The sequence below is a fragment of the Triturus cristatus genome, chromosome 7, assembly GCF_964204655.1.
Source record: "Triturus cristatus chromosome 7, aTriCri1.1, whole genome shotgun sequence".
Taxonomy (NCBI): Eukaryota; Metazoa; Chordata; class Amphibia; order Caudata; family Salamandridae; genus Triturus; species Triturus cristatus.
Genome location: NC_140590.1, coordinates 207,770,418 through 208,058,775, shown reverse-complemented (window position 1 = coordinate 208,058,775; position 288,358 = coordinate 207,770,418). Strand labels below are relative to the sequence as shown.

Genomic DNA, 288,358 nt, shown 5'->3' with positions numbered 1-288,358 from the left:
TTTTTATGGAGGGGGGCTGCGAAGCCCGCCTCCTCTGGCCACTTTAAGGCCCCGGGGACCCCATCCCCCGGGGCCTGGCATTTAAAAAATATATATATTTTAATGGTGGAGGGGGGCCGCGTGGCCCCCCTCCCAGGCCACTTAAGACCCCGAGGACCCCATCCCCAGGGGCCTGGCCTCCCCTTGGGGGCAGTGGGGGAGTCCCCAATCCCCCCACGGTCCCAGCCTGATCCCCGCGTCCTGTGGGAGCCGGCATTGCTTTTCCACATGGGGAGCAGCTAACATTGCAAAGCAGTTTGCAATGGCAGGGTGGGAGCCACAAGGCTTCTGCCCTGCCATTGCAAACAGCAGTGTCCTGGGGGTGGGCACCCCGGGACACTGCAGGAGCCGGCTCTGGGGGATGGCGGTCCCCAGGGCCTATACAAGGCTCCAGGAGGGGGGCCGCGTGGCCCCCCTCCCACATTTACAAGTTGCCCCGGGGGTTGGCGGTCCCCGGGGCTGGGGGGGCCTGAGAGCCCCCATGCCAAATTATTTCAAGCTCCCGGGGGTGGTGGTCCCCGGGGCTGGGGGGCTGAGTGCCCCCCACCCATATTGTAGAAGCCCCGGGGGTGGCAGTCCCCGGGTCTGTGGGGGGCCCCCCACATATACAATGTTCGAGCCCCGGGGGGTGGCGGTCCTTGGGGCAGTGTGGGGGAGGATTGGGACCCCCCCACACTTTTTTTTATTCTGCCCCCGGGATTTGGACATTGGTGGCAAATTAGCATATTCAGCGCGGGAGCCCGCACTGAATTTTCTTTTCTATTGGGAGGATCTGCGCATCCAGCTAAGCGACCTAGGGGACCCGATGAGCAGGCCTAGGGGGTCAGGGTGTTTCTACCCTGACCCCTTTTCGCATTTTGCGCCTTTTTTTTTGTTTTCTTGTGCCTCGGATTTACCGAGGCACAAGATGGCTGCCAACACTTCCTGATTCAGCATGTTGGTAGCCAATTAGCATATTGCTCGTGCTCGGGAGGGTGCGCGGATCCTCCGAGGCCATAGATATATATGTACTTTTAATTCTAATTGTCTCAGAAACTACTGAACGGATTTGCACCATTTAAGCAAAAGGCACGAGTCTGAACTGAGGACTACCTCTTTGCCAAATTTGGTGTAATTCCGTTCAGTAGTTCGGGCTGTAGCTGCGGCTAATGGTCCTATGGGAAAATGCATGGGGAAAACACGTTTTGGGACCCCCTTTTTTCTCGGCCCCTGCTTGTCAATTCACCGGGAAACTTTCAGGATAGGAGCGGACCGGAGCTGGCCAAAAGTTTGGAAAATTTTGCGAAGATTCGTCAATCGGCACCAAAGTTATTCCAAATAGAATGTTGCGGATTTCCTATGGAAAATAGGTCCTAACTATATCTACCTACTGGCGACCGCCAGTAGGTAATTTATATATATAGATATATATCTATATATATATGTATATGAAGAAAACAGTCCCAAATCCTCAGCAACAAATCAGGTACGGACCACCAGAGCTGAATTTGCTTCAAGTGGTTTTATTGCAAATAATACAGCATGATGCATTTCAGCTGCATTTCCACATCCTTGATCACATATTTATATTACCTATTGGCCAGTAGGTAGTTATAGTTAGAACGTAGTTTCCATAGGAATAGTGTTTTTCTTTTGCCAATAACTTTTGTGCGATCTGAACTATCTTCATGAAATTTTCAAAACTAATTGTTCATTCAGGTCAGCTCTTGTCTTGAAAGTGTGGGGGTAATTCATGAAGGGGGGCCAAGAAAAAAGGGGGTCCAAAATCCATTTTCCCCATGTTAATTTTCATAGGAACCTTTAGACACGGCTGCTGAACGGAATTACACCAAATTTGGCAGAGAGATAGCTCTTGGTCCAGAAAGCACGCTTTTCTTTAAATGGTGTAAATCCATTCAGTAGTTTTTGAGATATTTAAAGATTTACAGATAATGATATTTGAGAATTGGGAGATCACTTCAAACTAGGAAGCCTTGGCAGCCGTTTTATGACTCGGTTGAAATGAGTAGGGGGAAAGGGAGAAAAAAAGTAGAACAGGGTAGGGTAGGAAAACTTTGACCTTCCTAGGGTGCTCAGGGGGTGTCACAGGGAGTCGGAACATAAAGAAACATTTTTAGATGTTTTCGGCGGGATTTGCGTAGGGACTGTAAATCACGGTGGGAAAAAGAAAAACAAAACGTGGTGTTGAGTGTTTAATTTAATTAAGCCCCCGGGTGGGGCAGTTCCCGGGAACTATGATTAGTTATGATGCGAGGTTTACTTCTGTCACAGGGACCACCACTTCCTTGGAGCAAATATAATGATATGGAGGTAGGCGTCTTCCCTCCCCATCTGCTCTGACGAGCAGCACATGTTTGGGGGTATATGTGAAATGTAAGTGTAAGCTCCCTCGAAACGGTCCCAGGGGCACTACTTGTTTGGGCATTCATTAATTAAAATGCGGGGTCTGTTACGGACTGCCGGCCCTGGGGAGTACGATGTTTGCAGGCTTTAAATTGGATGGAGGTGCATGGTGCAATTTCCCTTGAGGAGCTTTAAATGGCTCTGGGTATCGTTATCTCCGAGGGCTGGTTACAGCAATGAGCCGTGGTTCCTGCACCATGGACATTGTAGTTTGCTATGGCAAGGCGGGATCAATGCAGAGTTCCGGCTCTGTCATAGCAAACTTTTGTTCGCTTAATGGAAGCAAAAGGAGGAAATTTGCTCTCACTTTTAAGAAATGAAGCAGATTTGCTTTTGAGCAAAAGGAGCTTGCATGAAGCAGCTGGCTTTGTTGAAAAGGAATGCTGGCTGCCGCAGGAGGTGGGGAGGTAGCAGGGAGTGTGGGGAATTGGGGCTCTTTGCCCAGTTCCTAAACATTTTGGCGAGGCTCTGGGGGATGTGGTTCCCTGGGCTAAAATGGTCCGGTTGAGGCAGTGTAATAAAACTTGAAGGGGACCCCTGCAAGGTATGTGGAGGGGCTCCCTCCTGACTCAATCAGGAGCTCTCCGACAGGAGCACTGTGCTGAGGGGGCCCTATGGAGCCTGGGGGCACCCCGTACTGTGGGGGCTGCAGGGGACTGTATTACTGAGTTGTAGGATGGCTCTAAAAAGAGCCTTTGTTTTCGTTGTGAGTTTGTTGGAGCTACATGTAAGTGCAGATGCACAGCTTCAGGTTGTTGAGAAAAACTCTGTTTCCATGATCTGTGAAGTGTACTGCATCACTTCTGTAAATGCCATCCATATAAAAACTTATGTTGTTGGTGTAGATGGACCCCATTCTATGATCTCTGAGGTATGCAGACACAGCTTTATTTACATTCTTCTTAGCTTTCTCAATCTGAGGGCAGAATTGATTTGACCATTTCCACTTCTGTCTTTAGCATATGTTGGAGTATACAAAGACAGTTTGAGGCAAAATCAACATAAATTGTCCAAAGGTATCCTTCGTGAGCATTTCCAGACCTTCCCCAGTCAATGTGCCTAGGTCATTGTCACCACAGTGCACAATCATAAGGTCAAGGGGTTGGAGATGCAAAGAGTTTTTACCGAAGGCAAAAATTGGTGCCACTTTAATCCTCTCTGTGCAAACCATTTAATGTCCACATTTTGTAAACCTAGGTCTTTGTCAATACGTCCGTGTTCAGCATACCTTTTGCACCAGAAAACATATCTGTGTACTACGATCCGTACAAGCATTTTGAAGGTATAAGTGGAAGGAATCAAAAGATGTCTGTAGCTCATGTAGTCTGTTGGTGGAATGAGAGATATGTTGACAGGTGGAGAGGAAGCTTTTTTTGGAGAAAATTATAACTTATTGGGTGATGAAGAACATTGTGTAGTGAAAACTAGGGTGCATGTTAGTTTCGTCAAAAAGTATGTTTCTGATTGGTTAATAAAAAATGTTTGAAACATACACTACAAAGTGGCGTTAATTCGGCAATGGCTCCTTGTGAATATGCCCCTAAATGTTTTAAGTTTTATCAGTTTAATTCAATCAAGATGGCTTCAGTTGTGCCATGATATTGTCATAAGTAAGACTGTTAGAACTCTAGTTGTTGTTTAGAATACACTGGGGGGCTGAAGTAGAACATACTGGAATCAACTAACAGGCTATTCCTGATGGAAGTACATGTTTTACCGAGAATGCCAAATTCATTCTCATATGGCTAAGAAACATAGTGTGAATTTATAGACAATATGCACTAATTTTAGCTTCTGGAGCACTTTATATGGGAAAATCATGAGAATTTTTTTTCTGTCAAACATGACTGATTTACTCCAAATACGATCAACAAATGATTTCTCCTTTTTGGGAACCTCGAAACCTCCCATTCTCTACAATACATTTCATTGGGGTGCTATCATGTATATTAGTCCCAAGATGGCAGACACCACTGTCTGGTTGAAGTGCTGACAGCCAATCAGATCTCTTACCATGAGATCTGTTCTTAGGCTCCATCCAGATATCCTTATTTACCTTCTCTTACATTTTTCAACTATTATTGAATGACTTTACCATGGATACCTGAAAGTTTGATCTGCGAACCAAAATCAACTTTCCTGCTAAATTTGGTGTAATTCTGTCGAGCGATTCGGCTGTAGTCCTGTTAAAGGCTCCTATAATAATTATTATGGGAAGCCATCTTTTTTCAAACCCCCTTTTTACTCGGCCCCCACTTGAACCCCTCTTAATGGATCAGTCGGAAACTTCCCATACACAACAAGACTTACTGTCATACTTTTTGGGGGAAAATGGTGTGAAGATTCGTCAAATGACACCAAAGATATAAGTAAGTCACTTTTTGCTTAGGAATATGGTCTTAACTATAACTACCTACTGGCGACCGCCAGTAGTGTATATATATATATAAGTGTATATATCATATATATATATATATATATATATATATATATATATATATATATATATATATATATATATATATATATTGTCATATATATATATATGACAAGCACAATCCTGAAGCGATCCCACTTCCGATCGAAAAAGCAGGTACGGACCACAATATGGGAAAAGTTCTTCTTTTATTGTTGCAGATAAAAAGGTTTCTGTGCAAAATTATAAATAAAGCAAGTGCTCAGCATGACGCCGGCAGTCTTGATCACATGACGCGCTGAACCTATCAGTGTGAATATATAGTGGAACCAACCAAAAGCACATAATCACATGATGTATTCAATTTGTGATTGATTTAAAGGCACAGTGCATGTTGATTTAAAAGGCCAACAGCTCAATACAAATACATATAATTTTCATGTCATTTTTCCTCTCCTTTACATTCTACTTCATAGAACGAAACAATACTGGCATAGTGCTCCTTAATGTTATTTTCTGTAATATTAGAGAATCATCAGATCCTCCATTCTCAATCAAAATCTAATGAGAATTTGTAACATAAATAGCCCAATGCTTATATTAAGTTTAAATAAACTTCAAATTCCCATTAATATCTACACTCTCAGTAATTGGCCTTTTTTATATAAAAGTCTCGACATTTAAAACTTCAATCAATCCATACATCAATATGTGCCAAAATATAAATAAAGTGCAAGTGCATAAATAAACCATCCAACCAAACAATATACATTATAATAACACCATGTAGCAGCATAAATGCAGAGATGCCCCTCCAATTCTTCTTTTCTTACAATAGATCTTAATTCATTTTCAAGGTTTTTTTTTTGATGATTTTTTTAAATATATCCGTGAATCTAATAAAAAAGAGAAAAAATGCATTTTTGCTTTTTGATCAAATTAAAAAATATAGTCATAATTTAGTACTCAAACATCATGTCTTATTGAAGACTAATAATCCATAATTTTAAACTCTTCTATACTCATTTGAGTTTTAAATCGTATTTTATATGATGATCTTCTCAAAATAAATGAAATCAGCCGGCAAGAACCCTGCCAACCTGACAAAATCTAAAACCTTAGATACAATCAAGTAAAATGAGAATAATGCCGCAAGATTTATCAATTTCATAAAGTTACAAGATAACATATAGCAGCTAATAATCTAGAAAAATAAATCAATATAGTAAAAATCACTATAAAAAAGTTTTTTCTATACAGATAAAATGTCAAAGCTAAAAAATCGGCAATATTCTCACCCATACCCCGCTAAAATCCAGAAAAACCAGATAAAATAACGAGCCATAGAAACAGAATAAAACCCCCCATTTCTAACAAAGCCTAAATAAGATTCATCAGCAATTGATATTATTTAATTTGTATTTTAAATTTGAAAATTTTAAGGAAAGTTGTGCAAATCATCACTATTGTTAAGACCATTTGGCATCCTAGAGTCAAGTAGCATAATAAATTCTGATTCTACTTGTCTTAATCTTTTTTCTCTGTTGCCACCTCTAATATTTTTTGGTACCGAACTGATAACATAATATCTGAGATCATTGAGGTTATTCTTGTGAACGAGTTTTAAATGTCTAGCTACTGGATAATTAGGATCGGAATTAACCACAGCTCTAAGATGTTGCAATATCCGATTAAAAACTTGCAGTTTAGTACTTCCTACATATAATAAGTGGCACGTACATTCTAAAATATAAATAGCATAATCAGTTCTGCAAGTATAATGCCCTTCTATTTTAACCGGTTCTGGACTAAAAGCTGTGACATATTCCGAAGTATTTTTACCAAACTTACATGCACGGCATGAACTACATTTAAAAAACCCTGCTCTAGTTGAAAGCCATGTTTTAGGGACTATCACCTCTGGACTATTTCTTACAAGAGCATCCCTCATAGACGGCGCTCTTCTAAATGTTAAATTCGTTAGTTCTGGTAAGATTTGTGACATTGTCATGTCAGACCGAATAATTGGCCAGTTTTTATAAAGAATCTTGTGAACCTGTCGTTCTTGTCTACAGAAATTAGTTATAAGTCTTATACTATCCACTGTCTCAGTAGTAGCTGTCTCTGTGTTCTCTTCTATTTGCACAACTGTTGCTGGAATTTCTGAAATTTTAGAATCATATATATATATATATATTCACAGAAAAAACCATAGTTTTCAGGCACGTTATAGTTAGGAATTAGCATTTAAACAACCTCAGAAATTCACTGAAAAAACCATAGGTTTCAGGGGTGTTATAGTTAGCTGGACTTTTCACTCGTACAAAACCATTGAAATTCCCCCGTTATAGTTAGTTCAGCTAACTATAACTCGCGCGCCCGCAATGCACTGCTGATGACGTCACATATTACATCACTCATGACATGGTCAGTGACATCACTCACACTGATGACATCTCAAATGACATCACTGATGACATCACTGATGACATCATCCAGTGAATGTGTGTTTTTCTGAAAATTAAATATGTTTTATATATGTATATCTCAAGGTCGATGGAAGAATAAATGGGTATATAAGTGTCTAAATGGATGATTTGTTTTTGAAAAATTGATTGTGTAACTGACTGATTAAGTGTATCATAGTGAATACATGGCTTAGTGAGTAATGTTTAAATATGTAAATATCTGTATCAGTCTCTCACTTTGTGTATAAGTGGCTGCATGGGTTGGTGAGTAGCTACATGGGTGTCTATATAGGTTATTAGTTTGGTTTTTGAGTATCAGTCTGAGTGTCTGCATGGTTCGGTGGGGGGCATTACGTAGTGCATAGGTGCATGAATGAGTGACTCACTGTTTGTATGTGTTGAAGACAGCATGTGTGCAGGACTGTATGGGTGGATGAGTGTGTGTATGGGTGTGTTAGTGAGTGAATGACTGTCTCAATAGTGTCTTTATGAGTAACTTCATATGTTTTAAACTAGTAGATGTGACTATTGGTGTATATAAGTGAGTATATGTGAGAGGGAGAGATTGAAAGAGTTCCTGTATGAATAAGTATGTGTTTCTATAGGTGATTGTTTAAAAGACTAAGTATGTGTAAGTTTCCGTAGAACTAAGTGCGGTGGTGTGTGTATAACTGTATATGCAAGTAAATGTATGTTTGATTCTTTATTAGCATGAGTGACTATGTTTGTGAGTAACTCTATGGATGAGTGGCATTGTGTAACAGGATGTATAGGTGTATGAGTACATATGATGAGTGAGTACATGTATGAGTGACTGTATAGGACTGTTGGTGAATGAGTGGATGTGTATGTGGATCTTAGAATTACTGGAGAGGTTGTTGTACCTGGTATTGGCATGTCCATTGTTTTGAAAATTTTAGTCTCTATTTTTGAATGTGTTTATCAAAGGTTATATTAGGGTGAGAGGAGGTCTGCCACTCTATCACAAGGATGATGTCATCAGTGATGTCATTTGAGGTGTCATCAGTGATGTCATGAGTGATGTCACTGACCATGTCATGAGTGATGTAATATGTGACGTCATCAGCAGTGCATTGCGGGCGTGCAATTTATAGTTAGCTGAACTAACTATAACGGGGGAATTTCAATGGTTTTGTACAAGTGAAAAGTCCAGCTAACTATAACACCCCTGAAACGTATGGTTTTTTCAGTGAATTTCTGAGGTTTTTTAAATGCTAATTTGTGAAGAAAGAAGAAAAAATGCACAGAAAGAAAAAAAAGAAAAGCAGAAAAAAGCAACAGAAGTCCTCAAAGACGAAGAAAAGTGCAGGAAGAAGGATAACGTGCAGAAAGAACAAAAAGAAGAGCAGAAAGAAGCCTTGTTGCCAAATCATCCTGTACCCTCAACTTTTTCAGACGGATACTGGTGGTAACTGAGTCTGACTAACCAGTCCTAGAGCCAGTGCTATGTTAAAAGACACTTAGAATACAGTGAAAACACCTACATACACTAGGGAACATTATGCGTTGGGGTCCCCCTGTGATTAGCATGACCTCCTCTCTAAGCCCCTAGTATATAATAGGGCAGGGGGATTAAAACTACCTCTTAAAACAGGCCACAGGGCGTTTTTGCACACGTTAACTCAGGCCCCGTCCCCTCCCTTCACAACTGTGTAAACACGCCCTATGTCCGTTCTTAGTTGGGAGATTAAGTTCATTTGAATCCTGAGGGTCCCTAGGGTCCAACTAGCCCACTAGGTACCTCCAGTAAGTGCCACAGAGCTGTGTTGCAGAGAGGTGTAAAAAGTGGCACGGCCTGGACCACCTCTCTGCATTGCAGCTCAGTGGCGCTTACTGGAAGCACTTGGTGGGCTAGTTAGCCCCCAGGGGCCCTCAGTATTGAAGGGAAATTATATCCCCAATTTAAAACGTGCCATAGTGCGTGTTTGCACACGTCACCTCAGGCCCCGTCCCCTCCCTTCACCACTGTGTAAACGCGCCCTGTGGCTGTTCTAAGTTGAGAGATTAAGTCCCCTTGAATCCTAAGGGTCCCTAGGGTCAAACTAGACCACTAGGTACCTCCAGTAAGCGCCACAGAGCTGCGTTGCAGAGAGGTGTAAAAAGGGGCTTGGCCTCAGAACACCTGTCTGCAGCGCAGCTCCCTGGCGCATACTGGAGATGCCTGTTGGGCTAGTTGGCCCTCAGGGACCCTCAGTATTGAAGAGGAATTAATTCCCCAACTTACAACTCGCCAGGGGGCGCGTTTGCAGAATGCTGCAAGGAGGGGGCATGGCCTCTGGCACGATGCCAGTCTTTTATTTATTAAGAAGGGGGACTGTGTGGTTCCCCTACTTATTCTAATTTAATGGCCCTGATGACCCCATCCCCCAGGGCCTGTCTCCTAATTATATTTTTTTGACCCCAATCCCCAGGGCCGGCCACTGTTTTTAATTATTTTTAAAAAATATATATTTATAGACACACCTAGGACATACTGGACAAACCGTACGTACCTATCACCATGACGATTTGCGTGATATTCATTAAAAGGCGACTATGCATACAATGAATTCACGTGGAATGTATTTAACCACTAGTGAAGCTCTGACATGTCTGATGCCCTACCGTGCCTAATCCCGGTAGACACCCTTGTCGTTTATTTATACAAAAATGGGTAGCTATTGACGGGCACATTTAATACACATGCACACCAAGCCATTCAAAGGGGATTCGACAAAAATTCGACCAAAACTATGCAAGAAACCCCCCTCACGGTTAATAAAACACACATCCACTGCCGGATGTGTAATACTTTTTATTTTACTGTCTGGAAAGGGGACGAACATCACTTGAGAGTCACAGCGCGCTCCTGGCAGAGCCCAATGCTGTGTTACACCCACCATTGCCTGCTGAGTGCCTCACACCTCTGTGTTGTATTCCACTAGCTAGTGCCTATGCTATGACACTCTCTAGCCCATGTGCACTGTAACACCACCCCGTGAATATGTCATGCCACACTTGTCTTCGCACGGGTTATATTGCCGCATCTAACGTGCCTTCCTTGATGTGTATGTTATAACGCACAGCGCTATGCCATACATATTACAATCTGGGATCCATATCTTTGTCACAGTGCATATGCAACGTTACACTCCCCAGCACATATTTTATATTACAACTTTAGAGACTAGTTAGGTTACACAACACTGCCCTGTGCATATTACACTCCAAGGCGATTATCGCATAGCACGCGCTAGTGCCTGTGCTATCTCGCGCTCTCCAATGAATCTGTCATTGCGGACAATGTATTGCATATTATTTCATGCCCGGTTCATCTTATATCACACTTTTTGGTGTATAGTTTATACCATACACTATATATAGTTTTCATTTTCGATCGTGCTCTCAGGACTATGTTCTATATAACACTGTGTTCACCTACCCTTTTCACGGGCATTACATTTTGCGATAGGGGGTGGAGGGTCAGGGGGTGTTTCTGCCAAGTGAGCCCGGAGTCACAGTCACAAACGTCCTCTTCTTCCTGAATAAAAGTGAGATTATGCTGCATACTTGTTCATATTTTAAGTAGTTCGCACAGACACACGTTTTAAAAACAATAAAGTTCCTAATACCCGCCTTCTCTGAACAGTTAGCTTGCTGCCCCATCCCCCTCCTCCCTATCCTCTGTTGTGTGAATCCATGGACTAGCCTCCTCCCTCCTGCCATGCATGGTCTGATGTGCTGCCACTGCCCTCAATTTAGTATGATGTACCAGTCCACTCCTCCTGCCCTCCATTGCCCAATTCTATGCCCCATCATTGACCTCCTGCTTAAACTCTGTGCTTAGCTTGCTGCCCCTATTCTCCTTCCCCCTGCCCTCCGATGTCTTTGTGCATGCCCCTGCTCCATCCTTTTTGCCCAGCATGTTCCATGGACCTGCCACTCCTATCTACTCTGAGTGTTCTGTTGAGCTGCCACTCCCCTCTCACCTGCCTAGCATTGTCAGATGACTGTAACCTGTCCCTGCCACCTCCACCCTGCCTGTCCACATGCCATGCCCCTATCCTCTTCCTCCTGTCCTACATGGTCCATTGTACTGCCACACCCTTCTGCCCTCCCTGGTCTGTTGTGCTGCAACTGCTCCTCCTGCCTGCCCCGTGCGGTCTGTTGTGAGGCCCCTTCCCCTGAACTTTCTTGTCTGTGCACAGGTCCTGACCCTCCCTTCTATCCTCCATCGTCCTTTGTGCATGCCCCTGCACCCTCCTTCTTGCCCATCATAGCCATTGTGCTGCCACTAACCCTCCCACTTGCCATGCATGGTCTTCTGTGCTGCCATGGCCCCTCCCACCTTCCCTCCATGGTCTGTGTGTATGCCATCACAGTCTCACTGTTGCTCTTCATGGTGTGTCTTGCTTCTAGTGCCCATCCTGCCTGACCTCCATGGCTATCTTGCTGCTCCTGCCCTGCCCCCTTGCCCCCAGCCCTCTGTTTACATGTGTAGACCCCTACTCCCTCCCTCCTGGCTTGTCTGTTCCATTGTAATGCCCCTGATCCGTCCCTCCTGCCCTTTATGGTCTGTTATGCTGCAGCTTTCTCTCCTGTCTGTCCATTATGGTCAGCTAGCTACCATTGCCTCTGGCCCCTCTGTTCTCTGTTGTCCATGTGCATGGTCCTGTCCCCTCCCTCTTGCTTTCTATGGATTGTTGTGCTGCACTCCCGTCCCGCATGCCCTGTGTGGTGTATTGTGCTGCTGCAAACCCTGATGCCTGCCCTGCAGGGTCAGTTTGGTGCACCTCTCCATGTCCCTCCTGTCCTCTGTTATCCAAGTCCATGTCCCTACCCCATTTCCTTCCATGATCCAGTGTACCATACTTGCGAGCATTTTGAACTTGGTAAGAGGGAGATTTTGAAAAAAAACTGGGGTATTGATTTTCCCCTTTGAGTTACATTGAAAAAGAGGAGATTGTAGACAGGAGACAGATCAAATAAAGCCCATTTGAGCTTAAAAACATTGGACGTTTCCTGGCTGAATCGGTTCTGTTGGCATGTATGGTTGTACTACCATTGCCTCTTCCTTCTGCCCACAATGGTCTATTACATTGCCACAGCCTCTCTTGCAAGTCCTGTATTGTTGGTTTGTTGCCCCTGCCCCCCTTCCCACTGCCCTCCATTGTCTGTTGTGCTGCCACAGCCCTTCCTGCCTGCTCAGTGTGGTTAAATTGTTGGCTTTGCACCCTCCTACCTGCCTTCAATTTTCAGAGTCCGTGCCCCTGGCCTCTGCCTCTCAACAGTATCCTAATGAACAACTAGATTGCTAACATTCTATATGTATTACAAGAGTATGGAACGCCTGAAGTCATCTTGATGTAATCAAAACTGTAATACCTAGAGCATTTCCTTTAGAAATTACATATATGAGAGGGTCTTATTGGCATCAAAATTATGGTTAGTGCTCTAAAAGACTAAAATAAGGACATATTTTCTGAGTTTTCAAATAGCGACAAAGCACTTTTAAATTATTTGTTATCTTTATGTTTTTTTATCCAGTTGACCACTTGATTAAATGTTGCACTTAGGGGAGAGGATGTGGTGTTACTTCCAGAAATGCAGACTTTGAAACTGGGGAACCAGGTTGGAGTTTCTGCTTCATCTCGACATTCTGTGATTCTGGTCAAATCACTTAGTCTCCCCATGTTTACAACCAAAATGAATTTGTTCTTGTGTGATGTAACCAATGCTCATGTAAAGCACTCCAATACCTGACAAGTCTGCACTATATAACACTGCAAAAACACAAAATAATAAGTGTTTTGCACACTTCTGTCATTGGGCTATATTTGGGCTACATCTGGGTGATTTTGGGCTACATTTGGGCTCTTTTGTCTCCGGTGGCCATTTTGGGAGATTTATTTGTTATGAAGTTTCCTAAGTTCCTCATGTACTGCAGTCTCCTCAGTAGGAAATGCTTTCAGTTTCTTACTTTGATTCCATCATGAAGGTATTCAGATATGTCACACATTTGCCATAAATTCTGAATGTTAGCACTCTAGTTGCTCATTAGATCACTGTAGTAAAACTACTGTTCGCCATGGAAGTCTGCTCCTGGTATTAAAAGTGCATGTTTCAGTCTGCATGTCAGAATTTTTTAATGAAATAGAAGAGGATTTGAGAAGTCACTCAAAATGTGCCCTCATTTTCTTTCTTCAGCATTAATCATAATTTCTATGGCAAAATGAACCCCCTCATTGTGTTCCCTTTTAAATTAAATGTTTTAAGTGTTACCAGTTTATTCCAATCAAGATGGCTTCAGGTGTGCCATACTTTTGTCATGATGAAGACAGTAAGCGCTCTTGTTGTTTTTAAGAACACTCTGGGACATTCTGTCATTGGGCTATACTTGGGCTACATCTGGGTGATATTTGGGCTACATTTGGGCTCTTTTGTCTCTGGTGGCCATCTTGGGAGACTTATTTGTTATGAAGTTTCCTAATTTCCTCATTTACTGCAGTCTCCTCAGTAGGAAATACTTTCAGTTTTTTACTTTGATTCCATCAAGAAGGCATTCAGATGTGTCACACATTTGCCATAAATTCAGAATGTTAGCACTCATTTTGCTCATTAGATCACTGTAGTAAAGCTACTGCTCACCAGGGAAAACTGCTGCTGGTATTGAAAGTGCATGTTTCAGTCTGCATGTCAGAATTTTTCAATGAAATAGAAGAGGATTTGAGAAGTCACTCAAAATATGCCCTCATTTTTCTTTCTGCAGCACTAATCATACTTATTATGGAAAAATGAACCCCCTCATTTTGTTCCTTTTTAAACTAAATGTTTTAAGAGTTACCACTTTAATCCAAGCAAGATGACTTCAGGTGTGCTATACATTTATCATAAGTAGGACTGTTAGCGCTCTAGTTGTTCTTTGTAACACTCTCTGAAGCTGCAGTAGAACACAAAGGAATCAACTGACAGTCTCTGCCCTTGTTGGATGTACATGTTTTTTTGAGAATGTCAGACTTCATTCTCACATGACTGAGAAAGATAATGTGAATTTACAGAAAATAAGCTCTCAGTTTAGCTTATAGATCACCTTCCAAACCTCTGTGGGAAAAGCATGAGAAAATATTTTTCTCTCAATCATGATATCCCAGCAGAAGGCTTTTTCACATGGTGAAATCACCTTAGAACATACCACAATTCCTAAAATGAGTATGGTACCATCAACAAATGATTTATAATGTAACTAAAGTCTTAAAACCTTCTATTAACTGCAATGCTTTTTAATGAGGTGCTATCATGTATATTGGTCCCAGGATGGCTGCCAACACTTCTTGGATGAAGTGCTGACAGCCAATCAGATCTCAGGATGAGATGTGCGGTTAGGCTCCGCCCACATATATATATGATTTTACTTTTGATTTTCTCAGGAACTACTGAACAGATTGACACCAGACCTGCAAAAGGCACTTCCCTGACCTGAGGACTACCTCTCTGCCAAATTTCACGTAATTCTGTTCAGCAGTTCGGGCTGTAGCTTTGTCTAAAGGTCCTATGGAAAAATGCATGGGGAAAACACGTTTTGGGACCCCCCTTTTTTCTCAGCCCCCACTTGACGAATCACCCCGAGACTTTCAGGGTAGGAGCTCAGCGGAGTGCCCCATTAGTTTTGAAAATTTCGTGAGGATTCGTCAACCGGCGCCAAAGTTATTCAAAATAGAATTTTGAGATTTCCTATGGAAACTAGGTTGTAACTATAACTATCTACTGGCGACCGCTAGTAGATAATATATATATATATATTCACTTAAAAAACCATAGGTTGCACACATGTTATAGTTAGCTGGACATTTCACTCGTAAAAAACCAATGAAATTCCCCCGTTATAGTTAGTGCAGGCAACTATAACTCACGCGACCGCAATCCTTTGCTGATGACGTCAGATATTACATCACTGATGACATATGTGTCTTTATGAAAAATAAATATTTGTAATATATGTATAGCTAAAGATTAATGGAAGAAGACATGGGTAAATAAGTGTCTAAATACAGTGATGTAATATCTGACGTAATCAGCAGAGGATTGCGGTCGTGTGAGTTATAGTTGCCTGCACTAACTATAACAGGGGAATTTCATTGGTTTTTTACGAGGGAAATGCCCAGCTAACTATAACATGTGTGAAACCTATGGTTTTTTAAGTGAATATATATATATATATATATATATTACCTACTGGCGGTCACCAGTAGGTAGTTATAGTTAGAACCTATTAGCCATAGGAAAATCGTAACATTCTATTCCCAATAACTTTCGCGCCAGTTGACGAATCTTCGCCAAATTTTTAAAATTAATGGCACGTTCCGGTCAGCGCCTATCCTGAAAGTTTGGGGGTGATTCGTCAAGCGGGGGCCGAGAAAAAAGGGGGGTCCCAAAACACGTTTTCCCCATAATAAATTTTAGACATGGCTACAGCCCGAACTGCTGAACGGAATTACACCAAATTTTGCAAAAAGGCAGCCCTTGGTTCTGAAAGTGCCCTTTTTTAAATGATGTAATTCCGTTCAGTAGTTCCTGAGAAATTCAAAGAACAGTAGTCAAAAAATCATTTTCCCATAGGAATCTTTAGACACGGTTATAGCAAAAACTGCTGAACGGAATTACACCAATTTTGGCAAAAAGGCACTGCTCCCTTCCTTCACCACTGTGCAAACGCGCCCCCTGATGAGTTGTAAGTTGGGGAATTAATTCCCCTTAAAAATTGAGGGTCCCTGGTGGCCAACTAGCCCACCAGGTACCTCCAGTATGCACCGGGGAGCTGCGTTGCAGAGAGGTGTTCAGAGGCCACACCCCTTTTTACACCTCTCTGCAACACAGCTCTGTGGCGCTTACTGGAGGTACCTGGTGAGCTAGTTGGACCCCAGGGAGCCTCAGGATAAAGGGGACTTTATCCCCCAACTTAAAATGCATCACGGGGTGCGTTTGCACAGTGGTGAAGGGAAGGGGCGGGCCTGAGGTGACATGTGTGCAAACACGGTCTGTGGCGCGTTTTAAGTTGGGGAATCAATTCCTCTTCAATTCTGAGGGTTCCTGGGGGCCAAGTAGCCCACCACTTAGCTCCACTAGGCGCCTCTGCGCTGCATTGCAGAGAGGTGGCCCAGGTCATGCCCTTTTTTACACCACTCTGCAACGCAGCTCTGTGGGGCTTACTGGAGGTAAGTGGTGGGCTAGTTGGCCCCCAGGGACCCTCAGGACTCAAGGGGACTTAATCCCCCAATTTACAACACACCAGGGGGTGTGTTTGCGCAGTGGTGCAGGGAAGGTGCGTGGCCTGATGTCACAAGTGTGCAAACATGCCCTGTGGCGCATTTTAAGTTGGGGAATTAAGTCCCTTTGAATCTTGAGGGTCCCCTGGGGCCAACTAACCCACCAGGTATGCCCAGTAAGTGCCACAGAGTTGCATTGCAGAGAGGTGTAAAATGGGGCATGGCCTTGGACCACCTCTCTGCAACATGGCTCTGTGGTGCTTACTGGAGGTACATGGTAGGCTAGTTGGACCCAGGGACTGTCAGAATTGAAGGAGACTTAATCTCCCAACTTAAAACGTGCCACAGGGCGTCTCTGCACAGTGGTAATGGTAGGGGGCGGGGCCAGAGGTAACATGTGCAAACACGCCCTGTGGCGCATCTTAAGTTGGGGAATTAAGTCCCCTTCAATCCTGAGGGCCCCTGGGGGCCAACTAGGACACCAGGTACCTCCAGTAAGCACCACAGGCCTGCATTGCAGAGAGGTGTTCAGAGGCCACACCCCTTTATACACCTCTCTGCAACACAGCTATGTGGCGCTTACTGGAGGTACCTCGTGGGATAGTTGGAGCCCAGGGACCCTCAGGATTCAAGGGGACTTAATCTCCCAACTTAAAACGTGCCATGGAGCGTGTTTGCACAGTGGTGAAGGAAGGGGTCGGGGCCTGAGGTGACATGTGTGCAAATACGCCTTGTGGCACGTTTATAGTTGAGGAATTAATTCCCTTTCAATACTGAGGGCCCCTGGGGGCCAACTAGCCCACCAGATGCATCCAGTAAGTGCCACTGCGCTGCGTTGCAGAGAGGAGGTCCAGGCCACACCCCTTTTTACACCTCTCTGCAACGTATCTCTGTGGCGCTTACAGGAGGTGCCTGGTAGGCTAGTTGGCCCCCAGGGGCCCTCAGGATTGAAGGGGACATTATCCCTCAAATTAAAACGTGCCATGGGGCACGTTTGCACAGTGGTGAAGGGAGGTGGCGGGGACTGAGATGCCATGTGTGCAATTACGCCCTGTGGCGCATTAAATGTTGAGGATTTAATTCCGTTTCAATCCTGAGGGACCCAGGGGGCCAACTAGCCCACCAGGTGTTTCCAGTAAGCGCCACTGTGCTGCGTTGCAGAGAGGTGGTCCAGGTCATGCCCTTTTTTACACCTCTTTGCAACGCAGCTCTGTGGCGCTTACTGTAGGTACCTGGTGGGATAGTTGGATCCCAGGGACCCTCTGGATCAGAGGGGACTTTATCCCCCAACTTAAAACTCGCCACGGGGTGTGTTTGTACATGTCACCTCAGGCCCCCCTCCCTTCACCACTGTGCAAACGCGCCCTGCAGCTCGTTTTAAGAGGTAGTTTTAATTCCCTGCCCTATTATGTACTAGGGACTTACGGAGGGGGTCATGCTAATCACAGGGGTACCCCAACGCATAGTGTTCACTAGTGTATGTAGGTGTTTTCTAAGGGTGGGCGGACAACTCTGTTCCACCCACGGAATGTGCGGAGATTTGCCCTTCTGCCTTCCGCGATAATAGGGGAGAAACAGGGCAAATCTCCGCACACTCAGGGCATATTGGAAGTTGTCCGCCAGCACTATTAAATACATTAAGAAATAAATATTTAAATAACCTTACCTGATCGGCGGCGTCCCCGGGCTTCAAACCTCTTACAGCGCATCTTCTTCTGAGAACTGCGCATGCGCGGGAGACCGCACATGCACATTCCTGAGTCCTGAATGGCAGTGACCCCAAGTCCGTGGCAGTGACCTCAGCACCACACTCGCTTCGATCAGTGAGGCATATTTTGATATGCAAGGCCGGCGACACGTAGTCCCACTAACCCTCTTTAACAGAAGCCAATCCCACATGTGTAACTGTGTCCTGAGTCCTGAATGGCAGTGACCCCAAGTCCGTGGCAGCGACCACAGCACCACACTCCCTTTGATCAGTGAGGGGTATTTCCATATGCAATGGCGGAGACACATGGTGCCACTAACTCTCTTTAACACAAGCCGATCCCACATGTGTAATGGTGTCCTGAGTCCTAAATCGCACTGACCCCAAGTCCGTGGCACCGACCACAGCACCACACTCCCTTCGATCAGTAAGGCATATTTCGATATGCAAGGCCGGCGACATGTAGTAGTCCCACTAACCCTCTTTAACACAAGCCGATCCCACATGTGTGACTGTGTCCTGAGTCCTGAATGGCAGTGGCACCGACCAGTGAGGGGTATTTCCATATGCAACTACAGACTCCAGTAGGCAAGTAACTATCACAGTCCAACACCCTATATTTTACCCTTTTAGTATCCTCGCTTCAAGAACTTTTTTTATATCAGTTATAGCATTACTACAATGACCAAATTAATCTTCAAATGCAAACTAACATGGAATAGCAGTCTACACTGCAGGCAGTACAGCTCGCAATTCTAATTTTAAATACTAATTTCTAACAACAAGATTGTACTCAGAAAATACAACACTTCGTCAGTGTATACTATACTTATTTCATCTTTTCATCATACGCCTACACTGCACTCAGTAGGGCTCACAATGAACTTATTTCTTCATTCCTTAACTAGAGAGTCCACTAGGCAAGTAACTATTACAGGCTTCAAATCTACATAATATCATTTTAGTATCCTTTCTTCTTGAACATTTTTTATATCAGTTATAGCTTTAGTACAATCACCAAATTAATTTTCAATTACAAACCAACACTCAGCAGTCTACACGGTGGGCAGCAGACCTCGCAATTTGAATTTTGGACACCTGGTACCAACTAAAACTGTCCAACACAAGCCGATCCCACATGTGTAACCGTGTCCTGAGTTCTGAATGGCAGTGACCCCAAGTCCGTGTCAGCGACCACAGCAGCATACTCCCTTTGCTCAGTTAGGCATATTTCCATATTAATGGCCGGAGACACGTGGTGCCACTAATCCTGTTCAACACAAGCCGATACCACATGTGTAACAGTGTCCTGAGTCCTGAATGGCAGTCACCCCAAGTCCGTGGCAGCGACCACAGCACCAGACTCCCTCTGATCAGTGAGGCATATTTCCATATACAAGGCCAACAGCACGTGGTGCCACTACCCTGTTCAACACAAGCCAATCCCACTCTGTCCTGAGTCCTGAATGGCAGCGACCACAGCACCAGACTCCACTGAACCTGCACTAAGCAGGCCGGTGGGGCCACCAATGTGTGCACGTGGCTGTGGGCCCTTGCTCATCGCTACCTCTGACCTACACTACGGTCAGCAGGCCTCACAATTCAGATAGAGTCCTGATTCCACATGACACAGTCCAATAGCCAAGACACATTGCTCCCAGTGTGGCCCGTCCACACCAAGCATCATCAGTCACAGGCTCATACAGTCTCAATGCTTCTGGTGCCACTAACCCTCTTTAACACAAGCCGATCCCACATGTGTAACTGTGTCCTGAGTCCTCAATGGCAGTGACCTCAAGTCCGTGGCACCGACCACAGCACCACACTCCGTTCGATCAGTGAGGCATATTTTGATATGCAAGGCCGGTGACACGTAGTCCCACTAACCCTCTTTAACACAAGCCGATCCCACATGTGTAACTGTGTCCTGAGTCCTGAATGGCTGTCACCCCAACTTCGTGGCAGCAACCACAGCACCAGACTCCCTTCAGTCTTATTTGTTGTTCTTTTCTTTAAATATTTTTTTTATATGTAAATCTATACATGATGACTAAGATTCTTCTTTGTCCAACCGCACAGGGACACTTCCGTGCCCAGGAATGGTTGTTGGGGGTATGATGGTAATGTGGGAAGAGGGTGCGTTACCTGCTGATGTGGGGAGAGGCAGCGTCAAAGGGGTATCTATCACAGAAAGAACTCTGATATCTTTTCACAAATGCCTCGGACAAATGCCAGCTGACAAACAGAATCACAAAATGATTTTTCAATACTTATGTAGTGTGAGTTATGAACAGTTCGCACCCAGGCTTGCAGAGGGACAGCTACGGCCTGTCCACTCGACTCACAGATGCAGTACTACGAGCCGTCCATGTCATTGTAGCTATCCCTGCCCTGTTCTGTCGTATGCCACGCCACGCCACTCCGATTATGTTCCGACGTTGGCCCCACATAGTTACCTGTCGTAGGGGTACTCGCTGTTGGTGTGCAGGTTAGTGGTCTAGTTTTTAACATCTCACGGACACTCCCTGAGGGCAGGTTTGCACACACACCACACCCATCCAGCACATGCATCACAGGCCATGTGACCACGCAAAAATAATAGATCGTCAACGTCACATCCTCTATTGCCGGTGCTGACTAGATGGCGGACGATCCACGTGTCTCAACCATAAAGAGTCTTTGAAAAGTTGCGCAGAAGGTTAGTAGCACCCTGATCTGCATAGCTTTCAGGGGCCTGCCAACCCCTTGGTGCGGACTTCACATGCACAGGGTTAGTGCCACCCGAAGCTCATATGGCCATCAGGGGCCTTTCACCATGTGGTGCGGACTTGAGTTCCACAGGCTTAGCGGCCCCAAAAGCTGGTGTGGTCTCCGCCATTGATGACTCAGGACTCAGCGACATGTGTGAGATCTGCCGGGCCATGGAGAAGATGATGTGGTCTCCGCCATTCATGACTCAGGACTCAGTGACATATCTGGGATGCGCAATGTCTTGACGGGCACGTCGAGTGCCCACTGCTGCACACTCCGGTGGCACCAGGTAATTATTCGCTCATGGATGCGCAGGGGCGGCAGTTTCTCTCTCTCTCTCTCTCTCGCTCTCTTCCTTCTTTTCCTTCTATCTCTCTGACTCTCTCTCTTCCTTCTCCCTTTCTCACTCCCTTTCTACCTTCCCTCTCTTTTTCTCTCTGGCTTTTTTTTCCTTCTCTGTTTCTCTCTGTCTCTCTCCTTTGATATGCACATTACACACGTCCTTACTTTGTGCTTTATTTTCCAGGTTTTGTTGTCAACATCCATGGTCCCCACAGAAGTGTTCCACCTTGTTGTTTTGTATTATTTTTGATAAATTGTGTTTATTAGTTTATCGTTCATATATATATGTTAATAAAAAAATAAAGTTTGAAAATAGTTTATCGTTTACATATGTATGTTTATAAAAAAATAAAGTTTGGAAAAAAAATATTTATAACGTTTTTGGTTGTTTTCGTAACTGCTGTGTGACTCTTTCTTGTTCTTATTACTGTTATTTGATGATGTCAACCACTTCTGAATAATGTGTTAGATTTATCTCAACCTTACTTCCATTAAAGTGTTGATAATGAAATGCAGACTAGCCATTCCCATGCAAAAAGACATGAGGTGCACCTTTGCAATTTATTCTCAATACTAAAATCCTGTATTAAATTTCACTGAGGTAGTCGCTGCACTTACAGTGTACACACAAAATCAATTAAGAAATCTCAATGTATTGATGTTGATTAGAAATAGTGCGTCAGGTGCTGGATGTTGACGAGATACACTGCCAAGTTCGTATATTGTTCTGCACACAAAATAAATCACATCACACCTTTCACACCAACTGCAATGCGAATCAAATTCCGGTGGTAAGCCACGTTAGCACCAGAGATTTTACACCTGCTTTCTGCTGGTGTTAAGCAGGACTACCTGCACCATGAAAGAGACCACAGCCAAGAGCCACACCAGAACACTCGCAGGTGCAATAGAGTCAATGTGCATGATACAGGGATACCCATAAGGGCTACAAGACTCATCGCACCAACTCCAGGACCGTCACCGCTCCACAAACCCGCATCTGAGCAAGTGTGTCCCAGTGGTCATTGTGTTAGCATGATAGGCATGAGCCCTGCAACATCACAGTGTGCTGTCACCTCAGCGTTGGCAGTGATCCTGGACATGTAGCTACGCACGCATCCTCCTGCATGCACAACCGGCGTGTGCTGGTCCGGGGAACACAGGTCAGCGTAGGGGTGTGCATATCTGGCAAGGGGAATGTGGTGTCTCAGACATGTCCGTGTACAGGAAGTGTGGTAAGTGTGTCTCTGTGTTCTGGTGTGGCCTGCCACAATGGCCGCAGCAGTCGCTGTTGTAAAGTGGCATGCACCACTTCCAAATGGCACTGTGATGGTGTAGTTGGAATGCAGCAGGACATGCGCGAATAGGCATAACAATGGTGTGCCATATGAGTGCATGAGATACAACAGCGCACCGTACAAAAGTGTGGGAGCTCGTGGGAGGGAGGAGCAGCTGTTTGGCAACATAGCAGACAGTGAACTCGGCCCTGTGCCACGTGCTGGGCATCTCATCCATGATGACCATGGTTGCAGACAGCCCACAGCACCAACGACTGGCCTTTGTACACATCCTGTATGAATGCAGGGTGGTTTTCACTTCCATGCTCGTTCAGTGGTGTGATGTTGGCGGGTTGTGTGACTTGTGCTCCTTGTTGGTATGTTTCATTTTGGCCATTGTTTGTCTATACTTGTGCTTTACTTAATTGTGCATGTGTGCCATTCTGACCATCTCCCCCCGTGCCCCCACTCCCTGCTTCTTCCTCTTCCTGGTGCTGTTGTGTCTATAATTTTGTTGCTCCACTCATAAATACATGTAAAGAACAAATAAGAATAGTTCCTCGATTTTTTGGGGTTTCAAAAGTTCTCTCTATTGTTTTCTTTTTAATTTTCCATATAAACAGTTTTTTTAATATTCAACAACACATAAAAGTCAGAAGTGCAACGTATTCTATCGACACACTTTCTAGAACATTCTACAACACATGCAGGTTAAAAGTTCATCAATTTTTTTAAACTTAACGATATTTTTTGCAACATTTTCTCAAACATTTAACGGCACGTGCAGGTTAAAAGTTCACAATTGTTTTAAGTTCGAACAGTGCCTTCCAAATGCAAGTAGCAGGTGTGGTTGAGTTGAGCAAATTTCATCCAATGACATGTACTCCACTCTGAAACTGCTTTTTCTTAACCAATCACAAAGATGCTTTTCCACAAAACGAATGTGCACCCTACTTTTAGAAGAATGCTTTTCATCTCCCAATCACGTATCGTTTTGTATGGCAAAAAAAAGTTGTTCCCAGTCTTTAAACATATCTCTCATTCTACCAAGGAACTGCATGAGCTGCAGATATCTTTCCATACCTTCCAGCCATACCTTCAAAATGCAAGTGTGGATAGTAGAACATAGCTATATTTTCTGGTGCAAGAGGTATGCAGAACACAGACGTATTGACTTAGACCTAGGTTTACAAAATGTGGACATTAAATGGTTTGTACAGAGAGGCACCAATGCTACCTTTGGTTAAAACCTCTTTGCATCTTCCACACCCTGACCTCATGATTGTGCATTGTGGTGGAAATGACCTAGGCACATTGACTGGCGTAGGTTTGGAAATGCTTATGAAGGACACCTTTGGACACCTCAGCTCAGCACCATGTGACTCTGGGCAATAGCTCACTTAATAGCTCATATAATTTCCATGCTAGCCTCGAGCGCCTTCAGACCCATAGGGGTGAGTAGTTTGTGCTTTACAAATGCTGTATTGATTTGATACGCGCAAATTTATCTTTGCACTACCTGTATAACACCACCTAAGCACCATACACAAGTTACAATGTTCCAAACAAAAGATCCTCTGAGTAGGTATAATAACATGCTGACACTACTTGACAGATGTGGCACAGCGGCCAAAGCACATGACTTCACAGCATATGACACACAGTTTGGACTCACACTTTCAGTCCGGCAGCACCTCAGCTTAGCACCATGAGACTCTAGACAATACCTCACATATTTTACATACCCCAGGGCTTTCAGACCAGTAGGAGTCAGTAGTTCGTCCTAGTAGGTATAAACACATGCTGACAGTACTTCCACAGGTGTGCTGCAGCGGCCAGGGCACATGACTTCACAATATAAGACACACAGTTTAGGCTCACGCTTTCATCCCCGACTCCTGCAGCAGCTCACCTTAGCAGCATCAGACTCTACGCAATACCTCACTTAATTTTCATATCCCAGCACTTTCAGACCGGTAGGTCTGAGTAGGTCGCTTCGTACCCCCTCTATAGCACACCCTAAACACCCCACAGAGGTTACAGTGCTCTACCCTCCTCTTTCCTACTTATTTCGCCCTTTTTTCCCCTTACTCACTTCAACAGAATCACAAAATGGCGGCCAACACTTCCTAGTTGCAACCGCTCACAGTACTCCCAACCAATAAGCAGCAAGCTTGTGCTCGTAACGCCTCAGCCAATCAGATGGCAGAATTCCCAAATATCGGTATTTGTAAATTTTGATATTTCTCAAAAACTACTGAATGGATTTACACAGAATAAACAAAAGCCTGCTTTCTAGACCAAGACCCTTCTCCCTGCCAAATTTGGGGTAATTCCGTTCACCCGTTTGACCTGTAGCCTTGTCTAAAGTTTCTTATGGAAATTAACATGGAGAAAACAGACCCTTTTTTTCTCACCCCCCCTTGACGAACCACCCCCATACTTTCAACATGGGAGCTGATATGAACAAAGAATTAGTTTGGAAAATTTCATGAAGATTCATCAAACGACACCAAGGTTATAAGCAAAACAATAAATTTTCTTCCTATGGAAACTTGGCCCTAATTATAACTACCTACTGGCGATCGCCAGTAGGTAATATATTTACATATATATATATTATCTACTGTCGGTCACCAGTAGATAGTTATAGTTAGGACCGAGTTCCAATAGGAAATCTGAAAATTCTATTTTGAATAACTTTGGCGCCGGTTGACTTATCTTCGTGAAATTTTCAAAATTAATGTGGCGCTCCGCTCAGCTCCTACCCTGAAAGTCTCGGGGTGATTCATCAAGCGGGGGCTGAGAAAAAAGGGGGGTCCCAAAACGCGTTTTCCCCATGCATTTTCCCATAGGACCTTTAGTCGAAGGTACAGCCCGAACGGCTGAACGGAAGTACACCAAATTTGGCAAAAAGGTAGCCCTTGGTTCACACTCGTGCCTTTTGCTTAAATGGTGTAAATCCGTTCAGTAGTTCCTGAGAAAATCAAAAGTAAAATCACATATATATCTGGGCGGAGCCTAACCACACATCTCATCGTGAGATCTGATTGGCTGTCAGCACTTCAACCAAGAAGTGTTGGCAGCCATCTTGGGACCAATATACATGATAGCACCTCATTAAAAAGCATTGCGGTTAATAGAAGGTTTTAAGACTTTAGTTACATTATAAATCATTTGTTGATGGTACCATACCCATTTTAGGAATTGTGGTGTGTTCTAAGTGATTTTACCATGTGACAAAGCCTTCTGCTGTGATATCATGAATCATGTTTGCGAGAAAACTATGTTCTCATGCTTTTCCCACAGAGGTTTGGAAGGTGATCTATAAGCTAAACTGAGAGCATATTTTCTGTAAATTCACATTATCTTTCCCAGTCATGTGAGAATGAAGTCTGACATTCTCAGTAAAACATGTACATCCAACAAGGGCAGAGACTGTCAGTTGATTCCTTTGTGTTCTACTGCAGCTTCCCAGAGTGTTCTAAAGAACAACTAGAGCGCTAACAGTCCTACTTATGACAAACGTATGGCACACCTGAAGCCATCTTGGTTGGAATAAAGTGGTAACTCTTAAAACATTTAATTTAAAAAGGAACAAAATGAGGGGGTTCATTTTGCCATAGAAAGTAGGATTAGTGCTGCAGAAAGAAAATTTAAGTCACATTTTGAGTGACTTCTCAAATCCTCTTCTATTTCATTAAAACATTTTGACATGCAGACTGAAACATGCACTTTCAATACCAGCAGCAGACTTCCCTGGTGAGCAGTAGCTTTACTACAGTGATCTAATAAGCAACTAGAGTGCTAACATTCTGAATTTATGGCAAATGTGTGACACATCTGAATGCCTTCTTGATGGAATCAAAGTAAAAAACTGAAAGTATTTCCTACTAAGGAGACTGTAGTAAATGAGGAAATTAGGGAACATCATAACAAATAAGTCTCCCAAAATGACCACCAGAGACAAAAGAGTCCAAATGTAGCCCAAATATCACCCAGATGTAGCCCAAGTATAGCCCAATGACAGAATGTCCCAGAGTGTTCTAACGAACAACTAGAGTGCTAACAGTCTTACTTATGACAAAAGTATGGCACACCTGAAGCCATCTTGATTGGAATAAAGTGGTAACACTTAAAACATTTAATTTACAAAGGAACAAAATGAGGGGGTTCATTTTGCCACAGAAATTATGATTAGTGCTGCAGAAAGAAAAATTAGGGCACATTTTGACTTCTCAAATCCTCTTCTATTTCATAAAACAATTCTGACATGCAGACTGAAACATGCACTTTGAATACCAGCAGCAGACTTCCCTGGTGAGCAGTAGCAGTACTACAGTGATCTAATGAGCAACTAGAGTGCTAACATTCAGAATTTATGGCAAATGTGTGACACATATGAATGCCTTCTTGATGGAACCAAAGTAAACAACTGAAAGTATTTCCTACTGAGGAAAGTGCAGTGAATGAGGAAATTAGGAAACTTCATAACAATAAATCTCACAAGATGGCCACCAGAGACAAAAGAGCCCAAATGTAGCCCAAATATCACCCAGATGTAGCCCAAGTATAGCCCAATGACAGAAGTGTGCAAAACACGTATTTGTTGTGTATTTGCAGTATTATATAGTGCAGACTTGTCAGGTATTGGAGTGCTTTACATGAGCATTGGTTACATCACACAAGATCAAATTCATTTTGGTTGTAGACATGGGGAGATTAAGTGATTTGACCAGAAGCAGAAACGCCAACCTGGTTCCCCAGTTACAAAGTCTGCAGCTCTGGAAGTAACACCACATCCTCTCCCCTAGGTGCAACATTCAATCAAGTGGTCAACTGGATAAAAAAACATAAAGATTAAAATAATTTAAAAGTTCTTTGTCGCTATTTGAAAACTCAGAAAATATGTCCTCATTTTAGATTTTTAGAGCACTAACCATAATTTTGATGCAAATAAGACCCTCTCATATATGTAATTTCTAAAGGAAATACTCTAGGTATTACAGTTTTGATTACATCAAGATGACGTCAGGCGTTCCACACTTTTATAATAAATATAGAATGTTAGCAATCTAGTTGTTCATTGGGATACTGTTGAGAGGCAGAGGCCAGGGGCACGGACTCTGAAAATTGAAGGCAGGTAGTAGAGTGCAGATGCAACAATTTGACCACACTTGGCAGGCAGGAAGGGCAGTGGCAGCACAACAGACTATGGAGGGCAGTGGAGAGGGGGGCAGGGGCAACAAACCAACAATACAGGACTGGCAAGAGAGGCTGTGGCAATATAATAGACCATTGTGGGCAGAAGGAAGAGGCAGTGGTAGTACAACCATACATGCCAACAGACCCGTTTCAGACAGGAAACGTCCAATGTTTTTAAGCTCAAATGGGCTTTATTTGATCTGTCTCCTATCTACTATCTCCTCTTTTCAATGTAACTCAAAGGGGAAAATCAATACCCCAGTTTTTTTTCAAAATCTCCCTCTTACCAAGTTCAAAATGTTCGCAAGCATGTTACATTGGATCATGGTAGGCAGGAGGAATTGGGGTAGTGACATGGACTCGGATAACAGAGGACAGGAGGAACATGGAGAGGTGCACCAAACTGACCCTACAGGGCAGTCATCAGGGTTTGCAGCAGCACAATACACCACACAGTGCATGCGGGACGGGAGTGCAGCACAGCATTCCATAGAAAGCAATAGGGAGGGGACAGGACCATGCACATGGACAACAGAGAACAGATGGGAATGAGGCAATGGTAGCTAGCTGACCATAATGGACAGACAGGAGTGAAAGCTGCAGCATAACATACCATAAAGGGCAGGAGGGACAGATCAGGGGCATTACAATGGAACAGACAAGCCAGGAAGGAGGGAATAGGGGTCTGCACATGGAAAAAGAGGGCTGGGGATAAGGGGGCAGGGCAGGAGCAGCAAGATGACCATGGAGGTCAGGCAGGATGGGCACTAGAAACAAGACACACCATGGAGAGCAACAATGAGACTATGATGGCATACACACAGACCATGGAGGGAAGGTGGGAGGGGGTAAGGGGCAGCTAGCTGACCACACAGGGAAGGTGGGAGGGGCCATGGCAGCACAGAAGACCATGCACGGCAAGCGGGAGGGTTAGTGGCAGCACAATGGCTATGATGGGCAAGAAGGAGGGTGCAGGGGCATGCACAAAGGACCATGGAGGATAGAAGGGAGGGTCAGGACCTGGGCACAGACAAGAGAGTTCAGGGGAAGGGGCCTCACAACAGACTGCGCAGGGCAGGCAGGAGGAGCAGTTGCAGCACATAGACCAGGGAGGGCAGAAGGGTGTGGCAGTAAAATGGTCCATGGAGGACAGGAGGAAGGGGATAGGGGCATGGCATGTGGACAGGCAGTGTGGAGGTGGCAGGGACAGGTTACAGTCATCTGACAATGCTAGGCAGGTGGGAGGGGAGTGGCAGCTCAACAGAACACTCAGAGTAGATAGGAGTGGCAGGTCCATGGAACATGGTGGGCAAAAAGGATGGAGCAGGGGCATGCACAAAGACATCGGCGGGCAGGGGGAAGGAGAATAGGGGCAGCAAGCTAAGCACAGAGGCTAAGCAGGAGGTCAATGATGGGCCATAGAATTGGGCAATGGAGGGCAGGAGGAGTGGACTGGTACATCATGCTAAATGGAGGGCAGTGGCAGCACATCAGACCATGCATGGCAGGAGGGAGGAGGCTAGTCCATGGATTCAGACAACAGAGGATAGGGAGGAGGTGGATGGGGCAGCAAGCTAACTGTTCAGAGAAGGTGGGTATTAGGAATTTTATTGTTTTTAAAATGTGTGTCTGTGCGAACTACTTAAAATATAAACAAGTATGCAGCATAATCTCACTTTTATTCAGGAAGAAGAGGACGTTTGTGACTGTGACTCCGGATTCACTTGGCAGAAACACCCCCTGACCCTCCACCCCCATCGCAAAATGTAATGCCCGTGAAAAGGGTAGGTGGACGCAGTGTTATATAGAACATAGTCCTGAGAGCACGAATGAAAATGAAAACTAGATTTAGTATATGGTATAAACTATGCACCAAAAAGTGTGATATAAGATGAACCGGGGCGTGAAATATAATGTGCAATACATTGTGCGCAATGACAGATTAATTGGAGAGCGCGAGATAGCACAGGCACTAGCGCGTGCTATGCGATATGCGCCTTGGAGTGTAATATGCACAGGGTAGTGTTGTGTAACCTTACTAGTCTCTAAAGTTGTAATATAAAATATGTGCTGGGGAGTGTAACATTGCATATGCACTGTGACAAAGATATGGATCCCAGATTGTAATATGTATGGCATAGCGTTGTGCGTTATAACATAGGCATCGAGGAAGGCACGTTAGATGGGGCAATATAACCCGTGCGAAGGCAAGTGTGGCATGACATATTCACGGGGTGGTGTTACAGTGCACATGGGCTAGAGAGTGTCATAGCATACGCACTAGCTGGTGGAATACAACACAGAGGTGTGAGGCACTCGGCAGGCACTGGTGGGTGTAACACAGCATTGGGCTCAGCCAGGAGCACGCTGTGACTCTCAAGTGAAGTTCGTCTCCTTTCCAGAGAGTAAAATAAAAAGTATTACACATCCGGCGGTGGATGTGTGTTTTATTAACCGTGAGGGAGGTTTTTTGCATAGTTTTGTCGAATTTTTGTCGAATCTGCTTTGAATGGCTTGGTGTGCGTGTATATTAAACGTGCCCGTCAATAGCTACCCATGTTTGTATAAATAAACGACAAGGGTGTCTACTTGGAGAGTACCCACCGGCGGGGGCGCCGGGATTAGGCACAGTAGGGCGTCAGACACGTCAGAGCTTCACCAGCGGTGTAAATACATTCCATGTGGATTCATTCAATGCATAGTCGCCTTTTAATGAATATCACGCAAATCGTCATGGTGATAGGTACATACGGTTTGTCCAGCATGTCCTAGGTTTTTCTATACATATATTTATAAAAAAAATAATAAAAAACAAAGGCCGGCCCCGGGGGATGGGATCCCCGGGGCCATAAGTGGCCTGAGGAGGGGGGCAACGTAGCCCCCTTCTAAAACAATTTTTACAAAAAAGGCCATGACCCGGGGGTTGGGGTACCCGGGGCCGGTTAAGGCCTTGGGAGGGCAAATTTAATTTTTTTCAACAAAAAAAAATGAGGGTGCAGGCCCTGGGGGATGCGGTCCCCAGGGCCAGTAAATTAGAAAAAGAAGGAGGGCCACACAGCCCTCCTTCTTAAAAAAATAAAATAAATAAAAGACCGGCATCGTGCCGGAGGCCACGCCACCTCCGTGCAGCACTCTGCAAACGCGCCCCCTGGTCAGTTGTAAGTTGGGGAATTAATTCCCCTTCAATACTGAGGGTCCTTGAGGGCCAACTAGCCCAACAGGTATCTCCAGTATGCGCCAGGGAGCTGTGTTGCAGACAGGTGTTCTGAGGCCACGCCCCTTTTACACCTCTATGCTACACAGCTCTGTGGCGCTTGCTTGAGGTACCTAGTGGGCTAGTTTGATCCTAGGGACCCTTAGGATTCAAGGGGACTTAATCTCTCAACTTAGAACGGCCACAGGGTGCGTTTACACAGTGGTGAAGGGAGGGGACGGGGCCTGAGGTGACGTGTGCAAACCCGCCCTGTGGCACGTTGTAAGTTGGGGAAATAATTCCCTTTCAATCCTGAGGGACCCTGGGGGCCAACTAGCCCACCAGGTGCTTCCAGTAAGCGCCATTGCTCTGCGTTGCAGAGAGGTGGTGCAGGCCGTGCCCCTTTTTACACCTCTCTGCAATGGCGCTTACTGTTCGTACCTAGTGGGCTATTTTGCCCCTAGGGATCCTCAGGATTCAAGGGGACTTAATCTCCCAACTTAAAAAATGGCCACTGGGCGTGTTCACACAGTGGGGAAGGGAGGGGACGGGACCTGAGGTGACGTGTGCAAACACGCCCTATGGCGCGTTTTAAGTTGGGGAAATAATTCCCCTTCAATCCTGAGGGCCCCTGGGGGCTAACTGGCCAACCAGGTGCTTCCAGTAAGCGCCACTGAGCTGCGTTGCAGAGAGGTGGTCCAGGCCATGCCACTTTTTACACCTCTCTGCAACGCAGCTCTGTGGCGCTTACTGGAGATACCTAGTGGTCTAGTTGGACCCTAGGGACCCTCAGGATTCAAGGAGACTTAATCTCCCAACTTAAAATGGCAACAGGGCGTGTTTACACAGTGGGGAATTGAGGGGACAGGGCCTGAGGTGACGTGTGCAAACACGCCATGTTGCGCGTTTTAAGAGGTAGTTTTAATCCCCTGCCCTATTATATACTAGGGGCTTACGTAGGAGCTCATGCTGATCACAGGGGGAACCCAACGCATAGTGTTCCCTAGTGTATGTAGGTGTTTTCACTGTATTCTGAGTGTCTTTTAACATAGCACTGGCTCTAGGACTGGTTAGTCAGACACAGTTACCACTTGTATCCATCTGAAAAAGTTGAGGGTACAGGATGATTTTGCAACAAGGCTTCTTTCTGCTCTTCTGTTTGTTCTTTCTGCACGTTATCCTTCTTCCTGCACTTTTCTTCGTCTTTGAGGACTTCTGTTGCTTCTTTCTGCATTACTTTTTTTTCTTTCTGTGCGTTTTTCTTCTTTCTTCACATGTCCTATCTCTGTAGGCATAGTTAGAAATTAGCATATAAAAAAACCTTTGAAATTCACTGAAAAAACCATAGGTTTCAGGCACGTTATAGTTAGGAATTAGCATTTAAAAAACCTTAGAAATTCACTGAAAAAACCATAGGTTTCAGGGGCGTTATAGTTAGCTGGAATTTTCACTCGTACAAATCCATTGAAATTCCCCCGTTCTAGTTAGTTCAGTGATGTCATGAGTGATGTCACTGACCATGTCATGAGTGATGTAATATGTGACGTCATCAGCAGTGCATTGCGTGCGCGCGAGTTATAGTTAGCTGAACTAACTATAACGGGGGAATTTCAATGGTTTTGTACGAGTGAAAAGACCAGCTAACTATAAAGCCCCTGAAACCTATGGTTTTTTCAGTGAATATAGATATATATATATATATGTTTCTATCTATCTATCTATATATATATCTATATCTATATATATATATATATATTATCTACTGGCGGTCGCCAGTAGATAGTTATAGTTAGGACCGAGTTCCCATAGGAAATCTGAAAATTCTATTTTGAATAACTTTGGCGCCGGTTGACGAATCCTCGCGAAATTTTCAAAACTAATCGGGTGCTCCGCTCAGCTCCTACCCTGAAAGTCTTGGAGTGATTTGAAAAGCAGGGGATGAGAAAAAAGGGGGGTCCCAAAATGCGTTTTCCCCATGCGTTTTTCCATAGGACCTTTAGTCGAAGGTACAGCCCGAATGGCTGAACAGAATTACTTGAAATTTGGCAAAGAGGTAGTCCTCAGGTCAGGCATGTGCCTTTTGCATATATGGTGTCAATCTGTTCAGTAGTTCCTGAGAAAATTCCAGTTACAAGTACATAAATATCTATATGCGCGCACCGTGCGCACGGTGCCTTGCGCGAGCGTAATTCTGATTGGTGGTTAGATGTCAGTCAACATTCGAATTGGTCGAAATCAGGAAGTGTCGGATGGTGGAGAACGTAAAAAGGGGGCAGGGTAGAGAGCTCTTGACCCCCTAGCCTTTGTCAGGGGGTCCCTCAAGGACCCCGAAGGGTGAAAAAAACATTTTTTTTTTTTTTTTTTAAATCGCGAGGTGCGCGCACGGTGCGCGCACCCCTAGCCGCCATTTTGAGTTTTAGAGGCAGAAGAGAGCTAAAAACACAATTGGAGAACGTGAAAAGGGGGCAGGGTAGAGAGTCCCTGACCCCCTAGGCCTTCTCAGGGGGACCATGAAAGACCCCTTAGGTCCCAAAAAAAATAAAAAAAAATTATAAATATTGCGGGGTGCGTGCACGGTGCGCGCATGGTGCACGCACGGCGGCAAAAAATTCATAAAAAAATTGAATTAAAAATCAAGTTTAAGTGTTTAGATGTTGGTTGGCTCTAAAAAGAGCCGTTGTGTTCATTGAGTGTTTTTTTGTACCTACAAGTAAGTACCGATGCAGAGACTAAAGTTCAAGAGGAAGACTCTTTTCCCTTCATCTGTGAAATGTACACCGTCTCCTCTATAAATGCCTTGCATGTTGTAACGCAAGTTGTTGTGGTATACAGAACCCATACCATAGTCTCTGAGGAAAGCAGAAACAGACTTATTGACATGCTTTTTTGCTTTCTCAATCTGCGGACAATATTGGTTGGACCAGTTCCACTTTTGCCTTTGGCGTATATTAGAATATACAAAGGTAGTTTGTGGAAAAAGTGACATCAATTGCACAAAGGTGTCCTTAACAAGCATTTCCAGACCTACCCCAGTTAAAGTGCCTAGGTCATTTCCACCACAGTGCACAATTATAAGGTCAGGCTGTGGGAGATGTAGAAAGGATTTGACCAAAGGCATTAATTGGTGCCACTTTAACCCTCTCTGACCAATCCATTTAATGGGTACAATTGGCAAAGCAAGGTCTTTCACAATACCTCTTTTTTCTGCATACTTTTCACTCCAGTAGACATAGCTATGACCTACAATCCACACTGTGAACATCTTTCAAGGAGATCTGGATGCACTCAGAAGGTGTCTTTCAGTAGAATGGCAATATGAAAAGAAAGATAGTTGTAAAATGGAGGCTTACATATTTTTTTTAATAAAAAGAACTCATTGGCTGTTTCAGACCATTCAACACTAAAAACTAGGCTGTATGTTTAAATTTGTAAAAGCATGTTTTGTATTGGTTCAGAAAAATGTGTTCCCATAGAAGATTATTTTGAATATGCTGTTAGGTTTGCAAAGTCAAGCACTCTTGCTCTTTGGATTAGAAACATTGTGTGCTGAACTTCTGACCTCTCTGCTCACACCAGTGTTCCATGATCTGTTGCTATGGTAGCAGGCAGAAGTCATGTTGGGGGTAAGAATCATTTGGAAAGGGTTGAAATTTGCAACCAATAGAAATGTGGGTTTCCATTTAAAAAAATGTGGGAAGCAATGTGATTTGAAGTTAACATGTATATGTGTGAAAAAAGAGAGGGACATTTTGCCATTTAGTGGTTCTGGTGAGAGGAGTACAGCTCAGAGATTCTGGGTCTGATAATCTGCTGTGTGAGTGGCACATTTCTTTCTCAACTAACTACTTTTAAAGGTGAGTTATGAATTTGAGAAGGGATGTATGTGGTGTATTTTGATATAAATAAGAGAAATTTGTTTCTTCTTTTAAAGTTGTATTTTACATGTTTTGGAAGATATTTAACTGCCTTGAACTTGTAAGATATTATGGAGTATGTCTTCACCATAAGTTAAGGTGTACTGGTATCATCCAGGAATACTGTTTTGTGCCTAGAATCACACCATGAGTCTGTGTGCACACAGGAATTGTTGTCAGAGATTTAATTTGTGTTGCTCTGGTTCTGTAAGACTTGCACTCATAGGAAAGGGGCAGCTTGTTTTCTTGAACTGTGATGGTTAGCAGAAATCACTATCTCACAGATGCAAGGCAAATGCTAACACATTTGAAAACAACAGGGTAGATTTTCCTTCCACTCCTGCAATGGGTGAGGTAGTTCCTACATGTTCAAAACTCCAATTAACCCTTAGCACAGGTGATCTTACATACATCTATGCAGTCTTCATGCAGTTGCGCAAGCGTCCATGCAGATCTCTCTTGCACCTGACAATACACAGTCTCCAGAAACACACTCTTAGCACACAGCCAGCTGCTTCTCCTGCACTCCCATGGTTACTATTCAGCACTGTGTGGTATTTCAGATAGCAGTGTGTAACGCTAACACATTCAACATCACCAAGGCTCATTTCCTCTGCTGTAGTCTAATCACTCACCCAGATTCCACATGCTCATGGTCTCAAGTAGCTGTTAGGACATGTGCTCTTTTCTGCCTCTCTAAACTATCAGGAAAATGTGTCAGGTTGTTACAGTAATTATCACTTGCTCTACCATAGTAGTAAATGTGCTTTGAAATTGCCAATCAAATATCGTTTTCTCCCTAGAATCACACCATGAGTCTGTGTGCACACAGGAATTGTTGTCAGAGATTTAATTCGTGTTGCTCTGGTTCTGTAAGACTTGCACTCGTAGGAAAGGGACAGCTTGTTTTCTTGAACTGTGATGGTTAGCATTCAGCAGAAATCACTATCTCACAGATGCGAGGCAAATGCTAACACATTTCAAAACAGCAGGGTAGATTTTCCTTCCACTCCTGCAATGGGTGAGCTAGTTCCTACATGTTCAAAACTCCAATTAACCCTTAGCACAGGTGATCTTACATACATCTATGCAGTCTTCATGCAGTTGTGCAAGCGTCCATGCAGATCTCTCTTGCACCTGACAAAACACAGTCTCCAGAAACACACTCTTAGCACACAGCCAGCTGCTTCTCCTGCACTCCCATGCTTACTATTCAGCACTGTGTGGTATTTCAGATAGCAGTGTGTAACGCTAACCCATTCAACATCACCAAGGCTCATTTCCTCTGCTGTAGTCTAATCACTCACCCAGGTTCCACATGCTCATGGTCTCAAGTAGCTGTTAGGACATGTGCTCTTTTCTGCCTCTCTAAACTATAAGGAAAATGTGTCAGGCTGTTACAGTAATTATCACTTGCTCTACCATAGTAGTAAATGTGCTTTGAAATTGCCAATCAAATATCGTTTTCTGCCTAGAATCACACCATGAGTCTGTGTGCACACAGGAATTGTTATCAGATATTTAATTCGTGTTGCTCTGGTTCTGTAAGACTTGCACTCGTAGGAAAGGGACAGCTTGTTTTCTTGAACTGTGATGGTTAGCATTCAGCAGAAATCACTATCTCACAGATGCGAGGCAAATGCTAACACATTTCAAAGCAACAGGGTAGATTTTCCTTCCACTCCTGCAATGGGTGAGGTAGTTCCTACATGTTCAAAACTCCAATTAACCCTTAGCACCGGTGATCTTACATACATCTATGCAGTCTTCATGCAGTGGTGCAAGCGTCCATGCAGATCTCTCTTGCACCTGACAATACACAGTCTCCAGAAACACACTCTTAGCACACAGCCAGCTGCTTCTCCTGCACTCCCATGCTTACTATTCAGCACTGTGTGGTATTTCAGATAGCAGTGTGTAACGCTAACACATTCAACATCACCAAGGCTCATGTCCTCTGCTGTAGTCTAATCACTCACCCAGGTTCCACATGCTCATGGTCTCAAGTAGCTGTTAGAACATGTTCTCTTTTCTGCCTCTCTAAACTATAAGGAAAATGTGTCAGGCTGTTTCAGTAATTATCACTTGCTCTACCACAGTAGTAAATGTGCTTTGAAATTGCCAATCAAATATCGTTTTCTTCCTAGAATCACACCATGAGTCTGTGTGCACAGAGGAATTGTTGTCAGAGATTTAATTTGTGTTGCTCTGGTTCTGTAAGACTTGCACTCGTGGGAAATGGGTAGCTTGTTTTCTTGAACTGTGATGGTTAGCATTCAGCAGAAATCACTATCTCACAGATGCGAGGCAAATGCTAACACATTTGAAAACAACAGGGTAGATTTTCCTTCCACTCCTGCAATGGGTGAGGTAGTTCCTACATGTTCAAAACTCCAATTAACCCTTAGCACAGGTGATCATACATACATCTATGCAGTCTTCATGCAGTTGTGCAAGCGTCCATGCAGATCTCTCTTGCACCTGACAATACACAGTCTCCAGATACACACTCTTAGCACACAGCCAGCTGCTTCTCCTGCACTCCCATGCTTACTATTCAGCACTGTGTGGTATGTCAGATAGGAGTGTGTAACGCTAACACATTCAACATCACCAAGGCTCATTTCCTTTGCTGTAGTCTAATCACTCACCCAGGTTCCATATGCTCATGGTCTCAAGTAGCTGTTAGGACATGTGCTCTTTTCTGCCTCTCTAAACTAAAAGGAAAATGTGTCAGGCTGTTACAGTAATTATCACTTGCTCTACCACAGTAGTAAATGTGCTTTGAAATTGCCAATCAAATATCGTTTTCTGCCTAGAATCACACCATGAGTCTGTGTGCACACAGGAATTGTTGTGAGAGATTTAATTTGTGTTGCTCTGGTTCTGTAAGACTTGCACTCGTAGGAAAGGGGCAGCTTGTTTTCTTGAACTGTGATGGTTAGCATTCAGCAAAAATCACTATCTCACAGATGCGAGGCAAATGCTAACACATTTCAAAACAACAGGGTAGATTTTCCTTCCACTCCTGCAATGGGTGAGGTAGTTCCTACATGTTCAAAACTCCAATTAACCCTTAGCACAAGTGATCTTACATACATCTATGCAGTCTTCATGCAGTTGTGCAAGCGTCCATGCAGATCTCTCTTGCACCTGACAATACACAGTCTCCAGAAACACACTCTTAGCACACAGCCATCTGCTTCTCCTGCACTCCCATGGTTACTATTCAGCACTGTGTGGTATTTCAGATAGCAGTGTGTAACGCTAACACATTCAACATCACCAAGGTTCATTTCCTTTGCTCTAGTCTAATCACTCACCCAGGTTCCACATGCTCATGGTCTCAAGTAGCTGTTAGGACATGTGCTCTTTTCTGCCTCTCTAAACTATAAGGAAAATGTTTCAGGCTGTTACAGTAATTATCCCTTGCTCTACCAGAGTAGTAAATGTGCTTTGAAATTGCCAATCAAATATCGTTTTCTGCCTAGAACCACACCATGAGTCTGTGTGCACACAGGAATTTTTGTCAGAGATTTAATTCATGTTGCTCTGGTTCTGTAAGACTTGTAGTCGTCAGAAAGGGGCAGCTCATATGATAGGATTTGAAAAGCTCAAAAAAATATAGTAATATATTTAAATTACATAAAGGTATTTTTTTTTTGTTTCCTTTAGGTATTGCTGAACAACACTGAAATAAATTAAACATACCTATAAAATCAAGAAAGAGAAAAGAACAGCAAAAACATCTATATTTGAAGACAACTGGACAACAAAAATTAGTTGAAGATCCTCATGTTGGAAAAAAGAAAAAGTCTTCTGGTAAACAGACTAAGGATTTTTTTTTAAATATCCTCAAACATAGAAAAAATGTAGAAAGTATATCCTCTGCAAATAGTGTTACAAGAAGAAAACAACAAGACAATAGAAAGGAAATACTAAATGCTAATGTAGAATCAGAAGCAAGAAAGAATGACTTAAAAAGAAAAACAGAATTTCAAAACATTCGTAAAAAAGGTTTCAGAGAAGAGTGGTGTTCAATTTGCTAAAGGATGTGAAAGAAAATAGGAAGAAAGCAATATTTTATAAGAAAAAGAATCATATTGAAACAATTGTTGCAAAGGCTTTGGAATTAATAAGAAAACTATTCATTTTAATTTTGAACAGGATCCGTACATTAGATAAAATAGTCAATGTAATGAAGTCAAAAAGCAAAAGGAAAAGAGTAGTGATAAAAAATAACTTTTGTAATGTGTTCATAGTTCAAGTACTGAACCATTTTTTAATGAAGAGAGTTATCTTCAAAGTAATAGTTTGCTGTATGCAGTTGACACCAGTGGTCGAACTTATGAAGTTAAAGAAGGTTGTGTAATGGAAAAGGAGAAAATGGTTCCAAGAAATGAGGAAGAAGTGTTAGCTGATGAGGTTATGGGGAAACGTCCTAAAGCCCCACTGTACACTTGGAATTGTAGTAGTATTTGCACTGTACGACAAGAGTCTATTGATAAATTACATGACTTTCGAAGAGAATATAGTAAACAAAAGTGTTAAACAGAAGATTAAGGTGCTTCAAAGACTAGATCCATGCAGAGTGAGAAAGAATACTGGTTTGCAAGGACATTCTCTGGCTTGTCTTTCTAGGATAGTTTGTCAAAGTGTTTTTATCCATTTTAGGATGCTGGCAGTACATCATACTGAAATGAGAATGTTTGTGAGAAGATTGTATTTTGCTAAAAGTCCAGCACTGAAGTTAAATGAGTTGAATAGTGCTCTGTTGCGTGGATCTGTATCAGATGTAGAGAAGGTTACTGATGATACTCAGTTTTGTTACTTTGGTCCAGAACATGAAAGTGCAGGAAATGACACAGCTATTGAAGAAAATGTGGAAGAGAATGTAGAACCCACTGTTAGTAAAAATTTTGAAGATCAAATGACAAAATTTACTATCATCTCTAATGAAAGACCAAATATTACTTGTATTTGTTGCCGGAGAAGCCATTATAAAAGTCAAACAAGGAATGTTGATCTCTATAAAAAAAGTGAAAAAGAAAATAATTATGAGTGGAAGGATTTTGCTACATATTTGTTTCTGGAAAATTGTTTTGATTGGGTGAAAATCAGCGTATTTGTAAATACTGTTATAACAAGTTAGAAGAAAATAAAATGCCAGCTAGAGCTGTACATAATAATTTAGAATTGCTTGATATTCCTGCAGAACTTAGTGATTTAAATACGTATGAGTCTATACTCATTCAATGTGTCCATCCGTTTCAGACTATAGATCGTATGGAGCCCAAAACAGGTAAATTACCTCCTTCAGATTTACAAAGAGGTTTAAAAGGAAGAGTTGTCTATTTGCCATTAGATTTGAAAAAAAATATTGAAACAATTGATGCAGATAGTTTGGAAACTGAACCATTAGTTATTCTGGTTAATGGTGTACCTACAAAGAATAAGAAAATTTGGCAGGAGCTAGTAGATGTACGAAAAGTACAAAGAGAAAATTTATATGTGAAAAGAAATAATAAGTACTATGAATCAATTTATATGGATGAAGATGAAGAAGTTTTACTAGCAGACACAGGAACACCAACTGGGCAAATTGAAAAAGTAGATAAGTCAAAAGAAGAAGAAATTTATGAACATTTCAGCATACATCCTCTTCATTCTAAATAAGTTATGGGAAACACTATTGATCTGTTTCAGATGAAAAAAGCTAAAGGAACTCACGTGAGTGTATGGGAGGAGAGCTTGGAAGCTCGTTGTTTTCCCCAGCTGTTTCCTACAGGAAAAGGTGGACGATATGATGAACGTCCAGTACAGATTCCTGCTTCTGAGTATCGGACTACAAGATTATATGCAGAAGATCCAAGATTTCGTCAAAGTATTCCTTATTTGTTCCATCTTTTATTTAAAAGTGACTTGTCTGCACTATCTTATGCAGTAAATCACATTTTAAAAACTGGAGTACATCTACATAATGTGTCTGCAAAGGATTTTATGAACAAAGTGCACCAGCGAGATGATCATTTGGAATCTCAATTTATTAATCTGATGGCTTGTCAGTGTGGAACTAATGAATTTTGGTACCGACGCCATGGAGAATTGAAATGTATGTTACGGAATTTAGGAACTCCTACATGGTTCCTTACCCTAAGCTGTGCTGAGTACGCTTGGGATGATTTACTGGATTTTCTTCGAGATGCAAATTCTAATATTGAAAACATCCAATACAAGACAGCAAGAGAATTGTGCTCATTGGATCTGGTTAATGTTTGCAGATATTTCAATCATAGATTTGAGGCTATGATGTCCTTCATCTGCAATAAAAAAAATCCACCTCTTGGAGAAGTTGTGGATTTCTTTTGGCGAAAAGAGTACCAAGCAAGAGGTGCTCCTCATATTCATATGCTGTTGTGGATCAAGGATGCCCCAAAATTTGGAACAGATTCTGATGATTCAGTTTTATCTTTCATTGAAGAATATACAACATGTGCTATACCTAAAAGCACAGAAGAAAAAAACCTAAAAGAGCAAGTTTTACGTTTCCAAAGTCATCGGTGTGGAAAATACTGTCGACGAAAGTACAAGAGTAAAGATAAATTCTACTCAAAATGTCGATTTGGATTTCCGCGACCTGTTCTTTCAAAAGGAAGAGTAAACAGTTTTATGTCAGCTGTGCGACATACCATTACAAGAAAATCTCCGAAAAAAACTTACAACCTAAGAAGAAAAGAAGAGTCAAAATATATACATGACTACAACCCAGTCATTTTATCCATGTTGAATGCTAACATGGATATTCAGTATGTAGCTGACAATTCTATTGGTGTTGCTCGGTATGTCACATCTTACATCACTAAATCTGAGAAAACGGAATTGAAAGAAATGTGGGAAGAGATTTCTCACGAGAAGACTGTCAGTAAAAAGCCATACAGTTTCAGTTGAAAGATGTTATCGCATCGAGAAATTGGGTCATACGAATGATCAGATCGGTTATCATCTGCAAGTCTGTACTCCAAATCCAGAAGAATAATTTGGGTAAGTTTAGGCCTTGCAGGAATGCAAAATCGGGTACTGAAATCTATTCGAGAAATTGAATATTTAGCAGAGAACAAACCAGAAAGTACAGACATTTTGAAAACAAATATGTTGGACACATATTACCCAAACAGAAGTCATCATCATGAGAACATGTGTCTCTATGAAGTGCTGCAGAACTACATTTTTACACGGAATGCCACAGAAGACATCAACAATGGAAAATATAAAGTCATTGCTGAGGAAGGATGTTTGGTGAAACAAACAAAAGGAAGTTTGATTAATCACAGGAAGCTGAGTTGCGACACTACTGACAAAAAGGAATTTTACTACTTAGCACTTTTACAGCTGTTTGAACCATGGCGTTCAGAGGATGAATTACTTGGAGATTTTCAGAGCTATGAAGATTCCTTTAATGCATGTAAAGATAGCATAGAATGCAGTACTTTCACAAATTATGTACAAATGTTAAATGAAGAAATTGAACAAGAAGCTACAATTGCAGCTGAAGTAGCTAGAGACAGTTCTCAAGACAGTCAAAGTTCTGGTACGCTCAGTCAAGATCCCCTAGGACAACCAATCATAGAAAATGAAGCTGCAATAGCCATGACTGAAGTGGAAACAGCTATGAATCAAGCTCAGGAAGATTTAATAGACTTACCAAATTTGGAACAACAACTGAATGATGAACAACAACAAATTTATGAAGAAGTCACAAAACAAATTGATCGTGGATTACTACATGAAAATAAAGAGTGCTCATGCACATCATTTGAACCAATCAGAACGTATGTGAGTGGACAAGCTGGAACTGGAAAAAGTTTCTCAATTAAAGTAATTAGAAGCTACCTACAGAAAAAAACTAATTTAACTTTGTCTTGTGTTGTTACTGCTCCAACTGGTTTAGCAGCATATAACATAAAAGGAATTACATTACATCATTTGCTAATGTTACCAGTAGAGCATGAGAACAAAATAGAATACCACAAGCTAACAGGAGAAGCATGTTTTGAAGTTTCAAGAGTGTTGAAGAAAGTTCTCATTATTGATGAGGTAAGCATGGTATCAAACTTAATGCTTGCCTTTGTGCATTTAAGAATGCAGCAAGACAGACTATGACGTGTTATTTGGAGGAAAACATGTTATAGTTTTTGGGGATCTATTGCAGCTCACTCCAGTTAAAGGACAACCAGTATTTAATACTCTTGCACATGAAGACACGAAAAAGTAATTAGGAAGGATAGGTAATGTGAATATTTGGTCATACTTTGAGTACAAAGAACTCATTACCAATATGCGGCAAGCAAATGATGATTATGCAAGTATTCTCAAAGATATCAGAATTGGACTACTCACAGAAAATGGCAGAAAAGCTTTACAGAGTCGATTGCTATGTAATTTGTTTCCAACAGAACAAATAGTTCCAGAGAAAATATACAAGAAAATTGCAGAAAAAAATACTGTAATCTGCTTAATGCCAACACTACATGAATGCTCTATATTCAATGAAGAACTTTTGAAATTGGAAAATGAAGAGATTATGAAAATGGAAGCCGTGGATAAAATACAGCATGAAGGAATAACTATTACATTGACAGGCAAATTGAAAACTAAATTGGATTCTCTAGAGAAAAACATATTGAAAACAGCTGGTTTAGAAAAGACTCTTTATGTATGTATGAACTGTCGAGTAATTTTAAGACGTAATTTGAATGTAGAAAAAGGTTTAGTGAATGGAGCTATGGATAAAGTTGTGGATTTTGTTAATTACCAGAAAAAAGATGGAATTGAATTTTTAAAAATAAAATTTGATCAGATTGAAGAGGTTAAAGACATTAGTCGTTGTTCAGTTCGTTTTTTGCTTGTGAAAGACTTATATGTATGTAGGAAGCAGTTTCCGTTTTCTCTAGCATATGCTGTAACTATTCACAAATCTCAAGGATTAACTGTAGATAGTGCTTTTCTAAACATTAGATCTAGTGTGTTTAAAGAAGGTATGGTATATGTTGCTTTGTCATAGTGAAAAAATTATCTGGTTTATTTATGATAGACTTTGATTACTCAAAAGTTAGTGCTGATGCAAATTGTATAATAGATTAAGAAGAAGCTATGCTCCTCATTTAGGTCAGTATCCTGTGTTTGAAAAACATGTTGTTTGTCGGAAAAGGAGAATTGAGAATATCTGTAATGAGGATGTACAGAAGAGAAAACAAAAGGAGAGTGATGTGATTGCAAGCAAAAAGAAGAAGGACAATGTTGAAGAGGTTTTGGTTGTCATTTTGAAAATAGCTCTGGTGTCAACTACTACGCTAATGTAGTGCTGAATGTTGTATTTTATCTTGAAAGTTTGCAAGAGCAGATAATACTAAATCATGAAAAAAGATTTTGTTCTCTGCTGAGTTTCCTTTATGAGAAGTTGAGTAATGATAAAACTAAAATAGAAAGTGCTTCTGATGTTAGAGATCTTTTAGATGTATGTTCTGGATGTACACAGTTTACACAAAATGTCCAGCAAGATGCACAGGAATTCTTAATGTATATGCTTAGGGTACTGGAAGATGAAGGGGTAGAAATAGAAAATATGTTTGGTCTCTCTTATAAATGGGAACATTGTTGTGAAACCTGTATGAACACATGCAGCACTAATGTTGATTCTGAAAGGTTCATACATTTGACATTACCAGAGAGCAAATCAGTGACTTTTAGTAAATTAGTTAAAGATGCAAATCACAACATGGAATGTTCTCAATGTAAATCAGAAATGTTCTCAACGTTATTTTTAAAGAAATATGGACAGTATATAATTTTAATGATGCAACGTTGTAGATCTGATGGAACAAAATTGGACACATTAATAAAGAAGTTTGTAGGAAATCAATTATCAATATCAGGAAAGACTTTTGTTGCAGTCATTTTCCATGATGGACCTTCTATAACTTCTGGTCATTACACAGTTTATCTAAAATGTGAAAAAAGCTGGAAACTGTGTAATGATTCTCAATTGATTTTCAAGCAACGTTTGCCTGCAGAATTACCAAATTCCTACTTAATTTTTCTAAAACCAAAATTTTAGATACAAATTGCAGCATCTGAAGAAACCATTATTTCGATTTTATAGGATTATCATTGGATATTTCATCAAAAAAGGATTTAAAAATTACCATTTGGCCTCATGGAAAGGTAAATGTTTCTATTGTGGACTTCTTTGACAGATATTATTTTGGTGTACGTGCTTAAGCAACAAGATTTACAGACGTTATTTATTGCAAATAGTTATTGTTCTTAGAAGATTAATATATATGTTACATTTCTATCAAGGTATGTTTTACTGAGGATAGATTCAGGGCTTTTTTAAACAATCTTTCAGATTGTTTATATTTTCGCCCGCTGTTAAGTGATGAATGCAATTGATATCACTATTTTCAGTGAAATTCAATATATTCTGAAAACAGCAACAAAAGGGCAAAAAATTACTTTGTTAAATATGAAAATATGTGTACTGTATTCTAAAATGTATTGTTAAATATTACTACTTTTTTTCTTTTTTTTCAGATCGAGAAAGAAAATTTAGGAAATTGAATCCATTTTTCTTGTAATTAAAAAAAATATATTTATTTCTAATTAAGTTATTTTGTTGGTCAGGTAAGTTTAAAATATCTGTATTTCTCACCCCTTCACTTTCATGCTCCCTTTTCTTCACTTCTCCTCACTCTGCTTTTCTCATTCCCCTTCCCTCTCTCTTCTTCCTTTACTGCTCCTTTATAACTCCCTCACTCCTTCTCTACTATTCCCCTAGGTTTACTGCCTCCATCACTATTTTTTCAACCATGTTTCTCTCCCTGTCTCCATATGTCTCAGTCATTCTAACTGCCTTACTCCTTCTCAGTTCCTTGCTCTCTGTCTCTGTCTCTCTCCCTTTGTCTGTCTTACCCTTAATTTCCTTAACATCTCTGGGGCAGATTTATGTTTCCTGGCGCATCCCTGCAAATCAGCAGGGATGCGCCAGGAAAGATGCGTCACGCAAGTTTACCCTTGCGCCACCACAGATGCGCCGCATTTACAATGCAGCGCATCGTGACGCAAGGATAAACAGATGCGTGACGCATCTGATGGCGTAAGGGCGGCGCATTGCTGGAGTCGTGTCGCAAGCACGACGCAACTCCAGCAATGTTTAGGGGCTGCCCATATCTAACATGCTGCGTCATGCCTTATGCCTGCTTCAAGCAGGTGCCAGGTTTTGACGCAGCAGCATCAGAAAAGTGACTGAGTGAAATCTTGTAGATTTCACTACGTCACTTTTCCGAGGCTTTTTCCGCTGGAACGCCCACCCTGCACACATTAAACCTGACGCAGGTTTAATGTGGCGCAGGGATTTACACCGTGACGCATCTCCATAGATGCATCACGATGTAAATAGGGCGCAACGTGGCGCAGGGTTTACGCCGCTGCTGCATCACAAAAGTGACACAACGGCGGCGTAAAAGTGGCACAAGTCTAACATAAATCTGCCCCTTTGTTTCTACCACTCCTCCTCTCTCCATCACTCATTTTCCATCTATGTTAATTTTTTAACCTTCTCCGTCATTCTCCTTCCCTCACCTTCCCTAACTGTCACTATCCTTTACTCATAGTCACTCCTATTCTCCTACTTCACTTTCTCCTGTCTGTATCTCACACCCCTTCATCTTTTCGCATTCTTTCCTGCACTCTCCCTCACTCTCCTTTGCTCATTGAAATCCTGACTCCCTTTCTCTCACTCCAGTTTCCTAAATCCCTCCATCCCCTCACTCCCCATATCTCACTTTCCCTTACCCCCTTTTCTAATCCTCATACTCCTTATCTCACCATCACTCCACTTCTCTTACTTTCATCCCTTTACCCTGCTGTACTTCATCCGCTTCATCTGTTGCTCCCTTTTCCTATCTCCATCCCTTACTCCCCTTTTCTCACTTCCCCTCCATCACTCTCCATTACTCACTGCCATTCCCTTACTCATTCACTCTTCTTACCTGTATCCTCTACCCTTAGTCCTTTTGTTGCAGTCAGTCTTTCACTTCCCTTTCATGACTGATCATACTTTCCTTTTCTCACTCATTCTGTCTGTCCTTTCCTCCTCTTCACTCAGTCATTTCAATCATTTCAATCATTCATGTATACACTACACATTCATTCAATAAAATTACACAGTATATTAGGAATATAGCCCTTCTTGGAGAAGTGAAGTGAGTTCGGAAAAGAACAGTTTTTTTTGTCTTTTTTGTTTTGCAATGTATGTGCTCCTTCTGGAAAAGGGGGCGGATGTCCAGTGGCCTGGTGCACGGTAAATCTGCGGCCGCAGATGATGTGCTCGGCTGAGCAAGTGGAGGGTTGTCCCTTAGGGCTCTAGTTGTTTCTCGAGCATAGCGTATAGGATGCACTGTTTTGAAGTGCCTCAGCATGGAATAAATACTAAAGGAGTATTTCTTGCTCGGATTTCCTCTAGATAAGACACTTCCGCAAATAGTGCATGTCACCTTCGGCGCATTCACCTTCTTTTGGCCCTCTGGAAAGGTGAACAAATTCAAGATGAAAGAGTGTTTTTGTTTGCTCTTCCTTGGTGGTTCCACAAAGGTCTCCTCCTCACTCCCTGAAGTTGACTGCTATTCCGCCATTTTCAAGTAAGATTTCACTCGAGTAGCTGTTCAGCAACCTTCTCTCAGGAAATAAGAAGAAATAGTGAGGGGAGTGGGTGTGGTGCTTGAAGATTCTGGAAGAGAAACTACTATGAAACCAATGAAAAGTGTTGTTTCGTAATCACATGCGCACGGTGCTCGCACGGATCTGAAATGAATTACTTTTAACCCGATTTCTAAAACATGAAAAGGAGGCAGGGAAGACACTACCTGACCCCCTAGACCTTCTCAGGGGGTCCCTAAAGGACCTCGTAAATAAAAAAAAGCATTTCCTTTAACTTAAGAAGTGCCACAGGCCGATCTAATCGGCCCTGTGTTAAAAGCGAGAGTGCTCAGGCCGATCAGATCGGCCCAGGAGCTCACACTCATTTGGGAGCAGTTTCTCTCCTGCTGTGTCACTTGAAAATGAAAACTGGCCTCAAAGGCCAATCTAGAACACCTCCCTCGTTCATTCCAAAGTAGTATTAGGCCATATTGTGACCCACTCACGGAGATTTCCTCACTTAAAACCAGTGGAGAAATCTTGTTCTCGGAATGAAAAGCAGCGTCAGCTGAAAGCTGCACTGGCCCCTGTTTACCAGTAGAGGGCGCAGGCAGCTCGGAGACATTGCTGAAATCTGCCGTAAGCCCCAGAGACAGTGCAGCAAGTGTGCGTGCTCGACGTGTCCACCGCTTCTGGCCTTGATCGGAAAACTCCAAGAAACCAGTGCAGGTATGGCTCACTAAATAGCACCATTGAATTAGGTACTTTGATAAGTTTATTTCAAATTTCTCAATCGCTTTGAACATAAAATCAGAAGCGCCACCATTCGATTTATTCAGCTCCTTGGAGACACTCGGTTCTGTGCTCCTCCCTCCATTATAGTCATGTCTGTCCCAAGCCACAAAACTATTCCTTGGTACAGTTCACAATTGTAGTGTTTTCGAAAAAAAGAAAGGGGTTTTAAATGGACGTAATCTGTGTTATGTTCGGGGCCGATGAGGTACACAGCGGAGAAAGTTAGAGAGACGATACACGACCGGCTGCAAAGGAAGCAAGGTTACACCACAATAAATGAAAAACACTTTCCTCATTTTGCTGAACTACAATATCTGCAAGCTCTTGTCCATCGTCATGTTACAATCCTTAGCAAAAGCTTTGACGGTTATAACTGGGCCTGTAAAAGGCATTTGCACACTCGAGGGAGCAATGAAGGAGGCTGGTTGGCTTTGAGCATGCATTGCTTATCTGAAGATCTTCGCTTTCAAAAGCTACCCTTTTAAAAATTACACACCGCAGCATGCACTTTGTAAAATAACTACAAACAACTAATTTTACAATAAATGTGGCAGGCAAACTGCCAAAAACCATTTCTCCTTTGTTTTTTCCACTGGCCTCATTATAACTGTTCAGTAACACATAACAAGCCTCATAAGTTGTGTTTGGCGAATGGTGAAGATGAGTTGTTCAGGAAGTAAGTAAAATATCTGTTTTTCTTTCAGGCTTTTCATCGCTTTTTTGGCTGTGTGCATTGCAAAGTCTGTGTTCACCTAATGCGCAACGTAATTTAATTCCCTCAAGCCTGCAGCGCAGCCCCTAACTCAGCACCATCTCTTATAAACCTCAAACTGCGCTCCTCTGCGTGTTCAAGCCAGAGGACTATTGTCCCCTACCCCTAAAACCATGCTTGAAGGTAGGGTGCTGGTCTCTACCGAAAGACCTGGTTTCACATATTCTAAACAATACACACGAGGAGACAGCAGCTCTCTCATGTTTTCTATGTCCACGCATGATATACTGCTAAAGTCCTGGTGTTTCCTTTGATTTTTGGGGCTTGTAGTGCTATTTACCCCCATTAGAAAACACGATTACAAGCCCCAGAATAATGAAAAAAGAGTGTACTGGAGTAGCACATTACACATGGCCCTAGGAAACATGGCAGGTAGGAGGAGAGCATGCCTTGCAATGAAAAACGTGGTCCCATGGTTAAATGCCTGGCCTGCACCTCCAAGTAATAGTCACAGATGCCTGGAATCCATTTGTATTTCTTGTGCTGTTTGTGTGAATTTGTGAGTCTAGCCTATGTTAGTTGGGCCTGTGTCAATCTGCGCTGATTTATGAGTTTACTGGAGTAGGGTGGATGGTGAGAAAATGAAAACCTAGTGCACTTGTACAAAGGACGTTCAGTCCGAAATGTGTGAGTACAATGCTTTGAACCAGGATAAAGTCTCAAATGGTAAGTTTGGCCATGGAAACTCAACAGATTTCAGCTTTGGAAAAAAAAATTACACAAACTTTGCACTTTGCACATTTACACATTTTGAGCATGTGTAGCAAGAGTAGAGTAAAATCACTTTACTGCATGGTTGCACATATTTTTTCACAATACCTTCTAATCCTGAACTATTTTTTGAAGGTACACCTTGCATTGTTTTGTCTTTTGTAGGCTAATGTTTCCAATATGCCATGGACTAGAACTCTGCGTGTCTCTGCATCTTCCGGAGATTGAAAAATGAATAATTTTGGAAGGGGGCGGTACCATGCTAGAAATGTGTTTAGCTGAGAGTCCCCATCTTGTATTTGTAGATGGTGAAGGGATATCATCAAAAAGTAAACTTTCTCCCTAGTGTACTAAAAAGCTAAGTACTCACGAAGAGTCTGGAAGCGCATGCAGACTGATTAATTACTGGAACGTGGTTGGCACCATTTAGTGCCCCCTGCATACAGTTATGCAAGGGGAACAAGATATCTCTAGTGATTTAGACAAGGAAGCAGCAATGTGCAAGGGGTTTTAAAGTCTTTGGGCTAGATGGGTAATGCTTTTTAGTGTGCGCAAACAGGTCTTAGACCCGTTTGCGCACCCTAAAAAGCATGGGCCCATGTACAAACAGAATACATGGTTTTTCGACTCGCTATTAGGAAGGGGCCTTCCCTTCCTAATTTCGACTGCAAAGCTAAGTACCAATGTTTTGCGACTGCAATTGCGGTCACAAGACACTTGCAAATTACCACCTACTTCAAGTAGGTGGTAATGCATTCACATATTCACAAATGGGAAGGGTCCCCAGTGGACCCCTTCCTCTTTGCAAATGCATGCAATATTATTTTTTAAGGGCAGGCAGTGGTCCCAGGGACCACTGCCTGCCCATAAAAAATCAATCGAAAACGTTTAATTCTTTCTTTTTTAAATGCAACCCGTTTTCCTTTAAGGAAAAAAGGCTGCATTAAAAAAAAAAGCTGCTTTATTTAAAAGCAGTCCCAGACATGGTGGTCTGTTGAGCCCAGCACGCCACCATACCTGGGAGGACCTGTCATTCCTAATGGGCTTGCAAATTGCGAGAGGCTCATTAATATTCAACACACTGTTGAACATGCCAAATAGCGCCTCACAAATTGTGAGTCGCAAATGCAACACAATTTGCGAGGCGCTATTTGGCAGGTCGTACATCTGGCCCATAGAAGTTAAATGAGTAGCTGCTGTAAGACGAGTGTCATAAGGAGAGTAGGGTAAACAGGCTCTAGTCGACTTCTGACAGAGACCCCTTAAAGAAGGGGTAGAGGTGGAGCTACAGGCAGGATGATAAATGACAGCATAGCTAGGTGAGATTAGTGAGAGCTCTATGTGAAGAAGGGCCGAGCTCAGGGCAGAGAAGTGAGATCATGGATAGAGAGGTCCCAGAGCAGATAGAAAGAGAAAGTAAGGAGAAAGTGGAGAGTTACTGAGAGATTTATTGACTCCGGGGCATGTGAGTTTGATGAGGGGTTTGGTACAGGGCGGAGGGGAAAGCTGGATTTGAGTAGCAGAGAAGTTATGAGGGAGCAGCAGGATAGGAGGACAGTGAGCTGTCCTCAGCTGCAAGTAAACTGAGAGAAGGGGCATGGAAAACTGGCCAGCCTCTGACAAGAATTGATGTATGAAGTCTGCTCTGTGCTACTGCGAGCCCCAGAGACAGTGCACCATGTGACCTGACCTGATCGTGACCCTTGCTCATACCCCTGCACTCCACTCAGCTCAGCATCTCCAGTGACGACCATGCATTGGATTTTTGATTATGTATATCTGTGAATGGGTGATAACACCTTAGGTTAGTATAGAATGGCGTAAAATGGTAATAGCCATTCAACAGGCTTGAGGGAAGATTGTGACATGTCAGACAGTGGGAGGAGGATGGCTCAAATAGTATTTTTATGGGTATGATTTTAGATCTTGCACCAATTGCTCCCTGCACAACTTTAATTTGCACAGTTTACTGAAACTGGACCTGTCCAAATTCCATAGGTAATTTCTGTGAAAATGTTGGCATGCATTTATATCTTTATATCGTAATATGCATTCGTTGTGTATTTGTATCTACGAATCAGCCCTAAAAGTTTTTGAACAGTGTCATATGTCCCACTGTGTTGCACGTGTAATTTGGTGTTTTATTTTCACAGACATTGCGAAAGTAAAAAATGAGAGTCATAGACACATAGTTCGTTAAAATATAATAGATTTCCCCCTCCCAAACAGATGTCAAGTTTTATGTTGCACAGCAGAAGCCAAACTGATCCATTTCAACATTTGACTTAGTGGTGATGATTTTCTTGTTGATTTATTTACACTTACATATCTCTATTTTAGGCCACACCAAAGTGACATGTACTGGGACTGCTCCATACTGGTATGGTGGGTGTTTTTTCTGCTCTCATAGATATGTAATGATGGTGTTAGTAGTCTCTGAAAATGTAAGAGTTTGGGAGTGGTCACTTTGCAATGTTCAGCGTTCCGAGCCCCTGCAGCTCAGATTTTCATGAGAATCAGAAGTGTCAGCTTTGTGTGCAGCTCTTGTGGGCTGGAACAGGATTCTTTTTTCTTAGGGTACTGCAAACTGTGGGTTGACCCTCTTGTTAGCCTGTCACCTATTTTCTTGACAACGACATTTGCAATCCCTCAGCTCAGATTTTGATGCGGGCAAGAGAACTACTCATGTCCTCTATTTACTAATAACTTTATCTTATACCCACGGATTTTGATGTGCGACGCTCAAGATTTTTCAGACTGACACGTAACTTTAGGATTCTAGCTGTGAAACTCTCACTTTTCAGCATGTAATTCTGCACTATGCACTAAATTCAACATGTTGCCAAGCCCAGCCCCTTGGACCTTTATACAACCCTTCCAATTGCGACCAAAGTGTCTATACTGGAGTAAAACTTAATTTTCCTGAGTTACATCTCATCACTTAGACAGTGTTTGCCTAACAAATGCAATCGGTGATAAAGTTAGGATTCACTATGTTCATATGAAAGGAGTTTTCCTTCAGCTGTTTTTGGTGCATCATACTGTGTGTGAGGTGCACCCCCAATCTGTATCTCTCCAGACTATCCTTTTTATGTCTCGTATATATAGAAAGGAATATGGCATTATGCACTTGTTAGTGCTATGCAAAGGGGAAAGCAGCGGCACATGCAAATATTAGTGAATAGAGAGGATGGGCAAAGGCTGTATGCAAGCGATAATTTACACAGAGAACACAGAAGGGCTTCTAGTATGTTAGTGTCATACAGCGGAGCACGATAGGCCTTATGTCTTATGCAGTGATTGAAGAAGGTTGTGTTCACATGTTAGTGCACACAATGGATGAGAAAATAGCCTAAAGAAATTGTTGGTGCACACAGAGGAAAAGGAAGCGCTCGTGTGCATAGTACTACCATACAGTGGAAGTAAAAGGGGTGACACAAACATAACTGCACACCTAAATCCTAATTATGAGATAGACACTGTCTAATGCAATAATTATATCACATCTGATAAAACCTGAGTTGTTTTATATTTATCTGGTGCCATCATGAGCTTTTGGGCATTAACATGGAGATTGTGGTACATACTGCAACAAAATCCTCATCTTCCATTAGATACTGGACTTTTTTGTCCCAATACATACTGCCCTATTTGGCCTGCTGATATTTATCACAGATCTCATAATTGTGATATGTGCGGTAATATGAGTTACCACAAAGGACCGCTTGTAATGAGGGCCCTAGGAGAAAGATGTGAGGAAGTGAAGTGCCACATAGAGGCACACACTATGTAACACAATCCATCTCTTGGCGCAGTTTGTAAAGATGCATGTCTGGGAAAAATCACAAGGAATAGGGACCTTTTGAGACACTCATAAAATACAAAAGGATTTTAGATCAGAAATCTATTTGGAAGGGGCTAGTAAATAGACACATGTGCATAGGCTAGCTAAGCTCCTCCAAGCCATGGTTAATAATTGGAAGGCACCACAACACTGGATTGCAAGACAAAATATCAACCACAAATATATTGTGGTTCAAAAATATCATAGCCAGAATATCAACTAACAACAGGGTGATGTTGAATCTGTCTGTTTAACTTGTCACATCTGCAGGTGCTTCAAAGACAGAGGTCAAATGTCTAACTCTGTCTTCTGACAAATTGCTGCAAGATTGGTGTTTACTTTTCTTTCTCTGACTGCACAGTGAGAGGAGTTTTTAAAGTGCCTGCATTTCTGTGGCTGGAGTGTGGCAACCCATACATAGTAGTGACGGAGGCTAGAGACAGGTCTATTCTTAACATTTCAATTGTAAGTGTAATTATAATTGCACTTATTTAGTGCTTACTTACCCTGACCGGGCGTCAAATCGCTTTTTCGGTTAGTAGCACGCTACTCCGGAATCCAAAAAGGATTAGTGGTGAATTAGTATATTGAAATATGAAAGTAATTTGAGTGGTGGACATGTTAGTCAGTTATTTGGATTCAGAAGGATAGCGAAGGGATAGAAGAGGGAAAAAGGTTTACAGTTATATAACACTTCTTACCCCATATGGGGTGTTGAAGTGCTTTTTTGGCGAGTAGCACGCTACTCCAGAAACCATAAAGATTTAGTGGATAATTAGTCAAGTGAAATATGATAGTAATTAAAGTGGTGGATATTAGTCAGTTATTTTGATTGAGGAGAATAGCAGAGAGATAGAAGAGGGAAAAACGTTTACCCGCTACCATGGCGGTCGGAGTGATTTTCTGACCGCCATGCTAATAGACCTCATAGTCTCTTATTAGAAATTCAGTTTTTGGCCCGACTCCTTATTATGTGTTTGTGAACCTTGGTATTTGACTCGCACACACCCCTGCATATACAGAAGCAGATCTGGCAGTCATGCTCTCTCCTCCCTCCTAAAGCCAGAAATGATCTGCCCCTGTGCATCAGAGCCACCGCCTCAGTTCTTGAATTCCACTAGAAAGTGGAGATCTGACTCTTGATCTAGCACCTACTCTGGCCTAAATATTTCCTGCTTCAGCACCAGGATACCCTTCTGGGATAACATAACATAACATGGATATCTGCTATCGTGCATAGGCCTCTTGCTACATGGCTTGTTTGGTGAACCTCGAGCAAGCATTGGGCTCTTGGTTTCTTGTTGTCAGGGGGATGGTCAGATGAGTTGTTAGTCTAAAAGGCAGGGTCCTGTTCTGTGACTATCTTTTGATCTCAGCTTGGATAAACAATTAGCTTAGCCTTGCATGACCTTGCAAACAGTGCAGAGTAAATAGAATTGCTCTACTCTGCATAATAAATAGCAGTCTAACTTATCAGAAAAGGATACAGAGAAGCATACTGTGTTGACTGACAAGTGGGTGGATATAAACCAGTAGAAAGTCAGTCATGTTTGATGTGGGGTTGAGAGAGGGTGACCAATGGCTTTTTGGAAGTGATTTAATTGCCCTTGGTTTAGCACTACATGGTTTCACTAATACCAACCGTGTTCTGTTTGAGAGTTTTTGATGGGATGCTCTGCCTCTGAAAATGCTACTTAAAATCCAACTCTGCATAGTAAGAGGGGGAGTATCAAATAAATGGATGGGTGTGAATTGGGGATGTGTGACGAGTAGTATTTAATCATTAAATTATGTTTTTTCTTCACATATTGGAAACCGTACTCATGAGAACACTTTGATGGTGTCTGTGATGAAGGTGAAGAAGATGAACAATCACGTCACGCTGGAAAGACTGTTGGATGCTGCCAAAGAAACATCATTCAGGTAAGTCGGTGACTAGAAGGTATACCAAATCTGTGGACCTCCTGGGAAGCATCTTGGTATACGCTCTAGGAATCCGGATCTAGTTTTTACTCTTTCAACAAGGGGCAGGTTATAGACATACTCTTGTTTTCCCTCCTAGGTGGACTAGGAACTTCAACAATATTCAACTACACTTTTAGCTTAGGGACAGCTTGTAGGTTTATGGCAGCTTGCCCTGAGCTAATGCCCTCACTGAGGTGTTTTTGCTGCCAGCAGAGCTTCAGCACCACTTTGTACTGTTGGTTCAAGGCAACCTGCGTTTCATTTTCTATCTCATCGATCTGCCATGAATGTTTAGTACAGGGACAGATTGTAGGCACACACTCTCTCTTTTTTCCCTCTAGGTGGATCGGGTCTTCAACAACCGTCAAGTACACATGTTTAGCCTAGGGACAGCTTGCAGGTTTATGGCAGCTTGCCTTGTGCCAATGCCCTCACTGAGGTGCTTTTTGTGGCAGGAGACCCACAGCACCACTTTGTACAGTTGGTTCAAGGCAACCTCCGTCTCCTTTGGTTTCTCCTGGCTGTACCAACAATGTTTAGTAAAGGGTCAGATTATAGGCACACTCTCTCTCTTTTTTCCCTCTAGGTGGATCGGGTCTTCAACAACCGTCAAGTACACATGTTTAGCCTAGGGACAGCTTGCAGGTTTATGGCAGCTTGCCTTGTGCCAATGCCCTCACTGAGGTGCTTTTTGTGGCAGGAGACCCACAGCACCACTTTGTACAGTTGGTTCAAGGCAACCTCCGTCTCCTTTGGTTTCTCCTGGCTGTACCAACAATGTTTAGTAAAGGGTCAGATTATAGGCACACTCTCTCTCTTTTTTCCCTCTAAGTGGATCGGGTCTTCAACAACCGTCAAGTACACATGTTTAGCCTAGGGACAGCTTGCAGGTTTATGGCAGCTTGCCTTGTGCCAATGCCCTCACTGAGGTGCTTTTTGTGGCAGGAGACCCACAGCACCACTTTGTACAGTTGGTTCAAGGCAACCTCCGTCTCCTTTGGTTTCTCCTGGCTGTACCAACAATGTTTAGTAAAGGGTCAGATTATAGGCACACTCTCTCTCTTTCTCTAGGTGGATCGGGTCTTCAAAAACCGTCAAGAACACATGTTTAACCTAGGGACAGCTTGCAGGTTTATGGCAGCTTGCCTTGTGCCAATGCCCTCACTGAGGTGCTTTTGGTGGCAGGAGACCCACAGCACCACTTTGTACAGTTGGTTCAAGGCAACCTCCTTCTCCTTTGGTTTCTCCTGGCTGTACCAACAATGTTTAGTAAAGGGTCAGATTATAGGCACACTCTCTCTCTTTTTTCCCTCTAGGTGGATCGGGTCTTCAACAACCGTCAAGAACACATGTTTAGCCTAGGGACAGCTTGCAGGTTTATGGCAGCTTGCCATGTGCCAATGCCCTCACTGAGGTGCTTTTGGTGGCAGGAGACCCACAGCACCACTTTGTACAGTTGGTTCAAGGCAACCTCTGTCTCCTTTGGTTTCTCCTGGCTGTACCAACAATGTTTAGTAAAGGGTCAGATTATAGGCACACTCTCTCTCTTTTTTCCCTCTAGGTGGATCGGGTCTTCAACAACCGTCAAGTACACATGTTTAGCCTAGGGACAGCTTGCAGGTTTATGGCAGCTTGCCTTGTGCCAATGTCCTCACTGAGGTGCTTTTGGTGGCAGGAGACCCACAGCACCACTTTGTACAGTTGGTTCAAGGCAACCTCCGTCTCCTTTGGTTTCTCCTGGCTGTACCAACAATGTTTAGTAAAGGGTCAGATTATAGGCACACTCTCTCTCTTTTTTCCCTCTAGATGGATCGGGTCTTCAACAACCGTCAAGAACACATGTTTAGCCTAGGGACAGCTTGCAGGTTTATGGCAGCTTGCCTTGTGCTAATGCCCTCACTGAGGTGCTTTTGGTGGCAGGAGACCCACAGCACCACTTTGTACAGTTGGTTCAAGGCAACCTCCTTCTCCTTTGGTTTCTCCTGGCTGTACCAACAATGTTTAGTAAAGGGTCAGATTATAGGCACACTGTCTCTCTTTTTTCCCTCTAGATGGATCGGGTCTTCAACAACCGTCAAGAACACATGTTTAGCCTAGGGACAGCTTGCAGGTTTATGGCAGCTTGCCTTGTGCCAATGCCCTCACTAAGGTGCTTTTGGTGGCAGGAGACCCTCAGCACCACAATCTTCTGCTGATGACATATGTGTCTTTATGAAAAAAATATTTGTAATATATGTATAGCTAAAATTTAATGGAAGAAGACATGGGCAAATAAGTGTCTAAATACAGTATTAGCATCAGCAGAGGATTGCGGTCGCGTGAGTTATGTAGATTTCAACTACAATCATGACTTGTTTCTATTTGTTCCCAGTGGACCATTGCCTTGTTCCTTTTCCCACCTAATTCAGCTCATCTACTGATTGATCAGAGCGTAATCTGTCATGCTGGTTGAGGGCTGGTCAAGATTTTCTATCAGAAGTGTCCATGTCTGTATCAAACACTGAGGCCAAAAAACTTTCCAGCAGGCCTAGGTCGTAATAACATATTGTCTTGTTGACATGGCTGATTAACATTGATTTAGGGTCTTGCAAGCCATTTGGATGTCCATCATCTAAAGACAGGGCTGTTTCTTCAGGATTCTTTTGTGTCTATGCACAGTTACCTGCGAGAATTCTCTGAAGGTGAATATTATGTGTTCTGTGTGGATTAAGTGCCTCCATTTCCTCAATTCTGTGAGGATCAGATGCACATGTTGGTGTCGGAGGAAACAAGCGACTATCTAAACGTATTCCTACCATACTTGTCATGTGTCTTGAATGGATCCTATTAGCCTGTTGGAAGTCTAGGGGAGGGTCAAATGGGAAGTTTGTGAGACTTTGTATGAAATGGGTAAGTAGGCTAACATGTCAATATCTCAGGAAAGCATAGGTTGTCTCTGTGATGTCTGTCTTTGAACTCCAAAATCTATTTTAGCATACACAAATGGCTATGATGATTTAGTAGGAGAACTCACATCCTCAATTTCATCATGCATCACAAAGAGGAGATGGACTCTGCTTTGTAAAGTCTGGAGGCCATATGGTCATAAAGTAGGGTGAGCTAAATCTAGCTCTATCTGCACCATTTATCTCCAGGACATCCATGCGGCAGCATGGGCTTCCCAGGCTCCTTATGGAGCTACAGCCTCCAATTTTTCAAGTTTGCTAGGCAAAGGAACAATTGGTACTGAAGCGGGGTTAAATGTCATTGTCGGCTGCCTATGCACTCAAAGTGGTGGATCCATCTACACATTTTCTCCCGTGTGAAACCCTGTTTCTCTGGTCATGCTGTGAAAAAGAGGACTAATTCTCATGCCCTACTTTATGCAGCTGAAAGTGCATTGCTTACTAAGAACCAAGTTCTGACTTCTTTTGTGTTCGCCTTTTCAGTATTGTAAGGGGGTTCAAAGGTGCAGGCTGTCTGTGGTTGCGTTCAGGCTATACCATGAGGCTACACCATACTCCATCCAGAGATGCCTCTGACTCTATGTACACATTTACAACCAAATTAAACTCTTACAGGCCTGCCATTTCACAATTTTACTAGGCAAAAGGACAGGTGAGATTGGAGCAGGTTCAAGATTCCAGTGTTATACACCTGTGCAACCATTTATACATTTATGTTTCCTTTCATTAAATGTGTTTTTTGTAGAAGAGCTGGAATCAGTATCATAATCTCAGATACCATGCCCCAAACCAGACTATTTACCCATGTGCTTTGTTCTTTCTGCTGAAAATATATCTAATTTGGCCGAGGTTGACTTCATTTGTAACTTGGGATTCCATTCAAGTAATAGGTACTCAAAAACTATTTACACATGCTATCCTACAGGTTTGAACTATAAAGAACAAAAAAAAGAAACTTTTTTTTTTACTTTTTATATTTTAATTTTTTTTTAATTTTTATTTTTTATATATTTTTTTATAACTGTTACTTACTCAACCTACAACTACTTCAAATAAACTGCAAACACTGAAATATTTAAATTAGTAATATAGTAATGATAGTGAAAAATATTATGATAATTATTAAGAAATATGTAAGGCAATAAAAAGCTAGTTTTGTTCCTCCTGAACACTAGGAGAGGGATGACAGTGACTTAACTGGGGATAACATTGCTCATGAACACCAAGTTTACAGGCAGGACACCAGTGGCGGGACCTTTTTCTCCCCCCAGGCTGACTCCTGTCAGAGCACACAGCACAGTCTCTCTCTTTTCGCCCAGGCAACAGCGCAAAGCTGTGCTCCTTACTACAAAGAGAAAGTAGTGGTGTTGTAGATATTTGTGCTTGAGAAACACCATCCTGCCATAGACAAAGTGCCTCTACAAGACTCACTATAAAACTGTGGCGACTCTGAACATTGCATGGCTCAGTATTCAATTTATACAATTCGTAAGCATTCATGATCGACACATCAACCAGATTACGCCAAATTTTGGACCAGTATCTGTGTGTTGATCGCTCTGCTGCGAATTCGTATATTTTGCGGTCGCTTACATCAACCCCACCCATTCCTTTATTGTAGTCTAGAATGACCTGAGGTTTAATGATTGACTTCCCAGACCTTGTCTGTACAGTCACATCATCTGCTAGGCTAGAGGTGGACAGCAGTAGAACAGGCTTGCGTTGGCTTTTCTTTTCTCTAAAGGCGCATGCCAATACCCCTTTCTTTCTCATATACTTAGACATTTCTGCCTGTAATTTGGCCCTTGCAATCTCTGGAGGCAGCCCTTTAGAGTTTGCCCGCACTGTGCCTGTTAACCAAATCCCTGTCAGAGAAATTTCTGTCAGCGAGGGGGCTAATGTATCTTTTTTGCTGCTCATGGCAGAGTATGCTGACAGAGAAGAAGGACAAGCAGACACAGTGCACCTTTTCAGTGGAAAGAGTCGGACATTTTGTAATAACTGTTTGAGGTAATTTAGAAAAGCATTGCAGCAATATATATTTTTCACAAACTGAAAAAGATAGCCTAAAACAAATTTGATATCACCGACATGACTTATTTTTCTTCGGCTAATTCTTCTTATAGCGAAATAGGTATTTACATATATTGAATAGCTGATACTACTTTTAATACTGGTGACTGAATTAGATTGTAATGTTAACCTCTACTCTAATGATGGCCTTATTTCCATTTCCTGGTAGTTAATCGCTTCGAATCTCTCCATTGTATCCACCTTTGCCCTTGCTGACAAGCACTTGAACATGATTAAAAAGGGCTATAACTACTTGTGACACTGCCATTCTCCCATGGCATTCCTTATTTCATGCTGTCTTGTTACTTTCTTGTTTTTAATTGGCCATAGACTAACAATGGTCCGCAGCATTGCACTTGCATTCAAGCAGCAGAGCATGATTGAACAAGACTCTGGGCACATTGGTGTTTTTAGGCATAGGTGAATGGCGCATTGAAAAGGTGTCATTCTCAATCACACATTGTGTCCTTTTGTGGGTTTTGAAAGTCCTAGAAAAAAATAAAGATGGCTTTAAGTTCTGTGTTTAACTTTTCACATTTGAAGGTGCTTCACAGACAGAGGTCAAAAATCTGGCTATGTCTTCTCACAAATTGCTGCAGCATTGATGTTTACTTTTCTTTCTCTTACTGCAAAGTGAGAAGAGTTTTTATAGTGAATTATGTGAAAGAGTGTAGGAAGTTGGCTCTGTATATGATATTGCCACTAGGTGGTAATACCGTGCACAGCGTCCAGGGGTTCCCCAAAAGTGTACATGGGTCAATGTAAAATCCAAAACGCTCCATTAGTGGTACTGTGGGTAAGGAGCCTTAGGTCTAACACAGAGGAGTGTTGGACATTTATTGCTCGAAAATGATCAATAATAGACACATGACTCAAAAAGGAGATCCACAGCAATTTAGAAACATATACTTTGTATTTTATTTTAAGACTTAGATCTTCACAATCAGATGTGTTAAATAAAAATACTTTTCACTTTCAAAAGTCGACAATTATAATATTTTCACAACAGTTCAGTGTTATCCTATGGGGAAAACAATATTGTGGTTAAACAGGTAAGTACCACACTTACAGTTAAAGTTTTTGAGGCCAAATGTCAGCATGGGCAAAGGGTCAGGTGAGTACCAAACCTGCACCTCCAGTACACAGGGGCAGCTGGGTGCAGAGGTCAAAGTTGGAGTTCGGCCCAGTGTGTTTCAATGGAAACTGGGGTGCCTGGAGCCACACTACTTACAGGTAAGTATATTGGTTTCAGGAGGCTAACGTTGGGGGGTGGCATGGGGAAAGGGGACAAAGCAGCATCAAACATACACCCCCATCAGCACAGGGGAGCAGAGTGCAGGGCACCACTTCAGCGTTAGGCACCTAATGCTTCTCAGTGGAGTTTCTTCTTTTGACAAACCAGCTGCAGGCATCGTTACGGAGATTGCAAGAGGGAGACCAATGACAGTAGAGGTAAGTAGAGGTGTAGGGGGCGTAGGGGCAGGAAAGATCCATCCAAAATGGATTAATGACCTTGAAAGACTTCGAATAGTGGAATTAGAGGTCAACGGTCTACAGACATGAGCCCCCAACACCAATTAAACCAATGAAAATGGAAGCATTTTTCAAAACAATTGCAATGCAACACTAGTTACAAATGATCCAAGGGTAGTGCAATAACAACCTTCAAACACATAAACAAGTATAATTAGAGGTCAAAGGTCAAAAAGCATAACCTCCTGCAACACAGTATCTAAATAGGAATTAGTACTTGTCATGATAATTCCAATAATGACTCACTTGAAACAAATGATCTAACTGTATTGGATTAATGACCATGAAACACTTAGAACAGTGAAAATAGAGGTCAAAGGTCAAACCACATGACCCCCATACCAATTTAAGCAAATGTATGTCCTTATCATGACAATTCAAACACTGCAATACTTGCCAAAAATAATCTAGCATTAATGGAATAAACAACTTGAAACACTCACAATAGGTGCAAATAGAGGTCAAAGGTCAAATACTATGACCTCTCCAACAATTTGAAGTATATTGGTTTCAGGAGGCTAACGTTGGGGGGTGGCATGGGGAAAGGGGACAAAGCAGCACCAAACATACACCCCCATCAGCACAGGGGAGCAGAGTGCAGGGCACCACTTCAGCGTTAGGCACCTAATGCTTCTCAGTGGAGTTTCTTCTTTTGACAAACCAGCTGCAGGCATCGTTACGGAGATTGCAAGAGGGAGACCAATGACAGTAGAGGTAAGTAGAGGTGTAGGGGGCGTAGGGGCAGGAAAGATCCATCCAAAATGGATTAATGACCTTGAAAGACTTCGAATAGTGGAATTAGAGGTCAACGGTCTACAGACATGAGCCCCCAACACCAATTAAACCAATGAAAATGGAAGCATTTTTCAAAACAATTGCAATGCAACACTAGTTACAAATGATCCAAGGGTAGTGCAATAACAACCTTCAAACACCTAAACAAGTATAATTAGAGGTCAAAGGTCAAAAAGCATAACCTCCTGCAACACAGTATCTAAATAGGAATTAGTACTTGTCATGATAATTCCAATAATGACTCACTTGAAACAAATGATCTAACTGTATTGGATTAATGACCATGAAACACTTAGAACAGTGAAAATAGAGGTCAAAGGTCAAACCACATGACCCCCATACCAATTTAAGCAAATGTATGTCCTTATCATGACAATTCAAACACTGCAATACTTGCCAAAAATAATCTAGCATTAATGGAATAAACAACTTGAAACACTCACAATAGGTGCAAATAGAGGTCAAAGGTCAAATACTATGACCTCTCCAACAATTTGAACAAATATTTTTTTGTTGATTTTCTTGACAAGTCCGATAATACCACACTTGCTGAAATTGATCCAAGGGTAACAGAATAAAAACTAAAAAAAGTTACAAGAAAATGTGTATTTAGGGGTCAAAGGTCACGGTTTTTTAACCTCTTAAAAAAATTGACTAGTTGAACCTTGAGATCAGACAATGACTTTTCAAATGATAGCTCACTTTGCATAAACAATATCAGTGTTATTAGAGATACATCCTTTGCACACTTCCAGGAGCTACCATTTGGGGTCAAAGGTCAAGGACTGTGACCTTCAAGAGACTATGCATAAAATCATCTGCCACCTATTCACAAAATAGGCATCACTGCTTTGCATAAAAGTCAGAAAATACATTTTGAGATGTTAAACACATGTCCAATAACAAAATTGAGACCATTATATGAAAAACAACAACAGACGAAACAGCATGTCGGCCATTTTGTAGTACGTAAAGTGCTGTCCAAAGCAGGAAAAATATGAATTTTCATGTCTTTACTAACCGACATCTCTGAAACATCAATTTTACTACTGTGCACCAATTTGATTAGGCTTATAACTTTAGATTCTGCACAATAATAGAAACACATGAAAAATGTATGTGCCTTATATGTATGTCATAGTAAGATAGATAGCCCTAAAAAACACAAAAACATAAAATAAATTCAAAACCTGCCGTTTTACCTGGTGAGCTAACAGAATAATAAATATTTATGTGTATCTGCATTTGGAAAACACCATTTTTTTTATTACCCTACCAACGCGGTCATTTACACTTATCATTTTCACTGTCACCTGTCGGCCATCTTGAATTGTGTCATGTGACTTCAGGCTGTTTTATAAATGTATGTTTTAGGTATAAATTTATAGTACTAGAAGTACTGAAACCAAAAATATATAGTTTACCAACATTATAATGGTAATTACAGAAACTACAGCATGTTAGAGCAAAGCATTACAAAAAGTCATAAAATGGCTTGGCACTGAAGGATTTTCAATGGGCACTAATAGGGTTAATAAAAAATAAAAAAAAATGCCGGTGCGCGCACGGTGCGCGCACCGTGAAAAACCCTTAAAAAAAAAAAACATTTTAAACTGTTTATAAGCTTATTGAAGATATTAACTATGCTGTTCAACTTTATCCAAATTTAAAAAAAAAAGAGCTGAGCCATTCCATATTACAGGATACAGTCAATCTATAGCTATACACATAGGTAGTTTATTGAAAAATAAATATATAAAAAATATAATAATACATAGATAAATTAGCATTTAAAAAACCTTACAAATTCACTAAAAAAACCATAGGTTGCACACACGTTATAGTTAGAAATTAGCATTTAAAAAACCTTGCAAATTCACTGAAAAAACCATATGTTTCACACATGTTATAGTTAGCTGGACATTTCACTCGTACAAAACCATTGAAATTCCCCCGTTATAGTTAGTTCAGCTAACTATAACTCGCACGCCCGCAATGCACTGCTGATGGCGTCACATATTACATCACTCATGACATGGTCAGTGACATCACTGATGCCATCTCAAATGACATCACTGATGACATCATCAAGTGAATGTGTGTTTTTCAGAAAATTAAATATGTTTTATATATGTATATCTCAAGGTCGATGGAAGAATAAATGGGAATGTAAGTGTCTAAATGGATGATTTGTTTTTGAAAAATTGATTGTATAACTGACTGATTAAGTGTATCTTAGTGAATACATGGCTTAGTGAGTAATGTTTAAATATGCAATATGTATTCTAACTATGCCAACAGAGATAGGACATGTGAAGAAAGAAGAAAAAACGCACAGAAAGAAAAAAAAGAAATGCAGAAAGAAGCCTTGTTGCAAAATTATCCTGTACCCTCAACTTTTTCAGACGGATACTGGTGGTAACTGAGTCTGACTAACCAGTCCTAGAGCCAGTGCTATGTTAAAAGACACTCATAATACAGTGAAAACACCTACATACACTACGGAACACTATGCGTTGGGGTTCCCCTGTGATTAGCATGACCTCATCTGTAAGCCACGAGTATATAATAGGGCAGGGGGATTAAAACTACCTCTTAAAATGCACCACAGGGCGTGTTTGCACACATCACCTCAGGCCCCGTCTCCTCCCTTCCCCACTGTGTAAACACGCCCTGTGGCCGTTTTAAGTTGGGAGATTAAGTCCCCTTGAATCCTGAGGGTCCCTAGGGTCCAACTAGACCACTAGGTACCTCCAGTAAGCGCCACAGAGCTGCGTTGCAGAGAGGTGTAAAAAGGGGCGTGGCCTCAGAACACCTGTCTGCAACGCAGCTCCCTGGCGCATGCTGGAGATACCTGTTGGTCTAGTTGGCCCTCAGGGACCCTCAGTATTGAAGGGGAATTAATCCCCCAACTTACAACTGGCCAGGGGGCGCGTTTGCAGAGTGCTGCAAGGATGGGGCGTGGCCTCCGGTGTGATGCCGGTCTTTTATTTATTTTATTTTTTTAAGAATGAAGGCTGTGTGGCCCACCTTCTTTTTCTAATTTATTGGCCCTGGGGACCCCATCCCCCAGGGCCTGCCCCGTAATTTTTTTTTTGAAGAAGAAAAATTTGGAAGGGGGCCGCGTGGCCCCCCTCCCAAGCCCTTAATCGGCCCCAGCAACCCCAACCCCCGGGGCATGGCCTTTTTTTTTTACATTCTTTAGGAGGGGGGCTGCGTTGCCCCCCTCCTCAGGCCACTTATGGCCCCGGGGACCCCATCCCCCTGGGCCGGCCTTTGTTTTTTAATATTTTTATTTTTTTATATATTTATAGAAACACCTAGGACATGCTGGACAAACCGTATGTACCTATCACCATGACGATTTGCGTGATATTAATTAAAAGGCGACTATGCATACAATGAATCCACGTGGAATGTATTTACACCGCTACTGAAGCTCTGATGTGTCCGGGGCAATGGGCGTTGCATGCCTGGTGGTGTGTTTGCTAATTACCCCACGATGATGTTGCTCCTCCGTTGCAAAAAGAGAAGAGAAATTCTGAAAGAAAAAGTGTCCTTTTAAAGGATTTCCCTTCTCCTACAATGTGAGTCACCTGGCATGATGTCTTCATTTCTAAGTAGTGAGTAATGTGCACGCTTTCACAGTCTCACTGCAGTGCAATAAAGAAAGAAAAAAAAAGGGATGAGGTTTGCGAGGCCCGAAAGTAGACCTCCATATAGACCTGTTTTGAGGCCACCTGAAATAAAGTGCTGTTGCTCAGACACCCACAGACACCCCTCCCCCCCGCACTTAAAACCGGGGGGGCAGTGTTATGTTTGGAAAGTTGTAGATAAAATTGTAGGCTAATAATTGTTATTTTTGTGTGTGCTTTTTGGTTAATAATATCATCTTAAGTACATAGATTACATTTTTTTTTAAAATACTATCTATAAAGTTGTCTGTGGTGGGTTTGCAGAGAGAATGGTGTGGGGTGGTGGGGTGCAACAGAAAGGTGAAAAGTATGAGGTAGTGCAGTTACATATAAATTGTACAGGTGTTTGTAAATAATTAAATAAATACTTGCTGTATGTTCTATGGCACTGCTTGTCATGTTAGTGCTGCTCTGTTGTGTTCAATCACGTTGCAGCACTGGGTGTGTAAATCATTAGTGGAAGTTTTGCAATTGTATGTTATAATTTTAACATAGTGAACAAATGTGAAAAATAATTATATCTATTTTTTTTCCAGAAAATTATTTCGTTTGGATTAAAATTTGGAAATCCCAAGAAGAAGTAAAAAAAAAAAAAGAAAAGAGAAGAAAAATATATATTTGTGAAAAAGGCAAAAGTTTGTATTTGAAAAAAATGGGAGTAGTACAGAAAAACTTTGTTTCTACTAAGTACCAGATGAAAAAAGGATCACACAAGAGGAAAAATAGGAATTTTTCAAGTAAGGTGAAGCAGAGTTCAATTTCAAATACCAGGAAAATGAAAGATGATAAAGAAATAGTATCTGTTACTCGGAGACAAAAGGAGTTTCATGAAAATCATCAGAGACTTTTTTGATCTAGAGTGATTCAGAATTCAATGAAAGAATGCTTCAAATATAAAAGGAATGTTTTTGAATTGAAAGAGAAACAGCGTATTGAAAGTATAGTGGATAGTGCTTTCAATTTAAAACAGAAGGTATTTATTGTGATTTTGAAGAGAAAGTATTAAACTGAATGTTAAGTTGTTACAAGGACTAAATCTATGTCACATAAGAAAATATACTGAGAAGTATGGGCATTCTTTGGCTTGTCTTTGAAGAAAAGTTTGTAAAAGTGTTGTTTATCAGTTGAGGATGTTAGCAGTATGTTATTCAGAAATGCGGAAGTTTGTGAGGAAAGTGTACTACGTAAAAAGTTCTGCATTATTTTTAAGTGAACTGAGTACAAGTCTTTTATATGCTTCTTTATTAGTTGTCCAAAAAAAGTGTGATGATATTGAAATGTGATATTTTGGTTCAGAGGAGCAGTTCATAGAACGTGAAAGTTTGACAATTACAGATGTTGGAGGAGATGGGAAAGTGATTAGCACTGATCAGTTTGAAGGAGAAATTGGAAAGTTTAATGTAGTGTGGTGTGAAATACGAGACTATGTTTGTGTTTGTTGTCGACGTACTGATTATAAAAGTCAAAGTAGGAATGTTGATTTGAATTTCAAAAGTGAAAAGGAGAACAATGGTAAGTGGGTAGAATTTACAATTTACTTGTTGGTGAAAGGTCAATTTGAGTTAGGTAGGGATCAACGTATATGTAAATATTGTTATTACAAATTAGAAGAGAACAAAATGCCTTTTAGAGCAGTACATAATAACTTAGAATTAGTAGCTATTCCGGAGGAACTGGCAGAATTGAATACATATGAGTCGGTTCTAATTCAATGTGTTAATACTTTTCAAACTATAATTTGGATGGAGCCTAAAACATGTAAACTGTCACCAACAGACTTGCAAAGAGGTTTGAAGGAAGAGTGGTGTACTTACCTTTGGATTTTAGGAAAAATATTGAAACTATTGCTGGAGTGAAAGAGGAAAATTAGGCAGTAGTCATTCTAGTAAATGTTGTAGTAACAAATAAGATTTTGTGGGTGTTAATAAAGTTGAAAAGGCTACCTTATATCTTATAGAGAACAAAGTTTATTACAAAACTGTAAATGTGGGTGAACAGGTAATAAATTTAGAAGGTGAATCTTGTTGATCGATATTCTGAAGCTGCAATCGGTACAGGTGGATCATTATACCATCCACCTTCTGCTGTAGGAAACAGCTGTGGAAAATAATGACCTTCCACGGTTTTCTCCCATACACTTATTGGAGTTCCCTGTGCTTTTTTCATTTCAAATAACTCAATGCTGCTTCGTATTACTTCTGTTGAATGCAAAGGACATATTGCGTAATGTTCATAAATATCTTCAGTCCTTGACTTGTCCACTTTCTCTATTTGACCACTTGAAATTTCAGATTATATTCTGAAGATCCTAGATTTCGACAGTGCATTTTATACATATTTCACCTTTTTGTTTAAAAGTGATCTGTCTTCTTTGTCATATGCAGTAAACCACAAACTTAAAACTAAAGTTCATCAATAAGTTCTTTCTGAGAAAGAATTTGTGGAGAAACTTCAAGAAAGAGATGAAAATTTAGAAGGACACTTAATCAATTTGATGGCATGTCAACTAAGGGTGGGCGGAATTTGCGAAAATGCCTTTTGCAAAATGTCGCAAAACGGCAAAAAATCTTCGCGAACACGCAAAATTTTGTGTGCTCGCGGAGATTTTGTGCTGATTAATGTTTTACTGAATTTGACCTCCAACTCGGGCACCTGCTTTATTTATATCTGTAAGTGCTTCCTGTTGAGGTTTAATTTTTGTGACAGGAGCATCGTGCCAGAAGGATACCTGCCCTGCATATTTATCCAAGAAGATGCCATCGTTTTGTGCAATACCTCTACTCAACTGGAGTACTTTCTACTGGCTAATCAGTAAGTGCTACATCGGTGGGTAAATGTATTGTGCTTTTCCTACACTACAGCTGCGTAAAAGGCCAGAAGAGTTGTCTCCAGCGACCATGTGTGTCTGTAACTTTTGCCACCGCGCCGATGGGCGCCTGGGTCCCTCGAGTGAGCTGTCCATCATAGTGGGGAAAGGGTGGGAAGACGTTGCACACCGCTGGTGTGTGGGCTGGGGCCAAACGGCAAGGCTTCTATGCAGTTCACGTGCCTCTTGTTTATAAAGGGTCAGCAGATGAGGAGACAGAACCTTCTAGTGTCAGGAACTACACGAGGATTGCGCTCGAGAAACTCATGGATGCACAGACCTCCAACAAGGATTACAGCACATTGTTGATGATAGATATGGGGAGAAAGCACACCTGCCTAGCCTCCACCGTGCTCACAAATCTTTTGTACTAATTAACACGTTACTGAATTTGACCTACAACTAGGGCACCTGCTTTATTTAAATCTGTAAGTGCTTCCTGAGGTTTAAAATGACAGGAGCATCGTGCAAGAATGAATCCTGCCCTGCATATTTCCGTCCTGCCGCGGATCGCGGAAGTTTCGACATTTTTGCGTTCCGCGCGGAACGCGAAAATGTCGAAATTTCGCAATTTCCGTGAGCGGAACGGAAATTGTCATCCATCCTTAATGTCAACGTGGAACAAATGAGTACTGGTATTATCCTCATGAAGAACTCAAGTTTATGTTACGGAACGTAGGTACAAGAACATGGTTTGTCTCACTTAGCTGTGCAGAGTATGCATGGGAAGATCTGCTTGACTTTCTAAGAGAAGCAAATTCCAATATAAAAAAATTTGAAATAAGGACTCGTGGGGAACTGTGTTCAGTGGATCCTATATATGTGTGCAGATATTGTAATGATAGGTTTCAACCTTTTTTATCTGCAATAAAAAGAATACAGCTCTTGGAGAGGTTACCGATTTCTTTTGGAGAAAGGAGTATCAAGCAAGAGGTGCACCTCATATACATATGCTACTATGGATCAAGGATGAACCTAAATTTGGAAATGATTCTGATGAAACAGTATTGTCTTTCATTGAATAGTATGTGACATGTGAGATACCAAGAGAAGGAGATAGAAGCTTGAGATAGCAAGTTTTACGTTTCCAAAGTCACAGTTGTTGAAAGTATTGCAGAAGAAACTACAACTTTAAAGGACAATTTTACACCAGTTGTCGGTTTGGTTTCTCCTGTCCAGTCATTTGTAAAGGAAGAGTAAATTATTTTTTTTCTTCTGTAAAGCACACAATAACTCGGAAATCTCAAAAGAATAGCTACAAGTTAAAAGGAAGAGAAGTCTCAAAGTATATCAATGATTACAATCCAGTCATTTAAATGCGGAATGTGGAATGCGAACATGGGCATTCAGTATGTTGCAGATATCTCAATTGCTGTTGCATGTTACGTTACATCGCACATTACAAAATCAGAAAAAATATAGATGAAAGAACTGTGGGAAGAAATTACACAAGAGCCTTAGTAAACAATTGTACAGCTTTACTTTGAAAATGCTTTCCCACCGAGAAATTGGATTGTACGGATGTTCAGACTGATTGTGCTCTTCAAGTTTAAATTCAAAGTCACGAGGAATCATTTGGGTAAGTTTAGGTCTTGCCTGCAAACTAAATGGAGTCTTGAAATGATTTGAAGAAATCGAAGAATTTGCAGTAAAGGAAGCAAACAGTACAGACAATCTTAAAACTAATATGTTGGACACGTACTAACCGAAAAGGAGTAATCTCATAAACCACAAGAAAGTTAGTTGTGAAAGTTTAGATAAGGTAGAATTTTACTCTTTAGCACTTCTGCAACTGTTTAATTCATGGTATAGGGAAAGTGAATTATTTGGAGACTTTGACTGTTACGAAGATTCTTGTAATACATGTAAAAGTAGCGTTGCATGTACAATTTTTGCTGTTTATTTAAAAATGTTCAATGATGAAGTTGAACAGAAAAAAACGATTACAGCTGAAATTAGTAATGAAAGTTCTCAAGATAGTGAAACTAGTGGTCCATGTAGTCCCGATCTAATTGGACGAGCAATACTGGAAAATGAAGCAGCCATTGCTATGCATGAAGTTGAAATTGCAATGCGGTGCAGCAGGTCTGAACAGTGAAACGGAGTCTTGATTCTAAGATTGAGGATGTCATAAGTTAAAGTCTGTGATAATTTCTGTGTACCCCCTCTGACCAGGTGCAATCAACTCTAGGTCCCAACAGTGGAATGGCGTCTTAATCCCACAATGGACGATGTTACAACTGCATCTGAGAGTGGAGATGAAGGTACTCCACTTGGAGAGGTGTGGCTCACTGGTTAGAGGCGGCAGATCCGCAAGCAGAGAATCGGCCAGGGACCAGGGTTCAATTCCCGACGCGGCAGGGTCGTGGACCAGGGTCAAAACGGACTCGATAATTCTCGCCTTGGTACCTACTCTAACCAGGAACACACTCGGCAACTCTGGGCATTAGCTTGCCTCATCTCCACAACGGCCCCCCACATTCGCCGGGGATGCCTGGTTTCACCTTGGAGATACCCAGGAGGGACCATCTCACAGGGATAGCCAGGACGGGTTCCCCAGCGGTCTACAGCGCCACGACGCCTCAGGGCAGCAGTGCGCTTTACAAGACACATACATACATTTACTCCCTTTGACCAGGTGCAACTAACTCTAGGTCCCAACAGTGGAACGGTGTCTTGATTCCACCATGGATGATGTCCGATATTACCTGCTGCTTGTTTTTCGTAGAACTCACTCTGTTGTGGTGCATCAGACTCTGTGCTTCCGTAGCTAACTGCTGTACAGGATTATTGGGGTTGGTTGAGTGTAGTCACTGGAGTACACTGCGGTACAGCAGGTCCGAATACTGAAACGGGGTCTTGATTCTATTATTGAGGATGTCAGAAGTTAAAGTCTGTGTTTATTTCTGTGTAACACCTTCGACCAGGTGCAACCAGCTCTAGGTCCTAATAGTGGAACGGTGTCTTGATCCCAGAATGGAAGATGTCCAATATTACTTGTTGCTTGGTTTTCATAGAACTTCTTCCGTTGATGTGCATCAGACACTGTGCTTCCGTATTTAACTGTTGCACATAATTATTGTGCTTCGTTGACACCAGTCAGTGGAGTACACCGTGGTACAGCAGGTTCGAACAATGAAACGGGGTCTTGATTCTGTGATTAAGGATGTGAGAAGTTAAAGTGAATGATGATTTTTGGGTACCCCCTCTGATCAGGTGCAACGAACTGTAGGTTCCAAAAGTGGAACGGTCTTTTGATCTGACAATAGAGGATGTTAGAACTTCATCTGAGAGTGGAGATGAAGGTACTCCCTTCGACCAGGTGCAAGCAACTGTGGGTCCCAACAGTGGAACGGTGTCTTGATTCCACAGTGGGAAGTGTCCGATATTACTTGTTGCTTGGTTTTCATAGAACTCCCTCCATTGATGTGCATCAGACTTGGTGTTTCCGTAGTTAACTATTGCAAATTATTATTGTGCTTGGTTGACACTAGTCAGTGGAGTACACTTTGGTACAGCAGGTCCGAACAGTGAAATGGGGTCTTGATTGTATGATTGAGGATGTCAGAAGTTGAAGTTTGATATTATTTCTGTGTACCCATTCTGATCTGCTGCAAGCAATACCATGCTTTCAAATTGAACGGTACATGGCTGTCAGGTGTTAATGAATAGTGAGTCTGGCCTACAATGCAGACAGAAGTGTTCACAATTCAGATTGAGTGCTGATTGTTTGATTATAGAATCCAGTAGTCAAGTAACTACAACGTCTATTGGAATATACATATTATATTTTTAGTATACTTCTTTGAAGACATTTTTTGAAATTACTTATAGGTTTAGTACAATGACCAAATTTAATTTGCAAGTGCAAAGAAACACTGAATAGTCTACACAGTAAACAGCAGAAATGGTATTTGAATTGTTTTGTTTTATTTATTGCATATTTTTCTGCAATTGAAGTTGTTGTCTTTTGTTAAGATGACGTGAGAGAAAGTATTTATGAATGTCTGTGCGAGTACTGTTTACAATTAACACAGCAGATAGCAGTGTTCACATTTCGGATCAAGTTGGTCTTGTAGATGACGCAGTTCTGTAGGAAAAGACATTGCTCCAGTGCGCTCTGTCTACACCATGAATACATATTATTACAGGCTCCAGACACTCTTTTGTTGCTTCGCGTACCACAAACTGTGTAGCTGAATTCCACCTTACGTAGCTGTGGGCCCTTGCTGACCGCTCTCAATGGCCTACACTGTAGACAGCAATGTTCACAATTTATATTGAGTTGCTATTGCTGATGATGTTCTGTTGATGGCAACAGATATTACTCCAAGTACGGCCTGCCCGTCTACAGCACACATCATTGCTGGTTGTTGACATGCTGAATGATTTTGATGTGGCTTTCTGAGTGCACTAAAACTGATGGAACCTTTATGATAAAATCATTTTGTGTATTATTTCTGATCTATTAATTGTGTCTCAGTTTACCATAAGTTGTGTTTCTTTTACGATAGAATATTTTTCTGTATTACTTCACATCTACTGTCCCTCCCTTACTGCAGTACAAACTATTGATTCTTTTATTATTGAATGTATGTGTGTGATCCAATGATTACTGTTGTAGTAGATGATAGCATCAACTAATCCTTGAGGAATGGTTTACACTGACTCCACATGCATCCACCACAGACGTTACTGGATATGTGACCCTGGATTATAAAAAGGTGTCGAGCGCATGTGCTCATACCCACTTCTACTATCTATCTGTGTCCGTGTGTTCATTATCTATGCATTAGAGTGCCCCTGGGCCATATGATATTACATTGTGCTGTGGGCAGTGTATGTAACTATGTTACCTCTGGTAGTGGAGAAAACTTTGGCTATGTAACTTGTAGGTGTATGGCTATCACAGGTGGAAGGCTACTTTACAGACCATGAATATTGATGAAGATGATGGTTGCATGTTGTGTGTAGTGTAAGATATGAGTACATTGCAAAAACTTTAGAAAAAAGCTCCTTAAGCAGAAGAGGTGTGTCTCATCAAATGCAGTACAGAGATTGACTAAAATGGGTGGCGTTTTCCAACTGTTACAATGGGAAATGTTATGAACTAATAAAGTGTTTTTTTTAAGGGTCACATGGCAATCGCGCACCTAGTGCGCAAGGAGACCGCACCTGTCGTGATTTTGAGAAAATATAATTGGTAAAATATAAGTTTATTGCAGTTAGAAATATATAAATGTTTAAAATATGTTAGATTATCGCTTGCTCTCACATACACTTTAAAGTTATTTAGATATAGTTTTGAGACAAAAAACATGAGGGAATGGCGTACGCGGCGCAACACCGTACGTTTATGATGTAACACAGGGTGTGGCAACGTGCACTCATTGCATTCGCAACGCGCAGCGGGCACAACCCCATACGTACATGACATAACGCACGGCTTGATAGTGCGTACCTGTTGCATACTAAAGTAGCAGCTGGCGCGACCTCATACGTACATGTTGTTACGCGGGACGTGGTGTCACAAACCTGTCAGATACGAAATGCGCATCATTTAAATGTGCTGGATAGGATTTGCGTGCTGATCGAGGTTGGAAGAGTACAGGTACGGGACTGTAGTTTTCTCCCCCCTAAAAAGTTTGATATGCATATTTTTTGGGGAAGATATAAAACATTACATAATTTTTAAAGTTAAAAAAAGGATAATAGTTGCTAAATATTAAAAAACAATTAGGAAAAATATAGGTTTTATTAATATTAAAATATGAAATTAACATTTAAAAAGTGCGTGTATCATAGTTTATATTAGGGCATCAGTATGTGCATCAGATTTTCACATGGATGATGTCATCAGTGGGCTAATTTGCCCCTAGTGACCCACAGGATTCAAGAGGACTTAATCTCCCAACTTAAAACGGCCACAGGGCGTGTTTACACAGTGGTGAAGGGAGGGGATGGTGCCTAAGGTGACGAGTGCAAAAACGCCCTGTGGCGTGTTTTAAATTGGGGAAATAAATAATTCCCCTTCAATCCTGAGGGCTTCGGGGGGCCAACTAGCCTCCAGGTGCTTCCAGTAAGCGCCACTGCACTGCATTGCAGAGAGGTGGTCCAGGCTGTACCCCTTTTAACACCCCTTTTGTGGCGCTTACTGGAGGTACCTAGTGGGCTTGTTTGACCCTAGGAACCCTCAGGATTCAAGGGGACTTAATCTCCCAAATTAAAATGGCCACAGGGCGCGTTTACACAGTGGTGAAGGGAGGGGGCCTGAGGTGACGTGTGCAAACACACCCTGGGGCGTGTTTTAAGTTGGGAAAATAATTCCCCTTCAATCCAGAGGGCCCCTGGTGGCCAACTAGCCCACCAGGTGATTCCACTAACGCACCACTGCGCTGCGTTGCAGTGAGGTGGTCCGAGGCCGTGCCCCTTTTTACATCCCTCTGCAACGCAGCTCTGTGGTGCTTAGTGGACATACCTGGTGGGTTAGTTGGCCCCCAGGGACCCTCAAGATTCAAGGGGACTTTATCCACCAACTTAAAACGCCCATAGGGTGTGTTTACACACATATCATCTCAGGTCCCCCCCTCCCTTCATCAGTGTGCAAAGGCACCCTGTGGCATGTTTTAAGAGGTAGTTTTAATCCCCTTGCCCTATTATATACTAGGGGCTTACAGAGGAGGTCATGTTAATCACAAGGCTACCCCAACACATAGTGTTCCCTAGTGTATGTAGGTCTTTTCACTGTATTCTAAGTGTCTTTTAGCATAGCACTGACTCTAGGACTGGTTAGTCAGAGTCAGTTACCACCAGTACCCGTCAGAAAAAGTTGAGGGTACAGGATGATTTTGCAACAAGGCTTCTTTCTGCTCCTCTCTTTGTTCTTTCTGCATGTCTTCCTTCTTCCTGCACTTTTCTTCGTCTTTGAGGACTTCTGTTGCTTGTTTCTGCATTTCTTTTTTTCTTTCTGTGCGTTTTTTCTTCTTTCTTCACATGTCCTAACTCTGTAGGCATAGTTAGAGACTAGCATTTAAAACACCTTAGAAATTAACTGAAAAAACCATAGGTTTCAGGCACACTAAAGTTAGAAATTAGCATTTAAAAAACCATTGAAATTCACTGAAAAAACTATAGGTCTCAGGCACATTATAGTTAGGAATTAGCATTTAAAAAAACTTAGAAATTCACTGAAAAAACCATACGTTTCAGGGGCGTTATAATTTTAAAGTTGACAGTTCGCTCGTAGAAAACCATTGAAATTCCCCGGTTATAGTTAGTTCAGCTAACTATAACTAGCGCGCTCGCAATGCACTGCTGATGACGTCACATATTACATCACTCATGACATGGTCAGTGACATCACTCATGACATTGCTGATGACATCTCAAATGACATCACTGATGACATCATCCTTGTGATAGAGTGGCAGACCTCCTCTCACCCTAATATAACCTTTGATACATACATACAAAAATAGAAACTAAAAATTTCAAATCAAAGGACAATCCAAAACCAGTTACAACAACCAATTCAGTAATTCTAAGATCTACATACACATCCACTCATTCACCAACAGTCCTATATAGTCACTCATACATGTACTCACTCATCATATGTACTCATACACCTATACATCCTGTTACACACCGCCACTCATCCATAAAGTTACTCACACACATAGTCACTCATGCCAATAATCAAACATCCATTTACTTGCATATAGAGTTATACACACACACCACCACACTTTACTTATACAGAAACTTACACATACTTACTCTTTTGAACAATCACTTATAAAAACACATACTTATTCATACAGGAACTCTTCCAATCTCTCACTCTCACATATACTCAATTATATACACCAATACTCACATATTCTAGTTTAAAATATATGTAGTTACTTATAAAGACACTATTGAGACAGTAATTCACTCACTAACACACCCATACACGCACTCATCCCCCCATACAGTAATGCACACATACTGTCTTCAACACATACAAATAGGGCCCGATTCAGAGAACTAACTTAAGACAAAATCCTAAACTTACTACTTTTGGTATTCATAGAAGTTAGGATTTTGTCTTAAGTTTGTCTTAAGACAAACTTAAGAAAGACTTAAGACAGACTTAAGACAGACTTAATACAAACTTAAGACAGACTTAAGACAGACTCAAGACAGACTTAAGTTAGGATTTTGTCTTAAGTCTGTCTTAAGTCTGTCTTAAGTCTGCACATCCAACTGCCACAATGCTGCCGAACATCTTTTGGGCGGGTGCCTCCGTGGTGATTGTGGCCATCACATGAACATTTTTCAACAAAAAAAATATATATAAATATTTTTTTTACCCCAGGGTATGGGGCTTCCGGGGCCTGAAGGCCAACCCAAAACTGCATATGGCAAATGCTATGTGCTTGTTGGGGGTTTAGCCATAGGCCAAACATTGTTATTGATTAACCCCTCACTGTGCACTGCTAAAGTCTGTGCGCAGCGTGGAGTTGGTTGCATTCGAGGAATTAGAAACAGGACCTGGTTGCAGCACAGTCCCTGTGGTTAATCCCACACCTTGCATGAGCAAAGACTGTGTGTGGCGTGGAATTGGCTGCCTCTGGGTGGCTACCTGTGGGGAGTATGAAGGGGGGCCTGGCTGGAAACCAGGCCCTGTGGCCAACCGCACATCATGTGCAATGAAAGGCCATGTGCAGCATGAGGTTGGCTGCCTGCAGGAAGGTTGGCTGCCTCCAGGTTGGCTGGCCAAAAGCAATGCAGAGCATGGGGTTGGCTGTCTGTGGGGGATTATGCCATAAGGCCTGCGCCCATGCGGGTAGTTGGCTTTACATATGGTAATACAATATTACTTTACATTAATAAATATAGAAATTTAATGACTAACTTTATAGTTAGGAGAATATGTCAGAGACAACATTAATGTTTTGAATTAAAAAGAAAACACAGAAATTCACTAGTTATATTTAGCAAAGCTAAATATAGCTTGCACTATATGCACCTCATCAAATTAAATCACTCATGACGTATTGTATGACATCATTTATGACATCTCTAATTACGTCCTTGATGACATCACTGATCCAATAATTGTGTTAGTTTGTTTTATACTTTACATAGTAGCAGGTAAATACCATATTACTTTTCTACCTACTGTTGAACAGGTTGCTTTCAGTTAATGGCTGTAAGCATTTAGAAAATGCATGTGCTCCAAATGCTTAGTAGGTGAGTAGAGGTATTGAACATGTTGTAAATCTTTGGGTTTTTTCAGGGAATATATATACACACATTTAGCAGTATAAAATGAAGTATCCAGTCTGCCTTGATAAGCTTTAGTAGTTACTCCATGAAATTGATGTAAAGAAATTACTAAACATGGCTCACAATTAACTGTATCATCAGAGTGTGGCACTAGCTGGGAACCTTGCCACACAATATACCTCTGCTGGAGGGGTAACAACTTCTAGATTAAATTTGTTAGATATGAAGAATATCTTTTTTTTATTTTGTTTAGCGAGGTTAATCCTATGTTTGGATGAATGAAAATTATCTTTTTTTCACTTTTAGTATGCATATTTTCTCAAGCAAATTCTTTCAATTATATAGAACATGCAGAATGTGAAGCATATTTTTTCCATATTTAGGGAAGAAGCACTACATAAATGCTTTACATTGAACTACTATTCTAGTATTTATTTTTTACATCATTGTCATGATTATAAATGATAGAGAATTTAATTTTCCTATTTAAATATTGTATTTGCAAGTAGCAAATTGTACACAGTATTTCCTTGTTTTTATCAGTAGTTGATAATGGGGTGCATCTATTCAGGAAGGTGTGTTTTTAAATTTTTTTGCACTGTTCATGTCTCATAATGTAATGTGAAATACTTTACCGGAGTCATAGCATGTGGGGTGCATTACTGCTACTCTAGAGTGTGTGGCTTTTCCATTTCAGGGAAAAATTATATATAAATATGCTGTTGCCCTTGTTTACTCACATTTAGGTCAGAGTTTCCATAGGAAACATGTGTTTTGTTTAGCAAAGATGTTTTGTGCAGTTTGACGAATCTGCATGAACCTTTAAAAAAAAGGTCATCCACCTCGGCTTCTTTATGGATAGTTTCACACTGATCTGTCAAGCAGTGACAATCAAAAAGGGGATGGGGTTCCGAAAGTGCACTTTCCTATGTGAGTTCCCATAGAAAACTTTGCTCTCCTACACAAAAAAAGGCCAAATGGAGTTACACTAAATTATTTAAAAAGTTAGAGCTTAACTCTGAAAGCATACTTTTTGAGATTTGGTGTAAATCTGTGCGACCATTTTTAAGAAATTATCATTTAAAAAAGGAGGTTCTGGTTTGACATGAAGGGATAAATTAGTTAGGTATATCTAGACTGTTGGAGTCCAGATATATTCAGGTAGGCCAATTTAGAGGGTTTTAGTCAATCCTGATTGGCTGGCCACAACATGAACAATATGTTAAATGAGCCATTATAGGACTCAAAGGCATAGTCCCTGCATCTGGGGCAGGATGAGCACTGTAATCTCCTGCAGCATGTGAGGGTGGTGCCAAAGAGCTTCTGATTGGCTAGCCACAACACTACCGGCAGACATCAGACGGTACCCCTCCCTGAACACCTTCAGGAAGACCCTCAAGACCTACCTCTGTGGTTAAACAGATCTGCAGCCCCTCCTCCTCAGTGCCTTGAGACCCTCACGGGTGAGTAACGTGCTTACAATTTTTTTTTTTTTTAAATGTTTTTATTGACTGCAAAACAGAGCATAATCATGAACATATCCACGTGCCACCAACCCGGTGTCCGCCTTCTTTTAGCATATCTCTACCAACTGTACCGGCTATCCCACATCCCGGAGGCCGGGCATCGCCGTGGACGACTGAATTAATATCCCCTGCTTCTCGAGTTTCCCTCCATCCCGCCGTTCTTGTACAGGACCGGCCCCCTGCCGGTGTCCGGGTCTAGCGTGCTCCTTCCCCCAGAACGTAGGGCACAGTCTCGCATTTTATGGCCATAAATTCCCGGCCCCCTTCCTCCCCCCACGTTTCCCCCCAACTCCCCTAGCCCACCCATCCCAACTAAACAATTGAGGTCCTAAGTCAGTCGCATCCCCATTCGCCACCCGCACTCAGCCGCCACTCATCCTCATCATGCGTCCCCCACACGAACCCCGTTCCCGAAAGCCTCCTCCACTGCAATCTCCGTATCCGGACCCCCATCCGGGCTCCCCGCGACAGTCTCCCGACCGCTCAGGTAATCTACATACAATTCCCAGAAGTTTTTTGGCCGGCTACGCGGTGGCAGCAACTCACTGAACCTCTCCGCTTGGGTGCAGCAGTAGAGCACATCTCGCTTCCACTGCACGGGGCCACGCATCCAGCTCATCGCAACTCGTCGCTTCGCAACAAGCATCCCCATATCCACCAGGCGTCGGGCCGCCTTTGGCACCACTCTGGAATGCCCCAATAACGCCACCGCCGGGTCCAGAGCCAGTGCTATCCCCGTCACCCCCACTATCTGGTGGAATACCGCTTCCCAGTAGCTGTATATGCCCGGGCAGTGCCACGCTAGGTGTAGGAAGTCCGCCGCCGGGTGTTTGCACCGTTCACATACAGGGTCATCACGCAGTCCATATCTATGTAAGCGCTCTGGTGTGTAGTAGTATCTGTTGAGGAACTTGAAATGGACGAGTCGGTGCCTGCCATGCAGAGAGATGCGTTTGATCCCCGTGCAGCAGTACGCCCACATAGCATCGTCGATTGTGATCCCTAAGTCCCTTTGCCAGTCCAGCCTGCTTTTTGCAAACTCGTGCACCCTATGAGATTGTGCCATACGATACAGCTTAGAGATCAGCCCGCGGGGGTTATCATTCTTAATTATGTATGTCAGTTCCGGAACCTCCGCCGGCTCCTCCATGTCACCCCCCAACAACTGTTTCCAGGCATGTCTAACTCTGTGATACTGAAAACGCTGCAGCTGCGTGCCCTCGATGCCCAAGGCCGCCACCGCCTCCCACGTTATGACTTGGCCGTCAGCAAACATGTCACCAACGGTGTGTACACCCATCTCGTTGAGTGCTCTCCGCACTGCCTCCTCATTACAAGGGGCCAGCCACACCGCCCAAGCGATTGGCATTGCCGGCGAATATAGCTGCGCCCCCGATTCGCGTTGTAGTATACAGTTCCAGGCATGCCTAGTGGAGTTCAAGGAATCAAGGAATCCCGTGCTACGATCCGGATGCCCAAAAATGACCGCGGGGAGCGGTAGCGGCGCCGCAAATAATGTCTCTAACTTGAGATACGGGACAGACTCACCCCCGTGGATCCAGCTATGCGCCTGAGCCCCCTGCGCCACCCGATAGTACAGCTCCATGTCGGGTGCTCCCAGGCCACCCATCTGGTAAGGTAGCGTCAGCACTTTCCAGCTGGTCCGCGCCTGTTTGCCACCCCACGCCAGCCGTAGCATTGACGCCGGTAGTCGCGCGAAGAAAGCACGTGATAGCACCATGGGGATGTTCGCAAATAGAAACAGAAACCGAGGGAGCACCACCATTTTCATGATGGACATGCGCCCCAATAACGAAAGGGGCAGCTTGATCCAGGTCTCCACGTCATCCTCCAGTTTACTGATGGCCCTTCCGTAATTCTCAGACAGCACCACTTCTGAGTCCCTATGGAGCTGTATCCCCAGGTATCGGATCGGGTCCTCCGACCAGTGCAACGGGTATTCCATATCAAATGGGGTCGTGACCGGTGTCAGCGGGAACACAATCGACTTGTCCCAGTTAACCTTCAGCCCGGAGAGCGCTCCGAATTGAACAACCTCCCTCAGTACCGGGGCCAGGTTATTTTCTGGGTCCCTGACATACAGCAGGGTGTCATCTGCATACGTGGATATCGTTATCCTGTAGGTTGGAAAATTAATACCTCGTAGGCTATGGTATTCACGCATAGCGCATGCCAGCGGTTCCGCCACCAGGGCGTACAGCAGAGGCGATAGGGGGCAGCCCTGCCTTGTGCCCCTCGAGATTGCTATCGGTTCCGTGACTCGATCGCCCAAGCGTATTCTTGCCGTGGGGCCACTATACAGCACCCCTATCATTTGGAGGAAGATCGGGCCTAGCCCCATTCTAGTCAGGACCTGTCGCATGAATGGCCATTCGACAGAGTCAAAGGCCTTTTCCATGTCGAGGAAGACAGCGAGCGCGCGCACGTCAGGGCGAACATGTTGCATGACGCCAAACACTGTCCGCAAATTGTATGTGAGGTTCCTGCCGGGCATGAACCCCGCCTGCTCTGGGGCGACCAGTTCGGGAGCGAGAAGGGCCAACCGGGTGGCCAGGACCTTGGCATACAGTTTCGCATCCACGTTGAGCAGCGACAGTGGTCGATAGGAGCTGCACTCATCGGGTGGTTTTCCCGGCTTTGGAATAGCGACCAAGAGCGCCTCGCGCATGGACGGTGGCATATGTCCCTTAATGCACATATCGTCGAACAGCGTCGACACGTGCGGCAAAAGCTGGTCTATGAAAGTGCGATAGAACGCGACCGTGAGGCCGTCAGCTCCAGGGGCGCTCTGCGCCTTCATGCTCGCCAGGGCCTCTAGAATTTCATCCCTCTCGATAGGCAGGGATAGAAACTCCCTGTGTTCGTTCGCCAGGAACGGCAACTTTATATAGTCCAGGTAGTCCCCTATGCTGTCTTCCATCCCCGCTTGCTGAGAAGCGTAGAGAGCGGCATAATACGTCCTAAATCGCTCCACCACCTCCTCCTCCGTCAGGAGCAGCGAGCCATCCCCCGACTTGATCTGCGCGACAGCAGGTCTGCGTCTGCGAGCCTTGAGCAGATTAGCTAACACCGACCCCGGTCTATCACCCTCACCATAAGCCCTGGCCGTAGCGTACTTCCCTAAATGCAGCACCTCTGCATCAGCAGTTTCGTGGTACTCTGCCAGGAGTGTTTTTATCTCCGCAGTAGCGTCCTCTCCGCCCGTTTCCATCAGTCTTGCCTCAAGGGCAGCCAGGTCACGTTCCTGCGTCGCAAGGCGGCGCCGGATGTCTCGGAGTACCCCCGAGTGCTTGGCCATCGCCACTCCGCGAATGTGGACCTTAAAGGTCTCCCAAACTGTCTGGAAGTCCTCCACGGAGCCTAGATTGGTGGCAAAAAATAGCTCGATCGCAGCCGTCAGCTCCTCCTTGAACAGGGGATCTTGCAGCGAGTATGGGGGAAATCGCCAAAGAAACGGCGGGGGGACACGTCTGGGCGCCGCCAGGGAGATCAGTATCGGCGAATGGTCGGAAAGCGTGCGCGGGAGTACCGTGCACTCGCGTATCTGCGGTAGGAGGGGCGCGGACAGTAGCCAGTAATCTATACGCCTATGCAGGTTATGGTATGCGGAGTAATGTGTGTAGCCCCCTATAGCCGGGTTACGAGTTCTCCACAAATCCACGAGATCCAAACAAAGCATACCACGAGCAATCTCCTTCGCAGCCGCCGGTTGCGCTCGCTTCGGGCCGCCTGAGCGATCCAGCTCCGGGTCCATCACTACATTAAAGTCGCCGCCCCAAAGCACATGCCGCGCGCCTGCATCCCCCACCGCCGCTGCCAGCGCTGTGAAAAACTCAGGGCAGTCAGAGTTCGGCCCATAACAGTTAACCAGGAGTAAATCCATGCCCTTTCCCTGGAAGCGCGTGAGCGCATACCTGCCCGCGTTGTCCGTGGCCATGTACTGCAATCTGTGCTCCACCCGCGGGCTCACCCATGTCAACACCCCTCGAGAGTGTGTAGTGAACCCCGCCGCATGCGCCTCCCTAAGGTCCCTAGTGCGCAGGATGGGGCTGTTGTTAGGGAGATGTGTCTCCTGTAGGAAAGCAATATCAATCTTATGCCTCTTAAGATAGTGCACCACCTTCCGGGCTTTGCGGTAATCATTAAGTCCCCTTACATTCCAAGTGAGGATTCTGAGTGTGTCGTGCCTCTCAGGTATTGCCGTTTCGGTGCCAGCCATAGATTGCTCTAGGGTGCAAATCCTTCAACTGAGCGCGTCGCCAAGCGCAGGAGCTTACAAGCATATCAAAACGCGTACCCCGACCTAGTGACCTCAAACCCCCGTAACTCAAACCCCTCCCTCCCCCCCACCCACAGAAGACCCACCCCAACACGGCCTTACAGATTCCCAAACTTGGGCACCCCATACCTCCCGCCACCCCACCCACAACTTTGAACTCTTAGAGGTGTGGGACGCACACGCGGGCGGAGGTCGCTCAGTGCTCACACACTAGTGTGGAAGCACCTAACACCTAACTGCCGCCGCCCAGTCCAGCGAGCCACTGTTGTATTTCCCATTCCCTCCCGCGGGCCTCCCAGAGTGGAGGTCCCAGCGGCGTCAACGACAACCATATACAGGATAAGGGCAATGGGGGGATAAGTCGTTGTCCATGTGAGTCACTAGAGCGCCGAATCAGGGGGGGGGTGCATCTCACAATGTATTGTACCCCATAGCAATAGAGTCCAAACTTCCCCCACCCGCGCCCTCCAAAGCTTACTTCCCTTCCGCCAGTCTTGTCACTCCAAATATACCAACTTGGTGGGTTTTGCGCTCATGGTCAGTCTTGTGCGGCCCGGTCGCCGGCTCTCTCATCCTCCCGCTGTGACGTCACTGGACTCCGGCGCTGCTCCTTCGCCCAGTCTTTCAATGCCTTCTGGAGTGCTTTAGGGTCCTGGAAAATGTGCGACTTGCCCTGCCGGTTGACTCGCAGCTTAGCCGGGTACAGCATTGCATAGTCCACTCCTAGTTCTCGGAGTTGCTTTTTGGCGGGGACAAACTGTCGCCTGGCCTCCTGGACTCGGGCCGTGAAGTCCGGGTAGAGCGAGATGGGCGACCCCTCGTAGGACAATGTCTTCTTTTCCCGGGCCACTCTCAGCGCTGCATCACGGTCCCTATAGTTCAAGAGTTTAGCTATGACCGGCCGGGGTGGTGCCCCCGGCGGGGGCCTTGGGCCCAGGGACCTGTGCGCTCTTTCCACAACGAACATCCCGGAGAACACATCTTTCCCCAGCAGCGCGATCAGCAGGGTTTCTACGAAGGTCTCCATTCGGCCCGTGGCAGTGGACTCCGGCAGGCCAGTAATTCGCAAGTTGCACCGCCGAGAACGGGCCTCCAAGTCCTCCGTTCTGTCCTGCAGCATCTGCATTTGGTGCTCGAGCCTCTTGTGGTCGCTATCCAGTGTCGTCTGCGCGCTCTCCACCTCCGATATGCGACCATCAGCCTGGTCCAGGCGTTCCGAGTGCTTGTCCAGTCGTTCCCCCATGCGGTCCATTCGGTAGGAGAGCGCATCAATCTTCGCGCCCAGGGCAGAGATGCCGTTCTGCAACCCCTTCTCCATGGACAACAAGAGGCTCCGCATGTCCCGGTCGTCCTCCGCAGGCTCAGATCCGCCTCCCGCAGCACTCTCCTGCGGTGATTGCGTCTGGGGGCGCTGCTGCGCGAACTTCAGTTTCGACTGGGTTTTGTCAGGTTTACCCATCCTGCACTCACCCACCGGTCAGCGAGATGGCGTCCGGCCTGGGCCCGCTCCCGCGGCCGCGTGGCTGTGTCGCGATCGCAGGCAGCCCACCGCAGGTGCCCTTGCGGTCTGCGCAGCACCCGATGGAACCACCCGCCGTACCAGCCGTCAGCTGTCTTCACCGTGCTGTGGTTATGCCGCCCGCTCTGCCACCGCTTCTCTCACTCCCAGTTTGTGGCGTTCTCGCCCAGCTCTACCCCGGAGGCTCCTCACCCGTGGATTCTCCTGTCGTGTTGCCTCCTCCGCTCTGCCGCCGCCGAGCACACCAGCGCCCCCAGCCCAGGCCGCCGCTTCAGCGAGGCCCAGAAATGCCCCCAGCTGCCCTCACTCCAAGCCGCTCTGCATCCGATCTCGTTGGCCTCGGGGCTCGAAGGGGGTGCCGCCGGCCGTCCGCTCTCTGAGCAGCGCTGGACTCACTCAGGGCCTCCCAGCGCTCTCTCCGCCAATCTGGGTCACTACGTCCCGGCGCCCAGCACACAGGGTTGTCTGTTGCCTCCTCGCTCGCCGCGGGGTCCCCACAGCCGATCACCGCTGTCCGCGACTAGGCACCTCGGGTCCGTCCCTCGCGGCCGCCGCCGGCCGCACGTTGCGTCACGTCGTCGGCCGTCCTTCTCACTCGGGGCCGTGGATCTGCGGCCTCGGACGCTTCCCGAGTCGCCGTCTCCGGAGGGCGCCCCCTCGCACAAGCGGGCCAGAAATCACGGCGGTCGACCGCCCAGCACCTCAGGGTGTTCCGCCGGGAGCCGCCGCTGTTTCGGGAGACGTAGGGGAAGGATTATTGTCGGATATATGGAGTGGCTTGCCGGAGCTCCGAGCTCAAGCAGCCATCTTCGTTGCGAGCTAAGCTCCGCCCCAGTAACGTGCTTACAATTCCCTGATTGATTGATGGATCCCCACAGATGCGTGAATGTGAGTACCTGATTGGAGCTTGTTTCATTTTCTCTTAACTTTCTCTTGTCCTGTTTTCATTCGTTTTTCTGCCCTGCTTTTTTATTTTTGGTTGATTTGCATGTACATGTGGATCTGCTGCCCTCCTTGCTATTATCCTCGCTCGACCGTCAAGGGTCTTTATTTGGAAGGATCTCGGCTTGTCCTTTGAGCACTGTTTTACTTTACCCAGTACTATATTCACTGGAATTGTATTAATGCCTTGCAACTGACATCGTATGCTCCTCGTTCCCACTTTCTTTCATATTATCTTGTTATACTTTTTTAATAAAGAATTGCGAAACCACAAAAAAAGAACAAAGAAATATGACAAACAATGAAGAGAATTGTCATCAAAATGTATTTAAAGAGGAAGTAGTTGATAAATACAATCAACACTCAATCAGTTAATCATGTGAATCAGGAAGTACAGCAGAGAAGTAAATACCTCAAAATAAACGACTTCATATGTTTCAAGACAATTGCTCATTTATATGAACTTTGGAAACAATTTCAAACAGAAGTTTTAAGTCATTCGAGGGCAGTACATGCTGCCTGCGGGGGTGAACATGCATTTTTCTGCGGTGCAGGGAGAGGAGGATTGCAGGTGTGGGTCTCCAAGGAAACGAGTACATTCAGACACTGAATGGGTATGGGTATGATGAAGATCGGTGAACTTTAACCCCTTGCATGCCCGCCCCTTTCCCCGCCCAGTGCCGCGCCTTGCATTAGCGGGCGGAGTTCATGACGAGCTGGACTCGTCATGGGCACAGCGCCACCGCAGCCCATGACAAGTCCAGCTCGTCATGGGCACTGAAGGGGTTAATTACTCATTCTTCATTTTCATGATACTACATCCAATTCACACCCACCAGAGCTGTGGTCTCCCAGCCACTCATTCCTTAAAGATCAATCCTCCTAATATGCATGAGGAATGAGGAAGAGGAGAGCAGCCTTTTTATCACCGCTGTGGTGGTGCCTAATATTTATTAAAAAAGATAACATCTTCTCAAAGACCTACTGGGAGATGTATTTTTCTGTCTTAGCAAAATAATGAATTTTCAATATCAACCTCGACTTATCGATTTCGTAATAATGATTTACACTATATTGTGACAGTTAAGATCTTGAGTATGAATAGTATATCTATAATGACATAACTGTGATGACCTTGTCAGTGTAGTGGCAGTAAGATTTGTTTTGAGTCAGCATTTTTACAGGTTGAAATTTCGGTCGTCGATATTTTGAAGACTTATAAACAATTAATAGCATGTGTTTTTTATTGTTATACACAGCAATACTTGTTCACATTTAACATATTTGATTTCTCTTCAAATTTTTCAAGTTAGGATGCAGTGAATATTCTAAATTGCTTTAGCACATCTGTGAGATTTCATCCACAGATCCATAGATCATCCTTCTGAGTGGAGTGCAGTGTGGAGTGTAAACATGCATGTGTTCCTTACGTTTGGAGTAGGTACAGTGTGGTCGATAAAAGGCTAATGTGAGGGTTTCAACCACATGAAATACATTATTAAATCTCACAATTCACATTTGCTCAGCACTCGCCCATCTTGGAATTCAACTGGAATGCACCACATGGGCAGGTCGTAAACCTCATATCTTTCAAATGTGGTCTTTGCTTACTTTTTAACAAGGAAGTTAATTGCTCAGGCGTTATGTATTGTCCCTAAAACTCTACGCCCCCAATGACACCACACCAATCACCCTTCTCCATGCACTAAAGTCCTTGCAAGGGAAATCAGGGACATTGGCAGACAGACTGCAGGCCATATTTTACAGAATTAAGGGCACTGATTGCACACATTTCTGACAAGTCAGAGAATCTGTGAATGAGTGAGTTTAGAAGCAAGTGGACTTGTAAGTGAAATGATGAGAGTTGCTGGTGAATTATTTTGTATAGGCGAGAGAGAGTATGTTAGTGTGTATCAATGAAAGAAGAACGGTTTGGGAATTCAGTGAAATTGTGAGTAAATAACGTGTAGAAAGGAACAATAAGAAATTGTGGAGGACTAGGAGAACTGGCAGAAGAGTGTACCTATCGTTTGTAATCGATGCAAGTGTGGATTGTAGAATTAAAAAATGGTATTTGAATTTCTTAAATATGGGGAATACTGTATGTTGAAGTGTACTTATATGTGTTTTTTGAGGCTTAGTTGATGTAGTTTCAGGTAACAAGCTTTACATTTAAAAAAATGGTTTTGACCTCTGTGAATCCCACAATTAAAAATAAGTCCCTTTTCAATGTCTGGCAACAAGGTGAACGAATAAATACACTGGGGCAGATTTAAAAGCCCCCTGCACCACCATTATGTCACTATTTGTTATGTTATGGTGGCGCCGGGGGCTCCTCCATATTTACAAGGACATGAAAAGCCACCCTGCCTGACTTTTCCTCTCCTTGTAAATACGGTCCCTTCACACGCAGCACTTTGCATTAAAGGGGCGTTCCATGGGTGGTGCTGTGGGTGTTCCCACGCAAAACCCACAGAACAAGACACATCTCCAGATTTACGAGAAATCGTAAATCTGGAGATGCGTCTGAATGCAACGCCACCCTAGAGTTGGCGTAGCGAGGCACAACGAGGAGAAATGTTTTCATTTGTCCTCATTATGTTCTCTTTCAATGCATGCTGCATTCTACAGCACGCATTGAAAGAGGAAAATGCCTGTACCATGGTGCAAGGGTGCCTGCACCAGCGCATGGCTGCAGTTTGTGCGCCAGCGCAGGGAGAAGCACAGAGATGCAACATATTCTTGTAAATATGTTGCATCCCTGTGCTTCGGAAGTGCCGCAGCATGGCACAGCCAAAGGGCTTGCGGTGCCACACTGCGGCACTTCCTTGTAGATATGCCCTACTGTGTGTGTCCTCTAATGCAGCAGGGTCAGTTGGATGCTACAGCAAGCCGATACTAGGGCAGTACTAGGTGCCTGCCTAGTTCACCACTAGGAGGGAGCACCTTATTTGTTCTAAAACCATAACAATGGTCCTTTTGGTAAGGTTGTAAGTCCCAGCATCATGAATATAAAATCCGTCGTTCAGAAAGGGTTCACACATTCACTGAGCTCTGGGCATGCTTTCAATGCGGGTAATCAAATAAAGGTACGGGGACAGTGCATTGAAACTTGGAAAAAGAAGGTTGTGCTTGTGTCTGACCTGATTTAGGTTTATAGGAGCGCGTGGAGCATGGCTATGGATAGATTGTTTAAAAGAGCAGATTCCATTAACACAAACTTTAAAACTGTACAAAACATTTGCCTTTTTTACTACGTACACCTATATTTTGGGGTGAATAATAGACTAGCAGTATGTGATACCCATTAGACACAAACAGGAGGTGACAGATTATGTATGATTTGCAATCATTATAATAGGATTTCCAGAGAAAATAATAAAATAGCAGTGTTGTTGGACAAGAATGCTGTTTCCCATGTTCCCATCTGAGTCTGCTGTCCCTTTATGGCTACGGACACTCGGACGGTGGCACACACGTGCCCTCTTTCCCACTCTCGAAGACAAATCCTTCCTTGCAGAAGCATCCCCGAACACACTGTTTTGTACATTTAGTGGGTGGGCGTAGGTGGTTCTGACAGTTCAAGGGGCAGGCTGTGCCGCAGGTATTGTAGACGCCGTTGTTGTGACGGCAGGACTCACATTTCTCCATGGATATACATCTATAGCCACCGGGGGATGTTAGGATGTAGCCATCGTTGCAGACACACCCTCGGACACACTGCCTTGTGCAAGGGGTCTCCTCACCCATGTTGGCGCAGTTCTTCGGACAAGCACTTCCACAGTTGTTAAAATGCATATCTGTTGGGCATTCATCTTCTGAAAAACATCAAGAGGCTAGTCATATTCAGCAACTTTATACATTAATCTGCAAGTAAAACCATGTAGCCAGCCCCTGCCTCATCTGTCTCTCTCTCTTTCTCTCTCTGCGACATTTCTGATATTATTAATGTATGGAATGTCAATGACAGTAGCCGCTATGAAAAGTCAGATTTGCAAGGAATAGTGAGAAGAAACCAAGTGCATAGCAAGAACTGAAAGAAAATTGTGGGGGCGTGGCTTGGACATCTATCATGGTAGATGGCAAAGCTGATGGCTTAATTATCTGGCCTAATCCTCTGGCATCAGGTGACTCTCCTAGTTTAGCTTGCTAGGGGGACATTTTGGGATTCCTGGTGACAGACCTGAACTGACACGTCAGTTGAAGGCTTCTGCAGTATGCCGTGTCGGCGCTGGGTCCAGATGGGGCCTCTGGCCTCAGTGTGATTGGCAGTTGGCTGGGCTGCCCAGCCATGACTCAAGGTGGTGTGGGACTCTAATACGGAGGATTTTGGCTTTCTGATAAGGCCTGAACCTGCTGGGCTCCAGCTGCCATCTCACAGTGGACAGGGCCAGGAGGCCCGCCATGCAGGTCTGTCGGCAGGGCACTGAGGACCTCTTGTGCACAGCTGGGAAGTTTTACTAAGACACAGCAGTGACGAGCTTTGAGGGGCCCCGGTGCAAGTCTTACGTGAGGATTGGGTGGACGAGGTGGCCTGCTTCAACCCAGAGAGTGCCAGAACCTGGGCTCTGGGCTGGGGTTTCCTGGGTTGTCACGTGAGCACAGGCCCTCCATCACATCTTGGGACAGTCCGTAATTGCTACTTAACTCTCACTGCTTTCTTTAGATAGAACTCCCCTATCTAAGGTGGATATACATGGCAGTTGGGCTCCCTACCTCCTCTTTGACAAGAATCTAATCGTCTACTGTGACACCCTCCTGGCCTTTGGTCTGGGGGCCCCTTTTGAAATGGATGCCCTCTCCAATGCCAGCAGGAACTTCACTGAGCTGGATCCTTCACAAACCCCATGGCAGACACTTGGACAGGGGTCACCTTTAATGAATGGCTAGACTGCTACGACGGGGCATTCCCTTGTTTGAGAAGGGTCCACTGACAGCACCTATGGTTGTTCAGGGGGCAGCTGAGGCCGGGCTGCTCATGGTACCTCACCCCAATGGAGCTCATTGTTGGCAGTGGCAAGTAGGCCCCGCCTCTCACTAACTGGCTTCACTTTATAGTGGTCGATACAATGGGACATACAAAGTCTCTCATGACTGGTGCTCAGAATTCATTGCTCCCTTCACTCGTCTAGTACCACTTCGAAGAGCCTGGTGAAAACTAGATTTTATCCTCCAGGTGAGTGAGGCCACATAAGTGTGCCTGGAGCCAAAGGCTGATGCAGTGACTGAAGGTATAAACTCACATACCTACAGTCTCACACAGTGGACCTCCAGAAACACGTGTGGGATCTGATAGAACGGGTCCACTTCCTCAAGGATAGGGCAGAGGATGCTTAGAGACAAGCCAAGTGCAGTAAAATGTATGTTATGGTCCTCCTAGAAGGCAGCGAGGGTCTCAATATGATGCACTATCAAGAGACAAGGTTTAATGAACTTTTGGCACTGCAGGACCTCACACCTTTATTTTCAAATAATTGGGCCCAAGTACCCATCAGGCGCCCCATAACAAGAGCACCCCCAAACCCATTAGTGGGCAAAATCCTCCATTTCAAAAATTTAGATATAGTTCTTAAGAAGGCAAGGCAGTCCAACCCAATCCTCAGAGGTGACTACAGCATTGCACGTTCTTAGGCATCAAGTGCAAACTATGGAAGATGGGGTCAAAAATACCATTCTTTTCCCCTGTAAACGGAAAATTATCCTGGTAACAGAGAACATTTCTTCTCTGACACTTCTTAGGCATGGCACTGGTCAGTGGCTCATGGATCTTCAGCGCAATCAGTTGTACCCTCATAGTGGTTGCACCAGAGGTCAGGCCGCTGTCATTATTGCTCGAGACAAATCTTCTGCCACATCAGTTACTCCATCACAAAACAGGTCCAGAGCAGATTGTTGTTCTGCCCTAGATGCAGCAGCAACCTTCCTGGGACCCATTGGGAGACCTCTCGGGTACCCCTCAAAGGACTCAGAGGATGGAGAATCCCCTTGACATTGTACCTTGATCAGGGGTCCCTCCCATATTAACCCCTCATACAGCATATGAAATTATGTAACTCTTGGCCCGCCCTATAAACTATCTTTTGGATCTGAGCTTCGGGGGTTACTATTACCTATGTTCTTGTTAAGCTGTGACACGGTCCTCTGAGTTCTTCAACTGGAGCTCATTTCCTTCATCGTGATTGCATGGCCCGGGCTGGGGTCCTACCTGACATCAGATCCCTCTCTATGTGGGTGTCTGATGTATCCAGTCCCCCTGACTCACTGGCTCCTGTGGACCCCTGCCAGGCCTATAAGGGTCACCTTGTGTGCACTGATTACCCTATGAGGCTTGCCTTACATTACGCTGCAACGCATCTCCACATGCCCCTGTCCTTCTGTGTATGGTTATTTCTCCAGTTTCAACAGCTGCCAGTTGGCCGTCTGCCTGCAGTATTTTTATTTTCGTTTCTTCCTGTTTTTATGTTTCAATTTAATTTGCTATGTCTTATGAACTGGTATTCCATTTCTTCTCCTACCCTGATTCTACAGGAGTCTTCAAGTTGCTCTGGGGTGTCCTAGAGCCCACTTTCCCAAAGGGACAAGGGGCGGAGGATGTCTTATGGGATGATGAGCATCCAAGCCTATTGTATCATATCCTGGGATATTGTCCAAATATTACACTATCTAAACTTGTCTGAAGCATAAAGGGGTGCAAATTACATTGCTTCAAGAATACCATATTATACAAGAATCAATGGTCTAGTCTTCAGAAGAAATGGAGATGCCAGGCCTATTCTACCAGCTACTTGGCATATGCCAAAGGGAGCGGATACTTTGGGTGAAAATGGAGATCCCCCTCAAAACCCTGTCCCTCAATACAGATCCAGAAGGACAGTTCATCCTCCTTGAAGCGAGATTGGATGGCTTTCAATCCTTATACTCAGACCCTCCAACCCCAACTCAGACCAATCAAAGATCCCCTATCAACTGTCATCTCACCTCGCTAAATAAAAATGTATCCTATGGTTGATGAGAGGGGACTTTTATTTAGGCCTGTGTGATGTTTGCGGTGTTGCACTAAATGGAGCTCAGAGGAGTGGCTAAAAAACTCTGCCATGCCATTCGGAGTTCCGCAGGTGGGTGGAGTTTGCTGCTGCTCATGTTGGCATTGCGAAGCGCAATGCTGAGTACGTCTTTGCATTCCAAATTGCACGTGAACGGAACCACGTGGTTCACAGGGGTGCAGCCATCTTGTTTTCTACTCTGTTTATAGAGCTGGGCCGAATATTCAATCCCTCTATTATCTTTGTTATCCTTCAACCTCTCAAATAATCTACTTCTCATTTTTATTTATTATCTTAGTGTGTGTTTTTGTTTCTGGGTGTGTATTTTGTGTTTTTGTTTTAATTTTCTTGGTTTTTGTGACTTTTCATATTCTGGTTGTTTTTCCCCTTAATTCCTTATTTCTTCTTTCCTTTATTTCATAATCTTTATCCCACCCAGCACCCTGACAGAGCAGGGTAGGCTACCTTACGGGCTGCAGTGTTACCCAGGTGTGTAGCCAAAGGCGATCTAAAGCAAGGAGTTTTGTTGTGCAGCACCACCTCCCCATCATCCTGCAGCAGGTGGCAGGCCCGGCAGTGGATATCCCCTGCAGGAGCATTGGCTGCGCTAGGGGAGGATGTGCCGGCACATACAGCACACCAGCCAGGTTTGGCGCACTGTCCAGCAGCTGATGCACCACTGTGCAGTTATCCTTGACAGGGAGCAGACCTGCTCAACCTGCTCGGTGTCGAGATTCTGGGGCTCGGTGAGCATTAACTATTTGTTGTGGTTCTACAATGCTGAAATTTTTTCTGAATAGCAGCTCATACTCAGAGGTAAGTTATGTTTAGTTTACATTAAGAATATTAATATTGAGTATTCCCTTTTTTGCTAGGCAGGGGCTCAACGCTACTCAATCGTACTCATCATTGGCTGATTAATTAAGAAGCCATTGCAGACTCTTCTGTCCTCCTGTCACCATAGTAAATCAGTGATATCAGTGAATTAGCATTCTCTGTGACTTTGTGTATGCAGCTTGTACATTTCCAAGTTATTTCACAGCGATGACTGAGTAGGTTCATGAAGGGGGTTGAGAAATGAGAATAGAATAGTCGATCATTCACTGCACTGCTTTAGTTCCAAATGTAGTATTTGTTAAGGAAATTTGGAATAGGGATTTTAGGATTAGTATGGACAACTCATAGATAGTTTATAGATTCAAAAATAGTACTATAGGCAATCTGTTTTAGAGAGGTACCATTATGTTACTGCATTTGCCTGTCATAATAATTTTGTGGAGATTAACTGAATCAATAATAATTTTTTTAATCTTCTTTATTTCTTACATCAGCACCCAAGAGCAGCAAGAGGGACATTGCATGGGGTTTTGGAGTAGCTGGTCAGTAGGCGCCGACCACCAGCGCAGATGCCTAGGGCTCTGCTAACCCCAGTGCGTCCTATTATTTATTATTAACATTTCCCTAATGATGGATTTTATGGTTGTTGAAGGCTTAGGGTACAATCTTGGGTTTAGGAATGCTGGCACTGAGCCCCGGGACAGAAGTTGCTGCCTGGATGCTGGTGTTGCTGGTGTTGCTGGTGAGAAATAAAGATTCTCTGACACCCTTGACTGGTGTATTTCTCTCACGTAGCAATGAGGATGGGATACAAGCACACTCATGCAAAGCACAAGGGGTTACATCTTTTTCTTCTGCCGACTATGCTACTTTTAAATGTTGCCTTTTTTATTTTGTATAATTCTCTATTTTTTTTCCAACTCCCCTACTCAATTTTTGTTTCATTCCTGTTATCCATCCATTATCTTTTTTTCCTTAATACTTGGAGTATTTTTGGCAGCTGACTTTTTCCAGTCTGTACTGGTTTCTAGTTCACTTATCTTCTGCTTTCTTTGTAATAATCTTTTTCTCTCGCCTATATATCTTGCATTCCTGTAAGGCTATGAACACACTTTTGGTACTCTTTTTCCTACCTTGAAGATTGCAGGCCCAAGTAAGCTACTATTATAAATAATATTCACCATGAATGTTTGGTGATAAGGCTTTCTTTTTTCCATGACAGTGCATTATGACTGGAAAAAAGTATGACGTCCCATTGCATTTGCCAACAAACACCAAATGTCTTTCATTGACCACTATTTCACACCTTCATTGTGCTTCAGCAATTGAGTCATCATGAGCATCGAAGATAATAGCTCTGCCCATCTATTACAAAAAGTCATTGGTAGGATTCACTACCTCTCTGCTCTAACATGTGAACCAACCAAATGCCCAGAGTTATATTTTTGTTAGAAGATACTGTAGTGCTAACTGAGCTGTAGTGGTGTATTTCAGATGACTTTATTGCTGGAAAAATTAAGGGGTGCGTACTTGGAATCTAAAATATGTATACAGATTTATTCTAACCACACTGACCACCAGTGATGCTGTTATGTAGCTCCTATAAAAAGTATATAGGATCTGCACGTTTGAACAGCACACACTGTAGGATTGGCGTCAGATTGATTCTGAACACCCCCACCATCTAGGAGCATGTGTGCCCCGTACATCCTTCAGTTACCCTAACATGTCTTGGGTTAATTCCAGACTTCTTTTTTGCCCCAGATTTTGAAGGAAAGAGGTTATAAGTCCCCCCACCACTGTGGAGTCAGCTGTTGGGCCACGGATGGGTGTAACATGGCTTTGGGAGATTGATGGTGACTCTACTTTGGACTGGTGCAAGACCATGGTGCCAGGGGATTTGGATCACGGTATCTAGATCTTGTGCCGTTTTGTTGGGGTGGCCCAGGCATACCTGGGGTTGTATTTCATCCTCACGTTTGCTAATTCAGGTGCCCTTTCTTTTGAGTTGTGGGGATTTGGCTGACCATATTCACTAGGTTGTCAATGGAGGTGCACAGTTCCAAATCCCCCCAGCACACTGGACATGAGACTGATCTCCTTTTTTGGATGTGTGAACACCAGGGTGAAGTATTGTTCAAACTTGGATTGCTTTCAGAGGATGAGAATATGGCTCCAGGCCCAACATTTTCCCCATTCATTTGGTGATCCGTTTGGGAGTCCGATGTTGTTCTATGGTTTCCACTTTTTCTCCTTTTTTGGAAAAACTGCATGACTGAGCTCCATTGGGAGGAGTTCGAGGGGTTCTTGCAGAAGAAATGAAACCGGACTGTGCTCCTTGATGCTCTTTCGGTGGTTAGCTGGGGGGGTCACTTTTGTCACGAGTTGTACTTGAACTGCAGTTGGCCTTCTTTTTTGGCCCCATTTCTCTGGGACCTCAGAGCCATGCAAATGCTTTGAGGGCTGTCTTAGTATTTTTTGGTACTGCCAAAACTGCTAATCCAACAACAAAGACCTGGCAAGAAAAACTGCACTTTCCAACAAATCTTTACATGTAAATACGTAGGATTACTCGTAGGGTAATGTATAAATCTATTTCCCCAAAATCAGTCGTTCTTTTCCTGAACTCTGAATGAATCCCCTCTGCAATGCAACTTAGTATTTAATAATTCCCAAAATGTGAAAAGACCAGCCACAAATAAAGTCACTCAACCAGCACCAGAAAAATATATCTCATAAGAGTGATGAGGTACAGAAAAAAAAGTGGAGAAATGAGAAAGTATCTCACGTGTGCACCACCCGAGGAGCTGCTGGCAGGTACTCACCAGCTTGCCCACGATTTTATCATCATTGATAACTTTCTCATAAAGAAAAAATAAAATTCATAAAAAAAGAAATTGTGTCCAGAACAAAGGAAGTGTGAAAAAAAAATTAAAAGAATTTAAGCAAGACCCCAAAGAGACAAGAGACCTGTGAAGTCTCAAGAATAATTAGGTCTAACTCACGTATATACTTCCAATTTCTTTATTTCATTGCGTGAGTTATCCCAAGGTTAAAAAGTAAAACACAGTCATCTAGTATAACCATATCAAGGATGGCTAACATGTTTCATTGCCTTTTTCAAAGATAGTGGCAAATTCATCAGGGCATATGAGGTCCGCATTCACTTCCCTGGAACTTTCTATTTAAGAAAGAGTGACTAGTGAGAGCCACGGGCCGGCATACCTGCTCTCACTTAATTACGGGGGTGTGTGCTGTGTACACTATTCTCCCCAACGGTAAGCACCTCTGTTGCTCACACCTTCATCGTTAGCGCTACAAATGCGCGCGGTCACTCATCTCGGCAGCCATTGGATTACTGCCAAAACTGCTGACAAAAGTGAGTGATCTCCTTGGCTCATCTGGTGTGAAGGCTATTATATCTTCCTGAAGCCTCACAGAGCTGTCTGTGAACTGGCCTGACCCTTCCTGTGGGGATTCCGCTGAAATCTGCTGAGGCCTCTAAGGTGCTTTGGTGCCCCAACCATGTTCGCCACTTATGTTGTTCCTGCTCCAGCGGGTCCATCCTGTGCGGTGATTATGAACAGCCCACTGCGAGCACTGGGATTTCTAGTCACTATGAGTTAGGCTGCTGTGGAATTGGATGTATTATCACCTGGTGCCCATGGAGGCCCTTTGTGGTCAGGAACGCTACCTTAGTTTTGGCAGGGTGGGGTGACTGGCTGCGGCTGAATGTGGATTGATTTTGCTGGAGGATGATCGCAGTGTGGTGGTGAGGTGGAAGGAGCCGAAAGAGCTATAGTCCTGACCAGTCAAGCCCAGACACCCTTTCCCTACTCCGCTGAGTTTGTTGAGTCATGAGTCCACTCACCTACTGCAGCCTTGATCCTTACTGCTCTCTGGCCATGGCTTGACCCTTAAAGCCCAGCTTGCTCTTCTTATCTTTGCCCGCCTAACTCGCAGGCTTGCTCGCCATGCTCCATTTCCCAGGGGGGACTGAGAGAGCATGATGGACCCCAGCAGGAGTACACCAGGTATCCGCAAGCCACACCTAGGCCTAGCTGGGCCACTTCTGTGGGAGGCCCAGGCTTGCACTCAGTGAGAGGTAGCTACTACCGATGCACTCAGGCATTGCTGTCCTCCACAAGGTTGTGCCTCCTGCCTAACTCTGCTCGGTCTCTTTGAAGGCCAACTTGCCACCCGGGATGCAACCACTAACAAAAGCTACCAAAGCCTAAGGCAACCCCTGCTCCATGACACCAATGGCTCCGTTCGCTGTTGCTTACTGTTGGCTGTACACGACTCTGTTGTGGAAGGAAACAAAGGAATGAGTATACCACAGTACAGTTAAATGCATTGCAAACAGTCCTTTTGTCCTTGAGATCCAAGTTATCAGATATCTAAATGTTCTGTCTTCTAGCTTGGAAAAAATAAAATTATGGATGAGTGATCCCACACATCCAGTTCTCCAAATATGATTGTTACAAGGAAAAGATACTGTATTGCAAAATTAGGTGTTGTATCTGCATTCTCCTGAGAAATTTCCATCACTATTTGATGCCTCTTTGGACTGGTCAGGTAGGTAAGCAGTAGTGTTGAGCTCAGCTTTCGCCTTTTGTTCGTGCAGGAGACTAGAAGGCCTGTGGATTGTAAAACAGAAACTATATTTTGGAGTCATGGAGAAGGACAAAAGAAAGGTAAGCTTCTTGAGGAGTGTACCAAGAAGACTCAGAGTCATTGTCACCAATGGAACACACATACACACACACACACACACACAATAGCATTTAATATAACAACGCACCTCTCTCCATTCCACATAGCTGAGTACTAGGCCTCAGACTCATGGTTTCCCTTTGAAGTCGATAAGTTCTTGCTTTTAGCTGTTGATGAGGTAGTCCCACCCTGAGTTCTTCAATCCTCTTCCTGAGTCTGAGTAACTCTGTCCAAGTCATGACATGAGTAAGGTATACGTGTAGTGCACTGCTGTTGAAGAGCAAGTGAAGAATATACCAAATTTCAGTATTTTGCATAGATTTTTGTTTGTTAACTAAAGTGACTCTTCTGGTCAATCCCCACCAGGAAAAAAGGATTGACCATAATTCAGGCCCCAAACATTGCACATCAACTCAAGCAAGTTCCCAAATTACAGTTCAGCACCCTCCCTCATTGTCTGCCATCACATGAATCATCAACCACCACTCACAATCATTCAATAATCACTCGTTGGTGCAATGGTTACCTCTTCCAAAACAAGCACAGTGGTAGGTACCCTATCTCCCCTTTGATGCAAGCAACAGATTGGAACTTGGCAGTCTTGTAAATCAAATGATCGTCTGGAGCAGCACTCCTATGTGATGAAAAAACAGAAAGATCGTAGGAGTAGAACGTACAGGTACATTTTTGCTAAGTTAGTTTGTAAAGGTCAATTACCTCACGAAAAAAATGATCGCCCATCCATAAGGCCCAAACATTGCAAATCATCTCAAGCAAGTACCCAAATTACAAATTAACACCCTCCTTCACTGTCTGCCACTTTATGAATCATGTCATTACTCACAACACTCAATATTCACTTGTTTGTGCAATGGTTTCCTGTTTCCAATCAAGCACGGTGGTAGGTGCACCATACCCCCTTCAATGCAAGCAACAGATTGGAATTTTGCGGTCTTGGAAATCAAATGATCATCTGATCAGCCTTCCAAGGGGATGTAAAACATAGGGATCATAGGAGTGAGCCATACAGGTTAATTTTCACTAAGTAAGTTTCTAAAGGCCAATCACCTCCAGGAAAATAATTATCCCCCATCATTCAGGCTGCAAACATTGCAAATTAATTCAAGTTCCCAAATTACAGTTTAACACCCCCCACTGTCTGCCACCACATGCATCATAAATCATCATTCACCATTGCAATAATTATAGTTACCTCTTCCAATCCGAGCACAGGTAGGTTAGGTAATAGGTACACAATTAATCTTAGATGCAGGCAGCACATTATAATTTGGTATTGGTACTCTTGCAAATCAACAATCTTCTGGAGCAGCCCTGCTGATTCAAACAAGCATTTGCAATGCAAATTGGTCTCGCATTTGTGAGAGTTAGAGGTATTGGTGTTGTAAATGACAATGACTTTTACCCATTCTTTGGAGTGGAATTATGTGGTTCAGATTGGAATTGCTAGTTGTGGAATTGTGGGTGGTGAAATTGTGTGGTGTGGAGTGGATTTGTGTGGTGGAACTATGTGGCAAGGTGGGGAGTGGAAATATGTGGACAGCAATTATGTAGAATTGAGAGAATTGGAATTATGTGGAGTGGGATTGATCAGAAAAGAGTTAAGCGAGGAGAATACGAGAGACGGACATAGATGTATTGCATATGTGTCAGAGGGACAAAGTGCATAGAATGCGATGGGGACTGAAGGGGTTTTGGTGATCAAGGGCTCTAAGCGAAATGAATAAGTTGGGAGATTTTTAAAGGTGGAAAGTTGCCAAAAAAGGGTGACTGAATAATTTCCAAGAGTGGTGACCTATGTAGTTAAAGGTGGGGCTTAAAGCATGAACATTAAAATCCTGTACTTCACACACTTAGATCTCTGGGGTGACCTACAATATCATAACACAAGATGGAGAGAACGTTATGCATGTGTTTAGTTTTATTTGACCCAGTGTGATACTGAGGACACTCTCTACACATAATTCTTTGAAACCACAGTACAGCAAGATATGCTGCTAGGTTGTATTATTAAAGGGAAGAAGTGGTGTTCAAGTGTATTTATGTGTAGCTTAACAGCTTTTTGAAAGGTTGAAGTGTGACTTTGGCAGAAAAATGCCATTTCTTTTAGAGCTGACAAATTAATACACACAAGCTCGCCGCTCCGCAGGAAGGCAGAGAAAAAGAACAGCGGAAATTACAAAATATGCTTTTTATCTGGTTATATGCCTGTGCAGGGGCCACTGGAAATATGCAGTAGAAGAGGGACAATTTATGCAGCAGGGTTGAGTAAATTATGTGGCAAGAAAGGGCATATTACACAACATATTCTGGCACATTTTGTAATAATATTGCTTAATTACTACGTCATTTAGCACTGTCTTGGCATTGGTTGCACCTCAATAGTACAAGTTTAATCCCAAATATGGCAATAAGCAACAGAAAGGTGACCAGAATGACTTTGCAAAGGGCCTTCCACTGTACGGCAGCATGCGTCGCTTCATTTTCAGTAACATTTGAACCGTCTGAGCTAGAAACAAACATTTTTCGGGTAAAATCTGGACAACATGCAGCAGCTGATGGATAGTGTAACAAATCTATAATGTTGTGAAAATTGCGTTGCCCGCACAATTGCATAATTTCTGTCACCTAGAATATAATCTGCATAAAATGATAATATCCATGAGGATTAATTAAGTGAATGTCATATTTTAACATCGCATTTGGACAAAAGCCAAGACTGCAACGTTTTGGCTTTCCACTACTTCAGGACACAGTATACCCCCTATAGCCACAACCTCATTTCTATCCACAATGTCCTAGGGTAAAGTACTACTTGTCATTCTAAATTAACCACAAGACTTTGGGCATTCTTTCTTCAACATCTCCAGACCTGTTACAAACAGACATCACCTTACTACCCTCCTTCATGATGTTTAAATCTAGATAACCAGCACCTCTACTCCAACGGTAAGGTCTGAATCCAAGACCTTAATGAGGGCCGTTCATGAGTAAGTAATGCTGCTATGGCCCCAAAGACCACACCCTCTTCTTCCAGTGCCACCTGAGTCGCCGATGGGAAAGTTCTCATTTACCTGATGCTGTGCTTGGTCAAAAGACCTCTGTCCATCGCTTTAATGACGGCATGAGCTGCACCATTTCTTCTGGTCAATCCAAGCTGGGCGCCATAAAATAATCTCCATCTCCAAAGGAATGGATTAGCTTATGCCACATTTACCTTAATTGAGATCTCATACTGCAGAATCAACAGCCCTCCTCCTTATGACACTGTTCAATGTATTACTGCCTGAGGTTCCATGGGTCACTTCATAGTTATGCTTTCTGTAGAGGAAATACCATGCCTTTTTCTGCTATCTTCACAGCACTGTCCTTATGACGCTGTCTCCATAACATTGTTCTTAAGATAAGGACTATTCACTAAGATAAATCTCAGTTTTTATATCCCCTCAGCTGGGTCGTTGCCCTTGCCGGACCTTGCCCACCTTCCTCCTTAGCCTTATCCTGCCCAGCAGCCTGAGTGGACACAATTAGCCAGTGGATTTGAAGTTGGTGACCCCAGACTAGTCCTCCATGGTTGCAGGTGCATCTTCTTTCTCACGACTAGCAACTGCCACTTCAGTTGTGCACACAGGTCCTGAACAACCTGTTGCCAAAATGTTGTAATTAGGAGGGCAGGGTCTTCATATGAGAGTCTGGAGCCACTCAAGCAGGAAGGTATTTATTTAATATTAATATATTGGGCTATTACATTGGCAGGTAGGTCCTGTCAGGCCTACAGTCTTCCCACAGCTCTCTAGTTCCTAGTTATCACTCAATATCACACCACATTTCTACTACAGCATTCCAGACACCATTTTAAACATACATTGGGAAACATTGCTTTCTATAGAATGGTTTACAGGTATATCTGTTAATCCTGTTATAAAGATTTCCTACAATACTCCAAAGACCGAAAAATGCTGTACAGTCCACAAAAACCAACCAATGATCACTAGGTCCAGATGAATGTAGAACACTCCCAAAATACGAGCTAGTGAGCATACTTCCACTTATCCCATATCATGCTTGATGATGTTGTTGTTACCGACAGATGAGATGACAATAGATGGTCAAATGCACGAACTGTACATGTAATCCAGTAACTTGTTCGTTGCACACACTACCAGAAAGAGTGTGCACCCCTTGCAACTGCCAGCCACAGCTTTCCATAGCTGCATAATACATGCACAGACATCTCCGGTAGATGACTGGGCATGAAGAGCAACACACAAGACACAGGTCACCTGCACATCAAGGCAAACTAACACACCTCCTTCTTGCGCAATTGCAGACAACAGGCCACCCAAGCAGAAAGAACAAGACAAACTAAAATCAACAAAACTCAAAAAGGAAAGCAGAGAAGACCTTTCAAAGACATAACTCAAAAACATACTTAAAGACGGGGATCATGAGCACGAAAGCACGACTTTTTGCAAAAGCTGTGATCTGTTTCTATTACATAACAATGAAGCAAGGATATCATGTTTACGATCGTTGAATGCTCTGGTACACAGTAAGTACATTTACAATCCAAATGCCATAACAGTGGAAAATGGACATAACAAGCATTTATCCTCTCACTGTGAATACGACAGAACTTAAACATTCATGACATATTAATCACAATGTAAGGTGTTGCAGTCCCCAAATTCATACTCATGCCCTCGTTCTTGTAATTGATGATCTGCTCGACCTTGTACACGTCCACCTCCTCGTCACTGTCTCCCACCTCCCCCTCTGCCTCACTGAGGTCTCCTTTTGCCACCTCTTCCTTCTTCGGGGACACCGGCTCCTTGCCCTCCTCTTCCACTGCTGCAGAAGGGACTGCTTTTTGCCACCGCCGTTTCCTTGACAAGTCCCAAATCACCACTTGCCCCATCCCCATTGTGAAAAGTTACAGACAGAACAGGGAGGTGGTTTGCAAGGAATGGCGTGTCTGGGAAAAGCCACTTATCCCAGTTCTCAAGTGGGTCGAGCGCCCAGGTTCCCCTTGCTTTAGCGCGCTGCAGACCAAGGGTAAAGGTGGGAGAGCGCTGCAGGGTGTTGATGTGGCACACATTCCTCGCTGCAGCTACAAACCACGCAGGAAGTTTCCTGAAGTTCGGGACCCCAGAGGTGGGGGCAGGGGGAGTAACAGGGGGTGGGTGCATGCACCTGGTCCTGGGAAGTGTATGGGAGCACAAGAGGTACAATTTTGCACGCAAAAGTTTTTTTCCATTGGGATTTCCTTTTAAAGATGTTTTTTTTAAAAGCCACTTCAAGTAAATCATACGAAATGAAGTATTACACTCTTTAACTTAACTTGTAACTTCATGATGCTTTTGACAGCAAATAAAGGATTTGGAATATTTTAAATAGTGTGATTGCCATCTGGCCGATGTCTTAGCAGCACCACTGGTATTTAATGCTGGTACAACAAGCATTTGCAATGCAATGGGACTCACATTTATGCAAGACCTATTGCATTGCAAACGGAAGTGCGGGCAGGTGAGAATGCACGGGAGGACAATAGTGCTCACAATCTAAATAAAACATACTGTGCAACACTTGAAGTAAAGGGGCCAGTAGGCAGGGAAGGATACAAATGACGACATGGCTGTCATAAGGAGGGACTAACAAGCTTAAAACCAATCGTAAGGCAGCATTTAGAAAAGACAAAGACAGAAGCCAATGAAAAAGATGGACAGAGAGTGGGCGGAGCTTCCACAGAGCTTCTACTCCATACTGCACACTGCATGCCTCGCAAAGCGAGCAGTGCATGTGCGCTGCCACTATAGGCTCGATCTAAAAAGGATAGGCAAGTAAGTGAGGTAGGCACTGTCTCCAAAGTCTCAAAAGAACTGTGGAGGCTTCTTCAATGCACACTGGTGCAACTACAATTCAGCAATATATGTGACTAAATAATTGTGAGGGGACATAAATCTGACACAAAAATAATATTGTTCCACTAGCTACTTTTTTTTTAACAAAGATAGAAGTTGAACGAAAAATAGTAAAAAAAATATATATGGTGGCACTGACATACTCAGTCTGGGATGAAGAGTATGTCCTCAAACTCACGTGGTTCACATAGAATTTGGTCAGCTAACACTTTTGAATCTGACCAAACCTCCTCCTCCTCTGTTGTTGCAGGAACATTGTAATTCTGTGGTATGAAATGTTGGTTCATTTTGATCTTAGTTAATCTCTTCACGTTTAGAGTCAAGAGACCGGTCCTTTTCACTGTGACAACCACACCAGCTGCACTGAACACATGCTCAGCAGACACCCTGGCTACAGGACAAGCCATATACTTTATTGCCAGCCTGCTGAGCTCTGGCTAATGGTGCATTTTCCCACACCAATACATCCTTGAATTTTGATCCACATAGACCTCTTTTGGATTATCCAGATACTCCTGGAACATCCTGTGGATAGTCATTTGTGCTACCACATGCTCAACCTCTTTTGCCATTACGTCTTCACTAGACTTAAGCCCTGCCAATTGAAACTAAAACAATGGAGAGGTTGGGTCCGGTCCGTCTGTTGTTGTTGTTGCCGGTGTTCTTATTGATGGTGTTGTTAGTTTCTGTGATAGAAGGCAGCCTTCTCAGAAAGCTAAAGTTGACACCCTAGAACTGCTGGGTGGGACTATAAGTTCCAGCCATTCCTGTTCCAGGTCTCCAGCTTGCTAAACAATCCACCTCTTGTATTTTGAAATATCTACTTCAGAAAAAGGAATGACAGTGGGCAGATTTTTTGTACCGTAGATCAAGTGGTGTGGCACAGATGTACTCTTTGGATGAGATTATGTCATGTTTCAGCCTTGTATTATAAGCCAAGCAGAGGTTTAAGCTCACAACCAAGGCTTGCACTTCTGGTTTTTCATTCACACCTGTGGGGGTAAGCCTTTCATACACCTTCTTTACCTGGTCCTGTACAACAGGATAGCTTGGCCCATCGTACTGTCATCCTTGCTAAAGTCCCATGTGAAAGCCTCAAAAGACAGTAGCAACTGTGTCAGTCATTTGGCTAGGCCCCCGTTGTCCACATCAGTGGTCGTAGCTTTCCCAACTGCATCTCCTCCGCTATGAATGACATAATCACTAATCTGTTTGTACTGCTCAAACATACATTGCAACATGAAATAGGTGAAATTCCAACATGTTGGCACCTCTTGTATCAACTGGTGCTCTATTAGTAAACTGAATATTCAGCAAATGCTTCCGGGCTTTAACAGAATGGCTGAAATGAGTATAGATTCCTCTGCAGGTGGTCTGTATGTTGCTCATTATGTGTTCTATTTTTAGAAAGTCTTGCACCACCAGGTTGATGCAATCGGCCAAACACAGGTCCCTGAAATAACCACCATCTGTCATGAACTTGACTATGTTACTGCCATTGTCTGTGGCACCAAATCCAATTGTCAGACCTCTGGGTCACAGCCATTCATACATCTTCCTGTTTAATTCATCCAAGATGTTTAAATCTGCATGTGATTTCTCCATGGCAATTATGGCCAATGTTGCATGCCGCCAAAAACTCTTGAAACTTTCTTCAGGGCCAACACCTGCAGATATCATTTGCTATAACCCCACACAATAGATTCAGTGTGCAGTGATGCACATGTAATCAGTCATGTGACATCTGGCCCACATGTCTGTCATCAGGTGGATAGTGTGAACAGCACTTTGCTGCAAAGTTTGCCCAACCAACTGCAGCACATCGTGATGCAGCACTGGAACAGCAATGCAGGCAAAATAGGCCCGACTTGGAACCTTCCATTTTGGGAAGATGGCTGCCACAAATTCAAAGAATCCCTCTCCTTCCACAAGAAAAGAGAGGAGGTCCAGCGCTACATTTTTACCAACTTCCCATTATACAAACATGCCATTGGGTGGTTGAGCTCATCGGCCCCTCCCACCTAAACATGCCTGTAATAGCAGCCTGCTTTTTCATCTTTTCTGGGGCCGCTAACACACCCGAATTTCGAGACATAGATGGTGGTAGACTCACTGTATGTCATTAAGTTTCATTCTCAATCTGCAATTGTGCGATTGTGAAGCCGCTGAGGTGGGTAATTCTGTTGACGCACAGCTGGGGACTGGGCAGCTTTGCACAAGGATGTCATCCTCTTCTGCCTCATCATCACCACCCACCGTGATTGGAGAGCAGGAATACAAGCACAAACTGCAGTTCGCACTGCACTCCGCCAATTGCGGAACTTCGCGGAGTTTTTGTGTAACTTTGCGGAGTTCTGCATAGCAAAATTCCGCAAACTATGCCCAGGCCTGGTCCTATGGCAAACACACACACACACTGGCCAGACAAAAGAGTAATAGTAACAGAGGGGAAAAAAATAAATTCAGCAATGCCCCAAAAAAAATTCAATGGGCTAAAAAAGTTTACAACAACACTCGTCCTCCAAAGGCATCAAATAAATTACTCCACCTATACACTGTTTTCAGAAAAATAAACGTGAAATACCCCCCCCCAAAAAAACAGATTTTGTAATTTAATCTAATGCCATCAATAGCCTAAATGATGTTTCAATTCAAAAGACACCAAAGAAACAGTTGTTTCATGCACCCATAACTAGTACTGGGCCTACTGACTGGAAGGCCCATTGGCAGACTAGTGAATTAAATGGATATTGCACATTTATTAAAAAACATGGAGAAAATTGACTGAATTGTGTAACATTTTTGTTTTTTAAAAGAAGAAAAATGTCATGCAAAGAAACCCCAAACTAAGCACCCACTAAAACTGCAGGCCACCCAGCACAATAAATTTTTTAAATTAAATAAAAGTAAAATAAATCCAGGTGCATGCCCGCTATTAAACAAACAACACCCTCACACAAGATCCTGCAGCCTGCTTCTCTTGCGCGTGGGTGTCGGTTGGTGCCCAGCAGGTGCTTTAAGGGTGATCCAGACCAGGTTTTCGAGTTTACCGCCGCCCCCATTCGAACAAGGGAGAGTGTGACACCTACCCTTCTGCGCCTGAGAATACAGCGCCTGAAAATACAGCACTCCTTGTGACTGTGATCATCCGTCAGGGGCGGTGGGGACCTCTGAGCACCCGGCCTCTCAGAAGTGCTCTCAGAAGTGCCCAGAAAATATCCTGTGCCCCATAGCGACCACCACAATCCACGGCCCACAGCACCCACAGGAGGGGTAGAGGTGGCGCTCGGCGGTGCTCAGCGGCGGTGGTGCGGACGACGTGTGGAGTAAACCCCCAAGAGCGGAAGCAACACCCACGATCGCAAGGGAGCCTTGAAGCCAGTCTGGTGCCTCACCACTTTGCGGCAGGACGCTGTGGATCCTGTGGACCTGTAGACCTGTAATACAAAAGTATTTTATTCTTCACCAACAGAGGACTGTTGCCACAAATAGGACTTCTTTATATACATTACTGTCTCCTGCTGTCAGTAGCAAGCAGCAGCAGACTCGGAGGTGCAGAGGAGCGCTCGAGCGGAGAAGGAACAGCAGGCAGGGAGAAGGCGGATACTGGGGGACTGGGAGATGGTGAGAACTGTGAACTGAGACCCTCCCCCCAATATTACCAGCATACGTGTCTGCGATCATCTGCGATCGAATGCCGCACGCACGCCTGTGCTACCCGGCGCTACACCGCACCGCACTGTGACTTTGTAACTCTGTGACTACGGGCACTGGGGCAGGAGTTAAACGCACTCAACACGCTCTATGTAAGCAAAGCAAAAAGGGAAAAGTGAAAACTGGCGAGAATAGGCAACAACGAAGGTGCGTAAGGTGCCCGTAGACGGAGGACACAATATTTAAATTACAAATATCAATGTTGCACCGGCACCAGCTGCATTGTGGGAGTTGTAGGCTGCACGCTCCCTGCTGTTTGGGACTTCTAAAGCCCACTGAAGACACAGGACGCAGGACCCAGTGGAGGATAGTAGCACCAACAGTGAGTCAACGCATGCAAAAGAGGTGGCCGCTGAGTGCATGCTTGGTAGTTGGGCGCGGCTTGTGGCCCATCAGAGTGCACTGGTCTCAGTAGCTGTCCCTACTGCTCTTATTGCTCTGGCGCCTCTCTCCTTGAAACACTTAGCCAATTCATTTCCCGATATTATTTGCCATTTGTTGCCATTTACAGCCTATTTAAAGCCAGTCTGCCTGCCAGAAATCTGTTCTCCTCACTGCGCCATGGACTTTTTGTTTAACTGCACAATTGCTCCATCATCGCCTCTAGCTACCATAATTTCAATCTCAAAATGATAATCCAAACCCAAGCAACATTGGGGGACCTCGGTCTTTCTGAACCCTGGGACTTGGCCTCAGGACTCCAGAGCCCAACTGCTACCTAGCCTCAAGCTTGAAGAGGAGTGAAGAGGAGGGGTCAGGTAGGACCACCGCCTGAGAAAAATAGCTCCTCGGTAAAAGGAAACCTTCAACCATAACTGGGGGGGGGGGGAATGCGAACAAGAAACTCTGCACAGTTGCAAAATTCCCATCGGCCACACAAGACCGCCAAACGACAGAAACCTAAAATGCTGTATCCTAAAGTAGGAAGGCGAGGGAACCAGACTCTATCTCAATTTGAGGGAAAGTTGGAAGCACATGAAGTGTCTGAAGTGTCTCAGATGAACATATCGGACAGGACCTGTATCTCTTTGACACACCCGATTGAAAGAAATCAAGAATCTCACAAGAAAGTACAGCAAGGACATGTCCCGGTGCCAGCCAATTGGAATAATGGTGACACCAGAGACAATGGTGACATAAGAGACTATTTTAAGCGGCCTGTTAAAGAAGCAAAAAAAAAACAAGAAAGAAATCATCTCGACGAGATTTGAGAGCTTAAATTCCCATAATCAACGTGAGGAATCTCGAATAAGTAAATCTACCCCTGCTGCCCTTTATCCAGAAATCATCATTCATGGGAGGGACCTAATCCCTCAACAACTAGTTTCTCTTCCCCCTCGAAGGACATCTCAAGCAAATCATCAGGATGACTTGCAAAATAATAAGCCAATCCCGAGTGTGTCCAGACACTCTGATAGTAGCCCTGACAATTTGATGTTAGTTGGGGGTCCATCAAGAAACAGCAGAACGGTTGGTGTTTCTGGACCCTCGAGAGGACAAAGCCTTTACCTCAATCTGCAATTCAACTCAGAAATCATTAAAATCAACCAATCTGGATTTCGTCTACCAGCCTAGTGAGCCCTGTATCCCAGATTATAAGCCTATCGAGCCCGTCGCCCTTCGAAACAGAAGCAATAGAATCCAATGGCACATTGGAGCCTGGTGCCCAAAAGTTTAAGTTTGATTTTCCCCTGCCTACCTCTACACCAACTTCAGCACCCTGTGGGCAAGTGACTAAAAACCATCCTAAGGACCCATATCAGTCTGGTGCTAGGGGTTGCTTACTTAACACTCCTCTGATGTTTACAAACAATAGCAGAGCCAGCCAAGAAGATTTCAACCAACAGCAAAACTCACATCAAAAAACCTAAATAAATTTCATGAAAGAAAGCGATCGTGTTCAATTAGTAGCTCCTAAACTCAAACCTAACTCCTCTACATTGTCAAAGTAAGGCTAGTGATTCTCTTAAAACAGAACCCCGGCTCAGGGAGCCATCTGAAACTTCAACTACATACAATGTTGAGATGCTACTCTCAGATACCAACCAAGCCCTGAATTCAATGGCTAGTGCTGGTCATATGCACGCAGACAAATTGAATGCCCAATTAAATATTTTACAGCTGATAGCTGGTTTAATAACCAAAATTGACACCAAACTAGACCAATTAAATTCCTTGATATGCAGAGCCCAAAATAATGTAGCGTTAAGCCAAAGTAACAGCGGGTGTAGGTGCAATCCTATATTAAAAAAACTAGAAACTCTTCCGAAAGTAATGTCCACTCTAATAGAAGACCTGAAGAATAAGGCATGTAGACGTATGCCAAAAATCACTTCTTCTCAGCCATTATTAGGCCAGCACTCACCCTGGCCCACTTTAAGAAAACAACAATATCACAGTATAAAGCACCCAGGGGACAATAAGACTGACCCTAAAGCAAGAACCCAGTTGCATGTCAATGACCCCCCTGATTGCCTAGAGCACCAGACCATTGTCACACAAGAGCACCAACTCGAAAGCCCAAAAATCGTCGATAAACTAGATCATGAATCCACCCTAAACAAAATATACACAGTAAATGGCGCTGATAATTCCTCTCAAGAAAATTTCATTCATGTAACTACCTTCCAACCTAAAACTGCAACAGACATGGATAAACTGCCCCATTCTATCGAACCACTGAAGATGACAATTGCACCCTCGGCGGAAGGACAACATCTGTCCAGGAAAAACAAGAAGAGATTAAAGAAATTAAACAACACTAGGAAAAAGAACGGAATGCTATTACGCTGGCTCAGACCCGATGACAATGAATCGAAAGCCAATACAGCCCCTGTATCTAGTAAAAACATCTATGGAGGAGGAATTTTGGACACCTGCTCCCAAGAGCAAACTATCATAGTGCAAAGTGTGGGTCAATGCAAGACCGAACTCGTCCAATGCACCATGCACAGCCCAAAGGAGACTATTGGGAGGTGTAAAGAAAAAAAAGAATCCAATAACCATTGTGGAGAATTCTCAAAGACTCTGGATAAACCCACAAAGCCATCAAGCAAAGAACCCCCCACTCAGCATGGTTTGAAAAAGCTCATGGGCTTGGATCTCATCTATGAACCCACAAGCAGCTGCGACTCAAGACAGTCACGTGAAAACGAGAAAGAGGACTACAATAATAGAAAATCCACAGAGGATATAGCCATACAAGTTAATCTAATAGATGGACCCGGAAAGAAACAAAACAATAAGGCAATGAATTCCCTTGAAATAGTGGACCAGAGGCAGGAACCCCTCCATGGGAGTATAAAAGAGGTAAGTCCTCACCGCTCTAACGTGAACTAACCAGAATGTTTAAATCAGCCTCTTAAGAACGAGATGCCCAAAGATGACTCAATAATAAAACTCTTCATTAGAAGAATAAAGCTGCATTGAAGGATGCTGAAACAATCCAATCACCCCAAGAAGGTAAAAGATTAACGCTATACCCAGAGTATCCATTCCAAGGGAAATGGGATAGCCTCAATAGAGGAAATCTCCTAAACCTGTTTTCACACTTTCCAGGACTAGAAAATATAAAAACAATAGACATTGAAAGTGTTGCTTGTCGCCCCAGAACAGGGCCAAATAAATGAGACCACGGTAGTAACCCTCTACAGCAAAGATATGGCCGCTGCCCTACTGAAGAATAAAGATCGTCTGTGCGATTGGGGCATTCAGATTAGTCTTGCAACCAAAATTAAGTACCCTGCTTTTTTAAAGGACAGAATCCCTAACCCCCCAAAGGATTTCAACATTTCAACTTTGGCTAACAGTGATATATTCAGGCAGTTGCCTACTTCATTTCTCTGCGGCTCCCTAGCGGGTACCCAAACAGTGCCCTGGAAAAAGAACCCACTACAAATAAGAACATCCAGAGCAGGAGGCTCCCACCAGTGTGCGCTGAAATGACAGAACTCTCAAGACTGGTATTGGCTCTCCCAGGCCTTAGGGTGAAGCACATAACATCTCGACTAGATATCAAACCAGTAAAGATACTATTTACCACCTTAGAATCTGTTCTTGGAACATCCGAGGACTAACCAAGGAAAAAGCTGAAAGATTAGCACCCTCTTTTGTAAAAAGCTATGAAAGAAATTTGGTTCTTGCAAACTATTGCCTGGGAGGACTATACTGTTTATGAATCTTGTGCAATAGCATCCCAAGCAGGCGGCCATGCGTCAGGAGGAGTATTAATTGCCCTGAAGAACAACCTAGCCCTAAAGGTCTCCCCACTCTGTAAAGGACAAGTCGATTATAATTTTATTAATATCCAGTAACAACCTCTAGGAAAAAATAATTTGAAACAACAAACTATTATCCTTGGCTGTATCTATCTACATCCCTCTAAAATCAAGTGAGAGTCAACCTTGAACAAAATTCTCCCTATTATGAGAGATCTTCTTGTACACTTCCCAAACGATATGTGGCTAGTTATGGGAGACTTTAATGCTAACCTAATGGAGACAGGCCTGGATTCTTCTCACCTATCCTCATTGGACAACCAAATGTGGGCTGTACTGGATACAAGGTGCCAGTACCAACGGAAGGACAATCAAGAGACAAAGGTGGCAGTGTGCTTAAACCAACTAGGGTTCCGCATTTTAAACGTAAGACCTGATTCAGACTCGCCTGCCGCTTATACCTATGTATCCCCCTTCAGAATGTCTACATTGGATTATATATGGAGCTCGGTTGCCCACTTTGACAGTGTTCAGGAATTTGTGGTAACCCCCTCATTGGAAAGTAATCATGCCGTCCTAACATGCAAAGTTCTATCCAGGCAGAGCCCCCGCCCAAAACAAATCTTGATTGGGAAAGAATCTTTATTGGAGCCTATTAGAAAACTACCGTGGACCCTGGACCAACAAGAAGCAATTGAAGAGAAGGGGGATGACTCCTTGGAAAACCTGAACCATGAGTTTAGCGACCGGCTGACGACACCACTGTGGGAACAGGTAGTGGAGGACCTAAAAAAAATCTATCTACAAAGATACTTAAAAATTCAAATAATCCCCCCAAACTATACCCCACCTAAGTGAACACAAGCAAACAATGTTGAGTATTAAACACAAATTAAATAACTTATTGCGCAACTGCCCATACACCAACATAGATAATAAATCCTTATGAGAGAAGCTATTGACTACTCGCAAAGAGTATAGGAAGGCAAGGTTCAAGTATATTAGAGGATAAAAGAAGAACATCACTGGACAATTGCCCATGAAATCATAAAATCAAAGGATCAAAAGAGATTTTGGAGCTGGGTAAAAAAAGCTGTTAGAGCAGACCAACTATCAACCGTACCAAATATCTCCCCCACTGATTGGGAGGCTGATAATGAAGCACTTTATGTTGAGCCCGTCAGGCTCAACTGGCCTAACTATCACAGCTCTACTCCCCCTAATCCTCAAGGAATTTCACCCACAATCAAGATGCCCCTAAACAAGTTGCACTTATTATAAAGAAAATGCGTTCAGGAGGGTCCCCGGGCCCAAATGGGTTACCAACAAAGATATATAAAGCTTTCACCCACAAGTGGGCAGTGCTCTTGGCCACCCTATTTGAGGCATGCAGAATGGGCGGGTCTATTCCTGATTCCTGGCGAGGCTAACCCCAATAATTATCAGATGATTGCCCTCCTTGATGTCGACGGGAAGGCCTATGCATGCGTCTTATTACAAGAATTGACCAGCTAGGCGGAAGACTGTAAACTAATACCTTTTACGCAAACAGTCTTCCAAAAGGGCTGTCACATCGAGGACAATCTGATCTGCTTAGCCCACATGATTGAGAATATTCTTGCAAAAAAGGGAAAATCGCTATTCCTAGGATTGATTGACTTTTAAAAGGCATTTGATAGTGTTGTCTGTCCCAGGCTTTGGGAAAAATTGTTCAAATGGGGCATCCTGCAATCTATATTGAATGCCCTCATCACTCTTTATACCGATACCTGGGTAAAAATAAAAGTCTCCACTGGTTGGTCCACTACCAATAAAATCATGACCAGCAGATATCTAAAGCAGGGATGCATTTTGGCTCCTTTACTCTTTAATTTGTACCTTGCAGATTTGCCCGAATGGCTGACCCGTTCTCTAACTTTCCCACCTAGAATCGCATCTGTTAAAATCCAGTCAATGCAATATGCAGATGACACGATTCTCCTTAATCAAACTCAGGTGGGCCTTCAACGACTCTTTGATTACCTGGCATCGTATTGTGAAACAAATGCTTTGAGGATTAATATCTCTGAAACCAAGGTGATGATAATCTCAAGGCGTTGAGCAAGACAGTGCCCCTGGTACATCGCTGGGAACCCTATAGAGGTAGTTGCCATATATAAATATATTGGAGTCTGGATAGACCACAGACGAAGCCAGGGTCTGCAAATTGCTGCAAGGCAAGGTCTGGCTCGCAGCCTGGAGGGGGCCTTCCTAAGAACTAAGAAAGCTCTTCATTCTCCACACTTCACCCCGTTAATTAGAGTGATAGGTGCCAAATTACTATCCACTATAGCTTTTGGCGCCACTACTTTTAAAGACAAAATGTTCACCGGGTTGGATAGAATGCAATCAGCTTGTTTTCGCAGAGTGTATCACCTTCCCAACTCGATCTCCCATGCTCAAATCCATTTGGAGTTATGCCTGTTTTCCCAACATTGGATCATGAAAGCAAGATTCATTGCCTACTGTGCAAAAACTAAAATGGCTCATGACTCCACACTAAAGAGCTGTATATGGTCACTGTTAAACAATCCCAGCACTTCCTGGAATACATTTATAATATTCTGCCTGGACACACTATAAGCTCATGAATTATGGGCAAGCACGCTGCCCATAGGGGTGATTGCTAAAGTTTTGACTAAACAAGCATAGATTCTTTCAGTGGAACACGATGCATTAGCCGTGAAAAATCTATCTCATGGCAGCTGGGCGTCAAAACGTTATGATCTTAAAACCTTACCGCATTATCTGTTATCCTCTATGAAGCCATTGGTGAAACACCAGTTAATGAGATTACGTTTTGGCCTAATCCCCCTGATGGCGTATAAGTATGGACGGAGGTACAAGGCAGGTATGCCCTCTCAGTGTAGTTTTTGCAACAACGGGGAAGAAAATGTAATACACGTTTGGTGCATCTGCAGAATCCTACTCCCCTTTAGAATCTTTTGAGTGCGCCCCATCTGGAGAATTTTCAATGTGCAGACATGCTAAGAAGCCCTAGAGGAGTGTATGAAGGGGGACTCGGCTAGAAAGGCCACCCGATTTGTAAAATTTATGATCAAGATAAACTCAATTTTACCAGCAGATGTCCCTCATGAACCTCCTCTATGTTAGCTATGAATTTCTTCCTTTTAAAAAAAATCAAAAAACATGAACTTTTTAAAATCGAGAGTGGAAAGCGCTTTTTGAATTGCAATGATTTTAATTAATTGTGCAAATACACATATCTATTTTACACAAGAGTTTTTGAAATCTCAGTCCAACTTAGCACATACAGGCCTCCACTCTTGAGGACTCACCATTTAGGGACATCATATCAGAAAGAAACCTTGCATTGAGCACAATGATGGCATGACTTCTCTGCCTACAACTGAATGGGAGGCCTTCAAGGTAGTTGTCCGAGTCACTTGAGTTCACATGGTCTCAGGGGTATGAATAATGGTACTCTGAGATTGAGACATTGGCAAACAAGAATACAAAGATGTAGAGCGGGGAGAAGCTAAAGAATTGGACTCCTTGCTCCGAACCTGAGAGGCTGAGCTCCATGAGGCTGCAGTTCTACTGATCAAACTGCTTCACTGCTTGGGTTATGCTTGGGTTATGCCTACTTCACATCCCACACACATTTATAAGGTGATAGGTCCTAGCATGACTGACCAATATGGAATTTAGACAGTTCCTTCAGACTCAATGTTACTTTTTCCATTCAAAACAACCCAGACATGAAGCCTTTGTCACCTACTAGAGGGCTCTCTATTGTTTCTCACTGGGGGCACAGTCAGATGTAGTTCTGGACTTCCAAGAAACAGCCATTCTCCATACATTCCGGAGGACAGTGAAGAACTTGATATTCCTATCACAGCTCAAGACATTAAAGTGGTGTTGTACTTGGCCCTTTTTGCAGGGTTAAACCCAAATTATTTGCTTATTCCTCCTATTTTATTCTGACCTGTGTTTGCTGGCTCTAGGACTCTGGGCACTTTACCACTGCTGATCAGTGCTAAAGTGCATATGCTCTTTGTGTAAATTGTGAACATAATTGGTTATCCATTATTTGCCTATTTGATTTACTGGTAAGCGCCTACTAAAGTCCACTGAAGTATGCCAGGGCCTGTAAATCAAATGCTACTAGTGGGCCTGCAGCACTGATTGTGCCACTCACACGAGTAGCCTTGAAAAGGTATCTCAGACCTCCCACTGCTGTGTCTATGCGCAGTTTGTTAACAGCCATGTTTGACATGGCAAGTGCACTCACTTGCCACGCCCTAACCTTACCTTTTCTTAATGTAAGGCACCTCTTTGGAAGGCCCAATGTACCCCCATGGGCAGTGTGCAGTGTATGTGAAAGGTAGGACATGTACTGGTGTCTGTGACATATCCTGATAGTGAAATACTGTCAATTTTGTTTTTTCACTATTCAAAGGCTATCTGTCCCGTAGGATAGAATGGGAAATACTCTGTAACATCTTACAAGTATAACTTCCCAGTGGGACAAGATGAAGAAATAAAGTTAAAGCTCTCTGAACTCAGAATTTAATAACACATCTTTTAGTAAAGAAAGTTTTTAAATTGTGTGTTTGAAAATGCCACTCTTACAAAGTAGACATTTTCTTGTTTAACCATTTTGTGTGCCTCAGCCTGTTTGCGTATTTACTGTCTGGTTTTGGTGTGACAGGGGCTGGGGATATGCATTCACTGTAGACAGCCACTGGGGAGGGGGGTGAGGTGTGACTGGCCCTTCCTGGATCACTCAGAGCTGAGCTGAATAGACCTTGGCTGAATTCAGAGTAGTGGGTTGAGATTTCCTTGCACAATGCTGTCTCCACCCCCCCCCCCCCACCCGTGGTCATAAATTATGCACCAGCGAGGACAGAATTGATTTGGACTGGGCTCAGAGACCCTTTTACAAGAGAACAAAGACGTTTTGGAGTACAAGTATTAGACATAAAACCCCAGAATTTTAGATCACTTCTGGAATCAAGAGGAACCTTTGCCAAGGAGAAGAGCTGAAGAGGGGGAGTACTGCAACTTTGCTGTGTAGTGTGTGGGTTTGGCCTGCAGTTGCTGTTTCTGCCAAGGAGAGGACAAAGCCTGGACCTTTTCTTTGAACCTGCTTGAAGAAGATATCCAAGGGCCTGCGTGTGCTGGTCTCCTGTTCTGAATTATCAGGGATACAAAGACTTCACCCCGAGCTCCCCTAAACTCTGTTGTTGTGCGTTCTGACCTCCTAGGAGGTGCCTGCTTAGGTTCTGGGCCTCGGGAGGTTGTACCGGCTGTTGGGAGCTGGAAGAAACCCAAAGAACTGAAGAAATCAATGGATTGCTCTTCTTGCTGCAATTTTCTGTTGCATCACCGCTGTGTGAGAAGAATTTCCACACATTGCCTCGCCACTGCCGAACTGATGCAGCACCTGTCGCCACTTCAAGAACCGATGCATAGAGTGTTCGTGGCTGAAGAAACCTATGCAACACCACTCAACACCGCCGCATCTATCGCTGACGCATCCTGGATTTCCACGCATTGTACCTGTGCAGCAAGTTTTCCCCATGTATCACCCACGGACCAGAATCGTCTCGGGTCGACACATCATTTCCCCCAACAAAGTGGTTTTGACGCATCACTTCTGCGTGCAGCAGAACTGTTGCATCGCCTCCCCATGGTCTCAGGAACTGATGCATCTCTTTGTTTCTCGGTGCTTCCCTTCTTGCAGCTGTTTGGCCTTGTGAATATTGTCACACCTACAGGTACTTTGTGAGAAATAACGCACCCATAGTTTTCTACGGACCCAGTTGCTTGAAACATTTTTAAAGTCATATTCTTATTACATGTATGTTGGATTTTTGTCATTTTGGTCTTGTTGTGTTTAGGTAAAAATACTTTAGTTTTCTAAACTGGTCTGGTGTCCATTTGTGATGTTATCACTGTATTACTGTGTGTTTTGTGTACAAATACTTTGCACATTGCCTTTGGGATAAGTCTGTCTGCTCATGCCAAGCTACCCAGGGGGTGATCAGGGGTTATCTAAAGTGTGTATTCCCCTTACCCTAACTAGAAGCAAGGGTCCCTATTTGAACAAAAGTACCTACCTATTCCAACTAGAGACCCCCATTTCTAACAAGTGGCCATAATGGAGGTATCAGTTAGAAAGTCTCCTGGGACTGACGGCCTTACAAAACATGTGCAGGCCAGCTAGCTACTACTCTGGTGGAGCAGTATGAAGCAGCATGGGAGGCCAAATGTCTCCTGAACGCACTTCACCAGGCTTTGCGACTCTCTTACTACTAGAAAAGGTCCTTGCCTTGTATCTCCCAACAACTGTACTAAATATGGATTCTATAATCCTTACCAATGGAATTCATCAAGTGCTTCATTGCATTATGCAAGCAGACCAAAACAGGTTAATTCTGAGCAGGAATACCTAGTTGAATATTCAACACTTTTAAAGCATTGTAGAGACTATCCAAGGGAAATAGCTATGTACAACTGCCCTGGTGTTAGACTTGCAAAAAGCATTCAACACCCACGTTCAGATTACCTTTTTGTGTTCTGTTAAAAATTATAATATTATAATATTGCTATATTAATCCACATACTTTATACAGGCATCACAGTCCACATTCACTATGGGGATGCCTCTCTAAGGCCCTATCTGTCGGTAGGGGTACAAGAGAGGGCTGCAAACTCTTTCCACATTTATTTGCATTAGCAATGGAACTGCTGATGGCCCAGACCAGGCAGGGTTGCAGAGAGTGGGGTATACCTCTCCCTGGTGGAATTCATACAATACCATTATACAATGACGATTTCTTGCTTTTATTCAAAGATCCGTCATCTATTCACTCCCCCATAGCTAGTTTCCTGGATGAATTTGGTATAGTCTCTGAACTCTGCATGAACTGGAAAAAATCCTGTATCTTTTCCCTGGTACCTAGTGAGTAGTCGGTGGCCCTGGATCTGGGTGAGGGCCTTATCCAGTAGGAACCTGTCTCTTTCCAATCCCTGGGTATTTGCATATACTATTAAGGACCTTTTAGATTGTAATCTGACAGTGGTGGTGTCATCGCTTAGACCACAAGTGACCTTCTGGTGGTTGCTTCCCTCATTGGTGATGGGCAGCATAGTCGTATACAAAATGGTGATGCTCCTCTGCCGCCTGTATTACTTCTCAAGCCTACCTATTGTCCTTCCTCTGAAAATTTTCTCTTGGGGGACCTGACATCACGTATTTCTAATAGATGGGTAAATTGAACTTTCTGCCTGACCAGGAAGGCCTTATGGCCTCCAACTTCAAATTTTATTATATGGCAGCCCAAATACAATGGCTTTAAAGCTGGTTGGCGGAGGGCTTCAATGCGGAAACATGAACATACAGATCGCTGCTTGCCTGGGCTAAACAACTAATGCATACGGTCTTGGGGTCTTGGCCTTAATTGGCTTCACCCTTCTTCTCCAGGTGGCACTTGCCTGCCGTGCTAAAGCACTGTGAATCCCCATACACCTGTCTCCCTATGCACCTGAGATGCCCCCACTTGGTCTTTGTATTCTTCAAGGCCATGAGTTGAACATCTGGGATCAGGCCGGGCTCCCCTTTTCCTGCTCACCACCATCACACTGGGATGGTGTCTACCAGGGAGAAGGAATCTCTAATCCACACTTTAACTTGCTGCTCAACTGTAGGAATATGTGACTTGTCAAAATGAAGATTGCTATGTTGTGCTTTCCTATTGTATGTCAAAACCCAATGAACAGGTTTTTTTAAGTAAAAGAATATTGTATAGATTTTAGCACCAGTTCCTAAGAGGATATGGATTCCACTGCAAATAAATAAGCATGCAAGGGACAGGAAATCAGATGCAAAATCCGAACAAAAGGATTTCCCAAAAGGATTTCCACCTTGTTTTCAAAACCATTGAATGATCCAATGAGATAATATTAGTTCACTACATCATTCTCATTTTAGGAGGGAGAATCACCTCCTTAGAAATATTGTCTTACTTCCTCCTATTTTCATATCATCTAGCTTCTTGTTGAAAATGTCATGACATAATTGCAAATTAGTGTTTATCCCCTGTAGTGATAATTCTGAGTGTACCCTATTTTTTTAGCATTTTTGAACATCAGTTGCATAACATTTTGAAGTTCAAACTTTCCTGTGAAGTGAAGGCTTCTAAGCTCTTCAACTCCATTTATTAGGCTTTGAATCATATCAGAGATAAACTGCTACAGGATTATTTAATACATTATCTGATTTGTGTTTCGATTTTTTTCCCCTTCTTTGTCCCTCTAGATTTTGTGGCCTACTTCTTGTGGTTTGCTTTTTTTCTCGGTAATCAAACAGATGGTGAATAGGTATATTCATCCTCATTCTTGGCATTTTATTCTAGCAGGTTAAGCTGTTTGAGCATACTAGTAGATGATTTTCCCTGCCTTCCTGCCTGGGTTTCTTTGCAGTTGTTTCTTAATGGTTCTTTGGTGATTCATACTTGGTGTGGGGGTTTTAAGGGAGGGCATAGCAGGCACACCATGCTGAATGTTGCATGCTACCTTGGAAAACAATTACTCCTTATTGATTATTACAGTGCAACAGGGGTTCAGGCTTTAGCTAATAAAGGACTCCACAAGGCCAGATACCTTCTTTGCAAGGTCCAGCAGAATTTGATTTGCTGCTGTAAAAAAACTGTAAGCAGGAACAACCTAAATATTTGGCCTAGTAGCATCACATTTTATTGGATCAGCTTGGCAGGTTGGTTCCGCTTCTTAGAAGAGCTTTGGAGCCAAAAAGTTTAAAATTTCCAGAATTCAGGTTATACTGAGAGGTGTACATTTTGATACCAACCAAGGGTCAAGGTCCTTGGGAACACAGCTTGGGGGTCAATACTCACTCCAGCAGAGGCTACCAGCAGGATCAAGGGCAGGTTCAGTAGGAACTTGTCAGCTGGTCAATTGCAGGAAACGGCCTCTTGCAGCTTACTGTGTTCCTACAGCTTGAACAGTAAGTCAGCCTTATTACTTATGGAGTCCACTTCTTTGTCCTTGTTATAAGAAAGAGAAACTGTCCAATCTGCTAGGCCATTCTCAGGTCACAGACAGGCAGACCAGTTCTCTTCTGTCCTTCCACAGGTCCAGATATCGTTCTGTGGAAGGTACTGGGGGTGCCACATTTAGGCCTGACACCACTGAGTGAGACTCCTAGCTCCTCCGTAAACAATGGGGTAACCATTCCCAGGGGTAACTCCACCCACCTTTCCAGTATTTCAGTGTGTGCCACACTGCAAACAATCCCTCGCTACCTAAAAACAATGTGGAAGAACCTTTCTTACCCTGTGCAGAGCTTTCTTTACACACATCAGAGGTGTAGCCATTAAAATGAGCAACCCCTCTGTGGTCACTCTACACGTGTTCTGGAACCAGGTTTCAGTCCGGACTGAAGGCGGTGGCTAGCTGGCTGACAGGCAATTGCCTTCAGCTAAACGCCACTAAAACAGAGGTGATGGTCGTCGGGAAGGGAGTGGAGCTGTGGGGTGACCACTGGTGGCCCTCAGAGTTGGGACCTACTCCGATCCCGGTATCGGAAGTGAAAAATCTGGAGTTATGGCTGGATTCGGGCCTCTCCTTTGTAGGCCATACTAAAAGAACCGCGGCCTGTTGTTTCGGTCTCCTGAGAGGCTTGAGACCTGTTCTCAAGTTCTTTGACGCCCCGACCAGGCAGCTGGTGATCCAGGCTACTATCATCTCCCGCCTGGATTACGCCAGCTCTCTCCTGGCCGGGGCTAACCAGGCTGAACTAACCCGCTTACAACGGGTTCAGAATGCTGCGGCGAGGGCGATCGTTGGCTTGCCCAGATTCTGCTCAGTGACAGGTGTCCTTCGCTCCCTACACTGGCTTCCGGTCAGGAAGCGCATCCTCTTCAAGGTATTGTGCCTTGCTTTTAAAATCTTGCGAGGTACAGGCCCGGAAATCCTGTCGAGTTGTCTGTCTTTCTATGTCCCTGCCCGTAGCCTTCGCTCTCAGGGTCTGGCCCTTGCGGTGGTTCCCAGATTCAGGCTTAGCCGCATGGGAGGCCGCTCGTTTAGGGTAATGGCTGCGTCAGCATGGAACTCCTTGCCTGTTGAAATCCGCGTGCTGGAGGACCTTCTGACCTTTCGGAGGGCTATAAAAACCTTCTTGTTTTAGCTGTTTCTTAGTATCTGTTTTTAGCCTGTGGTTGTGTTACGTGCTACCTTGTCTCTCCGCCAGGACGCTCCTTGGCTGGAGTATCTGTGCGCACAATAAATAGTCGTAACATAACATAACATAACATAACTCAGTTCATACTGGGATTGGTGACTGTCTGGCAGGGGGAGCAAAGGAATTCCTGCTTAGACATCAGCCAACATTTGTCTGTGACAGATTAGGCCTCTTTAAAGTTAATCAAGTTCCTGGGCTCAGTCCACCTGCCATCCTGTCATGGAAAGAACTTCACATATCCACCCGAAAGGCTTTTGCATTGCTCAGAAAAATGTTTTTTTTGCATCATCAATGGGGTTATGAAGGCGTCAGATGGCAGGTAAACAAACAGATGATAGGTGGACAAATGGAGACTAGGACTTTAGCAAGAAAAATTTAACTTTATAAAAGTATCTTTTCCAGACTATATAGTGTAACAAATATTTTAAAAAGTCCAAGAATTAATTGTGTATCTGTTTCTTAGGCAGAGATAGCATTAATTAATTTGTTATTGCATGCCAATGTTTTTCCCTGGTTGCAAGTGGGAGTATGTCAAGCCCTAAAGGTTCTTCTTTTAGGTTTCATCAGGAGGGGCAGTCCTTCTTCTGTCATCCATAGGTCCAATAGTGTTCTTAGGAAGGTACCTAAGTATGCCCCATTTATACCTGGCACTAGCATGTTTCTGGGGGTTATTCCTGGTCCCTCCCTGATCAGTAGAGAAAAGGTTCCATGGATAGTCCTGTACTATACTTTCCCACCCAAAACCAACACAGCATAACCTCTCTCCCTCTGTGCAGAGTTCCCTGTACCCACCCAGAGTGTGAGGCTATTGAAACGGGCAAACCCTCCCTCAGGACACTCTAAAGCGGTTCTAGGCCAGCTCTCCCTCCCTTTGAGTTAGGAGCCAGCCTGACTAAGAAGACAAAAGTTAGACAAGTGTAACATTAAATTCTAATTTGTCCTCCTTCTAAATCCACCCTGTCTTAGAGCTATTAAGGCCTACTTTAGGGGTGAGTAATATTCAACTGTGTTACTCTATTTGGTCCTGGAACTATTAGGTGACTTGCAATATCCTTATAATCTATAGTGGGGGTACATTATCTCTCATATTATTTATACCGCTGTGACTGGAGGTGATTTTGCGATTGCTCACAGCAACCTAATTTGAAACATTACATTACACGTTTCTGAACATTTGCTGCCTTCTTGGTCCATTGCCACTTTGCCACTGGATTCAAGCTAGCCTGGCTGATTAAGGGTGTTACCCAAAAACTGGTCCCAGGATGTTGTTTCTGGTTCAGGGAAGACCTGGATTGGCAGTTGGGGCTGGACTGCTCCCATTAGGCACTGGGTCAAGACTGATTTCAATATAGCTGTGTTTGAATTGAAGTGGCAAAGTGAGCTAAAGAATGATGATGGATTCAGCCCAGAGCTGTGACTTGGGATGAGAGCACTCCGTCCATCATCTCCTTGTGTGTGCCTTCTTGGCAGTACCATCTGTTATATTGCTTTTCTGATTGACTATTGATGCTGTGCTAGCACTTCCTACCTATTCTTCTTTTTTTGTTACATAACTTCTCTAATGTTGATTTGCACAGGCAAACATGATTGGAATGTTGATCTTCTGCATCTAATCCACCTCTTCATCCATTCCCTCTTTCACTGTCCTTCTCTCTTTTTTATTATTTTTATCCCTCATGTCCTTTATTTTTGGTTTATCTATGCTCCAATATAAAGAGAGAGTTGGAAGCAGAGGGAATCATTTGGTAAGACCACTGTCATTCAGCTTAAACTAGTTTTTGCTCCTGTTCTTAGCAAGTATGCCTCTGTGGTACAAGGTCTCACTCTGATTACCTGCTGACGACCACTGTAGATGTGTTAGAAATTTGTAACCCATCTGGAACCTGGGAAGAGTCCAGAACTCATACATAGAATGGGTAGCTGCTCTGCTTGTATGTCTCTATGTATTTGTCTGTGCCTGCATCTTGCTTTGTGTGATACCATGTTAAATTTGGTACAGGTTTGTGTATGTGTGTGTGTGGAATCATTTCTGCATGAGTGTTCTTATGACTATGTTGTAGTATGTACTTAAACGTTCTTGTATTTGTTGGGGTTTGTTTACATGTGTTGACATGCATCTGTTAATGTATGTGTATGGATGCAGGCCTGGCTGTGTTTGTGTCTCTGTTTTTGTGCTTCCTGGTGTTTGTCTTAGTCTATATTTTGACATTTATTTGAGAAGGTATTTGTGCATTTGTATATAAATGTGTTTCAATGGGTTTGTTATCTGAGTGTGTGCCAGTGACATCTGCAGTGACTCGTGAGTTAAGGCTTTGAATGCAGCTAGACCCACTGATGGCTTACCATCCTGATGCCTGTATAAGCAGTACCATAACATTAGCAAGTAGCACTCCTTATTTACAGTGCCTAAAAAACTGCAAAACTTGCATTTGTAAGTGTTGCATGAAAAGAACAATATATCTCATCTCTTACAAAAATGTCCACTATGCAATGCAAACATTAAAAAGCACAGCTATCTGCTCCAGCATAATATATATTCCCATAACAGCAAGAAAAGATCACCTAATTTACATACCAGAATTTAATACTTCAAATACTCATTCTAACAGTCTCAAATTCTCCAACATGAAGTCCATTACCCTGCAAAGTGACCTTGATAATGACCCCATTCTCTGCACTTTCACACAAACTCCGGCTTTGTCCTCAGACTCTGATATTGCTTGAGCCCTCACTGTATTTAACCCACCTACTCTCTTTACAGCCTATGCTACTCCTTTAAACCCGCATCCATATACTCACTAACAAATTCATCCATCTATCTATCCATTCCTGAAACGTATTCATCCATATATTAGTTCAATAATTTACTGATTCTTATCTTACAATCAACAGTCCACACTCTAATGCAGACAAATGTGCTGAACACTGCAAAAGCAATCTATGATCAATGTCACTGGTGAATTCAGATCTTCTCGTCATTGTACTTACCTTTTACACAAATTATACAAATATATCACATTTCATATTGCTAGGCAATAGTTATTATTGTATACACCATATATGCATGACCATTCTTTTCTATTCTATTCTAGGTAATTTAGAGTGTGCATAGCTACTTAATGTGGCCTCCCAGCACCAAACCAGCCAACAAGACTTCACCTTATCAGTGAATCCATGTACTAGATTCAAGGTAGACACAACTCAGTTAACAATCAGACATGCCTTTAACAGGTTCCTGAAGTTTAATTCATTTTCAATTTTGCGCATCCTAATCATAAAATAATTCCATAGCTTGGGGGTCAGAGAGGAGAAGGAACAACCTCCGCCTCTTGCTCTACAAATTTTTGGAGTCACCATCAGCAGTGAGTTTACAGACCTCAAGGCGCTAGCAGGTGTATAGGGCTGCAGTAGGGACTGTATCAATTGAGGGCCTTTTATATGGTGGGCCGTCTTGGAGATACAGAGATACTTAAATTGTATCCTCTGCTCAATTGGTAGCCAATGTAAGGAGGTCAATGAGCTTGATGCTGGAAACTTTCAATAGGAGAGGAGTAGTATCATTTTGCACTACCTTTAGTCTTTTCACTGCATATTGTGGATAACCTAAGTAAAGGGAGTTTCCACAGTCAAGGCACAACAGAACAAGCACCTCTAAAATTAGCATTCTAGAGGGGAAAGATAGACCTAATATTTTTCGGAGCATTCTGGGCATGCAACACCATTTCACGGCAACCTTCCTAGCTTGAATTTCTAAAAGAGTGAACAGTTCAACCGGATACCTAGATTTTTTATGGAGGTTTTGGGGGGTAGGAGGATGTCCTAAAGAATCTGGCCAGCATACTAGAGGCCAACTGTTTGATGTTATTACCATCCACCATGACTTCCATTTTATTACAGTTAAGTTTAAGGCAACAACTGGCCATCCAAATATCACTTCCTTTAGGAAGGGTCCACGTTGATGCACTTTTGAGCAGTTCTCTGGAGTGAGGGACAGAACTATTTGCGTGTCATCCACATATGTAACTATGAAGAGAACAAAACTTGAACAATCGGTGCCAGAGGGAGCACATAGGGCCCGATTCACAGAACTAACTTAAGACAAAATCCTAAACTTACTACCATTTTGGTATTCACAGAAGGCACTTATTCATTTTGGTATTCATAGAAGGCACTGACTCATTTCGGTATTCACAGAAGTTAGGAGTCCTAACTTTAGGACTCCTAAATGCTTTCTGTGAATAGGCATTTAGGAGTCCTGAAGTGAGGAGTCCTAACTTTACTACTCCTAAACTGAGAAAAATCCTAACTTTAAGACTTTCGGTATTCACAGAAGGCATTTAGGAGTCCTAAAGTTAGGACTCCTAACTTCTGTGAATACCGAAATGAATAAGTGCCTTCTTTGAATACCAAAATGGTAGTAAATTGGTGACATGCTTCATCATGGGGTTCAGCCAGGGGTGCCTTATGCACCTCTGGTGTGCTTCGACGCTTGTCTTAAGGCGGAGCAACAAATTTCCGACTAAAGGAGTGAAGTGATTTGGTGAGTGAAAATCAAAAAAAGGGGGGTTTTTAAAAGTCATGTGTCGTCTACCAGAACATTTTAATAGTGGCAAGACAGAGACGAATTAAAAAGTGAAAAAGGATAATGACTCCTGACGTTTAATTGGTCAGGTTTATCCTATAGATAATCAAGTGGTCGACATGTTTCAGCTTGTCAATGTATTTCACTAAGCTTTCATCAGGACCTAATTATGAAAAGGCACCTGGGCGGTATAAGCACGCTAAGGCTTACCCTAACCTCAGGTGCAAGGAACCGATACACTCACGGTTTACAGTAGAGGTCTTCCACTGATTCGAAGGAAACCTCGTGTATCTGTAAAAAAATTGTGTACAAATATTAAGATCAACATACAAGGAATATTCAATGTGTATGTAACATATGTCAGATTGAGTGTCAGTGAAGTTATTTTTCCTTATTGTTTGTTCGATTCTGGGATGATTTCTCACCCCATTTTAATCGATCTTCCTTTGACAGTGCCTTTTTTTAACGTGATCAACACTGACTCAATAATCTCATCCCAAGTCTAGACTTTTGATTTAATGTCTCAACCGTCTGTTTACTTGAACTTGGGTATGTTTGGTACACAAACTAAACTACAGTTTTCTAAAATGTATGGAAGCTGTTGTATATTACCATGGGTCATGTAAATTGCAGGGACTAAACAATTGATTCCAACTTGTGCCATGTCTGACACTCAATCTGACGTATGTTACATACACATTGAATATTCCTTGTATGTTGATCTTAATATTTGTACACAATTTTTTTACAGATACACGAGGTTTCCTTCGAATCAGTGGAAGACCTCTACTGTAAACCAGGAGTGTATCGGTTCCTTGCACCTGAGGTTAGGTTAAGCCTTAGCGTGCTTATACCGCCCAAGTGCCTTTTCATAATTAGGTCCTGATGAAAGCTTAGTGAAATACATTGACAAGCTGAAACATGTCGACCACTTGATTATCTATAGGATAAACATGACCAATTAAACGTCAGGAGTTATTATCCTTTTTTACTTTTTAATTTGTCTATGTCTCGCCACTATTAAAATGTTCTGGTAGACGACACATGACTTTTAAAAACCCCCCTTTTTTTGATTTTCACTCACCAAATCACTTCACTCCTTTAGTCGGAAATGTGTTGCTCCGCCTTAAGACAAGCGTCGAAGCACACCAGAGGTGCATAAGGCACCCCTGGCTAAACCCCATGATGAAGCATGTCACCAACTATGTTGGTGAGTGAGGGTTTTACTTTAAAGTCAGGTTGATTTGGTCTCTCTGGCACTGATTCTATCAATTAGGAGAATCACCGTTTGGTTGATTTTCTCTCTATTTTCACACTCTTTCGTTGTTTTTCATTGATCCTGGGGGACTAAGAGTGTAGCTCAACCCTCTCTCTCTTGTTGTTTCTATTGAGTCACAATGATACTGTCACACCTTTCCTAATACTCAGTAATGTTTCTGGGAGTGAGGATCTGCTATTAAAAAGATAAGAAAATGGCCAGAAATAATAATGTTTCAACTCATTATTGCTAACATTTACCAGACATGCCCTAAATACAGTGGCAATGTCTGCAGTCATGCTAATACAGCTGCTGATCTTGAAGGCATATTTACACGTATTACTGGCAAACATAACAAGCTTCATATCTGGGGGAAATAGTAGAAGTGGTATTAATACTTACCGGTGGCTTGTGTAGGTGCCAGTGTCAAGGCAAATACTGTAAGAAAAATACAGAAATGTGATGTTATGTTAATTAGAGTGTAAATAAACCATGAGCGTTACCTCCCATGTCTCACATGAGTGGAGGGGCAGGTGCAGCTCTAGGCAGCATGACTTTGACCTTCAGCCAACATGAATCTGACAGAGAATTCAATTTGTTGCTGTAAAAGTGATCCCTCCACGTTATCCTTATTGTATGTATGCTATGAGTGATGCCTGTATCTGTGTCGATCAACACTATGGGACTATCCACCCATACAAAGTGCCGCCATCACCAAGTGAATATGTACAACCTGGGTTACTTTTCAAACACTTACATTTGCATATTTTATTAATTTGTCTTAAATCAGGCCATTTTATGTATGAAGCTTGTGTGGACCCTTGCGGTTGATTTCAATGCTAACTGTATATCATAATTAGCTATCTGAAAAATAGAAACAAACTTTCAGAAATGTCAAGTGTCCTCTGGTGAGGCCATTCCATACCTGTAACTCAGTTAGTAATAGTTATGTAAGGTGCAGGTTTCACAATTTTGGATCTGAAGCATCGCTGTTGATTGATGTAGATATCTGTGGAAGAGGTTGCCACTAAAGATGAAAGGCCATACATTTTTGTAGACCATTAACAGTTCACCAGTGAATTTCTCCACATTACTGAACCAAGGATGGGGATAATTCTTCCTTGAATGATTCATGATGTCGTGAAGTCCTCCTCCAGGTACAATTTGGTCTATCTCCTCCCTCTGGCTCAGCCTGTACCCATTTGTGTTCTGTGATAGATTATTTCTCATTCAGTTATTAACTAACTTGTCATTTTTTAGTTTTCTGGATTTTTGTAAAAAAGCAAGGTTGCTGAGAGCCTCCAGGGCTTTTCTTTCCTGGTGATATTACAGTAAGTGCCCTTAGGGAACAATTAGCATTTGAACCCAATTCTTGTTCCCCCCCAGGGCTCTTTGGTATTATAGCAGAGGCCATGATCGTTTGCACAGCCCCTTCCATGGATTGTGTCAGAACACATTTTTTTCCAGTGTAATTTTGAGGAGGAATTCCCTCATTTGCAAGAGGGCATGGACAATGGGCAATGCAATTGAGGAAACACTTTGCTTCCAAGTCCATGCAGTGTCACCGATGTACGTGCAGATGCAAGGGAGCTGGGGGGTTGTTCCTCATAGTGGGGAGACGGGCGTGCAACGGTTGGCCACCTGCAGGTGAGTGCAGTCATTCACTACACCCACCAACAGAGGGCTCCCTGCCCACCTTTACAAGTGAGACCAGGTCTGTTTCCACAATAAAAGGAGGACTGGCATCTTAAAAACAGATGCTAAGGGATAATTGCTGCACCCCCTTTCTATTTGAATCTTCCTTTGTCAGTGTGTCATATTTTATGTAGGTAAATCTGTGAGAGTACACCTTCTGAAGTACATCAAATGAAAACCTTAGTTGATATATTTCCTAAAACAGGACTGGAAGATTGTGCACTGAAAGTGCTCATAAGTGTTAGGTAGGTATGTGAAATGGTTTCACTGTAAGATATAAATAGATATTCTAGCATCATACAACAAGAAAGCTTGATTTGAAACCTGATAAAACTGTGGTTATTTGAATCGTTGTATCTCACCCATGAGCAGAATAAGGTCCTTATTTTCCATTGTGAGCGATGGCAACAATCTTAATCTGAAAACAAGAGTAAGGTTCACAATGTTAAGTGTCAGATTGACATGGCTATTTCATACCCATAAAATATATATCTTTCTTACAAAATAAACGTGAATGCTCAAGCTAGCAATTATATGTTCTGTTCTTATGTAGGGGAAAAGTATCTTGATGTTGGTAGTAAAAGTATTACATTTTAAAAAGCAGATGCTGAGTAACATGTTGATGTAACGCTTTTATCAAGCACAATTACTGTATATCATTCTATGGGCATTTATGAAAGAATTTTCCATATGTACTTGAGAATCATAATAGACATCACTTTTAATAAATAAGATCATTTCAAGATGTATAAAGGGATGTTTTAAATGAGGTGTAATTCCCCACCTATCATGGATTCAATCAAAAGAACTTCTTTCATGGGAGTTATTTATCCCCATTGATATGCAATCTTAACTATAGAGGTTGTCGACACAAACATACACTGACAGTTGTTTTTACAAATATCACAAACGTATACATAAATACAACCACAATCTAATTTATGCGATGCCAACCATCTAAATTAAATTAAATTACACCACTTTGCACATAATTGAAAAAAAAAGTCGTACATTTTCTAATAACAATCTTCTTAGGTCAGTAGTCTGTCTTCACTTTCTATTGATATCACTTAAGCCAATCAGGACTGATATTACATAAATAGGACCTGAGCACTCTGGTTAGGTAACATTCAGGATCGGAGAGACCAGAACAGAGGCTACAAGCTGCAGCTTAAGTAAGTGACTGAGACGCAGACAGTTATTTTTCCAGCCTAGCACAAGGCTTAACTGAGGTGATCTTTTACTTTAGATTTGGGTTCATTCTTTGCGTGTTTCTTTTCTTTTCTTTCCCTTGCTTAAGGAGGGCAGCCTACGCATCTCTTCCACAACCCTATGTGGAACACTTTAGTGATTTGTAAAGGTAAAGCATCCATTTATAACAGCCGAAAACTCTGCCCAAAATGGGTATTTGCCATTCTTTAATACCCACGATTTCTAAACTAATGACAACCTTAGAAAATGTGTGTATATGTGTTATTTCAAAGGGGTACTCATGGGAACAGTCCAGCGTGACATGCCAAACCAGGCATTCCCCGGACTGGAAACAAGCATCCTGGGACTGGTTTTGGAGTAACACCCCTCACCCCCAGACGTGAGTACCGTGCTCGCAACGCCACCTTATTCAAGCTAGCCTGGCTGATGAAAGGTGTTACCCTGAGTTCGGTCCCAGGATGCTTGTTTCTGGTCCATGAAAGACCTGGACAGGCAATTCGGGCAGTACTGTTTCCATAGGGAATACTGTCAAGACTGAGTTGCATATGGCTGTGTCTAAACTGGAATGCATACAAAAAAATGATGGATTTAGTCCAGAGCTGTGACTGGTGTTGAATGTTTGATTAATTCAGCATTCCATCCATCATCTGTTGTTTTAGCATTTGTTGCCCTAATTGCGAAGGGTATGGCAAGACGTGGGTTCATTGCTCACTACACCCCCAGATTCAAGCTAGCCTGCTGATGAAGGGTGTTACCTCGAATCCGGTTATAGGATGCTTGTTTCTGGTCCAAGAAAAACCTGGCCAGGCAGTTCGGGCTGGACTATTCCCATGGGGGACAGGGTCAAGACTGATTTGCATATAATTGCTTCTAAACTTGTATGAAGTGGCATGCAATGAAAAAATTGATTTAACTCAGATCTGTGATTGGGGATGAATGTTTGATTAATTCAGCATTCCGTCCATCATCTATTCTTTTTGTCTTTGTCACCCTACGTGGAAAAGGTATTCCCTATGTGGGTCCTGTGCTTGCTGCACCCCCAGATTCAAGCTACCCGGCTGATGAGGGGTGTTACCTCGAATCCAGTCCCAGGATGCTTGTTTCTGATCCAGGGAAGACCTGGCCTGGCAGTTCGGGCTGGGCTGTTCCCACGGGAAATATGGTAAAGACTGATTTGTATTTGACTGGGTCCGAACTGGAATAGCTTGATGGACCTAAACCAGATCTGTGACTGGGGTGAATGTTTGATTAATTCAGCATTCCGTCCATCATCTGTTCTATTTGCATTTGCTGCCCAAAGTGGGAATGGTAGGCCCAGATATGGGTCCCATGCTTGCTACACCACCAGATTCAAGCTAGCCTGGCTGATGAGGGGTGTTCTGTTTTTTGCATTTGAAGAAACATAGCAGCATGAAATCAAAAAAGTGCAATAGTGCAAATCGAATTACTGTGCATTTAATACAATAATACTGTTCATATATTATATACATACCATACCCAATAAACTTAATAAGGTACATATCTAAACCATGTTATTCATAAGAGCAGCTAGAGGTACCCAAACAGCCGTATACCTCCTAATATTTCGAACCCACCAAGCACATGCCCCCTTAAAGTAAAGGCTCTTGTCATCTTCAATTTGTTAAGCCAGGTTTTCATCATTGGGACATTAGATGGTCTCCAAAACTGGAGGATTAGACATCAGGCAACAGATAGGGCAGCTGATATAAAATATTGCATATATGTATTTAGTTTCAAGTTGTGTAATTTGCCACGATTAGTGTTCCCTTTATCCTTTTGTGTACATCTTAAACACTGGTTCGGGATAGCCAGGAACATTTTGTGTATTGTCTGTGGTTTATAATATGCTATCCATCTTGAAAGTAATTCCATTCTTTTTAAATTAGCTGACCGCAGGGATTTATACCCCACCCTGGAAATATGTTCCCATTCCCTGACAGTCACCCTACTCCCAATTTATTTATCTAACGTATTTAAATAATCAAGGATCAAAGATGTAATTTAGGGGTCTCCAACCTTTTATGTAACCAGAGCTACTAATGTTAAATGAGATTATCCTGAGCTACTGATAATATTAGTGTTGTAATTGTGAGCACCATCAAAGATTATCTGAGTAGCCACCCTAAGCAAGAGTACCAGCAGTGATCGTCTCAGTGCATCTGGCAGTGTTGCCAGCAGCAAGGTAAAAAAAGGCTTTGTCAATTTGGAAGCCTTTGCATAGGGAATACCGATCAATCGATACTTGGGTGCCGATCACGATCCTGTAAAAACAGGGTACGAACCGTCGGATGGAGCATATTCTCCGTCCGATGCGTACCCGGTCGTAAAAATATACAAACATGGAAGTACGATGCGCACGGAAATACCATTTCCGTACGAATCGTACAAAACCCCGACAGACGAAAATAAACATACAAATGTTATCCGGGAAAGCACCGACGTGACGTCGGGACGCACGCAGCTGCCATTCACGAACCAGGAATTACGATTCGCACCGACGTCATCCCGCACGGAGAATATTTTCCGGCAGCCAAAATCTGCCGGGAAATAAGGACGACACGAACAAGGAGTACCTGCACGCGACGGACAGACATGGACCCGAACCTACGTGTCATCCTTGCCCTCATAGCAGTCGACCTCCTCTACAGGTTACGACGCAGACGCCGCAGAAGGTCAGAACAACAAAGGGAGGGGGGAAAGGGGGGGGCAGGACCAGGGGCAGGCCACAAAACCCCCACCAAAGTCACACAGCACACATGCCCTGGACATACCTGACCCCCAGGCCCTGGTCACTACGAGGGGGTTGGGGCGTGTCCAGCAAAGCCAGCGTCCGCCACAACGGAAGTGCTTGACGACGTGAACCGGAAACACAACAATACAGGTACGTCCCGTACCCACGCCTTAAGAGCGTGGGTATGAGTCGTACCCCGCCCACACCTACGTCACCCCAACAATGGCGGGACGGCTGTACCCACGTGGCAAAGGCCTGGGTACGGCCCGCAGAAGCATTACATAGCGTGGGTACGGATATGTACGGACCGTTTCCCCACCCCCGTATGCATGGAGCGTACCCCCACCCCAACCGTGTAAGTACAACCCGTACCCTCTCCTGCATACGTATGGAGCGTACCCCCCACCCCAACAGTGTAAGTACGACCCGTACCCTCACCCGCGTACGTATGGAGCGTACCCCCACCCCAACAGTGTAAGTACGACCCGTACCCTCACCCGCGTACGTATGGAGCATACCCCCCACACCAACAGTGTAAGTACGACCCGTACCCTCACCCGCGTACGTATGGAGCGTACCCCCCACCCCAACAGTGTAAGTACGACCCGTACCCTCACCCACGTAAGTATGGCGCGTACCCCCACCCCAACAGTGTATGTACAACCCGTAACCTCACCCGCGTATGCATGGAGCGTACCCCCACCCCAACAGTGTAAGTACGACCCGTACCCTCACCCGCGTACGTATGGAGCGTACCCCCCACCCCAACAGTGTAAGTACAACCCCTACCCTCACCCGCGTACGTATGGAGCGTACCCCCCACCCCAACAGTGTAAGTATGACCCGTACCCTCACCCGCATACGTATGGAGCGTACCCCCCTCCCCAACAGTGTAAGTACGACCCGTACCCTCACCCGTGTATGCATGGAGCATACCCCCACCCCAACAGTGTAAGTACGACCCGTACCCTCACCCGCGTATGCATGGAGCGTACCCCCACCCCAACAGTGTAAGTACGACCCGTACCCTCACCCGCGTATGCATGGAGCGTACCCCCACCCCAACAGTGTAAGTACGACCTGTACCCTCACCCGCGTACGTATGGAGCGTACCCCCCACCCCAACAGTGTAAGTGCGACCCATACCCTCACCAGCGTACGTATGGAGCGTACCCCCCACCCCAACAGTGTAAGTACGACCCGTACCCTCACCCGCGTACGTATGGAGCGTACCCCACTACCCCAACAGTGTAAGTACGACCCGTACCCTCACCCGCGTATGCATGGAGCATACCCCCACCCCAACCGTGTATGTACGACCCGTACCCTCACCCACGTATGCATGGAGCGTACCCCCACCCCAACAGTGTAAGTATGACCCGTACCCTCACCTGCGTACGTATGGAGCGTACCCCCCACCCCAACAGTGTAAGTACGACCCGTACCCTCACCTGCGTACGTATGGAGCGTACCCCCACCCCAACAGTGTACGTACGGACCGTACCCCCACCTCGTATGCATGGAGCGAACCCACACCCGTGTATGTTCTAAGCGTACATATCCTGAAATAGGAGGGGTGTGTGCAGAGTCCTCCCAGCAGTTCCCAGACACAGGAGGGGTGTGTGCAGAGTCCTCCCAGCAGTGCCCAGACACCGGAGGGTTAGGTGTAGAGTCCTTCAGCAGTGCCCAGTCACAAGAGTGGTGTGTGCAGAGTCCTCTCAGCAGTGCCCAGACACAGGAGGGGTGTGTGCAGAGTCCTCCCAGCAGTGCCCAGACACAGGAGGGGTGTGTGCAGAGTCCTCCCAGAAGTGCCCAGACACAGGAGGGGTGGGTGCCTAACACTCCCAGCAGTGCCCAGACACAGGAGGGGTGTGTGCAGAGTCCTCCCAGCAGTGCCCAGACACAGGAGGGGTGGGTGCCTAACACTCCCAGCAGTGCCCAGACACAGGAGGGGTGTGTGCAGAGTCCTCCCAGCAGTGCCCAGACACAGGAGGGGTGGGTGCCTAACACTCCCAGCAGTGCCCCTGCAAAGAAAAGGGTGGAGTACCCACAGATCCAATGCCCACAAATGTCAGTCAGGTGCACAAAGATCCTGCAGTACATGTACCACATGTGTGCGAGGCTGGGAGTATACACATGCATAGCGCCAAAAAGAAAACATGTACACATGAAGTCATGACAACAGTCTACATACACAAGTACAGTGACCACCGAGGACGCCACAAATGATGCAGGTGGAGACATCGCTCAGCATGCATGGCCCAAGTCGAACGAGTCCGTCACACACCCAGCCAATGTAGACACAGCTCAGCACCACATATTGGAAAGACCCTGCAGGGAAGATGTCAGGTTACACAGAGGAAGGAACACCCCTTGGGACGATGTCACCATGCAGTAACTGCTTACATGAACAAAGTTATGTAGCCAACAGCTTGTGATGGCACACAGATACCAGGATCCACCCTATGACCAGCACAAGACTACAATTCCCACACACCCAACACATTATCACCACCCAAAATAATGGGGCAGGTCGACCAACAGCAGTACCAGACAGACAGTAGTGTACTAAGGAAAAATAAATTGCTTTATTCAGCATCCAAAAATCAGTTTGTCCCTTGAAAGTTCAAAATGTACAATGCCCATAGGGCAATCCAAAGTTCACATCCAGGTGGGGGACACAGTGGGACGCGTGTCCCCTAGCTTGCCTGCACAGTCAGACTCCTTCGTCTTCCAGAGCGGGGAGGGCATCATGTGGGAGGGAAGGACCAGGCACTGCAGGGACATGAGGGTGAAGGGTAGGCGTCGTGGGTGCAGGGATGGAGCAGGGCCAAAGGCGGAGGCCAGGATGGCGCTGCACACCTTAGCAAGGTCCTCCAGCGACTCCCCTGCACCCGAAGGAACCGCAGGCCCCAAGGAGGGGGGAGCGGAGGGATGGGTCGCAGCGCCACTGGGGGAGGGTGTGGACAGGGGGGGACTCAAACACCCTGACCGGGGACTCCCTTGACCGCTTGCGGGGTGGTGTCGCAGTGGGGCTCAGGGACAGAGCGGCCATGAAGGAGTCTTTGCCGGATATGTGGCCAGGAGAGCTGAGGGGAGGGGATTTGGAGGGAGTGGATTTGGTGGAATGCGGACTCCCACTCTGGCTGCGTGACTTACGTTTGCCCCCTGACTAGGGGTGGGCGGAATTTGCGTAATCGCGTTACACAAATCTCTGCGAAACGGTAAAAAATCTCCGCGAACACGCAGAAATTCCGTGAACACGCGGAATTGCTTGTTCGCGATACTTTTTTCCTGTTCGCGATCGCTGTTTGCGTGCTCGGGGTGAAATATCTCGCGAACACGCATATTGAGAACGCGAACAAGCAAAAAATTTCGCGAAGTCGCGGAAAGCAGATTTTTGGGCAATTTCGCGTTCTCCGCGGAACGCGAAATTACCCAAATTCCGCAAATTCCGCGAACGGAACGGAATTTGCCGCCCAGGCCTACCCCCGACCCAGTGGGTGTGCCTACTTCACCCTGTGTGTGCGTGCCAGGAGGTGTGCGTATGACCTTCCCTGCTGGTGTGGTGCCTGTGTCTGTTGTGGTGGGTGCATGCTGACGTCTGGGTGTACGTGGGACAGGCATGGGAGTGGGAAGTGTGGATGGGTCAGGGGTAGGGGGTTGGACGTAGCGCTGCAGGAGACCCACTGCTGCAGTCAGTGTCGAGTCAATGGACCTCAGCAAGTTGCGTTGGTCAGCCTGCGATGAAAAAATGCCCTCCAAGTATGCCTCCATGTTGTTCAGCACTTGGCTGTGGCCATGGAGGACATTAATCATCGCAGCCTGACCAACCTGCAACTGCTGCTGGATGTCCACAGACTCGGCATTGGCGGCAGCAGTGGAGACAGGGGCAGGGGGTGCGGTGCCTGGCAGGAAGGAGACATGTGGTGACCGGGCACGCTGGGAAGGGACATGAGCAAGTGGGAGGCGGCTGATGGCAATGGAGGGGGCGGGGAGAGATGTTGTCCCGCTGTCAGCTGGTGGTGCAGCCTCCGCCCACTCGGAGAGCTCAGCCTCGGACCCGTCAGCTTCATATTCTGTGGTGGCAGTGGACAGGTCCTCCGCCTCACTCCCCTCCGCCTCAGTTCCACTCGATGTGCCAGCCAAGATGTCACCGCTGGCACTGGTGCTCGGTCCCTCCGCTTGGTCTGTGCTGATGTCTCCCTCCGTGTCCCCCGACGATGCTGTGGGCAAGGTGAAGAGACAGGAATTAATCATACACCTGTATACATATGTCACATGAGTCCAATCTACATAGGTTACAGTGCATAGCCTGAAAAGAAAGATCAGTAACATCTACAAAACAAGGTACACGCAACACACAGTTGGTTGACCCACCATGCCACTGAAAAACCATGGAGAGCATGACACAATAGCAAATTACATGAAATGGAGTTTGACAGAGGAGCCAGGCCCTGGGGACAATCCAGCACTGCATCTGCACCACACAGCGTTGCCGAAAATAGGGATGAGCAGGGACCATATCCATGAACTTGAGGCACATGCTGCATAGGTAATACTGAAAACAGGCCCACCATGACTGGCTCACTGCACCTTGAGTGTATGTCCAGACAAACATCACACACTGGCCAGACCTAGCAAGGAGACATCAGGATTTGACATGTAGGCTTTGCCCGCACCAACCACCCCCTACATGAGACAATTTGTTGAGACACAGGAAGCACTTACATCTCTTAGTCTGGGTGAAATACACAGGGGCTGCATAAATGCAAGATTGGACGCCAAATACCCAAGGTGCGCCTGTCCAAATAATCATGTACAAATGGTCATCATCAGATGATTGTAACAAGACACACAGGCACTGGCCACCGTGAGTATGAACAAGGAAAATAAGGTCAGGCTGTACAGTGGACACTTGTACTACATTTTACGTCAATATACATGGTGCCAGGGGACAATGGCACAGAGCACAACCTATGCTGTAGACACTGAGAGTGTCCACGTTATGTGATGACACACATGACACCTAGGAAAATATGCCCCAGGGGACAGTAGTGCCCACACAGCTCCATGGTCCTGAATGGGAATGACTGCAACACACGCCACCATCCCTGCACTATGCGTATCGCACACTCATGCACATCATGTCACAGGCCACAACATAGGACATGCGTGCTGTAAGGCATGACACTTGAGAGACTAACTCCCATGTCTGGACTCAGCATCAGTGCCAGCTGACATGGAACCCACATGTACTGAACTGGACAGGGCACAGGCAAGGTCCCAAAACCTGTTACACACCACCCCCACACATGATGCTACAGGCATAGTTCACGTGGAGAAAGTGCCAGCCTACATTACCTTGTGAAGGAGTGACTACAGACAGACCAGGGAACACATTGCAAGGAGGGGAAGGGAGGCAGGAGAGCACCGCTATACTGTGGGTAACTGGATCTGCACAGCACCTTTAAACCCTGGCAGTGTATCCATGCAACTGTGCACTTACAAATGCTGGTGACACACAACAAACACACATGTACCTACCCCCTTCCTGCTGCTGCTTCTCCTGTAAGCGCCTGTCCAAGTCTGGAAATACCACCGCCAGCACACGCTTGTGGATGTGGGTCAGACGGCGGCGCCCGCGGTTCTTATGGGTCTCAGGTGAGTCCCCCAGCAGGACCCGTGCGATCCTCCGCGTCCAGCACCGGATATCCTGCCAGCGTTTCCTCACCTGGGCCAGGCGCCGCTTGCGACCCTCCGTCCTCCTCACGGCACTGACGGCGTTCATCCATATCTGCTTCTTGGCAGAGGCGCCTACCTGTGAGGATGAACAAGTGACACTACATCAATACACCTGGCACATGTCACAGAGACACATATTAGAACAAATTTGCTGTTTACAACAAGGCATAGTATGCATCCAACGCATTGCACCTTTGTCATAGGGACATGATCCTCTGGGGAAGGGCAAAAGCAGTACGTGCCATTGAAAGTACACAGGTGGAAGGAGGGCAACGACACAATCAATGATCCAGGCTCACACTGTGCATCAGAAGGTACACCAGGCTAATGTGCAGCACCTCTAAGCAGTCACATGCCACAGGCCACTGACGCTGCCGCAGCAGAGTACACAGACACACACAGGCACAGGACATTCACCTGCCATTGCCAAATGCAGCGACAAACCTCACTCTGCACATGTGCCACTAGACGGGGGGACTCACAGGTGTGGGGCTGGTTCTGCACGTCAGACACACAGCACTGCTCCCTGCTCACATCACATGGGCAGGGTATATCCATCCCTCATGCAGCCCGGGTGCCACACTCCACATATGCACCCACCCACATGACAGGGGACTTACACACACACCGATGTCCAGGGTACGAACACATCATGTGGACACTCTCAGCACAGGTACACAGAACTAACACACATCTGTGGGTACAATCACCTGTCACACTGGGCTGAACACATAAAAAATGAGGACTGTAGAGGCTACATTCCCAGGAGGACAAGACAGGCAGAATGTGGCATGCACCATGCAGTGATTGTCACAGTAAACACAATGCAAGTGAGGACGGCAGACATGCACCACAGCATGCACTGGCTGGGAGACATCAGGCATTCCCCCCCTGGGACCCTCCCTACAGTACATAGCATGTGTGTCACACCTGGACACAATGCCAGAAGTCACAGTCACAAACAAGGGACACAGTCTGTGCTAGTAGACTCTGCACTCACCTGATACCCTGGTCGCCCATACAGCAGGGGGTACTGTGGGAGGGTCACATCCAGCAAAGCCAGGTTCTCCTCCAGGGTGAAAGGCTGTGACCTCTCCACAGACCTTGACATGGTTCCAGGGAATCAGTAGCAGCAGCTGGGTCGTAGAATCCAAAGATGTGCAGGCAAGTGCTCCCTCATGGGACCTGGCTGCCTTATATCTGCCTTGCTGGCCTGTTTCATGCACAGGAGTACAGAGTGATTGGTCACTCACATTTGCATCCTATGTTTCCTCCAATCCCTTCAAACCTACCACAGTCAGTGGGTTCTTATTGTGTTTTTTTCTTGAGCATGATGTCAACTCCAGAACCACTTTGCAACAAAGTAGATTCATTCAAACTGACTACTGCTGTACACCTGCTGAAAAAAATTCAAACTTTAAACTTGGTCTCCATGACAACCAGCATGCATGTAGGCCTTTATACTTGTCCCTTATGTGTCCCCTATGTAATTTGGAGTTTCACACACAGGTACGGTGCGTACCGGGGCCCTAGGGCACCTCAAATGCATAGCAACGGCCCGTACAGGCGTGTGTACGGTCCGTATCACTATGGGTGTGCTCGCGTATGAGTACCCATCGTGATAGTGAGCGTACGCACGTGTGTACGGTCCGTACCACTATTAGTACGCATACGCGAGAACACCCATAGTGATAGTGAGCGTACGCACGCGTGTACGGTCCGTATCACTATGGGTACGCATACGCGAGAACACCCATAGTGGTTCAGACCGTACACACGCGTGCGTACGCTCACTATCACTATGGGTGTTCTCGCGTATGCGTACTCATAGTGGTACGGACCGTACACGCGTGCGTACGCTTACTATCACTATGGGTGTTCTCGTGTATGCGTACCCATAGTGATACGGACCATACACGCGTGCGTACGCTCACTCTCACTATGGGTACACATACGGCAGCACTCCCATAGTGATACGGACCGTACACACGCCTGTACGCTCACTATCACTATGGGTGTTCTCGCGTATGTGTACCCATAGTGATACAGACCGTACACACGCCTGTACACTCACTATCACTATGGGTGTTCTCGCGTATGCGCACTCATAGTGGTACGGACCGTACACGCATGCGTACGCTCACTTTCACTATGGGTGTTCTCGCGTATGCGTACTCATAGTGGTATGGACCGTACACGCGTGCGTACGCTCACTATCACTATGGGTACACATACGGCAGCACTCCCATAGTGATAGGGAACGTACACAGGCCCTCTGAGCGAATGTACGGTGCCTTTCACACATCACAGTGGTGACAGGCAGCACACAGGAAGGAATAGGGCTGACATACTTGTCCATGGATGGACATAAAGGCATTGTCTGGGCAGTACTACATGTGTGGGGCACAGGTGTGAAAGGCTGTGATGTGGCACATTACTCCTGAGTCGAGAAGGCACCAGATGTATGATGAGATGTGTACAGATGTTATGTGTGACGGTGCAATGTGTGCCAGGCATGCCCTTAACTCCTTTGGCATGTGTGCATGTTGTACTGCACACTTGGGATGAGCGTCACTGGCATGGCACAGTCAACAGCACACGCAAGTGTCCCCTGATGCCCGCTACAGGGGTTACCACACCAGACATGTGACTACCCACGGTGCATGATGTGTCTATGTCATGTATGTGTGGGGTGTTCCCATTAGCTTGATGTTGGTGCTCCCTCAAAAGCATCAGCTGTTGCAGCAACCAACATGTGTCTGTGTGTAGATGGACATGGCACACTGTTACGCACACCAGGCCACATGTGGTATCGGATGTGAGGTGCATATGTATGCATGGGACACGGAGTAGTGTAACAAGGACATGTCTGCATCCTCTCTATGAATGTGTGGTGAGTCATTACATGTACACCTTATTGGCAAGGTGTGTGGGCTGTCCTAGTGTAATGTCATGTGACCTGTGGCTCTAGTGTTCCGCTACCAGTCTCTGAAATCGACATCCTACTTCTGCTGATGTGTTGATGTATGTCACTCCTGTGTTGCGTCTGGCTGTTCACTTACACTGGGACACAGCTAATCCCATGCCATGGCATGTGGAGGTTCACAATCTCCGTGTGTAGCTGGGTCTTGGTAGGAGTGTCACCTGGCAGCCATACGTGTCCAGGGCATGTGGCACATACCTGACTCCGTATGTCACATATGTGTATTGACAGATTAACATGTGCTCAGTACAAATAAATTGTTGTTGTAGTGCACTCACTCTTCCTTGTCACTTCCAAATTACTGCAGAGCGCCGCCTCTTCCCCGGCCAATTCCGGACTTGGCTGACATGCGGGAGAATGACTGTATCTGGTGCTACCGCTTCCCCCAACCGTTGATTGAGGAGTTGACGGCGAGGCTGGCACCACACCTGCAACCGCTGCACAGGTATCCTACGGCACTGACACCCAAGCTGAAGGTAATGGCAGCCCTACATTTTCTTGCCACGAGTACCTTTCAATATACCATAGCTCATGTTGGTGGCATGTCCCAGAGCATGTTCAGCCGTGTGCTGCATGATTTCTTAGAGGCCATGTTGCTTCACCTGGATGAGTTCATCCATTTCCCAACTCCTGAAATGTTGACTGGGGTCAAGCGTGGATTCTATGCCCTGGGAGGGATGCCCCATGTCATTGGGTCCATAGATGGGACACATGTGGTGTTGGTACCACCACAGGCACAGGAGGTAGCGTACAGGAATCGCAAGCACTACCACTCCATCAATGCCCTTGTGGTGTGTCTGTCCAACATGGTGATTTCACATGTCTGTGCTTGTTTTCAAGGATCAGCACACGATGCCTACATCATGAGGCGTAGCAGGGTGCCTGAAATGATGACGCAGCTGCGCAACGAACGAGCATGTGTTGTTGGTGGGTACACTCTGTCTGTCCTGTATTTTGCGTAGACTTCCAGCACGATCACTTCTCCTGTCCTACTAATGTGCATGTGGTTTCCATGTAGGGGATGCTGGCTATCCCAACATGCCCTGGCTGATCACACCTCTCCGCAACCCCATCACGCCGGCCCAGCTCCGCTACAACACCGCCCATGGCCGGACAAGGCGAGTGATAGATAGGACATTTGGCCTCCTGAAGAGCCGATTCAGATGCCTCCACAAGACCGGCGGCGCCCTCCCATATGCCCCGGCGAAGGTCTGCAAAATCTTCATGGTCTGCTGCATGCTGCACAACATGGCAGTTGAGAAAGCTGTGCCACTCATCCTGGATCAAGATGATCAGGACCATCCACCCGTGGAGGACGAAGGTTTTGGCAATGGGGCTAGTGATGTGGAGGATGTGGTTCCGCAAGAGGACATCCGGAGTCGGCTAATACGTGACTTCTTTGCTTAGTGGTGAGTACCAGTTTGGTCCCCGTGTGGCATGTGTTGCGATGTGTGTGTCCATCTGCATGTATGGCACGTGAGTCAGAGGTGTGTGTGGATGTAAATGTAAATGTAAATGTATGGATACTTGTATAGCGCACGACTACCCGGAGGTCTCTCGGCGCTTGTACGAATACCGCTGTGGAACCCATCCTGGCTTTTCCCTGTGAGGCGTCCACTCCTGGGCACCCCCAAGGTGAAGGCCAGGCATCCTTAGCGTTGTGGGGGCCGTTGTGGAGATTAAGCAAGCTATTGCCCAGAGTTGCAGAGTGGGACTCCATGATTAGAATGGCACCGAGGCGAGAATTATCAGGTCCGTGGAATTTTTTTGAGCCCGAGACCCGCCGAGGCGGGGAATTGAACCTTGGTCCCGGGCTAGACCTCTGCATCAGGGTCTGCCGCTCTAATCATTGAGCCACACTTATCCACTGTGTCACTGGAGTGATGGTGCCAGTGATGAGTGTATTTCCACAGTCATAATTGTGACCTAGCATGTTGTCATCCTTACATGTGTCGAGTACATGCACATGCAAGTGGCTGTGCTTTTTGTGGCTGACTTCTTGTGTGTCTCTCATCCCCAGTTACTTGCGCATGCCGTCTGCTGGTTGCATTGTTGTGGCACTGCTATTCCTCATGGACACGTCATCGTGTGCTGACTCAGCGTTACACGCACGGACAAGTTTGGAAGTCTCCTTAGGGTAAGGGATGCATCAGGGGTGTATTGGGTGTAGCAGTTGTTTATGATGTGTGCACACTGCCCCTGTCGATGTTTGGTTCCTCTGCAGACATGTCGCATCACCATGGGACACATGACATTCAGCTGGGTACACCTGAATAGATGGTCAGACTTGTTGACAGTCATCAGTGATGGGATTGTGGATTGTGATGATGGCATCAATGTGTGTTACACTGCCCTTGGACACATACGGTTTGCATTGGCTTGACATGGTGTGGGACTTCCACATCAGAGGATCAATGGTGTATGGCAGCCTCTCCGTGAGCAGCAGGGGGTGTTTAGCTGTTAGCCGACACTTGTGTGCCAGTTCCATGGCTATCACGCATTTGTGCTGCAGAAGGGGGGTTCCAGTGTTGGACCCACATGTTACTCCATATGACCTGTTCTTGTGTACTCCGAGTTGCCTCTGCATTCCCGAATACATGCATAATAAAGGTGTCCCTATGCCTCCAAGGTGCCTCTTCTCAGTCAATGCTGGTGTGTTGCCACGGTGCATCCGGCATGTCTGGCATGGTTTTCCGTGATAGTGGCTATGTGTCTATGTGTAGAGTAGCAAGATGCAAGCTGTTTGTGTGGGATTAGACTGTGTATTGTGCATGATGTCCATGACTGTGTGTGTATTGTGACATGTGCCATCCCCATGCATCCAACGTTGGCCAGGCCACCATTCTCTGCATCCACCTGACTCAAGCTTGCAGGACATGGTTCTGCAACCTGTCCACACATTCCTGGGTGCCCCACAGGACACTCCACATGATCCCTGACCTCTGCGCATGGCTGTCGCTGTACTCAATATGTCTGTCGGCACGGTTGTGCGGCCACCCCCTCAGCTGGTTGGGCCAATCACGGGTGTGTATGGTGCTCCATGTCTGTCTTGCCTAATACAATGTGACCCATGTGTGTCCTGTGCCAGACTCAGGCCCCAGGGTGTGGATGGTTGAAGTCAAATGAGAACTCAGGCATGGTTAGACTTTACAAGACACATGTAAGGTAATAATGGAAAATGTAGGCATCTTCTCTTTATGGCGTAACTTTTTATTTTGGTTGGGGTACGTGGGGGGGGTATGACATGAGGGGCTTTCTGGGTGTGTGGAATCCAAAGTTCACTAGGGGAGTTGGTGTCCTTGCCATTGGAAATCCTCAGAGTCCATGCCACAGTCTTTGTCAACATTGGTCAGACAGTGACCAGCAAGTCCATGTGGCAGAGAATGTCTTTTGCTGCTGTGCTGCTGTTGGTCCAGTGGGCCAGGTGCCAGGCCAGGTGTCCTGGGAGATGGTGCTGTTGCGCTGACCCTCACGGTCTTTTCCGTGGACGACCTGCCCTCCTGCGGGGACCCTCAGAAGCAGGCCGTGACGATGTTTGGGATGCTCCGTCGGATGTCTCCTCCTCCTCCTGATCCCTCCCTGTGGGTGGTGATGTTCTACGCCTGATGGCACAGGGAGGGTTGCCCATGTTGTCGGCTATCCGACGGAGTGTACTGTGAATTCCCCTGAACACCGTCACGAGCTCAGCCTGTCTGTCCTCCATCCGCCCTTGGTGTCGCAGTAGACAGGCATGTTGCTCCGCATGTTGCTGGGCCTGCTGGGACTTGATCTCCTCGAGGATGGACACAACCTGGGCCATGCCCGTGGTGTCCTGCCGGTATGTGTCCAGGATGTTTCTGACATGGGAATATACCGGTTCCGCAGCCAACAGGTCAGGCTCGCGCCTCCGCCATCCTCCACTCCCACCACCCCTGCCCACTTGCACCTGGCCTGCCCTTGTGGGCACATCGGGTCTCCGGGACCCCTGAGGGGTGGCATTGGCGTTGTCGCCTGCCTCCTCCTGGGTGCCCGGTACACCGTGTCCCTCCTGGCCAGCCTGGCTGCATTGTGGTGGTGGGGCAGGGATCCTGGGTGTCTCCTGGGATGTGGCAGGAGTGGGGGTGGTGGTTGGCCCAGTTGTTCTTGACGCAGGTGCTGCAGGTGGTTGGACACCAGAGGGGCCAGGTTGGTCGGGGTCGGGTTCGTCCACAGAGTAGTGAGAGTCGTCGCTGCCGGTGGGTCCGTCATCCCGCAGAGCCGAGTCCTGTGAGTCTTCCCCCCCAGTGTTGGGGGGTGATCCACGACGTTGACCTGTGTGTGAGAGAGACAATGTTAATTTTGTTCCATGCAACATCCATGTTTCATTCGTTTCTAAGTTGGCACATTTCCTCTGGGAATTTGGATATGTCTTGCATTCCACTCACAGTGCACTTGTGCATGGGTATGTCCCTTGGCCACAGCTTTTGCGACTTTACCTATGTGTGGCACAGTCTTACATGCTGCGTCAATTGTGACTGCAGTCAGCAGTGGAGTGAGCAGGTGTGGCCAGCCATGCATTGGCGCCTTCCGTGTTGCACTGTACGTGGGACCATGGAGTTGTTCCACACACTTAGATAATGCAGGTAGCTGGCGTTGTGCTCGTGCACAGGTTGAGACATGGCCCTGTGTTTTGCCATGGAGAAGAGGGGGGGTTCAGGCACTGGCCACCCTTGTCTACATGCACGCAGTCCACCTGCTGACGAGCAGACATTCCCACACCCCCCAAGGCTGAATTGGGCTCCCTGTGTGTCCCTTTCTCACTCCCTCTCTGTCCCCCTCTCCCTCCCTCTGTGTGTCACCCTCTGTCACCTCAGCCCAGCTTCCTAGGCACACACTTTTAGCAGATCTTTGAATGGCCCTTGGCTTGTTGATGTGAGTTTGTTTCTGATCTCCAGGCACCCATTGGGTGTAGTGTGTGTGTCTGCGCTGCTGCTGTGGTGGTGTGTGCTGCCACTCTTTCACAGTGTTGGCTGTTCATTCGCTGCTGTCATGTGCAAAAACGTGCCGTCACCCCCATGTGTTAATGCAAGGCGTCCGCCTTTTGCTGGCAAGTCTTTCCTGTGTGGGGACACACTATTTGTCTGGCTGTGACCTGGCCCATATGGGCAGAGGGCATTGTTGTCTGCTTCTGAGTTGCACTATGTGATTTTTGGGGCCCACACTCCCGCCATCCGGCTTACCGTGTCTTGTGTTGGTGTTTTCTGTGGCCTGTGACTTTGCATTGTCCAGCTGGGTGCATGGGGCATGGTGGCGCCAGTGGCATGTGCGTGTTCATGGAGTGTGGTTGAGTCATGCGATGGCTTGGGGTGGTTGCGTGCCTGTTTGTGAGTTTGGTTGTGGATGACGTTCCCCCCATGTGAGGTGAGTTGTTTGTGTACTCACCCGGGTCTCGGAGTCCTTGTAATCCGTCCACTGACACCACTGGCAGTATGGCCATCACCCTCTCCTCCCAGGGATGGTAGTGTACGGGTCTGCGGGGCGGCCCTCCTCCAGTGACGTTGGCCTGGTTGTGGTCGTCGGTCATTTTGGCTCGGACTCTCCTCCGCAGATCGTACCACCTGGCTTGGCATTCATGCCTGGTCCTTCTGGTGGCCGCAACAGCATTCACAGCATCGACAATCCTCTGCCACATGGCTGTTTTTTCGGACATGCAGGTCTGTCTGACCAATGTTCCAAAGAGGTGTGGCTCGACTCTGAGGATTTCGTCGACAAGGACCTCCAACTCTCGGCTAGTGAACTTTGGATTCTTGTTAGTGGGCATGGTGAGGGGTGTGGGTGTGGATGGGTGGGGGGGGTGTGTGTGGATGGGTGTGGGTGTGTGGGTGTGGTTGTGCAGGTGTGTGTGTGAATGTGATGAGGGGGTGTTTGTGAAGGTTTGTGTGTGAAGGTGTGCAAGTGTAAGGTGTAGTAAAGGTTCAAGTATGGTGCTGTGGGTTGTCTGTGGGGTCTGGCAGCAGTGAGTCTGTTGCAAAGGCTCATGGTTTGTGTGTGTGGGCCCTTTTTATTGGTCCATTGGTGGGTGTGGCTGTGTTTGAAGTTTGGGTGGGTGTGTTTTAAGGAGTGGTTGTGTTTTGGGCCTCTGTTTGGGATTATGGCAGTTGCAGGTCAGTGAATGTGTTGTTTTTGTGCTTGTTGGACATGTTTTGTGGCTTTGTGCCATTCGAATGGTGTATTCTTGTGTTGTTTTGCTTTGTCCTGGTTGTGTACGTGCGTTTTTAGCGTGTGTACGGTGTGTACTTCGGGAATTTTGTTGTACAGTGCTGTCCTTGTGTCTGGCTTGGTACGACTCGTACATGTGCGATGTTGTGTGAAGGTGCTGGTGTTGGGGCCTGGGGTGCGCTCCGTACTTAGAATGTTGGGGTGGGGGTACGCTCCATACGTACGCGGGTGAGGGTACGTGTCGTACATACACGGTTGGGGTGGGGGTACGGTCCGTACATACACGGTTGGGGTGGGGGTAAGCTCCATACGTACACGGGTGAGGGTACGGGTCGTACATACACGGTTGGGGTGGGGGTACGCTCCATGCATACGCGGGTGCGGGTACGGGTCGTACATACACTGTTGGGGTGGGGGTATGCTCCATACGTACGCGGGTGAGGGTACGTGTTGTACATACACGGTTGGGGTGGGGGTACGCTCCATGCATACGCGGGTGAGGGTACGGGTCGTACATACACTGTTGGCATGGGGGTACGCTCCATACGTACGCGGGTGAGGGTACGGGTCATACATACATGGTTGGGGTGGGGGTACGCTCCATGCATACGCGGGTGCGGGTACGGGTCGTACATACACTGTTGGGGTGGGGGTACGCTCCATACGTATGCGGGTGAGGGTACGTGTCGTACATACATGGTTGGGGTGGGGGTACGGTCCATACATACACAGTTGGGGTGGGGGTACGGTATGTACATACATGGTTGGGGTGGGGGTACGCTCCATGCATACGCGGGTGAGGGTACGTGTCGTACATACACGGTTGGGGTGAGGGTACGGTCCGTACATACACGGTTGGGGTGGGGGTACAGTACGTACATACACGGTTGGGGTGGGGGTACGCTCACTGCATACGCGGGTGAGGGTACGGGTTGTACATACACGGTTGGGGTGGGGGTATGGTCCGAACATACACGGTTGGGGTGGGGGTACGGTACGTACATACACGCTTGGGGTGGAGGTACGCTCCATGCATACGCGAGTGAGGGTACGGGTCGTACATACACTGTTGGGGTGGGGGTACGCTCCATACGTACGCGGGTGAGGGTACGTGTCGTACATACACGGTTGGGGTGGGGGTACGCTCCATGCATACGCGGGTGAGGGTACGGGTCGTACATACACTGTTGGGGTGGGGGTACGGTCCGTACATACACGGTTGGGGTGGGGGTACGGTACGTACATACACGGTTGGGGTGGGGGTACGCTCCATGCATACGCGGGTGAGGGTACGGGTCGTACATACACGGTTGGGGTGGGGGTACGCTCCATGCATACGCGGGTGCGGGTATGGGTCGTACATACACGGGTGTACATACACGGGTGGGGATTCGACTCGTACATAGGAGGGCTGGGGGGAGTGTTGGGCGCGTATGCGGGCACATGTCTCCATGGTTGCTATGGGAGTTCGGTGCGGACGGTGTTTTTTCCATACGGTTGTAACATCGGACGCACGGGATGGATCGTACTTCCGCAGTCGGACTTCACTTTTCACATTTGTACGGTAAATCGTCCGAGGACATGTCGGACACATTTTCTGACCCGAGGACGTGTGGGGAATGATTCCCAATGCGATTCGTATGGACTTTTTCCCATGCGAATCGTAGCTGGCAGTTTGTACGGCACTTGTACGTTTCGTACGGTAAAAAGACCGGATACGAGTCGTACGGGAATTTTTTTTCCAGGATCGTAATCGGCACCATAATCTTTAATCGGTCGTTACGACCATCAAAGTGCAAGTGCATACATTACACAGGATCAGTTTATACCAATGTCGATGTTATACATTCAAAAGCAACATTTGAATATAGTGTTAAAACCAACAACGTAGTATGGTTATTTAAAACATTGTTAAAAAATAGATAAAACCGAGCATCAGCCTTCCAATACTATACAAATAAACCCACACAGGAGTTCGATGAAAGTGCAAGTGCAAAACAGTACAAAAGTACGGTACAGCCAGAGCAAGGATAATTCGTTCATAATGCTAGCTTTGGGTTAGTCAGCAGTTAGCTATAGTTTACTAAACAGCTAAAAAGACAAATAAATAGGGCAAAAAGATAAAAAAGTATTAGGATATGATGAAAGAGGTAGCAAAAAGGTCAGGGGCGTGGGCTTTATATCTTAATTATTGCATAGCGCCTAATGATCCACATTTTCCCCAACACTTTTGCCACTGCGCAGACTAATAATGGCCTAGGATCTGTTTAAGGATACATTCAGGTGCCAGCCATTTATGTCTTGGTGTAGTATATAAAGGGCATGCATAAAGGACATGCTTAACTGTTTTGAGTGTCCCGGGGCAACCAGGGCAATGCTGTACAGCCTTGGAGGATTGTTCCCAAACCACTTTGAAGGAGTTCACAGGGAGGCAACCGAATCTGAACTGTATGTAAAGCTTCCTGTCTTGTGGGGCCGAAATGACCTCCATATACTGTTCATACATAACTATCCACTTAAACTCCATAAACTCTGATGTCAGTCGGCCAGCAGAGGGCTGGGCAACAGTTGAGTGGGCCACCCAATTCCAATAGTGGGATTTTACAATGTCTCTACTGGGTAGAAGGTTAGGATCAGAAACGTCCCACAGGGTACCCAGGCGTATAACAGAGAGCAGTGCTTTAACTTTAGTAAACCAGCCTATTTTTTTATTGGGAATACATAAAAGCCATAGCTTGTGGCACCAAGGTAATGTTATCAGTAATAAGTCTCCCCAGCACCACATGATTTAGCACTCAAATATGAGCGTTTAAGGTATTTTGGAAAATCAACCATTTTCTCTAAACATCCTTTGTATGAGTTTGGAAAATACACACATTTTCGCCTTGAATATATAATTTTCAATTTTAGTATGAATATATTAATTCAGCCTAGTAAAACCTTCTAATTTAGTAGGCTAGACTACACACAGGAGAGCTACACAAAGGTGGCCGGAGTGCTACCAGTAGCTCACGAGCTAGTCATTGGAGAAGCCTTTATCAGACTATTTTCTCAAAAGCCTCAAAAGCTATTACTTATCCCTCTTAGCTCAACCTTTGCTAAGAACTGGATAAGAGCCTGGGTCAATTCCCTCATCTCTTGAAAACTGATTGGCAAGAATCCTGAACTCTGCAAACAAATGTGCCAATGGTAATGGCTCCCTTTCGCTAGACAATGTTTCATTTCCTCCCAAGTTAACAGTCTGTTTCCAGCATAGAAATCACTCATCACTTGACATCCTTGAGAAATCCCAAAATAAAGCACTGATTTTGACAAATGTAAACCTAGAACTTGACAGTCCTGTAGCCATTTGATCCTGTGGCAGGTCGGCACCTGTCTTTCCTTTAAAAACCCTTTAAACAATGTTTTATATCTACAAGCACCTTCTTATACCATCTTCTTTTGGCAAACCTAGCCATCTGCAGAAACACTGGAAGCTCTATTTCCGATTCTTGTACCATTCTGACTAGTGGAAAATGATCACGCGCCCCAGAGTCCTTCCCCTGGCGAACTATAATATCCAGCTGTGTGACATGGTAATAAATAAAAAACATCAGATAGGGCCAATCCACCCTACTCCTGGCCTAACTGGAGAATGCAATCTTTTACCATTCATCTTTTACCGTTGTGCACAAATCTAATGAAAAGAGAGTCGAGTTCTTTAAAAAATACCTTATTGACTTTCATGGGGAGGTTGGAGAAAATAAATAAAAATCGAGGCATGATAGACATTTTGATTAAGGAATCTCTGTCAATTAATGACAATGGAAGAAGCGACCATCTAGCCAATAGAGTGTTTCCATTATCTAGCACTATCTTATAGTTCAGGTGAAACAAATCAGAATAATTATTAGTAACATAAGCCCCAAAATGACAAATTGGACATCGTACGTTATACTGGTGCTGCAGATCTAAAGGCAGCACGCGGGATAGAGCATTAAATAGAAGTGAGTTCGTTTTATTTTTGTTAATCTTTTAGTCCCCTAGCCCCCTGATATTCCTGAATTATGTTCATGGCCCCATCAATATCCACCCTATCTGTTTTCAAATAAAAAAATCATGTCATCCACAAACAGTTTCATCTTGGGCACCTCTTCTATTGGTGGAATAATGGATTCTGCGCTGCTAATTATAACCACCAGGGGGTCAATAGACAGGGCAAGGAGGATAGGTCACATCAGGCAACCACGCGGGTGCCTCTATTGACCATAACAGATTACCCTTATTTTCTGTTTATTATAATTCGCGGCTCTTCACCCTGATATGAATTTCGAAGTATTTTAACTATTAACTCTGGAAACCCAAACCTATCCAAAAAGAAAGTGAGGCGTCCCAATTGGCCACATCAAATGCCTTTTCGGCGTCAAACATGATAATTGCGGCTTCCTTTTGGATGTTGGAATTTTTTTTATTGATTGAGTCAAGAAGCGCATATTTCAAGCCGTCAATTTATTAGTCAAAAAGCCATTTTGGTCATTATGGATTAGGGTTTGACCTATAGTAGTGATTTGCGTAGGCCACATCTTTGCAAATAGTTTAGAATCTGCCCTTAGCAGGCTTATTTTTCAGTTAGAATTCACATTCAAAGGTGATTTATCATTTTTTTTAAACTGACTATCAGTAACTCCTTAAAGTAGATAGCATTTCTTACCATAATTGAATTAAATGGCTCCATAAGGAATAGTAGCAATTCTTTTGTGAATTCCTTGATTACCTCAGTTGGTATTCCATTGCTGCCACTAGCTTTGGCACTAGGTATTCCGGGGCAGATTTACAAGCTCCTTGCGCCACTTTTGCGTCACTTTTAACATGGGAGAAGGGATGCAAAAGTGACACAAGGGGCTTGTAAATCTGCCCCTCCATTTCTGCCACTTCTTGCACCAAAATTCTCAATCAACCTTTCTTTTTGAACAATGGATAATTAAGGGAGCCTAATTAGACTAAAACATGTTTAAGACTATATATAGAAACTACTTGTGCTCTTTCATATATATTCATATAGTGTTGAAGAAATTGTTCTGCAATTTCTTTATCTTCTGAACTACATTGGAGACAGGATTTAAAAAATGTAAAATACATTGTGAGTCCTATTTATTCCATGTAGATTGGGCAAGAAGCAATGGGTGGAGGCTTTGAGGAACACAGGAGTCAGAATAACTACTGTGAGGTGTCAGCTGATGTCATTAGAGCAGGTCCTCCCTAACACATTCCACCAAGTCATAGTTGTAGACAATCGTGAGAGCCATCTATCGGTAACTCTGGTGCCCTGTGAGAAGGGGGTATTAGGTTCTCTTAAAATAGCTGTGAGCCCTGCCATGCCTGTAGATTGTCTATTAGGCAGTTACCTGGAGCACACTGCCTGGAGGGAGGTAGAGCTCAGTTTTTACTTAGAGATATTGGGATATCTTGAGTGCATCTCTATGACCACACAGCCCATGGCTGCCCATGAAGGGAGTCAAGAACGTCTGTAGCCTGGGATAATGGCCCAGGCAACTGCCAACAAGAGTGTCTAGGGGTGTGGGAAACCAGCCCCTGAAGTTCACAGAGGTTGACGGCGTCTGAGAGGATGAGGCCCCTGAGTCAACCTGACAGGACATTGCCACCCTAGATGACCTACCTGAGCTTGCTGCTTAGCAAGTTGAGGGTGGGTGTAGAAGGACTGTCCTACTCTTGAGGGCTTGAGGTGGCAGCCTCTGGGGATCACCTAATCTACTGGAAGAATGATCTCCTCTATAGAAAGCCTAAGGCTCCTAGTACTTGGGCAGCTCGTGTTACAGGAAATTCCTTCTGGTATTGGCTAACAATATCCACCTGGTAGAAGATCTAAGGCAAGATAAGATCTTTCCCAAGCTTGACTCACACTTTTATTGACCCAGAATGAAGACAGCCTCAGATGCATTCTGCAAGACCTGTCCCACCTGTCAGGCCAGCGGGAAATTAGGGAAAAAGCACCAAGCTCCCGTGATCCCATTAGCGGTTGTTGGCACCCATTTTGAAAGGGTAGGCATTGGCATCATGGACCCTCGAGCTCTAAGACAGGCTTAGGCAACAGGTTTGTCATGGCCTTGGACCATTCTGCGAGCTACCCAGATTTCATCCCTCTGAGGTCAGTGACTGCATCTGCGGTGGCAAGAGATCTGATGTGGATCTTTACCCATGTGGGGTTCCTCAACGTGGTAGTATCTTAGAGATGCACTGACTTCAGGTCTAGGACATGACGTCCATGTGGCATGCATGTGGTGTGACCTACAGGCTCACAGCACCCTATAATCCCCAAACCAATGATCTTGAGGAGAGAGTCAACAAGACATTGAGGGCCATGATTAGGGGTCAGCCTGAACCCATGAGGCATAAGTGAAACATCCTTTTGCCTTCCATTCTCTTTGCCCAGAGGATATGCCATAGAAAGGAGCAAAGTTCAGCCCCTGTGAACGCCTTCATGGTCACTGTGTTATGGGAACTGTCAGCCTAGTCAAGGAGTGATGGGAGCAAGTTCCCAGGAAACCCCCAAGGATGTTTTAAGCCACATGCTGGTCCTCCAAAACCAGATGCATCACTTCTGGAAAAAGGTCAAAGTAATTTGGAAATCAGTCAAGAAGTCATTAAGCTCTGACACGACTCTGAGTTTCAGATTGGACAAAAATGATGGGTCCTGGAACACTTCAAGACCACTGGATCATCCCATATGAAATCAAGGAGTGAAACTTTCTAAGGGTGCTCCATGCGAACAGCTTCACGCCTCATTTTGAGAGATCTAAAATGAGCATGCTCCTCGTGACAGATGAGGGGTTGGAAGTGGAAAATGATCCTCTACCTGACCTCTTCTCTGACTACCAACATGATGGGCGGAGGGCATCAACTTCTCTTCCACTCTGACCCCAGAACAGCAGGGTGACTGTTATGTTGCTGAGACACTATGCCCCACTGTTCTCACTCACCCCTGGACTCACACAGTTGTGCATTCATGATATTTACACTGGAAACAGCTAACCTGTGAGGAACAAAATGTACAGGTTGTCAGACAGGATGAGGGCCAGCATCAAGGAGGAAGTCTCAAAGATCCTGGCATTAGGGGTGATTGCACCCTCCAATAGCCTGTGGACCAGCCCAATCATGGTGTTATCGAAGGCTGCATGACTCCAGGACTCAGTTTCTGTGTGGACTACCGGGGACTCAACTGCGTCATCAAGAACTGAAGCCCAACCCATCCCCAGAGCAGATGAGCTCATTGACAGGGTGGGTGCTGCCAAATTCCTCAATTCCTTTGATTTGATATCAGTATATTGGCAGATCACTCTGACTGAGCGGCCCAAAGAGAGGTCAGCATTTTCAAACCTAGAAGGCCACATCCAATTTTGGGTGATGCCCTTTGGCTTGAAAAATGCCCCTGCTGCCTCACAAATGTTGGTCAACAGGGTTCTGATTGCTAAGGAGGCCTTTTGTGTCACTACTTAGACCACATTGCTGTCAACAATTCCAGCTGGAAAACCTGCATCACATTCACAAGGTGATTTAGGCCCTGCAACAGGCAGACATGACCATCTAGGCCCGAATGTGCCAGATTGGGCACGGTTCCATGGTGTACCGGGGTTACATGGAAGTTGGGGGCAAGGTGATGTCCCACCAGGCCAAGTGTGAAACTATCATGGTCTGCCAACCATCTAAAACACAGACAGAATTGAGAGCCTTCCTAGGCATCATAGGCTAGTGCCAAAGATTTCTTAAGGGTTATGGTACCATTGTTGTGCCCTTACCTGAGCTGACTTTCAAGACGCAGTGTAGACTGGTGATCTGGACAGAGGCTTGACAGAAAGCCTTTGATACTGTCAAGGAAGCCATGTGTACAGCACCTGTATTCAAGACACCTGATTTCTCCAAACAATTATTAGTGCAGAGAGATGCATCAGAGCATGGGATAGTGGTGGTCTTACTATCATATGATATCTCGATAACGAGTAAGGGTCAAAGGGATAAAGTTTAAAGACTCTATAAGTTGTGAAATCCCCAAATCAACGAAATAATACACATAAACAACTTTGAGTCTAATACAGTTGAAGACCTTGACACAATAGTAAAGGTGATGCTAAAGGTAGTGAAACTGCGAAATCATGTATGTCTATGTGTGTATATACAAGTATGTATGATTCCCATCATCCACCCGACGTGGTTAGCTTCATCATCTGGGAACCTAGGGACTTTTTCGGAGAACCATCTTCTACTTGAAAAATATAATAACTGTGTTGGGGAAGGTCAGACCTTCCCCAACACAGTTATTATATTTTTGAAACTGTTACAGCACTGTTTTTAGATATTGTCAATAAGGTAGCGATTTAATAAAGTTCTCTTAGTGCCTTGTTAGACAATTTTTAAATAGCACTCACACACTAGCACTCTGCACAAGCACTGCAGCCATCTCACCCTATCTTCATCGAACAACAACATTATACCATTGAATGGTTTGGGACATTCATGAGACCAAGATCTACAATTCTCAAGTAGAAGATGGTTCTCCGAAAAAGTCCCTAGGTTCCCAGATGATGAAGCTAACCACGTCGGGTGGATGATGGGAATCATACATACTTGTATATACACACATAGACATACATGATTTCGCAGTTTCACTACCTTTAGCATCACCTTTACTATTGTGTCAAGGTCTTCAACTGTATTAGACTCAAAGTTGTTTATGTGTATTATTATATAGTGGTGGTCTTAGCACAGTTGAATGAGAAGAGCCTAGACCAACAAGTAGCCTTCCGTAGTAGAAGACTGCTTCCATGGGAACAGAAGTGAAGTACAATTGAGAGAGAAGATTTTGCTGTGGTCTGGGCACTGAAGATGTTGAGAACTTACCTGTTGGGGACCCACTTCCTGCTTCAGAAAGACCACAGAACCCTCAGATGGCTCATGCAGATGTGGGGTAGAAATCCTAAAATGTGGAGGTGGCCCATCTCCCTACAGGAAATGGATTTTATGGTGGAATACCTCCCAGGAACAGACCACGCCAATGCTGATGGTCTCTCCAGATTCTTCTGTCTTAGTGAAGAGGACTCCCAAGAGTTTGGGTAGCTCTCCCCACATTCTGGTGGGGGCGGACATCTATTAGACCTGGTAGCCTTCAGGTGGTCTTCCACCCGACTTTGTTCCTAGCTCTTTCACTTTTCTGACCTCATTTTTGCTGGCTTTAAGACTCTACTCACTTTATCACTGCTAGCCATTGCTAAAGTGACTGTGCTCTCTCCCCTAAAGATAGTAATATTGGCTCATGCCCATATGGCATATTTAATATACTTAGTGCTTAGAAGTCCCTAGTAAAGTGTACTACATGTGCATAGAGCCTGTAAATCCCAGGATGCTTGTTTCCAGTTCAGGGCAGACCTGGCTTGGCAGTTTGGGCTGGACTGCTCCCACGAGGAACAGGATCAAGATGATTTGCATATAGCTGGGTCTGAACTGAGGTGGCAAAGTGAGCTAAAGAATGATGATGGATTCAACCCAATTCTGTGACTGGGGTAAGTGTCTGAAAAGTGTTAGCACTCATCCATCATCTCCTTGTGTTTACTTTATTCGCCCTAAGCTGGCAGTGTATGCCCAGACGTGGGCCCCTTGCTCACTTTGCCACTGGATTCAAGCTAGTCTGGCTGATGAGGGGTGCTACCCCAAAACCGGTCCCAAGATGCTTGTTTCTGGTTCAGGGAGGACCTACCTTGGCAATTCGGACTGGACTGTTCCCATGAGGCACAGGGTCAAGACTGATTTGTATATAGCTCGGTCTGAAATGTGATTGAGAAGTGAGCTAAAGAACGATGATGGATTCAATCCAGATCTGTGACTTGGGGTGAGTGTCTGAAAAGTTCTAGTGCTCTGTCCATCATCTCTTTGTGTTTACTAGTGGGCCTGCAGCACTTATTGTGCCACCCAACTAAGTAGCCCTCTAAACTTGTGTCAGGCTTGCCATTGCAGATCCTATGTGTGCAGTTTTAAACTGTTATGTTGACCTGGAGAGAAATACCTTTATTCCAGGTCCATACCTTCCCTTTTATATATATAGGTCAACCCTAAGTTAGGCCCTGGTATACACAGAGGGCAGGGTGCAATGTATTTAAAAGGCAGGACATGTGCTTTAAAAATTCTAATGTCCTGGTAGTGAAAAACTGCAATTTTTCACAACTGCAAGGCCTTTCTCTCCCATAGGATAACATTGGAACTATCTTATTACATACAAGTATACTTCTCAATCTGGAAGAGATAAACTCTTCAAGTTTGGTGAACATTGGAACTATCTTATTACATAAAAGTATAATTCGCAATCTGGAAGAGATAAACTCTTTAAGTTTGGTGTCTCTGGAATCACAATTTAAAATCACAACTTTTCGTGGAGTCAGATTTTTAAATTCAATTTCTGAAAATGCAAATTTTAGAAAAATGCCATTTTCTGACTTCAGCCATTTGGTGCCTAATGCTTGTCTCTGATCACTTGTCTGTTGTGGATGTCAGCTGGACCTTGTGTATTCCCTATAGACAGCATACAAAAAATGAGCTTAAGTGTTACTTGATAGGACATCCTAGGAGGAAGAGAAGGGGGAGCCGAATCCAGCCTCACTTAAACCTGAATAGGCTATGACCTGTCTCCACACAAAAGGCTACATACCCCTTTGTAGTGATTCTGGAGCCGGAGCAGGAAGGGATGACCTCTGTGCACTTCAAAGATCTCTCCTTGAAGCCGTCCTAATTCAAAAACCTCTCACACCACCAATTCAGTATACTTCTGGACCTGTGAAGACTGCCATGAAGAAGGACTGCTGTGCTGCTGAAGGGCTGCCACTTTGCTGGACTGCTACTTTTTTAGACTCCTGCATTGGTGTGCTGCCCTACTGCCAGCTGGTCTACCTGGGTGGGAAGAAATTAACCTGCATCACTTGAACCTAGAGTGACTCCAAGGGCTAGATGGCTGACCTCCTGATCTGAAGTCTCAAGGACATAGATCTGTGAATCTGCCCTGCCATGTGGTGCCTCCCCAGTCCTGGACTCTTGTAGGTGTGCCTAAGGTGCTTTCTCCAGCAAAATCCATGCAGCCTATGATGAACTGGCACATTGCCACCATTGCATGGATCAGAACCATGCATCGCTCCTGTCTAGAACCAGTGCATTGCCTCTGCTGTGTGGATAGGATCCAGTGCATCACCTTTGCAACAACCACTGTACAACGCTCTCCTTGTCATAAGATTTTAACACCCGCATTGATGGCATCCTTGACGAAGACACAGAATCTCTACATCGCAGCTCTTCCCTCATCAGAGATGAAGCATCGCCATTGCTGCGTGGATCAGGACCAATGCATCACCACCACTGCGTGAATCGACACGGACGCATTGCTTTGACTGCCCCCACAGTTTTGACGTCGACTCAGTCAAGATTAAGGGACTGTTGTTCAGTAGGCCTCACTGTGTTCTTATATTCAGCCCACCCTCTATCGCAGTCAGCCTGAACTTTTGACCAGATATTCCAAGTAAGAGCTTATCGCTTCTAAGCGCTATTTTACAGTTTATTCTTTAAAAATTGTACCTAAAGTTCTACTTATTGGTTTTTTGTTGTCTTTGTCTCGTTTTTTTATTAAATTAAGTTCTATTTTTGTAACCTGGTGTGGTATCTTTTTGTGTGATGTTTTCACTCTTTTACAGTTTGAAGTGTTGCACACATACTTTAAACGTTGCCTCTGAAGTTAAAACTGACTGCTCTGTGCCAAGCTACAGCGGGTGAGCACAGGTTAATTTAGGGTTTGCCTGACTCTTGCCGTGACTTTTATTGTAGTTATTGATTGACCAGGGCTTTTACCCAGTCATTCAGTAACCCACTTTCTAAAACATTCCAAATTAGACAAAATAGAGTAAAATTTTTGAAAATAAAACAAGACAAAAACAACAAATATCCAATCGGTAAAACTGGAGAAATGCAGTATGAAAGATTTCAGTGAATATAGTGCCAAAAGGACAAAGTGCCAACTGTGGATATCTGGTCATGCTGGACTGGGACAAAGTCAAGATGTAGGCCAGCCACTGGGACTCACATTGGCCTGATGAACAAGAGTGCCTTAAATCCTGATTGTGGAGTGAATCGAAGTCCTTTCATCGAGTTTGTTGTCCAGCGTCAAGAAAACCATAGAGGTGGAGCTTGCAATGCGAGGTCCTGCTCTAAGAGGCATCACACATTGAAGTCAGTGACCATCTATGGGAGCTTGTGATGAGAAGCCTGGTGTCATCTCAGAGGAAGTCTCTGGAGCTCGCCAAGACTTGGGTACTGATGCGTCATTGGTTAGGACAAGGTGTGTCACCCTGGTCCAGTGCTGGTTAAGCCACTGGGGCTGGCGAGGACTTATGTCAAGATGCACTGTGCTGCATCCAGCTGGGCCGGTTGTGTGCATCAAGATGCGTCATGCTGGAACAAGCTTGAAGAGCTGTCAAGGCAATGCATGGTCCTGTGTCAAAGATGCGTGGTGCAGAGGTGCATGTTGTGTCCCTGTGGCTTGAGAACAGGTCAGCCAAATGACCCTTGAAGATCTTGGCGTCCTGGGACACAAAGGAATCCTGATTTCAGCAGGGCAGCTCACAGCACAAGAGTCCTGATACTGATCTGAAGAGTTGCGGTCTGAGGTCCAAAGTTTGTACCTGGTGTCTACTTTGAAGTAGGAGAAGCATCCAGAGGTTTCCACTGCCCAGATTTGCATTGAATTTCCAACCTCTCGGCAATGGCCTCAGGTTGCCTCGGGCCACGATAGACTGGTGTCATCCCCCTTAGTGAGAGTTCTCAGGCAGAGCCCTTGTGATGTGCAAGTGTGGAAGGTGATAGCTTCTTCCCCTTCTTAACTCAGAGTGGACTATGCTGCCTTTGTCTCACTATCTGGAAGCAATACACAAAGACCAACTGCCAGCTGCACTTACTCATCTGACCCAGGTAGTGACTGCATGCAAGTGACCCAGCAAGAGGCTGCAGGAACCAAGTGGTTGGGATAGGAAAATGTCAACTTTCTAAAAGGGGAATTTATAGAATTGTGATAAAAAAATCAAACTTTACCATTACAGAAACATTTCTTTGCATTTTTAAAGTACACTGTCCCCAGGCTGGCAGAAACGTGATCATCAGAAATTGGAGGATGAACAGAAGCTGTTTGAGGTGAGACCCTCCAGATAGGGCCAGTTCCAACATTGATCCATCATGATCAACAGGTCAGTATGTATCCCTGAAGAAGCATTGCACAAGGCATGAGAGAACAAAATTCATATGCCGAAAGCCATAATGCACTCATTCAAAAACACTCAGTAAGCAAAGACAATTGGTGTCAGTTTGCCAATGCTGAGTACGTGATACAATAGACTTTGCCAATTCCCTATTGGCCGCATTAAAAATATAGAATTTTTTTTTCGACCACTGTGTTGCATGATGCAACATGATGACACAACTCAGCAACAAGCATAAAAGCATAAAAAACCCATTGTTTTCTATACGTTCTAGATGCCACTCCATTAAGTGATGTGACAATTAGGTGGGGACTTCAAAGTGTATAAAGAAATGTTTTCTATACCTTTTACATGGCTGGTGTCTGGTGTGGGCTTTGCTGTTGCTAGTTGATGTTAAAAGACTTCAGCATTTGATAAAGCCAATAGGAGCTACCACATTGGTGACGGAGAAGGGTTTGTGGGGCAGAAGAATATTCAGAAGACAAGAGAGCAAGTGGGGATCTGGAGAAACAGGAAGAGAAAGAAGGCATGAGTAGCAAGAGAGAGATATATTTAAATGATGGTGCAAGAAGGGATGAGGAACAGTAGAAAGAAACGCAAGAAAGGGGCAGCGGGAAATGAAAATATTCAGTAGATTGTGCTGCGAGCAGATATCTGGATCACCATCAAGAATGAAAAGAACGAGTGGGGTTCTGGAGCAATAAGAAGGAATAAAAACAGAAAAGGGGTGGAAGAGAAGGACAACAGCCACACGTACCCATGAAGTACTAAAAGATAATGTGTAAAGATGCACAGAGAAAAAACTGTCTCTAAATCAGCTATGTTGGGATTCAAAATATAAAATCAAAAAGCATGGTGAGAAAACTATGCTCCAGTGGTGGACCAAATACAGGATACATGGGAAAGCAATATATTAGAAGCAGAATATTAAAATAAACAAGAAAGGCATCCAATTAATGAGCCTAGAGCACATGGGGATGGGGAAGAATGGGAGGCAATGATGTGCACAAATAGCAAAAGCTGACAGGAGCTAGACCACAAACATAAACAACACACACAGATGTTCATCAGTGTAGAAGGCTGTGCTGGGGTGTTTACTTAGAGGAAGAGTAGTGCAAAGGCTACAGTGTAAGACATGAAGGAATTTATTCAAGACTGAGCATTCCATGGATAGCCAAGCTTCCAAGCCCTTAGCAAAAATCTTCTCTTGTGGAACGGGCATCAATTTGAGAGGTTTTTCATCCTATAAAAGCTCAAGTAGGTAGTGACTAGTCTGAGTGAGAGACTGGGGAATTGAACAGGTTTGGTAAGGTGTGTTCTTCAGGCCCAGCCCTGGCCAGGAGGGATGTAACTGACGTCATTTATGAAGACCTTAGGGCTAGCAGGGAGAGATGCTATCTACCACTAAAGACCTGATACCGCTCAATTTGTCAATTGGAAATCAGTGGTATTTATTCTTTACATTGAGTTTTCCACCATGCAGGATGTCTGGCTTCTTGCTAGAGTCTATGAGCAAGTTTTGAAAATTTGAGTTCAGCTGCTGCACATACAGGAGAATATTCTGGCTGGGTGGCCTACTTTTCAACTGAACAACATCAACCCGCAGGAGCAACACGTCTTTCTAAGATGTTAAAAGATAACAAATTGTATCCTCAGATTTGTTACTAGGGGGACAGAAATGCATTACAACAAATATTAAAATTAAAAATGTACACTTTATCACTTTAAGACATTAATTGGGTTGCTCACAGCTCCCCAAAAATCCTGCTGTAGCACGAAGAGAATAGATTAGCTGCACTAGGGCTCTGTGGGGTCAAGGGTAAATCAACCACTTTTGTCACTTCCTTCTTTAGACGGAGATCACTGGGGTTTAAATAATTCCACTGGTTAGTCATCATTCTTCTTTTTTATTTGGGGGGGGCTTGTCCGTTTAAAAAAAAAAACTTTTTATTGAGCAGAAACATAGATTAATTCATTTCTCTAATACACAAAGTCAATTTCACATATGAACACCATAATTTTAAATATTAGAATCCTCTTTTACAAAACTGTTATACTCTCAATTCATTTGTTATCTAAAGTGCAACGTGCAAAGTCATTGAGATTCCATCTTATATATACTCTAGTACACATGATTAAAGCATTTGAACAATGTAAAGAGCTATTAATAAAGTACAATGCATTTAACTCCCATAGAGTGCATTTTCTTATCACCTAATCAGATTATTCTAAACCTTGATAAAGTGCATCAACTCATATTCTACTGTAGTGTAGTTCCTACATCACTGATAGGCCTTGCGCATTGGAATAACATACACTGTAGATTTGACATAGGACTAAGGTCAGTATGTCTCTATCGAGTATATTAAACTTAATTACTTGTGTGTGCCAGCTAACTCAGACGTCACTAGAAACTTATCAAATATACAAGAAGGGATTAGTCTTTGACAACTGCATAAGCATGACAACTTTGTTTCCCTTTAGAATCGGAACAGTCTCAGAATCGTGGAAACAATAGATAACAGTTTCACTCAGTCAATCGTGCATGCTTCGTTTCTACATAGTTGCACAGAAATAAAGAGACAGGCGTTTCAATAAAAGGGTTTATTGAACAGTCTTATTTCTCATGCAAGAGATAAGAATTGCTACAATCATAAGACAGACTCCGAAGAACAATATGTACAAGGTTAGCAGTAAGATAAAATAATACTGCAATAGAATGGTTTGTAGCTATGACATATATTAATCAAAATACATACATAAATAACATAATGTTAAAATGTGATACTCATCTGATGCTTCTAAATTGTTCTACCCCAGTGTACCTAACCTAAGTGCAGTACGAGGTTTGAAGTAGTTGCTATTTCTAAAGTATAGCTAGCTATATTTTAGTTTATCCAAGAGTTGCCAAAAGTTTCTCTAAGTTCTAGTCAGCTCCATACCTAAGAATGAGAGAGGTTGGATTCTCTTTTCTGGACTCGATAGTCTAAACCCCCGCAAGGGAAGTCAGAGAGCACTGGAGCTGGATTCTCTGCGAGGAAGATGGCAGCGTCAGGTCAGTGCATCAGGCTGGAACTCGATCTCCTTCCGAACTTGCCGTGGCGAACCGCATAGTCTGGGTTGGATCGAATTCTCCGGGAACCGCAATTTGCCAAGGCAAGTGCTGGTATATTTATACCTTGAAGGTGTCTAGGAATGCCAGTATTGACGTAAAAGTCGGGCAGAGGAACGTCATGAATGAACCCCTAAGGAATAGATGTTCATGTATACTTAATGAGTTCTTGGAGAAATCAATATTCAAGCTGATGGAAATTCCTAAAGGCTTAAGGGTCTGCTTTTCCAAGAATTTGTTATGACGTGGATGGACGGATGTAGGTGGCCATGCCTTTATTTGGTTTGTACGGACAATGTCTAAATAAGGGCCAGATTTCTATGTCTAAATAAGGGCAAGGTGAATTGTACCTATATAAGGGCATAAATCGGGAAACCTATATACGGAATCTATAGACGGAATCTAAATCTGCACACAACACCCCTAGCAGTAAAACAATTTCTAAAACAAAGTGCAGTTGTGCTTAAATAAATTAACATAAAAAAACTTTGCCGCATTACACATACCGACTTTCTATCACATCCATGTATTTCCATACTGAAGTATATCTTTTAATGGACCCTTTTAGTGTAAATCTCTTCAAGTTTTCTTGTTCGAATACTTTTTTTTATGCCATTCTAGGTAGGCGGGTACTTTTGTTGTCCTCTAATTCTGGAGAATCTGTCTTAACATCGAGCAAGTATAAAATATATGAAGCCAGCCTCCCTCACCCAATTGAGGACAGTGAAAGCATCTATTTTCAACTTCTAGATGCATCTTATGGAGCACTTTAGGAGTATAGTGTGCTATTCAGCATGATAAAAATGACATTCTTTAAAAATTTGCCTCTCTTAATGCCTTGCTGCCATATTGCGAGATTGCTTGCCACTCAAGATCTGAGAAAGTACATTGCATTTCCTTGAACCTTCTGCCAATTGATATTTCTCCCTCCAACTATAAAATGACCCAGCTCATTAAAACTATTAGCTTTCCAAAACCTTAAATGACTATTCTAAATGTTGAGGCCTAAGCTTTTACATTCAGTAAGCTGCAAGTACTCATACCCTGCAGAGTAAGCCTTCAAGGAGTAGATACTCTTGCAATTTCTTGTATCTAGTTGTTTTTGGAGGGTTTGTTGTTTTTGTGAAAATCAGAATCTGAGATCTGGCTTCCTGAATCATCTTGTCCAGAAAAAAACTATCCAAGGATCCCCTACTGTAAAATATCCAAAAAGGATGCTTTATGGTACGTAAAAACTTGGGGGAGTGCGAGCCCCCCCCCGATTGATTTCAAGTTGGAGTATAGGGAATTTTACCCTTGAAGACTTCTTATTCCAAGTAAACTTCCCAAAAAATGTTTTCAGCTCTTATGTGGTGTTGATTTTAATCGGAACATTTGTAAAAAGAAAAATCAATAGAGGTAAAATTGGCATTTTTAATAGGGCTACACGACCGATGAATGTAAGAGGAAGAAGTAACAATTTATCTAGTAAATCTTTGATTTTTCTCAACATAACGTCATAGTTTAATTTATAAATTTCCGCATACTGGTTTGTGACAAAAAAATCCCCAAATATCGAATCGGGTCAGGGGAAAGAGCTTGCTGTTTAAGGTTATCTGGAAGAAAATCACTGGAAGTATTAACCCCTTCAGCGCGGCGCGGATTACCGCGCCGTGCTGAAGGTTCGTTGCGCGGTCGGGGCTGTGACGGAGCGGTTCCGTCATACGCACAGCGCAACCGATGCGCATGACGGAACCGCTCCGTCATGCGCATCGAAAGGGTTAAGCAACAAAATTTCAGTCTTATTTTGGTTGATTTTTTCCCCACAATTAATTCAAACTGCGCAAATTCCATCAATGTTATTTTCGATATTCTGCTTTTTTTGGTCTAAAGTATAAAATAATCTCATGCGCAAACAGTTTTAATTTCAACATTCCTGCTATTGGTGTTTTAATCTCCAAGTTATCTCCAAGTTATCTCGGATCCTAATGGCCAGAGGTTCAATAAAAAGGTAAACAGTATGGGGGATAAGGGACACCCCTGCCGAATTCCTCGGTTTATATCGACCTTCCCAGCAAGGTTAGAATTTATAAAGACCTGAGCCTGAACTCCTTGATATATGTTCTGTAGCATGGAAGTAATGTGGGGAGGAATCACAACCCTTCCAAGACCATAAAAGAGAGCATCCAAATTCACCAGATCGAATGCTTACCCTGTGTCGACCAACATTATAAGCGCTGGTGCTTGTTTAATAATAAAAAAGTCAAGTGCTTGGACTAAAAATCCAGTGTTCTATGACATTGACCTCCCAGCCACAGACCCTCTCTGATCCTTGTGGACCACTTTCTGTGCAGATGGGATAAATTGGTTTGCCCAGACTTTCATTATAATGTCATAGTCAGAATTTAGCAGACTAATTGGCCTAGAAAAATTAACATCACTGGGATTCTTACCCTTCTTGACAAAACGAGCAATGGTGAATTCTTTAAAAGTTAATGGAACCTCGCTCCTTGCCTAAACATAGATAAAAAGTTCAACCAAAAATGGTAGTAGCTCTTCTGAAAATGCCTCATAAAATTCTGTCAAAGACCATCGTTACTGCAGGGCTTCCCTCTGGGCATTGAGGCAAGGGCCTGCTAAATTTCAGCTTCTGAAATATCTCCAACCATCTCTTTTTTTCCTGTGTACTTGATAACCGTGGCAGGTTTATATCATAAAAGTATTGATGTATTGCTTCTTTCCAGGCCATATATTTAGTTGCGTCTAGTTCATTGTAATGATCTGGAAAGATTTTAGCAATGATATCCTTCTCGGACACTAAGGTCCTCGTTCCTTGCTCCTGAAGTTCAATAATTGATGTCGCTTCCTGGTTTACCTTGGTCGACCAGGCTAAATATTTGCCCACCATTTGACTTTCCTCATAAACTGTCTGCTGAAATGACTGTGAAATATTTATTTATTCTATGATAAAATAACACCCGTAACCCCTGTTTTGCTTTGTTTAACTGCCCCTCAATTAGATTTCCACACCCCCATTGAGCTTTTTTTCCCTCAACAAAGCAGTATCGACTGCCAGCTAATGTTCGGCTATACGTGCCCTTCGGGTTTTGGATTGCGCAGCCATAAAAGCCACTCTCTGCCCATGAACTGAGGCCTTAAAAGCCACCCTATCCATTTTCTTATGTTAGTCATCCATTGCTGGTTTGAGTGAAGGAGTCGATCAATCTGCCACCTGGACCTTTCCCTCTTTCTTACATCTATTTCGATTTCAATTTTAACCAGTGAGTGATCTGAGAATGAGTTAGCCCATATTTCTGAGTTAAGACAGTTCAGGGACCGAGAGATAAGGGAAAAATCAATACGAGAGGCAGACTGATATTGATGAGAATAGCAAGCATACAGTGACGTTTTTCAATGAGCCCTTCGCCATGGATCGATTAAATGATAATCTTGTTTTATTACATGTAATAATTTTGTTAGTCTAAGGCTTCAGTTGTTTTTTTGTTTTATTCTTTATCAGGTCCTGGATAAAATTCACCCCCTCCCCCTAAAATTATAGGGCCAATAGCCCCTCTAACTAAGTAATTGATCTTCATAATAGCTGTAGGATGTTCTACATTTTGATGCATAGTAGTTCACAAAATTAAATACATTTCCATTTACCACTGCTGTAACCCATATCCAACTGCCATAAAGGGTCTCTCCAGACTTGGGCAATCTCCCAATCTATCCCCTACCCAAAATAGATGGTACCCCCCTATTGCCATCCCAGCCGAAGCAAAATATGCCTTGGAGAAAATTTTAGTGATGAAGAGCTTAGGTGTTCGTTCTAAGATGGGTTTCCTGGAGAAATAAAACTTGTGGTGAAATTGATGTTAGCCATCTTATTAGCCCGCCATACATTTGCTTTTTGGATTTACTATTTACATTGAACGTAATTATACAAACGTTAAGACCCATCTCTGTGATTATTTTTGGGATTTAAGGTGTCTCCATCAATACACTTCTTACCCATAACTTTCGCTCTATGATTCTGCTAGTTTTTTACTAACCATACCTCCTCCCACCTTGTCCCTCCAGTCCCCTTCACGGAGGAAGGATAATAGCACCACAGTGCCCCTCTCCTTCCCTCTCTGGTTGGCACCCCCACTGGTATTCGTCATTCTTACTTGGATTTTGACACCTAGATTTAAGCTGCTTTGAGTAGTGAATGCCAATTTTATTGTTTAATAAATTAAAATCTTGCTGCTTTGAGTAGCTGGTGTTCCTGGAGTAACTGGTACCACTAACTCCTGTTACTGAGTACGTCAGAGATTATGAACATTTCCTAAACAGTGCTTAAGTGTCATTGTTAAACAAGACCACATGCACTATCAGTACCTGTTTGTTCTTTGACACATAGCCAGTCTCATTCATTGTACACCTATTTAAAATTATAATCAGATACTGTGTTCTTCAGAACTCTAGCAGCGCTTGATGGCTATCTGGGTTCAAGTTGTCAATACTTCTTTGTGTATTTGAAAATGCACAGGTATGAACTGTAATAATCAAATTATAACAGTTCTTGTCGTTGGATGTACAATTTTAAATGCAAATCAGATTTTTTGATGGATCCTAAAAAGAGTTTTTGATTGCTAATTTTAACTGTAGCCATTTGAGGTTATCATTTCATATCTATGATATATACAAACGCCCATCTTTATTGTATAGTTATGAGAAACTAGAATTTCCAGATATACTACATTGCAATTTATCTGGGTAAGAGAGATATAAAAAATACTAATTCATTTCATCTCAGGAGCAACATCTAAGCCAACAAAAGTCTATGCTGCTATTGAATAAATAGATTGAAGTGCAAATGTGAGTGAACTGTTATCAGACTTGTCGATATCCTCACTCAATGTCCAAGAAGAATTACTTTCCTGCATCTTACAAATTCCTGTTGGGCAATCCTCCTCACAAGTAGTTTGTGAACATCAGAAATGGACATACCACAAATAGCAAATAAGACCCTAAAGTAAAGAACAAATGAAGACACATTATTAAATAGAAGGTATTAATTATGTACACACAGAAAATGCCACCAGGTGACGTGATTCAGGATCTTCACACAATATCTAGCCAAAATAGGGCTGGCAGGTGAAGTAAACCATGAATTTACGTGTCGGCACACAATTGTGGTTACGTCAACAAATGGTGGCAGGGCCGAGGAAGATATATAGAACCTTCCATTCTAGGGGATGTTAATGAGATGGTTTGCTTCAGGGTAGAATGCCAACATTCCTCACTCTATCCTACACCTGGTTCAAATCTTACTCTCAAAGTAAATGTGCCCTTTAGTCCTAAACCCTACTCCTCAGTGACATGGCAATGCTGTACTGGCTTTCACAGCATATCCACTCAGTCATGCCTCCGTGTAAAATCTGTAAATGTTTCATTCTTTACTGACAAATAGGGGGGTAGAAAATGAAAAATCTGGATGAACATAGTGGAAAGGACCCAGGCAGCAACATACATCAACGTAAGTTCCTGCTCTCCTCAGGTATGCCCAGGGCCAGAGATGCTGTAAGGTGAGATAAGGTAGCAGCCTTAAGGCAACATCACTATGTGGCAGTATTTCTGACGTATCTGTAGGCGCAAAAATGACGCATTGCTGGAGTGTGTCACTAAAGTGACGCAACTCCAGCAATGGGTCATTACACATGGGCAAGTCCCATGTGAAATATGCCTGTGTCAGTCTTACGCCTGCCATGAGGCAGGCGTAATATATTGACGCATTTGTGTCCTAGAAGTTGTGCGTCACTACTACGACCCTTTCTTGTGTCGGAACGCCCCCCTGCATACATTATACCTGTCGCAGGTATAATGTGGCAGAGGGGTTTACAAAGTGATCCATCTACCTAGATGCGTCACTTTGTAAATATGGTGCAACAAGGCTAATGTTTACGCCGCCAGTGCGTCTCAAAAAGTGACGCACCGGTGGCGCAAAAGTGATGCAAGGGCTCATAAATAAGCCCCATGGTATTTTACACGGAGGGGCAGATTCACGAGTTCTGGCGCATCTCTACAAATCAGCAGGGATGCGCCAGAAAAGATGCGACACACAATTCCCTGCCTGCGCCACCACAAATGCGTCACATTTACAATGCGGCACACCGTGGCACAAGGAAAGGGTGATGCGTGTCGCATCCCGTGGCGTAAGGGCTGCGCATTGCTGGAGTCGTGTTGCAAGCACGATGCGGCTCCAGCAATGCTCAGAGGCGCCCTATGCCTAACATGCTGCATCGCTCCTTACCCCTGCTTCAAGCAGGCATAGGGTTTTGACATAGCATGGACGGAAAAGTGACTCAGTGAAATCTTGTAGATTTCACTGCGTCACTTTTACGAGGCTTACCTGCGACGGCTTTACAATGTGACGCATCTCCCTAGATGCGTCACGTTGTATATAAGGCGCATGGTTTACGCTGCCGCTGCGTCACAGAAGTGATGCAACGGTGGCGTAAATGTGGCGCAAGGGGCTTATAAATCTGCCCAGGAGCATCTAACATTCTTGTGCCATGCCTGCATGTTCCAGACACCTTCAAATCATAAGGATCCCTACAGGGGAGGGGCGGTGGGAGTAGATTGTGCACTTGTGTAGTCTTTGACCAGAGTTCACCAGAGTGCTTGCACATAGTACGATTTCTTTTTTTTTGCTGCTCACCTTTGCCATCTTATACATTTAACCTAGATGTGAAAGGCTTTTGTCACCTTGATGTATCTGCTTGGTAATATAACCACTATCCTGACTTTGGGGACCAGTTTACTTAAGAAAAAAAGACTAACAAAATATTTTACCAGACCATAGTCGTCCGATGTCACTAATATTTAACATGGTTTCCCACTACCTGACTTCCTGAAATTAACTTGAAAGGAAATGTTTCTTGCCTTACCTCAAGTTTCACCCCTCCCGAGCTGCGACTGAACTGTTCTGACAGACCAGGCATCTATATTTAAAGGGTGCAGGATGGCATGGAGAGTCAACATACTTGTAAGTGTGAATGATTTATTGAATATGAAACATTGCTATTTTAGAGTTATTTGTCTGTTCTACTTGGTATGTACTGGTTGTGCCACTTGATGGATGACATATTGCAGAGTGCTCCAGACCTGGTCCATCCCACAAGAGTACTAAATCAAAACAACGTATAGAAATTCTCAAAGTTAAGTGCCAAAAATTAGGTTCTTTTCACTCTGGGATTAAGGAGGCTCAAGTTATCATTGTGATTTTGAGCTATAGGGATGTTAGTTCTGTATTAACAATTCCATGTTACATATGTCCCAGCAAGCCCTCACCGGCTCTCTCTTTGGACAAGCAAAGGGGTGAGGGCACCTGTTGAGGGGAAGATATGAATAATATACTGTTAGAAAATGGGCTTTTGGTTAGCAGGGGTATGCACTCTGTGTAAGCATGAACCATAATTCTTCTCAGGGTAAGTCAGATGCACACAAAAAGATAACCTGTGCTCACCCTCTGGTAGCATGGCGCAGAACAGTCAGGCTAGTCTAAGGAGGCAATGTGTAAAGTATTTGTGCAACACAACACACAGTAGTACAATGAAACTAACGCAAAAACACTCCACACCAGATTAGAAAATTAGGCAATCATTGTCAAATTAAATCAAGAGCAAAACAACAAAAATCCTATAAGTACATATAGAGACAGTATTTTCAAAACACAAAAATGTAATAAGGGCTTAGAAGCAATAAGCGCCAACGAGGATTATCTGGTCACGCTGGACCGAGGTAAAGTTAAACGTTCAAGCCACTCATGATGGAGCACAGGCCGGTTATAGGAGCCACACAGGACTGGTGACCAAAGTACCTTGATTAAGGGTGGGCGTAATTGGCTGAGGACTCCCAATTAATAAAACAGAAAACTCATACACTTTTGGTAAAATACCAAGTATCTTTGTCTTTACATGCTTAAATGCATATAGTCATTTCACAAAAGTGCAAATGAATATTTAGCAATCAGAGAGAGAGGTGATGATTTTGGAATCCTCCCTAACCTAGGGGGAGAATCAAGCAGATACGTTGAAAACAAAGAGCACATATTGCTGAACGATTCGGTGGTGGCCCTACCATCTTAGGACCACCCCAAGCACAGTTATGGGCAAAAATACAATCCAAACCAAAGGCCCTGCAAAGCATTATGGGACGAGATTAGCAGTGGGCAGTGAATATTATAGTATCCAATATCAAAATAATTCTACAAAGAGTTGCAGTTTAACTAGTCGTTACTAGGTGTCCCTTATGAGTCAAATGCAAAAGCATTGAAATTATTACATCAAGCTGTAGTTCCACTAGTCGATATTGGGTGTCCCTCACGAGTCAAATGCAAAAGCATTGAAACCCTTTCATGAAGCTGCAGTTCCACTAGTCGTTACTTGGTGTCCCTCATGAGTCAAATGCAAAAGCATTTGACTTGAGGTACACCTAGCAATGACTAGTTGAACTGCAGCTTGATGTAATAATTTCAATGCTTTTGCATTTGACTCGTAAGGGACACCTAGTAACGACTAGTTAGACTGCAGCTCTTTGTAGAATTATTTTGATATTGCATACTATAATACTCACTGCTGATCTCGTCCCATAATACTTTGCAGGGCCTTTGGTTGGGAATCTATTTTTGACCATAAATGTGCTTGGGGTGGTCCAAAGAGGATGGGACCACCACTGAATCGTTCAGCATGATATGCTCTTTGTGTTCAAGGCATCTGCTTCGTCCTCCCCCTAGGTTAGGGGGGCCCCAATTTCATCACCTCTCTCATTGCCTCATATTTTTCATTTTCAAAGTTCACTTTTGTGAATTGGTTAGTAGCTGACTCCGCGTAGTTAGCAAATCTCCGCAAACTCCGGCAGCGGAACGGAGTTCATTGCCTAACCTTGATCCTGGTCGCCAAAGCAAGATGTGGAGTTTAGACAAGCGATGAGACGTGTTGGGTCTAAATGCAAGGCACGGCCGTGTTAGGTCCAAATACAAAGCCTGGCTTTCTCTGCACAGTTGAGGGGATGAGTAGATCTCTTCACAGTGCTCCAGTGATGATGTGCAGTTCCAATGCATCAGTATTTTGAGGTCCTGCTACGCACCGACTGGAGATGCATCGATTTCTCTGGAGCAAGCATCTCGGTCCAATTCCAGTGGACCTGGAGCAGGTGTAAAAATGTGGATATCCCTGAGTCTCAAGCAACATAAGGCAAGCCAATGAGCCCTTGGAGGTTACTCTGGGTTCAAGGCAGAGTCCAGCTTTCCCTCAGTAGGGTCAGAGAGCAGCAGGCTGCATGTCAGCACAGCAGAAAAGCCATTCTTCCAGGGCAGCACTCAAGCCGAGTGACAGTCCTTGAAGCAGCACAGCAGTCCTTCTGACAAAGGTTCTTTACAGGTCCAGAAGTGTGTGCTTTGGTGGGGTCAGAAACCCAGTACTTATACTCAGTTGTGACTTTGAAGAGAGGTGACTTCAAAGAAGTGTCTTTGAAGTGCATGGACGTCCTTTATTTCCAGGCATGCCTCCTGACTATCTGTAGGGGTTAATTAGCCTTTGTGTGAGGACAGGACATGATCTATTCAGGTGTAAGTGTCAGTTGTAGTCCTCAGAGGCCTCTGGGTACCTTGTGGCAAGATCAAGCAGAACCAGGATAAGCCTGTTGCTGAAACCGTCGGGGATTCATAGGCCTGACAATATCAACTCCCATACTCTCAAAGGGTGAGCCAACAACAAGCAAGGGATTAAGGGGGGCTTTCTACAGAACAAATATGAGGAACTCTTGGTCCTAGGCCAATAAAACGGAGGACTAGCCAGTTCTAGTAGGAAGGCCCTGTAGTGTTGGGGGACCACCAGGGCCCTTGTTGTTCCATGCACAGGAGTCTTAGGCTCACTGTAAAGGAGGATGTCCTCGGAGTAGATGTAATGATTCCAGAGGCATCACCTGCTGCTTTGGCTTCAGCCTGTTGCCTCATACCCTCAAGAGTTGGGCACTACTAGCACGGCAGGCACATCCCACATGCTCCACTACTAGGTGATGGGTAACTCCCCCTCCTCCCCACAATGCATTGCATTGCTTCCGGAGTCATGGAGATGCTGAGACGCGGCTACATGGGGCAACAGTGATCAGGACCATCTAACAGGGCTGTTTTGTTACTCGATAACAGTCGAGGAAGAGCAGTTACCGCGCCACATGAGCAGGGCTGCCTGACTCTATTGTATCATCTGCAGCAGCCACGGAAGGGAGTGGCTCTCATTTTTAGAGCAAGAGAGGCACTGGAGTTTCAAAACACCCTCAACTCAAGGACAGTGTCAGAAGGCTACTGCAAGGCATCGTTAGGGGAGAGCCAATATATTTCACACCATGGGTAAGTACGTAGCTGAATACTGTCATTCATATAGGTTTACTTGGTAGTGGGTGGCTGGTTGGTTACTCCCTTAAACTTGATAGCAATATTACAATGGGGAAGGATTTAAAAACGCCCGAATTGTTGGGCAATCTGGATGCTGCTGCAGCCCTAAAAGTAGAAGCACGGAAAGCCCAAATGAAGACCGCATCTGCAGCAGCAAGAGCAGAGCACCGTTTAAAGTCATGCCAAGGGTCAGTGATAGCGTGAAGCCCTCTGAGCTCAGAGAGGACTTGGTGGCAACTGAAACAGAAGCTAGGCTAGCTTGGGCTGCCCTGGATAGTGCCCCACAAGATTTGTCAGCAGTAGAAGGGTTGTTGGGGATGGTTTCCCCCACACAAGGGGAAACACCAAATCTGTGCATAGAGAGCAGCAGGGCAGCAGAAGATAAAGAAAAGAAGGAAACTAAAAAGCAGAACAAAATACAAAACAATCTTCCTCAGGTGGATATAAAAGAAGCCTATACTAGCTTGATCCAAAGCAAATTGAAAGAGAACCTGCTCTTTACAAAAAGGACAATAATGCCACTTGAGTGGCCTCTCTTTTGTACTGAAGCAGTGCTTCCTATAAATAAGCAAACCCCAGTCCAGAGTTCAAAACAAACACCACAGTTGCAGGACAGTAATACTTTGCAATCTCAATATTATCAACTTCAATCTGCATTGCCAGCACAGTCTCTGTCTTTTGCAACAAGGGCCAGCAAGATAAGTCTCTGCCTCAGGTCCTGGAATAAGACGGATCCCAGGAGGTACATCTCTCGAATCAGCAGCAAGGAAAGGAGTCTAACGTACAGTGGGATATAAAGAACATGCTGAACCTCATTCTGGATGAAATTAGATATTTTAAAAGCAGCACAAGCACATGAAATAGCATATTTGCACTAACAACTATATAAAATTAAAGAAGCAGTGGGCAGTTTCCCTGTAAGAATGCAGGAGGCTGAATCAAGAACCTTTCGGCTAGAGGATCAGGTCATTGTCCTGCAGGAACAAGTCAACCTAGTAAGGATGGAAAAATCTTCACTAGAAAATAAAATCAATCAGTTAGAAAATCATTCATGCCGCTCTAACCTAAGCCTGGTAGGAGTTCCAGAGGGCTGTGAAGGGGCGCACGTCCTTCAATGGGTCGATGCATTTACTAAGAAGAATGTTTACCTGAATATTCAGGAGACCTACCAATCACACAGTTGCATGGGGTTCCGGCTCACCCATTTCCAAACTCAAAACTGACACATAAGATCTTGGTAAATTTTGCTGACGTTCATATAAAAGAGCAGATTTTATCCAGAGCCATTCGAAAGATACAATTCTCAACTGATAAAGTACCTTATTGTCATATTGTTTCTGACATGTCGGCGATGGCAGTGCGCAGTTTGAAGGAACGTGTTAAGTTGCTTTACTGGTTTAAAGCACAAGACGCGCAGTCAGCAATTGCTGAACAGTCTAAATTAATGGTACTGGTTAATGGACAGTTTCACATGTTTTGCCAACTTAGATGAAGCTCAGGAGTTGCTGCGAAAGATCTCCAGCTAAGCATGTAGCTATGAAATGTTAAGTCAGAAGTGTAAATAGATGGTCATAGTAAACATATTGATGGTGGGGATAGTGGGTTGTGTGTTCATTTGAGATGCAACACCAAGGTGCCTAGTGAGGGCATCTACGATGGTGAGGGGTTATTGTGGGCTTGTCCTCTCTCTCTTGGTATCAGAGTTTGGGTGGGCCCCAAGGTATCTTGGGTGAAGGGAGGCGTTTTGCGTGAGTGGGAGCACATCCAGTACAAATCAACAGAAGCATAGGGGCGAATGTAATTTTGAGAATATTTTTTTAAAGAGGGTTTAATTAAGAGAATTTTACCAGGAAAATGGGTGCTAAAGCTTGAATGATAACATGTAATGTTAATTGAATGTCCAATAAGCATATGTATGTGGGTTTGATCAGGTGGTTAGCTTATTTTTCCTCACACGTTTTATTCCTCGAGGAGACTAACCCTAAAAATAATTCAAATAAGCGTTTTACTCCTATAAATATTCTAAGGTATAATTTGGTTCTGCTGAGTTGGCAGTCATCGGAGTAGTGATTTATCTGGGGCAAGGTGTGGATTGGGAGGTTGCCAAGTTCATAGGTATCCCAATGGAAGTTGAATCTGGTTAAAATGAACGACAACCCTCTCAACTTTGTGAACTACTATGCCCCGATAGGGTATGATACGAATGCAATTATTCACATTAATGATAAGGACATGGGAGCAGTGAGCCCTATAAGCATAGGGGTGGGATGATATTAAATTTATCTACAACTTAATATGGAAAACTTCAAACAAAACCAAAAAACAGTCGAAGCTGAGTACTAAAAAGGTGTTAGTTGTGATGAAGCAGGATTATCATTTGACTGATCCATGGTGCAGTGCTCAGCCGGGTCTCTCACAATATACTTGTTTTTCTAATTGCTTTCAGGCAACTTCTCAAGTAGATTATTTTCTTCTTTCTCATTCTCTTAAATGTGTTGACTCTGAAATGTGGCCTAATTCATTTTGAGATCACTCACTGGTTGGTATTGAAATGTAATTGGAGGCAAGGAAAAGGGAGAGTTCCAGGTGGCAGATGGATCACCTCCTTCTTTGTAATCAACAGGAGGTAACAAGCATGGAAATAGCTTAATAAGGAAACTGCTTCAGTTTTTTCAGTTTGTGGAGCTTTTAAGGCAACAATGCAGTGTCAGGTGGTGGCATTTATGGCTTCATAATCAAAGAATCGAGTGACAGGCATAGCTGTGCTCCAATCTGCAGTTAATATTGCATTGCAGAAGAAGACTTATGCCTCGGGCCCCAAGTATTAGCAGATAGACAGTTGGCCAAAGCTAAGCGTGAAATAAGGGAATTTTTTATTTTGGAGGAATTCAATAGCTCGAGGCTGTTCCAACAGCCAGTATATGAGGAAAGGCAGATGGTAGGTAAATTCCTTTCTTGTTCAACTAGGGTTAAACATGATCCCGCATGGATCACCAAGCTATAGAAACCAGGAATAGGAGCTTTGGTTACTGAAAAGGACAAGATATCTAAAGTCTTCTTACAATTTTATAATAATATGTATGCTACCAAATAGGCAGCCTGAAATGAAAGTATACATCATTAATCTCAGCCTGTTAGACTACCACAATTAACAAGCATTCAGGTAGATGGGTTAGCAGCAGATGTAACTGCATTAGAAATCTAGCAGGCCTTGCCATCAATGCCTTCTAGGAAGGCCTGTGGTAACGTTGAGACAAAATCCTAACTTTACGACTTTCGGTATCCACAAACTTTACGACTTTCAGTATTCACAAAGGGCATTTAGGAGTAGTAAAGTTAGGATTTTGTCTCAATTAAACTTAAGTTTTGGTCTTAAGTTTAATTTAAGTAAATCTTAAGTTTAACCAAGCCTTTGTGAATACCTAATGTTGTAAAGTTAGGATTTTGTCTCAGATTACTTTTGTGAATCTGGCCCAGAGTTTTTTACAGCATTCTCCACTGAGCTAACCCCTTTTTTAATGGACCTTTTTAACATTATAGAAGAATGGGATGAGGGCTCATCAAGTTTTAAGGAATCAACAATTGTAAGTTTTGTAACGAAGGGAAAGAACCCCTGGGATGTAAACTGAAACTGACAGATTTGTTTATTGAATACAGATTACAAACGTTTAAAGAAAAGTTGTGCAAATCCTATTACTTTGGCAGCCCAGGCAGTAATTCACAAGTATCATACCGGTTCTGTGGCTGGCAGACTGATGCTGTCTAATAATTCATTTTCTAGTTCATGCATTAGAATTTTGTGATGTGAATTAGAGGTCTGCACTTATAATGATGGTAGATGCAGAGAAAGCATTTGACCTGGTAAATTGGGATTACCTTTTTTGGGGGGTCTTGTGAGGTTTGGCTTTTCTTCTCAATTCATCATTATGCTTCATAATCTATATCAAGGGACCAAGGCAAATGTGTTTATAAATTCTAATTTAGCAGGGACGGTCAATATAAATAGGGGAACTCAGCAGGTTTGTCCCTTGTCTCCTATTCTATTTACCATTTTAATCAGGATTCAGGCAAATCTAGATATTGAGGCACCTGTAGTGGGAATGTCTAAGCTAAAACTTTTCACAGATGACATAATTTAATATCTCAGGCTAGAAGAACAAAATATTAGAACAATATTTGGTGAGTTTGAGCAGTTCCAATTGGCGTACATTACATTAACCAAAATAAAATAGAATTCCTTTTATTTAACATACCTCTTAGCATTCTTCCTCTTAATCTTCAGCAGCAAGCTTGTTCTTCTAATCCGATTTGTTACTTTGGGCTGTATGTTACTAATTGCTATGCAGAGCTTTACCATCTAAATTACGAAGTGATGATGAAGACGATCAAGAATTTATTGGATAGTCGGACACTTCTTACGCTGACATTAATAGGGAAATAGCTCTTATAAAAAAGTCTATTGTACTCTTGTTGATATTTCTTTTTACTAATGGTCCAATAAAGATCACTATGGCCTATTTTAAAGAATTAGACATGCTTTTTCGGCGTTTTATTTGGAACAAGAAGGTCTCGAGGGTTAAACTTTCATTGCTTCAACTTGATATAAATTAGGGTGGATTGGCATTGCCTCAGGTAAGCACATATTATGAAGCCTCTCTTATAGATATTTTAGATTGATCAATAGACTCCAAGGGGTCTCTGAACTGTTTTTGTTTTAGAAAAATGGTGCAGGATCCCAGCTTCTGGTATTTAGTGAGACAGCCGAACTTCCGAAAACAACGAGATATAAAACAATGGAGGAATATTGTGTGAGACTTCAAGCATTCTATTCTTCGAGTACTTTGTCTGTAGGGAATTAATATTTGCAGCTTAATGAATGTAATGTTCTGGGCCTAAAAATAGCAAACAGCCATTTATGATTTTGGAACGCAAATGGGTTTAAAGTATTGGGACATTTCTTAGTAAGGGGGAAATATATTACTTGCCAGGACCTTCAAGCTTGGTGTGGTGATCGATGCAAGCTTTTTTTCTTTGGGTTCCAGCAGATTATGTATCAATTGAAAAAATATTGTTTTCAGTCAAGTACAGTCTTCTCCCCTGTAATGTCCACTTTGATTAGAACAAAGCTAAGGGAGGTTGGACATTGATACAGATTGCTGAAGAACCAAGAAGAGTGCCATCTAGTGAAAAGTATTTTAGAAAAGATCACACTGTAACACAATGAAGTTTTCCTGAGGTCGAGTGGATGGCAGTTGATTTCACAATGAGGTAATATGGCCTTAAGAACAGCAAATTTTAAGAGTTATTAATGGCAGTTTATGGAGGGCATAGAAAAAGCTACCGTGTAAGATTGTGTAAATTGTCCTGTTGTGTATTGTGTAGCATCTGGAAAGAAGAGATATTAGGTACATTACTAAGGCACAGTTGCACTTTTACTTGTGGTCACTTTTTACTAGGTACTGTATAAAATATTTATTTTATTTTAAAGATGCTTCTATACCATCTTTCAACAAGGCCAGTCTTGGAACTACTAGTATATAAAGTTCAGGCACGTTTGCAATTTGTTGAAGGTTTCGAATGTAAGCCAGAGAGTGGAGTCTGGCATGATGCACTTTATCTACGTACAGAATAATATTGTTTGCGCAAAACATTGGGTTCTTTCTGAAATAAGATTTTGTAATTTTTGATGTATATTTTAAAATGAATGCCTACTGGTAATACTTCTGCAAGCTTTTGTGTATTTTAGGAATGTGTGCACTTTGTAGAAATCTTCCAATTTATTTTATTTTGAGAAATAACTAAGGATTTCAGTTTTTTTCAGTGAATTGTAAGCTGGGGAGTGTAATCCAGCATGATGCACTTTATCTACACTCAGAACAATGCTGTTTATCAATGACCATCTTTAACAACATTTGATCAAGTATCCCAATTTATGATGTATATTTTTGATGAAATATGTACTGGAAATGAATTTTCTTTATTGTGAACAACTTATGTATCTGCTAAAAAAAGGGGGTTTAGCACTCCCTCTGTGCCTTACAGAACTACATTTTGGTGGCTACTCCTTCCGCTTGCCATGCAGCAAACTCTCTCAGGTAACCACGAGGAGCACTGTCCTCCTCAGTGGGCTTCGGGGCGGCCACTGCAGGTGCCCCTTCCACCTCAACTGGAAGACATTCAAGGACTGTTTTCCCAAGTCCCCTGCCTTACCCATTCCTAGCAGATAGCTGGACCATTTTCCAGGCTCCAGGCCTTTTTAACTTCCATCCTGGACAGCCATGAAGCTGGTGGTTGTTCAAATCCACTCAGGTTACCCTAACAATTCCAGGTGTGGCTTGAGCTCCACTTCCATCAAGGTAATGTGCTCAAGGTCATTACCTAACAGACAGTCCACGGGCATGCCAGGGCTCACTGCAACTTTCAGAAGACCTGAGACCCTCTACACTCAAATGGAGCAAGGCCACCTGCTAGTGATCCCCCCTGTTGTCAGCCACCACAACCAGATGACTCTCCAAGCCTCACCAACTTACCCATTGATGGTAACCCATTGCCTATACTTTGAGGGCACATGGATTTTAGGAACCATCTCACTGTCACCCAGGGACTCTAGGTAACCCCACTAAACTCTCCGTCATTAATTGTGACAAACTCCTCCCCAAGCACTACATGCCACCCCTGGATTCTTTATTCCAGTAGGAGGTGGTGGTCTTTTTGTAAAGTTAGGATCCCTCTTGTAGTGTCCATATGTGTAGCACTCATAGCACTTACTGGGCTTAGACTGCTGACCTTTTTCAGGGTAGTTTTTCTTCTGGTGGCCAGATTGGGAATGAAAAACGGATCCTTTCCTTTGTGAGTTGGCTTGAGGGCCTTTAGAGAACTCGATATTTTTATCTACCCCTCCTTCTTCTTCTGGGAATCCTTATCATACTTTTCTTAGTACCCCAGATGCCTTCTTGGACCCACTGGTGCTGACCGAGATGTTTGCCTCCTCAACAAGTTTTCTTGGGTCAGTGAACTTGCTATTTAGTATCACTAACTAGGTATTGGTGCAGCTCTGGAAAACAAATATCAAGCATGTGCTCCTTCAAAATCAAGTTGTAAAACCCTGAAAAATCATCAATCCTGCTGTCAGTCACCCAGTCCATCAGTGCTTTACTAATTTAAAAAACCCACCAATGTTTGTAATGAGATCTTGTGGATGCCCCTGAATTTGAGCCTGTACCTCTCTGGGGTCAGTTCAAACTTGCCGACTCGGATGGATTTCATTACAGTGTAGCACGTCTTGTCTGCTACTTCCTCACCGTGGACATATACCTCTATAAACCACCACCCCATAACTCCTCTGGGACCCTACATATGCTGCAAGCCACTTGTATAGGTCATCCCCCACCAAATAACGGGGCACCAAATCCTTTGGGATCCTGATTCTGTACTCACCAGTGACCACTGTGGGTATGCTGCCACAATGCTATTGCTGGACCACACTTGTAGGGCTCGTATGTCCAGCTCTTTGAGGCTGAGCTCATGGGCAAGTTTCCTCTCCTCCTTGGCCTGCAGGCATTCTTCGCAAGCCTGTTCCAACTTGGCAGATTCAATTTTAATGTATTTAATTTCCTCCCTCCTGTCTGCCAGCTCTTCTGAGGACAGGTTTGTGGAGGAGACATTACTCCCTGATCTGGGAACCACTACTGCTCCTGGCAAGTTGTTGGCCCCCTTCACAGGCAGTTTCTGATCCATCTCAAACTCCAAAATCAGGTATCACTCTTCCTCAGGAATCTCCTGGTCCTTCTATGGGATGTCATTCCCTGCCCAGGGCTTCAAATCCTTATGTAGCTCCACCTTCCAAGTCCCTGCAGAAATCTTCAGTTGCTGCCCAGTGTAGGATTCTAACCTGGCCAGCAGAAACACAATTCCTGCAGGTACAGGTGTATCCTCTCCAGAGAGACACAATTAAGCAGAAAGACCAAAAGGCAAATCAGGGAGAATTGAAAAAGGTGTGAATTGATCTTAGTTGTATAGTTTAGTGGACGCTTAATTACTATATGGTATTGCACAAACACAAGTCCTATACTCAGCGCTAATCACCAATGTTAGAAATGGGGTTTCTGGTTGACAGAGGTATGCACCCTGTTCATGTAGGGACCACAATCTTAGTCAGGGTAGACAAGATACACGCTAAAAGATGACCTGTGCTTGTCCCCTGGTAGTTTGGAAGAGAGCAGTCAGGCAACAGACACACAGATAGTAACACAATAAAAACAACACAAAAAGACTCTGTCTAGGTTTAGGAAAATAGAGACTTTTTATCTGAGTAAAAGAAGACCAAAATGACAAAATTCCAATAAGCAGAACTGCAATTATGAATTTTTAAAGAATAAACCAAAAATAGTGCTTAGTGGTCAATAGAGCTCAAAGGTTACTTGATTTTGTGCTAGACCAGGATAAATCCAAAGTTCAAGCCGACCTCAATGAACATCTGGTCAGCTGCAGGACTCAAACAGGTCCCAATGACAAAGTATCTTGGATGTAGCAAGCAGCGTTGTTGAGAGTCCGATGCGTCTCTTCCGATTTATAGTGTCACGTAGTTGAAGTCAAGCCTCGCAGTCGGGACCTCAGATTAGCATAGCATCTTCGTCGAACCTCAGTCGGGCCCCATGTCATTGTTGAGCTGCACTGGGATGTCTTCGGATCGATGTCAGAGTTGAAGTGCACTGCACTGGTTCTGATCGGTGCAGTGGTAATAGCGATAAGTCGATTTTATAGCAAAACAGTTGCAGAACCCATTTCTAACGCTCAGAACTGGAGGGAGCCCTTCAGGCAAGGGTAGGACTCTCAGACAGCAGATTCCATAAGCACCAGCTGAGTTTCACAAAGTTTTTGATGACCCTGTGACTTTATAAAGAACGAGGCACACCAGCAAGCTCTTGGAGTCACCCTAGGTTCAAGTGAGATTGGTTCAGTTCTTGTCCTTAGGAGGGCAGAGATCAGCACAGCAATGAAGCAGTTCCTTAGAGCAGTCAGTCACACAGAGCTTCAAACCTTGTAGCACAGCATTTCTTATTCCTAGCATAGTTCTTTAAAGATCCATTGGTGTACTGATTTGGTAGGTAAGTACTTCTATCCAAATGTTACTTTGAAGTGGTGAATGACTTCAAAGAACCTCCTTGAAGTCCACAGGTCCCCTTTCATCTCAGCTCTATCTGACAGGCTACCTCTGGGGGGTAATGAGTATATATCGGGACAGGATACAGCCTATTCAGATGTAAGTGTCAGCTCCCACTCCACCTTACTGCCTAGGATGACCATCATAATGCAGATAAATGCAGATGAGCCCTCTATTACACCCACCCTTCCTGTGTTTGTGGCATTTCTAAAATGGTTATGTTAAATCCAACTTTATCTCTAAAGAGGATTAATCAGTACCCTTCCAGAGATATGAAACATGATTAGCTACTCTTTTCTAATCAGGAATTACAGCTTAAAAGTGTTTTAAGGAATCCTCATACTAGCTTATGAGAGAGCTAGGCCTCACTGTAGCAAAAAACAAATTTAGCTGTTTGTCACTACCAGGGCATGTAGAACTTAAAAGACTATGCTCTGTTTTTTACTTACACAGCACAGAGGGCTACTTGAGGCCTACCTTAGGGTTAATTTATGTGTAATAGAATGGGAAACGATGCGACACGCACTGGCAGCCTTGCAGTAACTCTGTACTTTGGAGCCGCGACAGGCCCTGCGACACGCTTCTCTGATGATGCGCCAGTGGCAACGACATCAATATGCCAGCCTTCTCAAACCATGTTTCGATACACCAAAAATATACATATGCCAGGAAATGGGCAGTTGCCCAGGCCCCAGCATTATACAAAAATCATGTAGGATGGGATGAGGACTCACCTCACCACAAGATACAGTTAAAAAATCAACCTACTGCACAAAGGCAGTACCCAATTAGGCAAGAAGCTGAAAAACAGTTCATGGAGATCTTAGATCAACTTGAATACCAAGGGGGGATTGAAACATGTACCTCATCAATGAACAATCCTTTGTTTCCTGTCTCCAAACCAGACAATACATATCGTCTAGTTTTGGATTACACCTGAACACTTGTTCTAAGACATTTGCAGTGCAAAATGCACACAGTAAAGCATTAATTATTAACATTGTGTGTAAAAAATATAAAACCAAATTAGACATTTCAAATGGTTTATTTTGTCAAAACATAGCACCTGAAAGTGGATACTTGACAGCTTTCTCAATAATGGGGACGCAGAGTCACTTTTGTCGACTACCTCAAGGGTTCAAAAAGCCCGGGGTTATTCTCAGCAAGAGTAACAGAGTTACTACAAATTTATGATGACGAGGCATAGTCATATGTCGACGATATCTTTCTGACAGACGATGACCTGGATAGGCACTTGAACATGGTGAATACCATTATACTGGGCTTCACCTCTGAGGGCTATAAATTCAACTTTAAAAACTCCAGAATTGCCCATCTCAATGTCCTTTTCCTAGGATATGAGCTTTCAAGTGAAGGCAAAATCCTGGCAGCTAACTTTTTTAGAAGAATGTGCGCTGCTCCAACCTCCAAAAACGCTGAAAAACTTACAGTCGATTCTAGGTTTCCTGAATTTTGAAATAACTTACATTCTAAATTACACAGAAAGGGTTAAACCTCTCTACGAATTAATCAAATCTGATTACAAAATCAAAAATTGTACAGAGGAACACACAGATATCCTGCGTTCACTTCAAGCTGACATGTTAGTAACATATCACCTACAAACACGCGTAAATACACGCAATTTAGTGATCCGAATAATTTCGGGTCAATGCGGATTCACCTACTTAACTTTTAGTGAAGGTGAAAAAGTACCAATTGCATACAAATCACATTTGTATACACAAGCGGAAATGTGCTTCACTTCGACAGAAAAAATTCTGACAGCTGTTCAAACGACTGTAGCAAAAGAAAGAGCTCTAGCTCAGGGGAAACACATTATTGTTGTGACTCCAGTACCAACCTTAGAGGCAGTTACAAAAGCAAGCATTCCAAATGCAAAAGCTTTACATCCAAGATTGATGCAATGGGTTAATTCTCTTGCTGTAACAGATGTTGAATATGTTTTTGATCCTTATTTAAAAACACAAGCATTCCTGCAATATGAACATGAATGTCCTCTGCCTATTGAGATTCTCCCTCTTGATCAGTACAAATGTATAATTTATACTGATGGATCAACACAACCTGCTATGGAAAGTAAGCAAGCTTACAGTGCAGCGTGCGCAATCATTAAAGGTCGCATGCGCGATGGTAAATTCTGAACAATGGTCACTAAAACACAATCTCTAGGAGATTGTACAGCTCAGCGAGCTGATCTACAAGCATTCACATTGGCACTTGAAAATACGGATCGCGAATTCCTCACACTTATAGTGTGCGATTCTTTTTACTGTGTTCGATCATACAATGAATATTTACAGAATTGGCTTCAAAATGGTTTCAGAGATGCAAAAGGTGGCACAATGAAGCATAAAATGCTTTGGCAACAAGTAGTTCAGTTGTGAAACGGACTACAAAACACTCACGTGATACACACGCCGAGTCATCAACGTGATGACGTTCACGTTGCAGGGAATTCATTGGCTGACAAAGCCGCGAAGGGGGCTGTGCAAACGGATTCCGTAGCTGCGATCAATCGTTCAAAAGCGAGAATAGACAGTGAGATATTATTGGCTTTCAATGCTTCAAGCAAAGGCAGTGGTGCAGCGTTACCTAAAAAATGCCCACTCAAATACTCGTATATAATTGATGCGAACAATGTTCCGTGTGCTCGAATCCCTGGAGTGGGGGATAGGGTGATTCCAATCATGGAACGAATATTAGGACTGATCCTAGCAGCACATGAAGGGATAGCCTCTGCCCATGCAGGTGTTTCTGCCACAGTATCGTTATTAAAATAGAGATATTGGTGGCCTGGCATTAGGAAACAGACCAAGAACTATGTTTTGGAATGTGAAATATGCCAACAGATGAAAGTCTCTTCAGTGAAACATCCTGTGCAGATACCCCTGTTAATGTCAGATAAACCATTAGCTTGTGTTTACTTGGATCACTGCGGTCCCTTGCAAAGGGATGGTAACTATAAATATATCATGGTCACAGTGGATTCGTGTTCAAGGTTCCTATGGATGTGGCCTCAGCGCTCGGCTGATGCTCGAACTGGTATGAAAGATTTGTGAGTCTTTATCGGCACATACGCAATTGGCACACTACATTCTGACCAGGGCCCTGCGTTTAGCTCTCGAGCTTACAAAGAAGCCATGGCCGGTTTGGGTGTTGCATTCCAATTCTCCTCTCCATTCCATCCTGAGGGAAAATCCGTTGTGGAAAGGAAAAACCGGGACATAAACAGCTAGGGTATTAGGTTCGGGTGATGGGTGGGTCAAACATCTCTATGGGGTCCAACGCTCATTAAACAATTTGCCAAGAAGTTCTCTGGGGGGTCACTCCATAAAAGGTCCTATTTGGGACAAGAATGTGGGTTCCAAATCTCGAATGTAAAGGCACAGTACACCATTTGATATCAAAGATCGTTGGGCTGTTTTACAGGACTTAAATGAACTAAGATCGAAACAAAGCAACATGTTCCTGAAGCCAACCACCACTGGGGAAAATCCAGCCATCCCAGCAAGGCCTGTCTGGATCCCAAAGCTTGGGGATCTAGTCAGAGAGAAGATCGCAGACAAGAAGGAATTTGGGCCTTCTTACAGACAACCAGTACCTGTCCTAGCTCTCCACGGAACAAGAACAGTACTTCTGCTGCCCCTTGCTGGAAAAAAGGAGAAAAGATTTGTGTCAATCGACCTCATCAAACCACACTATGTGGCCAATACTAAGCAGTAGGCCTTGTGGACTCCGACCAAGTAGCAGATGCACTCCTCTAACTACCATTCAAGAGGAAAGACTCATCACCTTTGAGGAGTCAGTAGTAAGAAATGAAGGACTAAGCAACAATGCTATGGAACTCATTCCTCTTGAAACCCAAATAACAGGTCGTCCGGATACACCTGTCTATACCAACGTAACACGTAATCAACTGGTGCCAGCGATTTCAACGAATCCTGATACAATTTCAACCATTGACAGAACTGCCTCTTGCTATTTCATTAACTTTGATACATTTTCTGAGGATCCAAGTGAACCGGAAACAACGCCAGCCAAAAGAAATTTTAAAGAACGTGCACAATACTTTTTTTATCTCCTGGAAAAGACTTATCTGGTTTCACCACTGATTGAACTATAGATTATTTCTGGAATACTTTTCTTTCTGCTTTGGCTAGCTTTAGTATTGACTCTGAGCATGCTGATAAATGGAAGATATATTCACTTGGACACAGAAAGTAAAAATGTGAACTTACTTTTGAAGCCACACAAATCATCCCATCGTGAAGCAAGAGACTTGTCAGCAGTGAACATCACAGCCGTTCCTATACAAGATGGTATAGTTTGGGACAAAACGGATTATAATATATTCGGCCCGTTTGAAGATTCCACACTTATTTAAGATTTCATTAAGTGATTTTATTACCTCCAGTACCTATTCTGGTGATTGGGACTTTGAGACTGTTAATAACATGATGTCTGATCTAGAAAGGTCTGCTGCATTCTCTAACCATGAATACTTAGAGGGTTCAACAGACTGTGAACAGCTTTATTGTTACAACCACTATGGTCATAATTTCTTTCATAGATCTGCAACACCTAGAAATGTATTTATGTATAACCAATGGGAACATTGTCCTACACCACCAAGGGGTTGCTCAAAAACGTTTGCAATGAAGTTTCCATATTTTTTAGGGTACAATACATCCAATCCGGAAATGTTTTACTTTAAAAATGTGAACAAAACAGGAACGAAAAATATGTTAACTAATACAAAACAGATTTATTCTGCAGCCTTTATTGCCCAACTGTCTAGACAGGGTTTCGACTTTTGGAAATACACAGTTGACACAAAATCTGTCTGGGGTACAAAAGATTGGCAAGTGCAGGGTATAAAAGCTTTGTTTAGAGCCTGCATCACCCCACAGCAAATAATGTTTTTGAATGACACTGTCCCACAAACGTCTTGCCTTGGGTTAGCCAAGATCAAAGACATGAACACACTATCCATGCCTAAACCTGCAAGTAATAGCACTACACAGAGGGAGGTCGACATACATACTATTTTACAAAACAACAGATCAGATCCTGAATGGGAAAAATGGCCTACAGACACAAACATCTGTCAAGAAAGATTCCTGAACAGAATACAGGGTTTTACAATCAATAGGCCAGACCCACGTTATGTTCAAAGACAGCATCCAGGGGTGGTAACAACATATAGTGTAGGACAATTATGCCTTGATTGGCTACAGAAATCTAAACTAGAGGATGTGAAACAACACTTATATTTACTTACAGACGGTGCAGACCTTAGGGAATTCTTGCTAGGTCCAAGAAAACCGCGTCAAAAATGTTTCATATATACCGGCATCTATGCTGCTTATAATGAAATATAGAAGGTTACCCAAGCAGATGCCGCAGAAAAAATACGAGAAATTGATCTTATTAATTTAGAGAAATCTCTTGCTGTGGTCGACAATGGGTTAACGACTCTGTCATCCAGGATATATTCATTGGGCGCAATTGTATCCTCTGCTATAGACATTGTGGAACAAGATCTGGTCCTGCTGCGAAAAGGCCAATCTCAATTACGTTCTATTCTGTTATTATGCTGGACGCTACAAAACGTGTGTGCAGGCTATGTGCCTTGGCGTCTCATCAACACGTCGTCTCTGTTTTCAGAATGCAATCTCACTGATAAACAGATTGAACTGGCACAAAGGGGAGCAAAGTATTCAGTGCTGACCATTGAAAAACTGGAAAAATTGCCATTTATAGTAGCAGAAAAACCAGCTACCGAATGGATCATTCATGGCAAAATAACTCTGCCTGTTACAACTTTCCATTTTCAATATTGCCTCAAACAAATGCAAGCAGGCAAATATGAAAGGTTGGGTAAAGAATACATCAAGACATCCTGGGATTTACCTTACACACACAGATGTTGGAGTGGGGGGCATGAAGTGTTTCTTGGCAGTACACACTGTGAACATGCACTGAGCGGTTCACTCATATGTCGGGACATTAGTTTACACAGGGCCTGTAGGGTTTCCACTGCAAATTTATCCTGCCACCTGCAAGGTTCACCAGCCGCTGTGATTAATCCAACGTTTGGCCAACTTTCAAATAGACACAGTCAGGGAGTCCCCTTTATGGCCTTCACTGAAAATCTCTTCTATACGAATTGATACTTTAAGCAGAATCAAAGCCATTCTTTTACAACAGGCCGTGCCTTTGACCTCGGTCAAAGAAACCTATGATCTACAAATTGCAAGGACTTTGGCTGAGATACAGGCTCTTTTACGTACAAACTGCCCTACACATTTCACACAAATGTTGGGACGTATCTTGAACATGTCTGATACGAGCGGTATTGTGCATGTATGTAAGACCATATGTTCGGGACTGTTAACACCTTTTCAAGCAGTCCTCAGAATCATTCAAAACTTCATTCACTCGGTGTTTGGTGGTCTGCCGCTAATTCTAGCAATCATTGCAGGAATCCTGTTTTTATTTCTACTACTATGCTATGGCAAGCCAATCCACCAGTGTCACTCCCAGCACCTTGGAGAAAGCTCTCCTGGAAAGGAAGTGTCGTGAGCGCATAGTACAATTTTTGGGCTTGTCTACGAGAATTAAATACCAGATGGTTTCTCTCAATCTGGCAAGATTGCATCTTACCTGTTCTACGCTGCCTGCATTGCGGTGAAGAATGTGTGCTAGACATCTGTCTAACACTCCCATCAGTCATGCCAATGGATATTGATACTCTGCTGAACCCGATAATGGCCCATGCTCTGTGTTGTCCCCAGAGGCTACCAATCCAGATGACGGCTGAGGGATACAAAAGGTAGATTTCCCATATATAAGGAGTATCGGACCTATATTATGTTAGCATGATGCATCTATACATACACTCCCTGTTTGATATGTATGCTTTTGCTTGGAGGAAACTCGTTTATTGTCTCCCTGTATATCTATTGTTAAAAGAGTAGGCCGAGAACCATATAGAAGCGATCTTATGAACATATGCTCGAGCACGGGCCGTGATCACGCGTTGATCATGTGCAGCTGTCAGGCCCTAGTTCATTTGAGTTACTGGTAGAAGCTGAAGGTAGGCTGTTCACTCTACTGTTCTAAGACTCAAGGTCGCATCTGGCTTTGGGGGCGATAAGCGCATTCCTGGAGGCGCCGTTTCTACACTCCCAGTGTAGAGAAAAGAACAAGGGGACCCGTTCTGGTAGCCTAGGGACCTCGGGTAATAACTTATTTTAAAGAACAAAGGTCCTTGGCATAGGAGGAAATAACGTGAACATTTCAACATAGACTACAATGAGCTCTATGGATTGTCTTCCAATGTCCAGCCGGACAGAGGAATATTTATTCAATTAAGATAACAAAAAGATGAGCGAATTACAGGGCACAACAGGGATAGCTAACGGCACAAGCCTGTACCAAGCGTTGGAGTAAAGGGAAAGGGAGTATAGACACAAAAAGGAAATAACAGGCAAGGAATTGGTTGAAGAAGAGCACAAGGCAGCTTACTTTTACATGTTAATACTACGTAAGCTTATACCAACAAACAACACAATAATTTTTCACAATGGTTAAATTGTGGTGTTTGCTACAAAGGTCGACGTTTCGATCCCTAGCTCTCAATACTACGGGATCATCATCAGGACAAAAGTGTGAACTGTTGCCTGATAGGTAGTGTCAGGAAGCCTTAAGCGTATTCCTAAGGGATTCGGACTAGACACAATGGGTAATCCGGGCAATTGCGGGAATAAACAATCAATGTAGCGTCGGAGCTCGGGAATGCGAGAAGGAGCACAGAAGGCTGGAACGAAGGTGATAGGGACCCGGGTTGTTTGATAAAGTGCAGCGGGAATGGCTTCAATGGGGCGCGAGGCCGGAGCTCTCGACGAGTAGCTGGGGGCCGGAGTGGGCAAGGATCTGCTGTTCCGTGGGGCGTGATAGCTATCACGCCCCACGGAACAGCAGATCCTTGCCCACTCCGGCCCCCAGCTACTCGTCGAGAGCTCCGGCCTCGCGCCCCATTGAAGCCATTCCCGCTGCACTTTTTCAAACAACAGATCCTGAAGCCATTCCCGCTGCACTTTTTCAAACAACCCGGGTCCCTATCACCTTCGTTCCAGCCTTCTGTGCTCCTTCTCGCATTCCCGAGCTCCGACGCTACATTGATTGTTTATTCCCGCAATTGCCCGGATTACCCATTGTGTCTAGTCCGAATCCCTTAGGAATACGCTTAAGGCTTCCTGACACTACCTATCAGGCAACAGTTCTCACTTTCGTCCTGATGATGATCCCGTAGTATTGAGAGCTAGGGATCGAAACGTCGACCTTTGTAGCAAACACCACAATTTAACCATTGTGAAAAATTATTGTGTTGTTTGTTGGTATAAGCTTACGTAGTATTAACATGTAAAAGTAAGCTGCCTTGTGCTCTTCTTCAACCAATTCCTTGCCTGTTATTTCCTTTTTGTGTCTATACTCCCTTTCCCTTTACTCCAACGCTTGGTACAGGCTTGTGCCGTTAGCTATCCCTGTTGTGCCCTGTAATTCGCTCATCTTTTTGTTATCTTAATTGAATAAATATTCCTCTGTCCGGCTGGACATTGGAAGACAATCCATAGAGCTCATTGTAGTCTATGTTGAAATGTTCACGTTGTTTCTACACTCCCAGGCACCAAGGCGAAAGGGAGTCTTCCCTCCTGACCTCATCAGTAATAGATAGTCAATGTTCTGATGTGTGCCATATATGGTCCTTTCCTGGAGCTTGAGGGCCAACTGGTGTTTTTCCTTTTACAGTGATTGTATGTGTTGAACCGAAAAGTATATAACCTCATGTTTGAATGCGAGGCAACAGTCTTCCCGGCACACCTGATGGGTGAGGATTGGAGAGGCTCCTCTATAGAGTATTTTGTCTAATAAACGATTGAACCTTCTTCACTGCCAACTGACTGATTATTTGGTAATAGTATTGGGACTATTGGTAGGTATAGTCCTTTAGTTTATTTTTATGGTACATCAGTTGGCAACTCCGCCGGGACTCCGTGATTGGGTCGTCCTCCCCGTAAACGGGTGGTAAGGACAAGGGGTAATTCTGGTCGAGCGGGTGGACGGAAAGAGGATCCTTTGAAATTTAGCCATCTTTGGTATGAACTTACTCCGCTCTTACGATCAGAGTATCCCCAGCTGCTAGTGACCCTTCACCGGAGTCCTACGGGTGTAACCCAGGAGCTGACCGTGTTGGTCTTCAGGGGTTGGCAGTGGAGAACACTCAATTGTACCTGTGTGCACCAGGTGAGTGGAATTCTTTTGATGTTTTTGGCATGCACTGTTGTGCAGTGCTTTTGAAGCAGCTAACTGTGTAAGTACTTGGTGGTCAGTGTACCACGGAGAATCTTGGGGGTCTGATGGGACAGCATTGTGGTGTCTGCACATATAGATGCTCCACGGACCTTTTGTGAATAATAGAGATGCCGATCAGACGCCCGGTGTGGCACGTGTGGTGCGCGCCCGGCTGGACTGCTCTCGGAAAAGCCTGTGGCTGTACCTGGGTAGCCTTGGGAACACATCTGAAGCGATGCTAATGAAGCGGGTTTAGTCAGAATAGTCCCAAGAGTGAACCAGGAAGGCTGCAGGATGGTCTGTAGGTTGGTCTGTGGTTATACCTGTCTGAAGGTCTCTTGGTAGTCTTTGGACTGCTTGGGTTTGGTATCTGTTGGTCTTGGAATCTGAATTTGATTGGTTCTCCACGAACAGGAGTCGACGAGCTCTGTTCTTTGTTTGAAAAGACGTCGTTTTTTTAATATCTTTGTATGTGTATATATATTATTGTCTTGTGTATTTTTGAATGAGCGTGAGGTTGTATGTTTTGCGAGTGTTTGAACATGGCCATGTTTGGAAGTTTATTTTTATGATCAAATGAGGAACGTGTGACGAGAGTAACTATGCCGTGTTTTAGCAAATTGAGTTGTTTTGGATGTTGTCGCCGCCCTAATGATATGCGTTTGGCTGAAAGTCAACCTGCCCCGCCTGAGGGCAGCCCAAGTTATGATGTGTATGTAAAACATGGTATTACACCCCTCTTGTTTAATACGCTATGGCATAAATATACTAAAGATAATGTGGAATTACATTGGCCCTTAATCGGGTTGTTTGATGAAAAAAAGATACATTTTCTGCCGGATCGATTATTTTCTAAACGTAGTTGACAGTCAATGTTTGACTCCCTAAACCTGTGGCAGAATGAAGCAAAGCGTAGACGTATGCGGGAGGAGAAAGTAGGTAGGATGAAAGGAAATCAGACGATTACGCAGAAAGTTATAGCCTATAATAAAGCACAAACTGAACAAGGGATTGATTGTGTAGACAGACAATTTAGATTGCAAGTGGATAAGACCTATGTGGCTAGGACAGAAGTGGAAGATGAGATAGAGGATTTATTGGATACTCGTCCACCTCCACCTTATGCTCTGCAGCGTATATATCCCATTGTTCCCCCGACTCTAGTACAGGCCCCTTCAGCTTCCGCCCCTGTTGTTTCCTCTTCCCTTGCCTCTCCGGGAACGTCCTCTGTTTTGTCTCCCTCAGTGTCCGAGACGGCTACTTTATGGCCTGTTACACTGCCGTCTCCCGTTATGTCCACAGCTGTTTTGTCTCCCCCCACCCCCGTGTGGGCTTCTTTTTCTGCGAGCACGACCCCATCTCCAGCTGTTTCAACTCCATTTCATGCTCCGGGGAATTTTGATGCACGGAAGTTGTTTACCCATTCGGCTGTAGGACAAGAGGAGAAACAGATGATTGAGGATCAGTCATCCCAGTGGATGCAAAGCCTATTTATACTATAACTGATATATGGAGCACGCTTCGAGACTATGAGCTTGTTATGCAGCAACATGCCTTGAAACACATGGCTGCACATATTATTACTCTCTGGGAACAGTGTATTCCAGGAGGGATGGCCCCCCAAGTGATGTATGACATCCGGGACAGGGCTCATAAGTCTGAACTTAGCCCAGATGAAGTGTATAGAAATGTAGTGGTTTTATTAAATTATCGAGAACGAATGCATCAGAAGCGTCCCTCGTGGGACACTCAGCATCCTATGAGAGAAGTTCATCCTATCTTTCATCCTGAAATACCGGAACTAAAGAATGACCAGGGCGTGGTGACTAGACCTCGCGTAGAGGCCCAAGTGCAGGAGCAGTGGGTTTACACCCCCTGGAAGAGGAGTGAAGTCCTCTTGCTAAAATCATAATTACCCGACCCCCGTAAGAATCCCACGGCTTATTATAAAGAACTCACAGAAGCGGCCTCTTCGGCCGTCATGACCTTAGCTGACATAGAGCTAATTTTTGCAACGTTAGTTCCCGTTGACGTATGGCGTCAGGTGCATGATCAGGGCCATGTTCAAGAATTAGGCGGAACATGGGACTAGATAAAAGATTGGGACAAGTATCGTAAGCCTGGAAATAAGCCGAAACCTGATTTAGTGGCATTACCTGGCCGTATTATCACTTACATGCATTCCTTAATTCCACCTCGTAAGGTGGATTGGGACAAATTGACCGCATGTAAACAGAAGAAAGATTAAAGCGTTTCTGATTTTTTTACTGGATTTGAGGACGTATTCCTTGATTTTAGTGGACAGGATTTATCGTTGGAAGGCGGTATATGATTATTTGTTAATCATTTTGTGACTAATTTGTTACCAGAGGTCTCTGCACGGCTGCAAGCCGCTGAAAGTACCTGGACCACTTCCACGCCATCGGTAATATTGAGTATGGCCCAATATTACGAACATAGAGAAAATGAGAGTAAGGATAAGATGGAAAAGAAAGCGACGGTGCTTAAAACACGGGTGTTGATGCAACAAGTTGTTCAAGGACGAGGCAGAGAGAGAGGTGGTAGAGGGGGGCGGGAACTGGATGAGGCAGAGGGCCGGCTGTTGTTTTGGGAATAAATCAGTGTGCTTATTGTAAGGAGGAAGGGCATTGGCGATTTCAGTGTCCGTTGTTGCTGGCCCAGAACGGGGCTATGAGAAGTGGAGGAAGAGGTCGGGGAAGTGTGGATCGCAGTGATATGCGACGAGAAGAGGCGACGCAAGTTGTCCAAGAAAATAATTATTTTGATAATCCAAGAGGTAGGCTGTATTTTAATGAGGAGTGTGCAATGGACGCGACCGAAGGGTATGCTTATACATAGGATAGCCATGGACAGAGTGAGGGCCAGCTGTCAGTACCCGTTGATCAGCAAGGACCTTATGTAGAGGCGCATTTGATGGGGACATCTGAAAAGTTTTTAGTTGATACGGGTGCAATGAATAGTTCTATTTCTCATTCCCTGGTCCCAGGGGCTGCTCTGTCCGGGCACAATAATGTTTCTGTAGGATTCTCGGGAATTCTGGTAGTGAGCCCCATCTCTAAACCTATTCCTTTTACAATTGGTCCTGTTACGATAGACTCCCCGTTTCTTTTGACTTCCCATCGTGGCGAGCATTTGTTGGGCTTGGATTTGTTGAAAAAATTACATTCTAAGATTCCTTGTTCGCCAGATGGTGTTTACTTGACTATTAATTCCCCTGGGAAGCATACTTTGCAGGGTTTCACTAAAAATGAACCCCGCCCTCCTGAGTTTGCTGTTATTCCAGCAACATTGTGGGCCACTGGTGACACAGACATAGGATTATTAAAGATTACGCCCGTTTCGATTACTTTGAAGCAAAATGCTCGGCTTCCTCGTATACCTCAGTACAAAATTTCTCCGGCTGGCGAGAAGGCTTTGCTCTCCATCATACAAGATTTGGTGAAAAGGGGTGTGGTGGAAGAGACAGCTGCTAATGTGTGCAACAGCCCCATTTTGCCTATCTTAAAGAGAGCCCCTGTTGGAAGCGATCCTGATTATGCTGATACCTATCGTTTTGTGATTGATTTGTGTGAAATTAATAAAATAGTGGTGCCCCAATACCCTGTGGTTTCAGACATCACTACTATTCTCACTATGATTCCTCCTACTGCTAAATATTTCTCTGTGATTGATTTGAAAAAGGCTTTCTTTAGCACTCCGATTCATTCTGATAGCCGCCATATTTTTGGCTTCTCATTGTCTGGTCGCAGCTTCCGGTTCTGTCGCGCTCCCCAGGGGTATACAGAGAGTCCTAGTATTTATAGTCAAGTTTTGAAAACATTGTTGGATGATTTGGTCTTGCCCCCTGGTAATGTGCTTTTGCAATACGTAGATGATTTGTTGGTGGCCTCTGTTACCGAGGAAGGTTGTAAGAAGGCCACTGTACAATTATTACCTCATTTGGCTGCTAATGGCAATAAGGTATTCCTTTCTAAATTTCAATATTGTCGACAGGAGGGGACCTATCTCGGTCATCTACTGTCAGAACCTGCATGAACCTTTACCCTGGACTGATGCTTGTCAAGATGCTTTTGACTCCTTGAAATCTGCGCTTTGTTCTGCATCTGTTCTTGGTACTCCTGACTACCAAAAACCTTTTGTGCTTTACGTACACGAGGTGGACGGTTGCTCGCTTTCTGTGTTAACACAAGGATTTGGTGGTAAGCAGACACCCTGTGCCTATTTCTCAGTGGTGTTGGATAATGTCGCCAGAGCACTTCCTAGCTGTTTAAGAGCCACTGCTGTGGTTGCGGTGGCTATTCGACAGTCGGAAGGGCTCGTTCTGAACACTGACCGCACAGTGATGGTACCGCACCCTGTGGATTCATTAATGAACAAGACAAAGAACCAGCACCTTACGAGTGCACGTCTTACCGGATATGAATTGACTTTGTTTGCTCCACACATTACGATTAAACGATGTGCCACTATGAACCCTGCTATCCCTCCCTTCGAATGAAAAGAACAATGATGTTCATGATTGTATATTTTGGACTGAGGAAGAAACGAAGGGACGAGTAGACCTGACGGACACTACTCTATCTGACCCTCAAGGGGAGTTGTACGTCGATGGCTCTTGTTTCAAGTTACCAGATGGCACGACAACTGCTGCATATGCGATAACTACTCTTCACACTTCTCGAGTACCCTATCAGTCAGCACAGGCGGCTGAATTAGTGGCATTGTTTCGGGCCTGTGAGTTAAGTGAAGGACTGAGAGTAAATATTTACACTGACAGCCAGTATGCCTTTGGCGTGGCTCATAGTTTTGGCCGACTTTGGGCAGAAATAGGGTTTCTTACTTCTCATGGTCAGCGAATACGGCATGGTCCCTTGATTTTGCGATTACTGACAGCATTGACGTTACCAAAAATAGTGGCTGTAGTCAAATGTAGTGCACACAAGGCAGTGGTTGATGCAGTGCGGGAGGGTTATGCCTTTACTGACCAAGTAGCTAAGGATACTGCGAAATCCAAATTGACCTCAATGTTTATGACTAGCTCTGCTAGGTGGGTGGCTGAAACAGAGATGTTTGATAATACTATGGAGAGTGCCCGAGAAATACAGAAAGAAGCTTACCCTATTGAACTGGCTGACTGGAAAGAGCGAGTTGGGAGATTAGATGCAGACGGTTGATGGATTGATCTGACAGAAAAGCAGCGGTGGCTGTTGCCTAACGCATTAGTGAATGCGGTGGTGACAATGGCACATGGTTCAGCTCATATTGGTGTGAAAGGTATTTGTGCATTATTAGATCCTGTCTGGTACAATCCCAATATTTCTAGGACCGCTGCTCATTTGGTACAATATTGCATGGTTTGCTTACGAAATAATCCAGGGGGCAGGGAGCCTGTTCTAAGTGGAAACTTTGCACCACCATCTTTGCCTTTTGAGGTGCTTCAAATGGATTATATCCAACTGGAGCGCGTTAACAGTATGTCCTGGTCGTGGTATGCGCTTTCACTAAATGGGTAGAAGCCTACCCGACAAAAGAAAACACTGCTTTGGCAACGGCAAAGGCGTTGGTAAAGGAGTATTTCCCTCGCTACGGGTTGCCTCGTGTGTTCTGGAGTGATAACAGAAGACATTTTAATGCAGAACTCATCACACATATTTGTAATGGACTACAGATTAAACAGAAATTCCATGCGGCTCAACACCCCCAGTCCGCTGGGTTGGTCGAGAAGTATAACGGGATATTAAAGCTCAAATTAGCTAAGATTCAAGAAAGTACTGGATTAAGGTGGCCAGATGCTCTGCCGCTGGCATTAATGTCAATACGAGTTACCCCACATTCTCGTTCTGGTCTGTCTCTGTATGAGGTAATTTTTGGGTGCCCGGCTAATGTTTGGGGCGTCCCGAGACCCAGAATGTTTCATGATATAGAGTATCCTATGATGACAGACTATTTGTATGCGTTGACTAAAGATCTTCGTTCCATTCATCAACAGGTCTCAGCAGTTTTGCATCCCCTGCCGGAGGGTCCTGGACATCGTAACTATCAGCGAAAATCCAGCTTGGATCCTCGTTGGTCTGAACCATTTCAAGTCTTGTTGTCCACGTGAATGGCGTGGACAACAAGACACAAAAGTGAACGGCAAGCGACACTGGATTCATGTGTCACATCTGAAAAAACTACCCCTCCTGCTTCCATGTGATCATCGAATCCAGGACAGGGTTCTGACACAGGAAAGTGAGCGAGAGCCTCGATTCATCCCTTTTTCTGACACCCAGGTAATTGGAGAAGGGCAAGGAGAAGGTGCACCGGGCTCGGAAGGGGCTCTGTCATCAGCACAATTGATCGCCCCAGATTCTGTTGTTCCTACAGCTAACCCAGAGGCTCGCAGTACCCCTGTTTCACCAGATTCGTCATCCTCTGTTTTGTTCTCTGATCAAGAAGTGCCTGGCCATACTCGATACAACCTGCGGCCCAGAAAACAACACGGTACACCAGGTGAACATGGTAGGAGATAGGGAGAGACTTGAGTGATAGGGTACAGACCTGTGCTATTAATGTCTGTTAGATGCGCTTCTGGTGTACTGAGCGAGACACTGGACTGAACGCGCTGAGGGCCTTGAACATTTGTTTGCTCTGATCAGAAAGAAAGACTGAATTTCATGTTCAAAGGGGCCCAGGTTGTGTTTTCTTCAAGGGTTGTGTGAGAACATTACTCCAACGTGAGAAGTTTGTTTTGGTATTATCTGTGATTAACGATAGGAGCCTGCCTGTGAGGCTCTAAACGGACATAGGAAAGATGCACCCTCTGGCAGGTTGGACTGAATTGCCCCAGTTTAATGTCGGACTTTTAGAAGAGGAACGTCCTTTTGTACCACGCTATTTTCCTACATATATGCCTGTTTTTTCTAGTTGGACCAATCGTGTTAAAATTGCATTTATAGCTACTATAGCAATATTGCTAATTATATTACTGGGAGTATTCATATACTTAGAATTTCGCCACCCTATGCATACTGTTTTGGGAACAACTACCCCACCTCAGGAACATGTGTTTCATACTTTAACCCCTCATAAGGAAAGGCATCATCAGACCTATGTGAAAAATGCATTCATTGAAATGCTTCATCAAGCACACAGTGCCACCAATACTACAAATTGTTGGGTTTGTGGTCTTTTACCATCTGTTATGCATAAGCACGACTTACTTATATCCCTTCCTTTGTCTTATCTGGGAAGTTGCGAGGCTTGGTTCAAATTGCTTTCTATGATGTATGTGCATTACACTATGGATGCTCAAAGGTTTTCAGAGAAAGATTATGAAATGATTTTAGCATATATTGAGATTCATCAATGATTCAACCCCGATGGGAATAATGGAGAGGGAACCTTAGATCCGAATGCCTGTATGAATATGTATATAACGGATCACTGACAAAATATCGAGAAGGAGAATATCGACCTGCCAAAATATCGAGGAAAAAATATAGAATCCGAAATAATGTTGTAAAAAATATAGTTGGTCAAAATATTGAATTTTTTAAATGTCTTAAAAGTAATGTAAAATTAATGAAATAATACATATAATTAACTAAAACATACTAACAAATACTTAAATAACTTTAACATTAATAAATAATTAATGTAAGTAAAAAACAAATAAATGTATACATATATATTAACGTAATATCATTTAAAAATATTCAATATTTTTTGCGTAGGATAGCGGGCGGGTATAATGTACTATTACCACTCCAGTAAGTGCAATCGTAGGGAAAGCGTTGGATAGCGGGAGGGTAAAAATTACTATTCCCACTCCAGAGAGTGCAACAGTAGGGAAAATAATAATTTAATATTTTATTAAAAATAAATTATTATTAATACCCCCAAAAAAGTATTAACACTAATTACCAATCACACAATATTTAATAATTAATTAATTATAAATACCAATACATTTTGTTTTTAATTAATTTGATGCAAAATGAATTAACGAGAAATGCTAACCATCAAACGAAAACAATGGCCTGAGTGGCTACGCAGAGATGTTGCGATTGTTCATTTACGAGCCTTGGTTGATTTTGCAAAAAAATAATTTGCGATTTTATCAGTGGCGGGCGTAAAAGTTAAGGATTACTTTTAGGTAGCGAGCGAGCACCACATTTTATTACTTTCATCTTGTCAATATTTTTAAAGACTGTGTATCTCTATGATTGGGGTCCCATCGTACACATTTGCACAGAATCACAATACAACTTGAAAACATGACCACTGCCCTGTGCTCTCTCTGCAAAGAGGCCAAGGATTGGATGACCATGTATTCTTAACACATTTTTGACTGACTGACAGGTAGTGTGAGAAACTTGCACTGCTTTAAGCTTCAATTCCAGACCTATCAACTGGTGCTGGTGACTCGGTTAATTGGAGGGAGAAGTGAAGGGGATGGCAGAGGAAAATAGAACTGAGAAGAAAAGGCAAAATGGAATGAAAAAGAAGACATGTGGAAGATTTCAATGAGAAGAGGAAAATAAATGTGGAGAGAGGGGAAAACCCGGAATAGTGATGGAGATAAATCTGTATTTATTTAAATCAAACAACAAGGGAATATCACAGCCGGCATTGTGTTGGTGGCGAGTTACAATTCCAGCATCATGTAACATAAAAGGCCACTAGAATGAGGGGGTAGGGCATGTCAGATCAGGGTTCAGTGGACAAAGGAGTGGTGACAAAAATATACTGTATGGAATAAACTGAGCATGAGGTTGGAGCCTGCTGGATTAGAGGGTTACCCGGCGAGTTCAGCATTTATGACGCATTAGTATATTTTACTCAAGGGGTTCTGCATTTTGCCAACCTTGGGAGATTACTTTTGCTTCAACAGCGTTAACTATGCTTAACATACACTATGTCCTATATTGTGGTTTGCATACATTATGTCATATATTGTGTGTTTGAGTTTCAAAAATCAGCTTGTTCACTTGTGCCAAGCGGGTAGTGTGATTATAACGCTACCGCAACGGAACGTCTTGGAAAGCTCACATGAGCACCAGGTCCATTACATAGTCACTTTCATTTTTGTTTTGTGTGCGAGGAGATTTGCCAAGAATCACAGGATGTAGTGGCACGGCAGACACTAACAGATACTGCTGTCCAGTGCGGTGTCTTGTGAGGCACTAATGTGCCAGGTCCCCAGTCTTGTTTCTTAATAGATGGGTGATTGACAGGATTCCCACAGGTGTTTGACAATCCTCTGCTTTAAGATGTGAGCTTCACCCCTCTGAAACCCGCCCCAGAGGCCTTAACAAAACCATGTAATAAACCCCTCACTCCGAAGCCGGCAGACAGGAAACATTTACTATGGACTTGCACAGAAGCCAAATTCACAACTCCGAGACATTTCCATAGTCTGAGAATGCATATGCTTGTGCACTTCTGCAAAGTACATCTGAATATAAAAGGTCACATACATTCACAATGTTTTTGTAACAGGACATTGTGCTCCAGGAGTCAGGTTTTATAACAAGGCACTGGGGGTTACGTAGGCATACATTGATAGTAATCTGTTTTTCCCCATGTACTTTCCCAAATTAATCTTGCCGCACAACGGCGTTGTATTGATTCAAAACATTCACAACAAAAAGTATGAAGATACTTCACACATATGTTGGGGTTCACTGACGAACCCCTATTTAAATGTGGCATTAAAAAATCGAATAAAACCTTTTCCGCTTCAACTCTTTGGGTACTGTGCACAAACGTAAAGAAAACACGGAGAGGGGGAGAGGATGTCTGGCGACTTTGGAGCTGAGGAATTGGGATCGAGCCTGGGCGTCGGCTCAGCATCCTGTGATTCTGGGCAAATCACTTAATCTCCCTGTGCCCACCAAAAATAAATGTGTCCATCTGTAACGAAACTGGTGCTCATGTAGAGGGCGCCAATACCGGGTCAGTTTGCGCGATATAAATATGCACCCCCCCCAAAAAAACAGCATTTGTCAGATTTTTGATAAAGAATTGAATTAAATACATATGGCTTGATAACACCACACTGGAGAGACGGACACTTGACTTTGCTGCACACCAACCCACCACGGCACAGGCAAGAGCCACTGATCCTGCACGATATACCGCCGTAGAAGGGAGATACTGAGAACGTACTCTCAGCAGCACTTCAAGGGAGACGCCGAGTCAGATCAGCCCGAGACAAAGCCTTCCCTCGCTCTGGGGGCTTTTTGTTTCAGTTTCGTAGCGCTTTCCACAAGCACTAGTAACATTACACAGTAACATGTTCGTATTTTTTGTAGACACAGGGAGATTAATCGGCATCTCTGTTGAAGACATTTAAATAATGCCCTGAGCTGCCGATTAATCTTCCTGTGTCTACAAAAAATATCAAACTGTAATTGTGTAATGTTACTGGTGCTCATAGAAAGCGCTACTATAGTGAAACAAAAAGCCCGAGAGCGAGCTGCTGCTAATGCGAGCAGCCTGCAGAGGAGAGGAAGCAGCTCAGCAGTGGGATCTGCAGACTTCGGCTCTAGGGATCCATGTTCGAGCCTCAGCGCCCGTTGAACCTTTTGTGAATGGTTGTGGGAAATGTTCGCCCTAATTTACACTATAAAATCATTCACCAATATTGGAGGAGTGGTGGGGCCCACACAATCACTATTGGAGGAGGAGGGGTGGGGGTAGAGATCGCAGGAGGTGTGTGAGAAGCACTTTGGGGGGAGGGGATGTGGTCCGTCGACTAGACTGCTGACTTTGGTGCTGGAAACTCGGGGTCGCGTCCACATCCTGTGATTCTGGGCAAATCACTTAATCTCCCCGTGCCTGAATGTTTAATGTAAATGCGGTGCTCGTGTGAAGCGCTCCAATACCGTTGAGTCGAGTTTGTGCTATATAATTATGCAACAAAAAACAAAGGTGCAGCCGCCATATGTGAAGATACGGCTGGGCATGCCAAGGCTGTAATACAAACTGTAATTAAGCGGTGCTGCTGTAGCATAACACGGAAGTGATGTCACGCTACGAGAGCCATTTAGGATGCCGAATAGAAGAGCCACTCTGCAGGGTACCAATGGGAAACCAGCAGACGGAATGGGAAACCAGCAGGCGGGAGCCAAGTCATTTTTCAAGTTCTCCAGGTCTTGCAGACAGCGCTTGCGCGCTGGCTCACGCTCGACCTAAAAACCAATATGTATACTGATAAAAGTTCTGCCCTGAGGGAGATTACTGATTGTGGACAATTTGCATATTGTGAGTCAGAGATAGAAAGACCATCTAAGCAAGAGAGGCAAACAAAGCAAACAGCCCACTGAACAACTGGGTCAGAGCTGAGAAAGAGAGACTAATAGAATTGACTTCAAGGATTGCTCATGTGTTCCAGTATTTGTTAAGGAGATGGCGCTTAAGGTCTCTTTTGAAGCCAGTAAAGAAGGGGTTGCATTGAAGGTCCCTCAGTAGAGAGTTCCATATGCTGGGAGGTTATCCAAAAAAGAGCAAGCATGGGTTGATTTTCTTTAGCTTGGGAGGAGCGAGAAAAAGTGTGTTGGAGCTTCTCAGAGATCTGGTTCTTCCAGCTTTTGTGGGTTTGTTATCTAAATAGTTAGGGGTGTGTGAGTGAATGGCTTTGTGGGTGATACAGACAGTCTTGAAATTGCATCTTGCTTCGATGCAAAGCCAGTTGAGGGTCTTGTGTGAGGGAGTGATGTGTTCGTACCGTTCAATATCTGTTATGAGCCGGGTTGCCATGTTTAGAACTGATCTGAGGGGACCAAGGTGCCTTTTCGGGGTCCCTGTTATTCTAGTATTCCAATAGTCACGTTTGGAGAGGACCAGAGATTGAATGACCCAAACAAGTATTGGCAGCAAGGGATCCTAGATACCGCACCACTACATGTGTTGGATATTTTCAGTAAAGATAAGTAGTTAAATAACCTACTGACAATTGCCCACCTAAAAAAAAGCTAGCTACCTATGATAGCCTTTCATATTTCACAAATATAAACTTAGAGAGATTGTACACATCTGTACAAATTTTGAAATACATCGCTTGTCTGCAATGCATCATATGCCAAAGACAGGTAAGTGACTAGAGTAAAAAGAGAATTTCACTTCGGACAGCATACTCGATTTACTTATTTGGAGATTTTGACGACTAAGTCTGAATTTGAAGTAAGGAACCACAGCGGACGTAGAATCTAAAAGGAGAAGTTAATGGATCTCTAGAAGCAACAAACTTTACCTGTTTCTGGCACTGAGGAAACCCAAATGTTGGGCAAAACGCGTTGGCGGTGCTGAACTGTTGGTCATTAATAAGAAGATATTGAATAAAAGAACCATTATAAGCAAAGAAAAGACCTCTTGCATCATCGTTTTGCTTTGAAGACAGAAATATGCTGAATCACGTGTTTTCCTGTTGAAAGTTGCCTCTCTGTACATATATAGATTGAACAACCCATTTGAAATCATCTGAGTGAAAGAATGGTTTGATTTTTTAGGTCTCGCCTACGCAGCGTGCATGCGCTGCCTAGGAGGGGCTTTAGCCATTCCTCTTCTCATTTTAAAGCACAAGTTCATGCTTGTGGCGGCATCCACCTTGCGGCATCGTGCAGTGGTGCGCCACAAGCACGAGTGCAGTGCTTGAAAATGAGCAGACTGCTCTCCCAAGCGTGCACGCGCCTCTCTCCTCGCCCACACGTTTTTACTCGCGCTTCTTGTTTTAAAAGATTTGTATGCTGATCATTTCATCAGTCACTTGTACTAATAATCCTGGTTTAGTGAAGTGCTGAGCATCAGGCAAGTACAACAATTAGTAGCTTTTGAAATTAAATTTGCACTCAAGTCTGTACACATTACTATGTTCTGGCAGTCGCCCAGTCGTGAAATTTTGTGGAATTTACTCACATTGCACAGTGAATTATCACACGATATTCGGCTTGCCGATTGTTTGCACCTGGTTTCATTCGGCACTGGATTACTACACAAGGCCAGGTCGCCCTACTTTGGGTGACTTTGCTTGGAGTCCTAGGTGTGTTGCCGCTTTTCCCGCCCCATTGCGCTCCTTTCTATTCATTAGCAGGGATTTGGTGCGGCGTGAGGCAAACGCATTTGGCTCGCTGCTTGTGCCAACGCTAGGTGCAATGTTTCCTTGTGCATGGCTGCATGTGAACATTGATTTGTGTTGCGCGAGTGAGTGCCCCCTCTAATCACAATAAACCTGGACCACTGTCTGCTCAGGTAGCCGAACTCTTGAAGAACATTCAGAAAATGTATGTAATGCATTTGGAGTTGATAGACACGGTCAGGTCGCACATTTTACTCTCGTAACGCAACTCTATAATAGCGCCAAGTGGTAAGTATGTTTTCAGAGTGCACTCTGCAAAGCCATTTGTATATAATCAAATAAATATTCAGCTGTATAGATGAAGATGGTGCACCGGGAGCATTAATCGTGTTGCTGGCGCTAACAGAGAATGTGCAGCTGAGTTATGTACCATACGTGACCCTTGCCTGATAAAAACTTATTGGCACGGTTTCTCGTCAGTTCTTTTACACCCACTTCTTGACATGGATGATGGTGACCTCTAGTGGCCATCTGGTAAATCTAAAAAAAGGTCGCTAATATGGTGTATTTAATGTGATAGTTTTTATTACATACATACAAAGCGATTCCTCGTTCTCCAAAATCATCTTTATAAAAAGACATGAAGCTGTGCTCACAGAAGGGAGGAGTGCATACAGAACACATGAGAAATAAGGCAGGATTCTGTTTGTGAATAGCATCTACAAATCGTGCTAGGAATAGGATGATGGAAGCTTGAGAGGGGAAACAAACCTCAATCTCTGCAGTTGGTTCGCAGAACGCCTACTTGTTCACTTGTTTGTACTTCATTCCCAATTGAACAAGGGCTGCAATCAAACAGTAAAATAGCCACTTTTTGAATGTCATTAGGGAGATGCATGCACAGATCCGGGTGTAACGCCATTGGGACAAATGGGCTTATGAATACATACCAACTGAACCTATTCAGTCTGGAGACGCAGGATTTGTGCAGACAAACATGGCTTTATTACACTGTTATATACACAGTATGTGAAAGACACTCATAAAACGTACACAGATATTTAGGCCTAGATTTACTATAACTTTATGTCGCCCTTGCGTCATGCAAGGCGACTCAGGGCACAGCTTACCATGGATTTGTCTGGCCTTGCCTCACTTTGTAAAGAAATGTACATAATGCAGGTACTTGCTCTGCGTTTTGTAACATTTCAATTTGGGAGGCATTTCATGGGTGTTCCCATGCATCCACCCATGGATTTTGGTGCATTCCTAGATTTACTAAAGATAGTAAACCTGGGAATGCATCAAAATGCTACACCTTCCTCAGTGAGGCATAACGAGGAGAAATATCTTTATTTCTCCTCTTTGTTTCCTCTTTCCATCTCTGCTGCACTCTGCAGCACACATAGAACAATCATTGAAAATGCAATAGGTCTCGCCTTTGATTAAGTTAAAGCAATTTGCTTTGCTAATGGTATTGTATAGCAAACACAAATGGCTTTAACTTAATGAAAGGCAAGACCTATTGCATTTTTAATGATTGTTTTAGGTGTTTAAGTGTGTAAATCGCTCCTTTGGCTGAGTCTATGATGGGATCCTTCATTGACAAGTTTTTATCTAGTGTGAAGCCTGAGGATTTAGACGTGTTGGATAGAGTGAGAGAACAATTTAGAGCCTTCAGGTCACTGATCCAGTCTTTGATTGGAAGGTGGTTACTTTTGGGGTAGAACAGAATAATTTCTGTTTTGGTGGGGTTTAATTTTAGATGGTTGGGGTTAAATCAACATTGTATATTCAGTGTGACGTCAAGATGTAGGATGTCGTTGGGTGATTTGATTTTGTAGTAGAGTTGAGTGTCGTCTGCATAGAGGTGAAATTTGATCCCTGCTTGCTTCAGGATGATAGTAAGGGGTTCCATGAAGAGATTGAATAATGAAGGGGAGAGGATTGAGTCCTTGGGATGCCAAGAGTGACAGGTGTGGGTTTCAAGAGGCAAGACTAGATTCTGATTTGTTGTGATCAGTGTCTAAGCACCTATGGATGTCATCTGCGCTATTGAGCATGGCAGTTTCTGTGCTACATATCAAAGAGATGGAGAGGCACACTCAAAATCTTCAACAGAATACTCCAATTAGGTCCACTAAATTAAATACTCAAATTAACAAAGCGTGCTGCAGTGGGTGGCAATTACAGTCTAATTTATGCCTACAAAACGCAACAATATCAAGAGTCTGTGGGACTCGTCCTCTGCACACTGTTGCTGCAGGTTAAATATACCAATACCATTAAATAATAATAATAACAATGACAAATATTAATGAACTCTTCCAATGAAAAGCATTTATCCACAACAAACTCAATAGTTTGTACAATGTGTTGACATAATGAAGATTCGAACACAGTTCAGAAAATTGTCCATAATCCTTTGTAAAGTAACATTTGAATGACAGACAATTATTTTCATCAGTCCACAAGCTTTCTTGATGCCCAATGCATTTCGGGCCACCGCTGGCCCTTCTTCAGGGGTTTGAACTCTACAAAAATGAACAAAAATATAATGCAAACAGGTAGATCAAAGACATCATCAATATCAAAGCAGCGAAAAGTGGAAATCAAAATTCAGTGCTTAAAAATGAGCTTATAGAGGAGCAGAAAAAGACCCTCCACCTTGATGCATCAAATGTGGGGGAAATACTCACTAGAAAAAACTTGGGGAACCTTCTAATCTGAAAAGACAAACAATATGTGACTCAGCTAACTAAAAAAAGAACTAAAAGAAAGAAAAAATAAGATCTGCGTGAGTGAGAAAACATTAATACCTCTTCAGTCACAATTTGTAGGGTTCTGGTAACTAAAAGGGTGGTCAAAATAACCTGTTCACATAAAATCGTACGGAAAAATGATCCCATATCTAATATAGCGAAAGTGACAAAAACTCAATGAAAACGCGTCAACAAGATAAATAAAGCTGAATCATGTTACCTTCTCAAGTGGCCGACAGTCCATGGTATCAGGACACGCAAATGGCAAAGCGAACTCGAAAACGCTCGGCTGAAAAACCGCACGTGTATAATACAGACACGCCGAACGCGGAAGTAGGCGATCGGCTCAGAAAACGGACGAAGGACTAATTACAAAGTCGGTTCAAACAACCGCCATGTTGGAGCAGGTATCGAAATACTAAACTGACATTTCAAATCACTCGATCAGAGTGAAACTACAGATGTCCCGGAAAAAACAGGGTAAAACTCACACTCTCAACCAAAAACCGAAACATAAAGTGTGATAGTGTAAAAGAAATAAATAAATTGGCTTGGTGAAAAAATGAAATAGATGATGATTAGAAGGGTGAAAAATATGAAAGTGAAATAAATGTGAAAATTTGAAATTTTTTACAAAATGAAAATATAAGGTTTTTTGGGAGGAAACTCTGAAAATGCAAAGCGCTATTGACATCTGTTGATTTCCTATGTACTTCAGTCTGAATCGTTCTCTAACTGATCGCAAGGGTCACATCAAGATATGAAATAGTAGTGTTACTGATCAAATATGTGAATTGAATGTGGTCGTCATATGTATTCAGTTGATGTATCTTCTCTTCCAAAAGTTTCTGGGTATTAGTCCAAAGAATAAAGATGTCATCAATGTACCTGCAATAAAGCAGGAAATTCCTGGTCCAGTCAACATCGTTGTAAATATGGTCAGCTTCGAATTTGCCATAAACGTATTGACGTATGCATCACCCTACTTCAGGAGAAACCATCAAGCTTTTCCACAACTCCGACTGTAATTCCAACAAATTAATTTACTACATTTCATGCCCATGTAGGAAGCTCTATGTGGGAAAAACTGAACGAAAGATTAAAACTCGGATATCCGAGCATAAAAGCACTATAAGAACACAAAACAAAAATAGTAGTCTAGCCACTCATTGGCTAGAGGAGAGGCACAGCATTGCCCAACTTAAATATTCAGTTATAGAAAGAGTGACACATCACCCAGACATGGATTTAACTAGGGCGCTTTTGCAAAGAGAAACATTTTGGATTAGACGCCTTGACACCCTTATAGAGAAAGGAATGAATGACAGAATTGATTATTCCTGTTATCTATAATTCTCGTTATGACTGGTACTAGTGTTTTTGCATGATGTCTTCTGGCGCACTGAATATGTCTGTTTGTATCAATTTAATGATGTATTATATTTTCATTGTGTAAAAATGTTCTAATTTTCACATTTATTTCACTTTCATATTTTTCACCCTTCTAATCATCATCTATTTCATTTTTTCACCAAGCCAATTTATTTATTTCTTTTACACTATCACGCTTTATGTTTCGGGTTTTGGTTGAGCGTTTGAGTTTTACCCTGTTTTTTCCATGCTATCTGTAGTTTCACTCTGATCGAGTGATTTGAAATGTCAGTTTAGTATTTCTATACCTGCTCCAACAAGGCGGTTGTTTGAACCGACTTTGTAATTAGTCTGTCGTCCGTTTTCTGAGCCGATCGCCTACTTCCGCGTTCGGCGTGTCTGCATTATACACGTGCGGTTTTTTAGCCGAGCGTTTTCGAGTTCGCTTTGCCATTTGCGTGCCCTGATACCAAGGACTGTCGGCCACTTGAGAAGGTAACATGGTTCAGCTTTATTTATCTTGTTGACGCGTTTTCATTGAGTTTTTGCCACTTTCGCTATATTAGATACAGGTTCATTTTTCCGTATGATTACGTCAACAGGTTATTTTGACCAGCCTTTTGGTTACCAGAACCCTGCAGATTGTGACTCAAGAGGTACTAATGTTTTCTCACTCACGTGGATCTTATTTTTTCTTTCTTTTAGTTCTTGGTGAGCAGCTTAACGCTGAGTCACGTATTGTTTGTCTTTTCAGATTAGAAGGTTCCCCAAGTTTTTTCTAGTGAATATTTCCCCCACATTTGATGCATCAAGGTGGAGGGTCATTTTCTGCTCCTCTATAAGCTCACTTTTAAGCATTGAATTTTGATTTCCACTTTTCGGTGCTTTGATATTGATGATGTCTTTGATCTATCTGTTTGCATTATATTTTTGTTCATTTTTGTAGAGTTCAAGCCCCTGAAGAAGGGCCAGCGGTGACCCAAAATGCATTGGGCATCAAGAAAGCTTGTGGACTGATGAAAATAATTGTCTGTCATTCAAATGTTACTTTACGAAGGATTATGGACAATTTTCTGAACTGTGTTCGAATCTTCATTATGTCAACACATTGTGCAAACTATTGAGTTTGTTGTGGATGAATGCTTTTCATTGGAAGAGTTCATTAATTGTTTGTCATTGTTGTTATTATTATTTAATGGTATTGGTTTATTTCACCTGCAGCAACAGTGCGCAGAGGACGAGTCCCACAGACTCTTGATATTGTTGAGTTTCTGTGCTACAGCCTTTCCTGAACCCTTATTGGAAGGATAGGTTGGAATCCTCTATATGCAGGTTGAGTTGTTGTAAGAGACATTTTTTCATAGTTTTGGCTACAAACGGGAGGTTGGAGATAGGTCTGAGGTTGTTGAGATCATTTGGGTCAGCCCTGGGATTTTTGGGAATGGATGTGAGTTGACCTAGCTGGAGGGAATCTGGTACATAACCCGAGGCGAGAGAAGCATTGAGGATTTTTGTCCAACACGGGGTGATAATGTGGTTAAGGTTATGTACTATTTTTGCAGGGAGGGGATCTTTTGTGTGAGCAGTGGACTTTAATTTTGCAATGATATTGAGAACTTCTAGTTCGGTCATAGCTTTCAAGTACGACCAGTTGTTTTTCAATTGGATGTTGAAAACGTTGCTGATTGTTTCATTCGGGGCGAGTTGGTCATTGGGGACATTAGGAGGTCTGACTACGGTGGAAGGGGGAGTGTCAGAGAGGATTGTTAGTAGGGGGCTGGGGTAGTGACATGAAGGAAAGATTGCTCAATTTTAGTTATTTTGTCCTTGAAGAAGTTGCAATCTCTTCACATCGTTTATTGGAGGCAATTATTTTGTGTGGGGAGGAAGTAGCGTTTTTTTGTTTGACAATGTTAAAGTGCTCTCTGGGCCTTTTCTTTGCACAGTCAAGTTGGAAGTGGATGAAGGTGGCTTTTTCTCCGAACATGTGTTTCCTTTATGGCATCCTTGCAGTTCTGAGTCGAGATAGATGTAATGGCGATGGGTTTGTATCCATGTCCTTTCAGCTTGTCTGAGTTGTATTCTTTCATTGCTGACATCCGTGTTAAACCAAGATTTTGATTGGAATGATCTTACTTGTTTTAATTTCATTGGAGCTACTTGGTCGAGAACTTCAGTTATAGCAGTGTTGAAGTGGACAGTGAGGTCATTTACTTTTTTATTAATGAGAGAGAGGGTGATGTTGTAATTCACAGATTTTGGCTTCCAGATTTGTGATTGGGACTTGTTTGAGGTTTCTGGTCCACTGCTGAGGTTTATTCATTTAGTCTGAGTGCCTTTCCATCTCCTCTTGAATCTTCAGGACCAGTTCTCTCAGTTTTGCTCACTTTAAGTCTTAGAAAGGTCTTCCTATTTATGGTTCTCAAAGTCCATGTTCTATTTCTGTTTTTGTGGCCACTAGATTTGATCCTTTTGTTTATGGCCCTCATCCATTTGGCCTAGTCCTTCTGATCTTTTTCACACTGCTCATCTGATTTATAGTACATCAGCTGCTCGTCCTTCTGGTTCCCTCGGTCTACCTGGCCTTTTTTGTCCTCACCTTTTATGACTTGCCTTCTAATCCCTTGTTTTCTTGGTTTGGAATATCCTTGTCCTCCTGGCCCTGAGCCTTGTCCTCATGGTATTTATGGCACTGCAATGGTCTGGGCTCTCTTGGTCCTTGGACTCTGGGTCCTTCTGAGCCTTGGCATTTGGGTTCTGGTCCTCCTGGACATCCAGTTCCCTTAGTCTTCCTAGCTCCGGTTGTTTCGGTCCTCCTGATCTTCTTCACCCTGGTCTTGCTACCTTCAGGAACTGGTCTCCTGCTCCACTTGGTATTCTTAGAACTTTTCCTTCTGGCCGTATGTGTCCCTGGTCTTAGCTACCGAGACGTCCTGCCAAGGACATGCTATTTTTGTTTCTCATATCCATGTCCTTCTCAAACTGTTCTTGCTTTTTGTGTCCTAGCACTCCTATTGGGTCATGTGTCCTCCTAGTTTGGGCTGTCCTGGCTCTCCTGGATCTATTCCTTGTCCATTTAGTCCTACTGATACTGCAGCAATTGATTTGGTTCCTCTTGATCCGGGTTCTGTTTGTTTGGGTCCTCCTGAGATTGGTCATTTCAGTCCTTGTCTCCCTAGTCCCCACTGTCCAGTTCACTTTGTCTTGCAGGTTCTTGTTGTACTTCTTACATCTGATTCTCCTCACTCTGGTCTTGCTAATATTTGCCCTGCTCCACTTGGTAATCTGAGCACTGGTCCAGTAGGTCTTGATCGCCATGACTCCCTTAGCCCTGTTTCCAGTCTTTTAGTCCTTTTAGTTTACCTAGTCCTCTTGCTCTGATGTTCTGGGTGCCCTTGGAACTGCCCCCCTGTCTTGGTCCTGCTTGACCTAGTATCCTGGACATACTGGCCATTGCACTTCATGTCTTGATCTTTGTAGTCCTCTTCAATACGATCCCAATTTTCCTGGCCCTCTTCCTCCTACTCCTTGCCCGCATTGTTCTATAATAATTCGCCCTGTCATATATCATTTTAGGCTTTCATAGTTCTGATGATCGTTGAACTCTGGTTTCTGCTTAGAACTTCCTGGCCCCATACTCCCTGGTCCTGTCTGTCTGGTTGTCATTCCAATGTACTCCAGCACCTTGTTTTTTGGATCCTGGGTCTCTTGTTTCACAGGTTCCTGGTCTGGACCTTTTCATCCTTCACACCCTCAGTCTCATCCATCAGTCTTTGTGTTCCAGCTCCCCTGGTTCATCTAGACCACTGGTTTGCCTGTTCCTAATCCTTCTGATCCTAGTTCCCAAGTCCATATAGTTCTGGAACTTCTTTGTATGCTCCTCATGTACTATGTCTGCTGATGCTTGCCCCACTGACCTTTGTTTCCCAAGCTATTCTAGCCCCCACCCTCCTGCCCCATCCTAGTCCAACTAGTCCTCCTAGTCTCCTGGTTTGCCTGTTCTCCATTGCTCCTGTCCATCAAGCTATGGCCCCCTCTCTCATGGTCCTCCTAGCAATAATCTTCCTGTCTCTGATATTCCTAATCCCTGTGGGACTCGTACTCCTAGTTCCCATGTTGTGTGTCACCCTGGTTCATATAGTCCTTGCGATCATGGTTTAGAATCCCTGGGAGTCTGAATCCTTCTAGTCCCCGCATCCTCCTGCCCCAACCTAGTCCAACTAGTCCTCCTAGTCTCTTTTCCATCACACCATGGCCCCATCTACCATGGCCCTTCTAGCAATAGTCTTCATGTGTCTGGTATTCCTCATCCCTATGGTACTCGTCCTCCTAGTTCCCATGTTGCGTGTCACCCTGGTTCAGATAGTCCTTGTCACCATGGTATAGAATCAGTCCAAATCTTATAGATTTATTTATCCTAGTCCCACTGGGCCTAGACTTCCTGGCTCTTTATATTCATTTTGATCATTCTGATCTAGGGCCTCATTGAGCAAGTTTATATTTATGTTTTGAATAATATCTCTTTGGTTTTTTTTTAGGTATGTCATTTGATCAATACATCAACATGGTGCACAGCGGGTAGAATAGTTGCAGCATCATGTCAGACAATTGTAACAACCCAGCAATTATAATTACATCAACATTGATGGTCGCAGTAGAAAAGTACAATGTGAACAACGTGGTGCATCCACCAATCAACTCAGTAGTACAATTCGGGCCATTGCGTCCCACTCATCGGGAGAGTAGCCAACATCATGTATCAACTAAAATAATATTAAGCCTTTCCAAACTTCTGACTGGAGCTGCCCCTGGGCTGTGTCGGCAGATTCAGACCCGTGAAGTCCTATGTATAACAGTGCCACTTGAGTGATGAGATGTTTGTGGGGGGCAGTGCGCAGTCTACCCAACAGCTTGATTTGCCGCCTGCAGCTTTGCACCGGCGTGCATGTTCTCCTGTGTGCCAGCAACCAGAGCGTACAGTATTACCACCCTGCCTAACTCCGAGGTTTCAGGGGTTTGGTGGGTTCAGTTTGTCAAACAATTTGACTGCATAAGTTTCCCAGAGTGTGGCGGCTCCCTCACCTCCCCGTAGCTGCTTGTCATGCACCTTAGTGTCCACCTCAGTCAGTGCCCATTTATGGGCTACCTGAAGGCAGCTAGCAACTGTGGGTGGCTGTGAAGCTTTCCCGGCCATGGCAACCCATCGCCTGATCAAAGCTAGGCTGAGCTCTACCCGTTTCCTGTAGTATTTAGAGCACTTGGTGAGCTTTTTGATTGCTAGCAGGCACAATAGTGGATCAGGGGACAGTTGCACGTCAACCACTGCAAACATGTGTTCCATTACTTGTACCCAAATGCGTGCCAGTGGCAGGCACTCCCATACCATGTGGAGAAAAGTGGCATCGGAATGAGCACGCCGTGGGAGGTGGCACCCTTTGGAACATTATGTGCAACCAGTGTGGTGTGAGATATGTTCGATATTGTATCACTTTGTGATGGGATAATGTTAAATGGAGGGCACACAATGTCATTGTTGTTCCTCTGTTTGGATATTATTTTTCCTGAGAGCTTGCAGTCTGAAGCCTGGATTAAATGGATGCAGATCAGGACCATGAGGGGGATCCTGGGCACAGAATACTTTAGGTGGAGGATGCCTGGGAGTGCATTTCTAAATTTTTATGTTTTTTGTGTCTAGGATGGTATTATATTTGGCTCGTTAATTGTTTAGGTCCTAGTCAGCTCTAGGTCATAAATGTTTTTCTCAGTTATGTTAATTGATCGTTTACATTTTAATTTCTGTTTTTCCAGAGAAGTTTAAGGCCGTTGGATGGCATTAAATTCATGCCAAATGTAGGCGATTTGTTTCTGAATATTCGTTTTGATGGCAGCCAGCAATTTAAATTTGTTCTCAGCCTTCTTCTCCTTTGCCATTTTCCTGTGCACCATTGTTTGTGTACGTGTGTGTGTATGTCGACCTTTGTCAGTTTTCATATGTACATGCACCATGAGGCTCTTTGTAAAGCAAATACATATTTTTTGCTGCAATCAAAATGTTAACATTGTTGCTGCAGCTTTACTGGTTGTATGTAGGCCCATATATGTACCTAGACACATTTTAGCTTCATATTTGTGCAATTTTGAATGTGTATCTTGCTGGGAAATGACTTCAGGGAAGGTCGATATTTTCTCTTTTTTCTTCATGCTTCCTCTTTACATGCAATATACTTGACTACCATTTTGTGAAGCCACTCTGTCTGTGTGGTGAGCCCCATTTCTTCCAGTGTGTGTATTTAGTGGAAGATATTACCCAAACCCGTACAGCCTCATAGGGATCCAGTGGGCTCCGGATGGGCATCAGGTATTTCTAATTTTTCAGAAATTTTGTTGAACATCTTTTATCGTGGCTATTGGGCCTTCTGGGCCATTGTTGTTATTTTTAATTACTTTAGCTGATTTTTGCCACTCTCCAAATTGCTGTCATATGGATTCAATGGGCCCTGAGTGGACAGCAGAAACTTTTACCTGGTCTTTAACAAAGCTTTCCAATTATTTTTGTCTATCTTTTTGCTAGTTAAAAAATTATTCTAGCATGGGTATTATTAGTATGTGTTATAGTGATTAGAATGACAAAGTCTGACAGTGGTCTTCTACATACACTTTATTGCCTGCATATGGGCAAGTCCAACACAGAGAATTGGCTAACAATGGAGTCCAAAGACGCTAACAAGAAGTAAAAAAGATGGCCCAAAGAAACCGGATCTATCTAAGAAAGCAGTTATTGATGAATGTCTTCTGTTTCCACCAGCAGCTAAAGCACCGACATCAACCCCTCATATTTCTTACCAAAATGAGCTGATCCTGTTGTATAATTTGATTGTCTCGGGCAAAGGGCCACAATAGAGTCATGTTGAAGTCCCCTTTGATTTAGGTCTCTGAGGGAGTTTGGTCTTGTAGGAAGTTTAGATGATATTAACTCCTTTGATCCTGAATCTGGATAGATGTATATCAGTAAACGAGGGTTCTAAATTTCTTTATGCCACTTCTGAAATTTGACTATTAAAATGCCATCACCTGATTCCACCAGTTCACTTTCTATCTTGGCTACATCGGTGGCTAAGCCCCCCTTTGGCAGACCAAACTTGTTTGTTTTGAGCTCTGGGCTAAAATAACCAGCAAATCCGTCCAATGGGAATGGCTGTGTTGTCCATTTTTTATGCAGGGAGATAATCTGGTTTTCCCACGAGAGCTATAACATCCTTGTTGTTCCTTTTTAGTCTGTAGGCCATCTATATTTCACGAGCACAGGTTCAGGGATTTCGTTATGTTTAGTGCTTGAAGTGGCTGGGGTCTTTTAACTTTGACTTGTCGTGATCGTTGGTCACCATATAGGGCTGCTGACAGCCAGCCTAAGTTTAGTTGTACATTACTCATTTTAACTGTTTTAGAGAGAGTATTGTATGTCGGAGAGGAGGGTGAGATCGATTTCCCAATGGGGTTCCCGAGGATCCAATATTTTATTTGTTGTCTTTTAAGTCGCATGACAATGAGTCCTCCTACTAGGAGTCAAGCAGAGGTGAGTAGGCTGCAGAGCGAGGAATGCTAATTAAAATTCCCCAGGTGAGAAAGCACTCTTTTTACTGGTAGACGTCCATGACGAGAGGGTTTGAGGCCCCCGGTTTCAAGAGTGGGCTTTTACAACTTGTCGTCTGTTGAAATCAGGAATTCGATGGATTCAACATCATCTGTTGTTGTCTGCTCTTGGGTGGGGTCTACCTGTAGTAGTTTTAGAATGTATTTTAGTATGATTAGGAATATTTTGCCTCCCCATAGACTGGTATTGTGGAGTAAAAACTATCTGGTTAAAATCAGGTGATTTTCCGGATACTTGGTCTGTGTTGTCAGATGCTAACTTTGCTGTACTTTTATCTCTTGGTTCTCCGACCAACTAAGGGCCAGTTTTTCCTATCAGGGAGGTGGTAGTGGCTGGTGGATGCCACTGCACCTCCAGGTAAGCATTGAAACTACTGTTTGACACTCTTTGTTGGTGTGAGGGTAAATAAGGATATTGGTCTGTGTTGGATGTTAGGACCTCAGGACTTCCACCATTGTTGATCATATTTTCTTGGTGGGATTGGGCCACCTCCTTGTAACTTTTATTTCACTCAGTTAGTTCTGTGAGGGAGCTGAGGGCCGTGGGAGCGAGCGACTGGGCTAGTTCTCCTTCCTTACCAGCATCAACAGTGAGCTGGGTTTCCCAGTTTTTTGTCAAACAATGGAAAGAATGTCCTTTTCCTTAATGAGCCCTTGTGGCCCGTTTGCATTAGCTCATCTTAGAATGCAGTTATGTTTTAAGCTGGCTTAGTGCACTTGCACTTGTGCTGGGGATGATTTCTAAGCTTACTCCTTTTTTTCTAGCCTTGAGCCGTTTTTTCCTCAGTTTCTTTGACATTACTGTCTCTGGTGGGATTTGGAGGAGGGGTTGCGATTTGCTGGGGCAACCCTCCCATTTGGTAACCAATTTTAGCAGCTTTACCTACCACCTCCATTAAAGTTGGGCGTTTGGCAATTTCCTTGACTCCTGGTGGTCTGGTGTTCATTTTAGTGGGGTCATGGAGTTCGCCACTAGCCCATGCCTGTTGCACTAACAGTTGTGGGGTCATTATTGTGACAGGAAATATTCAGGTTTGTTTTTAGATCTTCTATCAAGGTCGCTGAGAGATTACTGACCACCAATGCGCAAATACAGTCGATGTTATTTGTTACTGCGTAGTTTTGTGCCCGGATTAGCAATTTATTTAAGTCAGACAGCTTCTGGTCAATTTGTGTAACTGATTTGGCCATGAGTTTAAGCGGATCCACTTGAACATCCATTTTGTTTGATTTGTAGTGTTGGACCTGGCCTTTTTTGCAGGGTTATTCACAAACTTGTTTGCTTCTTCCTATTTTTCAGACCTTCTTTTTGTTGACTTTAGGAATCTGGGCACTTTACAACTGCTAATCAGTGCTAAAGTGCAAATACTCTCCTCTAACACATGGTATTATTAGTTTCTCATGTATTGGCATATTTGATTTACTAGTAATTCTCTAGTACAGTGCACCATGCGTGCCAAGGGTCTGTAAATCAAATATTACTAGTGGGCCTGCAGCAAAGTTTATGCCACTTACATACCTACATGAGTTAACCTACTTGCCAGGTCCCAACTTTTGCTTTTTTGTTTAAATGTAAGGAACCCCCAATGTAGACCCTAGGTAGGCCCATGGGTAGGTTGCAGTGTATTTAACAGGTAGGACATGCAGTTTTGAGTTTTACATGTCCTGAAAGAGAAAAACTGCTACATTCGTTTTTCACTACAGTAAAGGCTATATCTCCCATGGGTTAGCATTGGAGCTGCCTTGTAACACTTTACAAGTTTAACTTCCAATTGGGAGCAGATAGAAAATTGTAGTTTGGTGTCTCTGGACTCACAATTTAAAAACACATATTTTAGTGAAGTTGGTTTTAAAATTGCAGGTCTGAAAATGCCCCTTTTAGAAAGATGCCATTTTCTTAGATAACCATTCTTTGCTCTGCCAGTGCCTAGAATACATGCCTGGGTTGGATGACAGTTGGGCTTTATGAATTCGCTATAGAAAGTCAAACCAAAATGGAGCTGAGGTGTGCCCTGCTTATCCTAATGGCCAATCACCAGGCTTATGGGTCTTCCTGAGCTAGAGCACAGGGAGGAGGTGACATTTGCACCTGAATAGGGCTATGCCCATCTCCACACAAAGAGATTGGTGGAGATTTCTCAACCTTCAGACCTTTTAAAGCTTTTTGAGGCCTTTTGTATGACCGCAGAGCTTTGAGGGGAGGTGAGGAGCACCAAGGTGGTATAGCCCTGCGGTGTGGTTCACTTAGAATAGCCCGCCATTTGGTGCTCCATGCCACCACTCCTCAGTGCAGCAGGAGACTTTCAAGAAGTTGTGCAACCCACTGCATCTCTGGTGCCTGCTAGCCTCCTCCCTTGAGATTTATGCCTCCTTAGTTTCTTTTTCCCCTTCTGACGGTGCAGGTTACAAGGGTCTCTGCTGCAGGGCTGCAGGGGTTGAAGGCAAGGAGTGAGGGAATAAGCAACTCCACTGCTAATTAGCATCCAGACCACGCTAGTGCTGCCTTCTTTCATGCGTTGGGCAGGGGAAGCACCCAGGGGCATGGGTCACAGCGTGAAAGAGGATGAGCACACCAGAACGCCGATGCCACAGCCAAGAGTGTCTGGGCACTTTGGTGCTTCGGCTCTATGGCCCGCTGTCTTAGCCCTTGTGTCTCTTACACTCAGCATCTCTGCTCCTGACAGGTGGCTTGCTATGGGGTGCTGGCAGCCGTCTATGGGCTGCAAGCAGCTTGCACAACAGTGTACAGCACCCACAAGTGGAAATTTGTGAGCGGTTCAAAGCACTCGCTTCAATAACAACATCTAGGATTGGATAGGGATTTTACCTTGGGACTTTGTTTCTGAAATGGAGGTCAAAATCTTCCAGCGGGGAAGGTTTCAGACTGTATCCAAGGAAGTACTTTTAAACTCAGATAGTCATTGATGAGGTCCTGTGGAAGCTATTGGTCTCAACAGGAAAAGCTAAAATCAGGAAAATTCTAATTTCACACCAAGGGAAACCCTTGGGCCAACTGGATAATTTTGAAGCCTTTACCAACTCAAGGTTTAGACTCCTTTTTCAGAGCTCAGAATCCATAGATCGGAATCCCTTAGTGGTTGCATACTGTATCTGACAATGAGGTCTACAAGGCCTCACAGCTTTTTGCCCAGGGTCCACTGAAACTAATCTGCTAAAGTGGGGAAGCGTCAAGTGCGAGAAACCTGATTCTGAAGCCCAGTGATGTTGCACCTCGAGTGGATTGGCTTGCTTGGTTGGTTCCTGCTCTAAAATCCAGAACTGCACAGGAACATCACTTGGAGGGGGATCAAGACTTACTCCAGTAGAGGCCACCAGCAGGGTCCAGTCTAGTTCCAATTGCTATCGCTCAGATAGAAAGACGTCCTGCAGCTTGTTGTGTCTCTGTAGCCACAAACTCACCCTTGAAGTATACTTCTCTGTCCTAGGTACAATAAAGACTAGGTCCAATCCTTCAGGTCCCCTCACAGGTCTAGAACAGTAGGTGCAGCCCTTCGTATGTTCTTCCACAGGTCCAGAGAATGTTCTGAGGATGGGGTATTGGCTTAGAATGGCACAAATGTTTTGGCTGTGTGCAAGGAAACAACAAAAGTGAGGATAGAGGCATTCTTGGGGTTAACGCATGTTTGGCACCATCTAATGAGGTGTGGGAGGATTCCTGGCTTGTCCCTAACACATGGGGTAACATTTCCCAAGATCAACACTATGCACATTTGCATCAGTTACTGTTTTCCCTACTGTAAACCTTCTCACAGTTCACCTTACTCTTAAAATACAAAATGGAGTAACCCTTTGTCCCTTGTGCAGAGCCGTAGCGCCACTGTGGAGTGTGGCCAAGGAAATGAACAGTCCCCTCTTCTGTTGTCACTCAAAACAGGTTCTGGGGGTATATCTCACCCACTGGGTTTGGTGCCAGCCTGACTTGGGGAAAAAAGGGTTGCCTTCTTCAGGCCTCACCTTACATTTACTTGTAAAAGTTCAGGCCCATTCACAAGCTAATGAAGTTCCTGGGTCCACCCCAACTGCTCTTCCTGCAAACAGAAACAAAACAAATCCCTACACCAAGGCCATTGTTTCTGCTCTAGGAGCAGTTTTTCCTACTCCTTAAGGCCAAGCACTGGCTGGGCAGCTGCTGTAGACCTAATGTAAATTAGCACCAGGGAGCTTCAGGCAATTCAAAGTTAATTATCGCAAAGTTACATTTCCTTAATTCTGTGCTATTTATTGAACATCTAATTTCACCACAATACTGCTGGGTGTATATGGTGTGCTGGTGCTCATATAGGTATTACACCTAATTAGAAAAGGAAATTACTAGCTACAGGTGCTTCCAAAATGGAGGGAAGAGAACACCCCACTTCCCTAAACTCAATCCATTGATTGAATAACACTTTAACAATGCTTTTGTAGCACACAAACATTTATATAGTTCAATTATAATCATTAAAGATAAAATCCACAGAATTCAGATGGGCTCTTGTTTTTCTCTTCTTTAATATCAACAGAATCCAATCCCATATGCCAAAGCATTTCGCAGTGGTAGGGATAACCTACGGCTTCCTCAGGGCTGGAAATGATACAAATTATGCATTTTACAGTCCATCCTATAACATCTAAATTAAGCACCATTGAGCCCATTTTTTGACAACCTTGTGCACAGGACTATTCAAATCTATAATCAGTGCATTAAGTTGCTTCATAGACCAAAATGAATATCTTTGTACTGTTTCTTAATCGTACATATACTTTACTCCTTAATACATAGAATTTAAAGCCACATATAACATATTCCTTCATGTTTACAATTCACTTATTGTTTACATAGAGTTAATAGTTATATGGCGATCTAATTTGTCATGCCCCTTGATTCCACCAAGTGTTACTATAATTATATAACCCACGTGAGTAATGAGTAACAACACATCATATGACGTCGGTACCTTCAAATTCCTCAATGTGTTTCTATTGGATCAGAGCAGAACAGAAACTCATATTATTACGGAGCATACGAGGCAAGAGTTTATCGATGCAATTGCTTAAATAATGACCTCTAAGAACAACTGTAGCTCCTACCTTATTCACAATATTAATCCATCCTCTATCCAAAGAGTTTTTATCCTTATTCTCGTGATATGAATACGCCTCAAATCTAAACAGACAATTAACGTTTTGTTTAGAATCATTTATTAAACGCTTCACTAGCCCGAAAGAATGCCCCTCAGACTGCCAAATATCATATCCTTACCTTCCAAGAATAGAAATTCCAACATTAATTAATTCCAAATCCTCTAATATGGTATTCTTCAACGGAAAATAACCATGTATTCTCCTATCCACTTACGAATATATATTCAACAATCTCAAATATCAATATGATATAATATTCATTCAGAGACTGCCCTCACCTTTAGGCTTAAAGCAGTGTTCTGTGCAGTTGTATGAAAGACTGAATGTTTTGGCGCATCCCTACCGTATTATGTTTCACAAAATGCCCCGTGGTACGCCAGACCGTCGTTCGTTTTCTTCCCGTCTCCTAGCGGGAAAAGTAAATGATAATCGAAGCGTCAAGCTACCGTTACAATATTACGCTAGCAAGTTTTCTTAAACTGAAATATTCTGTATAAAACACCAAAGAAGGACTCATCTAGACCGGGTTTCTGTCAGCGCCATCTTACCATGGTGCCGATATGCATCTACCGCAGTCTATGGACAATTCCCTTGCAATGTTTCGTTTCTTCATTGATAATTGAATCTTATTTAACATTGTAAATAAATATACATTTTGTTAAGCGACAGAGTTTCCAATGATTCAAGATAAATTATTGTATTGTGTTGTGTTTATCAATGCTCATACGAACAGTCATACGATTATATTTAACTATATCTATTTGTTTGTTAATTAGTCACTTTTATACTGAACAGTTTTTTCACTGTAATGCGACTACAGACCGTGCTTATGCCTCGCTTGCCCATATATGGTTATTAACATCCAATGCTCATTGATGCAATGATTAGGCAACCTATGCATTATAAGAGTCACAGCTAAAAGTTACCATAAAATGACATACCAATTATGTATACCATTTTTGGAACTCATCAGAGGGTGAGTCTCACAGTCAAAAGAGGCTGCATATAGTATATAGATAGTTGCTCCCCTATTAAGATGCAACTTTTTTGGGTCAAATGAAAATACATGCCATGACATATAATACTTATTAGGTATTCAATCAATGGCACATAACAACAAAAAAGTCTATTTCGCAGTCAACAGAAGCTATATATAATATAATAATGAGCATTATTCATAATTAGCCTCATTTAATCTCCCAAAAAATATTGTAGCTCCTGATCAAAATTTAAGCCATCTTCTACGGCTATTAAGCGCATGATCCACCTTGCCTCGTGCCTCCGCAACATAAGCTCTCTGTTTCCACCCCGTGGGTCAATTTTAATCTGTTCAATTCCAAAGAATCTGAAGCTTTTCCTGTTGTCCTGAGTAGTACAATTATGCACATGCTCTGCAATAGGATATCGTATATCATTCTATTGTATAGCCCTAAAGTGCTTGCTCATACGTTCTTTTAGCATTCTTATTGTACTGCCCACATAAATTTTAGTACAAGTACATTCAATTACATAAATGACATATTTGTACTACATGTAATAGTAGTAAGTATGTCATATACCTTCCCATTTGGAATCTGGAATTGCTTCGTCTTGTCTTCAGCATATCTGCACATCCCACAGTGCCCACATTTAAAAAAAAACTTTCGAATTTTGATCTAACCATGTCTCTGATTGTTTCCTCTGTGGGTAACTGGGGCTTAGTATTGAGCCCAGAGTTTTGCCGTGGGTGAGCACTTTTTGCATGCAAAATTGCATTGCATGAAGTTGGTTTGTGATACATTTTGCTTTGAACACAATTGTCCTTTACATATAATTCAACATCCAGAAATATTACTTTCGTGGTGCTGGTATTCTTAGAGATGGCGTATCAAAGATATGTTATAGAACCAACACCAAACTGACATTTTTCACTATTAACAATTACAGCCTGATTTAGAGTTTAGTGGAGGGGATACTCTATCACAAACATGAGGTTTATCCTGTCCACCATATTAAAAGTGCCCTGGTTATGATGCAATTGTAGTATAGTTGACAGGATATCCACCATGTTTGTGACAGAGTATCTCCTCCGTCAAACTCTAAATCACTTCCTTAATCCCACAAGTCTCAAACGTTCCAGAACACACCTCAAAGGTTGTCATGTTCACATACATCTTCTCCAAATATTTAAATATCACCTTTCAGGAGTACATCATTATTGATGCCTTTTAGAACATGCTGCATCATATTCTGAAATAGAGAAGTAACTAACGCTAGCCTAAAAGGCATGCATCTAAACATATGAGTACCGAAGGGAGTGATTAATGAGGAAAGAGGCATTACATCCAGTGTAGATCTACTTGGTGGTAGTCAATGACTCTAAAACCAATGGTCTTGTTCACTAAGCTGAAAAAATATATCAGTTTTGAGAAGGGGATGTCAACCTATATCTTGGAATTGAACCCAACTAAATGGACATAGAATATAATTCCTTTGTCCCGCTTTACTCTCTAAGCCAAGTGGGACAAACCAATTTTAAGATTAAATTGGCATGATCACTCCCTTGTTCATTAATTGGTTCAAATCAACTTCCAGAGATTTCACCATGTGAAAGGAAATGGTTGAACGTTATACACAGGCTAGGCATTACTCTTCTTTTATAGCATCAGCTGAAAATGGTGTAACATACCATGCTGGAAAAATATTTAGATTAATCATTATTGCCCAACCTTCTTTTTGTACCAAAAGGATTTGTTAATAATCTCCATTGGGATGTAATGTAATCCCTAATTAGTTTTGATGTCTCTATCCAAATAAATTGGACTCTTCAATCAATCAGGGTTTGTTAAGCGAAACTACTCATCCGAAAGGGTCTCAAGGTGCTGTAGGAGGGGAAGGCACGCAGATCCTGGATAATCACTGTGATTCGTCGAAGAGCCAAGTCTTGAGGTCTTTCAAGAACTTGGAGAGTGTTGTTGTCTGCCGGAGGTGGAGAGGGAGGGTGTTCCATGCCTTTGCCGCGAGGAAGCAGAAGGAACGACCTCCTGTTCTGGTCTTCTTGATGCACGCACTGTAGCAAGGGAGAGCTGGGCTGAGCAGAGGGATCTTAAGGGCACGTGGAATGAGAGGCGGTGGTTCAGGTAGTCAGGTCCAGTGTTGTGAAGGGCTTTGTGGGCATGGGTGAGAAGCTTGAAGGTGATTCTCTTCTCGACAGGGAACTAGTGTAGTGTCTGCAGGTGTTGGGTGTCTTGGCAGTGGCACGGTATGTCAAGGACTAGTCTTGCGGAGGCATTCATGACGTTCTGGAGTTTACAGGTGCTGCTGATGAGGGGGTGGGTGACGGTTTTCCTGTGTTCGAGGGGAATCCAGTTGAAGGTCGTTCGTAGGGGACAGAGGGTGTGGAAACAGGAGGAAGCAACAACATTGATTTGGTGGTCCATTTTGGCTTTGTAGTCCACGATGATTCTGAGGTTGCATGCGTGGTCAGTGGGGGATGGTGGCTTCCTGAGGGCAGGGGGCAACCAGGTGTTGTTCCGGACATCAGGGTGTGGGCCCATGATGAGTACTTCGGTTTTGTCAGTGTTTAGTTTGAGGCGGCTCTTCTTCATCCACCTGGCAACTGCTTCCATTCCTTCTTGAAAGTTGTGTTTGGAGATGTTGGGTTTGCTGGATAGGGAGAGGATGAGGTGGGTATCATCTGCGTACGATATGATGTTGAGTCCGTGGGATCTGACGATGGGTGTGAGCGGGCCTTGTAGATGTTGAACAGGGTGGGGCTGATGGAGGATCCTTGGGGAACTCCCAGGTGGTCGGTGTGGGGTCCAAGAAGAAAGGTAGGAGTCTGACCTCTGACCTGCTATGTTCTGCCAGAGAGGAATTAGCAGATCCAGTTGAGGGCCTTGTTCTGGGTCCCTGCTTCGTGGAGTCTGCGGGCTAGGATTTTTTGTGAGACTGTGTCGAAGGCTGCAGAGAGGTCCATGAGGATGAGGGCCCCAGTCTGTCCTCTGTTGAGAAGGGAGCAGATGTCATCTGTCGCGGCAAGAAAGACAGTTTTGGTGCTGTGGTTTTTCCTGAATCCCGATTGGGAGGGGTTGAGGATGTTGTTTTCTTCTAGGAAGGAGGTGAGCTGACTGTTGATGCCTTCTTAAATCACTTTCGCCGGGTACAGGAGTAAGGAGGTCAGTCTGAAGTGCTTGAGGTTGGTGGGGTCCGCCAAGAGGTTTTTCAGGAGAGGGTTGATCTCACCGTGTTTCCACTCCTCGGGGAAGGAAGCAGTCTCAAAGGAGTGGTTGATGATTAGTTGAAGCTCGGGGGCTCTGTGGTACATGTGGTGGGTGCAGGGGTCTGTGGGGGTCTCCGAGTGGGTTGACTTTATAGTCTTTAGGGTGTTTTCAATGGTGAGGGCGGTCTAGCTGGCAAGTGTCGGCTGCATGGTGTAGGGAACGGTGGGAGCAGGATCCGCATATAGGTTGTCGTCATCGAAGTTGGTATAGATGATCTTGATGTTGTGGTCCTGGGAGGGTGGGTTGTCAGTTGTCTCATTGTTGGGTTGGGCAAACTCTTTGATGATGCCAAGGAGTTCCTTGCTGTTGTGTCCGTGGGTAGAAATTCTGTCCCGGAGTGCTTTCTTCCTTGAGTATCTCATACGCTTGTGGTGGACGGTGGTGGCTGCTTTGAAGTTGTCGAGGTCTGGTATGGTTTTGGAGTTCCTCCATATCCTTTCGAGGAGTTTGAGGGTTCATCAAGATTCTTGGAGTTCAGTGAAGAACCAGCTGGCTCTCTAGGCATGTGGGTTGGAAGTATTCTCAAGGGGGCGATGGCATTGGCGCAGTCAGTGCTCCAGTTGTGCAGGGTACAGACAGCGGTGTTTGGGTCGTTGTCCGTGGCAATGGGAGTGAAGCGGCTGAGGGGGCGGTGAGCTGGTTGTTGAGATCTTGTTCAAATTCCTGGGCTGCAGCTGGTGTGGACGTTTGTGGGTGATGTTTGTTTTGAAGGTGAAGTGGACGCATCGATGATCTGTCCATGTAGAGTTCGGAGGTGTGGCTGAAGGTGATGGAGTTTACTGCTGTGAAGATGTGGTCGAGGGTGTATCCTGCTGAGTGTGTGGGTTCTGATATGATCTGTTTGAGTCCAATGTTGAGGAGGTTGTCCCGGAGGGAGGTGGATTTGGGGTCTTGGAGGTTGTTGAGGTGGAAGTTAAGGTCTCCCAGCAAGGTGTAGTTGGTGGAGGTCATGGCTTGCATGATGAAGAGGTTGTCAGAGTAAGGTGCGTGGGGTCCAGGGGGTCTGTAGATGAGGGTGCCTCAGAGGGTGGTGCTTGGGTTGGTCTTTATCTTGAAGTGGAGGTGTTCCATCAGGTCTGTAGTGCTCAGTCAGAGATTGGGCCTGTGGGCGATGGCGATGCCTTCTCTGGGGCATTTGGGGCGGTCCTTATGGGTGATCTGTAGCCTTCGGGGATGGCGATTGCGATGTCAGGTCCTGAGGCAGCATTCGTCCAAGTATCTGTAAGGAAGGCGACGTCGTGGATGGTGCTGTCAAGGAGGTCCCAGATTTCTGCGGCATGTCTGTGGAGGGATCGGACGTTGAGGAGGATGCATTGCAGGGTTTGGGGAGCAGTGGAGTTGGTGCTGGAGGGTGGAGGTGGGCCCTTGGCCTCGGCGAAGGAGAAGGAATTGTCGGCAGTGCTGGCAGGTGAGGAGTCCATCAGTGTCAATAGGTGCGTAAAGCTTGCAGTTGTTGTTCTTGCCAGCGTTGAGTGCGTAGAGAGCCTAGGAGCTGTAGTGCAGGTAGGTCGGAGGGCCAGGGTCCCTGGTGCTGGTTTGCCTTCGGTCCGCAGAGGGGCACAGATAGGCTTACCTTTGGCATGCATGCCCGCATAGTAGCTGCCATTAAGTAGGGGTTGGGGGAGGACGGGACAGCTTGGAGGTGGGAGTGGGAGCAGGCAGGAGGGGGAGGGGCCATGGGGGCAGCAGCAGCAGGAGAAAACGGGGCAAAAAATAAAAATAACAGAGGCTAAAAAGGAGGACGAAAAGGAGAAAGAAAGGAGAAAGGTCAAGGAGAGGAAAAGAAGGCAAAATAAAGGACAACAGTCAAGCAGAGGAAGGCAAAATAAAGGAAAAAGGCAAACAGAGGGAGGTAACATAAAAGAAACAGGCATACAGAGGAACAGAGGAGGCAGGCAAAAAAAGGAGACAAGAGCGGAGCAAAGCAGAGGGACTTTGAACAGTGGTCAGAGGCAGTGCTAGGGGCAGAGGCACTCATGACAGAGCTGCACAATGAGAGAGCAGTTTCCTGACAGAAGGTCCCGGGTCTTGCTCGCCCTATTGCGCAGCGGCTGCCATTAAGAGCAGAGGAGCTGGAGCGCAGGCAGGTCAGAGGTCCAGAGTCCCTGGCGCTGGTCGCTGTCTGTTCGCAGACAGGCACAGACGGGCTTGCCTTTGGCACGCATGGCCGCACAGCAGCCACAATTAAGTAGGTGTCGGGGGCAGGACAGCTGGGAGGCGGGAGCGGGAACACGCAGGATTGGGAGGCGCCTCAGGGGCAGCAGCTGCAGGAGAAAACGGGGAAAAAAATAAAAGAGGCTAAAAAGGAGGAAAAAGGAGAAAGAAAGGAGAAAGGTCAATCAGAGGAAAATAAGTCAAAATAAAGGAAACAGGCAAACAGAGGGAGGCAAAAGAAAGGAAACAGGCAAACAGAGGAACAGAGGAAGCAGGCAAAAAAAGGAGACAGGAGCGGAGCGAGGCACAGGGGCCTCAAACAGAGTTCAGAGGCAGCGCTAGGGGCAGAGGCACTCACGACGGACTCTTGACCGCCACATACACATTCCCCAACGCAAATCTCTCTTAGAAATGAATATGCATAACTAACATTCCAATGAAGGGACTGGGGTCCTTAATATATTTTCCCAGTATGATATCTAGAGTATTAGGTTATAGCTATCTCTGTTTAAGAAGAAATCATAAATGTTCTTGTCAATAAAAGTAAAAGGCATTTAGGAGTACTAAAGTAAGGATTCCTTACTTTATTACTCCTAAATGCCTTCTGTGAATACTGAAAGTCGTAAAGTTAGAATTGTTCTCAGTTTAGGAGTAGTAAAGTTAGGAATCCTAACTTTAGTACTCTTAAATGCCTTCTGTGAATACCGAAAGTCGTAAAGTTAGGATAGAAAGTTGTAAAGTTTGGATTTGTCTCAGGTTAGGAGTAGTAAGTTAGCAATCCTAACTTTATTACTCCTAAATGCCTTCAGGGAATACCGAAAGTCGTAAAGATAGGATTTTGTCTCAGATTACTTTTGTGAATCGGGCCCTAGATCTTTGCACACACAGTCAAAAATACTTTTTCTCATTTGCTGCATGCAGCACATACAGCATAAAAAAAATAATTTTTTGCCAGTTGCTCAGATATACCACTGGTGAAGCACTTTAATTTGAGACAGCCACTTAAGAAATGTTTTTGACTTGTTCTACAGCCACCAACTTTGTTGTACTCTTCAGGTTTTTTTTCACACCTTCACCCACAAATAAGTTGATCACTGAACATCATCTCTTTAAAACATGATACAGTGTGTTCAATTCTTTTTCACTACATCAATATTGTCTTTAAGATTAGGCGTTTTCGGCAATAGCTTCTCTTGAATTTTAGGAATATTAATACATCTTACAGTTTGGTCATGGATGAGTAAATTGCAGAGGTTTCCAAATTGTCAAGTGTTAGCTAGGTCTTTGAGAATGGCAACATAACGATGTTTTTGTTTTTTCTTTGCCAACAACAAAAACAATAGTGCCAATTTAGAGGAAACATTACATTTTTCACCAGACTCCCTTCCACTGAAGTAGTAGATGAAGTGGGAAGTGTAAGCCAATATAAAGCTTGACTAAGTGCTGGTGTTACAGGAAGACTGAAGTATGCAGTACCTCCTTGTCTGTCTTCCTCTCACAGTACCTACTTGGTGCAAAGAATTTCTTCCCACAGATATTTGTAGCCTAGCCATAGAAACCAATACACAGAATATGGTTGCCCTCTTTTTATCATACGACAAGAGAGAACCATACCTTTATTCTGTGTTTATAGAACGATTTAGCCTCAGCAACACGAGGTAGGTGCATTTGTCCTTCTTATCCTTATTTATTTCATTTTATAATATGGTTATATTTGTTTAAATCCTCAATACCACGCCTGCTCTAGAAGCCATGATTTCTAGGTTTTGGTCATGCCAATAGCAGGGCAGTCGGGATGAGTACTCCACGTTTAGGACTTACCGGTCCGTCCTCTTCAACGCTGAGGGTCCGGATTATTTCATGCTGACTGCGGGGTCTACTTTGTTGCACTTTCTCTCCCATTCTTGAAGGAGGAGATTGTCAGGGTGGCTTTGAGCTTAATTGCAAGTCTGACGGTCCACGGACCGTCACACTCATGGGGGGGTTGCAGTGGTGGCAGTCTCCTGACTGCCCTATTACAATCAGGGTGGTCGGACTGACATTGCCCCACTGGAGCTGCCAGGGAACCACCGTTTCCTGGCTGTCAGGATGCTGCAATATGCTAGGTGGGACCTCCGAGGTCCCACCAAGAATGTTACGAGTTTCCTGTCCTTCATGATTTTCATGGCGGTGCCTCCTCTATGAAAACCGTGGTGGAGAGGAAACAAAGGGGGCCCTGCAGAAGTTTATAGTTGATGCCATACAGAAACAGTTTTTGGCGTTCCAATTGCAGTGTCCATTTTCAGGGCACTGCCGTGGGAACGTCAAAACAAAAGTCCACCAGACACGAGTTACACTTATAATCTGGAGGGCGGCCCGACCACAGAAAGTAAGTACATTTTTATTTTGTATGGTTAATTAAAACCTCTACAAAAAATTAAAATTCAAAAGAGCGTATTCCATTTAAATAAATAATTAAGAAAGCATTTACGGAATGATGACCCTTTTTTTTTGTTTGTTTTGTAGAAATAAAGTCCAACATTCATTGTCTATTTTCAGAGTCATTTATTCCAATAAGGCTTTAGGTTTTGCCCAATAGGTCACCTCTTTTTACATTTTTCAGCAGAAGGAGACTCGCTTTCTGAAAAAATCTGGTGGCCCTGCAAGCTGTCTGCAATTGTTGGCTGTTCAATACTAACATAGCTGCCGACCGACATGTTCTAATTTGAAAAAGGCGGAATATCTGTGGAAGATAATACCGTCTCAATTTACTCAGAAGGGGACAGATGCACAAGACATGAATCAAGGTTTCTTCAGAGAGACCACAAAGCCTGCACAGCGCTGTTGGCAATGCTTGCTGCCATGCCGGAATCTGATCTTTTGTGGTGTAGGTTCCCAGCCGTAGTAGTAGTAGCATTTGTTGCGTGGATGGTGTTATGTAGTTAACTAGATACGGTTACGGGTCGCATCTCTCATACGTGGCCAGTACCACCCAGCCGAGTTTTTTCTTTACCAATGCTGCTTTATCGGCCATCCAGGATTTCTGTTTTGCAGCTCCATTGGCCATTTTTTTTAAGGCCGTGAAGGTATGTTTGGAGTTCCACGTCTCTTGCATGTCTAAACTTTTCAATGCTTCTTCCAGTGTTGTTTTCCAAGCCTTTTTTCCTTTTGTTTGATTGTTAATTTCAGACCAGCAGTGACCCATCAATGTGTCTTCTTGAGCTGCTCTTAGTTTCCAGCACGTTTTTATTGTGGCGGCTTGTCTGGCATGGTGCTGATTTAATAACCCGAATTCAAGGCGTGCCTGCGCCTGAGATGCAATCTGCGGAATTTGAAAAAGATGTTTAAACAACACTGACTGTTGGAGGTTCAGGAAATTAGCGTCTTTGCCTCTATATAGGTCGGAGCCATACGTGAGGAATGGTAAAAAGTTGGCAGCAATCACAGGTTTGGCGGTGTGCTGATGGGGCAGAACCAGTGCCCACCACCAAACTCATAATCAGGCCCTTTGTGTCTTCTCGTGAGCCAAGGACTGCCATGTACGTCCTATAAATCTATGTAGGATATGCGCATTTAGACAACATAAACTGTGGGATCAGTGTCAAGACTGATTCCAGACACCCCTACCGGATATGTTTGTCTGCAAACAACTAGCTCACAGTACCACTTTGAACTCCTCTCACCAAGGAGCAAATGGTTTCTGGCAACCATCGAACATGACAACCCTGTCCCCTCAGGGATCTTGGAAACAGTACAGTACTTTTCGCTCAGTCACTGGTGCTTACTTTGTCTCAGAGAGACATACAGAATAAACCCTGGGGGACGTTTTTCAATAAGCATTTATTGAACCAGCATCATTCTAGTGTAAAATACGTGTGCTGCAACAACCATATGACAGAAACAGATTTATACTGGTATAGGCAACAACAAAGTAAATAGATGGCAGAAATCTACCATATTGATAAAACAATGGATATATGCTGGCATATAAATACATGACAGTATTAATGTGTACTCCTACGATGCTAACCCTAACTAGATGTACCTAAATGTAACTGGCATGTATGTAGGTGTATGTTAATGTTAATGGTAATTGTAGCTTGTAAAGCGCATAATCACCGTCAGGTCTCTAAGTGCTGTGAGAGAGAGCCCTACCCTAGTGCATAGTGTGGAGAAGATAGATTAAGTTCAGCCCCAGGCTTCCACAAAAAGGAGTGTTTTTAACCTCTTCCTAAATGGGAGGAGGGCATGTTATTTACGTAGATTCTCCGTCATCTTGTTCCATAGCTGAGGAATAGAGGTAGAGAATGCTCGCCCTCCTTTGGAGGCCATGTTAAAATGGAGACATGCCAGCAAGCAAGCCTCCAAGGAACGGAGTGACATGCTCGGTGTGTAGCTTACCAGACGATCTTTAAAGTATGTAGGGGCCTGGCCAAAAATGGCTTTGTGTGCGATAAAGATGCCCTTCAACCTGGTTCTCTGCCTGACTGGGAGCCAGTGAAGCTGGCGAAGGAGGGGGGCGGCGTGAGCCCTCCTCGGAAGTCTAAAGATCAATCTGGCGGCATCGTTCATAAGCACATGAAATCTGGTAAGCAACTTTTCTGGAAGGCCAATGTACAGGGAGTTTCCGTAGTCCAATCGTGACACAATCAAGGCCAATACAGCCATTCTGAGTGCTGCGAAGGAGACAAGTGGCGCTAATTTCCGTAATTGTCTTAGCAGACCAACACATGTTCCTACTACTACTGCCGATACCTGATGTGTCAAGGAGAGCTTGGCATCGATTTTGATGCCCAGGCTTTTCTACGGCCTGGACAGGTTCAGGATTTGTGCCCAGATCTTGTGGCCAGAAGAGGTCACTCCAGTGATTGGTGTCCGTGGTGATGGCCAATACCTTGGTTTTATCAGGATTGATTTTGAGGGAATTGGCCGTCATCCAATTAAAAGTGTATTTTAAAATGTTCTGCATTGATGTGTTGGCAGCAGGGGAATTGTCTATCTGGATGATGATTTCGGTATCATCCGCATAGTTTTAAACCTGGCACTCCATGTTGGTCAGAGCAGCCACTAAGGGCTGGAGGTAGGCGTTGAATAAGAGGGACTATAACGCCGAGCCCTGTGGGACCCCACATGTGAGTTTGCCGGCGTCAGACACCTGGTCGGCCAGCTGAATTCTCTGTGATCGGTCAGTTAGGAAGGACGTGAGCCATTTAAGGGCCGTTCCCTGGATGCCCAGCTCCGAGATCCGCGACAGAAGCCGGTCGTGGTTGACCGTGTCAAATGCTGCGTATAGATCTAACAGGACCAGGGCACTTGGCTTTTTTGATTAGTTAGTAGAAGATGATTGGCTTCCATGTGATGTGACAAAGATTTCAGCACGTGCTGTTCCAGCAATTTTGCCAGGAAAGGGAGCTGGTAGATTGGCCTAAACGTTTTGAGGTTCATCACGTCTCCACCAGGTTTTTTCAGAAGAGGAATGACATGTGCTTCCTTAAAGTCGGTAGGGATGTGGCCAGATTCAAGAGACCGATTAAGTAACGTAAGGACCTCGCTCTCTACCCCTGGTAATGCCATGCTGAATGCCCTCAGTGGACAGGGGTCCGAAGGTGACCTTGACTTAACCCAGCCCATTAGGAGGGTCAGGGAGTCATGATTAAGCCTTGGGAAAACAGTGAGCTTATTATCATAAGCGTGTGGCAGGGGGGCAGATGCTATGGGGCAGTAAATAGCAGGAGTAAGGTGGATCTCTGTCAACAGGTCCTTCACTTTATTTAAGAAGAAGGACTGGAATTTGTACCAGTCTTCAGGGCAGGTGGGGCTCTTCTGTTCCTGAGACTGTCTCAGCTCATTTAGAATCTGAAAAGTCTCTTTTTGTGTATTGTCAGCTGTCAGGATCCTAGATTCATAAAATTCTGCTTTCCTTTTTAAAATTGCTCTTTTATAAGCTGTGAATATCATTTTTATATTTCAACAGGGCACCTGGGTTGTATGCTTTACGCCAGGCTCTCTCGCACTGGCATAGGGTTTGCTTCTTGTTTCTTAGAGCTTCATTGAACCAGGGGGCCCTTTTGCCTTTATTCCTCACCCTTTCCCTACGTGCAGAGGTGACTATGTCAATAGCGTTCTTTAGTCTCATGGAAAGGGCGCCACTTTCTAGGTCAAGATTTCCCTGAGCTGATCTTGGGAGGGCTGATTTAAGTAGGGTATTAACCAGGTCATCTTCTCTAATTTTGTCCACCCCCACAGCACTTTCCATTCCGGGGGGGTGGACTGCTTGTCTTATGGGTGGGAACAAGCTTCTGATTAGGTGATGATCAGACCAGGCACAGGGACAGATATCTATTAGGCTAGTTGATGGGGTGGGACGTCCAGACTAAATCAAGTACGTGGCCCTTCTCATGAGTAGGGGCATTCACCAATTGTCTGAGATCTAGAGAGACCACTGCCTCCTCCAACTGTTTGGCCTGACTGTCTTTGGGTATCTGATCCCAGTGGAAATTGAAGTCCCTCATCACCAGAATACATTGATACCGGGAGCAGATATTGTTGACTAATTCAGTGAAACGCGCCACAAATTTGGGGTATAGCCAAGAATCCCCTTAGGATAAAGCCAACCCCATTACCTGATGTGGGAGAGCGAAGGACCCCATCATGGTCTCGAGTTGGATACGCCACAAGGGATGTCAGACCACTGCTTGCTGGAGTAGCTGCGTGCAGGAACCTCAGCATCTCGCGTCATAGTGTCAGCTTGGAAGTCTTTCTCCTTTATCTGCTCCAGCAAAGATATGGTGGTTATATACCCAAAAGGTACCCTCAAGGGTTCTACATTGCTGTGTCATGTTGGCCGAGGATGGCGATAGTGATGAACCTTATACAAAGGTATTATGCAGAAGATGGTAATCCTGCTGTGATTATGAGAATCCTCATGCATAATAAATTAGGCTAGTTTCCGGGGAAAACCATGCAACATTTATGCAGCACCTAAATAGGTAAAAAGTCAGCACCAAAAACCGTTATGTAGTAGAATGGCAAAGTAAATGTAGGTCAAAGGTTCGGAGACTACCCAGGCCTATATTGGGGTACATTGCGAATCATAACAGGACTTAGTTTCCTTAGAAACAGGATGAGAACAGGAAGCAGCATTCCCATCTAAACATGCTTCATTATGGAGGAAAAATCTATTCAGGGCGCTCCAGCTTCTGCTTCCTCACAGGTGACTGCAGACCCTTCTCAGCTTTGGCCCAGCATTGACAATCTGCAACAAATGATTACTTTGGCTGTTGACACAACATAAAGGTAGGAAGATTACTGTTCTCCCGAAAGTCCTGAGACTTGAGATAGATGATTTTGCTGTTGACCATGATGATGACAACATTATTGGATCTTTAGTACAATGGACTGAATTGACTGATGTTCTATAGAACCTCAGGGAGAATATGGGTTTTACAACCCCTTTTCCTGCTGCAGGAGATGATCTCCCTTCGCTCCACGGAACAGTACGAAACATTGTCTCTCATAAATTGAAGGATGCTTGAGAAACTATTTCTTTCACATTTCTGCTGAATCTGAAAAAACCCACCTCTCTCCATTTCAGACACAGAAATTAATGGGAGCCTTATTTCAGACAAATCTGCGCCAGATCATGGTCTTGCAATAAAAGAAGCAGAATCTTGTCTCCTGTCTTTCATACTTTCTGGAGAGGTTTTGAGCTTTTGCACATACTAGTTTGAGGAGCCAGGGGAAAATGTCTTTAACTTTAGGTCTCCTCCTTTGGAGTTCTCTCCAGCTCATGCATCATCTTCTTCCATTCTGGGAGCCTGCAACAGAGAGTATGAGACTCTAATTCCAATTACGGAGAAGACCAGAAATTAGCTTCTTTGGTGACTCGAAATCCACAATTTAGACCGGGGTTATCACTTGAATTCTCCCTTTCTTTTGACCTTTCAATAGATTCCAGCCATATGGGTTGGGATGCAGTGTCCTTGGAAGGTGGTCCTTTCCTTAAGCATCCCAATCTTCGAATTGGAGGCAGTAAACAGGTCTCTTCTCTTCTTCTCCCCTCTAATCCAGTCTTACGCAGTTTCTAGCCAGCCAGAATACTAGGTTTTAATGTTGTAGACCAATCATCAAGGTGGCTAGGAACTCTGAGCTTAGTTTTCCTTTTTCAGAGAATCTGACTATGGACAAGTAGAATCTCCATTCTCTCATGGCAATGTATCTTCCGAGGAAGGAGAATGAGAATGCCAAACTTCAGTCACCATTTCTCAACCTTGGAATTTCTTTGTTTCAGTCATCAAATCTTTCATCTGATTGTCATGAGGTTCAGGACATAGTGAATCGAACTTCTCACTGCAGAAGAAAATGATCTTCTTTCAGTCTTCCACTCCCTCATTCCATCCTGAAAGTCTTAGACAAAAGACGACTTCTCGTTCTCTTGGCCATCACGTCTCCTGTATTGTTTCCCCCATTTCATATGATTCCAAGAATTCTGAGAAAAATGTGTGACAGTCAAGAGGAGGTACTCCTTCCTAGTGCTACCATCATCACCAAGGAGGCCTTGGTGGCCTCTTTGCCTCAAGCTGCAAATTCAGCCCCACTGGCAGTTTCCTCTATGCCCCTCTACTCTTAGCTATCCCCATCTCTCCCACCCCTTCTGTTGTGAAACAGGACAGATCCTTGATTTGTTTGAGAGATGGCTTATTTCTGGGTGTTAGCCTTGGCATTCTTGGCATGTTTTCCCCAGACCTTTCTGCCCTCTGACCTCCTGTTTTGCTGACTTCATTTTTTGCTGGCTTCAAGTTTCTGGGTACTTTACCACTGCTATTTTGACCTGGCAAGTTAACCTAATTGCCTGGCCCAAACCTTCCATTTTACTTAATGTAAGTGAGACCTAAGGTAGGCCCTAGACAGCCCTAAGGGTAGGGTTCATTGTATTTAAAAATGTAGCACATGTACTTTTTAAGTCTTACATGTCTAGGTTATCATGGCGACTGCCTTGTATCATTTTATAGGTGTAGTTTCCCATTGCAACAAGATATGAAAATCAAGTTTGATGTCTACAACATAATCTTATAGGTCTAGATTAAGTGAAAAAGAACCACACAGTGGATTTATAAAAATATCTATTTATTATAAGACAAACACTAACACGTACAGATATCTCCTAGCCAGAGATATACACAATGCCCGCAATACTTTGCAATAGAAACTGGTATGTAGCACAGAATACATAGTGGTCCCCAGGGGGAGACCAAACAATATACTAAAATAGTGGTATGTGAACAACAACTTGAGTCAAGACGATACTCAGAGTAGGTAGAAGTGCTGGGGACCCAAGGAACCACCCAAAGTGAGTATCTAGGAGCTCCACGGAGGTCGTGTGCAGTGTGGGAACTCAACGGCTTTCTCTGTACTAATCAACATGTAAGTCGCAGTTGTAATTTTAAAGAAAGAGGACCCTTCCCAGTGGATCCCGAAAGAAACCCTGTGGAAGACAAGAGGTTGGAGAGCCACCCCACCCGAGGATACCCTTGGAACCAGTTTACCTGCACCAGGGAAGCGGGGTGCATACGTGTGAAGTGGCGTCGCAAACCGTCATCGAACTCAATGGGAGACTTCAGGAAGATGCAGCTGCTGGAGAAGGTGAAAGTGTCCAGTGGAACCCAAAGGTTGATTCAAGTTGGAGAGTACTTGCAAGCAGAGGGGACAGAGTCTAGGTCACATGGGAGTGACCAGAAGGCACGGGAGACGAGTGCCCATGGGGTGTTGCAGGAAAAGATGAGGGTGAACTTTGAGCTGCAGCTGTGAGGACCAGGCGATGCTGTGGAATACCATGAGCCATTCTCAAGCTGTACCACGTCGGATGTCGAGAGTTGAGGTTTCACCACAAGGAGGAGACTCAGGGCCGGCCCGAGCAATCAGGGGCACCCAAAAGAATTCAAAGGTGACCCTCAACAGGACCCAAAGGCCAGAGGCACTGGAGTCGCAAGAGGACCTCAAGCAACTCACCAAAGAAGCAGGCCCACGGGGCAAGTGATATGGTGTGGTCGAAGATTCTGTTTACTGGAGATGCTTGAGGTAGGGGCTACTTGGAACCCAAAGATCTTGATGGAAGGAAGCTAACTAGTCTTTGCAATAGCAAGTTAATGCTGTGCACAAGGGTTCAGTTCCTGCGACTCCGATGAGAGATACTGGCCTCAAACTTGGTGAGAGGACAGGGCAGGCCTTGTGGAATGTGAAGAACCACTACTTGTGTTGCTGAGCCTTTCAGAGTCCATGGTAACCCAGGATCAGCAGACCGGTCAGCTTAGTTGCAGTGCCTGCTGATTCTGGAAAGTGACTCCTTCACTTAAAGGGGGATTACTTTAGGTTTCTTTGATGCCCATAGGCTTTGGAAGGTTTCCTGTATGGAGCACTGGCACAGACACTACATCAGATGAGCAGGGTGAAGAGATAAGGAGCAGCAGGAGTCTTCCCGGTTGCATCCTGGATGCTTAGAGCAAAGTCCAGAGTGCCCAGACTGTTGAAGTTGAAGTGGTGTCTGAATTGACTCGTGTCCCACAGTGAGTCTAGGGACCCACCCTTAGGTAAGCCCTTAATTACCCTAAGGAAAGGGTTGGGACGATTCAGGGTTCCCTCCCAGGGGAGGGGTTGGACAGTGGGAAGGATACTCCCATGTCCTTTGTCCAGTTTCACACCAGAGCAGGAGCCAATGGCTCCCTGAGCTGGTTTGAACTGGACTATGCAAAGAGGGCACAATATGTGCCCTTCAAGCAGACTGAGTGGCACTGGCAAGTGCTCCCACCTGGCCCCAATACCCTAAGCCCTGCTTGGGAGGTGGTCACACCTCCCTGTGACAGGATACCTATTGTTCTGCCTTCCCCTGCTCGAGCTTGGCTCAGCAGCAGGAGGGCAGAATTATGTCGGCAGCAGCCATGTTCTGCTTTCCGGGTCTAGAAGACTGGTACCGGGAGTACTGAGGGCCTAACGGAGGGCCTTTACAGTGCTTGGAATCACACCCCAACACCTTTTATGGTGTGGGTTATGATTAAAACATGTTTGAAACCAAACATGACAGAGTTCATTACAGCAAGTTTCAAGATTATTACAGCGTAATGATGGGGTGCCCCTCTATATGTTCTCTGCTGTCTCACTTACAACCTGGGAGAATGGACCCTGAAGGCTGCAGGGGGTACTACTTCTGCTCATGCAGCGGCACCCTCACACTTAGAACTGAGCACCCTGCCTTCAGGATTAAAAAGGCCTGCTGTAGGGTTGACCTATAGATTTTAAGTGCAGTGACTTTAGATAAAGGGAATCTATATCTGTTGTAAGTGTTGTTAGCCCTACGTTAAACAGGCTGCAATGGCAGGCCTTTAATGGCAGTTTGAATGGTCTCCCATAGGTGTGCCAATACATGCTTCAGCCTATGGGGGACCCATTGTGTATCTTTGCTCTGGGAACCTTAGTACGATATACCAGGGACTTATAAGGGTACCCCAGTATCCAATCTGGGATGTTTCTAAGTACTAACCATAACAATTTAGGGAATAAAGCAGAGAGACTGGGGTCCTGATTAGCAGGATCCCAGTCAGACTAGTCAGAAACAGCATAACACAAGGCAAAAAGTGGGGGTAACCATAAAAGCAGATCCTACTTTCCTACATGCCAATTTTTTTTAAAGTTTTACTTTTAACAGGGGTTGGCCCTAGTACAGACAACTAGATAGAGCCTATCAAATTATAAAAACATTTTATCTAGCTGTCAGGTTCAATGCTGTTTTTTACTTAAACAGACTCAGACCAATCACTGATTACATTGGTCTATGATATTTATTTGATCACCATTCATATTTTTTATAGACCATTTACTTTTAATAGTTTGTGTCAGAACCAGGGAAAACACGGTTTCTTTTCACAATAAACATACCAGTTCAATTCATAATCCAACGCAAAACACGTTTCAAACAATACAGATACAGAATAATTTGGTAAACACATGAATTACAGTTTAAATCAGTTATAATTTTTTAAAATGCAGCAACAATAATCATAATTTGTTTTTCAATTAGTCAGTTCTTTTTCAATGCTGCTGCCCACTGGGAACTAGTATTCCGGCTCCTAAGGTTAGGAATTTTCAAACCATTCCCCTACGGTGGATTCGAATCGGCTACATATGTTTCCCAAGTGGTGAATAATGTGGATGGTGTTTCAAGCCCCAATATTATTCTTGGGGTTCTCCTCAGGGCTACAACTGGGTGCAATCTTTAATTGAAAATCAGAAAGAAATATTTTATAATTAATTTCTATCACCTTCTACATTCGCTTAAACATTTCCTTTAATTCTTAAATTCCTTATTTAGTTCATAGCACCTACTGAATCTTCTGTCTTTTATTCTTGGCGCCTTTGTCTTTACTTGGAAAATGCCTTGGTTACAGTGCTACACTTATGTGATACTTCTCAATGTCACACATATCTTTGAAACCATCGTGAATCTATTCTAGAGTTAGAACTCAGGTTTGTACTCATCAAACATACCGACTTTGCACGATTGAAGATAGAAGCCATTGAGTTTTTCAGTAAAATTAGATTGAAAGCCTTTTTTCCACTTAAGAGAACAATATGTCCAATGAACCTTCAGGGCTCGCAACCAAATCAAAATTAATTCCCCCGGCGCACACCATACCAAGGAAATGTTATCTTTTGAACAAGTTGTGCTTTCATCAACACAACAACTAGAAAGAAAGAAATCCTACAGTACAATTTTTTTATATCAGGACAACAAAAAGCTATCCAAGATCTTAAGAAAGACGATTTGATAGACATTAAGTCAGCCGATAAAGGCGGTGCTGTAGTACTTTGTCCAAGAGATATGTATTTGAAAGAAGGAAGAAACCAGGTACACAATCCAGTCTGGTATAGACAAATTAAGGATGATCCAACATGACAGATACAAGAGCTAATAATGAGGATTTTTATGGATGGACTTGAAGTAGGAATATTGGGAACTAAAGAATTTGAATATCTAAATTAAAAATACTCCAGTATTCCAGTGATCTACTTCACTTTTTTTTTTTCCTCATACGCCATTATATGTATCTAGAGCTAGGTTGTTTGACTCTGCTGTCCCCCAGTTTATTGGCACCAGCAAGTGAGCTCTGATCATAATGGTTTGCATTTTACACAGAACCTTTCATAGTTGGTCAGTTGCATTCTTCTATCTGATAGGCCCCACGAACTAACCCAAGGGATGAAGTAATTCCATGTAGAGGAATAATCATTGGGCATGTATACCTCTAATTTTAAGGTTGTCCAGCCAGCCTATGCATGGTGACCAAAAAGCTATCTTCTTGCTCTCCTTTTTTCTTGAGGCTATGTCCAATTTCATTCCATACTAAATAGAATTTAACCAATCTAGGAAAGTCGGGGGGTTACATTTAATCCAACATTTGCAAATTTCTGGATGAGCAAGTAAGATAAGATAAAAACATAGGTTATTATTAGCTAAAGATAACAATTCGGGAAAATACCAAAACATTTTAAGGAAATGCTCACCTGAATGTCAAACCCAAATATACCTTCCATACCTCTTATTACAGAACAAATTGATGTAACCTAGGGCAGCTTATAAACATGTGCTCGTCATTAGCTTTTTCTTGCCAGAACTTAGGACAGCATGGAATAGCTCCCTTAGCAAACTTTGACAGCTTGAGAGGAGACCAGTATACTCTGTGAAGAGAGAAGAGATGATGTATCCGTAAATTGGCAGCTTGAACTGTAGAGTATAATGAATCATAAAATACTTGCCATATTGCTTCTGTGTTGTGGCCCGGCAATCACTCGCCCGACAGCTGTGATGGAAGGATGAAGTCACCATCTGCCAGGTCAATCAGTAGCCAATAGAGGTTTGCTACTTCTCTCTTGTTCTGTTGTTCTCGTTCCTAAAGCAGACTCTAGGTCAATTATGTACCCAACCTTCATGCAAGTCGCCCGGGACCAACTTTTTATTTGTAAATATTTAAATTTAGATATCTGTCCATTATTGACTTTAAAACCTCCCAAGGTAGCAGGCAGCCATCGGGGATGAGTTGGGCCCAGCAGTTTAAACCGTCAGATTTTAACGGGATTATTAATGCATCCTTAGTCCATTCAGGTGACCCTGGTGTGTCCCAGAAAGGCGCCATAACACTATAATAGCTAATTTTTAGGAGCTTTCTGATTTTAAACCAAGTGTGTGCTAGGTCTTTTAGAGACTTCAATCGAACCTTCTTGAAGAAGCTTGGGTCTCCAAAGTTGTATATATAGGCGTGTTCTGCTCCTTTCAGGTTTTGCAGCATTTCCCTGTACATTTTTCCTTTATCTGAAAATTTAGGCTCGTTCATAAGCATTTTACCTGCTCTCATTAGAAAAACCCATGCATAGAAGGTTATCTCAGGCACGCATAACCCTCCCTTATTCTTTTTTCTTCGAAGTTTCTTCCAGGAGATTCTTATGCCGTTAGTGGCCCAAATAAAATAATTCATTTTTGCCTGGATTTTCCTTAAAAGTTTTTCATTAAAAGCTAATGGTATATTTTGAAATATAAATGTCAGTTTCGGTAGAAGCATCTAAATTGACTCTTCCAATTAATGTTAGAGGTAAATATGCCCAACTTTTCATTGAGTCAGAAATTGCTTTATCAACTTTGCATAAATTTGTGTCAGGTATATCATTAATATCCTGTGTGATTCTAATTCCTCAAGATCTTATTTCTTTTTTCAATAAATAGGAACAGACATTTAGATTCTAGGCCATACACTCAGTTTTTGACTCATTTGGTAATATCTCGTAACCAGAGATATTACCAAATTGGTGTGCTAGGCTATATATGATAGGGATGGCTTTTGCAAGATCTGATGTATATACCATGATATTGTCTGTATATAGTGACACTATTTTTTCCCTATTACCACATCAGAAAGTAAATATATCTTGATGTCTTCTGATCCTTTCTGCAAAGGACTCTATGTAAAGGTTAAAAAGCATTGGCGAAAGGTGGCAAACCTGCCTAGTCCCTCTCTGAACCGTAATAGAAGGGGAGAGATTATCATTTATCAGTATTCTGACTGTAGGGGCTTGATAGATTGATGAAATTACCCTACAAAATTTCCGCCCCAAGTAGCATTTTTTCAATACCTGAATTATATAAGCCCAATTAACCCGATCAAACGCTTTGGTGGCGTCCAATGTAATAATAGCTAATGGAAGTTTATGTAATGTCGCAAGATCTATGGCGCCAATCAGATTATAAATTAAGTCTTGAATTCCTCTCCCTTTAACAAAGCCCTTTTGATCTTGATGTAACAAACCATTCATAATACCATTCAATCTCTCTGCTAAAATCTTGAAAAAGATCTTATAATCAAGATTAAGGAGAGAGATTGGTCTGTATGAGTCACACTGATTCGGTGGTTTGGATGGCTTTAAGATCAAGGCCACGGTGGCCTCGTCCCATGAGGCATATTCCCGCCTTTTTCAAAAATATGAGAGAAGAGTTTGTCCATCACTGGGATCAAGGCTTCAGCTAGAGATTTATATAGCTCAGCCGGAAAACCGTTATGTCCTGGAGCCTTGCCTTTCTTCCCTGCTTCTATTGCCTTCTTGATTTCAAGCTGATTTATGGATTTGTTAAGATTACTACAGGCCTCTTCACTGACTTTCTTAGAAGGAAAACAGTCAAGCCAGGATTGTATTGTATTATCCTGTGGACTTAGATCTTCTCTATAGACTTTATCAAAATGTTTTCGAAAAGCTTCTTCAATTTCTGGGGGAGTCTAACACAGTTTTCTTGTTACAGTACATACTACTTCTCCTATGTTGCTCTTTGCTAGTTCCTGTTTGGTTTTCCAGGCTAGAAGCTTACCACAGCTTTCCCCGTATTTGAAGTGAGCCATCTTACTAGCCTCCCACCTCTTCTGTAACCTAGCATCCAGAACCCCTGCCAGTTCCATTCTAAGATATAGTAATTTATCAGCGATGTTCCCTTCTGTTCTATCCCATTGAGCTAGAAGCTCATTCTCTAGTTTCTGGATATTATCCTCTATTTCTATTACCTTTATTTTCTGTTTCTTCTGTCTAGCAAATTGAATAGAGGTTATGCAACCTCTCAAAAACACCTTGTAAGCATCCCATACAATTTCTATGGAAGTACTATCGATATTGGCTGAAAAATAATTTTTAGTTTCTACCACTAATCATTCATTAATTTTTTCTTCTGATAGAATAGCTCTATCTAAAGTCCATCTTTTATTGGTTGGCTTATTTGGAAGTTTCAACGTTAGCATTACTGCCACATGGTCAGATAAGTGGCCCGCTAGGTGCTTTATTTCTGTTAACGAACCCCTCAATTACGAACTAATTAAAAAGAAATCTAGCCTTGACCTGTGACCAAGCTTTTTATTATGGAAGGTATACCTTCTCCTGTTTCCCTTTCTTTCTCTCCATATATCCACCCAGCCTAACTGCTTCATCATGTTTTTCAATAAAGATCTAATTTTACAGTTTTGCGGTGTTCTGCTATTGAAGGATCTATCCATCATGAGATCAAGGACTAAATTAAAATCCCCTGCCATGATTAAGGGATCATGGAATGGCAGAAGTTCAGCCCATAGGCCCTTTAAAGGAGTTGGGTCGTCTAAATTGGGTCCATCATTTTATTTTATTTTTATTTTATTTCATTTATATAGCGCACGAATCACCCCATGAGGGTATCTCAGCGCTGGAGCCACACAAGAGGACGAGGAGAATGGGATTAGAAAAGAGAGGTCTTCAGCATTTTCCTGAAAGCCAAGTAATCAGAACATTGTCGCATGCGGAGAGGAAGATCATTCCATAGGCGCGGGGCGAGATGGTAGAAGGCCTTCCCGCCCGGACGAGCCTTTTAAACGCGAGGGACCATGATGAGGGCTTTGTCCCAATGACCGGAGGGCTCTAGGAGGAACATAGTTGACAAATTTAGCATTAAGGTAGCTTGGGCCTAAACTGTTTATGGCTTTGAATGCCAAGCAGCATATCTTGAAGTGGATCCTTTTACGAATGGGAAGCCAATGTAATTTCTGCAACAAGGGGAGGGAGGCTGTTCTAGGGGGGGCATTGTCAACTAGACAGGCCGCTGTGTTTTGGATAACCTGTAATGTGTGAATGTACTTTTCATTGGCTGAGATCATCAGCGCGTTACAGTAATCCAAGCGACTCAAAATGAGTGCTTGTACCAGTGTTTTCCTAGAGGACATAGGTAGAAAAGGAAAGACTCTTCTGAGCAAGCTAAGGTTATGGAAACAAGCTCCAATAGTGGAGGAGACATGTTCTCTCAGAGAGAGTTTTTGGTCAAGTCTAACTCCAAGGTTTTTTACCACTGGTTTCGGAAAAGGGGTGGGACCTAGTTCCTTAGGTCACCAGCTGGACGACCACATCATGGTAGCATCACCAAATAGCATTTTTTCGGATTTGGTGGCGTTAAGTTGGAGAAAGTTCAATTTCATCCATTCAGATATGGATTTCATACCTGTGCTGAAGATGTCTTGAATATTCGGTCAGGATTTATCAAATGATAGGAGTAGCTGGGTGTCATCGGCGTAAGATATAGGAATAAACCCCAGTTTTCTCAGCAGTCTAGCTAGGGGCGCAACATAGACATTAAATAAGGTAGGGCTCAAGCATGAGCCCTGGGGTACTCCCTTGGTAACCTTGGCTGTCTTGGAGTGTAAAGGGCCTAGGTTGACTGTCTGTGATCTATCAGATAGGAAGTTGGTAAGCCATTTCAGGGCATTTCCTGTGATACCTATGTCTTCCAGTCGATTGAGTAAAATATCATGGGATATGGTGTCGAATGCTGCGGAAAGGTCAAGCAGCACCAAGAGCACTGCCTGACCCTTATCCAACAGCATTCGTATGTCGTCTGTGACTGCCACCAGGGTGGACTCAGTGCTGTGTCTGGGGCGGAAACCAGATTGAGAAGGGTCCAGACTGTTAGAGGATTCAATGAAGAGTGAAAGATCAGTATTGATATGTTTTTCTAAGATTTTGGTGTGGAGGGGAAGGAGCGAGATAGTTCGATTGTTAGTGACATCATCAGGCGCTATTTTGAGGTTCTTTTTGATTCGTAGTCTTTGTGCTGCTTTCCAATATGAGGGGAGAGCTCCATCCCTCAAGGAGCTGTTGAGAATATTACGTAAGGGGTTGGCAAGCTGTTTGGCCAAGGTGGAAGACAGTTTAGCTGGTATTAAATCAAGCGGGGATCCCGATTTAGCACCTTTTAGGTGGGTTTCCATATCTTGTTCAGTGAGAAGAGGGAAGTTATCTAGAAAGCTGGTAGCCAGAGTAATGCGGGGAGCTTTAAGAGCTGACTTAGGGCAAGAAAATGTGGACGAGGTGATTTTATTGTAGATTGTGTCAATTTTCTGGGTGAAATGTTCAGCAATGTTATCGCACTGAGATAGTGACGGTACGAAGGCCGTGTCACAAGCCAAGGGGTTAGTGAAGGTTTTTAAAATCTGGTAGAGGCATTTCTGGGAGGTTCCGATATGAGTTTTCCTTGCATTGTTTAGGTTGCAATGGTAGTGGTTAAGAGCCTTCTTAAATTTTTCTTGTCCAAGGGGTTTTGGGAGCGCCGCCAACGGCGTTCGAGTTTTCTACATGAGCTCTTTTCTAGCCGTAGGGGGGTGGAGTACCATGGGGAGTTTGGGGATGGTAGGACATTTTTTCAAGGGGGCTAAAGCATCTAATGTTGCCCTCAGGCTGCCATTAAAGGAAGCAAGGCGTATCTCTACATTATCGGAGTCTGCGTGCAGAGGAGGGTCAAAAGTACCTGCAAAGAGTAGGGGCGTAATAGAGTTCCATTTTCTATAGCTTTTTTTGGGATAGCATTTGGAAGTGGAGAGGACATTTTGTGTTTTTATCCGAAATTCGACCAAGGAGTAGTCGGACCAGATCAAAGGGGTCGTGGTAACATAAGATATGTCAGGGGAATTTGTTAGAATGATGTCTAACATGTGCCCTGCCGAATGGGTGGGGTCTTTATTTATTATGGTTAGGTCGAGTGCCGCTAGTTCGGACAAAAAAGATGAGGCGTCCGGATTATCATGAATTTCACTGTGAATATTGAAGTCTCCAAGGAGCAGAAATTTTTGGGATGAAATTACGTGCGGAGCGATGAGTTCGATGATCTGAGAGGTGATATTAGTTAATGGACCAGGCGGGCGATATACTATAGCTCCTTTCCAACAGAGATTATGGTCTAGCTTCATGCTAAATATCATTATTTCCAATTGATCATTACTTAGTTGGTCTAAAACCGAAATCGTAGCAGGGTTTTTATATATAATTGCTATTCCTCCCCCCATCCTATACGGTCTGTCTAATTTTAATATGTGGTAGTTTTCAGGGAGCGCAACTGCTATGTCAGGGTTAGAGTGGGGCTTGGTCCATGTTTCTGTTATGAACCCTATAGTTGGATTATGGGTAGACAACAGGTCCCATATATTGGTGGCGTGTCTAGGTAATGACCTCACGTTGGCCAGAAAGAAGTTCCAGTCATTGCTGGAATCTGTGCAGTCAGAATGAATCCTCACCGTCTGATGGCCGATAGCATTTGTGATCAGTTAAGGCTTGATATAAGCACTCATGGAGTGGTCTGGGGTGCTTTGATATTTGCATTTGATGCAGGAGAAAGGACCCTCCATATCTGAAAGAGTGGAACAGGCGTAAGTGGATCTGTCTGCAGTGGGGCTGGTGTTCTTAAATGCCATTAACTCCCTACTAGTATATATAAAAGTAAGGGGTTTCTTCACCTGTTTAGCCTGTGACAGGGTGTGAGCGACAGGGATTCCTGCTCCTGGCGACGACCTGGCGCGGACGAGCGCAGATGGGCTTGCCTTTGGCGCGCCTGCTGCGCGCGTCCACTGCACGTCTGACTGGGCATTGGGTTAAACAGTGAGGGATCTAGACTGCTAACCTCCTCTCGGGAATGGGAGGGAACCAGCCAAGTTTCACTTCCGGTGTGAGCCGCCTCCCTCCAGTCAATCGGAACATTCAGTGCTGGACCGGGGAGGATACCGGGTGAAAGTAAAGATAGTGCACAAAGGACAGTGAGTACACACAATTTAAAAGTACATTAAATGGCAGCTAAATGCCATACTAACCATGGCATAATAATCTGCTACCGTGAATTTATGAATATAAAACCCTATATTGGCTATTGCCCATCTACCCATCTTATTGACTTTAAAGCCTTCGACTGATAGCGCAGGATGTTTCTTTATAATTATTGCTACACCTTTTGTTGTGGTTTGTTGTGTGATACATATGACGTCCTTAATCCAGCTTTTAGTTTTACACAAACTCTTCATCTCCTGCTCAAATAGATGTGTTTCTTGAAGAATGAAAATTTGTTCTGGGCTATCTTTTAAATATTGAAATATCCTTTCCATCCTGTGTTTTACCCTTAACCCTTTTAGGTTCCATGAAAACATAATACATGGTCAGCTGAGGCCTGTGTCATTACCCATATAAATATGTAGTAAACTTATTATAATTTTTTTTGGGCAAATTGGACATTTTTTTTTCCCCCTATGCTCCCCACCCAGTGTTCTACTCCACTCCCTCCCTCCCCCCACCCTTGTGCTCCCCTGGAGAACCCTCTTATGACCCTACCTTGGCCTTTGAGGCTCACCTCTCTTCGGTCGGGATGCAAAATACTATCTATAGCTACTTATATAGCTGCCTGCTTGAATTTTCAAATATTGGTCCGCTTTAAGTGTATCCTAGCAACTCTACAAAATACAAATGCCCTAATAGGCCTGGGAAGTGAAATTAGTGAGGACTAGATTTATTTTTTATTTTGAACCACTGCTCCACTATTCTGCGTAGTTATATTCTGCAAAAAGATTTCTGCCTCCTCCACCCGTCTAAATACGTGCATTTTGTTGTTAAACATTACTTTTAGTGTGGCTGGGAATTTAAGTTGTGCTGTCGCGCATAGTTGTCTAAATGGATCTAATAATTTTCCCAGCTCCCACTGTTTAGATGCATTTATGGAAGAGACATCAGGCCGAATTTGAAATGTGAACCCTTCTGCACTCAACATGTCTGATTTAAGAGCTTTATTCAATATTTCATCTTTTAAGTTGTATGTCAGAAAATGAAGCAGACTGTTTCTGGGTCTGCTCTTGTTCGGGCTTAATCTAAAAGGATCCCTATGTACCCTTTGAATGTCCGCAGAAAGGGCTTGTTCTGAACAATCAATATTCGAGGTTTGCTTAATTAACTTCACTACGCAGTCTTTGATGTTATTCCCTTCAACTCCCTCGGGGACATTAAGTAGGCGGAGATTATTCCTCCGTTGAGCATTCTCGATAGATTCTAATTTATCCTGTATGCCGATTTCCCGTTCCTTTATTTTAGTAAGATATTTTGCGTTCTCGTCTACTTTTGCTGTTAACTCAGCCACCGTCGTCTCTAAGGCTGCAGCTCTCACTGTTAATAAGTCTAACTTATCTTCCATTTTTTCTCAAAAGACCTTTATTTCGGCTTGATTTTTTTCTGAAACCTGGAACCTGTTTCTCATCTCGTCGGTTAGAGCCTGCAAGAGATCCGACGCTGACAGATGGATGGATGAGCTTTTTGCATTCTAACTCAATGATTCAGAGTAAATCTCCTCTCGACCTATTTGGATATCGGGTGAGGAGAGCTCATCTGTGGTCAAATTTGATACAGTGTTATCTGTTTCTTGCATCGTATATTCTCCTTGTTCCTTTTCTGTTGACAGGTCTACTAGTGGCTGAAACTTATTGGGGGTTAGTATGCCGTCAGGATATTGACATAACTCAGCAGATTTGCATTCTTTGTGAATAGACATATTCTCTGCGGTTTTAGTGTCAATGTACTAGGCACTGGTTTAAAATAATTTTTTTATGAGGGTATAAGATTTGATTTCTTTTTCTGATCTTGGATTAATATCCTCGCCTTCCTCTTCCCGTTAGATTTAGATTTTGGTAAAGTTATTAGACCCTGACAAATCGGGGCCTCATGCGTAGTTTGAGGCACTCAATTCATCCACTGACTCAGGGAATGGGTTCCTACTTGTGCTTCTTAAAGCATATCGAGATAACAACTTAATAGGTGTAGATTCCCCCTTTTTCCTTGACGAACTCTGCTCCACAACTGTAGCACTTACTTTTTGCTGTGAGTCTGAGATAATATCTGAAGCGTCTAATGGGTCCGTCTTTACTCCTCTTCTCAATATGTTTTTATTGAATTTGGGAGTTTCAAGTCTCCCAGTCGTGCCTCCTCTGCCCCTACGGTTGTAGATAGGTAGGGAGCCTCGCTGCTGCCTTCCGTCCGCGGTAAACTCCTTGAGCTGACCGCGACCAGAGTGTAACCTGGTTCTCCCGGGACTCTCCTGCCTGCGCTTCCGAGGCTGAAACCGTGTAAGGAGTGGGAACAACGCGCCCAGCCACCTCTTCCATGTTTGAGGTGAGCATGTCCGTAGAAACACCAAAAAGAGCACTGCAGAGACCCAGTATCCAGCCTAGAACAGCAGAGAAAAGAGAAACTTAAAGCCGTCTCCTGCTCCTCCAGCTCCTCCACTCACGCTCGAGGCGAGCTAAGCCGTGCTCAGCCTTCGGTATACTCTGCTGCAGTCACACCTACAGCTCACCGGGAAGTGCCCTGCTATCGGTTTCGCTCTTCTTCCCTCCTTATGGATTGAAGTATTTGCAGCCGAAATGTATTAAGTACAACCTTGGGTTGTATTAGCAGCTTACGATAAATTTGTTTCAGAAATTGTAGCTTTTAAGGACTTTAACGCGGAAAAAATCATCCCGACCTTTCAGGACCTCCGTGACCCGCTAACCGCCGGCCGACATGTTCTCCAGTGATCTACTTCTTACTCAAAATTCATAAACAACTAATGGAGCCACCAGGATGACCTACTGGGTCTGGATCCAATTTCAAAATATGTTGACAATTTCTTGAAACCATTTTTACAAGAAGTTCCCTCATACTTGAGGGATACAATTGATTTTATTAATAAAACAGAAGGTTTACAATTTGATCCTTCACAGTAATGGTTGGTATCCTTTGATGTGGTCTCACTGTATACACAGATTCCTCAGGATGAAGCATTACAAGCAATTGAATTCAATTTGGAAATTAGAACATGTCCTCACCGAGTTCCAGCAGAGTTTATTCTACTACTAGCATCTGTAGCATTGAAGAAGAACTATTTTGAGTTTGAAGATACATTTTATTTCCAAACAAAAAGGACTGCAATGGGATGTGCCTTTGCCCCATAGATGGCGATACTGTATGTGGCTAGATTTGAAGATAAATTCAATCTTAATTATAATCCCTATTTGCAACATCTGACTCTGTTTCCCGCTATGTCGATGACATCTGGTGTCTATTGAGTGGATCAGAAGAAGACCTAGAAAGGTTCCACGGTTGGTTAAATTGTTGACATTCTGATATCTAATTCAGCCTCACTAAAAGAAAGACAAGTCTGACATTTCCTAGATGTGGAATTTAAACTCATTAAAAATGAATTGACCTTGCATAGGAAGCCAACGGATAAGAATACAATACTTCATTATAAGAGCTTTCATAACAGAAATTAAGAATCAGGCGAAACTGCCCCCACCAAGAAGATTATGAAGTACATCCTGGGGCCTTATTCGACCAACTAAAAGATCTGGGGTACCCTAGAAAACTACTCAAACATGCGATTAAAAGAGCGTGGTATACACCAAGGGATTGCCTCTTGACAAAAAAAGTGAAACAGTGATTGGATAAACTGGTTTGTGTATCCACTTATGGCCCACACACAAGCAAATTCTGACAAATTATCCTTAAGAATTGGCATCTCATAAAGAACTTGGAATACCCATTAAAACCAGTGGAAAAAAATGCCAGTATTAGAAAACAAATTGTGCGGGTGGAGATTGCCCCTTCAACAAAAAAAAAGGATCTAAGATCACAATGGAACTTACCGAGGGCCACCATAAGTGCAGCAATTGCTCAGTCTGTGAATCAACAATTGCTCAGTCTGTGAATCAACAATTGAGAGACTGGAGTTTGCTCATAATAACCTTACGATTTTTCAAATTGTAAAGCAAAAAATATTGTGTATGCCATCATATGTCTATGCCCAAAAATATATATTGGGAAGACAAATCAAGAGGCAAAACAATAGATTGTACAACACCCTTCAAGAGTCAAAACAAAGGTAACTCCTGCACCAACGGTCAACCATTTCGCGGAAAATAACTATGGTGAGAAAGATCTAAAATGGACCATATTATGTGTAATTAAACTGAATCCAAGATGAGAAGACACTGAGGCAATACTGCTGCAAAAGGAAGCTTATTTAATATTGAAGTTCAACAGTACCGTCAGTTGCCTTAATGAAATGTCTGAAGTTGGCAGCACTTAATGGCCACGAAACGGGAATTGATTTGTAAGCATGGATGACAAGCGGCTTCAGCTTTCATAGGAATTCCAGTTCACAACATCTGGTCATGGGCCTAAACAAATCAGAAGCAGGAGACACAAGGAGTCCCCATTTTATAACAGCATGCTTAATGAATCTAATACAAGATAAAGAATAGCAAAGGGTTGCAGGCAAAGCCTGATTCTCAAACATTATATAACAATCTGAGCCAATGAAGGGTCAGTGAAAAATCGCATTGGGAATGATGCACTACAATACCCAAAATGCACCGTGAGTAACACTAAGAACTACAGACTATAAATAAATGGGAAACCGGAAGTCATAGATTCAGCCGGCTTAAGGAAATGCGCGAACATCGCTGAATGCAGAATAATCAAAATGAAGTGCATGGAACCTTTGTCGTTTGTCAACCGTAAAACTTAAAACTGCAATACACAAATCAAAATCGCAATTTATCACAGAATATCCTTGCTATGTGTCTTGTTCACTTTAGAATGGAAACAGAATTGTGACTGAATTTGATTTGCCCTTGAACATAAGCTCGCGTCTATTGAACAAGACGAGGATCCCCTGTAAATCACATTGCTTTTGAAGGACTACAAAGTAAGTCAGGTTAATGAACAGTTTGATATGAAATGCCTGTCGAACCTAAATTGTGAAAGTAAACTTCAAGATAAACAAGTTTGACACAAAAGATTTCTGCTTAATTCTCATATTGCAGCCTGGATGGTTTAAAAGATACATGCTACATTTAGAAGAACTACATAAGTGTTGCGCTGTAACCAAGGCGTTTTCCAAGTAAAGACAAAGGCATCAAGTATAAAAGAAGATTCAGTGGGTACTATAAACTAAAACATTAATATAAGAATTAAATGTTAACACAAGTATAGAAGGTGATAGAAATTAATTATAAAACATTTCTTTCCAATTGTCAGTTACAGATTGTACCCAGCCATAGCCCTGAAGAGAACCCCAAAAATTATATTGGGGCTTGAAACCCATAGGCATTATTCACCACCTGGGGAAGATATGTAGCTGATTAGAATCCACTCTAGGGGAATGGTTTGAAAACTCCTAACCTTAGCAGCCAGAATAATAGTTCCCAGTGGGCAGCAGCATTAAATAATAACTAATTGAAAAACAAACCATGATTATTGTTGCTGCATTTTAATATCTGATGACTGGTTTAAAACTGTAATTCATGTGTTTACCAAAATATTTTGTATATGTATTGTGTGTAACGAGTTTTGCATTGGATTATGATTTAAACTCAAATGTTTGTTTATTGTGAAAAGAAACCGTGTTTTCCCTGGTTCTGACACAAAAGAAAAAAACTAAATGGTCTATAAAAATATGAATGATGATCAAATAAATATCACAGACCAATGTAATCAGTGATTGGTCTGAGTCTGTTTAAGTAAAAAAACAGCATACAGCATGACAGCTAGATGAAAACATTTATCTAACTTTTAGAAATTTGGCATTTTATTACTAAAGCCATTTGGTGACGTCTGCTTGGTCCTGGAATACACGTCTGGGGCAGGTGACATCTGCATATCCTCTAAATAGCCACACACAAAGGCCATCTATATGTTGAAGGATCAACCTGAGACAGGATGAGAGGGAGGCTCTGACACTTGCACCTGAATAGGACTGTGCATTTACCCACACAAGGGATTGCATACCTCCAAGTAGTGATTCTGAAGCCAGGGCATGAAAGGCAGGGCCTGTCACTTCAAAGCATTTCTTTGAAGTCTCTCTATTCAAAGGCCAAAATGAGTATAAGTACTGGACCTTCTGCCAGGAAAACATGCTGCTGTTAAGGGACTATTACTTTGCTAACTTGCTTTGCTGTTTTGGCCGTCTGCCTACTGCCTCTTGCCTGGGAGTAAGAAGGACTAGAACTTCTCTCTAAATCCTTGAACACAAGTTCTCCAAGGGCTTGCTGGCTTGCTTTCTGTTTTGAAGTCCACGCATCATCGATTTTGCCTATCGGGACCGGCGAATGTCTTTTGATATTGATGCTGCACTGCTATGAGGACATCACTGTCCAGCTCAACAGACATGGAACCCAACTGTGAAGTTTGACGATGATGCATCGCCTTCATAGTAAGGGACTTGACAAGAACTCAGACCTGACTGTGAGGTTTGATTATGATGTATCTCCTCCATCAAAAAGGTGTTTATCACTGACTCATTGACCCACCTTCCTGAATAGCAACCAATGCATATTGTTCTCGCCGATGACGCATCCTCTAGAAAGGTACTGTTTGCAGCAGGACCTGCCTGGCTCCTGTATCTGTCCCAGCCTCCATCACGGTTGACCAGAACTTTCGGATATCCCCTAGTCCAGCTCGAGCTCAAGTAACCCCAATGCGCTATTTGCTTCTAAACACTATATTGTAGTTTAATCTTTAAAAATTCATATCTCAAGTTCTAGTCATTGGATTTGTGTTGTTTGGTCTTGTTTTACTCCCAAAAGATATTCTTCATGAGTCTTTTTGTTGTGTTTAAACTGTGTAGTAGTACCCAAATTGCCTCTTAAATTAATCCTGAATGCTCTGTGCCAAGCTACCAGAGGGTGAGCACAGGTTAATTTAGTTTGTGTATCTGGCTTACTCTGACTGGCATTGTGGTCCCTACTTGGACAGAATGCAAATCTCTGCCAACTAGAGACCCCGTTTCTAATACTGGGTCTTTCTGTCTTTCTGTGTTTTATCTAGAAGCTCACAATTTCACATAACTGAATCACTTTTTGTCACCTATGTTTTTTTTGCAGGGGGCTGTACCCTTCTTCTATCTTATTGAGATAGATCAAGTTGGCCATTTCAAAATGTTGTGAAATTGCTGTGCAACACCTACCATCAGCTGTTCAAGGCAGATCCACATTTGGCGTTTCCACTTCATGGGTAGCGTTCAAATGAGCCCACACCACATACTTTTATGTTGCACTATAAGTTACAGCTTAGGTGTACATCTAAACCGGGTTTCAGGTCACATGTTTTGCCAGCATGATGCTTTATAATGCACTATTTTTATTCTCCCATTTAATGTTATTTTAGTAGGAATTATTGTACATGCCTCTGTAGAATCAAACTTTCTGCTTTGGTATTGTATCACCAAGCAAGGACCTTGAGAGGAAGATGCATGAGGAGGTAATGACCCAGTTACTCATTATTTTGAGTCCAGGTCTTCCTCATCAGTGTCCTAATTTCCCGGTCCCTCCTTCCCTTGATACTGGTTTGGCTTGACTCTCTTTATATATCTGTTAGGAGAAAGTGACATAGGAATGGGCCTCACTTATGGTATGATGGGAAGAGAGTCACGATATTAGGTGTATTGTTCTCTCTGACTATGATACCAATACCTGTGAGGATGGAATCTTCTCACCTAAGGACTATGACAATGAAGGTCTGGGCTCTGAATAATCAGGCGATTATCGCTAAGTAACCAGGTCAATAGTGTTATTGAGTGGTTACACTGCTATTTAATTTCTTCGTGGTCATCCTTTGCATCTCCCCACCTTTCCTGGCCTTATCTGCAGATGTATTACTTATATACTGCTTGAGAATGTTTGTGTGGAACATTGAGTTGGCAGGTGGGGACTACTGAGATTTCTGCTTCAGGATTTGCAGTGTGGAATACAATACATCTTTGTGCCTCTTACAGCACCTCACAGAGTATTACCTGCTGCTATAGGTGACAAACAGGAGATCCAACTAGGTGCCCAGCCTTCTGAGCCTGGTGCCTACTTATGTGCTTTGTAAGTTCTTATGTTACTTCCCTCAAGCTTGGTCATTGCATACAACATGCTGCTGTCATACTACCATGTCATGCCGCACGGTTTCTTCCACTAAAGAGAAACAGTGGTTCTGTCGGGGAGATCAACGGATTTGCACAAGGTACTTAATACTTTAAAGGCAATATGTTTTAGTCATATGACAAGGCAACACACCAAGAAACAGGAAGAAATAACAACTAATTTATGCCAAAAATAAAATTTCTATACTTTGTATTTGTATATATGCAAATCAATACAAAAAGGCTGTCAAATACATGAAACACATACGGCGAATGAGCCAGTGGCTGTGTGGTACAGTTAGTGACTGGTAGTGATATGTGACAAAGTGCTGAACAAGGGTGACATAAATAACATATACAAAACACAAAGCAATATTTGGCATGTAAGTCCACAACTCATTGCATACATCCCAACGGTACATACAATTCTGTGTTCAAGTCAGGGATTTGCGTGGACTAATTAAGACAACAACATCAACGTTTCGACCCTTAATAGTTGTGCAGATTATTAAGCATCAAAGGCGGGTCTTTATCAGGACAGGGGGAAGGGTGACAGCCAAACAACTTGAGGTCCTATAATGTGTGCATCCAACTTTGCAGCAATATTCAGGGAGGTATCCGCCGACACCTCTGACTCACATACATAGATTGTGGTCTGTTAAAGCCATAAAATTCTTTCTTCACCAGCTGGTGGAAATTAATAATGGGGGGCCGCCAGTGCAATCAAATGATTGAGTAGGATGTATAGGAGACGTCTTCGTACATCCGTGTCCATTTGATTCTGCGGTTTCTTCCATCGGGATTTCGTGGTGGGTGCAGACTTGAAACCTTTGCACTCCTGCATGATGCTGCTGGTCGAACTCAGCCTCTCAGCCGACCTTAGCAGTGCATTGGACAACATGCCTACCCAGTGCAATCAGCCTTGATACCAACTGCTGAAGTTCCCTTGTCAATAGCCTTGAGTTATTCCCTGGGGTGTCCTAGGAAACAGAAGGCTACAGTCACTTAAGACCTCAGGTAAAAGCTTCTCCTTCCCACTTCTCAACTCTCTAACCTATAAGGCAATCAGGCATTGCCCGATGTACTGATTTGATAGGTTAGTGTGAGATCTTTTTTTGGCTGTTTGTGGGCTTGTTTTAGGATTGATGTAGCACAAATTTCACTTTTCATTTGTAGGGGCATATCATAATCATTAGAAGCCCGCACCTGCATATAATCATTTGTCGTATCAACCTGGGACAGTAGAACTCAAGCTCTAATTACACAAATTGTGGTGTATTAGGCATATTTTTCAATGTAACATGAAGAACTTTATGTTGAATTTGTACCTGTTTAGCTGAAAACATGCAGAATTTGTGTATACTGCTGACAATTATTCATGCATTTGATGTGCTTATGTAATGTGTTAATTTAGAAAAGCTCAGTAAAAGTGTTCATTTCATATGTAATTTTGCAAGGCCTGTGTGCTATGTTGGCCAATTTCTGTGGGCCTTAAATGCATTTTCCCTGGAAGCTCTTGCATGATATTTATTAGATGAATTTCATGTGCTTGTTGTATTTGTTCTTTCTCACATTTCTGTAGAAGGTGGGTGAATCATCCTTGTTAGCTAGAATAGTGTCTTTGTTTTAGGAGTTAGGTTTAGGGAGAAGATAATACATTGAGCGTTGATACTGATAATGGAGAACTGTTGTACTTTCTCATCGGCCCAAGTATGGGAATCAAGGTCATCTCACCAAAGCCTGGGAGCTTCGCTGCCGAATGGAAAATCCCCTACAAGGAGGTGGCTGGTCTGGACAGTGTGATGTAGCAATGTATCTTGGGATACTGTTGCAGGGATTCTGCACAAATACAGAACTATGTGCAGGAATATGGGACCTTGGTGTATAGGCACTGAGTTTTCCTACCACCTTAGTACCCACAAATCCAGGATCGACTAGCTATAGTGCCTCACTTGCTCTCCTACTCACTCACAGTGAAACAAATGATTAAGCACCCCAGAACACAACCCTTCCAGATCTCTCAGATCTCTCAGGAATCACAGCAACAAGACAAACCCTTTTGCTCACTCTCCTGTACTTGTCCACAATAACATCTGATGGTGACTCAAACCAAACAGTTTAAAATATTTATTTTAACTTACGTTCCCTAACATGCAGTATATGTGCCACAACAGGCAGGAAAACGCATAGTACAAATATTGTCAGCATAGCAGTCAGTCCATAAATTATGAAGGGAGATGTCATCATAGAAAGAGAATGGAGAAAGGACTATAGTGCCAAAACTCCCCCCCTTGCTAAGAAGAAGAAGTATTATTATATAATAGACGATCTCTGGGTTTGGTCAGCAGACCCCATACCTTAGCCTTTTGAAGGTAAATCTACATCACAGGTGCTCTTCTCCCTGGAAAGGTCCCTCGCCAATTGTGTCCCACCCATTTATGTACCTAATTAAAAACTCAAGTACACTGTTCAAACAACAGCTGCATCTGTATGTTTTGGACTAAGGTCTGGCCAGAACAAAATAACAAGGGACATTGTTGTTCGACCTTGCACATAATGTTCAGACAAAATCCCAGGAACATTTAGAGCACAAACACAGCAATGAGTTCTCATGTAAAGGGAGTCTTTGAAATTATTGCAAAAAATAAAGACTTGTAGTAATGTGTGCAAAGCACCTGGCAAGCTGCAACATGCTCGTGCTAAGTCAGTAAAAAACAACAATGTCTCTATGGGCCCGTGACACCCTCCACTTGGCCAGTGCGTCAGCCCTATGCGAAAACAAAAATCAATTGTAAGCAGAGCGTCTTAGTCAAGATCCAATTGGCATAATTATGAAGGCCATATTTTTTTTATTGCAATGTTATAATGTTCCCCCAAAAAACTTTTGACAATTGGATGCTCCAAAAATGCTATCCATTCGCAGTTAGTCTTCAAAGTCAAGAATGTTGCGGGAAATTCGAAATCCCATGAACTCCAGAGTGTTTTCTGTTCCTTCAATCGTAAAAAAGTATGGCATCCAGTTTAGTAGGTTGAAAGAGCACACATGCTTCTCATATCCAGAGGCTGTTAGGATAATTTCAGGAAAGCTTGTATTTACCTCGATGAAACTGCGGTGTATGAGGTGCTGCTCAAGAGAACAGGTACTCAAGTCTGCCATTGGTCAGAGTAGAGGATCGCACACCAAATGCTACCCCTGGCACATACCTGGTCATTGGCCCTACACTGACCCATTAGCAGATCGTAATCCAGTGCAGCGTGTGTGTGTGTGCAGCATGTGTGATATTGGACAAGCAGACATCCATGGGCCATTGAAAAGAACACCAGAGGCAGAGAAACTCAGGTTGCATGCAGGTGAAGTAGGCATAACAGAAGGTCAGCCAGTAGTCAGTGCAAAATACTCTACTGGCACAGAACCAAAGAGCTGCAACTGGACCTGATCTGGCTGCTCCACAGATTGAGCATCCATTGCAAAGCATTAATAGGAGAACCAGCATGTCGCAAACCAACCAGGAGCACCAGGGGAAACCCTCCGAAGGTGTTGGAAAAAATAGAATGAATAAAGGCTGAAATTACTCCAAAAATAGTCTGAAAGGAAGAAACAAGCCCTGATCCCACAATTTAAAAAAGTGAGCAAGACCCTCCGTATCAGACGCATTCAATATTTGGTGTATTAATTCTCCAAAATGGAGCGGGAGATTTGTGTTTAGCAGCGAGTGTATCTCACTTGTGGTTCTTTCCACCTACAATGCTAAGGTCTCACAAGCTGATGTGAGAGCGACTTCTTGTCGAAACAATAGCGCTTTGAGTCTTGTTAGTTTATTGAAGTCTGTTTTCAAAATAGGAATGGAATGCCAAAGTGAACTATCTATAATCCCATGCGGAGTGGAAACAGGACATTGGTGCAACATGTAACTCATTGTGAAACGGTTACTATATATGGGATGCCAGCTCTCAAGCCACAGCCGTAATGGTTCTTCAAAATAAGATAACTACCATTCAAAAGCAAAGTTAATACAGAAATAATAGCCGGAACAGGGTTACCTTGTAAAAAACAAGCCAAATTAGGAGCCAAAACTTATCTTAACCTGTTTACAGACTAGGAAATTTCCCACTGTGGAATCACAGTCCTCCACTGTAAGAAAAATTTCCCTCTCTGCACACTGACATCTATAGGTGAAAGGTAACGACCATAATTTGTAAATATAATTATTACAGAGGGGCTCATATCTCTCAACGGGGTGATGTTTCATGCATGCTGTGAACTGAAAAAGTGAGATAGGCAGTGATATTACCCAATGTATTAACCACACAGTCTCGGCCACAGAAAATGGTAACTGTTCTAATCATTTAATACCTAACAATGTGTAAGTGGCAACTTTCATGCACAATAATTTATGTTTATCAGTCAAATTATACAGCAAAAACAGTGCAGAATCATTCAAATAATCCCTTTGCACTTTTGCATTTTTAAGTGTTTGCAACATCCAAGCAAACTGCATCACAGAACGTAACTGTTGGACTTGGCCCTTCTGGCAGGTTCACCCCTGAACTTTTTTGCTTTTTACTGGTGACTTGGTGTGGTGATTTTTGGTTTCTGCGCACTTTCCCTGTGTCCCAGGGTAAAGTGCGTGCGCACTCTGAGTGCATGTGGTGAGATAGGCCTGCCCTCCCATAGGAATGCATGGGGAATGTATGTGTCCCTAGTAGTTCCTGATGCATGGGGTGTGCAGGCCCGAGTTTGGTATGTGTGGACTCGTGTGATTGAATGCTGCGCGATGATGTGTGCGGCGTGCATGTACCTAGTGTGGAAGTGACACTTCTAGAAGTTGGCACTTCTGTGTGCAGTGTGTCTGGCGTGTGATTGGCTGGAGCTGGCTGGTGAGCCTGGCTCCAGGAGTCTGGTTGGGTCTGCCCCAGTGGTGAGTGTGAGATTAGCATGCTGATGGCTGGGGAGGAGTGCACCTTGGACCTGAATAGGGCAGGGCTTTCCCCACACATTGCTGGCTCCGCCCCCTGTGGTGCGACTGACGACCCTAGCCCTGCCAGTGAATAGAGTGAGGGGCTGAGCACATCAAGGGTGCTCCCCAACCAGCTGCTACTGGCTTTCCCCCTCACCCTGAAACAAGAACAAAGGGTTTAGTGTATAAAAATGAGGCTGTGTCCCCACAGAAACTGTTCTCTTCCAGGATCCTATCTGAGGGGGGCTGCTGCTGCTGCTGGAGGCCAGGAGGAACCGCCACTTAGGACTGCCTTCCTGCCTGGAGGGCCCAGTGAGCTGGCCCCTGGCCCAGCCTTGCCCCCCTGCCTACCTTCCTAAAACTTTGCCAGGACTTTTGTTGCTGGACTTTGGTATTCTCCCCTGGAGCGCCTGGAGGTGCTTCTATGTGACTTGTAGCGCTGGGAGCGCTTTGTTTGGGACCCCAGCGTCGAGGAGCGCTTTCCTTGGCGCTTCACTGAAGCCTCCAGCGCCTGGAAGCGCCGGACTTGCCTTTAGCGCAGGGAACGCTTTCCCCTGTGCCCCCGGTGCCAGGAGCGCTTTGTTTCCGATGGCGGGTGGCCACCCCGCTTAATTAATTCATTCTATAGCGGGGGCCCACCCCGCTTATTTCCACCTATTTGTGCTTTAATACGAAGGCGGGAGCCCACCCCGCGCTTCGGAAAAAGTCGAGAAGATCACCGCCGTGGCCGGGCTCAAGGGAAGTCAGGCAGCCACAGAGGGGACAGGGGCGTGGCCAAGTACAGGAAGCGGACGGGAGCCTACCCCGCGCTCCTGCAGCCGGACGAGGGAAGCCCCACGGAAGGAGAGTCTGCGCCGGGACCAAGAAGTGAAGACGGACGGCGGCTTCACCAGCGGGGCTCCCGTGTGTGTGAGAGCCCCGCGGGTGTGTCTAGAGTCCGGAGGAGTCCCTGCCGAGTCCCGGGTCCCAGGAGGGGGCCGGGTGACTCTCCAGTCACCGCTGCAGAGGGAACGCCGCCTCCCAGACAGACGGTGAGTGCGGGCGTCCCTGTTCCGGGCATTGGGTGATTAAGAGCCCCGAGAGGGCTCCAACTGCGAGGGGGCATTTCTATCGTGCCTGCATAAGGCACGGGGGGCAGTACGAGTGTCGGGCGGCCCCGGAAGGCAGCGGGCCGCCCCAACGTGTTCCCGAGCCCCGAGGCTCCATCGTGGGGGCATATCATTTTAAAGCGCTCGTGTGTCTCCAACACCCCGCATTGTTTGATTCCGAGCGCTAGTGCGCTCCAACGAGGCATAATTGAAAGAGCCCTGACAGGCTCTACCGGGGCACATTTGTTCACGAGCCGTGAAGGCTCCAACTCGGCATTTTTGTGTTCAGAGCCCCGTGGCTCCAACGTCGCGGGCCATATTTTAATAGAGCCCTGAAAGGCTCTAGGGGGCAGTTCATTTGTTGTTTTGAACCCACGAGGCGCCCCCATTGTCGTGACCCTAGAGGGCTCCAAAGGCACAGTGGTGCTCACGCTCATTTTCTCCAGCTGGACAGCACTTAGTGGGCAGCTGCATCGTTTAGGTTGTGCCCCTGTGCATTGTGCGCCTGGTTTGCGCAGCCTGCGCAGTCGCGCACTGACAGTTGGATATTGGCCATTTCTGCACCCCTGAGAGGCCAGTTGGCCTGGGGACAGTTTCTGCTGTGTTGTGCCCTCCCCTAGGGTACCTGGTGATTTTCATATATGTACTTTTGCGCCTGCGCAATGTCTTCATGATATTTTCCTTCCTAAACGGTGTTGATGCATTGGACATTGTTTTACTAGTAGTGGTTATGCTAGTGTGTTCATGTTTCCCTGCGTGATGTTTTCCTAAGGTGGTTAGGGTTGCGTAGGTGGCACTTACCTGATACCAGTAGTACTGGTTGTGTGCTACATTTGCTATTTTTTTACTACAGTATTTTATATCCTATGTGCTAATTTCTACAAAGTGCTAATTCCTGACAGTGGTCCATGTGACCCTGTCTCCTGTACATATAATCCCTTAAATTCTGCCCGTGCCTGTTGGCACATTGTAAAGTGTGTGTTTTTATCTAATGTGTTTGGTATAATACAAAGGTTATTTTTATATAATACCTTGTGTGGAGTTTCCTTTCTGGTGGGCCTTGGGTGTTGTTGCTTTACACATTGCCTCAGAGATAAGCCTGACTGCTCGTGCCAAGCTACCAAGGGGGTGAGCAGGGGTTATCTTTGGCGTGTACCTTCCTTGCCCTGACTAGAGTGGTGGTTTCTGCCTGGCTTTGGCGCAAGCCCTAGCCGACCAGAAATCCCATTTCTAACAGTAACTAATTTTGACCATGATACCAAACAACAGCTCATGTTGAACAATATCAATAACAAATTAAACAATATTATCTAAAGTATATCTATCTATATATATCTATATATCTATATATCTTTATCTATATCTATATCTATATCTATATCTATATCTATAAATATATTATCTACTGGCGGTCGCCAGTAGATAGTTATAGTTAGGACCCTGTTTCCATAGGAAAACCGCAAACTTCTATTTTGAATAACTTTGGCGCCGGTCGACGAATCCTCGCGAAATTTTCTAAACAAGTGGGGCGCTCCGTTCAGCTCCTACCCTGAAAGTCTCGGGGTGATTCGTCAAGCGGGGGCCGAGAAAACACGGTTTCCCAATGTATTTTTCCATAGGACCTTTAGTCGCAGCTACAGCCCGAATGGCTGAACAGAATTACTTGAAATTTGGCAGAGAGGTAGCAATAAGGTCAAGGAAGTGCCTTTTGCAGGTCTGGTGTAAATCTGTTCAGTATTATCTGAGAAAATAGCATTTAAAAGCATATTAATATCTATACGCGTGCAGCGTGCGCGCACTGTGCAAGCCCTGTGCGGGCACTCTGCCGTGCGCGAGCGTAATTCTGATTGGTTGTTAGATGTCAGTAAACATTCGAATCGGTCGAAATCAGGAAGTGTCGGCCGCCATTTTGTCTGTCGCACTGAAAAGGAAAGGTGGAGAACGTGAAAAGGGGGCAGAGTAGGGAGTTCTTGACCCCCTAGCCATTGTCAGGGGGTCACAGTAGGACCACGAAGGGCCAATAAAAGATTTTAATTTTTTTTAAAAACATCGCGGGGTGCGCGCACTCTGCGCGCACCCGAAAAAAAAACTTTAAAAAAATAGAAATAAAAATCAAGTTGAAGTGTTTAGATATTAGGTGGCTCTAAAAAGAGCCCTTGTGTTTATTGAGCGTTTTTCGGTACCTACAAGTAAGTACCGATGCAGAGTCTAAAGTTCAAGAGGAAGACTCTGTTTCCTTCATCATCGAAATGTACACTGTCTCCTCTATAAATGTCTTGCATGTTGTAACGCAAGTTGTTGTGGTATATAGAACCCATACCATAGTCTCTGAGGAAAGCAGAAACAGACTTATTGATGTGCTTTCTTGCTTTGTCAATCTGTGGACAATGTTGGTTGGACCAGTTCCACTTTTGCCTTTGGCATATATTAGAATATACAAAGGCAGTTTGTGGAAAAAGTGACATCAATTGCAAAAAGGTGTCCTTTACAAGCATTTCCAGACCTACCCCAGTTAAAGTGCCTAGGTAATTTCCACCCCAGTGCACAACAATAAGGTTAGGCTGTGGGCGATGTAGAAAGGATTTCACCAAAGGCATTAATTGATGCCACTTTAACCCTCTCTGACCAATCCATTTAATGTCTACATTTCGCAAAGCAAGGTCTTTCACAATACCTCTTTTTTCTGCAAATTTTTCACTCCAGAAGACATAGCTATGACCTACAATCCCCACTGTGAACATCTTTCAAGGAGATCTGGATGCACTCAGGAGGTGTCTTTCAGTAGAATGGCAATATGAAAAGAAAGACAGTTGAAAAATGGAGGCATACATACTTTTTTTAATAAAAAGAACTCATTGGCTGATTCAAACCATTTTACAGTTAAAACTAGGCTGTATGTTTACATTTTTAAAAGCATGTTTTGGATTGGTTCAGAAAAATGTGTTCCCACTGAACATTACTTTGGATTTGCTGTTAGGTTTGAAAAGTCAAGCACTCTTGCTCTTTGGATTAGAAACATTGTGTGCTGAACTTCTGACCTCTCTTCTCACACCAGCGTTCCATGACCTGTTGCTATCGTAGCAGGCAGAAGTCATGTTGGGGGAAGGGATGATTTGGAAAAGGGTTGAAAGTTGCAACCAATACAAATGTGTGATTCCATTTGAAAAAATGTGGGAAGGACTGTGATTTTACATTAACATGTATATGTGTGAAAAAAGAGAGGGAAACATTGCCATTTACTGGTTGTGGTGAGAGGAGAGAGGTGTACAGCTCTGAGATTCTGGCTCTGATAATCTGCTGTTTGAGTGCCACATTTCTTTCTCAACTAACTAATTTTAAAGGTGAGTTATGAGTTTGAGAGGGGATGTAGGTGGTGAGTTTTGATATAAATATTAGAATTGTCATTCTTCTTTTAAAGTTGTGTTTTACATTTTTTGTTTTAGGAGATATTTAACTGTCTTGAACTTGTAAGATATTATGGAGTATGTCTTCACTATAAGTTAAGGTGTACTGGTATTACTGAGGAATACTGTTTTGTGCCTAGAATCCCATCATGAGTCTGTCTTCACACAGGATTTGTTGTCAGAGATTTAATTTGTGTTGCTCTTGTTCTGTTAGCCTTGCACTCGCAGGAAAGGGGCAGTTTGTTTTCTTAAAGTGTGATGGTTAGCATTCAGCAGAAATCAGTTTCTCACAAATGAGAGGCAAATGCAAACGCATTTGAAAATAGCATGGTACATTTTCCTACCACTTTAAAAGTTGTGTTTTACATTTTATGTTAAGGAAGATATTTAAGTGCCTTGAACATGTTAGATATTATGGAGTATGTCTTCACCATAAGTTAAGGTGTACTGGTATCACCTAGGAATACTGTTTTCTGCCTAGAATCACACCATGAGACAGTGTGCACACAGGAATTGTTATCAGAGATTTAATTTGTGTTGCTCTTGCTCTGTTAGCCTTGCACTCGCAGGAAAGGGGCAGCTTGTTTTTTGTAACATATGGTCATGGTCTCAAGGAGCTGTTAGGACATGTGGTCTTTTCTGCTTGTCTAAAATATAAGGAAAATGTGTCAGGCTGTCACAGTAATTATCACTTGCTCCACCACAGTACTAAATGTGCTTTCAAATTGCCAAAGAAAATATCGCTTTCTGCCTAGAATCTCACCATGAGTCTGTGTGCACACAGGAATTGTTGTCAGAGATTTAATTTGTGTTGCTGTTGTTCTGTAAAACTTGCACTTTCAGGAAAGGGCCAGCTTGTTTTCTTCAACTGTGATGGTTAGCACTCAGCAGAAACCACTATCTCACAAATGAGAGGCAAATGCTAACACATTTCAAATCAACAGGGTAGATTTTCCATCAAATCTTGCAATGGGTGAGGTAGTTCCTACATGTTCAAAACTCCAATTAACCCTTACCACACATGTACTCTTACACACATCTCTGCACTCTTCATGCACTTGTGCAAGTCTCCATGCAGATCTCTCTTTCACCTGACAATACACAGTCTCCAGAAACACACTCTTTGCACACATGCAGCAGCTTCACATACATTCCCATGCATACTACTCAGCTCTGTGTTGTGTTTCAGATAGCAGTGTGTAACGCAAACACATTCAACGTCACCAAGGCTCATTTCCTTTGCTCTAGTCTAATCAACCTGTAACACATGGTCATGGTCTCAAGGAGCTGTTAGGACATATAGGGCCCGATTCACAGAATTAACTTAAGACAAAATCCTAAACTACTACTACTTATGGTATTCACAGAATATTCACAGAATGCACTTACTACTTTTGGTATTCACAGAATGCACTTACTACTTTTGGTATTCACAGAATGGATTTCCAGCCAGTGGCGGAGATTTAGCCATGGCCAATATCTCCACCTCCGGGCCGGAAACTCCACCTCCGGCCCGGAAGCTCCGCCTCCGGCCCAGAAGCCCCGCCTCCGAGCCGGAAGCTCCGCCTCCGGGCTGGAATTTCCGGCCCGAGTGCGGACGTAAAGTTAGTAGTCATAAATCCATTCTGTGAATACCAAAAGTAGTAAGTGCATTCTGTGAATACCAAAAGTAGTAAGTGCATTCTGTGAATACCAAAAGTAGTAAGTTTAGGATTTTGTCTTGTTAATTCTGTGAATCGGGCCCCTACTCTTTTCTGCTTGTCTAAAATATAAGGACAATGTGTCAGGCTGTCACAGTAATTATCACTTGCTCCACCACAGTAGTAAATGTGCTTTCAAATTGCCAAAGAAAATATCGCTTTCTGACTAGAATCACACCATGAGTCTGTGTGCACACAGGAATTGTTATCAGAGATTTAGTTTGTGTTGCTGTTGTTCTGTAAAACTTGCACTTTCAAGAAAGGGCCAGCTTTTTTTCTTCAACTGTGATGGTTAGCACTCAGCAGAAATCACGATCTCACAAATGAGAGGCAAATGCTAACACATTTGAAATCAACAGGGTAGATTTTCCTTCCAATCTTGTAATGGGTGAGGTTGTTCCTACATGTTCAAAACTCAAATTAACCCTTACCACACATGTACTCTTACACACATCTCTGCAGTCTTCATGCAGTTGTGCAAGTGTCCATGCAGATCTCTCTTGCACCTGACAATACACAGTCTCCAGAAACACACTCTTTGCACACATGCAGCAACTTCACCTACACTCTCGTGCGTACTACTCAGCTCTGTGTGGTGTTTCAGATAGCAGTGTGTAACGCAAACACATTCAACGTCACCAAGGCTCATTTCCTTTGCTCTAGTCTAATCACTCACCCTGTAACACATGGTCATGGTCTCAAGTAGCTGTAAGGACATGTGCTCTTTTCTGCTTCTCTAAAATATAAGAAAAATGTGTCAGGCTGTCACAGTAATTATCACTTTCTCCTCTACAGTACTAAAAGTGCTTTCAAATTGCCAAAGAAAATATCGCTTTCTGCCTAGAATCACACCATGAGTCTGTGTGCGCACAGCAATTGTTGTCAGAGATTTAATTCATGTTTCTCTTGTTTTGTAAGACTTGCACTCATAGGAAAGGGTCAGCTCATATGATAGGATTTGAAAAGCTCAAAAAAAATTGTAATGAATTAAAATTACATAAAGGTATTTTTTTTTAGTTTCTTGCAGGTATTGCTGAGCAACAGTGAAAAAATTTAAAGATGCCTATAAAGTCAAGAAAGAGAAAAGAAAAGCAACAACAACTATATTTGAAGACAACTGGTAAAAAAAAAATAGGAGGAGAAGCTCGTGTTGGAAAAAAGAAAAAGTCTTCTGGTAAGCAGACTAAAGAATTTTTAAAAAATATCTTCCAAAAAAAAAAAAATGTTAAAAAGATATCTTCAAACAGTGTTTCAAGTACAAAACAACAACAGAGTCGACAGCAAAAACAAAATGCTAATGTACAATCAGAAGTAAGAAAGAGTGACTTAACACGAAAAATAGATTTTAAAAACATTCGTCGAAAAATGTATCAGAGAAGAGTGATGTTACATTTGCTAAAGGATGTGAAAAAATATAAGAAGAAAACCAAATTTTATAAGAAAAAGACATTTATTGAAACTATTGTTACGAAGGCTTTGGAAATAAAAAAAAACTATTCATTATAATTTTGAACAGGATGCGTAGATTAGATAAATTAGTCCATGCAATGAAGTCACAAAGCAAAAGGAAAAGAGTAGTGAAAAAAAATTACTTTTTTAAAGTGTTCTTAGGAGAATGGAAGCATAGTTCAAGTACTGAACCATTTTTTAATGAAGAGAGTTATCTTTAAAGTAATAGTTTGTTGCATGCAGTTGACACCAATGGTAGAGCATATGAAGTTAAAGATGGTTGTGTAATGGAAAAGGAGAAAATGGTTCCAAGAAATGAGGAAGAAGTGATGGCTGCTGAGGTTATGGGGAGACGTCCTAAAGCCCCAGTGTACACTTGGAATTGTAGTAGTATTTGTACTGTGCGTCAGGAATCTATTGATAAATTACGTGACTTTCTAAGAGAATATAGTAAAAAGAGTGTTAAACAGAAGATTAAGGTGCTTCAAAGATTAGATCCATGCAGAGTGAGAGAGAATACTGGTTTGCAAGGACATTCTCTGGCTTGTCTATCTAGGAAAGTGTGTCAAAGTGTTTTTCACTATTTTAGGATGCTGGCAGTACATCATACTGAAATGAGAAAGTTTGTGAGAACATTGTATTTTGCTAAAAGTCCAGCACTAAAGGTAAATGAGTTGAATAATGCTCTGTTCCGTGGATCTGTATCAGATGTAGTGAAGGTTACTGATGAGATTCAGTTTTGTTACTTTGGTCCAGAACAAGAAAGTGCAGAAAATGACACAGTTATTGATGAAAATGTGGAAGAGAATGTAGAACTTACTGTTAGTAAAAATTTTGAAGATGAAATGACAAAATTTACTATCATCTCTAATGAAATACCAAATTTTACTTGTATTTGTTGCCGGAGAAGCCGTTATAAAATTCAAACAAGGAATGTTGATCTGTATAAAAAAAGTGAAAATGAAGATAATTATAAGTGGAAAGATTTTGCAACATATATATTTCTGGAAAATTGTTTTGAATTGGGTGAAGATCAGCGTATTTGTAAATACTGTTATAACAAGTTAGAAGAAAATAGAATGCCAGCTAGAGCTGTACATAATAAATTAGAATTGGTTGATATTCCTCCAGAACTTTCTGATTTAAATACGTATGAGTCTATACTCATTCAATGTTTCCATCCGTTTCAGACCATAGTGCATATGGAGCCAAAAACAGGTAAATTACCTCCTTCGGATCTACAAACAGGTTTAAAAGGAAGAGTTGTCTATTTGCCATTGGATTTGAAAAACAATATGGAAACAATTGATGCAGATACTTTGGAAACTGAACCATTAGTTTTTCTGGTTAATGGTGTACCTACAAAGAATAAGAAAATTTGGGAGGAGCTGGTGGATGTACGAAAAGTACAAAGAGCAAATTTGTATTTGAAAAAAAATAATAAATGGTATGAAGCAATTTATATGGATGAAGATGAAGAAGTTTTACTAGAAGACACAGGAATACCAACTGGGCAAATTGAAAAAGTGGATAAGTCAAAAGAAGAAGAAATTTATGAACATTTCAGCATACATCCTCTTCATTCTAAAGAAGTTATGGGAAACGCTATTGATCTGTTTCAGATGAAGAAAGCAAAAGGAACTCTTGTGAGTGTATGGGAGGAGAGCTTGGAAGCTCGTTGTTTTCCCCAACTGTTTCCTACAGGAGAAGGTGGACGATATGATGAACGTCCAGTACAGATTCCTGCTTCGGAGTATCGGACTACAAGATTATATTCAGAAGATCCAAGATTTCGTCAAAGTATTCCTTATTTGTTCCATCTTTTATTTGAAAGTGACTTGTCTGCACTATCTTATGCAGTAAATCACATTTTAAAAACTGGAGTACATCTACATAATGTGTCAGCAAAGGACTTTATCAACAAAGTGCAACAGCGAGATGATCATTTGGAATCTCAATTGATCAATTTGATGGCTTGTCAGCGTGGGACTAATGAATATTGGTACCGACGCCATGGAGAATTGAAGTGTATGTTACGGAATTTAGGAACTCCTACATGGTTCCTTACCCTGAGCTGTGCTGAGTACGCTTGGGATGATTTACTGGATTTTCTGCGAGAGGCAAATTCAAACATTAAAAACATACAATACAAGACAGCAGGAGAATTGTGCTCATTGGATCCGGTTAATGTTTGCAGATATTTTAATCATAGATTTGAGGCTATGATGTCCTTCATCTGCAATAAAAAAGTCCACCTCTTGGAGAAGTTGTGGATTTCTTTTGGAGAAAAGAGTACCAAGCAAGAGGTGCTCCTCATATTCATATGCTGTTGTGGATCAAGGATGCCCCAAAATTTGGAACAGATGCTGATGAAGCAGTTTTATCTTTCATTGAAGAACATGCAACATGTGCTATACCTAAAAGCACAGAAGAGAAAAACTTAAAAGAGCAAGTTTTACGTTTCCAAAGTCATCGGTGTGGAAAATACTGTCGGCGAAAGTACAAGAGTAAAGATAAATTCTACACAAAATGTCGATTTGGATTTCCACGACCTGTTCTTTCAAAAGGAAGAGTAAACAGTTTTATGTCAGCTGTGCAACATACTATTACAAGAAAATCGCCTAAGAATACCTACAACCTAAGAAGAAAAGAAGAGTCAAAATATATAAATGACTACAACCCAGTCATTTTATCCATGTGGAATGCTAACATGGATATACAGTATGTGGCTGACAATTCTATTGCTGTTGCTCGGTATGTCACATCTTACATCACTAAATCTGAGAAAACGGAATTGAAGGAAATGTGGGAAGAGATTTCTCACGAGAAGATTGTCAGTAAGAAGCTATACAGTTTCAGTTTAAAGATGTTATCGCATCGAGAAATTGGATCCTACGAATGCTCAGATAGGTTATCTGTACTCAAAATCAAGAAGAATAATTTGGGTAAGTTTAGGCCTTGCAGGAATGCGAAATCGGGTACTGAAATCTATTCGAGAAATTGAATATTTAGCTGTGTATGAACCAGAAAGTACAGACATTTTAAGAACAAACATGTTGGACACATATTACCCACAAAGAAGTCATCACCTTGAGAACATGTGTCTCTATGAAGTGCTGCAGAACTTCATTTTTAAACGGAATGCCACAGAAGACATCAACAATGGAAAATATAAAGTCAGTGGTGAGGAAGGATGTTTGGTGAAGCAAACAAAAGGAAGTTTGATAAATCACCGGAAGCTGAGTTGCGACACTCCTAACAAAAAGGAATTTTACTACTTGGCACTTTTGCAGCTGTTTAAACCATGGTGTTCAGAGGACGAACTACTTGGAGAATTCCAGAGTTATGAAGATTCCTTCAATGCTAGCCAAGACAGCATAGAATGCAGTACTTTCACAACTTATGTTCAAATGTTAAATGAAGAAATTGAACAAGAAGCAACAATTGCAGCTGAAGTAGCTAGAGACAGTTCTCAAGACAGTCAAAGTTCTGGGACGTTCAGTCAAGATCCTCTAGGACAACCAATCATAGAAAATAAAGCAGCAATAGCCATGACTGAAGTCGAAACAGCTATGAATCAATCTCAGGATGATTTAATAAACTTCCCGAATTTGGAAGAACAACTGAATGATGAACAACAACAAATTTATGAAGAAGTCAGGAAAAAAATTGATCACGGATTACTACATGAAAAGAAAGAGTGCTTATGCACATCTTTTGAACCAATGAGAATGTATGTAAGTGGACAAGCAGGGACTGGAAAAGGTTTCTTAATTAATGTAATTAGAAGCTACCTACAGAACAAAACGGATTCAACTTTGTCTTGTGTTGTTACTGCTCCAACTGGGTTAGCAGCGTATAACATAAAAGGAGTTACCTTACATCGTTTGCTAATGTTACCAGTAGAGCATGAGAACAAAATACAATACCACAAACTAGCAGGAGAAGCATGCTTGGAAGTTTCAAGAGTATTGAAGAAAATGAAAGTACTCATTATTGATGAGGTAAGCATGGTATCAAACTTAATGCTTGCCTTTGTGCATTTAAGAATGCAGCAAATACTAAAGACAGACTATGACGTGTTATTTGGAGGAAAACACGTCATAGTTTTTGTGGATCTTTTGCAACTTACTCCAGTTAAAGGACAACTGGTATTCCATACACTTACACATGAAGACACGAAAAAGTCATTAGGAAGTATAGGCAATGTAAATATTTGGACATATTTTGAGTATAATGAACTCATTACCAATATGAGGCAAGCCAATGATGAGGATTATGCAAGTATTCTGAAAGATATAAGAATTGGACTACTCAGAGAACATGGCAGAAAAGCATTACAGAGTCGATTGCTAAGTAATTTGTTTACAACAGAAGTAATAGTTCCAGAGAAAATATGCAAGAAAATTGCTGAAAAAAATACTGTAATCTGCTTAATGCCAACACTATATGAATGCTCTGTATTCAATCAAGAACTTTTGAAATTGGAAAATGAAGAGATCATAAAACTGGAAGCTGTGGATAAAATTCAACATGAACGAATAACTATTATATTTACAGGCAAATTGGCTACTAAATTGGATTCTCTGGAGAAAAACATTTAAAAAACAGCTGGTTTGGAAAAGAATCTTTATGTATGTATGAACTGTAGAGTAATTTTAAGACGTAATTTGGATGTAGAAAAAGGTTTAGTGAATGGAGCTATGGGTAAAGTTGTGGGTTTTGTAAAGTACCAGAAAAAAGATGGAATTGAATTCTTAAAAATAAAATTTGATCAGATTGAAGAGGTTAAAGACATTAGTCGTTGTTCAGTTCGTTTTTTGCTAGTGAAAGACTTATATGTACGTAGGAAGCAGTTTCCGTTTTCTCTAGCATATGCTGTAACTATTCACAAGTCTCAAGGATTAACTGTAGATAGTGCTTTTGTAAACATTGGATCTAGTGTGTTTAAAGAAGGTATGGCATATGTTGCTTTGTCACGCGTGAAAAAATTATCTGGCTTATTCATGATAGACTTTGATGACTCAAAAGTTAGTGTTGATGCAAACTGTGTAAAGGAATAAAATAGATTAAGAAGAAGCTATGCTCCTCATTTAGGTCAGTATCCTGTGTTTGAAAAACGTGTTGTTTGTCGGAAAAGGAGATTTGAGAATATCTGTAATGAGGATGTACAGAAGAAAAAACAAAAAGACAGTGATGTGACTGCAAGCAAAAAGAAAAAGGACAGTGTGGAAGAGGTTGTTGGTTGTCATTTTGAAAATAGCTCTGGTGTCAACTGCTACGCAAATGTAGTGCTGAATGTTGTATTTTATCTTGAATTTTTGCAAGAGCAGATAATAGTAAATCAGGGAAAAAGATTCTGTTCTTTGCTGAGTCTCCTTTATGAGAAGCTGAGTAATGATACAACTACAATAGAAAGTGCTTCTGATGTTAGAAATCTTTTAGATGTATGTTCTGGACGTACACAGTTTACACAAAATGTCCAGCAAGATGCACATTAATGTATATGCTGATGGTACTGGAAGATGAAGGGGTAGAAGTAGAACATTTATTTGGTGTCTCTTATAAATGGGAACATTGTTGTGAAAACTGTATGAACACATGCAGTAGTAATGTTGATTCTGAAAGGTTCATATATTTACCATTACCAGAAAGTAAATCAGTGACTTTTAGTAAATTAGTTAAAGATGCTAATCACAACATGGAATGTTCTGAATGTAAATCTGAAATGTTGTCAACGTTATTTTTAAAGAAATATGGACAGTATGTAATTTTAATGGTACAACGTTGTAGAGCTGATGGAACAAAATTGGAAACTTTTCTAAAGAAGTTTGTTGGTAATCAATTATCTATATCTGGAAAAACTTTTGTAGCAGTTGCAATAATTTTTCATGACGGTCCTTCTATAACTTCTGGTCATTACACAGTTTATCTTAAATGTGAAAAAGGATGGACACTGTGTAATGATTCTCAATTATGATTTACCCAATTGTTACTTAATTTTTCTGAAACCCAAATTTTAAATACTAAATTCAGCATCTGAAGAAAGCATTATTTAAATTTTAAAGGATTAAAATTGAATATTTCACTCAAAAAGGATTTTAAACTTACCATTTGGCCTCAAGGAAAGGTAAAACAAACAATTGTGGACTTCTTTGACAGATATTATTTTGGCATATGTTCTTTTGCAACAAGGTTTACAGACGCTATTTCTTGAAAATTATTATTGTACTTAAAAGGTATTTTTAATATATATGTGACATTTCTATCAAAGTATGTTTTAGTGAGGATACATTTTGGGCTTTTTTAAACAATCTTTCAGATTGTTTTTGTTTTTGCCCCCTGTTAAATGATGAATACAATTGATTTCACTATTTTCAGTGAAAATCAAAACATTCTGAAAACAGCAAAAAAGGGCAAAAAATTGCTTTGCTAAATATGACAAAACATGTACTGTTTAATAAAATGTATTGTTGAATATTAATACTTTTTTCTTTTTTTCAGAACTAGAAGGAACATTTTGAAAATGTAATTCAGTTTCCTTGCAATTAAATGAAAACATTTATTTCTAAATAAGTTATTTTGATGGTCAGGTAAGTTTCAAATATCTGTATTTCTCACTCCTTTCGTTTCATGCTTTCTTTTCTTCACCTCTCCTCATTCTGCTTTTCTCATTTCTCTTCTCTCTCTCTCTTCCTGCTTTACTACTTTTTCGTAACTCCCTCACTCCTTCTCTACTACTCCCCTACCTTTACTACCTCCATCACTAATTTTTCATCCATGTTTCTTTCTCTGTATCCATATGTCTTAGTCTTTTTAACTGCCTTACTCCTTCTCAGTTGTTTGCTCACTGTCTCTGTATCTGTCACTCTCTCTTTGTCTGTTTTACCCTTAATTTCCTTAACATCTCTGGGGCAGATTTACAAGCCACCTGCGCCACCACTACGTCACTTTTCTTGTCGTACTAGTGGCGCAGGGTGCTCCTCCATATTTACAAGGAAAGGATAAGCCACTCTGTGTGTCTTTTCCTCTCCTTGTAAATACAGCCAATTCAAACGCAGCACTGTGTGTTGAAGGGGTATTCTATGGGTGTTGTTGTTTGTGTTCCCACACAACACTTATAGAACTACACCAATCTCCTGATTTACGAGAAATCATAAGTCTGAACTTGTGTGTGAATACTACGCCACCCTAGAGGTGGCATAGCGAAGCACAACAAGGAGAAATGTTTTCATTTCTCTTCATTTTTTCCTCTTTCAGTGCGTGCTGCATGCTACAGCATGTATTGAAAGAGGAAAAAGCGTCTTGTGATTGTTTTTTTGGGAGGAAGGTGTCTCATCCTGCACAAGAACACTTTCCCCACCACACAGGCATCCTTGCACCATGGTGCAAGGGAGCCTGCGTCAGCGTATGGCTGCAGTTTTGGCGCCAGTGCAAGGTGAAGGACTGGGCAATTCTAAGACCCAGCGGTGCCAGGGGACAACACCTGAAACCTTCGTGGGTTACCTGTTCCGGCGTACAAAACACAGAGACACGGGACACTTCCGGCGGCGTCGAAGATCAGTATTTATTTACTGCAGGGATACAGAAATCGCAAGAAGTACACAACGTGTAGGTTCTGGGAGACTGCTTCAAATTGCAAAAGTGGATCGCTCCTTTTATACACATTTTCGTCATTGAACAACATGGCGAACAAAAGGTTACAACTCAGTTCCCACAGTAAACTTCAAAAGGGTCGCATTCATGTTTTCAGAAACCCGGAACATAATTACAGCAGCATTGCCTGTTCCCAACTGTAAAAACACATTATCCCCACATTAAGCACATTCCATTCTGACTGTAAACGAATTAGGAGAAGGGACAAAAATAGATGCAAAGGAAGAACAAGGATGAACAACAGCTTGAAAAAGAGTGTAGGGATCAATATCGGAAGCACGATTGCAGGATCAAAGGATCCGTGCCTAATGCATGCACGACTGAAACAATAGACTAGCACGGCAAGATGAGCCTCGAGCGGAGCCATCTGCCCTTGCAGTGTCATCCCCCTCATCATAAAAACACCCTCAAAGGAACACGTGTTCTCCGCAAAGGTTTGGGAATCCCAGGGTCATGAAGCGGACAGTGTCCGTTCGCTGGCTATTTGAGGGCAAGAGACAAAATGGATGCCGTATCTAAAATGGAACCCGAGGGTTCAGATGGACATACCCACGAATGAGACGAACCATACATAGTAGGGTAGCGAAAACGCGTACACCCACTAAACTCATCATTTGCGGTTCGTAGATACCAAACTCGTCCATATTCGAACACACCCAAAATGTCATTACGATTCTCACGGAACCTCAGACGCTCCTTTTGCCCTCATGTAGGCAAGCACTAGTCGAGATCAGAATCGATTTCGATATTCATCAGATCGTTCAGTTGTTGCTGGAACATCATTCTATCCATCAATGTCTCTTTGGTAACAGATGGCCGTCTTATACACGTTGTAGCACAGAGGCCACATAAGGCAGGACCACACTGCACACAAAGACAACACGTGAACAGAAACGTTACAACAACCCCTATGATCATCAGAATCTTCCAACCCCAAGTTGATATCAGACCCCAAAACCATCCTAGAAGCGTCCAACCACCTTAGTCCACGTGTATGGACTCGGAGATCTTATGTAACTTCGAGATGGCTTGATAAACAGTTGGAGCGTTGTCAGGAATGAAAATGCAACAGCTCGAATGGATCACCTTGCACACACCACCTCTATCTGCAAGAACAATGTCTAGAACCATACGGTTCTGCAACGTCATGAGTCTATCCGCCTGAAGTTCTGCTGTTAAATTACCAAGAGCACTTGCAGTTATGTTAGCAGTCGATTCTACCACACGGGTAAACTGTCTCAGGTTCCTACTATTAACCATAGGTCCCCAAAACGGCAAGAAACCCTTAAAGAAATCTCCTGCTTCTTGACCGGCAGTGTCCTCTTCGCTAATAACGCCTCTCACAACTCTAGTCTTGTGATAGTCTGAGGCAACCGTAAAATTCGGAGGCAAAAGATTCGCAATATAACAGGTACCCGAGAAGTCACGGGGCAACCATGTATATGCACGTTCATAACATACGAAATAGGTACCCTTGGCAGTCAGGAAAACAGGGGAAGAGAGCATCGGTAGAACATACGTCTCAGTACAAGCACTCTTCCCAAGCTGGGCTCTCGGATTTCGACCAAGACCTTTCAAGCAGAAATTACCGAGGTGGGGTACGATCCATATTGGAGACGAACTCTTAAGCTGTCTATCACCCACTGACATACTATACTCAGCCTCACTCAGATCTTTATAGGCTTGCACCTCTTCATCTGGAATAAGCGATGCATCAAAAATATCTCTATCTAAATCAGCAATCGCTATCGCCAAAGGCTTGTGGTACGGACCAGGACCAAAGTTTGCAGAACGTGGCTCTCGACTGGGGTAGGAATCTAGTGCACTACGGAACATAGTTTGGAATGCTCGAGCTGACCCCTGAGAGCTGTAAAGAAGAACCAAATACGGAATACCCCTATCCATGGTATGTGGCATTAACCCACACACCCAACAGTTGGTAGTGTTCATCACCAACTGATGCTGATGTAGGAGTTGAACAAAGGAGTTATTCATGAATTCCGCACGTCTAACCTGTTCATGTTGGGGCAGAGGATGAAAGGAATGTGGAGAAGCGGTGGTAATAGAACTTAGTTTAGGAGAAAAAGTAGGTGAAATTGAAGGCAATAACGACTGTATTCCAAAATACACTCCACCCATCAATAGCATAGAAACAGTCAGAAACAACAGGAATACCTGAAACAAAAAGCATTTTGTACGTACAATCTTATGCAATTTTGATCTTTGCGCCGACATCCTTTCTACTTCCAACAGCTCAGAGAACGCCATCCTCTAAAAACCGTCCGTAACGTTCTTGACGCACTTCGTACTGAGTAGCGATTATCAATTCCCAGGAGTTCCCAGGAATCGACAAAAAGTAACCGACCTAGTATCAGGAACCTGCTAAACAGAAGGAGGTACCCGTACGGCCCTACGGTCAACCCGGATGATAGGTTTTCCTAAACAAACATAAATAAATCTTAGCTGTGAAAAGTACACATGAAAAGGAAACTCAAAAAGCAGTAAAGGATGCAATTGTTCTTAATGTTCGTGGCAACAGTAAAGGACAATATAAATTCAAAAAGAGATGTTATTAGTCTTTGTCATGTGAACGAAGAAAATATCGGCTTCTTCCAGGTCGAGTCTGCTCTTCAAATAATTGTTCAAATTGTGAAACAGTGTTCAATCGATCAGATGACAATTCAGACCTTGATTTCTCCAAAACTGACGACTCAACAGATGTGTCTGGCTGCAATGTATTGTTTCCTACAGGTTGAGCATCACTAAACGGCACAAAACATAGAGGGGTCTCGGTTTCCGTTGCCGCAATACCAGTTCTCACCCAATTATTTGCTGGTGAAGGGATCTGAACCTTTTTGGTATGGGTGGCATGCACCCAGTTCTTTCTGCCTTCCAACCGAACTGCAGTCCTTGTAGCCAGTAACACTTGGAAGAGACCCACAAATCTCGGCTCCAAGTTGCGTTTTCTGCCAAAATTGCGTGTGAGAACCAAGTCACCAGGTTGGAGCCGATGTCCAGGACCCTCTGTCTGTGCCGGTAAAGCTTCAAAGACATGTTGATGAATTAACCTCAGTTTAGCAGTCAGATCATGAAGATAATCAATTAACATTGGATACTCAAGACTATCAAAGGCCTTAGGCCTCGGGACTCCCCAAATGTTTGCAGGGCGGCCAAACACAATCTCATATGGGCTAAGCCCTACTCGAGAGTGCACAGTCGCCCTGGTCGATAAGAGAGCCAGAGGCAAGGCATCAGGCCATGACAGACCAGTCGTAGCTTGTATCTTCGCAAGTTTCAGTTTCAGAGTACCATTGTACCCTTCAACCAAACCTGCTGCCTGGGGATGATTGGCGCTATGGAATTTTTGTCGAATTCCAAGGCCCTTACACACACTCTGTATCACACTTCCCACAAACTCACTTCCGTTATCTGACCACACAATCCGTGGCATTCCATACCGAGGAAAGTATTCCTTCAGTAAGACTTTCGCTGTGGACAGGGCAGTATTATCCTTAAGAGGATAGGCCTCGATCCATCTGGAGAACGCACAAACCACGACTAAAACGTACTTCAGGTTATTGCATCTCTCCATATGGATGAAGTCCAGTTGGATAACCTCAAAGGGACATGTAGGAGGAGCAAAATGGCCGGGTGGAGTGGGGGTGCCCTTGCCAGGATTATACATCAAACACACCATACAATTCTTAACCACTCTCTCAGCACATTTAGCAATACCATCATTCCTCCATACAGGGGACAACAACTTACATATACCTTTCGCGCTAATATGTGACAAACCGTGAGCCATAGTCACAACGGCTAGCACATATGCATCCGGTAACATCCACCTCTGACATTCCGACAAGTCAACCCAACATCCATGCGTGTCTAACTTTCCCGCGCTTTCTTTCCACTTGGTCTTTTCAGTTTCAGTGGCCTCATTCTGAATTGCTTTCACGCTCTCAATAGTGTCTTCACACATACCAGTCTCCGTCGGCCACCTCACTGAACTCGTAACATACATTCGGGTCGCAAGATTCTTAGCCGTTTCCTTAGCAACCTCATCCGCAAATGCATTACCACGACCAACATCATCCGTAACCTTTCGATGCGCACTACATTTAATGATTGCCACCTGTTTAGGCAATGTAAGTGCATCCAAAAGATCGTTCACGAGCTGTCCGTGTTGGATCTTCGTACCATGTGATGTCATGAATCCTCTTTCTCTTCATAGTCGACCAAAGCTATGTGCAACGCCAAACGCATATTGACTATCAGTAAACACATTCACGCGCTTTCCCTTAGACAAAACACACGCTCTCGTCAACGCAATCAACTCTGCCGCTTGCGCTGAATTCTGACTCAATCTCACAGTTTCCACAACCGTACTCAGCGTCACTACAGCATACGCAGTCGTCACATCACCATTCGGCAACTTAAAACATGAACCATCAACATACAAAGTGCCATCGGGGTCTATCAATGGAGTATTTTTCAGGTCAACACGACCCTTCGTTTCTTCCTCAGTTCATAAATAGCAATCATGTTGTGGTACATCATTTGATTCCATATTAGTCGGCAACAATGTCGCCGGATTCAGCACATTACAACGCTTGATCTGCATATGACTTGCCAAAAGTGTCAACTCATAACCGGACAACCTTGCACTCGTCAGATGTTGAGTTTTTGTACGATTCAGGAGAGTGTCAACTGCATGTGGAACCATCACTGTGAGCATATTATCCATGACCAGACCTGCGGATTGTCGAATAGACACCGCAGCTGCCGCTGTCGCTCTCAAGCAACTCGGCAACGCTCTAGCTACCGGGTCTAAGGTCGAGGAAAAATATGCACATGGACGCTGCTTACCACCAAATTGTTGCGTCAAAACACTCAACGCACAACCTTCTCTCTCGTGAACGTATAGTGTAAATGGTTTACAGTAATCAGGAGTACCTAACACAGGAGCCGAACACAACGCATCACGCAGTTCAGAAAAACTTTTCTGACATTCTTCCGTCCATGGCAAAGGAGTCGAAACATCCTTGCACGTGAGAGCTATCAATGGCTTCGCTAACAGTGAAAAGTTCGGAATCCACTGCCTGCAGTATGACGTGATACCTAGAAAGGCACGTACATCTCTCTGAGTTGTTGGCACAGTCATTCGAGCGATCGCTGCAATTCTTTCTGGGGTCAACCTTCTTCCCTCCTTTGACAATAAGTGACATAGATAGGTTACTTCTTGACAACAATATTGTAGTTTAGAAGGTGACACTTTGTGATATAAGTCGCATAAATGCTGTAACAGTGATACTGTAGCAGTTTTGCAAATCTGTTCAGTGTCAGCAGCTACCAACAGATCATCAACGTACTGAATCAAGGCCGCACCAGCCCGTAACACAAACGCATCAAGTTGACTCTTAAGAGCTTGGCTGTAGATCGATGGACTCTCACAGTAGCCCTGAGGTGCGCGTTTAAACCTGAAGCCGCGACCACCTAATGAGAAACCGAATAGATCTCTGCTTTCCTCAGCAATCAGAATGCTAAAGAAAGCATTCTTCAGATCGATTACCGAGAACCATGATGCAGAAGCTGGAATCAGAGTCAGCAAAGCTGTAATGTCAGGCACCACGGGAAACTGTGGATTTACAATTTTATTCACCTCTCTTAAATCAATAACAAAATGATACACAGGAGGCTTGGATGGATCAGTTTGTTTCAAAATAGGTAACACAGGACTATTACACACGTTACCCCGAGTTTCTTCAATGACATCTTTATCGATCAAATCGTAAATAATCGCTAATAGTGCTCGTTCTCCATCAAGAGAGATACGATACTGGGGAATGGGTGGTAATTTCACATTTGATTTCAATTGAACAACATAAGGTGGTATCTCCAGCAGGCCCACATCATTGGGACCTGTTGCCCACAAAGACTCAGGAAGAGAACTCAATTCCGGTGGGAGCTTATCAGTTGACAAATACATAGGAGAGATCACTCTCTGACCCAACGTAAGCTCCACTCCCGCAGGAGAACAGTACAAAGTCGCATATAATCGTTTCAACAAATCCAGGCCCAAAAGATTCTCACCACAACCAGTAGTCAAAATCAAAGGAGCTTCTAACTCACGAGACCCAATTGTAAGGGGCAAAGGGCTAGAAACTGGATTGCTAATGGGGGCGCCAGAGAATCCAACGGAAACATTCGTTAAGCCAGACAAAGGCGCGCCGGGGAGTTTCGAATGCATGATGGAACTTTTCGCTGCACCAGTGTCCAACAGAAAAGGCTCAACAACGCCCAATGTGGCAACTGCGACGTAAGGCCCTCTCTGATCAACCGGAACTGATACTACTCCCTCTCTTTCTCTATAGCTGTCCTAGTAATTACCGTCAACATCAACATCATGCTCGACATAATAGTCGTCCACATGATACTGTGCAGATCTACCAGACGATGAATCGCGCCGATCAAAGCAATTTTGCGAGTCTGATGAAGTGGCAAAACGCTCGTTCTGATTCTGAGTAACACCGCGACCTCTACCACGTGATGCTTGTTGAGGACCACTACAACCTCCTCGAGCCGAAACACCATTGTTTCGATCACGCAAAACTGGACAATTAAACTTCAGATGGCCCTCACCCCTACAATATGCGCATTGATTATACCCCAGCATAGATCGTGGTGTAGAGGAGTCAGTACGCAACTGCAACCTAGAAGACTGTGATTGTAATCGATTCTGCTGTTGCGAATCATTTTGATTCAAGTGCGGAGGATACGCTTGCTGCAATAAGACCTTAGTTTTAAGATCCTTCGTTTTCTTATCTGCACGTTCGCTTTCTTCTTTCTCTCTATTTTCGTAGTATTGGGCCGTGGCTAATATTTGAGCAGTGGTAGAAACGGCCCACAAACTTTCAGAATTCTTCAATTTGTTGCTTAGTTCAGGCAACAAATTCGATACAAATTTATCAACAAACAGTCGCTGACCTCCCTCAGTACTCATATCCTGACCACTGTGATCGATGAATGCCTCCTCAAATTTCGTAAAGAAATCGGAGACACTCTCGCCCTTCTTTTGTCTGCACGCGGACAGTTTATCCCAGTTAACTCTTACTGCTGGCATAAGCGTCTTCATAAGTGTAATTATCCTCTGGGGCAGATCTTCAATGATCTGTTCAGGTTTAGACCCACCAACTTGTCATCCGTCGGCCGCCGCAAGAGCAGCCCAATCACCGCCTAACTCAGCTGCGTGATTCTGTTGACGGATTTTCGCCCAAATCGGTTGAGGGACTACATTACCGAACAACATGTCGATATCGGCGAGGTTCATAACAGTAGCATCCACTAATTGGGATAACTCCTTATAATAACCTGCCAGATTTTTGCGGGGGTCAGGCAAAGTTTGCTTCACCTGCAAAACTTCCGATCGCTTCCATGGGAGGTGTATCCAAACTCTCTGAAAGTGTGGTAGAACAGCAGGATTAGCAGCAGGATCACCTGGCATCCACACTGGGGGAACTTCTCGCATAGGATACTGACCAGGTTGTGCCACCCCCTCCTCCGTTTCGTCCTTAAACAATGCTCAAGGTTGTACTGTAGATCGAAAAGATAACAGACGCTCTAAAGCGCGTCGGACATTACCACCCACAATCATACCATTCGAAAACTGATTCTGAAGTTCAGTCATCTCGGGCGGTA

The 288,358-nt window shown here is 43.5% G+C and overlaps 1 protein-coding gene across 1 annotated transcript; it reads right to left on the bottom strand.

The window, feature by feature from the left end:
* Positions 1 to 108,965: 108,965 nt before the first annotated feature.
* Positions 108,966 to 226,127, bottom strand: LOC146809229 (uncharacterized). The gene is made up of 4 exons (XM_085614845.1): positions 226,069 to 226,127; positions 131,863 to 131,918; positions 130,208 to 130,243; positions 108,966 to 109,204 (listed from the first exon to the last, which is right to left on the bottom strand). Exons 2-4 carry the CDS (start codon positions 131,891 to 131,893, stop codon positions 108,966 to 108,968), a joined length of 306 nt encoding a protein of 101 aa, XP_085470971.1. The 5' UTR covers positions 131,894 to 131,918; positions 226,069 to 226,127.
* Positions 226,128 to 288,358: the final 62,231 nt, after the last annotated feature.

Coding starts and splice junctions, on each gene's coding strand:
- LOC146809229 (XM_085614845.1), bottom strand. CDS start 131,893: ATGGAAAATAAGGACCTTATTCTGCTCATGG. Junction 130,244..131,862: donor GGACCTTATTCTGCTCATGG/GTGAGATACAAC, acceptor TTTTTCTTACAG/TATTTGCCTTGACACTGGCA. Junction 109,205..130,207: donor GGCACCTACACAAGCCACCG/GTAAGTATTAAT, acceptor TTTGTATTACAG/GTCTACAGGTCCACAGGATC.